Genomic DNA, 288,358 nt, shown 5'->3' on the forward strand with positions numbered 1-288,358 from the left:
TGCCCTTAAAAATACAGACAGGCCTTGACTTACCGGGGTTAGACTTAACCATTTTTCTACTTTACAATGGTGTGAAAACCATACGCATTTAGTAGAAACCATACTTTGAGCACTATATAACCATCCTCTTTTTCACTTTCAGTTATAACATTTAATATATTACATGAGATATTCAACACTTTATTATAAAACAGCATTTGTATTAGGTGATTTTGCCTAACTGTAGGTTAGGTTAGTTTTTATTTTTTTCATTTTTTTTTTCTTGAGACAGAGTCTCACCTTGTTGCCCAGTCTAGAGTGAGTGCTGTGGCATCAGGCTAGCTCACAGCAACCTCAGACTCCTGGGCTCAAGCAATCCTCCTGCCTCAGCCTCCCAAGTAGCTGGGACTACAGGCATGTGCCACCATGCCTGGCTAATTTTTTTCTATATATATTAGTTGGCCAATTAATTTCTTTCTATTTATGGTAGAGACAGGGTCTCGCTCTTGCTTAGGCTGGTTTCGAACTCCTGATCTCTAGCAATCCGCCCGCCTCGGACTCCCAGAGTGCTAGGATTACAGGCGTGAGCCACCTCGCCCAGCCACCTAACTGTAGTTTAATGTGAGTGTTCAGAGCACATTCAAGGTAAGCTAGGCTAAGCTATGATTTTTGCTAGGTTAGGTGTATTAAATGCATTTTTTACTTAAGATATTTTCAGTTTACTATGGGTTTATCAGGGAACAGTAACCCCATTGTAAGTCAAGCCTTATACCTCAAATATATGTATTATAGGGAGTCTGTACCAGTACTTGGGATTGCCTGGATCCTGGGGCAAAAGAACTTTGTTCCACCTTCTAAGGCCACTGTTAAAATCAATGGGTCATCAATAGGGCAGTAGATATAACTGAGCAAAGGGAGTGGTGAATAACTGGAAAACAACAGTATGAGTGTGCTAGAGGCTGGAGTGTGGATTGGAGAAACCAATGGTGGACCCTGGGCAAATTATTCTGGGCACGTCTACTCAGACTTCAAACGATGGAGGTGGGTGACAGTCGAGGTCCCCAAACTCTCTGCCAGTGATCTCTCACTGCAGAAGGCAGCCTGGTATCCACCAGAGTCCAGGGCACAGCCATCAGCTGTTCCGCCCAGTTTTATCTTTAAAATTCTTGTGGAACTTTTGTTTCGATCTCTAAGAAAGGGTGTACCTGCCTTGCAGATACATGAGAATTCAGTAAGAAGTAAACACCTTTTCCTTGATCAAATTGGGGTCGTGCCTTCCCAAGTTCTCATTTCCAGGTTTCTTATTCCTTGGTCAGGTGTGATTTTATATTTATCCTGTAAGGAGATGGTCCAGCGTGACCACTAACTCCCTATGAAGTCAGTGTGGAATGGTTAATCTATTCCACGACTCCCTACAAATATGGGGGCATGCCGGGGTGTGGTTCCTGGGTAATGTGCGCGCATTTTGGGGTGTGGTTCCTGGGTAATGTGCGTGCATTTTGATTGAGGATTTTTCCTGCAATCAGTGGTCTATTCTCACAATGTCCAGTGTGGTGGGAATGTGTAGGTTGAGAGGTAAGGAGGATGGAGAGCTGCTGTGGAAGGGAAGGTTCTGGGGCCCACAGGTATTGTCAGTGTCTCACAAGCAGATTTATTATTCTACATTTGTGTTGACACTTTATTGCTCATTCATGCTGGAAGAGGAAAAAAAAGAAGCAAGCCAAAATTTTCATCACCCTCAGATTATTTTATTTCAATGTGGAGACAGAAAACCTGGATTTGAGGCTGTTTCTGTTTTCTTATGAGTTGTTTGAACTTGGACACATCAGCTAATCTCGGTTACCTCAACTGCAAAAGGGCAGTTACAACAACAGCCTTCATGTGTCATTCACAGGGTTACTGGGAGAATGAATGAGTCAATGTATATGAGCAATGCTGCATGCATACACTGTAAATTCTAACTGCCTTGTAAGAATGAAGTGCCAGTGATGACTGCTACTTTCATTTGGGGTCAGGATCCTCTATTACTGCTGCCTGTTAACATCTATAATCTCAAGCAATATTGAGTTTATTATTGTAAGAATGGCATAGCTTTGGGGTCTGTATTTTTTAAACCAAGGATTGTAATTTTAGGAATAATGGCATATTAAAAGGAGAGTCATATGGAAAACTGAAGACTTATGGTCAGCAGAGGGATAGTTAAAAAAGAAATAAGAAACAAAACTACTGGACTAGAAGGTAGGAGACTTAACCTGTAGATCCTCAATTATCTTGAGCCATTACAGCACCATTCTGGGCCTCAGTTTCCTCAATCTGTAAAATGATGGTGTTTGATCCACTATTTCTTAACTGAGATGAGTTTTGGAAGATCCCCAAAAGTAGAATTTTTGTTTTTTTTCTTGCTGTATTTCCAAGGCCTAGGAAAATATTTGGTATGAAGTAGGTACTCAATAAATACATATATATTTTATGAATGAATACATTCAACTTTTTCAAAACTTGTAGGACTGGATCCACTTGAAATTCTCATGCAGTGTAGGGTACAGTGTATATGTATACTTTAGAAAAGCCCTTTTGATCATTTTGCCAAGCACCCCTGGCTAAGAACCACCAAGAACCACTAACCTCAGCAATCTTCAAGGTCCCTTCACATAGAGTTGCCAGATTTAGCAAATGAAAATACAGGAAACCCAGTTAAATTTGAATTTTAGAATAACAATGAATAATGTTTTAGTTTAAGTATGTGCCATGCAGTAATTGGCTGCTGCCACTTATACAAACATAACCAGATTACGCTTCTGCTTAGGCTGATGATTAGGGCCAGTGAGTGGCACCTTGAAACTGGCCCAGATTTGAAAATCAGACAGATAATCTTGGTTTGAGTCTCTCTGCCCTGACTGTGTGATCTTAGCAAATTGCTTAACTTCACTGGGCTCTGTAACTATAGTATCTACCCTGTAGAGTTGGTGAAAGTATTAAACAGAATATAAGTATAATGCCCAGCACTTAGCAGGCATTTAATGAAGTTTAGTTATTATTACTATAGTTGACCTGCTCGGCAGGTTTAAAGAAAAAAATTCAGTATCAATGAAATCTTTATTGACTGTACTGTAAACTAGTAAGTTGGCGCTCTGAAATGACCAAGATTATAGATAATTGTTCTAGGTAGATCTTGGCAAAGTTAGGTTGAATGCTGACCTTCTATCAAACAATACTTCTATGTCTTGTGGAACAAAACCATACTAAAAATTAACAGATCATGCAGAATAAATAAAGGAAGGAAGTTCTTTCATTCATTACAAAATGTCATTTGCTTAACTGACTTCTTTTGATGTCGAAGATAAATATTTGTTCAGGTTTTATAGGGTCACCATACACAGGAATAGGCTATTACTTGAGCAGAACTATTTCAATGCTGACCTGGTTTTTTTCTCTTCTAGGTTAAAAGCATCTTTTTTTCCCTGGGGCTTTTGTTCTTTCTAGACATTTTAAATACATCTCCTCTGGCTGAGAAAATAGACGAATGTGCAGCAAATATGAAATGTTCATTAAAAGGAAACAATTCTCTCCAGAAACATCTATTTGGATAAAATCTTTAGATAATTTCATTATCGAATTTAAAGAGATATGGCTGGAAAATAAATTGACAATTATATTTTCAACGGAGCTACTCTGATATCAACAAAATACTTAAAGCCATCTATGGTTATTTCATTGCTTATTCAATGGATATTTACTGTTGAACTCATACCATATACTAGACACTGTGATAACTGCTGGGGACTGTCAGTGAACAAAACAGAACAAATCCCTGCTGTTGCAGAGCTTGCATTCTGGTATGGGGAGACAGACATAAACATACTAAATAGGTGGGTTAATTCAGACATGGATGGTGATAAGTGCTATGGGAAGAGAAGAGGAGAAGGAAGATGGGACCATGTGAAGGGTTAGAGTGACAATTTTAGATAGCATGGTGACAGTGTGCCTCTCTGGGAGGGTGACTTTTGTGGACACACAGGAAGGAAGGAGCCATGCTGATCTGGGAAAAGGGGAACGTCATGCACAAGGCAGGAGCGTGCCTGGAGTGCTCCATGAGGAGCCAGGAGGCTAGTGAGGCCTGAGAGGAGAGAGGGAAGAGGAGGCTAGTAGGAGAAAAGACAGAGTCATTATTATCTTTTTTTTTTTTTTTTTGAGACAGAGTCTCGCTTTGTTGCCCAGGCTAGAGTGAGTGCCGTGGCGTCAGCCTAGCTCACAGCAACCTCAAACTCCTGGGCTCAAGCAATCCTTCTGCCTCAGCCTCCCAAGTAGCTGGGACTACAGGCATGTGCCACCATGCCCGGCTAATTTTTTCTATATATATATATTAGTTAGCCAATTAATTTCTTTCTATTTATAGTAGAGACGGGGTCTCGCTCTTGCTCAGGCTGGTTTCGAACTCCTGATCTCTAGCAATCCGCCCGCCTCGGCCTCCCAGAATGCTAGGATTACAGGCGTGAGCCACCTATTATTATCTTTATAATTGTGATAAAGCATTCCACAAACTTGTCTTTCAGTTTTGGGTTTCAGTTTATTTACTCTGTGACTGTAGGGAAATCTTAATCTACTTACATGGAATGATGGTTCTTCACTTGTATAGTGTGGATAGGTTAGAAATTTTTTTCACAAAACTATGATTAGAAGGAATCAGGATAGCTTAGAGATGTGTGTTAAATGGATAGCTCCGAGTTTATGTTTTGATTTTTTTACATACTACATGTGTGTCCTTGAGCAGCTTACTTAACCTCTCAAGTTCCACCTCTGTGAAATGAGACAACTAAGAAGTGCCTCTTTTAAAGCTGTGATGGTTGCCTGAGAGGAGCCACATAAAATGCTTAGCACAGTGCTCAGCACATAGAAAGGACCAAACAAATTCATTATTATTTGAAAAGACTAGAAAGATTAGATATTTTGAAATGTCTATTTGAATGTATTTCTCTCTCTTTCTCTCTCTCTCTCTCTCACCTCTTGCTCTGGGGGAAGCCAGCTGTCATGTCTACATGACAAGACTTTTGCTGACAACCCTGTGAATTGTTGAGCCTTCTTTCTTGGAAGACTCAAGAAGCCTTCTTGGAAGTGGATCCCCCAGCCCTGGCCAAGCTTTCAAAAGACAGCAGCCCCCACTGACATTTTGATTATATCCTTAGGAGAGACCCCAAGCCAGACCATCCAGCTAAGCAGCTCCCAGGTTCCTGCCCCTCAGAAACTGTGTGAGATGATAAATGTTGCCTCGTGCTGCTAAGTTCTCGGGCAGTTTGTTTATGCAGCAGTAGATACTAATAGTTTATATACATTTTAATTTTTTTTTTTTTTTTTTTTTTGAGACAGAGTCTCGCTTGTTGCCCAGGCTAGAGTGAGTGCCATGGCGTCAGCCTAGCTCACAGCAACCTCAAACTCCTGGGCTCAAGCAATCCTTCTGCCTCAGCCTCCCAAGTAGCTGGGACTACAGGCATACACTACCATGCCCAGCTAATTTTCTATATATATTAGTTGGCCAATTAATTTCTTTCTATTTATAGTAGAGACGGGGTCTCGCTCTTGCTGAGGCTGGTTTCGAACTCCTGACCTCGAGCAATCTGCCCTCCTCAGCCTCCCAGAGTGCTAGGATTACAGGCATGAGCCACGGCGCCCGGCTATACATTTTAATTTTTAAATAACTTTTGAATATAAAGAATGTATTGGGCCTAAACCTATTTCTATCACCTTTGATCTTTAAAGATTGCCACTTGGGAGGCCGAGGCGGGCGGATTGCTCGAGGTCAGGAGTTCGAAACCAGCCTGAGCAAGAGTGAGACCCCCCCCCATGTCTCCACTATAAATAAAAAGAAATTAATTTGCCACCTAATATATATAGAAAAAATTAGCCGAGCATGGTGGTGCATGCCTGTAGTCCCAGCTACTCGGGAGGCTGAGGCAGGAGGATCGCTTGAGGCCAGGGCTTTGAGGTTGCTGTGACCCAGGCTGATGCCATGGCACTCACTCTAGCCTGGGCAACAAAGTGAGACTCTGTCTCAGAATAAATAAATAAACAAACAAACAAACAAATAAATAAGGATCGCCACTGGCCAGGCATGGTGGCACACACCTATAGTCCCAGCTACTCAGAAGGTGGAGGCGGGAGGATCACTTGAAGCCAGGAGTTCAAGACCAGCCCGGGCAACATGATGAAACTCTATCTCAAACAAAACAAAAAATCACCACTGATCCCTGGAAGTTTACAAGCAATCTTTTTTTACACAATTGTTATCAGTATATATATAGTCTAATTTGTATCTGATTTTTCCCCTTAGAATTACTTCCTATGTGCCAACAGAATTCAAGATGCTTAGCATTTACGCTGGCTATAGGGCATTCTGCCCTGTTACTATGTCACTCTATGTCTCAAACATTTCCTAGGGTAGGACATCTGAATTACTTCCAGTTTTTCAAAAATAATAACTGACACAATGAAAACAGTACAAATTAGCTGGGCAATGTACTGAAAGTTAAATAGACTAGCTCCCTTAGATACATAAAAGACAGACAATACACAGGGGCAAGTCCTCCCAAAGTACACAGACTGTGAACAAATATTGAACACATGCATCGGTTAGATAAGTGAACAAACCTAAACCTGACCTAGGACAATGATTGCCAAGAAGCAGGGTAAACTTATTTGTTTAGATAATAACAGCTTTCTAGAATTCTGTGTGTTTCCTAGATAAATATAGGAGTGACAGTAAGCAATATAATTTTGAAAAAATCCTATAGATAATCACCTTAGCTCCAAGTGTCGAAGCAGAATTTCAGAGAGGGTACCCCTGAACTAAAGTCATTGTCCATAAGCTATAAGCTATGAGTCTTAGCCTCCCCCTGCCTTTTTTTTTTTTTTTTTGAGACAGAGTCTCACTGTCACCCCAGCTAGAGTGCAGTGGCATCATCATAGCTCACTGCAACCTCAAACTCCTGAGGTCCCACCTTAGCCTCCCAGGGTGCTAGGATTACAGGTGATAGCCACCTCATGCCCCGGCTCCCCTCTTTCAACATTCTGCTACCCTCCTCTGGCTGCACTTTGTCAGGCTCTACAATCATGGCTGGAAGAAGAAAGTTGACTTGGCCTTTCTGTATTGAAATTCAGCACTATGTTATACATACCAGGTCTCATTGGAATACAGCATTCATTAAAAGGCTCTGATGTAACCAGATCCTGTGAGCAGAGAGCCGTCATCCCCCCAACTTGGTTTCCTCCCATTGGCTGGTTCTAGTGTTCAGCCTTTGACTTTATCTACTTTCCTGACGAGGTCTTGAGGACCACCAGGTAAGCGTGCCATCTCTAACTTATTTTTTGAGACAGAATCTCACTCTGTTGCCCCAGCTAGGGTGCCATGGTGTCAGCCTAGCTCACAGCAACCTCAGATTTCTGGGTTCAGGCGATCCTCCTGCCGCAGCCTCCTGAGTAGCTGGGACTACAGGCATGTGCCACCATGCCCGGCTAATTTTTCTATATATTTTTAGTTGGCCAATTTCTTTCTATTTTTTAGTAGAGATGGGGTCTCACTCTTGTTCAGGCTGGTCTCGAACTCCTGACCTTGAGTGATCCGCCCTCCTCTGCCTCCCAGAGCATATCTAATATTTTAAAAATAATTAGTGATTGAAGAGAGCTATACTTACTCTATCGAGGAGTATTAAACATGATGAACTCTAAAATATCATTAGGCCCATGCCCATAAATCTACTGAACCAGGTGCAGCCCTGCCGTGGGGGGTGTAGAGAGGGCAGAGTTAACACTTCTTTAGTGACAAGACAGGTTTTATTGACATCAGTGTTGTTCTTTATTAGGTTTCAGATGTGATAATCCTCAGTCGAATGTGGGGCAGCCTAATTCCCTCCCTCCTTCCTTGGAAGACTACACCCACTCCACCCCCCAACCATTTATTAATAGCTTCACCCAGAGAACTTTCATTTTTATCTCCCATTAAAAGTTTGTTTGATGAAAAGGCTCCGAGGCTCAGTTGTTTGAAACCTACTGGGTTAGAGAATGGTGCTATGAGGTCAAGGTCAAAAGGTCACGGGGCCAGGGTTTCCTTGCCAAGGGAGAAAATTTTCAGTGACAGTTACTGGGTGTAAAGTTGTCAGTGCTAACACAATTAAACAACAACAACTTAATGCACACTGTCCTAGCTGGGACGGATCCGGGTGGAGTCCTGGCTCTGGCCTCCAGCAACCTGGGTTCCAATCCTGCCTGTACCACTTAGCACTGTGGCTTCTTGCAGATATTTGAACATCTTATCTTCTTTCTGTAAACCATGGATGATAATCATGGCTACCTTACAGGAGAAGTAAATTCGTTCAGGCAATGCTCTTAGGACAGTGCCAAGCACAGAAGTAAGCTCTCAATAAGTGTCATAAATTATTAAAATTATATTCTTATTTTAATTATTACAACACTTTATACCTCTTTCAAGCCAAAGTGTAATAGTGTGGCAGTTATTTTTGCACATGTATTATCACCCCTTAAAGGACACACAGTTTCTTGGGATTATTTATCTTTATGTCCTTTATAAAGTCTAACCTAGCACTTTTGGCACAACAGACCTTCAATAAACATTTGATAAATAAATAAATATTCTAAATAAAGTGAATCTGAAGGGACAGGCTCGTACACATAATCCTTCTACTTACGATCCTAGTAGGGTGTCATACACCTTTTGAATGCCCTATAAATATTTTATTATAGTGACAATGATATAATGATTGCACTTATGAATAAAGGTTATTCTTAGCTCAAATTTTCTGAACTAGGGTTATGTCCATCAGCCATATAGAAAACATTCATACAAAGTTCCAGCTTAATGCAAACTGAGCTCTAACTTGATTTTTAAAATAACAAAAGCATTACTGATAAGACTCATTCTAAAAAAAAAAAAAAAAAAAAAAAAAAAAAAAAATAACAAAAGCAAATGAATCAATGTGTTCCTTTACCTTTCAAATGGTTATTTCCAGGAACCAGGAGGGTGGGGCTATCATATAGTAGGTTGTAATAAATTATGTGTTAGGTCCTCTTTTCCTTCTACATTTAGATAATAATTATCCTGTGTGGTTTTTTTCTTTTTCTTTCTTCTTTTTTTAAAAACAGAGTCTAGCTCTGTAGCTCTGGCTAGAGTGCGGTGGCATCAGTGGCATCATTATAGTTCACAGCAACCTCAAACTCCTGGGCTCAGGTGATCCTCCTGCCTTAGCCTCCCAAGTACTGGGTCTACAGGCGTGTGCCACCATGCCTGGCTACGTTTTTCTAGAGATGGGGTCTTGCTCTTGCTTAGGCTGGTCTTGAACGTCTGACCTCAAGAGATCCTCCTGCCTTGGCCTCCCAGGGTGCTAGCATCACAGGTGTGAGCCACCGCACCTGGCTACTCAGCTATTTTAAAAGGATGGACCTAAGCCTAAAGCCAGAAATGTTACAAAATGTTGAAGAATCTTCCACAGAGGAACCAAGTAAAGTTTTTCCATATTCTAATTACCCCCTCAACACTCTGAACTTGCATACATGAGCTCTCTCAAAATCTGCATATCGGAAAGTGACAGTGGAACCTCTAGAAAGCCCCACTGAACACTTGATATATTGTTTACTGGAAATGGAAAGATTACAACATATGACTGTGCAGAAAGAGAAGCCAAGGCTACACACTACTTTCTGTACTCCAGCAGTTACCAAACAACTCTCTTTCTGTACTGTAGCTGTACTGAAAGTGAGACAGCCAAAACTTTCTAACTCATTGAGTCCTCAGACATCTTGTGTAGATAAAAGTTGAGAAAAAAGAAAAAACAATTCTGGTTCTTGCAAGCTTCAACAAAATACTTCAAGATGGATTTGGAGCAATGCTGGCAAATATAAATGAAATTCTAGACCACCATCTCCAAAAAATCCATCTACCACAAAACAGTTGATTGTAACTTATGACTTTAAGAATCCCCAAAGTTCCATTTTAAATCCATATAAGTAACTCTCAGCCAAGACCCAAACAACTCAAGGACTGGTTAAAATGACCTCAATAAGATGCCTGCCACCAAGGTCTCCAATACCAGTTTAATCTGTACCTCTGTCTTTTCCCGAATATGAGAAAGAAGAAATCAAGGCACTGAGGACCAAAATCAGACTTTACCAAAAAAAAAAAAAAAAGTATTGAATATTTTATGTATACAAGCTAAATTGTTTATTGCCTTCATTTATAGTTAAGAATGAGTGCTTACCTATCAGCCAAAAATAACTCTTTTCTTTCATATATATCACTGTGGACAAATCTATTCCAAGAAGTGCCGCTAAAATGCCACTAAAATGTGGTTCATTGTTCCCAGATACAGGTATTAAAACACACACACACATATACACACGGTTGCTTAATGTGTATAGGGTGGAACTTGGGCAAAGCACTGCTGAGATGTCTTTACATAAATCCAAGGGCTTCTATACTGACATATTTGACAATCTTTGCATGGTATGTTTCAAAGAAAAGTTTCACTTAGCAAACTATTTTATTCAAAAAATTATTCTATTGTTGTGATTGTTTTTCAGTATAATTCTATCATCAATAAATGGTATAATTATGGGTAAAAAAGGAAGTACTGATACATATTTTAGCATGTATGAGCCTTATAATTATTATGTTAAGTGAAAGAAACCAGACCAAAAGGTTGCATATCATTATGTTCCTATTTATATGAAATGTCCAGAATAAGCAGGTCCATAGAGACAGAAAATAAATTAGTGGTTGCTAGGGGCTGAGGGTAGGGAGGAATGGGAAACAACTGCTAACGTATATGGAGTTTCTTACCGGGATGATAAAAATGTTCTGGAAGTAGTAGAGATGGTTTTATAACCTTGTGAATATATTCAAACCTACTGAAGTATGCACGTTAAGAGTAAATTTTATGGTGTGTGAATTGTATTAATATCTCAATAAAAGATTAAATCAAAACTAAAATTTCAAATATAAGTACACTCAAAATTCCGAATCTGCCATACTTCTGATCAATTAGGTTTGGCTACTGTTGAGAGCGTGATGATTACCCACTAAATGTCAGGGAGGAAAAAAAGAGATTAAGGCTGGAAATTCTGGGTGTGGAGGCACTTTTTTTTTTTTTGAGACAGAGTCTTGCTTTGTTGCCCAGGCTAGAGTGAGTGCCATGGCGTCAGCCTAGCTCACAGCAACCTCAAACTCCAGGGCTCAAGCGATCCTACTGCCTCAGCCTCCCAAGTAGCTGGGACTACAGGCATACGCCACCATGCCCGGCTAATTTTTTCTATATATATTAGTTGGCCAATTAATTTCTTTCTATTTATAGTAGAAATAGGGTCTCACTCTTGCTCAGGCTGGTTTCGAACTCCTGACCTCAAGAATTCCGCCCTCCTTGGCCTCCCAGAGAGCCAGGATTACAGGCGTGAGCCACCGCTGCCTGGCCCAGGAGGCACTTTGTAATAATAAACACAGGAGCACCCCTGCCTTCGATCCCCTCCCCCCTATCACCATGGGAATAATTATCCTTTTCATAGAATCCCAGACATTTGGGGGCGTTGGATTTTAGAATGTGTATACTGAACCCAAATGCCCTATTCTACAGATGCAGAAACCGAGGCCTCGATGGAGGAAAGAGTTCGCTCACCGTTAGTTACCCTGTGAGCTGGCAAAGGAGCTGAGAGGCAAAATGAGATTTCCCACATATTTTTGGGGCTGCCCTTTGCCTATCCTCTTAACAGTCAGGGGCCATCAAGTTCAGGAATTTGCAGGTGTGCTTAGCAGTGAAATGCAGGGAAGCCCTGATTTCGCAGCCCCTCCTCCCCAGAGGCGAGCATTCCGCCCTAAGAGGTTTGATGACTCTTCACTTTAGCACACGTCACGCAAAGACCAAGATGAGGGTGACGCCCCGCTGGCGGTGTGCGAGCTGGAGGGCGAGCGAGAGGACTCTCCCCCTTAAGAAAGTCAGTGATTGGAGAGCTGGCTTTACGTTTTTTTGTCTCGGTCATTTATGCATTTTGTAAAGCTCCTCCCATCCCCAGGCTGTCCTTCTGTTTATTCAAGACTAAGTAAGACACAGCCTGTCACTCTGCTCTTCTCTCTTGGACCTACTGGGATTGCTCCCACTGGAGTGTTTAGGACTGAACTTTCTAGTTCTCTTAGTTCAGTCCTGAACCCCCGAGGCAGGCACTGCATCTTCTTTGAAGTCCCCGGAACACTGGCACCCTGTGGACACGCATCTTACCCTCTCCACCGAGACCTGCGTCCTGCAGCCCAGCAGGGGCGAGCGCGGAGTGCGCAGGGCTGGTGGTCTGCCACTGCCGTCCTGCTGAGGCACGTGCAGGAAACCAGAGCCCTGCACGCCCCAGGGTCCCTCTGCCACCCGGGGTCAGAAAACAATTTCTTAGCGGCGTGGAGGGAAGGGGCGGTGAAAGCGCGCCAGGCGTGGGTGCTAACCCTGCCACTCTGGCGCGTCCAGGTCCCTCCCAGAGAGGACAGGACCGCACAGTCTCACTGGATAATGGACTTCTGGTCCCCTGTGGCTGTGTGTGTGGTGGTGAGGGGGCGGGGAGTAAAGACACGTGGATGGAAGCGGCTCATCTAGGCAGAGGGAGGTCTCCGCTAACTTCTCGCCGCGGGGAGGCAAGAGCACCGGGCGAGGCCGGGAAGGTGCGCGAAGGTGCCTCGTGGGCCAGGCGGAGAGCGAGCGGCGCGCAGGCGCACTGGGGCCCGCCCGCAGCCGGCGCCGCGGTACAAAGAGCGCCGGGGCCAGCCGGGCGTCCTCGGGGTCCGAGGGAGCCGCCCGGGCCCCCCGGTCCGCACAGTCCGTCGCGCCCCGCTGCGGGGCGTAGCCTCGGTCACTTCCCACCCGGGGTCTGAGGCTTGCCCGTCTGCCCCGACTGTTCTGCCGTGAGAGCTGCGGAGCCCGGCGGCGGCTCCCGAGCGTTTCGGGGTTTAATTCTGGCGCTTGCCAGCCGGGCCGGCCCCGCCCCCCGGCGCCCCGCCCCTCCCCGAGCTCCGGATCTGCGGCCGGAGGAGCCAGCGAGCGGCCGGCGCGGCGCGGCGGGTCGGAGGTGAGTGGCGCCGGGCGCTGCGCTGCGCCCCGCTCCGCGGCGGCGTTGCCCTGGGGCGCCCGGGCTCCGACCTCTGCCCGGGCCGGCTTCCCGCCGCGCGGAGCAAACTTGGCGCGCGCCCGCGCGCACGGGGGCGGTGGCGGAGGGCAGCCCCCGCAGGCTCCCGCTCGCCCGGGCTCACCCGGCGGCCTCGGGGCGGCCCTGGGGAGGGCTCCGAGGGGCTGCTTGTGCTCGCGGCTGCTTGAGTTTGGCGCGCGCTGCGGCTGCGGAGCCGGGTCGGTCCGGGCGGGAGCGCGGCGCGCCGGGCGTGGGGCAGCGGGAAAGTTGGGGCCGGGCCGGCCGGCAGGAGGGCGCGGGCGCCTGCCGAGCCCAAGCCGGGGCGCGCTGGCTATTAGGTGCCTCTGGGTCTCTCCCTAGCCCGGGGTGGTATGGGGGACCCTCTCTGAAGGGTCTCTCCGTATAGTTCGATGCTGTGCTCCGTAGGGGAGCGTGGCGGTCAAGACCCCTTTATCCTCCGCCCCGGAGAGGCAGGTGGCTTCGGGTCGCCCTCGGCCAACTCCGTGATGGCTCCGGCCAGGCTTGGAGGGGCCGGGGGTGGGGGAGGGGTGTGGGCGCTCAGGGCCTATGGGGACCGGCCGTTGGCCGAGCTGGGATGGGTTTCTGGAGGATCCGCGGTGTCCGGTTGGGGGAAGGTGCGCGCGTACTTAAGCGGACTTCGTCTCCGAAAGTGCCCTCTTCCATGCTACCTGGGCAAACATTCAGGGAGCCCCGCGCTCACAGCAGTCAGCTTGCCTTGACCATTCATTTCCCTCACCTGGGGTTCCATGGCACTTTCGGAGGCCACTCTTCGTGGTGGGTCCTGCAGATCAGCAGGAGCTGATGAAGGCCTTGATGGCGTTAGCGTTAACAGTGTCCTAGTGCTCGCGCTCTGCACGGGTCTCCGCGAGGGTCAGCTCACGTTATTAATGAATTATCATATTAGACTGAAATCCCTAAGACTAACAGGGAAGGTTAATCATCCAGATCTGTGGTCCTGCAGTTCTTCGCCTCACCTTCGTGCCCCCTGTCTCTGGAGCTGAATGGAAATCAGGGCCTGTTAGCTTGTTAATTCATGAATTCCACTTGATTTTTAGATGATACTTAGCTGTTCATCTGCTGGTTTCTCCATTTATCTAACTTTCTCTGCTAAAATGTTGCGCATTCCCACGTTTTATTTATTAGAAAAAATTGAGATGTACTAAACGTACTATATATAGATACATTTACTCTTTTAAAGTGTACAGTTCGGTGGCTTTTAGTATATCCATAAAGTTACACAATCATCACCACTATCTAATTCCAGAATATTTTCACCACCCCCAAAACAAACCCCTTACGCATTAAGTAGTTATTCCCCACCTCCCACTCCACCCTTACTCTCTCATTTTGAGGCAGCTGCTTGTGAAGTTTCCCCAAGATAGAGATTGAATTAGAAAACGGAGAGATTATTAACTTTGGGCCTTTTTCTGTTAATAGGTTTGGGGAAAGGTGTTGCCGCTGAGGCAGTGGAAGAAAAATTAAGTATGGGCTGTCCCTTTGGGGAGAGAAAAATGACGATGGAGGAGAAGCTGCCAGTGGAGGAATAATTGCCTCCTTTAAAGATACACAAATTGGGAATGCATTTTATTCCCTTAGGGTATGGGATGCTTTTGGCAATCTTTCTGTGCTCTAGATTTGCCTAGTCCATAAATCACTGTAGTTGAAGTTCTTTCTCAGCAAAAGTGAGTTCTGGGGTGTGTGTGTGTGTGTGTGTGTGTGTGTGTTTAGAGTGGAAAAAGGATTGCAGGTTTATTAATAGTTTTTTAAAAAAATCATCCATGGCCGGGCGCGGTGGCTCACGCCTGTAATCCTAGCTCTCTGGGAGGCCGAGGAGGGCGGATTGCTCAAGGTCAGGAGTTCAAAACCAGCCTGAGCAAGAGCGAGACCCCGTCTCTACTATAAATAGAAAGAAATTAATTGGCCAACTGATATATATATAAAATTAGCCGGGCATGGTGGCTCATGCCTGTAGTCCCAGCTACTCGGGAGGCTGAGGCAGTAGGATCGCTTGAGCCCAGGAGTTTGAGGTTGCTGTGAGCTAGACTGACGCCACGGCACTCACTCTAGCCTGGACAACAAAGCAAGACTCTGTCTCAAAAAAAAAAATCATCCAAACTGGTCCCAAATAAAGAGACCGTAGGCAAATGGCCACTGGAATTGATAATATTCAAGACTAGGTTCATTTCGTAAGTGTCAGCACCTGCTCACAAATAGTCCTCTGAGTTAATGTGCTCATACATTAGCCTTCTACTCCAGGGAGGAGGAGGAGCTTGGGGAAGGGTCTAGTTGTAAGGAAGGCAAGGAATTAGTGGGATAGATGGGAGAATGGCTGAAGGGGGTAGTGCTTATACACTATAGGGTGAGCAGATTCAGAAGCAGCAAAGTAAATCTCAGTGAAAAGTTGCAGACACTTCACTCAGGCTTTTGTTGGATTATTTGTGCATGTTTTTAAAGTCAGTTTTAGTGAGCAGAGTTGCAGTTATCCAAATTACGCAACAATCACTATACTTCTCATTCACTCTTCAATCAAATATGGAAGTCACCTTGACTTCAAATGTTTTGACTTCAAATGTTATAGGAAATTTTATGCCTGTTGCATGGGTGACTTGGCTTCTGACATCTTTTTTTTTTTTAAGTAATTCTAAAACTTGAACTATATCATACATATTTAAGTGTACAATTTGAGCAGTTGTCACAAAGTGAACATAAACATAAAACCAGCACCCAGGTCAAGAACCGAACATTGTTAGCATTGCAAAAGCCCCTTGCATTCTCTTGTTCAGTCACTACCCCTCTCGAGGAGTAACCACTATGCCAATCATGGGTTAGCTTTGCCTGTTTTCAATGTGCTATCTACATGGAATCATATAGTGTGTATTTTTTTAGTATTTGGTTTCTTTCTTTCAACATTGTTTGTGAGATTCAGCTGTGGTGTTGTGTTCAGTCATTTTCATTGCTGTATGATATTCCATTATGTGACTATATCACTATTTTAGGGTTGAAAGGCGTTTGTGTAGTTTCCATTTTTTTCTATGGCAAGCAGTGTGACTGACCATTCTAGTACATATCTCTGTACACATGTACACATTTGTGTTGGGTATATACTCAGGAGTAGAATTGAGTTTTATACTAGGGTTTGGTTTAGAAGATACTATCAAAGATTTCTGAAGTGGTTGTATAATTTATACTTCTACCAGCAGTGTATAAGAGTTCTGTACCGTCCTTTTTTTTTTTTTGAGACAGAGTCTCACTTTGTTGGCCAGGCTAGAGTGAGTGCCATGGCGTCAGCCTAGCTCACAGCAACCTCAAACTCCTGGGCTTGAGCGATCCTGCTGCCTCAGCCTCCTGAGTAGCTGGGACTACAGGCATGCGCCACCATGCCCGGCTAATTTTTTTTTTTTATATATATATCAGTTGGCCAATTAATTTCTATTTATAGTAGAGACGGGGTCTCGCTCTTGCTCAGGCTGGTTTTGAACTCCTGACCTTGAGCAATCCGCCCTCCTCGGCCTCCCAGAGAGCTAGGATTACAGGCGTGAGCCACCGCGCCCGGCTGTACTGTCCTTTTTAAATTGCAAAAGCAATAGATATGCAGTTTGGCAAATGGACAAAATGTGACCTATATTTACCCCATCCCAGCAGACTAATTATTTCTGTTGTATTCGCTTCTAGTGCTTTCCATGTTCATATTTTTATGAAGTCATACTTCTAATACTCAAGTTATATATATATTTTAGCACTATATCTTAATATTGCCTTGGTCTCCATGACTTTTTTTTTTTTTGAGACAGAGTCTCGCTTTGTTGTCCAGGCTAGAGTGCCATGGCGTCAGCCTAGCTCACAGCAACCTCAAACTCCTGGGCTCCAGCGATCCTACTGCCTCAGCCTCCCGAGTAGCTGGGACTACAGGCATGTGCCACCATGCCCGGCTAATTTTTTTATATATATATATCAGTTGGCCAATTAATTTCTTTCTATTTATAGTAGAGATGGGGTCTTGCTCTTGCTCAGGCTGGTTTTGAACTCCTGACCTCGAGCAATCCGCCCTCCTCGGCCTCCCAGAGAGCTAGGATTACAGGCGTGAGCCACTGCGCCCGGCCTCCATGACTTTTAATACCTACATAATTCCAAGGATATGCTTTCATTTAATAATAATACTATTGTTGGAAATACATATTAATTTTTGGAGTTTTACTAGTTTATATTGCAGCAGAAATCATCTTTGTGTATATAGTTTTTGGGAGGATATTTCATAAATTAGAGATTTTCCCTTTTTATGGCTCTGATCCTTATTGTTAAACTGCTACCAGCAGAGTTGAATTGTCCTTGAACCTGGTATGGAATTGATTAAAGAAATCTTTAAATTGCTAATATAGTACCTGAAAAAAGGTGTCTCATTGGCTTAAATCGCAATTCTGAAAATAATGGTGTGGTTGGTTCTGATATCTTCTTTATAAATGGAATAAGTTGAACTTTTGTTGCAATTTCATTTACCAGTAACATTAATTTTCTTTATATGATACTGTTTGCAAAGATATTGAGCCAAGAGCTTTAAGGCATACAAAATCATACCAGTAAGTAGTTTATTGTCCAGAAATTATATATATAAAAACAGGGTCTTGCTGTGTCTCCCAGGCTGGACTACAGTGGCAGGATCATAGCTTACTGCAACCTCCAACTCCTGGGCTCAAGAGATCTTCCTGCCTTCGCCTTCCAAAGTGCTGGGATTATAGGCATGAGCCACCACACCCAGCCCAGTAGGCAAAATTCTTCTGCATGACCAAGGAGTCTTTAGTTCTTTCAACTAATAGAGTGCTTGTTTGAGTTCTGAGGCAAAAGAGGTCTTTCTTGCCTGGATGGTTAGGAGTGGCTTCCCCAAGAAGTAAGACTTGACATGAGCTTTAAGAGATCTTTAGAAATTGGCAAGGGAGCAGGTACCTGTGGAGATAAGAGACTAGTGAGCCTTCTCCAGGGGGAGAAGGGCCCCAGTTGGCCACTGTGGACAATGGCACCAGTAATGCTGGCTTCCTGACAATTCTGTTTTTGGAAGACAGTGAAAATAAGTGAACTAATTTAAAGGCAGAAAAAGATACTTGGAGCTTTTTGGGAGAAAACTGTTTTGTATGTTCAAGTCAGCATCATGAGATTTGATGGTAAACACTTGCCAGCGATTAGAATGCAGTGAGCTGCTGCTTTGCCTGGTTGTAGCTCTTAACCTCCTCTCCTCCTTTCCCCTGAGATAAAATTCAGTGATAATTTCTCTAAGCTGAAGGCTGCTACACCAGGCTTCATTTAGAATAAGCCAGTAACACTTAACTTTAGTAATAATTACATTTCTACTTTATGCAAGGCCCTGGTGGGAGAACTCGGAGGCTAAAACCCTAAGAATTCACAGCAAGTGTATAAAGGTATAGAACTGTAATAGGAGGCAGTAAGATAGAAATATATGGATATAAATGGTTTATCCTGGAAAGGTAGAGGATGGAGTAATTAATGCTGAGTAGAGAGATCTGGGTGATATTTAGGTAGACTGGGTCTTGAAAAATGTGTACTGGTGGGGATTAATACATTAACTGCCATGTGAGTTGTATTTAATTCATTATAGTTTTGAGCCTGGGGCCTTGTGAAGGAAAACCTGGGCAAAACCCTGTGGTTGGTTCATGAAAATCTTGATGTTCTTATTGTTGCAATTAATATTGATAATTTAATTATAAAAACGTGGATTAAATGAATAAAAGCCAAATTTCATTTATATATTTATGTTTACCTTTAAAGGACATTACATTTAGACAATAGCTTTTGAAAACATAAGGCAGTTGGCTGTGCTTGACACATTATAGTGTGGTCAGTTACATGTTTGGAGACCCAGGTGAATGGCAATTTGAGATGGTACCTTTCATCCAGTGATGGCCCAGCCAGGTGGGTGATCTTTGTGGAAATACTGTTGCTCTGGACCCAGACAGGCTGTATGTCCTTTGGCACAGTTACTGAACCTCTCTCTGCCTCAATGTCCCATCTGTAAAAGAATAATAATAAAAGCACCTGCTTTATAGGGTTATTGCGAGGATTAAATGAGTTAAAACTAATTGTGTTGGTTGAAGCAGTCATAAACCTGTCTAGACTTAAAAACACTTAGAAGCTTGTCTGATTCACAGTAAGTTTTAAATACATTTGCTGTTGTAGTTTTCTTAATTTTTAAATTTCTGAATCTTAAAATTACTAATATTCACACAGCATAAATAATGCAAAAAAACAAGAAAGCATTTAAAATGGAAACTAAGGCCTGCCATGGTGGCTCACACCTGTAATCCCAGCACTCTTGGAGGCAGAAGTGGGAGGATTGCTTGAGGTCAGGAGTTCAAGATCGGCCTGGGCAAGAGCAAGACCCCATCTCTACAAAAAAAATAGAAAAATTAGCCACACATGGTGGCTCATGCCTGTAGTCCCAGCTATTTGGGAGGCTGAGGCAGGAAGATCACTTGAGCCCAGGAGTTTGAGGTTGCAGGGAGCTATGATGATGCCACTTCATTCAAGCCAGGGTGACAGAGCAAGACTGCCTCAAAAAAATAAATAATAAAATGGAAACTAAAACCCGTCACTCCTCTCTGATACCAGTTAAACTGTAATATCTTCTAAACTGCTATTTCTGTTTTTAGTTCTTCTGGTGGTTATTACTGTAACAAATTACCCCCAAATTTAGTGACTAAAATTGTTTTATGATATTATGGCTTCTTTGGGTCAGGGATTCAGGCAGGTAGGTCCTGGCTGGATGATTCTGTTGCCTCTGGTGCTGCCTGAGAAGATTCCATGGCACCCAGCTGGTGAATGGGCTGGTATGGAGGGTCAAAGGAGGCTTTGCTCCTATGTCTTGTGCCCTGCTGGGGGTAGCTGGAAAACTGTGCCCAGCAGTGCTTGCACTATTGATCGAAGCGCCTACACATGGTGACTTCAGCATGGTGGCCCCAGGTAGTTGGACTTTTCAAATGGCAGCAGGCTTCTCCCTGTATCAATAAAGGTTTTCCAGAGAAACAGAACCAATAGTGTGTGTGTATATATACATGAAATGCTTTGTAAGGAATGGGCTCATGTAATTAGGGAGGCTGGCTTGTCTAAAGTCTGCAATGTGGGCCAGCAGATGGAGACCGAAGGCAATCTGCTGGAGAACACCCTTTGCTCGGGAAGGCCAGTCTTTTTTGTCCTGTTCAGGTCTTTAGCTGATTCAATGAGACTCACTCACATTTTGGACAATAATCTGCTTTCCCCAGAGTTCACTGATTTAAATGTAAATCTCATCCAAAAATATCCTCCAGCCTGTTATCCCATCAACTGGGGAGGCTGAGGCAGGAGAATTGCCTGAGGCCAGGGGTTCTAGACCAGCATGGGGACATAGATATCCCCCACCCCCAACTCCGTCTAATAATAAAAAAAACAAAACACCTTCCAACTCAACACATAAAATTAATGTCACACCACACTATCAGCACCTCAGGTGAACCAGTGGAAGCTTCATGGCCTTTTAAAAAAATTTTTTTTAAAAATTATTATGGGTACATAATCATTGTGTATCTTTATAGGGTACTTTTGATCTGATATATGCATAAAATGTGAATTAATCAAATCAGGGTGATTGGGGTGTTCATCATGTCAGGAATTTATCATTTCTTTGTGTTAGGAATGTTCCAGTTCCACCGTTTTAGTTATTTTAAGGTGTAGCCTAACTTATTGTTGATTATAAGTTACTTTGTTGTGCTATCAAATATTGTTCATTCTATTTAACTATATTTTTGCACCCATTAACCATCCCCACTTTATCCTCCCTCCCCACTACCCCTCCCAGCCTCTGTTAGCTGTCATTTTACTCTCTATCTCCATGAGGTTAATTGTTTTGAATATTTAGCAGCTGCATATGAGTGAGAACATGCAAGATTTGTCTTTCTATGCTTGGCATATTTCATTTAACACAATGTTCTCCAGTGCCATCCATGTTGTTGGAAAGGGCAGGATTTCATTCTTTCTGGTGGGTGTGTAATATTCTGTTGTATGTGTACCACAACTTTATCCATTACATCATTTGATAGACTCTTAGGTTGATTCCACATCTTGGCTATTGGGAATAACGCTGCAGTGAACATGAGAGTGCAGGTGTCTTTTCCAGGTACTGAATTCCCTTTTGGGTATATACCTAGCAATGGGATTGGAGGACCATATGGTGGTTCTATTTTTAGTTTTTTGAGGAACCTCCATACTGTTCTCTATAGTAGTTGCACTAATTTACATTCCCACCAACAGTGTATGAGGGCTCCCCTTTCTCCACATCCTCACCAGCATTCATTATTGCCTGCCTTTTTGATAAAAGCGATTTTCACTGGGGTGAGATGATACCTCATTGTAGTTTTGATTTGCATTTTTCTAGTGATGAGCATTTTTCATATACCTGTTGGCCATTTGTGTGTCTTTTGAGAAATATCTATTCAGATCCCTTGCCTGTTTTTTAATTGGATTATTTGGTTTATTTCTATTGAGTTGTTGGAGCGCCTTATATACTCTCATTATTAAACCCTTGTAAGAGGGGTAGTTTGCCAATATTTTCTCCCATTCCATAGGTTGTCTCTCATTTTTTTCTTTTTCGAGACAGTCTCGCTCTGCCACCCAGGCGGGGAGTGCAATAGCCTCATCATAGCTCACTGCAACCTCAGACTCCTTGGCTCAAGCGATCCTCCTCCTCAGCCTCCCAAGTAGCTGGGCCTACAGGTGTGTGCCACCACACCCAGCTGATTTTTTCTACTTTTTGTAGAGATGGGCATCTCGCTCTTGCTCACACTGGTCCAAAACTCCTGGCCTCAAGTGATCCTCCCACCACAACCTTCCCAAAGTGGTAAGATGACAGGTGTGAGCCTGTCTCTTCACTTTAACTGTTTCCTTTGCTGTGCGGAAGGCTTCCTGGCCTTTTGTGACCTAGCCTGTGGAGTCACATAGCTTCCCTTTCACCAAAGTCTATTGGTGGGAGCAGTCACAACGCTTGCTGACCTCAATGATCCTCCCACCTCAGCCTCCCAGAGTGCTAGGATTACAGGCATGAGCCACTGTGCCTGGCCTGCAGCCTTCTTTTTAAACTGCCACAGTCTATTCTTGATTTCACAAATTTGAAAATGTCTGCTGACTCTCTGCTAAGGAAGAAGTGGAATTTATTCCCTCACCCCTCTCTTTTCTTCCCTATGCCTCCCAATTTTTATTAGATAATTTATTTTTGTGTTCTGTTCCTTTGGTCACCTTTATAATTTTATTTTTTTATTTTTTTATTTTTTTGAGACAGAGTCTCACTTTGTTGCACAGGCTAGAGTGAGTGCCGTGGCGTCAGCCTAGCTCACAGCAACCTCAAACTCCTGGGCTCAAGCAATCCTTCTGCCTCAGCCTCCCGAGTAGCTGGGACTACAGGCATGCGCCACCATGCCCGGCTAATTATATATATATATATATATTAGTTGGCCAATTAATTTCTTTCTATTTATAGTAGAGACGGGGTCTTGCTCTTGCTCAGGCTGGTTTCGAACTCCTGACCTCGAGCAATCCGCCCACCTCGGCCTCCCAGAGTGCTAGGATTACAGGCTTGAGCCACCGCGCCCGGCCAACCTTTATAATTTTAAAGCATATTACGTTCTTTACAAGGCTGTGGAGATGTAGGAAACTCAGGTTTGTTGGAGAGTTTGTTTGAGATGGACAACACAGGAAAACAAGGAAATTGTCTTCAATGGGAAAGGCTTGACCATGAGGCTCTTGTTAAAAAAAACCTCTAGCCATCAGAGATGTGAATTGTCTATGAGCATGTACTCTTCCTGAGCATAGCAAGTGGCATAATACAGGGGTCCCCATCCTATGGTGAGTTGTATAATTATTTCATTACATATTACAATGAAACAGGAATAAAGTGCACAATAAATGTAATGCGCTTGAATCATCCCAAAACCATCCTCCCCCCAGCCCCTGAAAAAATTGTCTTCCATGAAAATGATCCCTGGTGCCGAAAAGATTGGGGACTGCTGGCATAATCTATGATCTGACAGCTTTTATTTTCTCTCTTTGGCTTTTAAATTCAGATACCTGTTTGCCTTTTCCTTCCTTGCATTTTGTATTTAAATTATGGATGTTGGCAGCAGATGATATTCCCACTAATGAAGACTCTTATACCAGATACACTGTTGAGTGTGTGTGTATGGATGTACACATGGAAAAACCTTTCAGAAATAAGTATCCTCATGTGTTTTTCATTACAGAAGCAATCAGTTAATTGGTAACAGTTAGGGAGAGTGTCAGGCACCCTGTAACTTTGTTGGAGATAATATAAAAAAATTCATTTAGTTGATGGAATTGAGCAATGGGGCTTAGTTTAACTCCCAGAAGACATACTAATCCCTTTTTATAATTATCTGATCCCCCGAGAAATGCATAAGAACCTCTATTCTTGTTGGTTTGCATTTATTGTATATTGTAGATATAAACCCTTTTGATGTTTATTTTATATAAAATTCAGGTTGATTAGAGGGAAGAATGTAAATTTGTGTTTGCTGATATCTGCATGACATTTTTGGCTAAATTTTTTCAGATTTCTGTTGGTAATTCAGACTGGTTCACCCTTTGACCTTGGGGAAAAATAGAAAAAATAGAACAAAAGTGGAAATCAAGTGTGAATACTTACACTCCCATTTGCTTCCTTCCTTCCCCTCCCCCTTCCTCCTTCCTTCTTTCCCTCCCTTTTTAGTATTCATCTCAGTGTAGCTGCTTTTTCCTATAAAATTAACATTTGAAGAGTAGGCCTTTTAGGGAATGGGATCATCTCTGTTATGAAATGCTATAGCTCACTTTTCTGCAAAATACTGCCTCCTCTACCTTCCTCAAATGGAGCCACAGACCTAGTGTGACCATCTTTGTATCATAATCCCTTCCAGTCACTACTGCATGCCCAAAGGGTATCTTTCCTTCAAATGTAATAGATTAATTTTGTCTAATATAATTGATAGATTAATTTATATACATGGAAACATATAGTGTGTACTCTTTTGTGTCTGGCTTCTCCCCATGTTATGTTTGTAAAATTGATGCATGTTGTATGTGGTATTCATTCTCATTGCTGTATAGTGTCCCATTGTGTGAATTTACCACTGTTCATGCTACTGTAGCATGTAGTATGTACGTTGGGCTGTTTCCAGTTTTGGACCAATGTGAATAGTATTGTCATGAACAATTTTGCAAATATTTTCTGGTGAACATATGTACATATTTATTTTGGCTGTAATATATCCAGGAGTGGAATTTTTGGGCCATGCAGTTCAGCTAGAGTAGGTACTATCAGAGTAGTTTTATCAATTGAAACAGTGGTGTGTGAGTTGCAGTTGCTCCACATTCTAACCAATACTTGTTGTTGTCTTATTTTAGCCAATCTGGGAAAAGTGTGTTATTGACTTCCCTAGCTGACATGAAGGTGAACACCTCAAAAAGTGTTCATATTATTTTTTTATTTTTTTACAATAGCACAATAGAGAAAGCAAGGCGAAATTAAAGAATTGATCTGCACACTTTTTATCAGTTCTTTAACTAGTCTAGCTTTTCTGTCTCTCCATCATTTCTTGTGAGCTTTTTTCTTTTAATTTTATAGGAGATGTATTTGAAGGGATTTACTTCTAATGAAAGTTTAAAGAACAGAAGTTGTATGAATAAACTCTACTAGTTCTGAGAATTAAGATATTTAAAGGTTGAAATTTTGCTTACACTTTCAACTTTCCTAATTTGTTAAATCAAGCTATTGATTTTTCTGTTTCACTGTGACCTTTTCATGGAAGAATTTGTCTGAGTTGTACTCTGTCGTTGGCCAAAATTACTTTCCACAAAAATGTAAAAGAAAATTTGATGCATAATTTTTTAAAGGGGAAAAAAAGAAGAGAATCATCAATACAGGGGCAAGTTAGATGTTGTGACACTCCAGTGGCGTTGCTCTTAAGTTTTTGGTGTTTCTTAGAAGATGAAGTGAGTAGTTGTGAGGAAAACTAAAACATGGTTTAGTGTGTTTGAGTTTTTGTTTTGATTTACTTCATGTTGGTCTTTTGAAATTTCTTCCTTCAGCTTTTATTTAGTGCAGCGCCTTTTAATCTATTTTATCTTTGTAGTTGTTTCTTTTTACGGATTGTATGTCTCTTCAGAAATGTAATATACAACTTTCACCTAGCTTTGTACCTATTTTGTGCATATATTCCATCTTCCCTTAAATGATATTTGGGGTATTGTTGATCAATTGATGCTATGTAGCCTTAAATATCTGTAAGGTACTTGTAGGTGCTGTTCGGCCTCTTGGTGGCAAGATTAAATCCTGGGTCACATAACCTAAAGGGTCTTTTAGAGAACCCAAGCTTCTGACCTTGGGGCCAGAATAAGGTCTCTGTGCCTCTAGAGTCACCACACTTTGAACTCCTTGCAGAGTTATAATTCGGGAGTAGGAGAAAAGTTTGCTGAGTCCCTGTCAAGGAAAGGAGGTTTGGAGAGAAATGATTGAAGATTACGAACTTGGACACAGAGTGTCTCAGCCCTGGCATGGTTTCAGTAATGATTGGGAGAAGCAGTTCAAATATCTGACTCCTGAGGAAAGTTTTTGTAAATTGTTTTTACTTTTGTAAAGTTGAGGGAATTCAAGGCTAGTTCCCTAATGAGATCATGTAAGCTTAGTCGTGTTCTGATGTGTCTTTATTGGATAGGGGGAACGGGGAGTGGAAAGGGAGGGAGTGGTTGTGCCTCTGGAGTGGGGACTGAGAATGGTTCATGATGCTGGGAATTACAGAAATGTGGGTGGGAGGTGCAGCGCAGAGGCACTGGCTTGAGGAATAGCAGGGCTTTTTGTGGAGTAGCCAGGTGGGAGGGCAGTTACTAGGTTATGCTTCAAAGGCATTCAAAAATATTTGGTGAGTGTTACCAGTAGCATACTCATGCTGTCAGATCTGCCTAAAGGTGCTGATTCACCAATTATCATTATACTGTTTTAGGGGTCCACTGGGTGGTACCTGTCCCCTAGGTGATTGGGAATTTCATGCTTCCATCAGCTAAAGTTTAAACATTTTGGTTATAGAGATTTGCCCTAATTAGGTTTGGCCCCACCAGCCAGGTGTTCATCTGAGTCCGGTTTTTGTTTTTCACCACTCCCTTCCACATACACATCTTTTTTTCTTTTTGTTCTGAGAACTCAGAGCCTTGAGGGAACTATAAACTATTCTCCCAAAATTCACTGGACTAGGGTTTTATCAGGACAGTTTTGATCAGTGTTTAGGCTACTACAGAAAGAAAACTGTTTCTTTTTAAGGCTAATTTTAGCCAACCTCAAGAAACAAAAGGCCACTGTTTGGATACTCATGGGAAAACAGGAAAACCTAATTGGAAGGCTTTTGTTTCCCTTTAGTGAAATCCTATGTGCTCATAGAGCTTTTTCTCACCTTCTGAGAACCTAAGTATTACTGAGAAACAGACCTGATATTATGTCTGGGCTCAGTTCTGCCTGTTGTTGGGAAGGGTGTGCCAGCTCTTCACCTCTTGAAGTCAAGAATGAGTAATAAGACCTTGAGGATTCTCAGCCAGCTCAAAATGATCTGATAAATTACCTTTATTGCACAGTGGAAAAAAGTGTCACTCTTTCCTGCTTGGTCAGCTTTGTTAGCAAAAGAAGGAAATACTGCTTTCGGGGCTTGAAGTTTGTGTAGTTTATGAATCATTTTCTTAGGTACTCTTTCAAAGAAAAAGTGTTGTGAGCCTCTGGCCTCATATCCTCTTTGACCAGATACCTGTGCTTACTGTTTGTGAGGCTCTTCTGATCGGAGTCCTGGCTTGTTCCCATGCTGAGGTCTGAATTAAGCTTGGGTCCCAGGCTGGGTTGGGGGCACCTGAATCCATGGAAACTCTGCTTCACCCTGGGCATCCTCCTCTCTCTCCTTGACCCTTAATGACCCAGGACAGCCTTTCCTTTCCTAGTTCTTCCCTGTTTTTTGCCTTTGTTTTTGGACTGGTCAGGTTGAGGGGATTTGATTCGATATTATAGGGCAGTAGTTAGGAGATTGGGTTCTAGAATCACAGCTCTACTGTATCCTGCCAGATGTGTGTTTCCTTTGCTTCTGTGTGTTTGAAAAGAAACATTAATACTGTTATGCCATGGTGTTCAAGTGTGTCTTGGGATGTATGTGTAAGTGGGAGGAGCCTGGGAGGGGAGGATCAAGGAAAGGAAGGAATACTTAGGATATAGTATTTCCTGAATGTAAAACTCCCAAGGAAAATTGCAAAAGCACTGCCTTGTTTGCTTTCTGGCAAGAGACGCAGAGACAGAGCTGTCACCTCTGGTAGCACACCGTGGACTAGAGAAGTAGAGCTGTGGCATGAAGTAAAAGGGGAGAGGCAGGCTCAGGGAGCTGAGTCCTGTTGGGAATCCAACTCCATGAAGTACTGAGTAAAATAACTTTTTTTTTTGGCTTGCAAAATTGGAATAAGGAGAGCTCCGCACAGAGAAGCTGAATAGATGTGTGAGCCATACATGAACTTTGTTGAAATCTGAGTCATTGCTGAAGCGTATTGCTTCTGCTACCCCACAAAGGACACTTTGCCTGGTTGCTTAGGATTAAGGGATTCCTGATAATTGTGGAGTAGGTAGGAGTTGAAACGGGGGCACTTGTCATTGGGGGACTGGGATGTGGAGAGATGGGATATGTTTTTGGGACCCCAAATTATTGCTTTGAACATATTTTCTGGGCAACACTCTGTAGCTGTGATCTCCAACCTCTGAAGCCGAGGACTGGTATTGATCCGTAGCCTGTTAGGAACCGGCCACATAGCAGGAGGTGAGCAGATGGACAGTGAGCGAGCGAAACTTCATCTGTATTTACAGCCACTCTCCATTGCTTGCATCACCGCATAAGCTCTGTCTCCTGTCACATCAGCAGCGGCTTTAGGTTCTCATAGGAATGTGAACCCTGCTATAAACTGCACATGTGAGGACTCTAGGCTGTGTGCTCTTCTGAGAATCGAATGCCTGGTGATCTGAGTGGAGCTGAGGCGGTGATGCTAGCGCTGGGGAGCAGCTGAAAATACAGATTATCATTAACAGAGAGGTTTGACTGCACAGTAATTGTGACGTGCTTGAATCATCCCAAGACCATCCTCATGACCCCTCAATCTGAAGAAAAATTGTCTTCTGTGAAACTTGTCCTTGGGGCCAAAAATGTTGGGGATTGTGCTGCTCTGTAGGATTGTTGGTTATGCAGAGCTGAGCTGGAAGCATGCTAGGGACTTCTAAGGGCTAGTGGTATAAACCATTCATCTGTAACAATGTTTCCAGGGTACAATGCATAAATGTACCTGATAAACTGTGAGCCTGTTACTGGTTATTTCAGTTGGTGATTCCTTGTATCTGAAGCTTTGGGGAAGTGAGGATAGTAACATTGTATTTATAGTCCAGGGCTTACAGGGACATGCAAAAGCTTTGTTCCCTTTATTTTACTTTCCTTACATCAGCCAAATTCAGTGATATATACATACCCAGCAGGAATGAGTATATATGTACACCAAAAGCATTTATAGGACTGTTGATGATAGCTTCAATTAGAAGCATTCCAAATATCCATGAATTGGTTAAAAAAAAATTATGATATAGTTATGTGGTGGGATACTACACAGCAGTGAAGATGAACAAACTACTACACAGAACAACATGGGTGAATGTCATAAATAGTACATTGAGTAAAAGAAGTCAGGCTGGGTGAGGTGACTCATGCCTGTAATCTCAGCACTTTGGGAAGCAGAGGTGGGAGGATCACTGGAGACCAGGAGTTCAAGACCAGCCTGAGTAACATAGTGAGACCCTGTCTCTACAAAAAAAAAAGTTTTAAAGTTAGCCAGGTGTTGGCAGTGCATGCCTGTAGTCCCATCTACTCAGTAGGTTAAAGTGGGAAGATCTCTTGAGCCCAGGAGGTCAAGGTTATAGTGAGCTGTGATTGCACCACTGCACTCCAGCCTGGGCAATAGAGCAAGACCCTGTCTCTAGGAAAAAAATAGAAAAATTAGCTGGGTGTGGTGGCATGCGTCTATAATCCCAGCTACTTGGGAGGCTGAGGCAAGAGGATCTCATGAGCCCAGGAGTTCAAGTTACAGTGAGCTATGATTACACCATTGCACTCCAGCCTAGGTGGCAGAGTAAGACTGTGTCTCAAAAAAAAAAAAAAAAAAGTCAGAAACAAGTTTACATATTATCGTATGATTTTATTTATATGAAATTCAAGAAGGGGCAAAACTGATGGTGACAGAAGTCAGGATAGGGCAGAAGATAGGGCAAGGATGCCTTGACTGTTAGGGGTGTAGGGGAACTTCCAGGGTCCTGATAATGTTCTCTATCTTTGATCTAGGTGCTGATAAAGTACATGTTATCGTTTGTAAGAATTAAGATGAACTTTAAGGTTTATGTCCTTGGCTGTATATGTTAATTCTTTAATTTAAAAAAGTTTGCTAAGATCAAACACTTAAAAATAAACCAAAATTTAAGTAAATCAATAAGGCATGTTGGTTGCCAAAAAGAAAAACTCATTCAAACTGACTTAAACAAACCAGCATCAACAACAGGAATTTGTTGGACGGAACTCAGTGGAACTTGAGAGCATGGTTGCCCAGCCAGTCCTCCTGGGAACTGGGGGCTTAGGCTCGATGTTACGATTTCTTTTGGGTACTCATGGTATCTTGTCCCCAGCATCTGTGCCATTCTTTGGCTTCTCTCTTTAGACCTCCTTTTATTTGCTTCAGCTCATATGTACTAATAGTAGAAAATGGCAACCCAACCCTAGCCTGAGTCCTTTTTCATACCTGTAGTTCCCTGTCTCTGGCCCTCACTCCCTTTGTCCTGGTTAGTTTAGCCTATGTCTCCCTTTTCTTCCCCTAGGAATAGGAATCTACTGCAGTCCAGTCTGCTATGACTAGAGAGAGGATGGAATTCTGTAGAAAAAGCAGAGTAGTCAAGGTTAAGGCTGGGTAGATGTTTCTGAAAAGGGAGATGCAGTGGGAAGAAAATGGTTTCCATCCCTCCACATGTTCTCCTGCTTCATTTGTTTCCTCTGATCTTTTCCAGCCATTGTTTCTATCAAGGAAAAGAGTCCCCAGGGAATTCTTTTTTCCCTCTCAAGAAAACCAGACTTTCTTGTGTCTGCTTCCAAACAGGACGTCCTAGTAGCTTGATCCTGTTTTCTTGTTGAGGTCTCCCTGAGCTTTGGTCTTACCAAGATCTACCACAAACTTGTTTTTAGAGGGAACTGTTACCTTGTACCATTTTGTGATTATGGAATAATTTCCTAAATGCATGAAGATTCACCCCTTCTGGTCATAACTCTTTGTACCAAATTATAGGAAATACTGTTCCTAAGTTTACGGTATGACTTTAGCAATTCAAATAGCCTTCTTGATATCTATTATGGTCTTGCTAATAATCTTGGTAGAAAGCACCATTGGCCCCCAGATTCAGTACTTTTCAAGACAGAACATAGCAGTATCTTTCTCCTAGTCTCTTGGGTAAGCTGTGGACTATCTCTGAGACTTCACTTGCCTTACACTTATATGGAGTTTCTTAGCATTGTCCTTGAACGTTTACTAGGTACCTTTATAACTGTGCCTTTTCTTTTTGTTCCTTCTCAATTAAAACTCACTTTCACTATAGCCTCTGAATATGAAAATCTGTCAGCTTAGTCCTACTAAGTGTACTGAGTTTCTCTGGACTCCTAACTTGCCAAGATCCACCACAAATTTGCAAGAGGTTGTGTTGAATATATTTCCTTCAAAAATTAAGTTTTTAAGTGAATTCATTAGAGTAGCTATGTGAGGAGTCTTAATTTTGGGTCTGTTTTTTTTTTTTCTTCTAGAAAAAATGTTTTAGAGACCTAGTGATTTTCATCATGTTGTCTTAATCATTTAAAAAACTTATTTGCATCATCAGATGTTGGTAAGATTTTCAGGCAGAGACTGATACTAAAAAAGCTAAAAAAGAACTTGCACTTTTTGAAATGATTTCTATATCCCATAAAATCCAAGACAATTATATTTCCTTATTTTGCCAGCAGACTGGTATGCCGGTTAAGTTTATTACCTTGATTCTTGTTTTATCCCCATCAGTTAGAGATTAATTACATGCCTGTGGAATGGTGAGCTGTTGAACCTTGTCTTCTTTGAACTTAACTATTGTTCTCATTAAGGTCTTCTAAAGGTCAGGCAAACAGGTAACTTAAGTTTTTCCCCTCCCCCTAAAGTACATATTTATAAAGTAAAAACTTTAATTAGAAATAGGCAAAAGTTATTTTTAGTTTATTAGTTTTTTTTTTTTAATGCCGATGGTTAGCATGCAACTTCACTGGCAGTAAGATATCTACCATTTGTCTGTCTTTTGATTACTCTAGATATTATTCCATTGATTATTAAAATAGTTTGAAAAATGAAGTGGTTTCATCACTCATGTTACACTAGATTATGCTCAGTGGCTTAAAATAACAGTTGAGGTTCTTGTTCACATTCATGACAGCCAGGGCTCTCCTCCAAGGGTCATGTTTGTCCAAGATCCAGTCTGAATGAGCCACCCCACTCAGGGACATCTCCTTGTGGTAGAGGGTAAGAAGGGAAATGACCAATCTATTCATGGTTATTAACGCTTCTGCACGTATGTCGCTTCCACTCACCTTCAGTTGGCTGAAGCGAGTCATATGGCTAAGCCTGCCAACAATGGGGTAGGGAAGTGTAATTAATTCTTCCATCTGGAGACACTATAAGTCACATGACAATGGGGGTTATAATCCTCTTTCAGGAAGGGCACCAAATAATTGGAAACAACAATATAATCTACCATAATGGAAAACTATATTTACTTCAACAGGTTTAATGCTGATTCAAAAACAGTTTTAGAATTGATTAAAATCTGTATTTTGAGTTTTATTATTAAAAGGTTATGCTTCAGAAATCTGCCAAGATAGGGAAAATGGTCTAGGTTTTGGATAGGACTAATTAATCTTTTTGGAGCTGGAGAGCTGTACCCATAATTTGGTAATTTCCTATTAATTATTAATATTTCTCAAGGGTCTAGATCTGTATTTTAAGTAAGAAACTACACTTTCTTAACTTTTTTTATCTTGATTTTTTTCATGTATCACTGCTATCTTATTGGTCAACTGATTTTTGTTTAATTGCCTGAATTAATATGGTTTCGGTAGTCAATCTAAAGTGGTTGGTGCTGTCAAGGGAAGGATTGAGATGGGCCCTTTTGATGAAAATAAAATTTATTAGGGCCTAGTAAATCTGCCCTGGTATTTTTCTTTCAAAAGTGAAATTGCTGGGCTGTTTCTTACTAGGAAATTTCTGTCCCATCATTTAAAAAGTATGAAATCAGAATTCTTTGAAGAAAGATGGCAGATTATACCTTGAGGTATAAAATGTTAGTGCCCTGATCTGGTTATTCACCATTTTCATGTTTGGGAGATTCAGAACTCTTGGGAATCTTGGGCCCTTTCTCACACTCCTAAATAGACAGTGGGGCCGTCTATATAGGCCAGAGTCTTGGATAGGTTCTGTAATTTTTATGAGAATGTTGAAATCTCTTCTGCTTGGTTGACTTTTAAAGGTAAGTGGCCCAGTCCTCAATTGGAAACGTAGGAGGCTGCACTCTGGGTTCTTCCTGAGCAGTTAACCTGCCCCCAACTCTTAATGAAAACATTTTTGAGAAATAGTGTTCATTCATGAACTTCTAAAAATTTTACTAGTTTCATCAAAATATTGGATACTTGGAATGCTGTGCTTTCTTTTCCCTCTAATTTCTTTTATTGAATTAGCATGTATTCTCTCCTCAGCTTTCGTTGCTGAGGAATAGAGAGCAGTTTGGGAAACGGCTACAGGAAACTCTCATGCACTCTTTTGCCTCTTCTAATGGCCTTCTCTTGAAGGAGTTTTCTTCTTTTGAAGAAAAGTTGCCCGAGGCCTTGATGATAGAAAATGCTAAGGCATTTCTTGGGAAAATATGTGATCTATTAAATAATATAAATCTTATAAGACATTGTGATTTCTTCATTGCCCTGGCCAAATTTATATCCCACTGTCAAATAAACCACGTAGAACTTCATGGTGGTTATTTTTGATCACTAATTTAGGCCTCATTTTACTATTCTATTTTACTTTGTGCTGAATTTATATATTTGTTTTTAAATTGAGATAAATATAATTTACATCTAGTTTTCAAATTTGCCTTAAACCTTTTTGGAACAAGTGTGGGTGTAAATACATATCATGGTTACTTTGTTCAATTAAAAGTTTTAAGAGGCCCTATGTGTGTGAAGTACACACGTGCACACACAGCTAGGTAATACACTTCTTTCTGTGCTCACTTAGTTTCCTTTATTGTTCTGACAAGCGGTGCATGCTCAGTGAAGTACTGGGGTCTCTGTTCCTGTACTCGGACACAGAGCAAGGATTTCTTTTTGAGCCTTTTTGCTAATGAAAAAGGGGCTCCTGATGTTCCCCCAGGTCTGCTCTCTGGGCCCAGGACCCAGCGTGGGATTGAACGGGCAGAAGGCAAATCGCATAATGGGCACTTCTTCAGGGACAGGTCTGGAAGGGACTTCACACTAATTTTTGGATTTGAAGTTGTTTGTTTTTTGTTTTGGTGACAGTCTTGCTCTGTTGCCTGGGCTAGAATGCAGTGATGTTATCATAGCTCAGTGCAACATCAAACTCCTGGGCTACAGAGATCCTCCTGCCTCAGCCTCCCAAGTAGCTGGATCCCAGCCTATAGCTGGGAGTATAGGTGCATGCCATAATGCCCAGCTAATTTTTCTTTTTCTTTTTCTTTCTTTCTTTTTTTTTTTTTTTTGTAGAGCAAGGGTCTCCCTCTTGCTCAGGCTGGTTTCAAACTCCTGAGCTTAAGCTATCTTCCCCCTTCAGCCTCCCAGAGTGCTAAGGTTATAGACATGAGCTACTGTGCCCAGCCTGAAGTTGGTATTTTTTGATGAGCCACCTTGATACCTAACCCAGCTCAGTCTGTAAATTCTGATGTATTCCATGGATTGGCAGCACATGCCTGTCTCTGTTCTCCTGACTGCCGGCCTCTGACCTGCCCATGCTTTCCCTTTGCACCCCTCCTTTGGTACTGACAGCTCATGGGAATCAAGACGGAGTTGGCCAAAAGCTAAATACCTGCACTGTTGTGCTGTGGCTCCCCATAGAATGCCTTCCCTGAACTTTGACTTAATGTTTTGCCTTTTGCTTTTATTGATGCATAATACAAAACATCATATTACAAATCTTCTATAGCTCCTGGCTCTACCCTTGCTTACTGGCTACTCCCCAGCTTCCTTTGCTCATTCCTTATCTCCTCAGCAGGTTTGATTTTTGGAGGGCTGGAGGGCTACTCAGTCCTTGATCTTTTCTGCAGACACGCACTCCCTTGGTGGCTTCAGCCTATCTCATGGCTCTAGGTATGGCTGATATTTCTAGCATTCTCATGCTTACGTCTCCAGCTCTGATCTCTCTCTCCAGTTTCACTTCACATATCCATCTCCCTCCTTGTGTCTTCACCTGGTGCCTGGCGGCCAAATCAACATGGCCAAAATAGCCTTCCTGGCTCCACCCAAGCTTGTTCTCCTTGCAGCCTTCTCTATCCTGATGGGTGGCAAACCCCAAAAACTTTGTGGCCATCTTCACTCCCCTTTTTCACACATCCCATCCTGTCGTAAAGCCTGTTAAGTCCACCTTCCAAATATGTACAGAATGTGCTTTCTTCTCCCTGTCTCCACTGTCACCACCCTGTCTGACCTGATTTACTGAAATAGCATCTGCTTCCTCTCCCCTCTCCACTGCCACCATCCCCTCCCTCTCCTGGATTGCTGAGTAGCCTTCTAACTGGTCTGCCTGCTTCCCCTTGCAGTTCGTTCCCAACAGCCATCCTTTTATAAAAACAAAAGTCAGATTGTGGCACTGCTTAAACCCTGTGTTGGCTCCCTGTCTCCCAGAGGAAGAAAAAGTTTTTACAGCGAACTTTATGGCTCTCATGAAGGGGTCCCTAACCTCCTCTCCTGCGCTCGCCCCTCCTGTGCTCTTTCTCACACATACCTGCTGCTTCCCTCAGGGCCTTTTGCATAGGCTGTTCCCTGGGCACCTGGAGTGCCCTCTCTTCATCTCTGTGAGGTCTTTTGCTCAAATGTCACCATCTCAATACTGTGACTCCCTATTCAAAATTATAATCTGTTCCTCCTGACACGCCTGATCCCTCTTAATCAGCTCTGCCTTTTTTCTCATAGCACAGATCACCCAGCATCATGTTACATAATTTACCTGTTGTTTTTTAATTTCTGGATGGTCTATTCCAGTAGAGTATGGGCTCCCCCAGGGCAGGGATCTTTATTTGGTTTGTTGGCCGATGTACATCAAGCTCCTAGATAGAACATAGCCTGGACGGCCCTTAAAAGATCTCTATTGAATGAACTGCTGATGAGCATTTACTGTGCTGTTCAGAATCTCCTGCCCTTATAGGAGGAAATGTATGTTTCAGTTCATTGTTAGGAAAATATTTATTTCCCTGATGAGCAGGGATCCCTTCCCACAGATATGAAAGTTTGTATAACTCAACACATTTCCTTTCTGCTTTGGCTACCAGGATGCCAAGAACTAAGTTTTGGGCTTAGTTGTGATAGTGATTTTGCTTCAATATATTGGTAAAATAATACAAACTTTCCCCAGCCTTTTTTTTTTTTTTTTCTTTTTTTCTTTCGACAGGATTTTGCATGCCGATTTCCCCAGCCTTTACGTGATGAAAAGTTGTTCCAGAGTTCTTTTTGTTTATTTTTTGACAATAACTCTGCCTTTTATAGTTAGACCCTTCAGGTAACTTTTGGGAGTGTATGGGGTATAACAATTCAAATCCAATCTACAAAGGAAGAAAAGTCCTTTATTACTGAGATTTGTTTGTCTTAGCTTATAGCTGGTTTTATTTTAGCTTTGGCCAGATGAGTACCATGGTTTCACATAGTATGCCACTTACTGGTTTTGATGAGTGTTCTGCAGCAGCAGTTTTGGATATGCTATATCTCCGTAGGGTTCTATTTGTTGAATTACACTTATGCAAGTATTAACATGTTTGTAAACTACTGTTGTCTACTGCTTTGGTTAGTCAATCCCAAACTCTTACTTCTTAAAACCCAAGGACCCCAATTTCTGACAGAATATCTTTTAAAACATTTCTTGCCACAGTTTACTAAAAGGAATTTCTTTTCGCTAAAACTTGAAAGGATTAAATTAATGGTAGGGTGTTGAGCCTGGAAACACAAGTACTTATCCTAGTGCATGCTTTTCAAATGAGGGTAGTTTCAGGGAGTACCCAAAGTCATAGGGTAAACATCTTTCTGGAACTTCAGTTTTGCTTGAAATTTTTTGGAGAAATTCCTTTTGAATTTGGGCAGTCTTAGCAAGTCCTGACACAGAGATGCTTACAAAAATCCATAGACTTTCATATTTTTGAGTTGGTCAGATTTGAGTTAATGACTCTCATAAGTGTTGCACTTTTCTTTAAACAGGTGTGTGGTGATGTTTGCACTGTGATTTAGGAGAATAAGCAGCCCTGCGCCTGTGGCTGCCTCTTGTCCATCAGAACTAGAACTGGGAATTTCACAGTGACTCCTTAGAAACTGTGCAGCTAGTTTTTCAACAAATTGAATTTGTCACTCAAAGAGTCAGTATTGTGTTTGTTTTTAAATCTGATTACCTGAAGCTATTGGTTCTTACAACTTAATTCAGTTTCCTTTTCAGGTTGCTTTTAATTAAGTTCTGGGAGCAAACCCGTATGTATCCCTAACTTTGCCTCTCAGGAGAATGAGGTCTTGGAAAATACAAAAGTACTGGGAATTCTGATTATATTTTGTGATCTTAGTCATTTCAGGATTGTAAAAATTAAGGAGTTACTGAGAAAACCTGAAAAATTCTGAACTCTTCAAGCAGTGTTCCCATGTGGGCATTGTTCTGGGGCACTAATCTCCATGAATGGAGCAGTATGGGGATGACTGTGTTCCCTAACCCACAGTAGGAGTTGGTAGACAGTACCAGCAGCAGTAGACCTACGGTAGACCTTAGACTGTTCTTGAGTGCTATTTGAAATAAGGCTTTTGTTATTTGTTATGCAAATAAGCCCATTGCTGGTTCTTGAGTGAAAAACCCTTGAATATCGGCTCTATGAAAAATTTAATAATGTTTTTATTCATCTGTGTTTATATGCTTTAAAAAGTCAAGTTGTTCTACGAAGCTTATAAATGAAAACAGTAGCTCTCTGCCCTGCCTTTGCCACCTGATACCTTCCCCTCAGAGGAATCGCTTATCTTTCTTCTGATGATGTTCAACTTTAAGAAAATGCTTATATTTGACTGATCTAGACCTATGAAAATGGCAATATCTTGAGAAAGCATGTATATGATTTCATTTCTTTTTTTTTTTTTCTTTTTTAAGACAGAGTCTCACTCTGTTGCCTGGGATAGAGTGCCATGGCGTCAGCATAGCTCACAGCAACCTCAAACTCCTGGGCTCAAGTGATCTTTCTGCCTCAGCCTCCCGAGTAGCTGGGACTACAGGCATGTGCCACCATGCCTGGCTAATATTTTCTATATATTTTTAGTTGGCCAATTAATTTCTTTCTATTTTTTAGTACAGACAGGGTCTCGCTCTTGCTCAGTCCGGTTTCGAACTCCTGATCCTGAGCAAGCCTTCCCACCTTGGCCTCCCAAAGTGCTAGGATTACAGGCATGAGCCACCGCGAGCTAGCCTGATGTCATTTCTTGATTTAAAAAAATCCAATTTTGGATATCATTTACTGTCTTCACACTGATAAATGAAAATATAACTCTTATAATTCCCCCCCTTCTTCCACTTTCTGAATAGAAATATGATTTTTCATTTTATCAATATATGTCTTTAGTAGTATTTTGACTGGAAATAACTAACAGCTGAGACGTGATTTAAATGACATTTCCTTCCTCATACAGCTTTTTCTCACCCTGAGTTAATAATTGTTTTATTTGCTTGCTTGTTTTATGTACCTCTCTCTGGTTCACTCCCGAACTGAAGCCTAACCCTCCTCTCTGTGCATTCTTCCAGGTAGCTCTCTGCACCCTTTCCTCCTGAAGGCATCCCTTCTGAAGTGTCCGAATTGTTCTAAAGATTCCTTTCATTTCTCTTTCCTGGATGCTATAATGTCCTCTTTCCTTGTGGTTTCTCTTGGCCTCTAGTCTTGGTACAGGTTATGGGCCAACAGCTTCTGATGAGGTTCTTTACTCTTATTAGTTTGGCTAAGTATGTAATTCTACTTTGGAAATCCTTTTCCCTCAGAACTTTGAAGAGATTGCTTCCTAAAGTTCCTAAGCTTTTTATTTAAAAAAAACCCAAACAAATAAAAAAACAGGGCTCCCCCTCCCAACTTTCTTCTCCTCAGAAGTTTTTAGAACTTTTTCTTTGTTCCATATATTGTGATTGCTTTTTTTTAAATTCATTTTTCTGGGCACATAGTGTCCTTCTCACATGAGACACTTGTGTTTTTCAGGTATTAGAAAATTTCTTGAATTATCTTTGGATAACTTTCCCTCTTTTCTCTTCATCGAATCCCTCTTTTCAAATGTTGGTCCTTTTGGAGCAATCCCTTAATTTTCCTCTCCTATTCTCTGTGTCTTGGTCTTTTCATTCCATTTTCTGGTGGATTTCTTCAGCTTTACCTTACAGCCATTTTACTGAATTAAAAAATAAATTTTACATGGCTAATACCTGGCTCAAATTAAAAAAATATGGAAGGGTATCGTGAAAAGTCTCCGCGTGTGTGTGAACTTATTCTCCTCTTTCTGTATCATAGATGATAGCATCCTTTACATATTGTTATTATGCACCTTGCTTTTTTTTATGGGACTATGTCTTGAGACTCCATCTAGGTACTGTTTTCTCTATATATTATTTTTATCATTTTAAACATGGCAGCATAGTATTTTATTTTTTAGCAGATACTCTTTTGTTTAATCAATTTCCTATTAAATTTGCTACACCAGTGCTGCAAGGAATAACTTTGTGCATATATTATGCTCACATGTGATAATGGCATGTGTGATGGATGTGGAGTTACCAGGTGAAAGGAGACACACATTTGTATTTGCAATAGATACTGCCCCAAAAGCCTTCCGCAGAATCTGTGCTAATAGTCTCTCACCAGGAAGGTACAAAAGTACCTGTTTCTCTACATTCTCTGCCAACACAGTGTGTTATGAAATTTCTTCATCTTTGCCAATCTAAGTAGAAAATGGTATCTCATGGTGTTTTAATTTTCATTTCTTTTAGGAGGGTTGAACATCTTTTTGTAAGAACCATTTGTATTTACCTTTATGTATTCATATCCTTTGCTATTGGGCTGTTACCAAGTTGTATCACTTTATATATAAGGGAAATAAGCCCCTTTTCTGTGATAAGCATTGGAGTTGTTCCCAGTTTATTGTTAATCTTTTGACTTAGATTGTTTTGTTTGTTTGTTTTTTCGAGACAGAGTCTCATTCTTGTCTCCAGGGCTAGAGTGCAGGAGTGTGATCATAGCTCACTGCAACCTCAAACTCCTGGGCTCAAGCAATCCTCCCACCTCAGCCTCCTGAGTAGCTAGGAGGACAGGCAGGTGCCCCGACACCCAGCTAATTTTTCTATTTTTAGTAGAGACAGGGATCTCCCTCTTGCTCAGTCTGGTCTTGAACTCCTAAGCTCAAGCAGTCTTGCTGCCTTGGCCTCCCAGATTACAGGTGTGAGCCGCCATGCCTGGCCTTGACTTGGATTATATTTTCCCATGTATAATTCCCATGTGAATTTATCAGCTTATTTTAAGGCCTTTGGATTTAATATCATAAAGAGAAAAAGGCCTTCCCCACCCTAAAATTATTATTTTAAATGTCTAGGGTTTTTCCCTAATATTTCTATGGTTTCAGTTTTTTGTATTTAAGTTATTTGTCCATTTTGAATTTATTTTAGTAAGTATGGATCCCAGTTTACTTTAGGTTTTTTCAGGTGGTTGCTGGTTTTCACAGACATTTATTTCATAATCCCTTTTTCTTCCTTTAACTAAATCCCTTATGCTCGTTGAGTTCATTTCTTTGTGTTGTTTCGCTATTCACATTTTAATTATATGAAACATTTTAATTGTAACGCTAGTCCAATTGTTAATATGTTAATATTTTTATATTAGAGAAGGTTAAGTTTATTTTAGATATTGTTGTTGTTCATGTTAACCATCAATTTTGCAGTGATATTTAAAAATAAATCATGCAAATTTTAAGGGCAGCAGATCAGATTTTTAAGTAGCTCAAAAGAAGCACAGTGACCTATGCTGGTAAAGGTTAGAGTTTTCTAACTCAAGGCCTGCTGCTTTTCTTAATCCCCCCCCATGAGGGGGGGAAACAAGATACCAAAACCAAGGGTAAGAAGTACTTAATTATTCACCTTTGGGATCAAGATTGGCTTACAAATCAGAACATTCAGGCTTGAGAGAGGAAAAATAAACAATTAAATAGGTCAACAATTTCAAAACAAAACTCTCAGTTTGAGAGCCGAGTTGAAGACACTTGATTCTGGGGACTCTCTGTCATTTTGAGATGCAACTCTTGGTCCAGTCTTGGGTGATGAAAACACAGCATCGGTGGTTAACTGGAGTACAGCAACGTTAGTTGCTTTTCCTTCTGTGAAAAGCCTTTATTTGCCTGAGATGAAAAAAGAGACTAGTGAACCCCAGAGACCATTTCATTCTGAACCACAGTAGCCTTTTGGCATCTTTCCTCAGTGTTACTCTGAAAGAGCCCATAAATAGGAAGAAAAATACGTTGTCACTAGTGCGCGTACGTCTGTGTGGGCTAAACTGTTCCCGTGTTGTCATGACACTGAGAACGGAACTTGCCTGTATCTCCACCTGAGATGTCCACCTGGCATCCAAACAGTATACACATGAGTGAGGCATTTCAAAAACTTTTTTCCTAGGAGGTGGTTTAAAACATCCATTGAATATGAGCGCAAACACGGAGATATTATGGTGAGTAGATTGTAGAATTGTTGGTGGGCCACTCTTGGCCCCTGTGGCCAGTCCTCTTCTTAGACTAAAGAGGACTTGGGCCACACTTGTTCATACAGTGTACACAGATTAAAAGCGGCTTGAGAGCATTCGTCTTTTTAAGCACAATTTTTTTTTTGCCATTTTAAGCATTTTTAAGTGTGCAGTTCCGTGATAAGTATATTTACATTGTTGTGCAACCATCACCACCGTCCCTCTCCAGAACTTTTTCATCTTCTGAAACAGAAACTCTGTACCCATTAAATACTACCTCCCTGTTCTCCCCTCCTCCCCCAAGCCCCTGGTAACACCCCCATTCTACTTTCTGTGTAATTGTTTCTTTTCTAATTTTTTATTTTTAAATTATTATGGTTTTTGTTTGTTTGTTTATGACAGAGTCTCACTTTGTTGCCCAGGCTAGAGTGAGTGCCATGGCATCAGCCTAGCTCGCAGCAACCTCAATCTCCTGGGCTCAAGTGATCCTACTGCCTCAGCCTCCCGAGTAGCTGGGACCACAGGCATGCGCCACTACGCCTGGCTAATTTTTTCTATATACATTAGTTGGCCAATTAATTTCTTTCTATTTATAGTAGAGATGGGGTCTCGCTCTTGCTCAGGCTGATTTTGAAGCAATCCTCCCGCCTCGGCCTCCCACAGTGCTAGGATTACAGGCGTGAGCCACTGCCTCTGGCCAATTTCTTTCTATTTATAGTAGAGATGGGGGTCTCACTCTTGCTCAGGCTGGTTTCGAACTCCTGACCTCGAGCAATCTGCCTGCCTCGGCCTCCCAGAGTGCTATATTATGGGTTATTTTAATTTATTTTTTTATGGGTTATTTTTAAATTTAGATATATAGTTGGTACTCAGTACCATATATAGTACCATATATAGCTGGTACTTAACATTCCCTGTATGAATGTTTTTACCAAGCTACTTGGCCTGAGTGTCCAATTTGCTGATTAAGCCGCGTCCTGGGACTAAAACAGTCTTTATCACTGGTTTTGGAACATCTTGGAAGTGGATAAAACTGTTCGAGTTTATTAGGGAGAAATGCCCTTCCAGATTTCTGGAATGTGGATCACAGATTTTCATACCAACAGTAGCATCTCAGCTTTGTCTGTCTTACCTCTTGGCCAGAAAGCAAAACGGGCCATTGTGGTATAATAAACCTCGTGTACACAGCAGCAGTAGGGAGCAGGGAGGTGGCCATGCTCGGAGGCTCCATGACTTGCCCAAGATAATGGGGCATCTGGCACCATGTAGCTGCTGGTCAGAGCAGTTTTGGAATTGGATTTCCAAATTGGATTTCCTGCAGTGATGGCAAGTCTTTGAAGGGGAAGGCACTTTTGAATATTTGCATTGCTTTGAAGCTGGTGCCTTGGAGATGTTGTGACTTATTGCCAGTCAGAAGCAAAGCTGGGTGTGTGACATTTTCTTATGCAGGAACCAAAGGTTGTTGAACAAAAGGAGATGGTCATTAATTTTGTCAGTAAAAGTTATTGAACCCTAAGGGATATTTGGAGGAGTCATAGGTGTTTTTAGAATTTGTTGCTAATCAACCTATATATCATAGATGTTAATCCTGGGCTAAGAGCAGAAGTTTGAGTTCAGAGTTTAGATCTGCTGATTTGTGACTTCAGGCATGTTGTTTTAAACTTGCTAAGCCTCAGTTTCCTCATCTGAACAATGGGCATAGAGACAGTTTTTGCTAGTGGGCTTTTGTAAGGGATCGATGAGATAATGCATAATGCATTTAAAGTGCCTGGCATAGTCTTAATGTATGAAAACTTTTATGTCCCTGGACAGGGCATAAAAATAGAAAATTTTATTTATACACACACACACACACACACATATACATACACACACACACACATATTTTTTTCCTCCTCCAAAACACTCTTAAGATCAATAATCCTGAATTATTTGGCTTATTTGAATCCTGAGTCGTTTCTACTGGGCTGTGTTCAAGTGTCCAGACCATCCTGGTTGAAGGTGAGAAGCCAAGGATAAGAGAGGCTGGTCCTCTGGGCCAGTGCGTCCAAACTGGGGTGGCATTTCTAGTTCCTGTTGGAGTGAGTGAGGCAGATAGCAGTTCCTACACGTTACGCTGTTTTCCTCTTAGAGAAGTAGGCTGGAAGTGGTTTTCAGTGGCTGAGTTCATTATCTAATTGTCTCTAAGCCATGCCCCCCCTTTCCCCTGTTTATGAAAAGCAAAACAAAATCACTAGGTACGTGATCCTTTCAGGAGGATCTGGAGATTCACGAGCTGATACTCCCAGATTTCACAGACTTGGTTTGAGATAAGAAGAAGAACATAAGTCCCCGGCCCCTTTTATCACTGTGCTTTTTTTTTTTTTTTTTTTTTTTTTTATCCATGGGGTGAGCAGAGGTTTTCATCATGGGGAACAGGGGTGGGCAGGACCAGTTCTGTTGTCTAATGTACCCAAATAATGCATCTGCTTTGATAACTGCCTATCTTGATTTGCTTGGAAAGGGCATTGAGTAATAAACAGTTAGTGGGAGTGTGAAGAATGAGCTTTTAGACCGACCCAACTTGTGGAAATTCAGAAAATGTAATGCAGAAATGTACGTTCTTCCAGCTTGTGAATCCAAAACAATGGGATTGTTAGAAGAACTTCTGAAACTTGTTCTTTTTTGAAAGCACTTTTGTGCACAGTGGGTACATGTGCTTTGGTCACAAATTTGTGCCTTACTCACATTGCTGGGGAGGCTGCAGAAAGTGATGTGGGATGTGGTGTCATCTCAGCAGGCACTGGGAGATTTTCTTGAAAGAAAGGGGGAAAATGTTGCTCTTTTTTTTTTTCCCCCTTGTGAAAAATGTTGCTCTTAAGCAGAAAATGCTGTGTTGGCAGATGTATATGTCTTATAAACATACTAGCAGAGAATGATTTAATTCTTCACCACTTGGTTTTAATCACTTCTAGGGTGACTCCCTTCCCACCCCCTTAGTTATACAGTGGCCTGCTGGCTGACATTTAACTATTGCCTGTTTATCCTGGGAACAAACTACTGTAAGTTATAGTCCAGGCGTACAGATCCAGAGATGGAAAGGATCAGATGCTTCTCGTGCCTTCTTCCTTCACGAGATGTCTTCTCTCAGAAACTTGATGAAAGCACCAACCCTAAAAAATTTTTACAATTGGAAACGAAAATTGTCATTCTTCTTATAAGTGTCTGTAAAATTTTGCCCATGTGGGAACGATTGTCTTTTAATTCGAGTTGGTGTATTGTAATTCCGTGGATGGAAATGGATGGAGGCTGGGGAGGGGAGGCTGAGGTAAGAAGCTAGGCCGGAGAATTAAAATGATGTCTTTCTTTGAGGATGCCCCCTTCACCCCCCTGCTGGCTCCACGACCGTGGGACTCGGCAGTATCACTTCCTGTCCAAGTTGGCACTGACACTCGGGCACAGTAGCTCTGCCCAGTGTTCTCAAACTGCAGTTGGCAAGTTTCCAGTGATAGAGTCACCCAGAGAAACAACTCAACCTCCTCCTTTCTTTGCTGCCTTGTGCAGCTTCCCCAGGCCTTAGTACCTATGTTCTTCGCATTTTGGAATAGCCCCATTAGGTCTCCAAACTTGCCTTTGATTTATATTGTACTGGCTTCCTGGACATCCCTGCATTTGCCTTTATTTCCTTCCTGGGCCCTGAGTCTTGTCTCCCTGGGGGCAAGACACAGCTAATGCTTTCCTGTGGGAGGATATATTCCGGTCCACTTTCCTCTCTAGACTAGCCAGGAAAATAGCTCACATTTTTGGATGCCTGCAATGTAATGGGCACTAAGAGTTTTTCACACGTGACCTCATGGGTACTATGATCCTTCCTGAGTGAGGTTTAGGGAGGTTGTCTGCCCAGGTCGCAGGGCTAGGATGTCGTACCATCCTAAGAAAAACAGGTTTACTCAGCATAAAGTGAGACAGGCTGTACAGCAACACTGCTGGGTGACAGAGTTGTCCCCCTGAGTTTGGGTCTCCCCCCTCTGTGGCTTCATCTTCGTGCACAGTAAGCAGTGTGTGGGTCCATAGGATTGTGGCGTTTGCAATTCCCCGATTGACAATTGAGGTATTCTCTAAGCCTTAGGTGGTTTATGTGCTTCACAGTCTTTAATGTCCACATGCCTACTAACAGGTCTGTTCAAGGCAGTCTATACTTTTTCTGCCATGTTCCTCAGAATTCCTCCAGGCTCCATCCATTATCTAATTTCAAAGCCATGTCCATGTTTTTTATTATTTGTTACAGCACCACCCTACTTACAGTACCGGCATTTGTGTTAGTTATTGCTGCTGCAATAAGAACCACAAATTTAATACTTAAAATAACATATATTTATTATTTTATAATTGTGTAGGTCAGAAGTTTAATATGGATCTCACTGTAATAAAGGCAAGGGGTTGTCAGGGCTGATTCCTTCTCAAGGTCCCAGGGAAGAGTTTCCTTCCAGCTTCTAGAGGTTGCCTGTATTCCTTGGCTCCTGGCCTCCTTCCATATGCAAAGCGGCCAGTGGCAAATTGAGTCCTTTTTATGCTTCATGCTTCTCTTGCCTCCTCTTCTGTGATCCCCTCTCTCTCTCTCTCAAAGAGAGGGAAGGCTCTGTACTTGTAAAGACTCATGATTAGATTGGGCCCATCTGGATGATCCAGGAAAATCTCTCCATCTCAAGGTCTTTAACCTTAATCCCATCTGCAAAGTCACTTTTGCTGTGTACATAACATATTCACAGGCATTGGGAATTAGGAGTTGGACGTCTTTGGGGACTATATTTTTGTGCCTACCACACACAGTAAGGTACAAATGCAATTAACACTCTGGTCTTAGTTTGCAACTGGCACTTCTACAGGCAAAGCATGGTTTCTGATAAACAAGCATTTTTATTCAGGATGCATTGTTCCATCTGGCTGGCAGCATACACCTTGCAGGACAGGTGTGAGATGAGTAAGAGTTGTTTGGAGGATTGGAAGCCGAGACCTCCTCTTTTTGTGAAAGGAAGTGAGGGAGAGTAACAAGGAGACCACTTAGGCTGTGACTGTCCTCCTTGTGATATTAAGAAATAAAGCTGAAACAACAAAAATCCTTTCATAACTGAAAAGCTAGTGCTAGTGTGTAAAATTGAACCACCTCCTAAAGGGCTCTTTCTCCTTTGGAGACAAAGCTAAGCTGCATTGTTGTTGGAACCTCTGTTTCGTGGGAAAATCGGACCCCTCTGTGGCATTTGGTATGCTACCGAGCAGGGTTCCCGTGGGGGCGGGGGAGGTGAGAAGCCCCCTTTCCACTAGACACTTGGAATTTGACGCCAGTTCCGCTCTGACAGCTGGTTAGCCTGTCGGGCCCTCACAAGTTAAATCTTGTCTCAGGAAATAATTTGCTGGAAGATCAAAGTGTGCATGGGGTAAATCAATTTTTTAACAAACCACAGGTTTGGGAGAATGTAAACATTGTCTCTTAAGTGCTGCTAATGTCTTTGATAAATGAGTAATTTGGGGGACTCTTTTTTTTTTCTTTTGACATTATAATTCTGTGTTTGATTGTCTTAATATGTTACAAAAAAGAACTGAAAACTTGCACCTGACTAAGATGAGGTCCTGAAATGATGTGAAATAATAATAGGTATATTTTAGCACTTACGTAGAACAGTGATCCTCAAAAAGTGCGGCTTGGGGGGGGGTAGGGGGTGATTTTGCCCTCCCAGGGGGGGCATTTGGCAGTGTCTGGAGACATTTTTGATTTGTCTTGGTTCAGGGGAGAGGTGCTACTGGCATTTAGGGAGTAGAGGCCAGAGATGTTGCTAAATATCCTACAACACACAGAACAGCCTCACAACAAAGAATCAGCCCAAATTTTCAGAAAATGCTGAGGTTGAGAAATCTTGATTTAGAAGGCACTGTTTTCTGTTTTTCACTTATCTGTATCTGCCTTAGCGCACTACTCCTGGTTTTAATTTCTTTGAGGATGGAGTCCGTTCCTTTTATTTACTCACTCAGCACAGCAGGTTGCCCTGCCCAGGTTGCGTCTGCCTACTGTTGCTCTCTCCTGCCCTTTGTTAAGCGATTCATCCCTTTCTGTCTTGGAGCAGAGCTGTTGAGGGCAGCAGTGACAAGCAGATGGTGGAGTTGTGTAAGAACCTGCGTGGTTGGGAGAGGGGAAGGGACCCTGGCTTTGGACTTCTCAGCCTCTGCTTTCAAATCTGTGAAATAAAGGTGTAGTAATAGCACCCAACTTAGGATGGTTGTGGGTATTTTAGAGAGTGTTGCAAAATGTTTGGGATGTAATAAGTGCTCAGCAAATGTCTTCTTTTCTCAGGCAGCTGACTAGGAGACTGTATGCAAGGGCCTGGAACCCTAATTTTTTTTTTCAAAGTTGCACAAAGGAGGGGCAGAAATCTTATGCATTCCAGGATTGTTCTCTGCTCTCCAGGAAGGAGAAGAGAAAAAAAAGCTGTTTAGCATTTCAGTGAAGGTTACTCCGTGATTGACAAAATGATCTGTAGTACCTAAGAGTCACCCTTTCCCTGAGGCCAGAGCTATTTTTAAAACTAAGTTGACAGCAACTAGTTCAAGTTGGGACATTCCTGACTTAATTAAAGATACTTGCAAAGGTTCTTTCAAACAGGTGAGTTTTCAGCAGTTTGGTGCTTTGGGCAAAAGCTATTTTTTGCTTAGTTATTTGAGAGTCAGGTTAGAACATAAGGCTAAAAGTCAGATTTTGTTTGGAATTCTGTCTCTGATTGGATCCGAACTTCAACATTCCCGTTTGTAAAATGAAAATCATGTTCCCTTAGAGGATTGTTATAGGCATCAATTAAAGATGGCTGCACAGAAGTACTTCATAAATGATACCTGTACAAGTTGTTGTGTAGCTGGCCCCGTTAACAAATTTCAGTGACCCTTATATGTTTTTGTTTTTTTTTTTATAATCTTCTCCCTTAACTAACTACTTGAACTTTTGAGTGGTTTCTCAGAAATGGTGGATTTTCTGCAAGAGAGGGCTGAAGGCCCCTGGGCAGACTTCCTGACTAGATTCACCATCCCCTACACAATCTCCCCCCAATTCTTGTTATTTACACTATGACCTGCCGCAAGGCATGTGCTCCCTCCTGTAAAAGCCCATGATCTCCCTTAGTTGAAGAGATGTATTTAAGACAGCTTTTCCCATTCTCCTGATTAGACGTCTGTGGTATTAAAAATTCCTTTCTTCCTTGGCAGTCCTAGTTGTCTCAATAATTGGATGTTTGTGCAACTAGCAGCTGGACCTAGACTGAAACCCCCTTGTGGTTTCCACAAAAATTGTTTGAAATTTTTTCCAATTTTTAAATGTACATTTTTTTGTTTAAGATTGCTTTGACTATTTGTTCCTTTTGTAGTTGCGGATGAACTTTAGGATTGTTTCTTTTTCTGTGAGAAATGTCATTGGAATTTTGATAGGGCTTGTATTGAATCTGTAGATTGCTTTGGGGGAAGTATGGACATTTTTAACAGTATTCTAATCCATGCATATGGAATATCTTTCCATTTATTTATGTCGTCTTCAATTTCTTTTATCAGTGTTTTATAGTTTTCAGTGTGCTGGTCTGTCTCCTCGGTTAAATTTATTACTAAGTATTTTATTCTTTTATTGATGCTGTGGTAAATGGGATCATTTTCTTAATTTATTTCTTGGATAGTTTGTTGCTAGTATGTATAAATACTACTGATTTTTATGTTGATTTTTGTATCCTGCAACTTTACTGAATTTGTTTATTAGTTCTAACTGTGTTTTGGTGGAGCTTTTAAGGTTTTCTATATGTAACATTATACCATTTACAAACAGAGACAGTTTAACTTTTTCCTTTCTGATATGGAGGCCTTTTATTTTTCTCTCATAAGTGTTCTGGCTAGAACTTCCAGGACTGTATTGAATAGGAGTGGTAAAAGTGGACATCCTTGTCTTGTTCCTGATCTTAGAGAAAGAGCTTTCAGCTTTTTACCATTGGGTGTGGTATTAGTTATGGGTATGTCACATTTGGCCTTGATTATTTTGAAGTACATTCCTTGTATACCAAACTTGTTGAGAGTTTTTATCATGAATGGATATTTTTCTTGTCATATGAGGTTTAGTCTTGGTCTGTGTTGTCAGTTGTTGATCTGTGTTGTTGGTTCTTGGTGTACTCACATGCCAAAGTAAGGCAAGCATGAGGTAAAATTTACCAAGGGGGAGCAAGATAGGATTATGGAGCAAGAGCAATACATAGGATTACAGAGCAAGATACACATGTGCCATAGATGATGACCAGACAGACTCCTTGCTGTAGCAGAAAAAGAGACTTTGGTTATGAGCTGGGTCTTGTTTTATGGTGTCCAGATAGGGACTGCCCTGTGGTTCAGACATCACCATGGAACACTTTGATTGGACAGTTGGGATTTATATGACTTGAGTCTTACTGCGCATGCAGATCTCCCATGAGCCTCTCTGAAAGCTGGCTGTTCTAGGTCACTTTCCAGACTCTATTGTTCCTATGCTGCTTGGCCTGTGGGCTGGAGAGAGTCCTCTGCATTCTTTCCCAGTTGGCCTGCTACATTCTAATTGGCAGATTCATAGGGTATTCCCTCCTCCCTCAGGTATGGCAGTCGCCTGGGACAGGATTCAGGTGGGGCAACACCAGGATGGGGGCCTGCTTTTTATCCCTAGGAGACCTGGAATTTCTTACTAACTACTTAATAGTTGTAATAGCTTTGTCTGAAGCTATTTCTGCATTTATTGAGGTAATTGATATTTATCCTTCATTTTGTTAATGTGGTGTATCACATTAATTAATTTGCATATGTCAAACCATCTGTCCATCCCAGGGATAAATCCCACTTCATTTTTTTTTTTTTTTTTGAGACAGAGACTCACTTTGTTGCCCAGTCTAGAGTGCCGTGGCGTCAGCCTAGCTCACAGCAACCTCAAACTCCTGGGCTCAAGTGATCCTCCTGCCTCAGCCTCCTGAGAAGCTGGGACTACAGACATGTGCCACCATGCCTGGCTAATTTTTTCTATTTTTGGTTGTTTGGTTAATTTCTTTCTATTTATAATATAGAAGGAGTCTCGCTCTTGCTCAGGTTGGTCTTGAACTCCTGACCTTAAGCCATCCTCCCACCTTGACCTCCCAGAGTGCTAGAATTATAGGTGTGAGCCACCACGCCCAGCCTCCATCATGGTTTTAATGTGTTGTTGAATTTGGTTTGCTAGTATCGTGTTGAGGACTTTTGCATCTATGTTGATCAGGGATATTGGCCTCTACTTTTCTTTTCTTGAAGTGTACATGCTGGTCTCATGAAAGGAATTTGGAAGTGTTCACTCTCCTTCAACTTTTGGGAAAAGTTCGAGAAGGATTGGCAATTAATTCTTTAAATGTTTGGTAGAATTCACCAGTGAAGCCATCAGATCCTGGGATTTTCTGTTGAGAGGTTTTTAGTTACTGATTCAATGTCCTTACTCATTATTGGTCTGTTGGGATTCTCTGTTTCTTCATTATTCAGTGTTGGTATACATTGTATGTTTCTAGGAATCTATTCATTTCTTGTAGGTTATCTCATTTGTTGGCATCTATTTGTTAATAGTATTTCTGTGTGATTTTTTGTATTTCTGTGGTACCAGTTGTAATGTCTCCTCTATAATTTTTGTCTTTTTTTTTCTTAGTCTAGCTAAAGGTTTGTCGATTTTACCTTTTTGAAAAACCAACTCTTAGTTTTATTGATCATGTCATTTGTTTTTCTAGTCTCTATTTCATTTATTTCTGCTCTGATTTTTATTATTTCCTTCTGACTTTGGGCTCAGTTTGTTCTTTTTCTCATTCCTTGAGGTGTAAAGTTAGGTTATTTGAGATCTTTTCTTCCTTAATGTAGGAGTTTATTGCTATAAACTTCTCTAGTAGTACTGCTTTTGCTGCATCCCATAAATTTTAGTTTATTGAGCAAAAAGAACAAAGCTGGCCGCACACTACCAGGCTTTAAAATATATTAAAAAGCTATAGTAATCAAAACAGCATGGGACTGGCATGAAAACAAACATACAGACCAGTGGAACTGGTCTGAGTTAGGAACTGGTCAGGTTATCTGATTTATCTCTAACCAGAGTAGAGAGCCCCAAAATAAAGTCACGTGTTTATAGTTAGTTGGTGTTTGGTAAAATTGCCAAGAACACGCAGTGGGGAAAAGACAGACTCTTCAGTTAACAATGTTGGAGAAACTGGAAATCCATACAAAGAAGAATAAAATGGGACACTTTTCTCACACCATATACAAAAATCAATTTAAAGTGGATTAAAGACTTAAACATACAACCTGAAACTATAACTACTTGAAGAACACATAGGGAAAAAGCTTCCTGATGTTGGTCTGGGTAATGATTTTTTGGATATGACCTCAAAAATACAGGCAACAAAAGCAAAAATGGACAAATGGGATTGTGTCAAACTAAAATGTTCCTGCACAGCAAAGGAAATAATCAGTGGAACGAAGAGCCAACCTACGGAATGGGAGAAAATATTTGCAGACCATACATCTGGTAAGAGGCCAATATCCAAATATACAAGGAACTCACAGAACTCAACAGCAAGAAAACAACCTGATGGAAAAAATGGGAAGAGGACCTAAATAAACATTTCTCAATAGAAGACATGCAAATGACCAAGAGGTTTATGAAAAGGTGCTCTGCATCACTAATCATTGGGAAATGCAGATTAAAACCACAGTGAAACATCTCACTGTTAGAATGGCCATTATCTGTTAGAATGGCCATTATCAAAAATACAAAAGATAACAAGTGTTGATGGGGATGTGGTGAAAAGGGAAAACTTACACAACTCTTGGTGGGAATGTAAATTGTACAGCCAATATGGAAAACAGTATGGAGGTTCCTCAGAAAATTAAAAATAGAACTACCATGTGATCCAGCAATCCCACTTTTGGGTATATATCCAAAGAAATTGAAATCAAAGAGATATCTCCACTCAATGTTCATTGCAGCATTACTCACAGTAGCCAAGATAACAACTGAAGTGTCCATGAGTAGATGATTGGATAAAGAAAATGTGGCATATATACATAGTTGATAATATTCAGCCTTAAAAAAGAAGAAAATCCTTTCATATGCAACAACGTGAATGAACCTGGAAGGCATTATATTAAGTGAAATACACCAGGCATAAAAAGACAAATACTGCATTATTTCATTTATAAGTGGAATCTTAAAAAGTCCAACTCATAGAAGCAGAATAGAATGGTAGTTGTCAGGGCTTGGGGGTTGGGAAAGGGGGATTTGGGAAGATGCTGGTCAAAGATACAAAGTTTCAGTTACGATAAATTCTGCAGATCTATTGTACAGCATGGTGACTATAGTTGAAAATAACATATTGTATACTTGGAAATTAAGAAGCTCTTAAATGTTCTTACCACAAAAAATAAGTCTGTGATGTTATGGATACAATAATTACCTTGATTTAATAATTTCTCAGAGTATACATGTATCAGACCATCTTGTTCATTGCAAAGATACACAATTTTTATTTTCCGATTATACCTTAATAAAGCTGGGGGAAAAGTGATAAAGATAATCAAATAAGTGTTATGTACAAAAGTGCCATTAAAGGTGTCACCTGATAAACTTGTCACCCAACGTATTAATATTCTTTTTTTTTTGTTTTTGTTTTTTATTTGGTCCTCAGGCATCAGTGAACGTATTAATATTCTTTACAGTTTTTTATATTTTAAGAAAATTGATGTTTGAAAAACCCTGAGCCTTGGACATGCTGCTACTTGCTTGTCCCTTTATGGAGCGTCAGATCTCTGTGCCTTGTTCTCATGGCACCAAAGAGTGACTGTTTCCCATGGTGCTGTCAGTGCCACTGGAAGACTAGCAGGGGGCACTTTGCAAAGTTTTCACTTGAAAAAATGTGATAACTCCAACTGATTATAAAAAGAAGACTATCGGGCTGGGCACGGTGGCTCATGCCTGTAATCCTAGCACTCAGGGAGGCTGAGGCGGGTGGGCGGATTGCTCAAGGTCAGGAGTTCAAAACTAGCCTGAGCAAGAGCAAGACACCGTCTCTACCATAAATAGAAAGAAATTAATCGGCCAACTAATATATATAGAAAAAATTAACCGGGCATGGTGGCACATGCCTATAGTCCCAGCTACTCAGGAGGCTGAGGCAGCAGGATCTCTTGAGCCCAGGAGTTTGAGGTTGCTGTGAGCTAGGCTGACGCCATGGCACTCACTCTAGCCTGGGCAACAAGGGGAGACTGTCTCAAAGAAAAAACTATCATTGCAAGATTTGTCATTTCTGTGCCTATTTGCCCCTTAACATCTTCAAAATTTGGGTCCACTTCTAGGACTTCTCTACAGAGGCTTCATATCCTCTCAGTTTAATCCTGGTAATTTCTCAATTTTATGTCTCCTGCCTACCTGTTTTCTCAGGTGACCTTCTATTTGCATTGTATTGTTTAGTAAATATAACGTTTCATGTCCTATTATTTCTTATGTTACTAACCCCACCTTGATATATATCTTGAGGGCTAGTTCTGTCCTATATGTGGTTTGACATCCCTTACAGCATCTAGGGGCATTCTATAGTCTCGGTACTTCTTATATTCACTATTGATGATAAGCCGTACACATTTGAGATTAGCAATTAGTGGAGGGATTGATTGGCCAAGACCGTGCGCAGGAATAAGGGAGGTTGAAGCTGATATAGGTGGGGGAAAGAGGGGATTGTAGCATGTTTAGTCAGGGAATCGGCCAAATAAGCAGAGTGAGTGCTCTGGGAGGGGAAGAACAGGCTATTATGGGCACATTAGTGGGGAATGGAGGTCAGAGGAGTTGAAGCTGAAACCTGTTGGGTGAGGTAGAGTTAGCCAGGTCAAGTGGTGGACTTGGGGAAGAGGATGCACCAGAGCAGAGGAGGAGGGCACCCTGTGTTCAGAACCAAAGAGAGTTTAGTCTGTGGTTTCAAATTTAAGGGTGGAGTGAGTTGGTTATTGGAGGGCTGCGTCACACATAAAGGGCCTGGTAAACCATGTTAAGAAATTTTAAACTAGCTCAAGGGTGGTGGGCAAGTGTTAAGCTGGTGAGTGAAGTGCAGGTTGGAACAGTCCCTCCAGCTTGGGTATGTGAGGATGGCTTGAGAACCAAGGCACCTGTAGTCACACCCAGGCGAGAGAAATTGTAGCCTGCGCTAGAGAAAGGTGGGACAGACTGGGGGTTTAGGGGCAGAATCTCCTGAATGGGAAGCATCGAACTCAGTGCCCAGGTTTTTGGAAGGACCCAGCTGCTACTCAGTGAAAGGAAGCCTGGGAGGTTTGTGCGGGAGGATGATGAATTCATTGTAGACAGGTTGAATTTGAGGGTCTGTGGGTCACTGAAAGGAAAATGTGAGTTGGGACCCTGCATTGAAAGTTCAGGAAAGAGCTGGCCTGGCAGTGTGTGCCTGCAGTACCAGGTACTCGAGAGGCTGAGGCAGGAGGCTTGAGCCCAGGATTTTAGGGCTCATTGGGCTATGGTGATGCCACTGCACTCTAGCATGGATGACAGAGTGGAGACCCTATCTCTTAAAAAAAAAAAAAAAAAAAAAAAAAGAGAGATTGTACAGTGAATTGAGTCTGCAAGTCTCTACCGCAATCCATGGTAACTGCAGCTGTGAGCTGTGCAACTGATCACCCAGTTGGGGGTGAGGGGACAGAAGAGGGCTTAGGGCAAAAGCCTTAAGAGCAGCCTGCAGAGGAGGAATGATCAGGGACAGTGGAGGAAACCTGCAAGGGTACATTTTACGGAGGAAGTGGTTACCAGCCTCAGGTCCTGAGGAACGATGAGAATTGAGTTGTTTGTGCTGGGTTTGGCAACAAGAAAAATAGGTTCAGGGGCCTGATGGCTGCTGGGCTGAGAGCAGAGAGTCAAGGAGTGAGTGGGAAGTGATAGCATATGGAGTTGCAGTACTTCTGCTGGGCTGTATGGCACCTTTGAGGACGTTAGAAAAAAGTGTGCCCTTCCGGATAGACACAGCCCCTGGGTGCATGGCTTGGTGTGTGGGCCCTGCTTGGGTTTTCAGCTCCCATATGCTGCCTTAGCTGGGTGTGCACCCCTGCTCCACCCCTTGGCAGGCCTAGGGTAGACCAGAGCTGCTCAGTCTAGGGCGGTTTTGCCCACCCCTGCACCCAAGACATTTGGCAATGTCTGAAGGCATTTTTGATTGGTAAAACTGAACCAGAGAGGGTAGGTGCTACTATCTTCTAGTGTGTAGGGGCCAGAGGTGCTGCTAAACACCCTACAGTGTACAGGCCCCCCAACAATAATTATCTAACCCCAGTGTCAGTTGTGCAGATGTTGAAAAATCGTGGTGTTGATGAACCTTTCAAGACCTTTGGCTGTGAAAACGAGAAGGGGAGAGAGTGACCTGAGAACTCTCAGGTGTTCTTACATATTTTGCTATTGTCTCACTCGTTTGTGGCTGTTAGCACCTTGCTTCCCCACCCCCTACCATATACTACTTAATTCATCAGGTTGTAGCTTTCCAACTATTTATTCTCCTGTAGCCACTACTCTCCTTTCCCCGCCCCTATAAATGCTGTAATGCAGCGTAATCTCTTGTCCTCGTTTCTGTTTCTGTGCACATTGTGTAAGACATCTGTATTTTAATAACACCCATCAGGAAATTCTATTTTGGCAACCAAGAGGCAGAGGCTGCTTTGGCTCTAAAGAAGCCCATAATTTAGTGCTAGGTTGATGAGGCTTCAATGCATGGTCAGCCTCTTGACTGTCAGGCTGGGGAAAAAAGACAGGAAGTACTCCTTGTCTCTGGAAGTGAGCCTTCCTTCTGGCTTTGGGAAGAAAAGAGTACAAATGGTTCTCACCAGATAGGGTTGCAGCAGCTCTCCCAGCATTTTGGGAACAAATCAAGTCATTATCTCAACAATGTCAAAACTGTGTTCCCAGATCAGTTGTTGTTTGAAACATTTGGGGCTGATGGGGAGGAGAAGAATTAATTAGCAGCTCCCTCTCTTGGTGTCCTTTTTCAGCCTTCTCGAATTGCAGCACGGGAGTCCCTTAGACATGCTGGCTGCTCATTTGATGATCTGTGTCTTGGTCTGTACAAAAGGGTGCTGGCTGAATTTTGTGAGCCCCTCTAACGTGAGGCCCACGGTGTCTTGGGTTCAATGAACAAGAACATTTACTGTAACATTTCGTCAATGGGGAAGGACTTGAACTCACAGAACCGACTTGGAAAGCCCTGGGTAAGTTTGAAAGCAAGGTTGCTGTTTCTGTTTTCAGAAATATTTTATGCTGAAATGGCGTGTACATAAATCTAAAAGGCTCTGAAAGAATGAAAACAAGCTTGAACATTAAGGTGTAGTATAGAGTTTGTGCAAGACAGTGAAACAAGAACTGTCTTAATTTAAAGATGGTGGTAGGGGAGATGGACGAAAATGAGCTGCTGGCTGTGTTAAATGTGAGACAGGCCTTGGTTGTGGGCATTTTCTTTATTGTATATGCAGATGTATCTTAGGCTACTTTCTATTGAATTGTCCCTCATATAATTTGAAAGATAGGGCTCATGACATTTGCAACAACGTGGAGGGAACTGGAGAATATTATGTGAAATAAGGCAAGCATAGAAAGACAAATCTCGCATGTTCTCACTCATATGTGGCAGCTAAATATTAAAATAATTGATCTCATGGAGATAGTAGAATGATGGTTACCAGAGGCTGGGAAGGGTGTGTGTGTAGGGGGGATACAGTGAGGGTGTTAATGGGTGTAAAAATATAGTTAGATAGAATTAATATTTGATAGCACAACAAAATGACTATAATCAACACTACGTTGAAGTATATTTTAAAATAAGTAAAAAAGTGGAATTGGAATGTTCCTAACACAAAGATATGATAAATGCCTGAGGTAATGGATACCCCAATTACCTGATTTGATAATATACTTTGTATGCCTGTATCAAAACATCACATGTACCCTATAAATATACACAGATATTATGTACCCATAATAATTAAAAGTAATAAAAGGTAGGGCTGATGATAAGAACTCTTCCTGCATGGTGGGTACCATTCTATGAATAGTATAAGCATGCTTTCCTATGACACTGACTCAGTCTACCACCCCACAAAATAGTAAAATACACGGTAACTTTTACATTTCTGTAGTGGACTAGCCCATGCTTTGCAACAGGAAGGTGATGGTGGACAGAAGGTATTTTTTGAGATGGAGTCTTGCTCTGTCACCTGGGCTACAGTGCCGTGGCATCAGCCTAGCTCACAGCAACCTCACACTCCCGTGCTCAAGTGATTCTCTTGCCTCAGCTTCCTGAGTAGCTGGGACTACAGGTACACACCACCATGCCCAGCAAATTTTTCTATTTTTTTTTTTTTTTTGTAGACACAAAGTCTTGCTCTTGCTCAGGCTGGTCTCAGGCTGCTGACCTCAGGCGATCCTGCCTCAGCCTCCCAGAGTGCTAGGATTACAGGCGTAGGAACTGGGAAGTTTTAGGCTAAAGAATGTTATTGTAAAATTTTATTCCCAATTAGGGCATAGTCTTTCATCATGTAATGTAAAAAAAGCCTGAGATCATCTAACTTTTTTTGTTTTTTCTTAGGCCTGTGGGAAATGCTGATAAGTTATCTATTCTGTTTTTTTTTTTTTTTTATTTTATTTATTTTTTTTTTTTTGAGACAGAGTCTCGATTTGTTGCCCAGGCTAGAGTGAGTGCCGTGGCGTCAGCCTAGCTCACAGCAACCTCAAACTCCTGGCTCGAGCAATCCTCCTGCTTCAGCCTCCCAAGTAGCTGGGACTACAGGCATTCGCCACCATGCCCGGCTAATATTTTGTATATATATTAGTTGGCCAATTAATTTCCTTCTATTTTATAGTAGAGACGGGGTCTCGCTCTTGCTCAGGCTGGTTTAGAACTCCTGACCTCGAGCAATCCGCCCGCCTCGGCCTCCCAGAGAGCTAGGATTACAGGCGTGAGCCACCGCGCCCGGCCCTATTCTGTTTTTTTAAGTATTCCATATCATGAAATTCACAATAGCTCTTCATAACTATGGTAACATATGGTTTTCTACAGTTAACACCTTTCGTACCGCATAGAAATCTCTAAGACATATGCCAGGGACCGCATGTTTTTGGCAAACTGCATGTTATTTAAATCATCATAACTACAGTGAAAAATAAGAACACTCTTGAGCGGTCCTTAACAGATGATGAGCAAAACAGGAGAAAACTCGTGAGCGGTCCTTAAGCTGTTAAAAAAACAATTTCTCATGCTTTTTTGGTTTGGCCAGATCCTTTTATTACATGTACTAAAAATTCTTTATGATAATTTCTTGAGGAAAGCATATTTATTATGGATAAATAATTAAGGGAAAATCATTAAGATACTTGTTGTCTATTAATATCAGCAGTCACTCTAAGCCATACTGCAAACCTTCAGTAAAAGTGGTTGTTAAAGGTTTTCTTCCTTCAGGCAGCCAGCAAAAGATTCTCTAGGGAAGGACCCCAACTTTTTTCCTTATTTTATTTATTTTAGTTATTAATCTAGGAGGGCTCTCTGAAGGTCCATCAGTGATAGATGAAGGATTCCTGGTTTTTTTGTTTTCTTTTCTTTTTTTTTTTCCTTTTAATTGATATAGGTGAGCTTGATACTTTCTAGTCTTCTATACCGTTGGCAGCATGTTCAGATGCCCTTGTGTGCATTCCGGGACTAAGTTAACAGTAAATAGCAGGGATATTTGCCAAGAATGTTTGAGAAAAGAATGCTAATAAGTCTGGATTTATTTGCACAGATACTCATGGCTTCTGTGAAAAAAATCCAATAGGTATAAGGAAATTTTTATAAATAAGTAACCTATCATGTATTATTATATGTTTGTCTAGAAAAAATGTGAAAGAATATGCTCAATGTTAACAGTGGCAAAGTTTCTCTGGGAATTGTGGTAATTTAGTTAAACCTTTTTTGCTGATTGAGAATTTTAAAGTTTTATACTGACCATGTCGTAGTTATACAATAAAAATAAAGGGGAGGGGGGAAGTAAATGCAAATATATAAATGACAGAAGTTTTATTATCTGGTTGAAGAACTATGCATTGCATGAAAGTATAGGTCATATAAAGATAACTTTTTTCATTTTAATTCCTCCAATAATTCTAAAGTTTTCCTTTACTTCTACAGGAAAATAGAGAGCAAGGAAGCATATTTGAATTTTCAACTTTTCATCTTTTCTTCTCTCTGATTTTCTTTCTTTCTTTCTTTCTTTCTTTCTTTCTTTCTTTCTTTCTTTCTTTCTTTCTTTCTTTCTTTCTCTCTCTGTCTCTCTCTCTGTCTCTCTCTCTGTCTCTCTCTCTGTCTCTCTCTTTCTCTCTTTCTCTCTTTCTTTCTCTGTCTCTCTCTCTCTGTCTCTCTCTCTGTCTCTCTCTCTTTCTCTCTCTCTTTCTCTCTCTCTCTTTCTCTCTCTTTCTCTCTCTCTCTCTCTCTTTCTCTCTCTCTCTCTTTCTCTCTCTCTCTTTCTCTCTCTCTTTCTCTCTTTCTCCCCTTCCTTCCCTTCCTTCCCTTCCTTCCCTTCCTTCCCTTCCTTCCCTTCCTTCCCTTCCTTCCCTTCCTTCTCTCACTCCCAGACCTCTTGTTCCAGAACTTTCTAGAGGCAGTGGAGAATATTCCCTCAGAACCTTTTTGTGAGGTCTTTCCTCCCACTATCTTTATAATGGGTGTGAGTAGGTGCCATTTGCCTGCCTGAGACCCCTGGTCACAGACTGTCCCCTTTTAGTTCATTTTAAGGTCGTTCAGTTTACCAGTGTGAAGAGAATTGCCAAAGAGTTGTTCATGGCAGGATAGAAGAAAGTTCACAGTGCTTCAAGACAGGCTCCGGTTCATACTTAGCAGTTTTTGTTCCTTCAGAATAAAAAACCGGGCAGTCCTTAGAAAGGACTGTTTTTTCCTTCCTTTTCCTGTCCTGCCTCAAACAGCTGTCTCAACACACAGCTTGGGGTGGGGAGCAACCTGGCCTTCACAAGCCACAGGCCGCATTGAGGGGGTGTGAAAGAGAAGCCACCCCTGTCCTCCCTCCACCCGAGCCACCTGGTCCTTTTGTTCTTTATCCCCCTTGTTCTCTGGGATACTAGCGGCAGTGACTCCATGACATAGGAACTAGGAAGCTGGGGAATGAATCCCCGTGCAGGTGGCTGGCTATTGTCTGTGGGGAGGAAGCCAGCCCGATTCTTCCAGGGACTGCTTTCATCTTACAGCTTCCAGAGGGTAAAATGAGCCTTAATTGAGGTTGGGGGATGGCACACACACAGTCCTGGGGTCTGAAAGTTCCCTAGGGAAATATACAAGGTAGAATTAACATTGGAGAAAACTTCCTTGGTAGGTTTTGGTCTTTTCTCTCCACATAGCTCTGATGCCTTTAAAAGCAGGGACTTGGTTTCTGGTGTGGGCAGGTGTGGGATGTTGGCAGTCTCAGTACCACTGGACTGGACTGGACGTGGGAGATGTATTCAGAATCATGAGCACCTGTTGAAGGAAAAAAACCCACATTGCAGTTGGGATGAGAAAGCAGGCAATCTGTGGTAGGTTCCCCCACGATTGTGATTTTCAGTTTTGTTTTGGACGTGGCAATTCTAAAAAGAAGCTCTCCAGTCTTTAACTGGGTTTTAGGAAAGCTGTTAAGGATGTTTATTACCCCAGACTCCTCCTTTCTACCCGCATCCACACAGAAGCCTGATTGCAGATCTTGAACAATATATCCTTTTGGGCTGAGCCGCAAGATCCGATAAGGTGTCTTCTCAAAACACCACTGTCAGAAAGCATTATAACTTGGACTCCTTTGCTAGATTAAATTCTCTCTGAAGTGGGAGGTGGTGGCCAGGCACCTGAGAAGATACACACGCTCTGGACTGTGTAGGTGTGTGGGGTTGTGGCAGGGAGGGGCTTAATTGTGAGCAAGAGGCCCAGCAGTCTTTTCTTCCATTTTATCCTGTTTCTTTTTCCGTCCTTTCCCTGAACAGTTTATCTTTTTATTTAACCTTTCTCCTTTTCCCAGACTCAAGAATGGTTTCCTGCAATATGTTTTCCCAGTTTCTCCAAGATAATGTAGCTCCAGGAGTCTCTAAATCCAGCCCTCTCCTGCGGTATCATCGTGCCTCACATCTCCAGAGAAGCTGAGTGGGAGCGAGTAAAGGAAAGCTGGGAAAGAGATGAGGGGTCAGGGCAGGAAGCTCAGATGGAATCGATGGGAATGAGCGAGGGACGTGACGAGGTGGGGATGGCAACTGATGGTTAATGGGATATGTATGACTTAGCGCAGCCAACCTGGGGTAAGTAAGGAGCCCAGCACCTCTCCCCCTCTGTCCTCCCAGGGCTCTTCCCAGTTACAGTCAAGGTGGAAAGATAAGGGGAGAAGAATGAGGGCAAGCAGGGCCTTTGCCTGTTTCTCTCTTCTGTCCAGATTGCCTAGATGGAGGTACAGTTGTACCCACGATGGCATTTCATGTCAGATTCAGTATGTTTTATAGGCATGGTTTCTGAATTTTGAATCTGAAGTTAGTTATCTGTGTAAATTCGGGGAGGGGGGGTCCATAGTTGTATCTCAGCCTTTTCTCGATTCTGCATTTGGAAACCAGAAAGATGTTGAAAAAATTTACTTTCTCATCTGGCGGTACTGCACTCGTGTGAGCCCAGCTGATCTTCGTTTAAATTTACCTCATAACTCTGAAGGTAGCCGGTCACTCTGGTTTGCTGGGACAGTGCCCAGAGGACTGTTTATGATTGTCACTCTCACCTGTGCTCCAGACTTGTGCTTGGTGCTAGAATTACAGCAGTGGACAGACGTGGTTTCTGCCTCCATGCAGCTTGCAATCTAGTGCAGCTGACTGACATGAAACAGAAAGTTAAAAAAAGATCAGCGTGATTATAATGGTGCTAAGAGTTACACAAATAAGTAAAGGGAGCATGTAACAGGCAGATCGAATGTAGCCTAGGCAAGGAAGGCATTCCTGAGAAGTGACTTGAGACCCGAAGGACTGATAGAATTGGCTGGGCAAAGGCTGGGAGTATACGCAAAGGCCCTGAGGTAGAAAGGAGGTGTTAGCCTGCTTGAGGAACAGGTCAGAGTTGTGTGATTGCCATGGGAGAACGGACAGGAGGAAAACAAAAGTAGAAGCAGGAAGACCAATTAAGAAGCTCAGGGAGTTGCCCAAGGTCAGTCAGCTGGTACCTGGCCAAGCCAGGTCTCAAACCCAGAACTGTTCAAGGACAAAGGCAGCACACCCTCATTTCCTCAGCATTTATTACACAATATTTGGTAATGATGTTCATGTCAAACCAGTACATATTTAAAAGTTTCTTAAATGACTTGTTTTTTTTCCACATGGCTTTTTGACTTTTTACTCATAATATGAAATGTTTTAATATTAAGCTATCAGCTGCAAAAAAGGAAGAGAAGTACTCACTTGAATGAATCAGAAGAAACTTGGAATTTTGCCTGCCTTTTCCTTCAGCCTTGCCAAAATGTAATTTCTTTAATTCATCCGATCACATTCTTGACTAATCTGTTCAAGTCTGTACTATGCATTGGCTTTTCCCCCTGTAACAGTTTAGGGATCTTTAAAGAAAATATTTTGAAATGTTTTCTCTTGAGCAGAGTGTTTGTGGTTAGACAGTGCATACACTGCTTTTATTTGCAGAATGAGCTATTTTTCTACCGTGGGATCCATTGTTAGGAATGAATATAATTGTAATTTTGTCACCATTTTTTTAAAAAAAATCATTTATCAGGCGCTTGCTATTGAAAGCAGTTTAGATGTTTACAACCTCTACCTTCTAGGGATGTGTGAGTTCGAAGTATTTAATGTCAAATAATACTGTTAACTAATAACAATAAAATTACTGTGGTAAATTGAGGGCTACTTTGTGCCAGGCCTTTGATTTTTGTGACTTTGCTATGATAAAGTTTGGACTGTAATTTTTATTTTTACGTTTGGGGAAACTGAGGCTTAAAGTGGCTCAGTTTTCCGAGAGTACTCAAGTGAGACGTGATGAAGCTGAGACTGAAACTCAGTTTCAGGCATTCCCAGGGTCCCTGGTCTTCAGTGCCCTGTAATTCTGGTTTCAGGGTCAAGCTCATTTTAGGCAATTTGTGGGAGTCACCTAAACTACTGAGAACCCGTACAACACAGCAGGAGAGCAAGTAAATGTGAGCAACATAATGAAGTATTCCCTTATACACTGTTGTCAGGATTTTGTTCCACAGACCAAGTATGAGAAAAATAGAAGGCACTTGCTAAATTTCACATTGGTTACTCTCTTCCACTGAAGTTTTTAAAAATTCAAAGATCCCTCCTGTTTGAATTTGTTTTTATTTATTTATTTTTTAGAAGAGTCTCACTCTGTTACCCTGGCGAGAGTGCAGTGGTGTCGTCATAGCTCACTGTAACCTCAAATTCCTGGGCTCAAGTGATCCTCCTGCCTCAGCCTCTCAGGAGCTGGGACCACAGGCGTGGTGACATGATGCCCAGTTAATTTTTCTATTTTTAGTAGAGGACAGGATCCTGCCTTTGCTTAGCCTGGTCTTGAACTCCTGAGCGATCCTCCCACCTCAGTCTCCCAGAGTACTAGTATTATAGGCATGAGCCACCACGCCTTGCCTGAATTAATTTTTTCAGAGACAGGGTCTTTGCTCTGTCACCCAGGCTGGAATGCAGTGGTGCAATTATAGCCCAGTGCAGCCTTGAGCACCTGGACTCAAGTGATCCTCTAGCCTCACTCTTCTGAGTAGCTGGGACTACAGGTGCATTCTACCATGCCTGGATAATTTTTTACATTTTTTGTAGTAACAGGGTCTTGCTTTCTTGCCCAGGCTGGTCTTGAACTCCTGGGCTCAAGTGATCCTTCCGCAGTGTTAGGATTATGGGCATGAGCCACATCACCCAGCCTTGCATTTACTTTTATAGGAATATTAGAAAATCAGTAAATTACACTCAATAGGTTTGATGGAAATTAAACCCAAATAGAATGACAATCTGAACAAATGATCATTTAAAAAATGTCATAGCAGTGGCTCTCAAACTTTAATTCACATTCAAATCCCCTGGGGGGCTATTTTAAAATAAAGATTGCTGAGCCCCAGACTTTCTGATTCAGGAGGTCTGGGACTGGCCTAAGAATTCAGATTTCTGAAAAGTTCCCAGGTGTATTAGCCAGGTTCTCCAGAGAAATAGAATGGATATCTAAGAGGAAATTCATTACAGGAGTTGGCCCGTGCGATTATGGAGGCCAGAAGTCTCAAGCCGTGCTGTGTACAAACTGGAGAACCAAGGAAGCCATTGGTGTAATTCAGTTTGAATCTGATGAATGAGAACCAGGGGAGCCACTAGTATAGGTCCACATCCGAGTCTGAAGATCTGAGACCCAGGAGCACTAATGTCTGAGGGTATGGAAGTTCCAGCTCAGGCAGAGAGCACGAATTTTCCTTTCCTCTGCCTTTTTGTTCTATTCTGGCCCTCCACAAATTGGACGATGCCCATCCACATTGGTGAGGGCAGTCTTTTTTTAATGACGTCTACTAATTCAAATGCTAATCTGTTCCAGAAACATCCTCACAGACACACTCATAAATAATGTGTTCCTGCTACATGGGCCAGTAAAATTGGCACATGAAATTAACTACCACACAAGATAATGTTGCTGCTACTGGTGTGGGGACCACATTCTGAGGACAGCTAGTAATCAGTAGGACAGCAGTAGGGCAGCAGAACCACTAAACAGTAATTAATGTGAAGGAAATTAGAGGAGTCAGGAGCTGTTCCTTAGAAAGCCCTTTTCTAGTCTCAGACCACATCCACAGCCCAAAGCAGAATGGCCATGTGATGTGCACCGAGGTCAGGGATAGCATAAGGACTCCATGGAGCCATCGCTGTTGGGAAGAAGACAGTGGGGGCACCTGCCTGCCCTCCCTCCCACACCGTGTATGTGATGGCACATGACTTAGATGTGCAAAACGTACACATTGTCAGCTCCACCAACTCTGCTAGGGACATGGTTTAGTCACCCACCCACACTGCTGGATTAAAAATGAGTCCCAAATGAGTAAATAAAAATCAGCGTTCAGATACTAATTAGGTGATTTTAATTCTAGTGTGTGTATTACAGGGATTATCTTTACTCTGGAATGTTTCACTACCAAAAGCTTTGCTGGGTCTCTCCTCCTTGTCTTACGGCGACTGAGAATTAGCTGGAATAACCCAAAAGTATAAGATTCCTATTTGGCTAGAAATTAAATCACAGAAGCTGGTTAAGTAAGCTTTAAATTCTTTCAGCTTTGATGTGTTCAGACTTGTACTGGAATATGAAATATTCGATTTGACAAGATCTGTGGGTTACCAGTGCGTGTTTGTAAAAATGTGTTTTTCAGAATATAATTAGGAAAACATTCTTTTGAAATGCTAAAATTACCTTTAGTGGTGCTAAAGATGCTGATGTCTCTATTTAAAAACAAACACACATCTTTAAACCTTCATGGTGTTATAATAACATCATTAACTTATGTACGTCACTGGTCATATTTAAAGTAATCATTAAACTTCTTCAGACCTGTACTTTTTTCCTGGCATGTAAGGAATAAGGACAACTACTTTTTAATCATACTACTCTAATTAAAATACTACTGCAAAGTTGATTGGGGCGGGGGCTAAGTTGCAGTTCTTATTTCTTCTTTCTCAAGAGTCTGTTTTGGCTTAGCTTGGCAGGGGAGAAAAAACCCCAAAGATTGTAACTAACTACAGAAGCATTTTTTAAAATCTTATTTTAAGGAGGAGGGGAAATTTTGGAGCTTCTTCTCCTATAGTGAACCTCAAAAAAAAAAAATCTGAGCAGTATTAGAATTTATTGTTCAACTTGTTGAATTTTCTTTTGTTTTAAATTAATGAGCATGTATCATGTAAAAAATTTTCTCTGTGTATCTATGTCTGAGTCAGGTAGAAGTTCATTGTGAGTTCAGTGATTCCCAGGGAAGTATTTGGAAACCTTGGTTTCTTAATTGTCCTTACCTCTGAGTGTGGGTTGACTCTTAGTCTCTGGAGTTAGCTAGGCCAGGTTTAGAATCCCTATGTTGGCAGTTAGTGAATCTTATTCTGACAGTATTATTTAAGCATGATCTCAGTTTCCTTATCTGTAAAATAGGTGTACTCATAGTACTGATCTCATGTGGTTGTAGCATACCTATGTATGTAGATTAGTAAGTAATCTGTAATGTTAGTTATTATCCTGATAAATTGCCAGGCCATATTCTTCTTTTTTTGTGGGGGAGGGGGAGCATGAGAAATCAAAGACAGGGTGGGGAAATTTTTCACGTTGGAAGGCCACATTAATTCAGCTATAATCAAATAAGGCTGCATTCAAGAAATGTCAATTAGATATACTTAAAAATTTATATCATTTTGTAAAAATCTATAATAATTTCAAAAAGTGAAAGCTATTTGTTATTTTTAAAGTTAACCTTTTAATGACTGTTGTGTCTGTGTGTCTGCTTTTTGTTGGAAAGCATTTGAATATTTGGTTGCAGGATGGAAGTCTGTACTTTCAGTTGATCCTATAGATGGGTATCAGTCATTTTTTACCTTCAAGGTGTCTTGATTTGGGTTAGGTAGGAGAATGTAAATTGACAGCAGTAAGTGATTGAAAGGCAAGAAAGCATTCTTTGGCACGTTGCTGAAGACATGGGTATTCTGCATTTTTCCATATTTCAATTGGATCTTTCTTAGCATCAAACAATGACTTTAAAATGTCATCTGGTGAGAGCTCAGTCGATTCCATCTGTAGTTCTTTAGATGCCTTGGTGATACCAGCTAGGTGGGGCTGAAATGCTAATTTGAGTGTGATGTCATGATTCTCAAAGTCTGTGAACCTTTCATTGTATTCTCCAATTAACAAATCTGTAACAGCTGTGTATTCTTCAAATGATTTGCATATATCATCCCCATGAGTGACCTTTGCTAACTGGGGAAAATGGTCATCTGAAATTTGCTTTTGAAGAAGTGCTTTGAAAATAGATAGCTTTTTTCAAAATGCTTGGATTTTTTTTGGGGTGGGGGCATGTATCTTATATAGACTTAGTTTTACCTTGCAAAGAATTATTCAAGGTTTTTTGTTTTTTTGTTTTCCCAGACAGAGTTTCACTCTGTTGCCCGGGTTAGAGTGCCGTGGTGTCATCCTAGCTCATAGCAACCTCAAACTCCTGGGCTCAGGCCATACTCCTGCCTCAGCCTCCCAAGTAGCTGGGACTACAGGCATGTACCACCATGCCCAGCTAATTTTTTCTATTTTTTAGTAGAGACGAGCTCTCGCTCTTGCTCAGGCTGGTCTTGAACTCCTGAGCTCAAACAATCCGCCCGCCTCGGCACTCCCAGAGTGTTAGGATTACGGGCGCGAGCCACCACACCTAGCCCTAATTGTTTTGATTTGACATATCACACAGAAGTGCTGCATTCTGACAAATCTTTCAGTAAATTCACATTGCTGATTCTGTTCATAAAATTTAACTATCTGTTCTCACAGAGATGAAATTTTGGCCAACACCTGTCCCTGCTATAGTCAACATATTTTGGAATGATAGTGCAAATTCACACTGAATACCTTTAGCATGTTAGGAAACTTTGATGCTGTGTTGCAATTACAGGAATATAAGTTAACAATATTAATATAACTTGTTGCAAAGTGTCACTTAAAATAATAGCTTTAGCACTGACATTTTGATGTAAGATATGCTGAAAGGAGAGCATCTGGATCTGTTAATACTTTTTTTTTTAATCTGTGCAATAAACCCTTCATGTTTTCCTGTCATGGAAGGTACACCATCTGTACATATGCATACTAAATTTACCAAATGTAGTCCAACTTAATGACATTTATCTTGAAAGTTCTTGAAGATACCTATTTCCCATGTTCTGTTAAAAAGAGAGCCCAAAGCGAGTAACTCTTCATAGCAAACTAAATCTTCTGTTACGACACAAGTGAAGTATAAAACCTGTGCTGAGTCAGTAGTATCAGTTGATTCATCCAAAGAGATTGAATAATATATATTTTCCTTTTGAAGTATTGCATGAAGGTTCTGTTACGTTGAAAGCTAATTCATGCTGCCCATCAGTTATGGTTCTTATTGGAAGAGGCAGTTGTTTGTGCTTTGAAACGTTATCAGGGTCTAAGCATCCTACAACTTTGACAATGCATTGTTTCACAATTTCTACATCACTGAATGGCTTTCCTTTTTTCCCAAGCGTGGAAGCTACTTTATAAGTTGCTTCAGTGGCATTATTTCCAGGTCTTATTGCTGCTTGAAAGAATTGTCTTTGCTTTCTTTGCTTTTGCTTTTCATCTTTTAATTTCTGCAATACAACCTTTCATGCCTCACTCTGATTTAAAATATTTGGGAGTGTTATAATGCTGATGAGCATTGAATTTCTTTAATATTGATATCACAAGGCATGCAAATCATCTTTAGCAAAAACAACATATTATTAATAATATTGCAATTTCCAATTCTCTCATTAAAAAATGTTCCTGCAGGGTTTTCTTGGTCTTCTTTGACATGATGGGCTAATTAAGCAGATAGAATTAAATACTGTCACGCTGTGCAACTATTCACAAATTCCACTTCCAACAGAAACACAGTGCACCATTGTCAAAAGCTGATAACAGATTGACATACTGGACCCTTGTAAACTATTTGTGTGGTAGTAGCACCAGTGAGACGGGGGACATTAGAACTAAATCATGAGTGTAGCAGCTGTCAGTTTAGTCCTTATGGTTTACTAATATTCTAATTGTGTCAGTCAATCTTGGAGACTTATTTTGTTGAAACTTATTCTTTGGTATATGTTCATTTTAAAAATAAAAATATAAAAGGTGAACAAAAATATATTAATAAAAATAAAAGAATTTGTTCTGTAAAATTGCATTTGGTCCAAAGGCTGCATTTAAGGACCTAGAAGGCCACATGTGGTTTTAAGGCTACAGGTTCCCCGTCCCTGATCTAAGAGAGGGAGTTGTATAAGAATCCCAGTGGTAGAGATATGGTCAGTTGCACCAATGTCACCTACCTTATGTGGTATTTTAGGTTGATTTCATTTTGGTTTCTTTGATGAAATGAAATGTAAACTTGTTATCCATGGTCATTTTAAACTTTCAAGATAATAACTTGCTATGATGTATAAGGATGGTTTTGAAACTAAAGCTTAGGAAATAAATTGGATACAATGACTATAAAGTTTCCCTTTTTAATAGTTGGTTTTCATTACTCTTGTGATCTGTTGGGGATTTTTTTAAAGCTAAAGTCCTTGGCCTATTAAGATAATCCAGTCACGTGCTCTCTTTGGTAGCACATATGCTAAAATTGAAATGATACAGAGAAGATTAGCATGGTCAATTTTTAATTTTTTTTTCAAAAAATAATTTAAAAAGAAAGAGATAATTCAGTCATTTGTCCAGTTACTGTTCTTACTCAAGTTCTTCACCTCTTTGGTGCCTTCTCTCTGGCTGTTGCCCTTGCTTTATGATGTTCCTGAATACTTACAGTTTGTTGATTTTCCTACTTTTTTGGGCGAGGCCTCCAATTTAATTCTTTTTGTTAATTGAGCTGCTCCCTTGTTAGAAACTCACTTAGGACTCATTCCTCTGCTTTAGTCTCAAATATGGTTTGAGCTAATGAGATGCAATAAGGGGGCCTTGTTTAAATTCTTACTTGAAGAAACAGACTGTAACAAGACACTTTCCAGATGATAAAAATTTGAATATGGATTGAGCCTAGCAGTTATCAATTTAGTTAGGTTTGATAATGACGTGGTGGTTATGGTATTAATAAAAATAAATTTCTTTTTTTTTTTTTTTTTTTTTTTTTTGAGACAGAGTCTCACTTTGTTGGCCAGGCTAGAGTGAGTGCCATGGCTTCAGCCTGGCTCACAGCAACCTCAGTCTCCTGGGCTCAAGCGATCCTTCTGTCTCAGCCTCCCAAGTAGCTGGGACTACAGGCATGCGCCACCATGCCCGGCTAATTTTTTCTATATATATATTAGTTGGCCAATTAATTTCTATTTATAGTAGAGATGGGGTCTCACTCTTGCTCAGGTTGATTTCGAACTCCTGAGCTCAAAGGATCCGCCCGCCTCGGCCTCCCAGAGAGCTAGGATTATAGGCGTGAGCCACCGCGCCCGGCTAATAAATTTCTTAAGTGATAATTACACATTGAAGTTCCTATAGGTGAAAAGACACATTGTCTTGGTTTTGCTTTAAGATATTCAAGCAAAAATAAAACAAAAAAAAGGAGCAGGAATAGATGAAAAAGATTGGCAAAATAGTGATAATTGAAGCTCAGCGATGGACGCATTGAATTTATTATAGTATTCTCTTCGCTTGTGTATTTGAATTTTTTCATAATAAAAGATTTGAAAAATCAGAGTAAGAGAAGAATATGGAGTTTCAGAATCTTTACCAGTTGTTTTTAAAGGCTCCTTGAAAGAGACTGGGGGAAAATGTCCATATCTGAGAATTTAAGGAAGGGAATTTTTGGCAGATGGCTATTGAAAAATGCATTTCTAGCTATTAGTCAAAAATGTGGGTATGATGCCATGGGCACAGACACTAATGTAGAAGATTACTCACAAAAGTCATGTAAACCATGGGCAAGGAAGAACAGGGGCAGACAGCCCAAGAAGTTAACTGAGGCCACCCAGGAACTAAGGAGATCTGTTTTGTACAAGGACCCGTACAGAAGATGGTAGGGATGTTGAGGAACCTAGGAGTAAACAGTACTAGTTGGGTGCTGTCAGAGGAGGTCATGTCTAGAGTGGGCCAACACCTTTGAAAAGGTTAGAAGAAAATTTTAGAAGGGCCGTAAGGAGGAGAAAAGCAAGGAAGCAGAGATCTATTACTTGGAGCTGTTCTGTAATATAAATAGGACACCAGAGATATAGGAAACCTGCTCACTGTAAGAAATATGGGAAATACAGAAAAATTGAGAACTCTCTACCTCCACCCCACTGTTACATAGTCAGTTCTTCTTATTTGTGGTAGTTATGATCTATAAAGTCACTGTAAACACAATTAGTGAACACTGAGCTGTTGCTCCTAGGCGAACGATAAAGGGTTAGGTTCCTGTGAGCCTCTGGTCATAACATTTTTGTCAGCCGATCAATATATAACATTGTTTTATCTGCCTTTCTGTTTAAAGACATCTTTTAAACTGCTATTGTTGATTCATTAACATTGAACTCAAGGGTAGTAGCCACCATACTTGTGCCTGAATAAAGCTTATCTGATGCATCTTTTCTCCCTAAGGTTCTTTTTTTTTCTTTTCTTTTTTTTTTTCAGCATATTATGGGGGTGCAAATGTTTAGGTTACATATATTGCCCCCCCGTCAGAGCTTCAAGCGTGTCCATCCCCCAGACTCCCTAAGGTTCTTGAACTTAAGAACACTAGAACGCACTTCAGCATAATGTTTGTGGATCATTTTAAACCAAAACACCAACAACAAACAAAAATGCAAAAAACTGGCTCTAAATAGTCCACAAAAGGATATTTGTTTACAGTATGAGAGCTGAGACAAAATATTTTATCTAACATATCTGCATATGTTTAAATATGAATATGTTTTAAATTATCATCAAATAAAATGGTTTGAGTAGCCCTTTCCAAATGGCTTGAGAAGAGTGGTCTTTGATAAAGAAAGGTGGATCAAATTTGTCCCAGCTTTGGGAGGGCAGCCAACCAACTGAATGCCAGAAATCAGGGTAGAAAAAGGCTGTAAAAAGCTAAAGGCAATCAACATGAATGAATAATATAATTAAGCTCTATTGAGTGAAACTTTCTAGAGTGGAAAAAAAAGTTGCATGTTTATAGAATGGGGAAACCTGGATCAATAGCAGTTCTTGTTAAAAAGATTGAAGGTTTTAGCCAAGCATTTGACATGGTTGGCCGTCTCTGGCAACAGTAATGGCACTGGATTTAGAACGAAGGAGATAATTATCCTGTTGTTTTCTGCCTTGGTTTGACTGCCTCCAAAGGCCTGTTTTCAAACAAGCTTATGTTTTAAGAGGGCAAACTGGGGGGGGGGGGGGGGTAATTGGACTAGAAACTGTGCCCTACCAGGAGTGGTGGAAAGGAAAGCAAACTCAGTTCTCAAGTTCAAGGGGCAGAGTTGGAACTTTGGGATAGACATATGGAGAACATGCTTTTCTAATTCAATAATACGAGATTTTTCCTGAGTATGCACATAAATCTCATATATACTGTTGACTAATTGATTTTTTTCCCACTGGGTAGAGCATGTATATCTTTTCATGTTTATAAATTTACATTATCATTTTAATGGCTACATACCATTCCTTTTTATGAATGCACTCTTCTTTATGAAAACCATACCTGACTGTTGTTTTGGTTGTTTCCAGCTTCTTAGTATCTTAACAACACTACTATGAACACATTTGAAATACTGTCATCCCTGTGTACTTGTCAAATTTCCTTAAGACAAATTCCCAGAAGTAGAATAGCTAGGTCTATGTTAGTACTTTTTATTTGTTTGTTTGTTTTAGGCTTTGATTACTTATTGTCAAACTGCCTTACTAGTAGTATGAACTGGATGTGTTAAAGAAGTCAGCTTATCCCAAATCAGAGATTTTGTAGAAGGGATTTTGGCAGTGGGCTGAATGTTGCGCATTGTTCTAAGGTTGGGCATTGATTTGAAGGTTCCTTCAAAAACATTGTGAAAGTTTACCGTAGGACCAGGTGATTATTCATCTAGAACTGTCACATTTCAGTCTTATAATGTAAGTCATACTGTTGTAGCAAATTAATTAAGAGTCTATAACAAGGAAAATAATGCAGAAACTTCCTGCATTCACAAAGCACGTACAAGTGACCGGTGAAGGGAGGCGTATAGCAGGCTGCAACTCGGTGGTGGTAGGTTGCCTGTGTGGTAGAAATAGCTAAGGGTCTTTCAGCAGATTAACCATTTTATAACTTATGTAAGTTGGGCTTTTCCAAACTAAATAAATTGCATTTCCTACACACTACCAAAACGGAGTAACCTTTACTTCTGGGAAGGATGGGAATAGGCAAAAAAGCTGTTCTAAGATCATGTTCCCAATAAAGAACTCAAGATGATTCTGCACGTTTTATCCTCATAACCCGTAGCTTACCTCCAGCGAGGTGGGATGGTGCGCTGAGGCCATCAGCCCAGGGATGCCAGCTTCTGGGCTTGGGTGAGCCCCTCGGCCTGTCTGAGCTTTAGTTTCTTAACCTGTAAACGAGATGAATTATCAATTGTCAGTACTTCTCAAAGAGTTATGAGCATTACATGAGATGACATATAGGATAGTACTTTATAATCTCTAAAACACCATTTAAATATTAGTAGTCACCATCAGCTCATGGAGCTTTAGTCTTAAATCTGATGGGTGAAAGAGCTAGGAAACTTCGTCAAGGTAGAAGTTGGGTCTGATTTTGATTGTGTCTTACTGGTTGGCTTATAGTTACATCCAATTCACTAAATATTTGTTGAGTGAATGGAAGAGAATGTTTGCTGAATATAGCCTGAATTGGCATAAAACAATGAAAATCCAGCATTTTTCACCTGAAAATGCCTCTCATCTTTTGCGTAATTAGTACTGTTATATATCTTGCAAATGGAGAAACTGGGGTCTATTAATCCTCAAGTCATTTAGACAGCCAGATCCTGCATTTTCAGGTGATTTCATCAAGTATTTTTTTATTTTTGGTTGTTTAAGAGAAAAGATGGAACCGAGCCTGTGTTCTGTAGCTCTTTTGTGTAAAATAATTAAAGCAAACAAATGAAATATTTTTATCAGACTATTTTTTACTTACTGACCCTTAATAGAAAATAATTTTTGTTCATGTATATATTAATAGCAATGTCTCTGTTGCCAGTAATAGAAAATGATTTTTGTTTATGTATATTAATAGCAATGTCTCTGTTGCCAGTAAGCTGATTTTGTTATCCATGTCCCTAATACGGCAACTTTGTTTATATTTCTGTTCTTTGTGCATTGTGGTTGGTCTTAAATTGTGAATATTCCATTAACTGAGAACTCTGAGCAGCCATTATATAACTGGAGTGATATTCTGTGTCAGTTCTATGCATTGTGTTTGAGAATAAACGTATTGTTTTCTTTCTGATGGTACTAATAATATGATACTGAAAAGATAAACCTATGAATAAACCTCCTAAGTACTTTGCAGTGTTGAAATAATTTTTCAGTTTAGGATCACATGATTATATGTGTGTGTGTCTTATTTTCTAATAGGAGGTAGGTAGATCCATTAGTTTTTAGCCTTGAGTTTTGGGTGAGAATTATATCTATGTGTGCTTTCCTAGGAAGAGGTTTCTTTTATTTTTAAATCAGAATCTCAAACTGCTCTGTGGTCCAGAAATGTTTAGGGACTACTAACCCAGCAAATTCACTGTAGCCCTGGTAGCTTATTTGATCCATGGTGACTGTGTGACTTAGGCGATATAGAATTCCTAGACTAGCACACAACACACATGGGTGCTAAACAAATATTTGTTGGAGACCCAGTAAAAATCACAGGTGCTTTTTTTTTTTTCTTTAACACATTATGGTTCATGAACTCCTAGAATCTAGACAGTCTTTGTTTTACTCCTTGGCAGCTATCCTGACTCTCACCTCTGTCTCCAAGTGTGCTAGAAAGTGCACTTTCCACATCAAAGTTAGAGGTTTTTAAAATTTTTCTTTAGCTAACCCCATACTGTACAAAACAATCTGAGCATCTATTCTCAACATAGACATTTATTTTTAAATTCCATACATGCACATATCTATATTGGGATACATGCTGATAATATAAAACATACCTAGTTACAATGTTAGAATATGAAAAAGCAGTGTTTTACGATGTATTGATAAGCATGATGGCTTCATATTCATATTAGCTAATATCTAAAAGGCATAATATTTACCTATTCTGCTCATGCTTACATTTGGTTTCCTTTGGTCTCCTCATAGTCTGAGCATGCTCTCCGCTCTGGCTTTCTGTGGCTCCACCTCTCCCTCCTAATACCCTTTCAGCAGACGCTGTCACTGCTGTTTATTCTCTGTGCTTCTTAGTTCAAACTCTTGAGAGTTGGCATCTGATTGTCCCGATTCACCATATCATACCAGGTGAACTGATGTTTCTTTGATACACAGCGTCGTTTTTGGCTTCTGTTGGGAAGTCCACTCTGGTCCACACAGGTGGCTGCCTGCAGTGGGAGACAGAGTCACTTGGTGCAGACTTGGCTTCTCAGGCAGCAAAGGGTGTGTGGGCTCCAGGGGGAAAGAGCCTGGGGAGGCTGGAATGGTGATTGGCCTGGATGTTACATGATATGTCTGTGGGTAGGGAAGGGAGACCAAAGTCTGTCCTCTTCTGTTTTTCCTTTGCAGGTCCAGTACCTATGTCCTTTAAAAAACTGCTAGGCATATTAAGCAAGCTTTTTGTAATTTAAGTAAACCGGAGAGCTCAAGACCACTTATTTATTCCTGTAAAGATCTTTCCCACCCATTCACCTTCCCTGTCTAGTTACTGCTGGGGATAAAATGGTAGCAACTCCATCTTTAAAACTTAACTCGTAGTTCTTTCAATGGGAAAAAGTCAACCCTGAAGAATGGTTTTATGTTTGCTTCCATTCTGCCTTGTATGAATAGTAGTTTAAAGATTTCTTTTGGAGAACACAACTTGTTTCTTCTAAGTCCTTTCTGCACATAATAGTTTGGAGCCAGCAAACGAAAGTTTTGTAGCATTTCTTAGTTTGAACATGCTGTGAAAATGAAGCACATGTTTGGGAATGTAAAACCTATTGATCCATCCATAGGAATGTTTTCTTTTGAAAAGCAGCACTTCTTTAAGTCTCTTCTTCATGAAATTTTGCTGCAGTGTTGGCTCATTTTAAAGTGTATTGAGGCCAGGCACAGTGTGGCTCGTGCCTGGAATCCCAGCCCTTTGGGAGGCCAGGGTGGAAGGGTCACTTGAGCCCAGGAGTTGAAGTTGACAGTGAGCTATGATCACACCACTACACTCTAGCCTGGTGACAAAGTGAGACCCTATCTCAAATAAATAAATCTTATTTCCTACCTGGAGAGATGCCTGAGATTGTCAGAGTTAGACCTTGTCAATTGAGTTTGTTCCCCCAGTAAGAAGGTTGCAGATGTTTTATAACTTTAAGTGGCATAATGGTATTGAATTTAAAGTTAATTTTTAAAAATTGGCTGGAAATTCTCCAGCATAACAACATGCAAAATTTATAGTCTTCTAAAGAGAGAGTGCCAAAGGTTAGCATTTTGCATTCGTTTTGTTTTTTCTTTGTGCCCCTGTCAGGGAAATATGATTATTCTCATTTTACAGAGAAGAAAACAAAGTTCAAAGATAAGCAATTTGTGTGAAGTCACAGACTAGTCAGGTGTCAGGTAGAAGGTGATCCTGTGTGAGAATAGCTTACATTTCTCTAAATGATACAGTAGTAAGCATTCTACACGCATTATCTTATTCACTCTCATCACATTTAAGGCTTACAGGTTTAAAAATCCATCTCTCAAGACTGTTTTTAAACCAAGGGCAAAAACTTTCAAATGTTTGGTGTATTTCCTTTCAATCGTTTGTATATTTTTGTTTAATCTCTTTAATTTTATACCCAGTTTTCAACCTACCTTTATAAATTAAGCATTTCCTCATCTTTATAAACGTTTTATTTCGGCATAATAATTTAGTAATAACTGAAGTTTCTGAAATGTGTGTTTTATAATAGGACAGTGAATGTATTTGTCCCTAAGTCTATGGGTTGATTTTCTTTTTAAAACATTATTTCCTTTTGTGTGTATTATTAGAAATAAAATTACAGGGTTAGAAGTAACATTTTAAAAATGTGCAAACCACTTAAAAACTCTTGATACATTTTGTCGAATTACTTTCTTTTAAAAATGGGACTGATTTCCACCCCCATTGTGGTATGTGTGAGTGCCTGTCCCCCTGTAGACCAACCCCCCCGCACCCCCCCTGAAGTGGGGATGGAAGGTTCCAGAGCTCTTCCACCCAGCTGCAGAGCTTCTTCATCTAGGGCCAGCTCCATGGTGTCTTCTCAGCTCATCTGACACCCTTCCTGTCGTCCTCCCTGCCTCCCTTCCATCTTATCGAGTTTGTCTCAAAAAGCATAACTTCCTATTTCTGTATTTCTCTTATATCTCCTCAGAGTGTTATAGTATTCAGTATGGTTTGAATGTCCCCTCTGAAACCCTCTTTGAAACTTAATCCCCAAAGTGGCAGTATTGAGAGGTGGGGCCTTTAAGAGGTGATTGGGTCATGAGGGCTCTGCCCTCTTGAATGGATTAATCCATTCATGGATTAATGGGTTATCATGGGAGTGGGACTGGTGGCTTTTAAGAAGAGGAAAAGAGCCCTGAGTTAGCATGCTGAGCCTCCTCACCATCTGATACCCTGTGCTGCCTGGGAACCTGCAGAGTCCCCATCAGCAAGAAGGCTCTCACCAGATATAGCCCCTTGACCTTGAACTGCTCAGCCACCATAACTGTAACAAATTCCTTTTCTTTATAAATCACCTACTTTCAGGTATTCTGTTGTAAGCAACAGAAAACAGACCAAGACAGTACTTTTGTTGTTTCTAATTGTATTCACTTTTCTTTCATCAAGAGATTTGCCTCTTTGATTAGCTTTTAAAAGAAACTCTTGGATTCATCATTTCTGTTTTTTTTTCTATTGCTTAATGCATTCATTGTTACTGAAATATTGTGTAGTCATTTTACAAACAAATTGAGTGTTTTTTCTCATTTGGTTATGTAGTTAACTTGTTTTAATTATTGGGGCTTGCATTTTTCCTTGTTCTCACCTTCACCAGATCCCAGAAGGTTTGATATATAGTGATTCTGATTTCATTAATTCTGCACCTTCCCCTCCCCAAGCTTTTTGGTTTTTTTTTTAATTGTCTCATATTAGGATTTATAGTTCTTTGAAATAATGATTACCTAGGAGAATAGTTTTTTCCTCTGTGTATTGAGCTTTTTAAATTTAAATACCTGTTATTTCTATGATGCTTTTGTTTTCATCTGTGCTTGGACTATAGTCAGTGCTACTTTGCAGAAGTTATTATTTTTTGACCTAGTATGATTTGTGTGTGTGTACATGTGAAAAAAAGCTATTTCAGTAGAGATAATTTTTAAAATCTGTAGCTATATTTTCATTACAATGAAAATGTGATGTCCTTAGCATGCCCTGAATGTGAAGCTTTGACTTGCTTTTCCAGCATGGTTAGCAGTTTTGAGATAAGTGAGTTTTCACTTATGGCTGTTAGTTTCACTGATGGCTGCATTGTAATCCAGTGGGCTCAGCTGGGCATAAAGCCTGTAGCATAGAAAGAAATTAAGACACAGGACTCTAGAAGCCTAATTTGTGCCCTAGACCCTGTCTCTGAGGTGCTCTTAATAGAAAGTTAATCTGTTCTAGGAACTTTCATCAACATAAAAGGCAGAAATAATTTTCTTTTTTTTTTTTTTTTTTTTTTGAGACAGAGTCTCACTTTGTTGCCCAGGCTAGAGTGAGTGCCGTGGCATCAGCCTAGCTCACAGCAACCTCAAACTCCTGGGCTTGAGCGATCCTTCTGCCTCAGCCTCCCGAGTAGCTGGGACTACAGGCATGTGCCACCATGCCCGGCTAATTTTTTATATATATATCAGTTGGCCAATTAGTTTCTTTCTATTTATAGTAGAGACGGGGTCTTGCTCTTGCTCAGGCTGGTTTTGAACTCCTGACCTTGAGCAATCCGCCCTCCTCGGCCTCCCAGAGAGCTAGGAGAAATAATTTTCTTAATGCAATTGGTAAAATCTGGACGCATCCCACTCCATACTATTTATTATGGAAATGGAGCATTGGAGACTTTTATTTTTCTTTTTAAAACCACTGGCCTCTATTAACTTAGATTGTCATATGTGTCCAACATTTGAAAATTTGTACTTTTTGTATGTTTTTAGGAAATACATATATGCTAGTTAGATAGTGACTAACTTATGTTGCTTTCCATCTGAATTTAATAGTCACTTAGGACCTCCTGGTTTAGTTCTTAAGACTTCATAAACATGCTTAATGTCTGCTTAATAATTTAATAATAATTTAAGTTTTTGGCTTTTTGCTATCATTAGTATAATGAGCAGTGAGTTTATTTGTGCCTAAATCTGTGTGTGTGGTTTTTCTTGATCATTGTTTCCTTACTGCATGCTATTAGAGATGAAATGACTGGGTCAGAAGTTACATTTTTTTAAAAAACTGTAACCACTCTAAAGACCCTTGATGCATTTTGCAAAGTTGATTTCTTTTAAAAATGGGACCCATTTGCACTCTCACCAGGATGTGAGAGAGTGCCCACCTCCCCACAGACGTAGCCCCTCCATGGTTGCAGCACACCATCCAAGACCTCCACTGTGGGGTGTTTTGTGTTAACAAGATGGTGTCATGTGTCTCCTCTTCAAGAAGAGGCATTGTTACTAAGCCAAACAGTGATACTTGATACAGCTATGTATACACCAAAGAAAACCTTCACCAGAAAGATTGTTGACAATTGCTAGAGGTTATGATAATGCAGAAGTCACAGAGTGTTCCTTTGGCAACACATGTTAATGGATTTGTTGTGTTGAAGCTCTTATTAAATGAAAATTCTGAACCACCTACACTGGAAAAATAATAAAATAAAAAGCCTTAGGAATGTATTGCTTGTTAAGATTTATTAGCAAAGGAGATCACCATGTTATTTAACAAGGTAGGTTACTTTTTTTTTTTTAAATAGGCAAACAAAGAAATAGCCATGCTTCACTTTGAAAAGAAATTAAGTTAAAAGAGAACACATTTTGGGAAAGAAAACAATGACCGAGGTATGCTGTCTGGTCCCTAGGCATGTATAATCTCATGTAAACATGCATTTAGAAGCTTAACGATTTGGCTTTATTGAACAAATGCCAGAAATGCAATTGGAGTTGTAGAGTCTCCACTGAGAAACACAGACACATGGAGCAAGGTGTGTTCCTTAATTTATCAGAAAAGCTAAAGGCAATTCATTTTGTTTAAAAGGCAGTACATAGATTATTCAGAGAAAGGAAAATGTGAAGTAGTTGGTAAGGACTCAGATTTTGTTCCTCAGCTTCATGTCTTGAGGATCTAGTCCTAAGTTCACCAAGTAATATTCTGTGGGACCAGGGCCAGAACAAATTAAGAACAGTGTAGTTGAGCATCTTTGTCTATCATCCCACTCAGGAATTCTCTGGGAGGAAATGCTTGTTTTCCCCTTTTCAGGTATTTCAGTTTAAAACAAATTGCAACTGGAAAGTCAGTGTTTTCCCTCCACTAATAATATACCGCTGGCTTACATTTGTAATAAACGGTGATTAAAAATGCTTTTTTAAAGGATGTATATGTTGAGCAGAAATCTTTAATATGTCGGTGCATTCTTTGCAACAGTATATATTTTAACTCACGAAATGACAAAGGCTATTTCTGGCAGAATGGTCTTTCCATATTTCTGTCTTTATATTAGGCTAAAAAAGGTAAGTTGTAGATCTCTTTAGGACTTGCTTTTTCTTACTTTTGCAATCTCATCAAATATTACCACAATACATGTCCTAATACAATAAAGTTTAGTTTAACAAGTTCTCTTCTAGCTGCCTAATGAGGATAGTATTTGAACTGTGGTAAATTTTAATTACAGGCAGATGTGGAAGAGAGCCTGACTCAGTATCCATGATGCTGATGTGCTGTTGCTGTAATTAGCCAAGTGCTACACGAGTTGCTGTCATTACCAAAGGAGAGTCTTTGTAATCACATAATAAAATATATGGAACTGTGGAGGGCCTAGACTAATAAAGTTGCTGCCTTACCAATCTTTAAATGTATCTAATTAAGTAAAAATTAGGATTTTTTTAAAGCCAGCAGTAACATAAGTGAGAAAAGGTGGTAAATATAGCAGGGATTAAGACAGTGTTAGGCATTTTTTTTTAGTATTTTAAAGGAAAATGTTAAAATGGTTGACAGAATTTTCTAACTCTGCACTTCCCCCACCAGTGATTTATAATTTGCTTTCAATATCCTGAGTGAAAAGGCTGAGGAATTATCTTTGTGGTGACAGTGACCAGTGACACAAGGTCAGTCTTCTACATTACAAGGTACATACATGCTTAGAGAAGGTTTGCTGTTAGATTGGGTTGACTGTAGATGCACAGTGCACTTTTGCTTTTTGTAATTGCAGTTCGATTTAATTAGAGACTCAGAGCAGAAAGCTAGCTAGGAGCTGCTTAGAGGAGCCAAGCGGGGGATTAATGGGCTGTGCCCATCCACCACAGCTCTGTGCTCCCAGGATGCTTGCCAGGGTAACCTGGATTTGTCTCTATCGCATAAGGAATCTTGTCCTGTAGGAATAGAAATCACTGGTGCATCACTGGCATCCTGTGGACTTTGTTCGCCGGCTGGAAATAGTTGGAAGACCCCACCCCAGACCCCCTTGTCTCTCAGGAAAGGTGACTGAAGTTCTGCACCTGTAACATTCCATGAAGGCTCAGGAGTGGCGGGGTGGTGAGTGGGCAGGGCGCCAGATGTCTTTGCTGAAAATACCAGAGCCTCAGTCCTGATAATTAACGAGGCTCCAGGGAACATGTCCTTGGTGTACTTTACTGCTTGACCAGTTGACCGGGGCACTCTGGGAAAATGGGCCTCACTTCTCACTCCCTCCTCCCTAGATTGAGGTATGGCATTTATATGGTTGTTAATATTGAAATGAGCAGCTGTACCACTCTGTCCCCAACAGGGAGGGAGCCTTTACAGTTGTAATTATCAAAAGTAGTCTCTCTTTTTAAGTGTACAAGTACTTTAAATTGAAACCTGCAATTTGCTCTGTCCTTACGCACATAGTGGGACTTGCCTGAAGTGATTTTTTTTTTCATGAGGAAAAAATCAAAAGCATCTTCTCACATTATTCTGAATTTTGAGAAGGCTAATATTTGCTAGGCTTTATCTTTAAAAAATAAAAATAAAAAAGCTCCTGGGTTTTCCCCATCTTGCTTGGCCAATGAGGAGTCTTGTTTTAAATAGTACCACTTATTTCAATTAAAGCAGTGAACAGTATTATAAAAGACAAGGTAGCAGTTGATACTTAGTAATATCTTTAGAACTACATAGTAATAACTTTCAATGAGATTTACAGTGTTACAGAGGTAAGTATTCTCCATTTACATATGGAAAGTTAAAGCACAGAGAAAGCACAGTACTTGCCTGAGGTCAGTCACACAGTTGGTGACAAAAGCCACATTCTTAGTACTTTATATAAGAGACTTCTGTTTCATACAATAAACTAATTATGGAGCTAGTGTTCTAGTTAATAGCAAGAAAAGAATGGCTTTAAACAATAAGCCTAATGAGTGGTTCCAAAAGTATCATCTCTGAACTGGCATCATTCACGACGTCTTGAGAGCCTGTTAGAATTCTATTTTAAATTCTTAGGCTCTACCCCAGACCTACTGAATCAAACCCCAGAGGTGTGAGTCCAGCAATCTGCATTTTTAAAAAGTCCCCCCCCCCCAATGCTAGATAAAGTTTGAGAACAACTGGCTTGATACAGTCTTCTTATAATTGTATTAGTTTAAATGCTCAAGGTTGCTGAGGCAATGACACCCTTTGGGGTCTGAGGGTATACAGGGTAAAAACAGCCGGCAGCCCCCTTGGAGGCCTGGCATAGGCAACCCTACTAGGCCCCCCAAAAAGGACTTTTGAGGTGCAGAGCAGATAGGTCAGGAAGCTGAAGAGCAACTAATATTTGAGTTGCCTCTGCTCTGCCAGGCAGTGTGTCTGTGTTTCTAGCGGGTGTCCTGCACTCAGCCCTTAGCCCAGTCACGTGCTTGCCGTCCGTGAGCCCCTTGTGCATTGTGAGTACTTCATTTTTTGGTTGTAATCTCAGTATCAAGAGCAGTCTCAGACATTTGCTTTGTTCGGGTCTTCGATTGACAGTCACTGAGAGTATATATTCTTTTCACTTACGGGGCTGTACGTTCCTTCATGGGGCATGCAGTTTGCATTGGATTTATAGAAAGCTTCATGCTGAACTTGGTACTTCTTCCTGGAACAGTAATTTTATTTCAGGCTTGTGTGAGAGGAGAGGAGGGAACTTGTCTTTTTTGTAAATCATTATGTTCCCTCTACCTAACATGTACCAGGTACTTGGTGGATAACTGTTGAATGGATTTCCCTGCTATCAACACAAAGATGGTATCATCTTCCAGAAAGCATGTGCCCACCTTTCAGACATCTTTGTTTAAGGAAGTTGTTCTCAAAATGTGGTCCCTTGACCAGAAACCTGGGAACTCGTTAGAAATGCAGTTTTTTTTGTTCTATCCCAAACCTACTAGATCAGAATCTCAGAGACGGGCGCAGAAATCTGTGTTATAACAAGACCTACAGGTAATTTTGATTTGTGCTAACATTTCAGAACCACTGATTTTAGGCATGAGAAGTAGGATTTTTTTAATTTTAATTTAATTTACTTTTTGTTTTCTGGGGAGGTGAAGTTGTTTCATGTTTAAACTTTGGGTATAAGAGCATAATGAAGCTCATGGTGGCATCCTCCAAAGCACCAAAGCGTGCTGGTGGCTGAGCAGTACTTGCTCACACATCCCTTCCTCATTCAGACTCCTGCTAGGAGACTGCTTTCCACCTTGTACCTGGGTCACCCCCAGGTGTGGTCACTTCTGCCACAAGAGCGGAAAGAGGAGAGACACTGGAGGATACAGACCTCTCCATACTGGGGCTTCTGGTGTAAAGGGCAGAACTGAGCCAAATGATGACCCCATCAGACAGACAATTGTCTTCTAATAAAAAAAATTCAGCAAACTTTGTTTTTGAGAAAGAGTCTCATTCTGTCGCCTGGACTAGAGTGCCATGGCATCAGCCTAGCTCACGGCAACCTCAAACTCCTGCACTCAAGCCATCCTCCTGCCTTAGCTTCCCAATAGCTGGGATTACAGGCTGTGCACCACCACACCTGGCTATTTTTTTTTTTTTTCTGTTTCTAGTTGGCTGGCTAATTTATTTCTATTTTCAGTAGAGACACAGTCTTGCTTTTACTGAGGCTGATCTCGAACTCATGACCTCAGGCAGTCCTCCGGCCTCGGCATCCCAGAGTGCTAGGATTCCAGGTGTGAGCCACCACGCCCAGCCAACATTTTGTTTTTTCTTTGCTTAGAAAAAAGTGGGAAATAGTCTTCCAATTTTATATATCTAGTTACCAAGTAAGGAAGTATGATTTGGATTCCTGAGTCCCTTACTCCTTATGCAGTCTCTCAAGTGTGTATGTGTTTGCTTTTGACAAGCTGTGCAGAGTAAAAAAAATGTGTTAATACTAGTCTGTATGGAAAGTATCCAGCCATTGTTAATGTGACGAGAATGGTTTGCGTGACATTGATGTAACCTGCCAGCCAAGGAGAGTGGACTGGGATGTGCATGCATTAACAGTGACACTTCTACTGTACTAGTCTGTGGGGCACTAGACACTGTTGAACGAGCATGTGTACTGTGTGGCTGTTGCATTCAAAATGACTGAGCGAGTAGAGCAATGAATCTGCATCACATTTTGCATTACGCTTGAACATCTTCTCTGCTGAAACTATTTGGATGGTGCAGAAGGCTTTGGGGGATGATGCAATGAATGCAGCATAAATAAAAGTTTGGTGCAAATACTTCAGAGGTGGTTGAGAATCTGTTGAAAGTGATCCACGTTCTGGAAGGCCTGCAACAAGCAGAACACCTGAGAACGTTGAACGTGTGTGGGTTAGATTAACAGACACTGGGAGAACTGTGTGAGGTCCCAAGGTGCCTACTTAGAAGGGGACTGAGGCGTCATTGTCCCAAGTACAGTGTTTCTTGTATCTTGTGTCATCTTTAGTAAATGTCTCTATTTTTCACATGACATAGCTAGATACTTTCTGGATAGACCATGTATATTAGGAACATAGTTTACGTGGATACCAGTTAATTAAATGTTTCATTTCTCAATCCTAATAGAGAAAAGTTTCTTGAGCCCTCTATACAAAAATCTTAAAAAATTGGCCGGGCGCGGTGGCTCACGCCTGTAATCCTAGCACTCTGGGAGGCCGAGGCGGGCGGATTGCTCAAGGTCAGGAGTTCAAAACCAGCCTGAGCGAGACCCCGTCTCTACCATAAAAATAGAAAGAAATTAATTGGCCAACTAATATATATAATATAAAAATCAGCCAGGCATGGTGGCTCGTGCCTGTAGTCCCAGCTACTTGGGAGGCTGAGGCAGGAGGATCGCTTGAGCCCAGGAGTTTGAGGTTGCTGTGAGCTAGGATGATGCCACGGCACTCACTCTAGCCTGGGCAAGAAAGCGAGACTCTGTCTCAAAAAAAAAAAAAAAAAAATTAAATGTATCTATTTTGATTGTTTTCCCTGGGACGGCATTGTAGTTTAGTAGTATATGTCACCTATGATTTTAAATAAATACATGTGTAAACAGCTATATTTATACTTTGTTATAGGATCAATGAAATTTTTTGCAAGGAAAAAATCAAGCATGACAACTGAAAATAAAATACCCACTACCAAGAATTAGACTATTCTTTACCATCAAGAAATTGTACTTGGATGTTTTTCAGAGAAATTATTTCAAACCCTCTCAGTTCTCTGTCAGAAAGCTGATATTACTCTAGACAACCGTTTTCTCCTACCTCTGTATAATATTTAACTTTTATTTGAAATGTAGGGCCAAGCTATGCTAAAAATTCCATTTCTGAGGTGACAAGCCTGTACAAGGGGAAGGGGCTGAGAGCAGAGCACCCTCATAACTCTAGGAATTCACTATTGTATTTTGGTTTAATAAAATGTTTGCAGCTGGAAATAGAAATTGACTATAAGCATGTTTGAACATAGATGTAAAAAAACGTCAGCTGAAGTATTCAGCATGCAAACCTAGAAAAATGGGGTTCAGTGAGGCAGAATTTGGCAGGGGAGGCACATAGTCTGGAGGGATGAGAGGTGTAGTCACTGGGAAAGTGCTGGACCAGTTGAGGGCTGGTCCCCTCCACACAACCTCCCCCACTCCAGCCCCCACCCACCCTGGGTCTGCTTCCCTCTGCTCTGAATCTGGGTTCCCCCAGCACACCTGGTTATTAGCTTGGCAACATGGTGACAGGGAAAGGGTGGTATCCAACTGGGAATCTTTGCCTTCCAGGAACAAAACCAACTTGAGGGGGACTTTATCAGGATACTGAAGTACTCCCAAAGAATCCAGGATTTTTAGAGAAAACCTGGAATCAAAAATAGAAAAGCGCAAGGAAGTTGAAGAACTCTGTTGTCCTACTTCTTTCAGCTTCATTCATCTTCACCTTTCTGCAGACCTGCTCTGTCTGTTGTCTTGTCCACAGATTGATGACACATGTCCAGTGACATCCAGAGTCTGCCTGGCAGCTCCTCAGCCCCAGTTTTAAAGCCCTAGGGGAGGAAGCATCTTGCTCAGCCTGGGTCTGATGTCTTTGCTTGGTCCGGTGAGCCGTGGGTGGAAAGTGGGTGCTGGGAGGCAGTCCTGCCTCTGACCCTGTGGCCCAGTCAGAAGATCCCGCAGACTGGCGTAGCTTGCATAGGGACAAAAACATTATCCCTGTGTACACTATTGAAATGGTGCTGTGGACTTATTCATTAGCCCCACACTCTGGGGTACTCAGGGGGAGTAATCATCTTTCTCTCCAAGAAAATCTGGATGTTGGACCTGAAAAACCTCAGGCTTGACAGTGAATCAGAGTCATGGATTGCGGTAAATTTCCTGGAGTGACCCCACCCGGTGAGGCTTCCTAGCTGTCAGCATCTGATGGCTCCAGTGATGCCTATCTCTTTAAACAGACCCTTTAAACAGCAGTGGTGCCGGGCAAGACTGGAAGTTCCTGGTGAAATACTTGCATGATATGAAGCCTTCTCGTGACTCTCTGCTGTAAGAGTGTCCTTTGTTCTGAATACCAGTTTGATTTTTGATCCACTGACGGAAGCCAATGAAGTTGAACTAAGAAAAATATATAGGTTACTAGATACTGACTCTTCTTCCTTCATTAGTTCATTTGCTCAATCAGTTGTTAGTTTGAATTGGGAATGAATCTTGTGTTTGCAAACTATAGGAGTGCAGGGCACATTGCATTTTCTAAGTAGACTTAATTTTGACTCTAAGCTGCTTCTCTGGGGTGGTAGAAAGGTCCACCTTGGTGGTTCTCTTTCCCACACCACCCTCTCCCAGGGTTGTGCCAAGGTTCCAGGCCTTATTATATGTCATGATGTCAGGAAGGCCTCTTGGGTAGGAATCTGTTCACACTGGTCCCTGTTGCTTCTGGGTGGCGTTTGGAGCTAGGGAGGATGGCTTGTCAGTGCTAGGAGTCCACATTCAGCATCTAGCCACTCTCCTGGGGCTCCCGCACATCTGAGGGCACAGCCCGAGAACACGTGTGGCCCTCTGCTGTCCTGAGTTCACACTCACCTCCAAGCATTTCTTAGTCTGCGGGATATTGCTCTAGTCTCAATCCCATTTCTCCTTAAGGAAGCCATACCACAACCTCCCTGAATCAAGAAAGCCAGAGTCCACTAACCACACAAATGAGGAAAATTCAGTGGGAAAAACATTGAGAAAAGCCTCCTGCCCCAGAGTCAGTAATTATCCAAGTGTGGGCTGCAGCCAAGCAATGTGATGGGCTCTGCTTTTATGGTCACCTAGCAACAGTCTCCCATGGCCAGATCCCCACTGCAAGGCCTGGACTGTTCTTCATGGCTACTGATTTATTGGGGGGGGGGGAAATGAAGGAAGTGGGGGTTGGGGATGCGCAGGTGGCTGTACTTGCTCCAAACTGGCAGGGGCATTTGAGGTATTTCATCGTTGCTGGTGCTGTCTGGGCTGTTTCCAAAGCCAGTTTGGAAACCTGTTTGTTCCATAAGAGTAGCCTTCAAATTTCTAATCATTTTCTATAAGTGAATTAATAAAAGTATAGATAGAGTTTTCATTTCTCCTTTTCTGGCAGTGGGTGATTTAATTCTGTTAACATTCCTGCAAAGAAACTCATATTTACTGGGTTCATGCACAGTGTGCACTTTTGCCTTTAGAATCCTCAGTGACTAGACTGATTGTGAGTATAACCCATTTCAATGATCTACCTTTCTTTTTTTTTTTTTTTTTTTTTTTTTTGAGACAGAGTCTCACTTTGTTGCCCAGGCTAGAGTGAGTTCCATGGCGTCAGCCTAGCTCACAGCAACCTCAAACTCCTGGGCTCAAGCCATCCTGCTGCCTCAGCCTCCCGAGTAGCTGGGACTACAGGCATGCACCACCATGCCCGGCTAATTTTTTCTATATGTATTAGCTGGCCAATTAATTTCTTTCTATTTATAGTAGAGACGGGGGTCTCGCTCTTGCTCAGGCTGGTTTTGAACTCCTGACCTCGAGCAATCCGCCCGCCTCGGCCTCCCAGAGTGCTAGGATTACAGGCGTGAGCCACCACGCCTGGCCCACCTACCTTTCCTTTGCTATTATTTCAGATGGTTGCCTTGCCCACAGCACAACCAGTCCATTAAAAAATAAAAACATGGAGAGAAATTAGGACGAAATCAAGGGGACACATATAGAAGACGGTAGCGCTTGCATACAACCTTAAAAAAAAATGTGGTCTTGAGCAACCAGCACATTACAGAGACTCTGTGAATGCCTCTTCAGCTAGAATTTCAGTACAAGCTGTACATAAAATATTTATACAGCACAGTGTGCTTTGCCCCCCTGACCAAAGCATGGGTTCAGGTGTATGTTGTTACTATAGACATCAGTAACGTGTAAGCAGCTGAAAAGCTTTTAAAAGGGTGTTTGTTTTTTTTTTTTTTTTTTTTTTTAAAAGGGTGTTTGTAATGTTAAAAAGCAGAGTATTTGTCATGGAGTTAAACTTGCAGTCACTGATAAAATAGCCTTTGTTCCTAGCCAAAAATATTAATCTTGTTATCAGAGTTGGCAATTCATAGTAAAGATAGAGGAAGGGGAAGAAGAGAGTTTACCTGAGAAACTTAAAAGACTGGATGGTGCAGAAGCTAGTAACTTGGTTGGTTTACTGCTGATGAAGAAACATGAGTAGTCCCTGGGATTACTTCTAAGAAAGAAATGTTACTAAAAAACACAGATGGGAATAATTCAGTTACTGAGTCTTTTTTAGGATCAACACAGCTTATTTGTAAAAATAAAAATGTAATTATCACTTTACTATCTGTAGATGTCCATAAAAGAGGAATGGTAATACCTGGCTAATAAACTCATAAGGATTGAAAGAATAAGGCACCTTATTAAGTGTTCAGTGATAGCAATTTTTTGTTTTTATGATGATTACATCCATTCATGACTTTGTCTGCATTTTCTTTAATACTCAAAATAGACCAGTGAAGTAATGATGTTTCCATGTTAGACAATAAACCAGGAAAGCTCTTTGCTACACACATGACAAAGTTCATACATTAGTATCCTTATGATAAGGATCCTTTCTGGATCTAATAGGCTTGAATTGGTTTTGCTCTGTTTCTTATAGGCAAAGTTTCCAATTAATATACCATTTTCATTGTCAGAGTACCAAGTTATAAATATCCTTGATATATGAAAAGGTATTACAAATCAACAAGATGAACACTCTAATAGAAAAATAAAGAACATCAACAAGAAATGTAAAAAAAGTAAAAGGTACTCATCCTCAAAGATGTGCTAATTAAAGTTTTAAAAAAATCTATAGAAAACAATATTTAAAAAAAAATAATGCTACTCCAGTGTTGGAATGTGGAGGAGTTGGTAAGTGTCATGTGCCACTGGGCCAAACATTCTATAGGGTAAATTATTAACAATACCAGGTCCTTACATTTTCCGTGCATTTGACCTGTGACTTTATCCCAGGCAAATGCTTAATGGTATATTAAAGGAAATCCATCTCAGCATTGTTGCTGGGATTCATGCCCAGGGACATTGGACTTCACAGCACAATAAGGATGAAGAACATTGAAATCAGTTCTTCATTTTACAGTCAAGAAAACTGAGACCCAGGGGATAGGGGGGGTCTGTGCAAGGTTACACAGGTAATAGGGTGAAAGAGAGAGTGGGTAGGTGGTGATTTGTAGAGAGGCCAGGTTAGAGGCTGTTGATTTGGTTTTAGCAGTGGCATAAAGTGAAAAAGGAGGCTTGGAGCACAGGAGGACATTTGGACAAAGCGGTGGTGGGCTGACTGTAGAATGGGTAGTGAAAGAGAGGAATGACTTAAGAACAGTCCCAAAGTTAATCCCAGGGAATTGCTATTTACAGTTTTAAAAGAAGGGCCATGTGTTTTGGAGTGATCTGAATCTGGAGTAACAGATAACAAAATATCAAAATTGGGTGCTATGCGTGAGCTGACTTATGTGTATACTGTCAAACACATGGAGGAGAACAGTAATAGAACTGAGGGTGGAAGCCTGTGAGAGACCCAGAGCGTTTCTTTGCAGGGATGGTGAGTCATGGCAAGAGTGAGCAACTAGTTTTTGCCTAAAGCAAAGGTGACTGCTTACAGGATACCCTAGGTTCCCTTTTATTCAGGCCTGCCCGTGCGCCCCCAGCAGGAAAGTGGCTGAGCTGTACTTTGATTTCTGAAATGCATAGCTGTCTCTAATAATTCATTCCCCTCTTGTGGCTCTCAAGCCTAGAAAGGAGTGTATTGCTCCATCTCATTTCCCTCAACAAGATTCTTTTTCCTTTCAGAGTGGCGATCACGGTACTGGATGGACTTCTGAACTATTGAACCACTTCCATCTTTTGACCATACTAGGAAATTGTCCATGGAGTTGAAATATTTATTGCAGTAATTTCTGGCCTTACACAATTAAGGTAAGGGATACTTTTTTTTTTTTTTCCTAAAAACTCTCATTAAGTTGTCATGCTTGTCTCCTTTAACGTTCCTTTTTAGAAACACGGATCCATCTATTCTCTTCCCTACCGTTTATGCTCTAGTAATCTTTTCAGAGTGCTCTGAATTTGCAAATGTGTGAGTACAGAAAAGACTTTTATAGGATGAAATATGAGTGAGCTGTTTGACTCTGAAGAATAAAGGTGAAATGTATTACTCTTCAGATTAAATCAATAAAAGTACCCCATTTCCATAAACACAATATGCACAGACTGGATTATACTAGAGAAGCTTAATAAATCAAAAGGATTATTCTTAAGGCTACTTGGAAAAAAATGGAGATATTTAAACATGAATATATTGCTGACTTTATTTAAAGAAAATCTAGTAAATACAGGGAATTTAAAAGAAAAAAAATGTTATTTTCACTTCCAGATATAATCAGTCAAAATTTTACTGTATTGTTTTCCTAGTTTTTGTAATGTGTGTGTTGTGTGTGTTAACTTGCTAAATTTTTACAAACGACTTAACATTGCATGCTTACTCTGTACCAGGCTCTGTAGCAAGCATTTTATGTATATTAATTACTAATTCTCATAACCCTGTGAGGTTAGTAGTTTTATTATCCCCATTTACACATAAAAAAATTGAAGCTCAGAGAAATTAAATGAGTTGCCCATGCTCAAGTCACTGGTAAACCCATTCAGAATTTCAACCAGTTAGATACCAACACCCATACCAGTGGACTTTTTTTGCATGCCTCTTTTCCTTAACAAAATGCTTATTCCTTTTTCCACAGCATTATTTTAAATGGCTACATGGTATTTGGGTTATATGGGCATGCGCAATGATGTCTCTACCTCATTTCCTTTTGTTGGACATTTATTTCTCTTTATGTACTTTTAGAATTTTTTTTTTTTTTTTTTTGAGACAGAGTCTCGCTTTCTTGCCCAGGCTAGAGTGAGTGCCGTGGCGTCAGCATAGCTTACAGCAACCTCAAACTCCTGGGCTCAAGCGATCCTCCTGCCTCAGCTTCCTGAGTAGCTGGGACTACAGACATGCGCCACCATGCCCAGCTGATTTTTTTGTATATATTTTTAGTTGGCCAATTAATTTCTTTCCATTTATAGTAGAGACGGGGTCTTGCTCTTGCTCAGGCTGGTTTCGAACTCCTGAACTCGAGCAATCCGCCTGCCTCCGCCTCCTAGAGAGCTAGGACTACAGGTGTGAGCCACTGTGCCCAGCCTAATTTTAGAAATTACATTACAGTGAACATCCATTGTGCACATTCATGATTATTTCCCTAGGATAAATGGCTGCCACAAGTGGCATTGCTGCACACTGATGAAATGTAGCTCTCAGGTTTTGACACACTTTGCTGGTTGTTTTCTCAGAAGGTTGTACCAGTTTGTATTCCAAGTAGTGGAATCAAAGTGTGTGATGACCCTCAGCAACATTGGTAGTTAGCAATTTGAAAAATCGTGTCTGTTTTTTAAAAAGATTCCAGGTATTCTTGTTTAGGTCCATAGTATCTTTTGCTTCTAATACTGTAGTCACCATGACTCCAGCACCCACTTGTCACTAAAGGAATTGCAGGATAGTAGGTAAGGGGATGGGCTCTAGAGTTAGATGCCTGGGTTCAAGTCATGGCTGTCCTTCTCTGCCTCAGTTTCCCCATCAGTAAAATGGAAATATTAATAGTAGCAAAATTCTCTCATGTAAAGTACTTTAGAATGGTGGCTGGCTTTTGGTATGTGCTCAATAATTGTTGGCTACTACTATTGTCTTCCAGATGTCCATACTCATATAGTTAAAAAAAAAAGCAAGGGTTGGCCAGGTGCAGTGGCTCGCACCAGTAATCCCAGCACTTTGGGAGGCTGAAGTGGGATTATCACTTGATATCAGGAATTCAAGACCTGGTATGCCTGGCAGCACAGCAAGACCCCATCTCTACAAAAAAATTTAAAAATTAGCTAGGCGTAGTGCTGTGCCTCTGTAGTCCTAGCTACTTGGGAGGCTGAGACAGGAGGATCACTTGAGCCTGGCAGTTGGAGGTTGTAGCAAGCTATGGCTGTGCCACTGCACTCCAGTCTGGGTAACAAACGAAACAGGAAAGCACAAGGGTTATGCTTGCTTTGAATGAAATATGATTATAACCAAATTTAGTAATACAGAGTAGAAACTAAAATGCTGACATTATAGTATTATTAGTGTTGATGCTGTGACCAACCTGACGAGCACAAATAACCATCCCTGCCTCGGTTGCTGCTGAGAGGCCGGGGATAAAGAAGAGAGACTAGTGACAGGACTAACTGGAATGGTAAAGTGCTTTATAGCTCCCAGTGCGTTTCCCCTGGATTATCTCATTTGATCCTCACAACATACCTGTAAAGGAGATGGAGCAGATATTATTAAACTTTCTTTGCAGAGGAGGAAATTGACTTGGAGGATTAAGTAACTTGCTCACTTGAGGCTTGGAGAAACGGTCAGTGGCAGAGCTGGGTGTGTCCTCGAGGCCTTCTGACTGTAAATCCTTAGTGTTGATGTTTCATGACATAATGATAATCCAGGGAGGTGTGGCTGTAGATGCCCAGGTTTAGAGATTTGCTGGAAAAGGAGGAGGCAAAGAGGATGCCACCTGGGAGGAGGCTTCAGAGTTGGGATAAGGAAATGTGGATGTGTTAAAAGTATGGGAGGGACCCAGTGGAGGGAGAGAGAGGGGGAAGATATCATAATAAAGATGGGGGAAAATTGAAGGGGCCAGGACTTGAAGCCCAAAGGGCTGGCTGAGAAGATCAAGGGAGGGAGGGCTTCCTTTTTAAGATAGGAGGGGATGCCTCCTCTGAGCCAGGAGGGAAGGAAGAGATGGAGAATATCCACTCAGGTGCTTTGAAGTAGAAAGGAACATTGAGAGGCTCTTCTATTGTCTTCCAGATGTCCATACTCATATCATTAAAAAAAAACAACAAAAAAAAACCCCAAAAGCAGGGGTTGGCCAGGTGCAGTGGCTCTCGCCAGTAATTCCAGCACTTTGGGAGGCTAAAGCAGGAGGATCACTTGATACCTGGAATTCAAGACCAGCGTGGGCAGCATAACAAGACTCCGTCTCCCATAAACAACTTAAAAATTAGCTAGGGCTAATTAAAAATGAGGGCCTGGCTAAAACTCCTGCATAAAGAAGGAAGTATTTGTGGAGAGAAGTGGTAGGTTTGGGGTTTTACATTTGAAAAAGGGAAACTATTTAGAATACCTGTTGTGGGAAGTGGGCCAAGGAATTAGCAACGGCTGCCAGAGACCTCCACTGTGCATGAGGCAGAACCCAGGTAATGTCTAGGCTCCGACTTGGTGGATTGTGTGAGCACAGGAACTCTGCTGTAGTGGTGTTGAGGATATGCTGGCCAGATGTTTGCAACTGTCTGAGGATGTTTCTTTGTGAGCTCCGGGCTAGATAGGCACAAGGTCAATATAAGGAAAGGAAAATTCCTCAGTTGCCTATGACATGAGGAGAAATGACACTCTACAATAACCCTCTTGTTTCCTAATACCAAAGAGGCTGCCAGGCTGTGCTCCTGTCCTGGGTACCCTTTGCTAAGGAGTGAAGTGTTGTACTGATGATATTTATGCCTGCTTGTTAGTGGGTGTATAGTTTTTAATCAGTGGAGAAATGAGTTTTGTTTTGGGTTCTAAAAAGCCTTTGTTATAGTCAGGCAGGGTAAGTGGGGAGGTGGCGGATGGTTTTCTAATCGGTGAAGTGAAGAGTTGGACTAGAATCCAGTCACTAGATAGATGCTCCTAAAAGTCTCTTTCTAACATTACCACTTTCCAATTCAACTCCAATCTACACTGAGTCTCCTGTCCATCACCTCCTTTGTTAGACAGTTTAGCATGTCTCCATTTTTATTTTATGATGTTACAGTTTTGCTTAGAGACTTTGTGTATTATTAAAAGCAAAGTATATTGACTATAGAAAAATTCAAAATGTATCAATAAATAAAAGACCTGTTAAAAATGTGTGATCTTACCACCATTAAATAACCACTGTTAGTATTCTTCTAGAGATTTTTCTATATGTGCCTAATTTAAGATTCTGGAATACAAAAATGCAACCTGCTTTTCTCAATTGATAATTGCAAACCTCTCTTCTTACCAATAGTGACTGCTGTGTAATTATCAAAGGTTAATGAAGGTTGATTTTAGGAGTGTATTTTATTTAACAGATCTCATTTTGGACATGTACATTAATGCACATCCTTCTACCTACATTTTTGAGGCTGCTCCTAATTATATCCTATAAAATAAGGAAAGAGGTTTTGATATATGTATTACCTTCAAGACTGAACCAATTTACAGTCCCACCAACAGTACGCAAGAGGTCTCTTTTCCAACACCTTTCTTAACATTGGATAGTGGAATTATAAAAAATCAAAAAACCTTACCTAGTTTTATGGACAGATGAACATTTTTTTCATATGCCACTTATATTCATTTGTGAATTTTCTGTTTGTGTCCTTTGTTCATTTTTCCAGAGGGGCATTTGCTATTTTTATTACTGATTTGCAGAATGTTTTTATTTTAAAGTATCTTTTATTAAAAAAATAATCATTATTTTTTTAGTTGTTTGCCCTTGAACTATATATACCACTTATAAATGTATATAAATATTTGATTTTGGGTAGTGAAATCTTTTCCTTTGTGGTTTCCATCTAGACTAAGTAGGAAGCAAGAATGCCTTGGCATTTGCTCCTCACTGTCTACTCTTCACATGGCAGAGGAATCTCTTTCAAGTGTGAGCACATCTTGGCACAGCCCTGCCAGAGCCCGTCATGGCATTCTCCTTACCATGGCCTGCAAGGCCCAGCATGATCTGGCCTTGCCTGCTCTCCAGCCCCACCTCTTGCCACTCACCCTTGAACACTATGTTCCAGCCCCACTGGCCTCCTCTCAACCTGGGAACGTGCCAGCTTCTCTCCTGACCCTGGGATTCTGCAGGTGCTGTTCTTTTGCTTGGAACACGTGCGCATGCATGTACACGCACATACCCTCTGAGCGTTTATCAGTATGCAATTATTATTTATTTACTTTTCCTCTGTTTCCCCTTTATTCTGTAACTCCATAGGGGCAGGGTCCATGTCTGTGTTGTCCTCAATGAAGTCTCTAGTGCTTAGCATGTACTTCATGGAAAGAGTGAATCAGTGTCAACATCTCCAACCACAAGATTGCATCGAAATTTACCTATATTTTCTTATTGTGGTTTTATGGTTTTGTTTCACATTTTAACATATTTCATCTTTATGAAACTTAGTTTGAAATAGGATTTGAGACAGGAATCAAGATTAATTTTTCTTTTCTCAAATGAATAGCCGGTTGAAATGTTTGTAATTCCTTTTTTAAGAGAAGCCCCAACTCAAATTACAGCCCTTGGGACTGTGATATTGTTGTTTCTTTTGTTTGTTTTTCTCTCCTTGGGTAGTCCTTTGTGCACAAAGTTAATGCAGAAACTGTTCATTGACTTGAACCAAATTCCTCATGAGCATGCTGGCTTAGTACCAAGAAAGGCAATCCTGGCCTACCTTCTCAGAGGAAGGAAGAAGACATAACGTGACTGAATTAGAGACTTGTACCATTTGCTCAATATCTAATGCTTCTAAACCTGCTAGATATTTTAGACAATCTTGTTTCCAATAATGCTAGCTGCCATTTTTTTTAAACCTAGGAACTTGAATAATCTTTTACTTTTCTTTTTTTTTTTTTTTTAATTATCCAGCCCAAAATGTCAGAAACTTTAATATTTCAGTGTCTGAATTGCTTTTCCTAAACTGCCTCTTGCATCTAGTTGTGGAACAAAAATGCGTTGGCAAAACTGTGTTCTAATTTTCGGTTTGGAAATATTGGTCACCATTCTTTTCCATATTTTCTTCTAAAATTAAAATTACTGACAAAAGCAATATGTGCCCATCGTCACATATTTAAACAGAAAAGCATTTATACAGAGAAAAGTAGACACTTGAATCTACCTTCTAGTCCCACACTTAATATAACCACTGCTGAGATTATTGTGGATCCTTCCAGACCCTTTTTATGCTTGTGTGTTAGGTCTTCATACCTCCCCCTCCATAAACTTGCATGGTTTTTCTGAACAGCATCATAAACCCACTTTCTGGTACACATCAGTGCATCTTAAAAAACACTTGAAGCCTTTGTTTTTTGGCAGGCCCCGTCTTAAAGAAGTTACCAGTTGATATTTTCTGAGGGCTTTAAATACCAAGCCCCATGTAGTTTGTGTGAATTTTGGGGCACATAATTCAGGAGCGTGGTATAATCTGATACTGATTTCCATCTCACTGCAGAGGTAGAAACGGGGATGTGGAAGCGGGAAGCCAGTGGGGTGGGACAGGAATGAATTCCTCTAAGTTCAGGAGGGTGAAAGTTTAGCTAAAATGTTTTCCCCTGGGTAGTAATAGCAAGTCATTTGATTTCCAGGGAATGGGGTAGTAGATGAGGGGCTGTCAGGTTATACAATTTCTCATAACGTTGTCTCTCCTCATTTTCTTCTCCCCATGAGAATAGAAGATGAATTTGGGGTGGGTGAGGGTGAAGAGCAAAGTGACTTCCTGGGCTGTGCCCTTCACACTGGCTCTGGATCTGATCTATGGCGCTGCAGTGCAGGGAACTGTAAGGTCTGCTGTAAGTGATGGGGGCTGTGGACTTACCCAGAAATGCACTTGTCGGGGTTTTCCACAGGTCCCACCTTATTACACTAGAGAGGTGAGTTTCATTGCTTAAGGGGACAATTTATGGCAATGAGCTTATCTCCTTGTTTTAGCTCTTTATGTTTTTCTGCCTCTTAATAAAATGTGAAGTCACAAAGCAATTAAATAGTAGTGTAGTTTTCAGGCAGGAGGTGGAGAAAGGCTAACTAGGGGGAAAAGGCTAACATGATTGACAGAGGCTGGCTGGAGATTTACATTGAGAATAACTCGTTCTTCAAAACTTTCTTCATTTTCTGGTGGGAATTATGGGGTAAATCATACACCAGAAGGATGGATGATTAAAAATGTAGGAGTTATGATTTCTTTTTGACTTTGTAAGTCTCTAAATCCTCCACCTTAATATAGAGTTCTCATTTCAAGATGGGAACCAGCCCTGCCAAAGGCTAAAGGGAGCCAGAAACACTCTAAAATCTTAAATTGTTAATAAGCTTGGGGTTGTTTATATTTTGTAAAATGGCTTAAAATATAATGAAGTAGAGAATTCATGAGGTTTTTCTTTCATTCCCTAAACTCAAATCCACAGTATAGATATATTTTTTATTTTATACTTTCTTTTTTTTTAAATATATATTTTATGCAAGTATCAGTGTCTAAAATATTTTTGAATGTTCAAAAGTATTGAATGGGGTTTTAACTATTAGTTTCTAGAAAATTTTAAAGGAGCATTAGTAATTTTTAATAATGATACTTAAAATGAAGAAAAATTGTTAAAAAGTGAATATAAAAACTTGGAGATTTCAGATTCCCTGTCCCTTCTCTTCCAGCCTCCTCTAACTTAGGAATTCTTTTGATTTAGCTACTTTGTATTGATGATGACCTATTTATTACAAAGGAATTTAAAAAAATGTGGGTGCTTTATGTCACCCTTTCTTATTATATTATTAATAGAAACAATTCAATTTTAAGAAGTTTTGAAAGCTGCCTTTTGATCTGAAGTTCTGTTATTTGTTTCCTAATAATTACATTGAAATGGCCCAAACAAATAGCTTATATTAAAATGTGATGGTTGGGTCCAGGCATGATGGCTCATACTTTGTAATCCCAGCACTTAGGGAGGCTAAGACGGGAGGATCACTTCAGGCCAAGAGTTCAAGACCAGCCTGAGCAATGTAGTGAGACTCTAAGACCCTGTCTCTACCACAAAATAAAAACAACAGAATTAGCCAGGCATGGTGGCATGTGTCTTTAGTCCCAGTTACTCTGGAGGTTGAGGCAGGTGAATCACTTGAGCCCAGGAGTTCGAGGTTACTGTGAGCTGTGATTGTACCACTGAATTCCAGCCTGGGTGACAGAGCGAGACCCTGTCTCTTAAAAAGGAAAATAATAAAATATGATGATTGGTACCTCTTGAGAGAAGGGTTATCTAAGAGTTATTCTCATAGCCCAGAAAATAAATGGCTATGAAGACAGTGCTTTTTCTTATGCGAATTTCTGTTGCCGTGAAAGTACTCTAAAGAGAGGAACGAATGCCTCTGCCCGGAACACCCCAATGCCCAGCTTCACCACCACGAACAGAATAAGAATCCGAGGAGGAGGAGACCGCAGTGGGGGCCTGCTGGGGTTTAGGGTGTACTGGATAGCTTACTCATGAGAAGATTTATGAGAGAATAGGGGAATTGTTAATTTCTAGAGCGTGTTAAAAAAATAACAAACTAGAGGTTAATTATCCTTTATCCAGAATGCTTGGGACCAGCTGTTTTATGGCTGAATAATATCCCATTGTATGAATATACCACAGTTTGTTTATCCATCTGTTGATGGACAGTTTGTTTTTCCCCCCAACTTTTGACTACATGGTGTCCCCAAATTCACCATATATAGGGAAAATGGGAAATTGTAGCTTAATGTGCCTTTATTTACAAAATATTCATTATAGAATTTTACAAAATTTTACCTCTGTATGGAGACTTTTGGGATACCCTGTAGTATAAATAATGCTGCTATGAACATGGGTGTAAGTACCTGAGCCCCTGTTTTTTATTCCTTTATACCTAGAAGTATAATTTTTTTGTCATATGGTAATTCTACTTAACTTTTGAGAAAAATTGCCAAACTGTTTTCACCATGGCTGAACCATTTCCATTCCTACCAACAAAGCATAGAGTTCCAGTTTCTCCATATCATTGATAACACTTGTTATTTTCCTTCCTTTTTTATTATAGCCACTCTTATGAGTATAAAGTAGCATTTCATTGTGGTTTTGATTTGTATTTCCCTGATGACTGTGATATTGATCATCTTTTCATGTGCTTATGAAACATTTGTATATCTTTGGAGAAATGTCTGTTCAAGTCCTTTGCCCATTTTTAAATTATGTTGTCTTTTTGTTGTTGAGTTGAAGAGTTCTTTATATATTCTGGATACTAGACGCTTATCAGATACATGATTTGCAAATATTTCCTTCCATTTTGGGGGTTTTCTTTTTCACTTCCTTGATGGTGTCTTTTGATGTACAAAAGTTTTTGACTTTGAGGTCCAAATGATTATATTTTCTTTTGTTGCTTATGCTTTTTGTGTCATGTAAGGATCCATTGTCTAATCAGAAGTTGTAAAGGTTTATCCCTATGTTGTCTTCTAAGAGTTTTGTGCTTTTTTATATTTAGTTTGTTAATTCTTTTAGAGTTACTTTTTCATATGGTGTGGGGTACGGGTCCATCTTCATTCTTTTGCATGTAGGTACCAGTTTTCCTAGCACTATTTGTGGGAGAGAGTATCTTTCCCCGTTGAATGGTCTTTGCACCCTTGTTATAAATCAACTGGCTGTATATGTGAGGGTTTATTTCTGACTCTGTTCTATTCTGTTGTTCTATATGTCTATCCTTATGCCAATACTGCACTTTTTTTGATTACTATAGTTTTGTAGTAAGTTTTGAAATGTGGAAGTGTGAGTCTTCCAGTTTTTTTCTTTTCAGTGCTTTTGTTGGCTACCTGGACCCCTTGTAGTTCCATATGAATTTAAGAATCTATTTTTTCATTTCTACAAATGGGTTGTTAGAATTTTGATAGAGAGAGAGCGTTAAATCTGCAGAAAATTTGGGACAGTACTTTCATCTTGAAGATATTAAGACTTCTGATCCATGAATATGAGATATCTTTCCATTTATTTGGGTCTTATTTACTCTTTCAGCAATGTTTTATAGTTTTCAGTGTAGAAATCTTTTGCCTCCTGTATTAGATTTGTTTTTAGGAATTTTATTCTTTATATGCAATTATGAATGGAATTGTTTTCTTGATTTCTTTTTTAGGTTGTTTATTCCTGGCATATAGAAATATAACTGTCTATATATTTTTATTTCTTTAAAAAATATTCTCAATTGGTTATTTAAAAAATCAGAGTAAGAACCCCAATATCTCTCTAAATATTCCTTGGAGCGGCCCCTGTTAAATTTAATATACATCCTTACATATATTTTTTTATTCATATACATACCAATATACTTTCTTCCTGTGGGTAGACTCATAGTTGGCCTACATTTTAACTTATTTATTTTTACTTAATTGTAGATTATGAGTATCTTTCTGTGTCAGTACTTCTCAGTTTACCTTGTTCTTCTTAAGTGCTACAGAGTAGCCCATTGTGCAGATGTACTATAGGAATTTTCTTTTAGTGAGAAATCAGTGTGTTTTCATTGTTTTTCTGTTGTAAGCAGTGCAACAGTTAACAATCTTGCACCTACATCAATGTATACCTGTGTGAGTATGTCTTTGATAAGAATTGCTAAGGCAAAACATATGCACATATTACCTTTAAATTTTTTAAATAATTTTAATTAAAATACACATAACAGTTTACTGTCTTAACCATTTTAAAGTGCACAATCTGTTAATGTTATTTACATTCACGGTGTGCACCCAGTGTCCAGAACTCTTTTTCATCTTGAAGAATGAAAGCTCTATACCGATTAAACAATTCCTTATTCCCCTCGCCCCTGGCAGCCATTCTGCTTTCTCTCTCTGATTTTTATTACTCTAGGTACCTCACATAAGTATCTGTACTTTTGTGACTCGCTTATTTTACTTAGTATAACATCTTCAAGGTTTATCCATGTTGTACTATAATGTGTCAGAATTTCATTCCTTTATAAGGCTGGATAATATTCCATTATAGCACATACTGCCTTTTGTGAACTGTAGGAAATCTTTTTTTTTTTTCTTGCTCTTATTTTTAAAAGAGCCTGTTTTCCGTGGTCATAGGTGGTACCCACTGTTATCTAAGACAATTACACCGAGTAATTAAATGCTTGGAAAGAAAGGAGAAAAGAGGGGCATGTTTAACTCTTTTCATTCCCCTACAATCTGGTAACATATAATAATCTAAACAGAATGTAAACAATAAGATCCTTTTGGGTATGTGTATGAGCTATGTTAACAGGGTGTTTTTAAATGCAGGGTTGCCCAGCTTAATATTGTCAGGTGAAGAAGGAGCTAGTAGCACATATGTGCATCTTGGACTGTTTGTTCTCTAACCCTCCTTACACCCCACCCCACTCCCAACATATCTTTCATTATCCTCCACCCGTTGCTGGCAGTCACTCTTAAATAGCTTTGGCTTTTATGCCAAAAGATCTTCTGCTTGTTGACAGATGCTGTGAACACCCAGTGTTCTCTTCTTTGGCACCATCCTAAGACCAGGTTGGAAATTCACTAACATGAAATTTAAAGACTTTGTTCTGTTCGGGACTAACTGAAAAGTTTAGCTGCACTCAGAAGGCAGACATGTTCATTTTTCAGGAAGGTCATGGTGATGTTCTGTGTGTCTGAGCCTCATACCTTTCTGTGCTTTTGCCATGATTAAGTAAAGAAGAGGGAAGTGCTGCTGTAAAATGTCCCAAGGAAAGCCAGATGGAAGTGAGGAGTAAGAGGAGCCACAGTTGCTTTCCTCTTCCATCAGTTTTTTGAAGCTTTTTATTTTGAAATAATGTTAGATTTAGAGAAGCATTGCAAAGATAGTATGAAGTTTACATATGCTTTTTACCCATGTTTCCCCTGATGTTAACATCTTACAAAACCATAATATAGAACTATCAAAATCAGGAAATTTAAATTGGTATGATACTTCTGATTAAACAACAGAGTCTTTATTAGCATTCCATCCAGTTTTCCGCTGGCGTCCTTGTGATGAATGGCTGTGAGTGCCATGCCATAGTAAAATTCTGGGTTAAAAAAAAAGAAACGTGATCAAACTTACCCAGGAACTGAACAGGATGGCTGGTCTAGGCTAGTGATGTTGAGGACAGCGGCAGGAGAAAGGAGGAGTAGAGATGGAGACCTCCCCTGCGGCCAGTCTCCCTCAGTGCTTTGGAATATGGGGAAATGAGCAACTTACTCAAGACAGCTGCTGTGCCCAGAATGGTGTGCACCTGTGGTTTTGTAAGTGGATGACTACCTGGTGAGAGTTACTTTATGCGTTGGGCAGTGATGGGGGATGAGGGTTGGTAATGAGACTAACTGGTCTGCACACACCAGTTGGCATTTGAAGGGAATGCAGGGTCTGTGCTGTCTGTGGCCCTGTGTGCTGACTCCCTTCCCATTAGAACAGGCATTGATTAAACACGCTCTGCCACACATTCAATTCTGGTTCTGGGTTTTGCCATTCAGCCACTTTTGTGAAATTAATTAATATTAATGTTTTGCCTCTTTGAAATACTACAGGGGAAGAAAAGTCACAGAGCTCTCCCCAGTATATAGCATTGAATTGAATTCTATATACACACACACTTGTGTATATATACACACACATTATAAAATAGAATTTAAATATATAACATATAAAATTTTTAACAATATATTTTTAGAAAATAAAAGATGCAATATAAGTTACTGCTTTCATATAACAGAGTCCCTGCTCTCTGAAGGTTTGCATGAGATAAGGTGGGCTACTGAGTTGGTTTAAAAACCAAGAAGCAGCTGGGGAGATACAGTTGTCCACTTTTATTTTTAAGTGTTTTATGCCAAGGGAAATTTTGGGACTGGGACTAGAATTCTAATTTTATGAGTTTTCATGGGTCGTTCTTTGTAACAGGGTCCTTGATTGCTAATTGGCACAATGTTACTCTTTCACCTTTCTTAGTTCCTTTGCATGCAGTTGGGTCATTCAGAATGGCACCACGGTAAAATTTGGCATATCAAAATCCACTTGAAAACAGGAGGGTATGCCTGCTAAACACAGGTTTGATTGGGTACTGCTATGGGCTTGTTGGTTCTTGTGCAGATTCTTGCTTCTACCTCACTCCATGCCTGCACACACCTGCACACACCTGCACACATGCCTCACCCCAGTCCGGGAGGGCCAGCCTGTTCTCTTTGGCCCAGCAATAGAGTTCTAGAAACATTTGTGGGCCAGAGCTATAAGAACCTCTTCTCCCTTTCCTTATTCTCCTAACTTCTTGTGCTCAGAGGGAATATCATGGTCGGGTAGCAAGGATTTTGGGTGGGTGTGGTGTTTAGATTAGGCTGATCTTTTGGAAGTGACCCTATTTCATGTTCTTGAACTTGAACTTTACCTGGTTGTCTCCATTGTAACACTCATTTTTCCTTGTGAAAATCTGTGTGTGTATGTGTATAGTTTACCTAATACCATGGAATCTTTGAAGGAAAGGGTATAAAACTTCTGGAATTATAACAATGACTTCATTTGATGTGTATCACATTCTGCATGACAGTAGACCAATTCTTCTTCATCAATACTTGTGTATTCTCTTAGCTAAAAGGAATAAAATTTTTTAAAATTTCAATTTTATGTACCGTGTTTCCCTGAAAATAAAACAGGGTCTTATATTTATTTTTCCTTAAGAAGACACCCTAGGGCTTATTTTCAGTGGATGTGCTATTTTCCCCTCAAAGCCTCAGCTTGCAGTACACACAGGATGGCCGGGACCTGACAGGTGGAGCCGACCTTGTTGGTGGGGCTGCCCGCACCTTTCTGGTCACCTCTGGGATAGTAGCTGTCACGATGGGGCAGGTGAGAAGGGCTGCTGGTCATCTTTACCGCTCTACGATGAAATGCATGGGTTGTACAGATACGCTGCATAGTCACGCCCATCACTAGGTCTTATTTTCGGGGTAGGGGCTTATATTGCCCAAATGCTTAGAAATCCTGCTAGGGCTTATTTTATGGGTAGATCTTATTTTAGGGGGGGAACACGGTATAGAGAAAGGTCATTGTTTTAGAGCATGTGAGATGAAGATGGTTAACTGTGGGGTATTTGCATGTGGAATCTCTGAAGGCAAGGTGATGTTTACAAGGGTGGGATATCTCTCTGTAAGCCTCTGCTTCGTGAATGGTGCAGTCATCACCCAGGCTGATTTGGTCAGTCTGTCTTTCATCAAGCCAAAGGAATAAACAGAATTGAAAAATTGTTCACAAAGGTTGTCAGTTACTAGGGTGTGGTTGATGAACCACACCTGAGAAGCTATCAAGATGAAGCCAGCTCATAAAGTTTCTTAAGAGCCTCCACCCCAGTGATGGTGTAGATTGTATCCAAGGGAGGTGAATTATGCCAGTGCTAAGACTTTGAGTGGGTTAAGGCCGTGGTGATATGCATAATAGACACATTCATACACATTGCTTCGGTACTGCACTTTCTTGGATGGAAGCTTGGGAAATGACACATGGGCACATACTCACGCTTCTGGTTAGTTTCGAGGTCACTACTGGCCGCCTACGCTCCATCCTTGCCCAGCTACCCATTGGGACTTAAGCTCTTTAAGATCATCGGAAATCCTCATGTTCTGAGAACCCAGAGGGAAGAAAACTTGACCCCTAACCTTTCAGAAAGTTAGTTGATTCAAAGAAAAGAAAGAAAAACTGTCCACAAATAGCAGTGGGCTTTGACTAGTATAATTTACTATGTTATTGAACTGATAATTCTGATAGTGTTGTTGTGATGCCACTGTAGTATTTTAATTTAGAAAGCATTTGCTAAGTTTATTCCAAGTTAAATGGATTTGTTTGTAAATTCTTTGGGAATTCCTTAAACTTGATTACTAGCTACCTCAAGCCCATTTTAAATAGATTCAGTAGCCATTGGTCCTATTAACATATTTTGCTTTTTAATCCATTGGTACTTCTTTCGTTTCCTTTAGTGGACGTCTATAACATTTAGCAAAGCTTATAAATTCCAATAAGGTTAACTCTTTAAATAAAGGAGAGTAGCTTAGTTTAGAACTAAGAACCAGTATCTTAGTATAGAACTATGGCAAAATTAATGTTTCTCATACCATGGGTTAGCAAGTATTTTATATTTATTTGTTAAAGAAAATTAACAAAATATTTTCCAATGACCTATTCATATAAATTTTACCATTCTCATGGACGATCTTTTTTTTTTTTTTTTTTTTTTTGAGACAGAGTCTCGCTTTGTTGCCCAGGCTAGAGTGAGTGCCGTGGCATCAGCCTAGCTCACAGCAACCTCAAACTCCTGGGCTCAAATAATCCTTCTGCCTCAGCCTCCCGAGTAGCTGGGACTACAGGCATGTGCCACCATGCCCGGCTAATTTTTTCTATATATATTAGTTGGCCAATTAATTTCTTTCTATTTATAGTAGACATGGGGTCTTGCTCTTGCTCAGGCTGGTTTCGAACCCCTGACCTTGAGCAATCTGCCTGCCTCAGCCTCCCAGAGTGTTAGGATTACAGGTGTGAGCCACCACGCCCGGCCTCATGGACAATTTTTTATCTTGTGTATTTCATTTACATTTTATTTATGTGGTTTAATTTTTATTTGGAATGCTGGTTTTACTTAAGGTGTCAGGTTTTCACTCATGTACAAAGCCTTTGCAGTTCTAATGACAAATAATATTCAATTACATTAATGTGATCGATAAACCATCTTTCTACTGTTAAAAATGTAGATTGTATTTAATTCGTTGCTACTTTAGATAATCATTGCCATGAAATCTTCAGGCCATAATTCGTTTCCTTGAGATAAGTTAACAAGAATAGCTAGGTTAAAGGTACAAATATGATTTGATTTGGTTAAATACTTTATATTCACCAAAAACCATTTAAACTATAAAAGTAATAGAATAGATAGAATATAAATTAGAGTAGTGTTGAAATATGCAAGATAAAAAAGAAATTTCTCTCTGGACTTAAGTCCTACCTTCCAAATTAAATCCTGATGAAGCCTTAGGCAGATGTTGAATAGAATGAGAAAAGATTTCTGAGGAGTGGATTGATATGGAGGTAATGGTGGTTATACTATTTAGTTGAAAAAGTAAAATGAAATAAAGTACTGGTTTAGCTATGTGATTTAAAAGTGGAACCCAAGCAGTTTCCTCTATGAACAAGATGTAGAGGTGTCCAGTGTTGGTTTAATGTAGCAGCTGGTTTGACAAAGTGCAGCTCCTGTGTCAGATAATGTTAAGAGATGTCCATGCCCCCTTGAACTCTGATCAAGAGATGACTGGGACCAGCAGGCCCCAGCTTTCCTGGGTTTGAGGGTCATTGAAGAATCCTTATAGATAAGAGTGGAATTGTGTATTTTAGGCCCTGAAGGGATAGCTAGCCTTGAAAAACTGGGAGAGTAAATTGAGATAGCTTCTGGCTTGTACATCTTGGCCTGAGTATCTTTGAGATCTGATTTTATCTTCCAGACCCAGGGGCAGAAATCAAGTTTATGGTCTTTCCCTTTTTTCTGAGAATTGTGGCTGAGCAAAGGGAAAGAGGACGATATGTAAGACTGCTGTTTATAAACAGTTAACTTTTTCCATGAGCCCATAGAAGAAGAATGCGATGGTATTCTCTTATTTGGTGGTTTTATTGGATTGTTTTGAATTCTTTGTCTCTGACTGACGTCATCTTCTATGTCCTTTATGTGCTCACTTCATTCCTCTGGCCTGATTATTATTAGGTTACCTTATCACCATCTGCCAGCCCTGTCTCCATCCCCATATCTGAAGGGATGGTTGGCCTGACCTGCCTGGTGGGTTTTAGCCTTTAGTGATGTCACTGCCAGCCCCTGGAGATCTATTTGCTCATACCGGGCCCAGTCCACAGCTTTCTACTAAAAACAACAGGCAAACTAAGAAATTTTTTAGTAGGTCACAGACAGTTGTCACTGAACCAAGAGTCCAGCTCACTGGGCCAGGTTCCTCACTTGACTCTGTGCCTTAGTTTCCTACTTTATAAAGCTGGGTGGCCAGACTTATCTCCAGCATTCTGTGCAGGACACACATGGGAAGGAGTGGATGTCTCAAGTGAATACAAACCACGAGACCCAGGTCCCCTATCTGTCATGCTTTTCAAGCGTGTCTTAGTGCTTACTCCCCGCACAGGAGCTGGATTCCAAACAAGGAAGCCACGGAGGAAGTTATGTTTCACTTTGCTTTTTAATAAAATAGTTTATGTCATGAGATAGGAGTACGTATAAAATTCAGAGCACTAGATGTTAATTATTGACCTTCAGAAGATATTATTCAGTTTCCTAGGCATTTTTGATAGTTTTTCTTCCCAGAAATATTTGTTATTTTCTTCACCTCGACCATCTAACTCTTGTGTGCACATGCCTATACATATGAAAAAAAAAATTTAAAAATCTGCTTTCATTTGCCTAATGCGTGCACATATTACCCATAGTATTTCCCACGCCAACCCACTCACACTTCCTACGCTGTACTTTGCTAATAGGAAACTACCAGTTGTTTTGTGCTTTTGGTAGTTCTGGGGAAAATACACAGAGCTGAGTGTTGTGGCTCTTGGGCGTAGGATTGAGAATGTGATTTTTGCAATGCGTATTTTTTTTTAATAGCCAATTACTAGAGATAAGCAAGGGGATTTCAACACAGTGCCTGAGATGTCCCAGTGATGAACTCTCACTGGACGTCATTCTCTAAACGTGATTGAATGCAGTTCACCAGTATGTGGGCCCCGCTTCTTGGAGAAGCATGAGGGTGCTGAAGTGGTGATAAGGCATCCCACATCAGCCTGCGTTTTTGAGGGCGAGCCCTCAGGGTTTCAGTGTTGTTATCTTCATGCCTTTTTCTATAACAGTTCATGTTCTGCCTTTCAGTAAGACTTTGTATTTTGAAAAGACTTTTATACAAAAGAATTTGGAATACATGGGTCAACAGGAGTGGGACAAAGCATGGAAACAAAGAGACAGAGCATATTTTGGGGATGAGAAGTAAAGAAGCAGTCCCTTCATTTGAAAAAGCTGCAGGAATTTATGCCAGACATCTTAGGAGGCCATACTGGAATGTGAAAAAGACAGCCATTATAACTGAGTAGTATCTTTGATGGCAGCACTAGTTTGAACTCTGGTTTAGACCAGCAGCAGCAGCTCTGCTAATGCAGACTTGACAAGTAGAAAGAGACCCTAAGAGTCACATAAGACAGGAATCTCCGTTGCCTGTGCTATTTGGCAGCCGTATGCTTGTGGTTATTAATATATGATGGGGCTCCCAGCAGGCACATCCTACATGCAGCAGGTAACACTAATGTATTTTGCTTATATATACCCAACCTTGTTTGAGACAGAAATTTATGGTGGCTTAAGAGAGCATACAAAATAAAGATTAGTGAGAGAAGATTTTGACAGAGAGAGAGAGAAAGAGGGAAAACAGCAAGGAGAGGAAATGTGGAGTAAAGATAGAGATAGCATGTATGTGTAAGGTCTTGTTTTAATATGCTGGAAATAGGCCACTAATTTGGCTCCATGCTCCCTAGCAGCCAAGACAAAGAAGGAATTGTGACCAGATACAGAGTTCACAGGGTCTCTAAGATCCGATAAGCTAGCAGCTCAGGAAAAGCACACAGCACACAGGGATGAGTGGGCATGCTGTCTACAGCACACTGATAGGAAGTACAGCTGTGGCAGTCACTGCTGGGGACAGAGCAGAGAGCTTCTGTCCTTTACAGGAAAATAGAATTTGATTCTATGCTCCTATTATACTCATTTTTGAGTTTTTGCTAATTCCTAAGGGGAATCCACGGAGTACAGACTTCTTATTAGTTTTTCTTCTTCTCAATGTAAAATAAGGGATAGTGCAAATAACATTAAAAACAGGATACCTATACCTCCTTTCGAAATACAAGCTCATGAACTTTTAAATTTTTGACTTTGTTGTAAAAAGGTCTGTATTCACTAGATGGCAGTATCGACAACCTTTAGGAAGTTAAATATCACAACTCTCAAGTACTGAAAATGTGTGAAAGTAGGAAAACCATTTGAGCATGCAGCATCTCATTTCTGCATGAAAGAGTATTTTTCCATCCCCCTCCCCTTATTTGAGGCCAGGGAGAAAAGGCGCAGTATGTAGCAGCTACAAGCACCAGAAGGCCATTCTTCCACAAGAAGCAAATCTGCCAGCTCTTGGTCACCGCGGTGGCTACAGGATTTCAGGCCACTTTTCCTTGCTGCTTTCTCTTTGAACTTGTAGCCCAGGGCAGGAGTTACTGATAATAGTTCACAAACCAGCTGTGGGAAAAATGGTGTATTGATAAGGTCCAAAAATTTTTAATCAATGTCTGCTTAGCTATTGTTTCTACTCATGAAAGCAGCACTTCTCTCAGGAAATGAGGCGATTTTCTCTATTCATGTATAAAATCTTTTACCCATTTTCATCTTTGAGGAGAGATCACATAGTTTTCCAGTTTTTTTTTTTTAAATGAAAAAATTAGATTTATTTTAAAATCATGATGATATAAACTCAATGGTATTTGGTTGAATTTTAGGATTTTTATAGTGTATCTTGGGTTAGCCCTTGAAAAGTCTTAGAAAAACCTATCTTTGTCCTATTGCTAGCGAGAGTTTCTCAGCAGTGCCGCTGGAGTGTTGAGTAGGAGAGTTCCCCGTGTGTTGCGGGGCTCTGCATCTCTGGCCCTTGCCCGCTAAATGCCAGAAGTGCGTTGACTACCCAGTGACACTCCTAAATGTTTCCATGTACCTCTTGGGGTCTAGGGAGGGGCGTGGCACTGCCCGTTGTTGAGAACTGCTGGACTAGAGGTTTTGATGTGAGTTTATGGGGCTTGCGGAATTTAGTGGGTATAATCTTTTACAATATGTATATTAATCTACTTTATATGAAAAACAGTCACAACCATAGCCCCACCACCTTAACCTTCTATTCATTTGTATTTATTTGTATATTCTAATTGTGATTAATTCTACATAAACACAGTTTTTACATAGTACAAAATCGTACATATAAAATCTTATGGTATACTTTTTATACAACATTATGTACTTTTCCTTGTACCCATTCTCTGTTTAGCCTGCACTTCATGTTGGGGTTGTCCATTCTCCTCCCCCCTGCTTACCCCTCCTCTTTTAAAATAACTTTCTTTGGAAGTTATAATTAGTTCTTCTCATGTGAATTTTTGTATCATTTTCTTGATCTATAATAAAGTATCTTTTATTACCATTTTAATTGAAATGTTTAATAGACCTGGGGATGCATTGTATTCTTTGCTCTTTTATTCCATCTGGTGTCTTACACTCTTCTTTTTTGCCAGACTTCCCTTTTTATCCTCCTATAAAAGTTTCACTGGGTGGAGGAAGCCTTACTTGTAATGGTTTCCATAGCCACATTTCTAAACTGTGCTAGTTGAGAACAAGAGGAATAATCTTGTTTCCTTTCTCTTTTTCTTTTCTCATTAACTAGACTAACAAAGGTACTTGAGCTTAAGGGCTAGAATGTAGGATTCCCGTTTTTCCTTATGCTGCCTAGCATAGGGCCAGTCCCATAGTATAGCCTCTAGGTAAAGACCTGATTAATTGTCGTGTTCTCCACTTACTCTCCCAGGTCGGTCTTTGTGTTAGTGCAGTTTACACCAGCTTCTGGATATAGGTTAGGTTACCATAAAGTCTGTCCAAGACGTTAGGAACAAATTGTTCCTCAATATTCCCTTTGACATCTTAAGACAGAAGATAGTGATAGAGGAGATTGCAAGTGATACTTGACCTACCTAGAGACCCATGAGGAATGAAAGAGAGAACAGGGAAAACAACTGCTGAATCCAGGTGGGAAACTGCTGGCCTACTTCTGGTGCTTTGGTATGCCACGATCCAGAGGCAATGCTTAGCTGATGGTACGTGTTCAGCACCTGAGTTGATGCCATTTGCCTGCCCAGACAAGCCTCTTCAGGCACAAAAGCCCAAGGAAAGTTTCCCATATTAAGGATCAGCAGAGATTCTTCTGCAACTGTCATCCCAGTGTCACCTTCCTACCCATCTTCAGCTGGCACCACACCCCACTGAAGCTCAATACAGAAATGTGGTTTAATGCTAAAAGGGTGTTGGTCAGCAAGATGGAATTTTCAGGTTAAGGTAGACTTGGGAACTTGTTTGGGTTATTGGACTTTTAGCTTTGATCCAATCCCTAGAACTGCCTCATTGCAAGAAATATCCTTAAGGACTAGAGTGAAGTCATTTTGGCAGCCAGTTCAGTGTCTCCTCGTGGTTTAGATGGTCTTCTATCAACTCATGCCTGGAGCAGCTTGGATTACAGATGGCAGGTCTTGTGCTGATTGTTAGACTAGATGTGTTAGACACTGCTTAAATTATTATCAAACTGCGTAACCCAGATCCTTACTTTAATTTGTAAAACCTTTTTTTTTTTTGATCACATCTCACAGTTGTCATTTAACCTAAAAGCTGCTCGTCTTCACACCCTGTAAAGAAATATTTAGTTTATATTCGCTTAATACCTACCAGATTTCCCACCACTGGGATTCTGAATACTTTTTATCATCCATCCAGCCAAGCTTTATTAAGTGCCCTATGTAAGACACTCAATATCCATCAAGAATAGTAATTATTCCACATGACCCCAAATCTCAGTGGCTTTCAGCAGCAAACCCTGGTTTCTCACTCACGCTATGTGTCCATTGTAGGTCAGCTGCAGCTCTGCTCAATGTTGACCTCAATCTGTTGATGGAGCAGCCTCTGTTTATTTACATTGTAGCTACTCTTCACATAGCAGAGGAGGAAAAGAGAGCAATGTGACATTCAGTGTAGCTCTTTAAGCTTCCTCCTGGGAATGATACATGGCATTTCTGCTAACATTTCATTGGCCAAAGCAAGTCACATGACCACATATGAGTTCGATAGGGATATGTAATCCCCTTTGGGAAGGAGCAGGACATTTTGATGAATAGTAATGTAATCTATCACATGTCTAAAATGCAATCCCTGCCCTGGAAGATGAATAGTCTTAAGAATAATTTTTGTTTGTTTTTTAATAAAATAGTACCATAAGTGAATAGTGGGTCAGTTAAGATTGATTTTTTTTTTCACTCTTTGCAAGGAATCTATTATGTCTCATAAAGCATAACAAAGAGTTTATTAACATTTGAACTGTCTTTAGATTTATTTTACTGTGTCCAGTTCACTTAACAATGGCTTAATTTCTTTAACAATTTGTGTTCTACAACTGTCACTTGGCTTTGTTGTTAAACATTTATTTTTCAAAACCAGACATGTCTTTTGTATTCAAAACATAAATGGAATCAGTTAGGAGAAGGATCAGGGAGAAGGAACGAGGGTGTGGCAAATGTCTAATAACCTAGGCTTTATTTTCTTACTAATTTTCTCAAAAAATGTTAGCCTTTGTTCATGTGGATTTATCTGCTTAGTCTGAGAAGTGTAGTTACTTTTGCTCTCTGGCCAAAGAGGTTCAGGACCCTGCAGCTTTGCTCTTGTCTGTGTCTGATCCTGAAGGCAGCCTGGCAGGCAGAGAGCCGTGTCACCTTTATAGCTGCTTGATGGTGATAAGGTGCCAGCTTCTCTTCTTTCCACTGGCTGTGGGGGGAGGCACACCAAAATGGGCTGGCAGGAAAAATTACTTCCTGGGCTGGAATTTTCCCACCATCCACTTAGGCAGATAGGCTGACACTCTGCACCTATCTTCTTTGGCAGAAACTCAGATCAACAGGCCAGTTCCTGACACATACATATATGCACTTCGAGTGGCTTGTTCTGCTTTCCTCCCTGCTGCTCGGGTTTCTCACGGGACTGGGCTCTGTTTAAGATGATCTGTTTTGTAAAAAAGAAAATGTCTATTTATAGAATGGAATATTTTAGTGAAAGAGGGTGTGGGCAGAGTGGTGCACGAAATAAATCCTGGATGTTAGTCAATAATATTTATGGAACCGCTCTCCGGATGCCAAGCTTATTGTGGGCGGTTATCAAAGAAATAAGTTTGGCGCACCTGCCTCCTACTGTAATCCCCCTCCACGCCAGGCGTCATCCTGAAGATCGTTTCTAATACTACCCATGGAATTCAGCTTCCTTTGGGTAAAGCTCGGTATTCCCAAGAACAAAATACACAGATAAGACCCCATGTAATGTAAAACCGTGGCATTCACTGAGAACAAAAGTAGTGTTCTCAGTTCCAGATCGCATTTTAAAATTCAAGAAACAAGGTATTGTCTCCTTGTCATAGTATTTATCAGGACATAATTCCTTTTAAACAAAGATTGTATCTTTTTATATTCACTCCTAGGCATCTGATTCACTGCTTTACACACAGAGTGGGCATCCATGAAATTATTTTTTTAAATGATGACGGATGCTAGAGTTTGCTCAGTTTTTTAAAACTCCAGCCACAACATCAAATCAGTCATGTGAGAAGCGATGCTTTGATTCAGTAAGAAAGCCCATGCACTCTGGGTGGAGAGGCAGTGTTTTTTCCTCTGATTCCTGACGTCTGATGTCTGTCCTGAGCCAAAATTCCAGGTGCGATCTACTGCTCCGAGGAGTTTGAGCAAACTCACCTGCCACCTTGAAACATAAACGGAATAAACTTGTTAAGAGCGGTAGAGAACTATCGGCCAAATTTAGTTATTCAGGTACCTGGTGACTTAAGAAAAAATGTTGTTTTTAAATGTGGACTTAACATTTTCTAAACTTAAATTCATTATCTGTTGGCGAAAACCCACAGCACCCATAGGAGGAAAAGTAGCCCTAACTAAGTGCAAAGCCTCTGTTTTTAAATGCTGAGTCAGGTCGGGTGAAAGCTTCCTTGTAGGGCAGAATCTTCAGTTCATGCTTCAGAGTTAATTGTCTCAAAGGAATAGGGGAGATTTACAGTGCTTTGGAATTTTGGAAAGGACTCTCGTATGCGTGCGTCAAGAATAGTTTGTATAAATGTTACTTTTCAGGCCATACGGTACTTATAATAGAAGCATCCCACTGTTTAATTTATCTAGTTGGGTGGAAGAGGGACTGAGAGAGAACAGAGTAGTATTAAATCAAGGCCGAAGCCTTCTCCCTTGGGACAAGTGCTATCCATAATTGTCCCTTTGCATGTCATCAGATTTGGTTGGCCTGGTTGCTTTATCTTTTGAAAGCATATATTTACCCAAAGAAGAGCTGACATTAGTTCAAAGTAACTAAATTCGTCATTCTTTTAGGATCAAATGAGCTACTATAGAATCATAATAGCTTTCCAGCATTCAGCTAGGGATAAAGATATATGTGATGATCCACAGGTAATTTTACCTTTGATTGGTGGGTGCATACAGACTACAGAACACAGAGTTTCTCAAATCAGTCTTAGTAATTTTCACAGGTTTCATCTATAATATATCCCCATAATAAAATGTCAAAACGTATTAAAATATTGACTATTTGCTATAATTTTAAAATACTTTAAACAAACTCCTCTTTGGATGGGATTGTTTTTCCAAGTATATTTAAATTTTTTTGTTGTATTTTCAGTTGTCTAGTTCAGGTCTAGGCAGGCCACAAAACTTCGCTCAGGCACACTGGCGTCTTCCAGAATGTTCTTACTGTATATTGTTCAGTGCCATTAACCACATCACATTCCATTCCTGGCCTGCCTTGGAATGGGACATTAACTCCTAAACAGCCCATCATCTAAGTAAAACCTGCTTTCATGGGCCAAGATGAACAACAAGTAAAAAAATAATAATAACTTTGCAAAAAAAATAATAACTTTTAAAAATTAAATATTAGGGTAGATTAGAATTTAGCAGTACAAGGTTTGATGGAATAAGAAATATAATAGGACCTCTTTTTTCAGTTACTATAGCCCTCCTAACAGTTTTACTTTGGACCATTTTTTGGGTACCAGTTTTGCTAATTGATTTGATCAAATTCCAGATTGGAAATTAGTCATCATTTGATTAACCAGAATTAAGCCTCTTCAGTAAAATTCTGTAATTTATAATCTCCCATCTGGTCTAAATCCTCATTTAAGGGCTAAACTGCCAAAATGCTTTCAGAATGCCCAATACTAGAAATCTAAGATATTTAATCCAATATCTCCTCTGTTTTTAGAATTCTTACCTGAAGTCCACCTGACCTCTTTGGAGAGCCTAATATATTAAGTTAAAATTTTTATTTTGGGTCCTCACCTGATAAAGGTCCCTAGACAACTGACAGCTATCAGATAACATGTCAGTAGGCTGAATGGTTACTAATTACACCCAAAGATAAATTAATAATTTAGAGCTATTTATATTAACCCTGCCAAAGTTATATCATTAAACTTGGGCTTTATGAAGCATTGCCGACCATAGTAAAACAGTTGTGAGCAAAGCCTTCATGTACATGTGAGTCAGATTTGAGTTCTAAATAATAACTGACTTGGCAAGTGTGAAAATTCTCAAGTTGTCATTAACAAAAAGGAGTCTGTGTCTACACAGAGATTTCTGACCATGAGGCCCATTACTGCAGGAGAAAAACACAACTTAAACGGCCTCAGACCTCAATCATTTTACTGGTGCATCTACATTGTTCTTAAATCTGCAAAGAACAGAGATTCTAGGCAATTGGAGATTAAAAAAAAACAAAACAAAAAAAACCTGAGACTCCATCATAATCCATTCCTTTCTTTCCCGTACCTAATAGACATTCCTCCAGCCAGTGGTGATTTCCTCTTTCCTTTCCTCTCTGCAAGAGCGTGTGTTGCCCTCCCATCTCCTAAGCAGAACCTAGCACAAATGTGGCTCAAATTCCAGTTTCCAGGCCTGCTTACTCACTGGCTTGCTCCTGAGCCCCCATGCGACTTGTCCTGGCGTCTTGCTGTTGGCCTTCACGTGTGAACTTTGCCCTTGCCAGTGTAAGGGGTGCAGTGTAGACACAGGAGATGGAAAAATTCACATGCTCCGCAAGAAGGCTTCTGTTTGTCCTGAGGATCTCTGGTGCTGCCAGAGCCTCTTGGGAAGGAAGGAAGTTTGTATAAAGTTTATTTTCCATAAAAATTTTCCAGCTCTTCATTAAGCTTATAGGTTAAGGGTCTTTTTTTTACGATGCAGTCTGCTTTTAGAGCTTTTTTTGCTCTGTTGTGTCATGAGAATTTCTAGGGGGTAGGAATTAGTCTAATTTGGGTTAGTAAAGGAATACCCGAAACCTACATACATTTATTTAGAACTGATGACTTGTGTTTTTAGTCTTTATGAAAGACTTCCCTGGGAACACAACAAGGGTAATAATCTGTGTATCTCGTCACTTCATGCTCTCCTCAGGCTCTGTGATGGGACATTACTCTGGGTGAGGCAAAAGATGGTTACCAGGAGAAATAAGTCCTGGTCCCTGCCCTGGGAAGCAGCTTAAAATCCATTGGGAGAAAATGATAAATGCACAAATGATCCCTTAAATGTCAAATGGATCTAGTATATACCTGGAGAGCTACACAGAAACATCCTTTCGGGGGGACACCAAGAATACACAATGGGGAAAGGATAGTCTCTTCATTAAATGGTGTTGGGACAAATGGAAATCTACATGCCAGAGAATAAAATTGCACTCTTATACCATATAAAACAATCAACTTTAAATGGATTAAAGACTTAAAAGTAAGACCTGAAACCATAAAATTCCTAGAAGTAAAATAGGGAAAGATTAGATTGTGGTAGTTGATATACACCATATATTTGATATATGTATATCAAATCATCACATTGTATACCTTGAATATGTATAATTTTTATTTGTCTATTGTACCTCCATAAAGCTGGGGGAAAAAACCCAGAAGCATCAGAGAAGTTGCATTAAAAAACAAAGATGTTGACAACAAACCAATATCTCCTTTAACAATGTAACTAAAAGAGAAAGCTTCCTCACCAAACCAACAATGAGCTTCTGTCTCTGAGGACAAGGGGCATAAAGCCAGTCTTTAATTCAAAGCTAAAATCTTGACTGGGACTTATTTTATGCCCTTGAGTAAGCTATTTAACTTTTTTGTTCTTTAATTTCTAAAGTACGAAATAGCAGTGGAACCTTAACAAAATTGTGTTTGTAAGATACACCAGAGTCTGAAAGTCTTTGGGGCATTCAGCAGTTCAGACTGTTAATGTCCAAAGCAAACCCCACAAACCCACAGAGCTTGTCGTCTTTGGCAGCGAATTCCTGCAGATTAGCTCTAGCAGCCAGATTTCCTCATGAAGGAAAAGACTGTTACTGTCACAAGAAAGATTTGTTTAAGCATTTTTTTAGAACTACGTTTTCCTAAGTCTTTATCAAGTAGGGGCCCCCAGATAAGAATCCTTAACTATTTAGCTGTGAGCCAAAGATTGAAAATAGGAAATATTTAAGTCTATAAGAATTTGAGTCCAACAAAAATGCTAGCTAACATCCTGACTGAGGTGAAATAAACCTTGTTTCCAGTTTCCCAGAAAAATTGTTTATTACTGGGCAAGTCTTGGACCTCCATGTTTTTGTTTTTCTTTTCTCTTTAATCTACAGGAAACTTGTGGGTTGGGGATTCTGGTAGTTATCCATTGTTAAAAATGCAAGGAATGTCTGGAAGAAGCCAGAACTTGAGACCACTTTTTAAAAACTTGTAGCTTGGACAGGTTTCTACTTTTCTCTGGTTTGTTAACTGAAACAGCCCCCATAGAAATATTCTGAAATGGTTACTGAAACAAATGTTCAGAATGAAATGAATGGAAAGAAGGCATAAGGGCCCCCTTGGCCAAACATGGACCTTGGCTTTAAAATAATCAGTTCTTAAGTGTGTGGCTTAGGGGAGGTACTACTGCTGTGGTCCCCAATCCCTGTGCTGCAGACTGGTACCAGCCTGTGGCCTGTTAAGAACTGGGCTGTACAGCAGGAGATGAGCAGCGGACCAGCCAGCGAAGCTTCATCTGTATTTGCAGCTGCCACCCCCCTCCCCCATCGCTCGCTTGACTGCATAAGCTCCGCCTCCCGTCAGATCAGCGGCTGCATTTGATTCTCTAACCCTAGCGTTACTGAAAGCTTGGCCACTTGTCCTCAAGGCTGCATCAGAACAATGAGACCAAGTGTTTTGAGGAGGAGGGAAAGAGACATTTTGTTATTTTGGCCAGCAAAAGAGGAGGATGGAGACTCCTGTCTGAAATGCCATAGTCCTCATAATAAGCAGAAATATAGAGCCTTTAAAGGATGGGCTCTCAGCTTCAGGCAATTACTGTTCAGCCACAGTTGATGATTCTGATGGTCCTGTCTCCGCTGAAGACAATCTCATGACCTCCCTTTACCAGGTCCAGGCTGGGCCATCTCCTGTTGCACAAGTATTAATGACTTACCCTGCCCCTCCCAACCACTGGCCTGAGGCAGGGATGCAGGCTTTAGTTCTCAAAAAGGAGTGCAGGATGTGTTAAAAAGAAAGAAAATATCTTTGCTGTTTTTTTCAGGCCATTCCCTCTGTTACATATTCCCCACTCCCGATATTTCCCTTCCATATCTGTGGGAGGAGGAGCGACCACTCTGTTACGCTAGTGTAAACTGCGCATGCGAGGGACCTAGGTTGCACACTCCTTATGAGAATCCAATGCCTGGTGAGCTGAGGTGGAGCTGAGGTGGTGATGCTAGCGCTGGGGAGCAGCTGCAAATACAGATTATCCTTAGCAGAGAGGTTTCACTCTACAATAAATGGTGCTTGAATCATCCTGAAACTATCCCCTGCTACCCGCTGCCCCCCTCACTGTGGAAATTTTGTCTTCCGTGAAAACCAGTCCCTGGTACCAAAAAGGTCGTGGACACTGCCTTAGATCATCCTGTCCAACTTTTTGTTGTATGGACAAGTCCACCCAGAGGCATGGGATGGGTGAGGGCAGAGCCTGAATGAACCCAAGTCTCCATTCCTTCCTGTTCTTCTCCCTGAACCAGGAGGCCCCTTCCGGCACCCAGGGCTACTCAGGTTGCAAATAGAAGCCCTCATCTTCAACCCCTAATTTCTCTCTCCTGGCCATGAACCTCATCTCCACTCTTACTTGAAGCTCTGTGCCTTGGCTGGAACCTCCTCTCCCTGCTATCCCTGTTAATAAGCTTGGGCAGCGGATACCAGGGTGTTCCAGGAGACCTAGACTGTGGTCGCTTCTCCTAGGGTGTTCTTTCGTGATACTGAGGGTCTTTTTGCCAGTAATGAACAGTCCTTTCATTTTGAGGCTGCCTGTCTTCTATCCTGTTTGATCCACTCTAAAGTTGCCTCCTGGAGTCTAACTCCAGTCTGCTGTTGTGAAAACATCATGTCTTCCCAGCTTGTATTTTGGTTTTGTTGTAGGTGTGAGTTTTAGGGAGCCTAAGGGTGGATGTGTGAGTACTGTGTACTTGTTTACGCATAAATACGTTCTGTCTTGGATTGGTGGCTTTTGTTTTTTTTTTTTTTTTTTTCTTCCGCTTTCTATTTTTAGCAATTGTATCCAGCCCTCAGGAATTTGAGGCTGAATAGGGCTGGAGCCAGATGTCGGCTGTATTTGGTTATTCACTTAATAAGAGTGTTTTAAGGGCCTGATTTATGCACAAACCTTTGCTAAGTGAAAATTAGGGGGGAAAAAAGAGAAAACACAGGATCTGACAAAGGAGCATTCAGAATATTTAAATCAAGAATAAGTATCATTTTATTGGCATGGTGCTTTTATAGAATGTAAAATGCTTTTTTTTTTTTTTTTTTGGAGACAGAGTCTCGCTTTGTTGTCCAGGCTAGAGTGAGTGCCGTGGCGTCAGCCTAGCTCACAGCAACCTCAAACTCCTGGGCTGCAGTGATCCTTCTGCCTCAGCCTCCCGAGTAGCTGGGACTACAGGCATGCGCCACTATGCCCGGCTAATTTTTTATATATATATCAGTTGGCCAATTAATTTCTTTCTATTTATAGTAGAGACGGGGTCTCGCTCTTGCTCAGGCTGGTTTTGAACTCCTGACCTTGAGCAATCCACCCGCCTCGGCCTCCCAAGAGCTAGGATTACAGGCGTGAGCCATAGCGCCCGGCCTGTAAAATGCTTTTAAGATTGCTTTTTCATTTCCTCAGTAATCCTGGAGAAGGTATTTTCTGCATTTTATTGATGAGGAGTTGAAGCTGGGAGAGCGTCTCTCCTGGTTCTTAAGGTCAGAAGATGAGTGGACAGAGCTGTAGCCCAGGCCTAGCCTGCTTGTCCCTGACCTGCTCCTGGGTGCAGTCCCTAGTGACTCTACCCGTCTCCCGTTGCTTTCGTTTCGTTTCCTTCAGTGGGTCACCTGTTGGACCCTATCTTGCATTTTTGACTTTGGTTTCTGTCTTGCTCTCTTCTTGATTTTGATATGCTTAGCTCCAGACCCCAGGCAACTCCCAGGTTGGCCTCATAGTGCGCAAGGGTTCCTGTATTTCTATTCCCAGGTGTACATATTTTTATGCATTAACATATCTGAAATCAGGATGCAGCTTAGAGCTGCCATGGCAGTCCCTTTCTTCCAGAGAGTTTGCCTCTGCTAGTCACCAGGGGCACTGCCAAACTAAGACAGAAGTTTAGATTCTCTGCCTGGGGGCTTTTAGACCAACCAGTGGTGGGGATTCAGAATGCAAACCTACCCGAGTGAGTTGTGGCTTATGGTTCAACTCTTCAGGGAAGATTCCTCCCTCCGTCTGCCCAGTGCCCAGGTTGAAACATGCACATCTCTTTGCCATCCCTTTCTGCCTGGCAGGCTTATTTCTTTGTGGCCTTTGGTTCCTCAGCTTCAGGTGGGGCTTCCCTGTTCAACTCTCCATCTTGGATGCTTCTGCTTTCTCAGTGGTGCATAAAGTAATGTACACCTTGTGGTCAGTGACATCTCAGATTTGGTGAAAGATGTTGTTATGTCATGAGAGTTGCTCCTGGCAGCTGCTGGGGCTGCTTTGCTTGGCCCCTTTTGGCATTGGGGAACAAGCAGGTGTTCCTTGCTCCTCTGCCCCGAGGCTGAAGCTCAGCTTGCTCACCTGCTGAGACAAAGGCTAGACTTGATCACCATTCTCTCTCCCTGCCCCCAGCCACAGGGGCAGCTGCCTAACTTGGTTTCTTGCTGGTTGCACACATGCGACAGAAATACAATGTTAATAAATATTTCTACATGTAATGGAGAAACAAGCCATAAAAGTAGTCATTTACCATCTGCTCAGATGAGTTGCTAGGAAAAGCGATGACATTTTCTGATTCAGTAACTTAACTATTCTCGTGCCTCCTGTAAGGCACATCATATACAAACAAATTATAAATATCTAAACACATGTCCTGAGAGAAATGCACTGGTCTCTGAAGCAAATACAAATAACAAAGGATACCTGATTCTCCCTTCTCCCAGTGAGGACCCCAAACAGCTCGGTTACGGTGCTTCATAGTTGTGATCCACAGAGCAAACATGTTGGAGATCTAGCACCTTGTACACATATATACAGAGAATCTCTATAACAAAGTGGAGAGGAGAATTAAACGAATGGACTCCCTGATCAATGACTTGGGGAGGAGAAAGTGTTTTAAACAGCAGGTGATAATAACTTATTTACTGGGTGCTTTCCATGTGGCAGGCACTGTACTAGGCACTTTGCATGTATTAGCTCATCTGTAAGTGGAACATGAGCACTCACTTTAAGAACAAAGGGAATGATGGTAAGAATAAAAGTATTAATCAAAAGCATAGACTCATTTCAGGTGGAAGATGAGAGGCTGCAGAAAGCTTAGGTTTGGTTGTTGATTGTTTAACAAAAAGGCAAAGTGAGGGTATGATTGGTTGGTAGAAACAAATATCTTGGTATAAGCAGTTCTAGGAGTGATACGTATCTTTTGTTTCTGTTCAGTGTTAATGTTTTGCGTTGCACCACAAATACTTTCTTAACTCCTTTGCCTTTGAGACAAAGGACATGAATTTGCATTTGAGCTGGAAGTAGATTAAATATGCAGTATAGTCTGTGCCCAGCAAACAGAATTATCTATGCAGGGTTACAGGAAAGAAATGCTGTATGGCCTCATTAACATCCCAGGATTTGTGGGACTTCCTCCGTAGGCAGCGTTAACCAGGAAAGTTTCATGGTCTTCCACCTCAAAATTTAAGACTTTTTTCCTCTCCATGAGGACCATCAACTATACCCTTGGGCTCACCCATCACACACACCCAGGTTCCTTGTCTATACTTCCAGCCCAGACCTCTCTCCTAATTCCTATTCTATGCCTCCATGCTGGAATAGCCCCTAAGGGTCTCCTTCCTCCAAGTTCCTCCTCCTCTAGGCAAAGCAAGTTGTTTTCCTCACTTCAGCCAGAGCACTATTTCCTAAAAACTCAGTCCTGTGGCTTCTGAGCTTAGATATCTTTCAATGACTCCCATTGCTTCCAGAGTCAAAGCCAGCTCTCTAGCTTGCCATACAAAACCATCAGTCATCCATCCCTTGCGTACTTAATTTCCCAAAACTCCCCTATACACACCCCATCCTGTGGTTTCCTCTTCCCTGTGCATCTGCTCCGCATCCTCTTTGAAGACTGTACTTCCTCCCTTTTTCAGGGCCAACTTACTCATCTTTAAGACTCATTTCAGAGGTGTTGTCCTTTGATAACCCTTTCCCATATCCTAGTTTGGGTTATCTCCTGCTCCCCTGTGGTTCTATAGCTCACACCGCTAGGCTAACTACTTAGCACACAGCTAAATCATAGTATGTCATAATAACTTCCCTTCCATCGCTCTGTGTTCCATGAGTACAAAGGCTGTATCACTTGTCCTTGTCTCTTAGGATTGTAAATAGCCCTTAGTAGTCACTTGATAAGGATTTGCATGAAAAGGAAGTGATGTTTCAAATTTTAGAAAGTAGCAATGAACTCCTGTTCATATTCAGAATTCATATTTTCCTTTAATATCCTATATTGGCAGCTAGCTTTTCCAGGTTTTCTTGGCCAAAAAATATTACTGAAATTCCATAGATTTTGATCTCTGTTATGATATAGCCACAGCATGTAATTATTTGTCTGGATAATTGGACTCTAGCTTGGGGCTCTAAGAGAAGAGGTTAAAGGAATCAATGGTTTAGGAATTGTATTGTTAATCTTAAAAGGAAAGTAGAATGGAAAATATTTTAAAAACTGGTTAGAGAAGATAATTGTTGGGAGCATGGAGAAGATAATTACTTATTACATGCACTGTAACGGGTGCAGATAGGAGTTTTATGCAAAATAAAGCAGCTTGTAATTTTTTTTTTTTTTTACAGCTTCTTTTATGTGCAGTTTTTACAACTTCTTTCATGTGCAGTTTTAGCAACCTTCAGGGCATGGGGCAAGGCCTTCCTTTTGGATGGGTTCTTTAAAATTAGTTGTGTTAGCTGCACATTGACTGCTTCCATGTGTGGGTGAAGGGGGAGGAATATTTCCATTTCAATGAGCTACATTGAGAATTTAATTTCTAATTGATTATCACAGGGAGGCCTCATCAAAGCAGATAAGGAGAATGGGTGTTTAGCAAAGCAAATATGCAGAGGTAACATGGCCCTTTCCCTCCACATCTTATGAGAGTCGGTACATTTTTTGCCCAATCTTGACTTTTTCCACAGCCACTTTTAGTGCCCCATAAGAAGGTTATGGAATGAAACCTTTTATGGGCTATTGATGAGTAACCCAACCCTTTTTTTTCTTGCCATTCAGGTTACAACCAACAATGCCACTCCTTCTCATGAGATTCCTACTTAATAAAGTCTCTTTGCCCATAGCATAAAATGGGCTGGCATTTGAGCCCTCAAGAATCCATTCTGGACTCATCTTTCCAGTCTTACTGTTTGAATATATTTTAGATGCAAGTAGAACCCCAAGAAAACCTTGAAACAAATTGCCTTTCATAATAGGGAAAGTTTATCTTTTTCATAATGTAAGTTCAGAGATAAATTTTTGGAGATAATTGATTCAGTGCCTCAGTGATATCTTCAGAGGCCCAGGTTCTTACTGTCACTTCACTCTGCCATCCACTCTGGGCTGGTACATCCTTCAGACTGGCTCTGCATGGTGGCAGAATGGCTGTAAAAGTATCAACCATCACATCCAGGCAAGGCATCATGTATCTCTTTTAGGAATGAGGAAACTTCCACACCCTAGAGAATGGCTCTTTACATCTTGTTGGCCAGAATTGAGTCACATGTTCCTTCTTAAACCAATCACTGGGAAGGGAACGAGGTTATTATGGTAACCAGGTGAGTGGCACAGAGGTAGAGAGTCAACCATCTCCCAAGCCGCTTCTCATGGTGGCCCTACAAAGCTTTGTGCCTGCCCACCAGCAAACCTCCACTCTTCCCTTCCAGATCCTAGGAACCCCCCACATGCTCAGCCAAATTTCCTTTGTCCCTGGAACTTTCTTGCCCACTCTCTCCCTGTTGTGCTCATTTGGCACCTGTGAGAAGTTCACATCCCTCCAGCTGGATTCTGAGGTCCTTCAGGGCATGTCTGTACTCCTCTGTATTCCCTAGTGTACTTTCCAGAGAACCACAAACCCTGACTTTATTTGTGCAGACCTTTTCCCCAGAATATTATTAAGACTAACATAACCCACAGAAGGAAGTGTTCTTATGTCCTAGTCATAATAAGCCCCTTTGAGACGAGAGCTAATCCTTAAAATAAACCAATAGTGATTCCTTTCCATTATTAGAATAGTTAGAACTCCATATTAGCAGAGTAATAAAAAGTAAATATGGCATTCAATATTTATTAATATTCTCTCTTCATTTAGATTTTCTTCCACTGTTTTTTTTTTATGTTCTAGGACAAATGGTTATACATCAGAATTATGAGGGAGTTTTTAAAAGATATGCCTCTCCAAGCATCAGTTAAAGATTCAGTTTCAGTTGGTCTGGAGTCAGACCCAGTGTGTTTTCATAAAAGTTCCCAGGGATTCTAATGGGCAGCCAGATTGAGAACTGTGCTCTTGGATCTCCCTCTGCAAAAGCTTCCTGCTAAGGTTGCTAGAATAATTTCAGATTTTTCAGTGTTCATGTCTGAACTATTGGCCTGTTTTACTGTTTCTTGCCCTTAGCACTTCTGATCATTCAAGGTATGTACTGATTTCTTGAGTGCTTGAAGCCTAAATATCTACCTTCCCTGTTTTCTTTTCTATACCTGGGTTGTAAATACTCACATATCCTCATTTCTCTTCTGCTCCACAGCACACAGGACAATATTAAGGATATCATGGAGGCTCAATCCGTTCCCATCAACACAGGCAGTTACTACCCAGATCTCAAATGTCACTCGATGACTTCATGCCTGCTTGGCCGTTCTATCCTACACACCCTTAAACAACCTTCCTTTAGGCCCAAAAGCCAAGCTCTCCCTCAGAACCTTTTGCCAAGTCACTTACGACTTCTCAAGTCTCTTGTTCAAACCTTTGCACCTTATAATTTTATCTAATGCATTATTTCATGTAGTTATGTGCCCCCTCCCCTTTTTGAGGATTTCTACTTTATTCCACTCTTCCAACAACTCCTTAATTTCAGCTGTATCAGCTAAGAAAACTTCTCCTAGCTAATTACAAGAGTTTTGTTTTCCTCAACCGCATTCTTTCTCAACTTTGTTATTCCCAGGTCTTCTATTTTCATAGTATACTACCAAATAATCTCATTATCTACACACAATAATGATGTGAAAGCTTTTGTTTGAGCATTTGTTGAATGTTCATTTCCCCCCCCTTGGCCTTTCATCATCTATTAATATGACAATACTTCCTTTGTTTAGAAGCTGGAGGGTAGGGTGGTACTTATGTAGCCCATTTTATATGCTTCGACATTCATTTGATTGTGACTAATGATGACTGATATCTGATGTCATAATGTTTCTTGCAGCAGAGTTTCTTAAGTCTTAGCATGTATCAGAATCACTAGGGATACTTATTCAAGCGTAGACTGCTGGGCCCTAGCCCCAAGGATTTCTGATTTACCAAGTCTGGGGTGGGGCTTGAGAGTTTATGTTTTAGTTGAGTTCCCTGGTGATGATGATGTTTTATCTGGGGACCACACTTTGAGAGCCACTGTCCTGTGGGACCAACAAACAACCCAGGAATGAATATATGTTTTTTCAGGTAAAATATGTAATGTTAAGATACTTAGAATTTTTTTAGATAAGTGCTTTTCAGATACTTTTTCTAATAGTAGGTGCTCAGAGAATTTTATGTGAGATCCTTAATATATAATAGATTTTAAAAGGAATTCCTAAATTGGGACAGGTGGGAAGTTATCTTAAGCATAAGGAGAGTTGATATTTCTCATGAGTCCTGAAAGCAGGTCTTGGGGTTGTTAATTCAGTGGCTCGATGATATCAGAGACCCCAGTTCTTACTCTCTTTCCACTGTGCCATCTACCATGTGCTATGTGTCCTCAGACTGGCTCTGCACGGCGACAGAATGGCTGCAAAGTGCCAAGCATCAAACCCGGGTCACATATAGATATACTTTGTTCAATATCCTAACCCATGTAGTACCATTACGATGATACTACATAGTTATGGAGGGAAACTGAAATTGAAGATCCAGAAGTTCTTATCAAAGATAATCATTAAGATACATGAGCAAAAACTGTCATTGAGCCATGTCTTAGTCTATTTTCTGTTGCTTATAACAACACCTGAAACTGGCTAATTTATAAAGAAAAGAAATTTATTTCTTACAGTTATGGAGGGTAAGAAGTCAAAAGTCAAGGGGTTGGCCGGGCGCTGTGGCTCACGCCTGTAATCCTAGCTCTTGGGAGGCCGAGGCGGGCGGATTGCTCAAGGTCAGGAGTTCAAAACCAGCCTGAGCAAGAGCGAGACCCCGTCTCTACTATAAATAGAAAGAAATTAATTGGCCAACTGATATATATATAAAAAAAAAAAAATTAGCCGGGCATGGTGGTGCATGCCTGTAGTCCCAGCTACTCGGGAGGCTGAGGCAGGAGGATCGCTTGAGCCCAGGAGTTTGAGGTTGCTGTGAGCTAGGCTGACGCCACGGCACTCACTCTAGCCTGGAAAACAAAGCGAGACTCTGTCTCAAAAAAAAAAAAAAAAAAAAAGTCAAGGGGCTACATCTGGTAAGAGCCTTCTTGCTGACAGGCACTCTGCAGAGTCCCATGGTGGTGCCAGGAGTCTCGTGGTGAGGGGGTTGAGTGTGTTTACATGCCAGCTCAGGTCTCTCTTTCTCTTCTGATAAAGCCACCGTTTCTCCTCCCATGATAACCCATTAATCCATTAACCCAGTAGTCTGTGAGTGGGTTAATCCATGCATGAGCCTTCATGATAACAGTCACCTCTTGACGGCCCTGCTTCTCGATCCTGCTGCACTGGGGCTTAAGTTTCAACACGAGTTTTGTACAGGACATTCAGACCGTAGCAATAGGTGAGTTGATTTAGCTACCTCCTCTCTGTGATTAATGGTAGATCAAACATGGCTCATTCAAGTAGTACACTGTTGTGGTTCTTGTTCCACCTAGTCTATCATTATTTCAGGCTTTTCATCAACTTCTTAAACGTCTTAATACGTGGAGGGTACATCATAGAGTCCTCCAGTTCCGAGTAGTTTATCGGCAGACCAGTAACGTGAAGAAATATGTCCATCTCCTACCACCGTCTGGAATTCTCTGGCCTGTCCAACGTGAAAGTGCAGATGAACCCACCATCTGTGTCAGAGACTAGTTATAAACAAGACTCAACCAGATGGAAATGGAGAGTTCACTAACTTGGGCTCTGCTCCTGCTGTGTTTCCACCATGGTGCCAGTAAGGCCCACTGGGCTGAAGTCTTGCTTGAACCATACTAGCTACTTCTGCTTTCTCCTCTTCCTGTACATTTCCTGAGACTTTGCTCTCATGGTCATTGTCTTGCCTTTCAAGAAGGTAATTGTCACCTGCCCCCATCTGCTGTGTCGGGGCTATTCTGTTTTTGTTCAGGATAAGCCTATAAACAGAGTCTCGGATAAATCTCCATTTCCTGGCCATTGGGGCCCAGATTGCGTTGTTAGCCCCAGCTCTATAAAGTGTCCCAGCGTGCCTTTTCAACTGTAGGCCCAGAGTATTTGGCAAAGAACACATTTACCTCCAGGTTCTGGGCAGACTGAGTTGTCTGTTTTTTTGAGATAGATTGACTTTGTTGTCTTTCACAAACTTGTTAAATTTGACATCTGCTGCTGAAGAAGCACCTGGTTCCTTATCATTCTCTTCTGCAGATTCCTCTGGTCCTCAGTCAATGTAAGTGTTGAAATTTTCTCTTCTGATTCATTTACAGAGTGATTCTTCTCTCTGCCATTCAGTTTAACTGTGTTATTGCCAGAAACAGGCAGATGGGGGCATCAGCAAAGTCCACAGCTTAGGGGCAGCTTACTCCTTTTTAACCCAAGGCTGAGCAAATGGATTTGACCACATTTATGTTGTGCACTTTAACACATCCACCTAAACAAAGTTAATGATTTAGAAACTTCATAAAAGGCATAGTACATTTTTTTTTTAAAAAAACTACATCCCAATATAAGTTCTACATTCCTGTAGGAATCCCATAAAAACACTCTTAAGATACACCTTTCTTCTACAGACCTGATGCCAGACACTTTGTTTCACTAGGCTTCAGTAGGTTTCTAAAAAGCTGTCATTTCACGTAAGCTGGGATTACATTCCACCCTATTTCACTTAAATGTACACCTTTCCTTTAATTTTCTCACTCTTATCATTGGCAGTAATTGATGTGGCAAGAGTCCACTTTCTTTCTACATGTGGATTTGATCTCGAATGAAATATTTAACCAAACAATGCCATAGCCTTCTGCCGTTTGCCTGTGTCTCAGACTCCAAGTGAGGTTTCTGTCTTAGTCCGGGCTGCTGTTACAAAGTGCCACAGACTGGGAAATGTATAAACTTACTGCTCACAGTTTTGGAGGCTGGGAAGTCCAAGGCCAAAGTGCCGGCAGATTTGGTGTCTGGTGGGGGCCTGTTCTGTGTCCTCACGTGACAGAAGGGCAAAAGGACTCACAAGCTCCCTCAAACGCTTTCATAAGGGCACTAATCCCAGGTTGAAAAATGGCGACTGTCACCGAGCTGAAGGCCGTTTTAAAGGATACCTTGGAAAAAAAGGGAGTATTAGGGCATTTTTTAAAAGCAAGGATCCGAGCTGAAGTTTTCAATGCCCTGGATGATGATCGTGAACCCCGACCATCCATTGTCTCATGAAAACCTTCTAATTAGCGAATTAATTCGGGAGTATCTGGAATTCAACAAATATAAGTATACAGCATCCATCCTCATAGCAGAATCTGGCCAACCTGTAGTTCCATTGGACAATTTCTCATTTGTGAACTAAATGCATTTTGAAGAATCAAAGGATAATACAATACTTCTTTTCTACGGAATTTTAGCTCATTTCTTGCATGGAACTAAGGATGGCATCCAGAACGCATTTCTGAAAGGGCCTTCACTTCAGCCTCCAAACCCAAATCTTGGCAGACAACCTAGTGGAAGAAAGCAAATGGATGATCACCTAAGAAAGGAGGAGGGGAAAATACTAATACTGAAGATCTTCATATTTCTCAAGCAGTAAAGAGATGACACTTCCATTTGGGATATCTTTTATCTTAAAATTGTGTATGTTAAATAACTTATTTATTGTCCCAATGTTACCAAAATGTACCACTAATATCTGTACTTTGTAGAAATTTGAGTTTCTGCAGAACACGTTAGCCTCTCATGTGTGACTGCATTTGTGAATAAAAGCTAACTGAAAAAAAAAAAGGCACTAATTCCATCATGAAGGCTCCACCCTCATGACCTTAGTCACTTTCCGGAGGACCCACTCGTAATACCTTCACCTTGGTGGTTAGGTTTCAACATTTGAATTTGGGGATTGGAGAGAGGCCACAAACATTCGGATCATAGCAGTCTCCCAGATCTCGTTGTACTTGGCTCCATGTTAGGATAACTCCACATCCGAGTTAGGAAAACAGAGGCTCTCATCCCCAATCCTTTGCTTTGTGAAAGTAAAGACTCCTGCCTGCTCAGCCTCATCCCAAGTGCTCAGGCAGGGCTAGTCCCCCTGAATGGAAACTCCTTTTTGGGGCACACATCAGCATTTTTAAATATCCGCCTGTGCAGCAATGACATTTAAAAAGGGAGTGCTAAATTTTGATGTCAGTTTTTTAATAGATGTTTCCAAGAGCCATGTTGATAGCCCAAACCAATTTTCCATTTACGACCAATAATCCCTCATGCCTGAAAAATGTAGTCCTGTGTGGGGAAAAGCCCTGTGATGGTGAGAAATTCAGCTGTAAGGAACTAGGTTCCCCATGGAAGTGATAATTAATGCAATCAGATGTGTACAGTATGTTTAAAGGTGGTCTGGGTGTGTGTGTGTGTATAGTCTTTATCAGATAAACAAATGAAAGTCTTTTACCTAGTTATTGTTTCCTGAGTTAGAATCCTTCTTATCAGATGTTTGCTTTGGTCATTGGAAGGAAAGTACAACATCCATATTGGTAATCTTCCTTGTTTCTCATTATCTCGTATATCCTTTCCAAGACACGGGTTTGTTTTGTGAAATGGCTAGTAAGATCATTTCTACTGCCATCATCAGCACATTAATGGAGCTGTTATGAAGTTCAGGGTGTCGTATGGAGCACTGGGATCCCCCCAAATTTTAAGGCATATGGCCCTGCACTTAAGGAACTTGGAACAGAGGCATCCTCACATCCTAACTGTGTGGAGGCTTAGACCGTGTCTTTGGTTGATAGAGGAACAATTCCGTCAGAAAGGCCCCATGAAGCTTTCTCTGCCTATCTTGCATCTTTCTTTCTTACCATTTCTTCTAAGACCTTTTCATCCCACCTTAACCTTAATTCACAAGCCATGCAATCCACCCATTTAAAGTGTACAGTTAAATGGCTTTTAGTGAATTCACATAATTGTGCGAGCATCACCACAAACAATATTAGAATATTTCCATCACCCCAAAAGGAAAACCCATATTTATTTGGCAGTCATAAGCCCATTTTCTCCCAACCCCACCCCCACCCCCACCCCCAGCCCTAGGCAACCATTAATGTACTTTCTGTCTCCATGGGTATACTTTGTTTTTATTGGGAATCATAGGGTGCCATAGTCTGGAAGTTTGAACTCAGATGAACTGTGGGCTTGGATTTTTCAGTGGGTTAAACCACTTTATTTCTGGTATAGTAGTTTGGGTTTTTACAACTCTTTTACCTCACTGTGTTTTCTGACTTGTTATCTCTGTACCATAATAGTGTGAAAGGCCCTAGAATAAATGAGTCTGCAGGATACTGCACGATTAAGTCACCCCATTCGTGTAGAGGAAAGGAATAGCCTTTCTTATTGCGGGTCACATACAAAGAGCCATTTCCTCATTCCTAACCTTAAAGGATAGACATTATTTTACAGCAGCTTCTCTAAACTGATTTACACTTGAGCAAACTATAAACTGCAAAAATGAGAGTGGAGCTTAGTTGGCAGGCCTGACTTGGAACAAGTATTTGATTTGCTAATCTCAGTAGTATATAAGCTTGCTTTTATAAATTTCCTGTAAAAAAAAAAAGAATGCAATTCTTGGTTCTTGGACATTCTGAGCCACTGGAACCAAGAGATGGTTTACATTTCTATGAATTGGCTATTGATAGAATTCTCCATCTTTGAGTGGGAGAAAAATTCAAGCCAAACAAGAACTTTTATAACATGTATTAATTATTATTTGAAATTTATGTGCATTTCTAAAGGCAAATTATATTTCTGTGTTCTTCACAGTAAATAGGTACCTGTCACCTTTTTTTTTTTTTTTCTTCCTCCATCTAGTGGAGCTTCTACTATAGATGGAAGAAAGTTAGTACTTCCTTTTGGTATTTTGAGAGTTTTATTTTTATGCCTTTCCCTGGCAGCCTTTCCTCTCTGTAAAGCCAGTGTTGAAGTGATGGCGAGGGTAAGTATCCCTGTGTTCTAGAAAATTTTTTAAAATGCATATTTACTACTGAGTAAATTTATCTTTGTTCTACTTTGTAGCTCCATAATAAATATGTTAGGCACCTTTCTGTAAACCAAAACAAAAAAAGCAAAAAACCAAGACACAAGGAAAGCCTATTTGGAATCATAAAAATAGGATAGGTTATTTTGAAGTGTCTGGATAGATCAGAATTTGGAAATATCTTATGCTTTAAAATGAAGGATCTTATATTTCGAATCAAGGATCTGTTGAGGGTGGGGAGTGACGCTTTTCTACCTTTGTCTTCCTTTGAAGTCTCATATGGATTTTTTGGGTGTGTGTGTCTGCATTTTCTGGTGAGAAAGTTCATTTAACTTTCATAAGCTATTCAAAGCCACTGCCTTCAAATATCTTTTTGATGACTAACTTTCACTGTATTTGTTGTAAGATCTGTTCTTTGCTATTTCAAAACAACTTTCAATATTAGTTAACTCTTTAAATGTTTCTTTTGCAAAATAAGACAACTTTTTGCAATACATTTTTTTGTTTGTTTGTTTAATGGATTGTCCACCCCAAATTTTGGTCCAAACTCTAGGTAGGGGCTGTCTCCTATGAGGATTTGGTTTAAAAGCTTCTAATATAAATGAACTGGATTTAGCTTTGATTTGTTTTTCATGTGGGAAAAGGTACATTCTAGTGCAATGTGTAATGTGTCATTACATAGAACATACATCATTCTTCCTGACATATCGATTGCCTTGGTTCTTCTACGTGCAGGGGAATGCCAGTAATGTGGTAAAGCCAGTCTTTTTAACCTCTGTAGCAGATGGTACAGAAGTAGAGTGGATCCTGGCCTCCTAGCTCTGGAGACTAAGCTATGTTGTCTTCTGGGAAAAGCAGTTAAACAAAGCAGATTTTTAAGTCGATGTGGTCACTAAGGTTTCAATCAAGATAAGTACCTCTGATTTGTGTGTGTGAGCTATTCTTCTGAGAAGAAGCATTAAATTACTATTAACCTGGGTAAAAAGAGGAATTAAGTTCTACTCTGAAAAATTTAGGAGTTCAAGAATTATGTCTTAAGTTAATAATCAGTGAAATAAGTGAAGTCATATTTTTAAGAAATTAAATTCCTAATGTTTAAAAATTTATATACACACACGTATACGCATAATGTATATAATTATACATATATATGTATAATTAATATATATACACAATTAATATATATGCACACACTGGTCTATACAACTAAAACACAAGGTAAAGGGTTAGAAAATTATTTCATGATTTAGCCACAAATTAACCCTTTGCACTAGGATGTCAAGTGTGACTCGACACAGTTAGCATCAGTAGCAGCTCACACCATGAAAAATTATAGAGATTAAAATTACTCTTTTGGCTGGGCGCGGTGGCTCACACCTGTAATCCTAGCTCTCTGGGAGGCCGAGGCGGGCGGATTGCTCGAGGTCAGGAGTTCAAAACCAACCTGAGCAAGAGCGAGACCCTGTCTCTACTATAAATAGAAAGAAATTAATTGGCCAACTAATATATATAGAAAAAATTAGCTGGGCATGGTGGCGCATGCCTGTAGTCCCAGCTACTCGGGAGGCTGAGGCAGGAGGATTGCTTGAGCCCAGGAGTTTGAGGTTGCTGTGAGCTAGGCTGACGCCACAGCACTCATTCTAGCCTAGGCAACAAAGTAAGACTCTGTCTCAAAAAAAAAATTACTCTTTGAATGTATCAATATAAAAAAAATCCAAATAAATAAGTTTGTATGCAAAGAAACTCCAGTGTTTATTATTCTGGGGCATTTAAAAAATTAAATCCCGAGTAGAATAAAGGAATCGAGAAAAAAGCAAGCGAGTGCAAAGGGTTACAAGATTTATTTCAACAAACATTTATTGAATGTTTACCCTGTAGATGATGTGCAGGGAAAACAAGATGTCTAAGGTGTGTCGGGCCCATGGAGCTGACAATTCAGGGCAGAGCAGACAACTAGTAAAGTTGTGCTTCAACCTTCGTTTCCTTTCATAAGTTTTTCTAAGTTTGTTTAGGAGACCTATTTTGACATTATGCAGACCTTTGGAAAGTATGGCTATCAGCAGGTACCACAAGGAGATAGAAGGAAAAAACGATTTAAAAAGTAAATTATAGTAAAAATGCAGATTATATTTCTCCATGAGAGAATATAAGGAAGCTGGCATTATAAAGAAGCTGTTCTGAATAGCTGACTTTTCCAAAGAGCACAAGATTTATCTCTCTAATTATGTTTTCTCTGTCCTCCTCTTACTTTACTAATTTTGTTTTGAAAACTTTCTGAAATTGATTACATACTTACAGACTTGTTATTATTACTTTTTATGTTGATTTTAGTGACAGGGTCTTGCTCTGTCACCCATGCTGGAGTGTAATAGTGTCATTGTAGCTCGCTGTAGCCTTGAACCCCTGGACTCAAATGGTCCTCCTTTCTCAGCCTCCTGAGTAGCTGGGACTACAGGTATCTGCCATGAAGTCCAGATAATTTTTTAAAATTTTTTGTAGAAATGTAGTCTCGTTGTATGGCTCAGGCTTATCTCAAACTCCTGGGCTAAAGCAATTCTCCCACCTTGGCCTCCCAAAGTGTTTGGATTACGGGTGTGAGCCACCGCACCAGGCCCATTTCTGCTTTTTTAAACATCTTTTTTTTTTTTTTTTTTTTTTTGAGACAGAGTCTCGCTTTGTTGCCTAGGCTAGAGTGAGTGCCATGGTGTCAGCCTAGCTCACAGCAACCTCAAACTCCTGGGCTCAAGCGATCCTTCTGTCTCAGCCTCCCAAGTAGCTGGGACTACAGGCATGAGCCACCATGCCCGGCTAATTTTTTCTATATATATTAGTTGGCCAATTAGTTTCTTTCTATTTATAGTAGAGACGGGGTCTTGCTCTTGCTCAGGCTGGTTTCGAACTCCCGACCTCGAGCAATCCACCCGCCTCGGCCTCCCAGAGAGCTAGGATTACAGGCGTGAGCCACCACGCCCAGCCTAAACATCATTTTTTAAATTACTTCCATTGCTGTAGGAATTTGCCTTTGAGTTACTATGCCTTTGTGAAGCAATCCCATGACCTTGCAATCTGGTGTGGGCTATGGGGTGGGTTGAGGGGGAGATACCCCAAGATAATGGAAATGTATATGAATTGGCCATGTTTAGGCCTTCTGTATAAGCTAAGTCCATAGATGGTTTGTTTTTTTTTTTGATAGTTTACTTATTTGATTGTTTTCTGTTCTTGTTAGTGTTCCAGTTATTGTGGCTAGGCAACTAAGTTCTGGATAAGATATGTAATTATTACATAATGATGTCCTATAGTGTTTCTTGGCATTATAAGGAAGTATGCTGTATTGTACTTTTATTAATTTATGAAATATGAGAAATAAGTAATAAACATAAATTTAAGAAGACATTATCACTTTATACCTCTTTTGGTTTCTTTCTCTGCTTTTTTTTTTTTTTTTTTTTTGAGACAGAGTCTCACTTTGTTGCCCAGGCTAGAGTGAGTGCCGTGGCGTCAGCCTGGCTCACAGCAACCTCAATCTCCGGGGCTCAGCAATCCTACTGCCTCAGCCTCCCGAGTAGCTGGGACTACAGGCATGCACCACCATGCCTGGCTAATTTTTTGTATATATATTTTTAGTTGGTCAATTAATTTATTTCTATTTTGGGTAGAGACGGGGTCTCGCTCAGGCTGGTTTCGAACTCCTGACCTCGAGCAATCTGCCTGCCTCGGCCTCCCAAAGTGCTAGAATTACAGGCGTGAGCCACCACGCCCGGCCTCTTTCTCTGCTTTTTGATGAAATTTAATCCATTATAGCATTTATCTTTAACCTTGGTCAGGTTCCAAACTAGTGAGAACTACAGAAAACAAGTATAGTTTCTTAGTGTCCATGTTCTTTCATTTTACAAATATATATATAATATCCTTCTTTTTTTTTTTTTTTTTAAAGTCATTCTGCTTTGTCTTAAGGGAGTGGTCTTGAAGAGAAAACTCTTTAATAAACTTGTGAGCATCCATAGCGTTAGGTGAGAAGCATCGTGTCAGAAGAGTGTTAGGAGCAAAAGTTCTTGCCTCACTCTGATCAGCTGTCCCAAGCTATTTTTTCCTTGTTGATTCAGAACAACAAATACTGAACAACCTCAGTTCTTCCTTGGCGCACGTTTATTTATAGCAGAGATATGAAATATCAGTCCAGTGGGCAGTTTTGGGAACGTGTTTTTCATAGAGATGCTGTTAAAGTCCAAGGAAATGAGAAAATGAAGGGATCTGGGTGATTCAGTACATTGCAACACTCTGCTTTCATATGTACCTTACGCACAGGGAATCTACAGGTTAGAGACCACCATTTCTAGGTCATCTTTTCCTTTAAACTGTATTAACTACGTAGTAGTAAGTTTCTTGTTTCTTTTGTCTGTAACAGGATTATCTCAATATTTTTAAAAAATTATACTGTATTTATAAGATTTGCCATCTCTGAGTCATAAAGTAAGAACATAGACACAGAAATAGAAATGTACCAATTCTTTTTCTCATGGAATTTATCCATTCATTCAAAAAATAATTTTTAATTAGTTTGATTAAAAACATTCTGAATATTGGGTATCCTGTGCTTCATGTGCTAGGTAGGTACTCAGAAAACCAAGAAGACATAATCATCGCACTTGCAAAGCTTAAAGCCCAGTGGGGAAGAGCAACATGATAGGAACACAAGCTCAGTATAATAAGAGCTGTCACAGAGTCACATCCCATGGGGAGCTCACTTCTCTGAGCTTCAACTTCCTTATCTTTTATGGGAGAAAGTATTTCATGAAGCCCTTTTGGAGCGTAGCTAAGGAAATGCATGTGAAAACATTGTAAAATTGTAAAGCTGTGAACATGTCTGTTGTCATTTTTAAAAAAATAGAAGCAGGTAAAATTTTTATCCTGAAACCATGTAGATAATTAAGGGATGATGGTTAAATTGAGGGAAATGGTGCACCTCCATGTCAAGTACAGTCTCTACGAGAATGGTCGAGATTGCTCTCATTCCAGCAATCATTTCATTGGCGTTTATGCTAAGTGGTGAAGACACTGGGAACAACACAGCTTTGTTTGACATCTCACATTATTGTCAGCCTTTCTTGGCACCCACAGTGTGTTTTTACTGTATCTCATTAATAAGAATGTGTTGAGTGTCATGGCATGGTATGAATAAATAAGATGCCTGTTTTTATGGTTGGTTTCTAGTGTCTTTATAGCAATCTCTCAGTATTTCTGTTTGTTGTTATTCCTCCCCTGTCGCTTTTTCCATTAGTTCTTTAAAGATAGGGAGATTATATATCCCAGTTTGCCTGGGACAGTCCTGGTTTATGCCTATTGTCCTCTTGTCCCATCTATTTAGTATTTTAGCACTCTCAAAAGCATCCTATTTGGACCTGAAGTTATCTGGTCACCCTGGCTCAGGGCAGAGAAGAAAATTAAACGAGGAGCCAGCAAATTAGTGGAATTATAAAGATCTATGATAACTGACCTCAGCCACTGAGCTGATTTACAGAGTGTGGATTTAGTCTGGTAATATCCTAGAATGCAACTTACAGATTTAAGTCAGTAGTGTCTGATTGTAGCAGGTCTCTTAATGGGCTGTTAAGACTAAAGCTTGGGTTTGTTCACTCTGGCACAGAATAGTGGCTTTGACACTTGAACAGTTTTCACTATAGCGTGGCTTGTTGGAACTTGAAGATGGATGTTCCTTCTTAAAGGCCCATCAAGGTTTTCATTCAGTGTGAGCATATGCATTAAGCTGGTATTGATCCTGTTTTTGACCATCATTCACCCACGGCCCCCAAGCAAGGGGGCTGTAACACATGTCTGTCACCCTCTCCCCACCTGTGCATCTCCCTTGGTGTCCCCATGGGGATGGGAGCGGATGCAGCTTGGAGGGGCCGCCTTGCATTGCAGCGTCTCTGCCTCACCCCCCTCTTCTTTTAGAACAAGAAGGCAGGATGGAAAGGGCCAACAACTTTAAAGAGAGAAATTCTGCAGTCCTTTGTTTTTCGTAACAAAGAAGAAGGTGCCGCTTGGGGTGACTGCCTACAATCCCTAATATATTAATGATAGAATAAAATTATCTCTTCCTGCCAGCATTAAAATGAAATTTGTATAAAGGTTGAGGGCATACTTTACTATTTTATTATATACAATCCTAATGTTTTCATTGCAGGGCAGTTTGCAAAAAATTCAATGCAGATTATTCTTACTTAAAATCAAATTCATAAATCTGCCTTTCTCTGTCGACAGCTATATTGGAGCTTGGGGCTGGTCTCTGTGCTTATTAGCCCCAAAGAAATGTATGTGATTTAAGTCTTACAAAGTGAAAGGGAAAGAAATAAAGAAAAATCAATAAAATGGGACATTTTTAGTGCTATCCGCATTTTACTCTTCAGCAAGGGAAAATCGGCGTAGGGATCTCTATTAAAACAGTGCTGCTCACGCTTCATTGTGGGATCTTGCTGTGCAGATTCCGACTGAGTAGGTCTGAGGTGGGAGCCTAAGATTCTGCATTTCTAACCAGCTCTAGAGGATGCCACTGGGTGCAGCTGGACCACAGGCCACAACTTGAGTAGCGGGTTGCCGGGAAACATATGCTTCAGCTGGCTCTGACTTCTGCACCACGTGGCACAGGTGGCACAGACGAGACCCTCGACTGTCAAGAGTAGCTGTGTTTTAGTTAAGGTTAGAGTGAGAGGGACTGCCCAGACCATTAGGGCTTTAATATCGTCCCCAGTCTCTTTAAAAATCTTAAGGTTAAGGCGGGCATGGTGGTGCTTGCCTGTAGTCCCAGCTACTCGGGAGGCTGAGGCAGGAGGATTGCTTGAGCCCAGGAGTTTGAGGTTGCTGTGAGCTAGGCTGATGCCACAACACTCTAGCCAGGGCAACAGAGTGAGACTCTGTCTCAAAAAAAAAAAAATCTTAAGGTATCCCCTACAGAGGCGCCCAGTGTTTCTGCTAATGAAATGAATAAAGAAATAGATACTCCATGGGTTTGGAATTCCAGTAACTGGCTCATTTTATGTCTATTAAGTGCTGTGAGGAAAGGAGTGGAGGGGAGGGGGCGAGAGACGAAGAAAATAGGAAATTTAGAAAGGAAAGTTCCATTCCCTCCTGGTTTCATCATAGGAAAAAGGCTGTTACATGCCTTCTTTACACCTCTAAATAAAGTGACAGGCCCACCACTAACTAGTTTGTGTGACTATGTTCTGGCTCTTTAACGTTTGTTATTTCGCAAAACGCCCTCATTTACAGAAGGAAGGATTTGGATTTTGGTGATTTTCAAAGCCCCTTCCATTGTTTAAAGCATCGCGACTAAGAATTTTAGGATCATACAACACTAAATGTACTACACGTGTCTTTAAGAATGTGCTTTTATTTCTGTAAGGGCACCTCCAAAATAAGTGTGCATGTTAATATAGACACATTTTATATTTTCTCCTACGTTCCTTGTTCTCTTCCTTTTAAAAAGTCTATTTTGTTTCATGGCTTCAAAATTTCTGAAAAATTTTCCATCTTTTTATATAGTCCTTAGTGAGCTGTAGTAATTTCTGCTTCTACGATACTAATTTAAGAAACCTGACCTCACAGTGGCAGTAGCTAGAAACTACTTCTGTGATTTACAAGCATTTTCCTTAAGCATCTGCTTTTTGGGGGGGGAGGGGGGTGTAAGTACTACGTATTAGATAAAAGTACTGTGTTGAGAGGATAAAGGAATGCTTGTTCCAGAAGTTACCTTGGGTCCAAGTATGTTCTTTACTAAGTGTGTTCCCTCAACATACTGACCTTTTCAGTCTTAGAAGAGCAGTCTGAAATTTATTCACGTCTCTGTTCTGACTAATGGTACACATCATGCCCCGGGTAATATAATGAAACACTCTTAAGTAATCAAAGATTGCTAATTCTTTACACTTGTGGATGACAAAATTAAAACTTTTCTATAAATTTACCCCCATAGATAAAGTTCATATTATATGCAGGGGTTGAATGTTATAAAATATAAATTGCTCTGAGCCAAGGATGAAGAATAAACAGAATCCCACGTTGAATAACTAAAATTGCTATATTAAATTCAAACTTAATGAAAACACACTAATAGTATGCAGAGATTTTTTGATACATTGTTTTGAGGATGTGTTTACTGTATTCAAAGCAATAAATTTAGGAATGGAATCCAGTTAAGCTGACCCTCCCCACAGGGTCTTGGTGAGAATATAAATTGGTACCTCCTTTCTAGAGGACAGCTGACATCATCTGTCAGAATATGTAGGCTGTACCTTTTCATCTTGCAAATCCACCTCTTGGTTTACCCATAGGGTAATTATCAGACACGTATACAAGCTATATATAAAAGTATGTTTATCAAAGTGTTTATAATGTGAAAACATTGGAAACAGTCTAAGTATAATTAAATAAAATATGGTACAAATATGAAAGGGAATACTGTGCAGCCTTAAAAAGTGATGTAGTTACTGTCAGAAAGATGACTGTAATAGAAAGTTAAAAGTTATAAAATGACATTTGGGGAAAATATATACATACACATGTTTATATAAGCACAAGGAAGAATTTAGGATGCCACACACCAAAATGTTGATAGTAATGGAATTATAGCTGATTTTTCACTTTCTCTTTTACACTTTTCTTTATTGTTGAATATTCTGTACTCTTACAAAGAGGAGGGATAGAAAACTTAAGGGGTGGAGAAACAGCTGCCCCTCAGGGAGTTGAGTTAGAGAAGAAGCCAGAGCTTGGGCGTTGCAGCATCTCTTTCTCGGTGTTGACTGGTGGGAATTCTCTGAGCAATTGCTACTGTGCCGGAGGAGCCTCCTGGAGGCAGCTGGGGCCTGGGAGGCAAGGCCTGTGTCCTGCTGACCCATACACAGCATCCCATGTGGTCTGTCTGTATTTGGCAACATCGGCCCAGAGGAGCCTTATGTTCCCCTTGGGCCCAGGAATTAGAAGAGCATAATCATAGAGGGTCTGTCAGGCCTGGAAATTTCATTAGGGCTGTCCCAGCCCAGCCCAGCCATAAAGAATATGAGGCTCAGAGCGTTTAAGTAACTTTCCCAGAGTGGTGGAGGTGGTTCAAGACAGATGGTTCCCAGGCTTCTGGTCTGTCTAGTGCTGCTACTTTGCATATCTCCTAGTAGCTCTGCTGTGCTGGGTGAGCCCCAATTCTCACAAGCAGTTTTTAAGGCCAGAGAAAAAATTTCCAGGTAAGAGAATGGGTTTTTTTTTTTTTTTTAAATCATATATGTTGAATTGTTAGGTCTTTTGTCTAGATCTGTGTCCATTGAAATACATGGAAACTCAGAGGTTGTTGACTTTCCTTGGGTCTGGCCTCTCTTGGATATCTAATAAAGGCTGCAAAACCGCTGGCTTGAACAACCGGTGTTGGCTGAAAACCTTAAAGCTTGGCATTTCATTTTGGAGGTTTCAAGAGCCCTCTGACCTTGCTCCTGTGTTGTACATGTCCTGTGTCTTGCACTCCCCAAGTTCTCAAGTAGTTCTGTTGTGTTTGGAGATAATGGAACTATGACCTGGTTTTCATACTTTCGTAGTAAATATGTTTTTTGCCAAACAAAAAAACAGAAAGGATAGCCAGTAGGAATACAAACAAGCCTCATCACATTAGACACTTAGTGTTTTCTTTGTTTACTGTTGCTGTTAGATTGTTTTTCCAATAAAAGTAAAATTTTATGATGCTTTTTAATAATGCTACCACATTAGCACAACTGCTTTGTTTTTGCAGTTAGTGCAACTCTGCTCCAGTCAACATGGAGATTTTATGGTTATGACCATACCGTCGTCTTCACACTTCTGCATCCTGTTCATTGGAAGAGGACAGTTCTTCCATATGAAAGACACAGGCTGAGACTCGAGATGAGGGCATCCAGTGTTTCTTTGTGCTTGTCACTAAAAATTAGGTGTTTGAATAAGAACAAGTAGTTTCCACCTAAAAGACGTAAGAGTTTTGAAAATGGGCTCGAATCAGCTAGAGGACTTGTTAGCACACCAACCACTGGCCTACCTAAAGAGTTTCTGATTCAGTAGTCCAGGGCGGAGCTCAAGAATAGGCGTTTCTGGTAAGTCCCCAGGGGATGCCGACACCCATGGTCCAGGGCAGGGGTCCTCAGACTTTTTAAACAGGGGACCAGTTCACTGTCCCTCAGACCGTTGGAGGGCCAGACTATAGTTTTAAAAACACTATGAACAAATTCCTATGCATATTGCACATATCTTATTTTGAAGTAAAAAAAAACAAACGGGCAAAAACACCCGCAGGTGGCCCGTGGGCCGTAGTTTGAGGACGCCTGGTCCACGGCCACACTGTGAGAAACAGTGACCTAAAGAATAAGGGTCCTACAAGGCAGTGTGTTTTCTAGATTTTCTTAATTTAAGAACATAAATTTCAACTCCATGTCAGACTCACTGAGTCAGGATCTCTGGGGAGAGTCTTAGGATGCTTTATTATCAGATTTGGGGAAATACTATTGCTATCAAGTAAGCCCTGGTAGAGCATCACTTGTTTCTAAACCACCCATGAGACAGTAGAATTTAGTGATGAACTATTGCATGTTTTCACCCTATGACCCTGTCAGCCCCAAAAGCATATACCCTAGTAGCTCCCTTATTTTAAGTGAATTTGAAGTCATCCTTATAAAACAAAAATATTTTTATTCTAGGTGCCAAATATACTGTACAAAAGAGATGCCAGATGCCTGCCTTCTGAGAATTTCCTGAAGTTTTTCTGAGTTACTTTTTTTATAAGCATAGTCACAGTTTGGATGTGGGATGGTGGGTGTGAAAGAGAAAGAGGAAGGAAAAAGAAATGTACGTTTCTAGCAAGTTCCCTAGTGATGCTGATGCTGCTGATCTGGGGACCACATTTTGAGAAATATTAGAAAAGACCAATAACTCCCAAACATAGCACTTAGAGCAGGCATCCTCAAACCATGGCCCACGGGCCACATGCAGGTGTTTTTGCCTGTTTGTTTTTTTACTTCAAAATAATATATGTGCAGTGTGCATAGGAATTTGTTCATAGTTTTTTTTAAACTATAGTCCGGCCCTCCAACGGTCTGAGGGACAGTGAACTGGTCCCCTGTTTAAAAAGTTTGAGGACCCCTGACTTAGAGTCTCATGGGGAGCTTTAAAAAATACCTCTGCCTGGGTCCCACCCCCAGAGAGTTATTTAACTGGTCTGTGGTGGGGCTTGGACAGTAATTCCAATTATCGTCCATGGTTACGAACCATTGCTGTAGGACCCACAAGATAAAAGTTAAAGGGTTGAGAAGCTGGGGACCTGATGGGAAAAATAAGAGCTAAGCCAGCACTTTTCACACTTCAGTGGGCATGCGAGTCACCTGGGGATCTCGTTAGACTAGATTCTGATCCTGCAGGTCTGGAGTGGAGCCCACAATCCTGCTTTCTTAGCAAGGTGCGCAGGGGCCCACACTTTGAGTAGCAAGGGGGTTAGAAAGTAACAAACACACGTAAGTGTCTATCAACACATAGTTTTTATATTTAGTTTTTAAAAATAGTGTAGAACAGTGGCTGGGCACTGTGGCTTACGTCTGTGATCCTAGCACTCTGGGAGGCCAACATGGGAGGATCACTTGAGGTCAGAAGTTTGAGACCAGGCTGAGCAAGAGTGAGACCCCCGTCTCTACCAGAAATAGAAAAAAATAGCCAGATGTGGTGGCACCCACTTGTAGTCCCAGCTACTCGGGAGGCTGAGGCAGGAGGATTGCTCGAGACCAGTAGTTTGAGGTTGCAGTGAGCTATGATGACACCACTGCACTCTACCCAGGGTGACTGAGCGAGACTCTATCTCAAAATATATATATATATATAAATAGAAATACAAAAATAGTGCAGAACAAATAAAAGCAGAGACACTGAGATTTGAGCACCTTAAATTAGCCTGGCGTGGTGGCATATTTTGCCATTACTCAACATTTCCCTTTCCTTGATGGCTGGAAATTTTTTTGTTTCTCCCTACCTGCTTACCCGTAGCTTCAAACAAATATTTTAAATCAGTTTTGCTTTAGTATGATACACATACACTAACAAGCCTCCCCACCACCCCCATAACTGGGTCCTAGTGTTCGCTTCCTCCTTGACTCAGATCCCGCTCATGAGGTGTTACTGCCCAGGAGGATGAACAGGCCTCTCATTGGAGGGGTTTCTGGGCACTTGGCTCTCATGCTGTCAGCTTGCACACTGAGGAGCCAGTCGTCTTGTGTGTGACAGGGCTTGACCTATGACTCTGGCTTGAGTCCAGCCTTTCCAGCCTGGGTTGGGGGTGAAGCCTGTTCTTTGGCAGGCCCCATTCTCTGGCTGTCTTCCTAGTGCGATGGGGTTGAGACATTGCCATCGGAGCCTTTCAGAAGGACAGTGAGGGAGAGGCAGGACCTCCACGTGAAGAGGATGGTGTTTACATCCCCATCACGGCGTCTGCTCCCCCTGGCCTGTTGCTTTCCCCAAGCCGAACACGGCAGAAGTGGTTGATGGCATCTGAATTGGACCTCAGAGGACCAATTGGACCTCTGTAGCCTCTGACCATTTGAAATTAGTGGGGATGACCTGGTGGTTCCCTCTTCTGCCTCCTCACGCTGACCAAGGCACACGGCTCTTCCTCCTGGGCGTGGCCTGTCGTTGGTCAATCTGTCGCTGTACTGCTGTTCTCCAGAGCATCCCTCAGCAGAATGGGCTGCCTGCCAGCAGGAAACAAGGATTGTCCGTCATTTCCTATTTCTAAATAGCATCTCCAGGGCAGGTGCCCCCACCCCCGCTGGCCCCCTGTGTCCTGGTGTTTGCCTGCCCTGTGTGGGGGCCAGACATCAGCAGAACTCTTGAAGAATCGTGAAAGTGGTGCACTTGCCCCAGCAGGAAAGCCTGTGACAATAAAAAAGCAGGGACTGTTCTGAGTGTCCTGTATTAAAAAGGGAGAAAAGGTCAAGTGAGATTTATTTCGGCTAAAGGAAAGCAACATTCGGGTTTTGCTGGAACAGCTTGTATGACATGTGGAAGGGCAGCTTGACCCTGAGTTTTGCTGGGCCCAGGGGATGCTAACTCTGCTTTTTTTTTTTTTTTAAATTGTGGTGAAAAACATGTAATAAAGATTTACCCTCTTAATTTTTAAGTGTATGTTACAGTATTATTAACTAACTGTATGCACATTGTTGTATAACAGATCTTTAGAACTTTTTCATTTTGCATGACTGAAACTCTATAGCCATTGAACCAACTGCCTGTTTCCCTCTCCACACCCCGACCCCTGACCCCTGACCCTTGGCACCTACCATTCTACTTTCTGTTTCTGTGAGTTTGATTACTTGGACTTCTCATATACATGGAATCATACACTATTTGGCTTTTTGTGATGGGCATTTTTCATTCAGCCATAGTGTCCTCAAACTTTATCCATTTTGTAGCATATGACAGGATTTCCTTTTTTAAGGCAAAAATATATTCCATTGGATGTTTATACCACATTTTCTTTATTCATTTATCTGTCAGTGGATATTTAGGTTGCTTCTACATCTTGGCTATTGTGAATAATTCTTTAGTGAACATGGGAGTATAAATATCTCTTCAAGTTCCTCTTTTAAATTCTTTTGGATATATATCCAAAAATAGAGTTGTTGGCTCATATGGTAGTCCTGTTTCTTATTTTTTGAGGAACCTCTGTACGGTTTTCTACAACTGCTGCACCATTTTACAATCCCACCAAGAGTGTTAAGGGTTTCGATTTCTTTAAATGCTACCAACACTTGTTATTTTTTGCTTTTTTGATGGTGGCTACCCTAATGGTTGTGAGGTGATAGCTCACTGTATTTTTGAGTTACTTCTACCTTTTAAAATCTCTGAATTCAATCTCTGGTTACAGCTTTTCTCATAACCAATTTCAGCTGAAGTGCATAGTCTATACTGGTAATGCAGTTTAACATTGTGAGAACTTTCCTTAGGCAGCAGATTGTGAAGTACCTCCTGGGCTAGGCACTTGACTCCTTCAAAGTTTACCTTAAAGAAGTAGGAACTTTTATGTTCTTGGGAAAACACAAGGGAATCTGGGAAGTGTCTATTTGGCATGGCTGAGCCTTTCTGCTTTAAGTAATAGAAAATAAAATTTTATAAAATGAAAAGGCTGATTATATCTTCAAGGTGAAATCCTCTATGTGAAGTCTGAATAAACCATCCCTAGAACCGCCAATGCCCCTTCCAGCTGATAATATAACTAAAGAAGCCCAGAGCTACCTCTCCTTACAGATAGTAAGAAGCATAAGCAAAATACTTAAAAATAAGATCATTTATTGTATGTTAATGAGCTTTAGACCCATTGATGACTCTGTACTTAAAACCCAGTTTCCTTACTGTGGGCAACAAGGCCAAGTGTATCTTATAACCTTATCTCTGCTTACCTCTCACCTCAGCCCAATCTGCTCTCTCCCTCTCTTGATAAACTCAGTTGCTCAAGTGCATGGAGCTTTTCCCTGCCCTAGAACCTTTAGACCATTCTTTTACAGAAAAAACAAAAAATCTTAATTTTGAAAACCACTTTATCAGTTTTTACTTCTATGGCTTTTGCTTTTGGTATCATATCTAGAAATCTTCTCCAAGCCCCAGGTGCTAAAGATCTTCTATGTTTTCTTCTGAAGTCTTAGTGGTTTTTTGTTTAGATTTAAGACTTTGATTCACTTACAATTAATTTTTATGTAAGGTGAGAGGTTAGGAGCCATTATTTTGCCTAAGTGTCTGCTGTAGCATTATTTGTTGAAAAGACTTTCCTTCCTTGTTTGAATTATTTTATATATGCCTTTGTCAAAAATCATATGGGTATAATTGTGTGGATCTATTTCTGGTCTCTATTCTGTTCCCTGGACCATTTTTATCTTCCACCTTCCCTTTAGTTAACTCCTACCCATCCTTCAGGTCTTAGCTTCAATGTTATTTCCCTACAGAGACCTCTAAGGACCAACCATTTCCATCTGCATAACCTCAGCTTCACCCTTAAAGAGGAGTTACCTCTATTCTCAATACCCATTTTTTCCTCCCATATAGCATTTAGCATAATATATTCATAATCTGTGTGTATGTAAAATTCCTGCCTTTTAGCCTCAACAAGGCAAGAACCAAGTTTATTTCCTTTACTACCGAGGTGCTCAGCACTGTGCCTACTGCATGCTGAGTGCTCAGTCTATATTTTTTTTAAATAAATGAATGAATCAAAGTCAGGCTTCCTGGGAGATATTTTCTAAATCACTGGGTACCATTTTCTTATAATCAGAGAACATTCCTGGCTCTTGGAGCCTTGGGGCTTAATTTTTTTCCTAATTAACCCATTTTTAATGGCAATGATTTTGAAAACTTTTGGCCTACATCAGTTACCTAGAGCGTTACCAAAATCCAGATTTCTGGGCACCAACCCCAGAGTTCTTGATTTGGTAGGTCTGGGATTGGGCCTCAGAATTTGCATTTCTAAGAAGTTCCCAGAAGATAATGCTGATGCTGCTGTTCTGGGGATGACACTTTGGGGACCACTTTTTTAAGGTTAAGAATCTGAGGCTGGCCGGGTACAGTGACTCACGTCTATAATCCCAGCACTTTGGGAGGCTGAGGTGGGAGGATTGCTCGAGGCCAGGAGTTCAAGACCAACCTGGACAACAAAGCAAGACCCTGTCTCTACAAAAAATTAAAAAAATTAGCCAGCTTGGTGGTGTATACCTGTAGTCTCACCTACTTAGAGCCTGAGGCAGGTGGATCACTTGAGCCCAGGAGTTCAAGGCTGCAGTGAGTTATGATCAAATTACTGCACTCCAGGCTGGATGACAAAGCAAGACTCAACCTCAGGTTTGTTTTTGTTTTGTTTTTTTAAAAAAGAGACAGTATTTTGTGTCCCTTTGGTTTAGTGACAGTCCTAGGTACCTTGAACTTGTCATAAACAGTATTGATCAATTTAAGAGTAATCATAGAGGAGGTCATATAAGAATCCAATCTTATATGGAATTAAGAGGGAATTACAGGGAAATTTCCTGCTAAAGCAGTAAATAAACGAGAACTGTACATTTTATTTATATAGGAAATAAACAACCTTTCAAACTACACTATACTAACTAACTCTCTTATATCTGTGGCTGTTACATTGTTATTCTTTAATGTCTGAATAGGCAAAAGCACTGATATTTTAAATTAACAATCTGCCACCAGTAGGAATTCTTGCTCAGAAAGAGCAAGGCTTCAACGATAGGGTCATATTAATAAAATTGAGGCTTAGGTTTCTGCGAGGGTCTGTTTTTCCTAAGCCTATTACAGGTAAACGAAAGCAAATACATACTATTTCATCGTACCTCTACTGAGTCATAAAATTATTTTGTTTTGAAGTCAATGAAAAACCTTAAGGGAGTAAACAAACAAGCAGAAAGAAACTTTAGTAGTTTCTAATTTTCACTTGGATATTCTTCTCCAGATTGTCTATTGGTCCTTTTTTTTTGCAGCAGAACAGCTGGCTTTCATCCTGGCTTGTCATGATCTCATAAACGGTCATCGTAGAAAATTTCCTGGAAAGAAACTATGCAAGCGTCAGTTCTCTTTAAGTGTTCAGGAAGTTGTGTGGGTCCCAGCGACCCAGCTGGAGCAGACCCAGTGCAGGGCTCTGAGAGCATTTGTGGGCTCCGAGACGGTTGTAACCTGTTCACTGACAGCATAGCCGTTGCGCACGGTCTTGGAAAGACACCGTCGTGTTTTCATGATGTAGAGTGGACACGAATAGGCAGTGAGGGTCTGCAGGAGGGCTACACACACTCATGTCCACTTTGGGACACAAGGAGGCAGATTTTATCATGAGGACCCTTTTCAAATAAGGCAGAAAAGATGAATAAGGAATTGGCTTTTAGTGCAGCTAATCTGTTAAGCACGCTGCGAACCTAAATATTCTTTGGGCCCACAGCACAGTTAGATTATTTTGGGGCGGCGGTTGGGTGGGTATCTGCTTTGCTCATTTCATTGCTATATACTAAATGCCAAAAACAGTACAGTGCCTGGCACATAATGGGAACTTACTTTTTGAATGAATGAATTTATTTACTGTTGCTTCTTCCCTATTTTTCACTATATCTGCATTTTAATTTGTTCCTGTGATAAATTTGTACCTCCTCCAGCTTCTTAACTCTGTTACTCCAAGGCATAAAGTTGTAAGCGTAGCTGGAAAAATCCCGACATGTTTTTTTCAATACCTCAGAAATGAAACTAGTATCCAAGTACGATTCTGATTTAGGTCTGGATCCATATTTGAGATATCTCTATACTTCTACCCCACTCAAACCAAGAAAATTATCTGCTGTATTTGCAGAAGCCCAAATGGTATTGGGTCCATATTAGGTAATTTGGTTGCAAAATAACCAAAAGCTAGTTAACATTACCCCTACTTTTCATGTGATAAGAGCAATATTGGAAGTTAAAAGAAGATGGTCTCATGATGAACTATGAGTAATATTGTCATTTTAACAATATTAATTCTTCCAATCCATGAGCATGGACTATCTTTCCGTTATTTTTTGTCCTCTCCAGTTTCTTTCATCAGTATTTTATAGCTTTCCTTGTGTGGCCCTTTCACATTTTTGTTTAAATTGATCCTTTGGTGTGTTATATTCCTTCTACCTATTGTAAATGAGATTGCTTTCTTGATTTCTTTTTCAGATTGTTCACTGTTGGTGTATATAAATGCTATTGATTTTTGTATGTTGATTTTATATTCTGCAACTTAACTGAATTTGTTTATCAATTCTAATGGTTTTTTGGTTTTTTTTGTTTTTTATTTTTTGTTTTTTAGCAGAGTCTTTAGGATTTTCTAAACATAAGATTATGTCATCAATATACAAGGCTAAGTTGACTTTTTCCTTTCCAATTTTGATGCCCATCATTTCTTTCCCTTTCCTAATTGCTCTGGCCAGGACTTCTAGTATTATGTTGAATAAAAGTGGTGAAAGTGTGCATCCTTATTCCAGATCTTAGAGGAAAGGCTTTCCATTTTTTCTCCATTCAGTATGATGTTGGCTATGGGTTTGCCATGTATGGCCTTTATTATTTTGAGGTATGTTCCTTCTATATCCAGTTTGTTGAGACTTTTTATCATAAAGAGATGTTGTATTTTATCAAATGTTTTTTTAGCATCTATTAAAATGGTCATATGGGTTTTGTTCTGGGTTCTGTTAATGTTCATTCTGTCATGTTTATGTTAATTCTGTTTAATCTTTATTGGTTTGCATATGTGGACCCATCCACCAGCCTGTGCATCCCTGACATGACTCTCACTTGATCGTGGTGAAGGACCTTTTTAATGTGTTGTTGAATTTGGTTTGCTAGTATTTTGTTGAGGATTTTTGTATCTATGTTTATTAGTGATATTGGCATGTGGTTTTCTCTTTTTGTTGTGTCCTTGTCTGACTTTGGTACCGGACTAATGCTGGCCTCTAAGAGTAAGTTTGGAAGTATTCCCTCCTCTTCAGTTTTTGGAAGAGTTTGCGTAGAATTGGTATTAGTTCTTCTTTAAATGTTTGGTAGAATTCAGCAGCAAAGCCATCAGGTGCTGGACTTTTCTTTGATGGGAAACTTTTAATTACTGCTTTGATCTCATTACTTGATATTGGTTTGTTGAGGTTTTTCTATTTCATCATGGTTCAATCTTGTTTGTGTCCATGAAGTTATCCATTTCATCTATGTTTTCCAATTTATTGGCATATACTTGTTAAAAATAGTCTCCAAGGGATTCTTTGTATTTTTCTGGTCTCCGTTATGTCCCTTTTTTCATTTCTGGTTTTATTTATTTGACTCTTGTCTTTTTTTTTTTTTTGTCTAGCTAAAGGTTTGTTGATTTTACCTTTTTGGAAAAAATGGCTTTTCATTTCATGGATCTTCTGTATTGTGTTTTTAGTCTTGAAGTTATTTGTTTCTGTTCTGATGTTTTGTATTTCTTGCTACTAATTTTTGAGTTTGATTTGTTCTTGCTTTTTTAGTTCCTTGAGGAGCAGCATTAGATTATTTGAAGTCTTTTAACTTTTTTGATGTAGGCATTTATTGCTGTAAACTTCCCTCTTAGTACTGCTTTTACTGTATCCTGTAGATTTTGGTATGTTGTATTTCCATTTCATTAATTTCAAGAAATTTCTTAACTTCCTTCATAATTTCGTCATTGACCCCATTGGTCGTTCAGGAGCACCTTGTTTTAATTTCCGTGTGTGTGTAGTTTCCCAGGTTCCTCTTGTTGTTGGTTTCTAGTTTTATCTCATTGTCATCAGAAAAGATACTTGTTACGGTTTCTACTTTTTTGAATTTGTTGGGACTTGTTTTATGGCCTGAAATATGGGCTATTCTGAAGAATGTTTCATGTGCTGATGAAAAGAATGTGTATTCTGCAGCAATTGGATGAAATGTTCTGCAGATGTTCATTAGGCCTATTTGGTCTAATGTGTAGTTTAACTGCGGTGCTTCTTTGTTAGTATTCTGTCTAGATAATCTGTCCATTACTGAGAGTGGGGTACTGAGGCACCTATATTATTGCATTATAGCCTATCTCTCCCTTTAGATCTATAAATACTTGCTTTATATACTTGGGAGTTCTGGTGTTGGGTATGTAGATATTTATAATTGTAATATTCTCTGACTATATTGACCTCTTTATCATTATATAGTGACCTTCTTTGTCTCTCTTTACGGTCTTTGACTTATAGGCCATTTTATCTGATGTAAGTACAGTTGCTCCAGCTCTTTTTTGGATTCCACTTATGTGGAATATTTTTTTTTCCATCTTTTCACCTTCAGTCTATGTGTATCTTTCTAGGCGAGGTAGATTTCTTGAAGATAGCAAGAAGTCTTATTTCTTTATCCATTCAGCCACTCTGTGTCTTATAATTAGAGAGTTGTCCATTTATACTCAATATTGTTACTAATAAGTCAAGATTCACTACTGTTATTTTCTTGCTTGTTTTCAGTTGTAACTCTTGCCTTCCTTTCTTCCTGTCATCCTTTGTGGTTAAGTGATTTTCTCTGGTAATATGTTTTAATTCATTGTTTTGTTTTGTTCTGTTTATAGTATATCTTTTATAGGTTTTTGCACTGTGGTTACCATGAGGCTTACAAAAAACATCTTATAGCTGTAACAAGTTATTTTAAAGAGATGACAGCTTAGATCACAAAAAAGAATAAAGACAAAAAACTCTACACTTTAATTGCATCCCTGCACATTTTGACTTTTTGTTGTCTCAAATTACATAGTTTTATATTGCCTATCTCTTAACAGGTTGCTGTAGCTATTGTTTTTGATAGATTTTTCTTTTAGGCTTCATACTAGAGTTATGAATGGATGAACACCATGATTGTTCACCATGACTGAATACTCCAATACTGTATTGGAATATTCTGGACTTATCCCTGTACTTAATTTTACCAGTGGGTTTTACACCTTCAAATGTTTTCGTTTTTACACATTAGTGTTTTTGTTTCTTTCGGATTGAAGAATACCCTCTAGCATTTCTTGTAAGTCTGGTGGTGGTGAATTCTCTTATCTTTTGATTGTCTGGGAAAGATTTTAATCTCTCCTTTAATTTGAAGGATTGCTTTGCTAGATAAAATATTCTTAGCTGGCACTTTTTTTTCTTTCAGCACTTTGTAACTGTCATTCTACTTCTTCCTGCCCTGTGTGGCTTCCATTAAGAACTATTGCCAGAAGAACTGGAGTTCCTTTATATGTTATTTATTTTTTTCTCTTGCTGCTTTTAGGATTTGTTTTGTCCTTAACCTTTGAGAGTTTGGTTATTATCATATATGCCTTGTGGTAATCTTATTTAGGTTGAATCTTCTTGTTATTTTCTGACCTTCCTATACCTGGATATTTATACCTTATGTTTTGAAAAGTTTTCTGTTGTTATTTCTGTGAGTAAGCTTTCTACTCCTTGCTGTTACACTCTCTTGAATATCAGTAATTTGTTATTTTTTTCTTCACTCCATTTGTCACTGTGAACACCAATAATTCTTAGATTTGGTCTTTTCAGGTAATTTTCTATATCTTGTATATAATCTTCATTCCTTTTCTTTTTTCTCTTTTGTTTGATTTCAAATAGCTTGCTTTGAATTCACTGATTTGTTTTTTCTCTGCTTGATTCACTCTGCTATTGAGAGCCTCCAATGAATTTTTCAGTTGAGCAAATGTACTTCTCAGTTCCAAGATTTCTGGAGGTTTTTATTATTATTGTTATTATTTCAATCTCTTTGTTAAATTTCTCTGAGAAATTTCTGAATTGCTTTTCTGAGTTATCTTGGAGATCACTGAGTTTCCTTAAAATTGCTATTTTGAATTCTTGGTCAGAGAGCCTATATATCTGTTGCTGTCTCACTAGAGTCAGCCAGTGGTTACTTGCTTTGTCCATTTGGGGAGGTTATCGTTCTGTGTGCTGTTGTTTCTTGTGGATGTACATCTGTCTCTTCACGTTGAAGGATTAGTTATTTATTCTAGTCCTCTCTGTCTGGCTTGTTTTGGGTTTTATTGGTTATATTTGCTTAGAGCTTCTCTATAGTTTACTTGAATTTCTTATTTTTTTCTGTTAGGTTACTGCCTCCTTTGTGGCACTAGATGGTACCGACAACCCAGGTTTGCCTTAGCTCAAGCAAAGGATTAGAGTGAGTCCCATCCAGAATAAGGGAGACCCTAAAGGGATTGATTATCTGGGCAGTGTGGGAAGGCTGGCTAAAGGCTCATGCCTAGGGACCTGCAGAACATACTTCCTATAGTATGGTGCTGCTGAACAGCCACTCTGGTTTGGCATCTCCTTTGGCCAAGTTACAGAGTAGAGTTCTAGGGCTAGGGATGGTAGTCCTGCCTGCCCCTACCACCTTGTCTCTAGTTGTCCTCAGGGATGTGTTCCCCTTTTGGCACTCATGATGCTTCCTGTAGGTTGAATCATGGCAGGTCTCTTGCCAGAGAACCCAAGATGGTGGAGAAGCTGCCTGTCCACCTCAGTCTCACTTTTTCTAGTATAGAAACCATGGGTTAGGGGAGGTTTCTGTGTACTTGGTGCCAGGCAGACTTGGGGGAGAGGCATTGTAGATATGAAAATCTAATTCTCTCTTACTGTCTTCTGGGAGTTTTCCTATATCTTTGTGGCCCTGGGAACGGACTCATCCTTATATTAGAGTTCTGGGATAATCCAGGTGATAATCTCAGCACTGTATGTTCATTTTTGTTTTTCTTGGAGTGAGGGTGTGTGGCTTGCATCTACACAACCACCATTTTCTTCTCATAATTGTCATTTTGAGTGGCAGGATTCTTATTCCAATATACTGCCTGAGTTCTATCCATTTTTGAAACTCCTACCATTCCATTTACAACCCCTCCCTTGTCCTCAGTGGAAAGTTTTCTTTCAGCTGAAAAAGTACTTAATATTTTGAAAGAGTCAAATGACAATCATATAAAATCTAAGGAACAAGGTTAATAATCAAGCTAATACCATGTGCAGTCTAGAATAGAGTGTGATGGTTAAGTACTGAGAGACATTTCCTGTATGTCATATAAGTACCCCTTCCAGCTTTTTATGCATATTCTTCCAAGGAATAAGGTTGCAAATACAATTGCTTTAAAAGATTAAAGATTGTTTCATAAAATTCTGAGATATAACTTTCTATCTAAAGGGAGTTGAGCAAAGCATCCTTGTATTGTAATAAGCTTATACATTCCAAAGGTGACTACCTTAAAAGAGACATCACTCGTTTATGCAAGTTCTCATTTGTTAAAATAATAATGTCCTCACTCTAAATTATATAATCACAAGGGCTAGAGCATGAACTCTAGTGCTGAATTATTTAATACTTAGTTTAAAATGTCAGCTCTGTCATGCTAGTTGTGTGACCTGGACAAGTTTTAAACCTCCCTGTGCTTTAGTTTCCTATCTGTGAAATGGCCGAGAAGGAGATTTTAGGACTTCGCAGGGTTGTTGTGAGTTTTAAATAACCATTAAAATGCTTTAAAAAGTACTCTGAAGGTAATTTAGTCAATTCTGAGAAGCACATTTTTCACATTGTAACACCTCTGAAATGAGAATATGGAAGTGTCTTGCAATTAATGTAATTTTTTAATAAGCATTTTATCATGCAAGTGGTGACTTTTTGAGAGAGAGTCTTACTCCCTTGCCCAGGCTGGAGTGCAGTGGCGTCATCATAGCTCACTGCATCCTCAAACTCGTGGACTCAAGCAATCCTCTGGCTTTAGCCTCCCGAGTAGCTGGGACTACAGGCATGTGCCACCATGCCTGACTAATTTTTAAATTTTTTGTAGAGACAGGGTCTCACTCTTGTCTAGGTTGGTCTCAAACTTCTGTCCTCAAATGATCCTCCTGCTTTGGTCTCCCAAAGTGCTGGGATTACAGGCATGAGCAGGGATTACAGGCATGAGCCACCACACCCAGCTGGTGACATCTTTTTATCAGTGGTATTTAAAGTAATGGTGGACTTCAGAGTAGGTAACATTGTAGATTTCAGTAACTAAAAGTAGGTAAGATATTGATTAATGTTAGCTGTCAGTAGCATTATCATCAGTGCTATCATCATCATCTTGCTTCTTACCAAGACAGTAGCATTTGATAGTTTAGCAGTGTTAGCCTAGAGTGCTCAAATTGATCAAATCTCAATTTTATCTGACTACTTGTTTCTATTGGTGTGTTTTAAGAAAAGATCTAATGAGTTTTTTTTTTCGTATTTATTTCATTTTAGCTAATGTAAAGTATTTATGGGGTCAATTCATGCAGTGTTTACGTTATTCACTGTACCATACTTGGGTAACTACACTACTAAAATGTTCTTCATTGCCCTTCAGTCTCTTGAAATAGAGAAGAATTATTTATTTTTTCTATTGATATATTTTCCTAAATCCTTTCGAAAAAGTGCTTTTTCTCTTAGCTAGCAGAACTAAGCCACCATTGTACCATTTAAGATTTACTGTTTTGCACTCTCCTCTTGGGGAGAAAAGAAGCAGTTTATTGATCTGTGACAGAGGAATGGACCATGGCCAAACCTTTTCTGGTCTATACAATGCACTGACATAAGAATCTCCATCTCATTAAGAAGAACGAATCCTCACAATTTGAGGCCACCTGCCAGACATGAACAATAACTGAGAAAAATCTATACAGAATACACAACTGTTCTCTTTGCATGGGCACTGCCAGGATCCACACCCAGTGACAGTGTCTTGTTATTTTACTGGTGACATGCTTGTAATTCCTAATTTTAGGCTGCTTCCTTATTTTGATTTTATCGGTCAGTTGGAGGGAAGGTGGGAGAAACCAATTTGCATCTGAGATAAAGATCCTCTGCCAGGTGAAAGAGGTTCAATAATGGCAGAGAACCTTGGGCCAAAGTTTATAAAGCCTGACTAGGAAGATTCTGGGCACATCTCCATCCAAATACCTTGACACATACTTCATTCATCCATAGCACATGCAGCTTGTCTCTTCTTGTCTTCTGTTTGCCCTCAAGATTTTAAGTGGTGGTATTTACAAGCTATTATATAGAAGCAAGAGTACAAACACACAAGTTCCACGCCATGGACCTAAAGCAATACCTCTGTTTCCAAGAGAATGCTGGGCGATTGCCCCACAGTCAAGAGAGGTTAGAGCCATCCTGTGCCCCTGGTGCTGCCAGCTGGAGACTGGGAGTCAGTCACTGGGGCAGTGGAAGGTTTAGAATCTGATCTTTCCGGGTGGAGGAGTACTAGTCACTGTAGCTAAAAAAAAAAAAAAAAAAAAAAAAAAAGCCGTGCAGGGGAATGTGCATGTCAGAAGCAGCCTGTAAAAGGAAAAAAAGAAATCCTTTTGAGTTTGCACTGAGTTATTTTCATAGTAGTTCTCTTTAGCTTTGAACTGTGGTGCAAGCCCATTTAAACAATGAGGAAAATTTCACTAGCTAAGCAGCAAGAAATTCTCACCCTGTGTGATCAAAGTGATCAGCCATTTCCTTTTCCTTCCTTTTATTTGCTTGCGTTTCTGACCCCTAATATTAATAATCTCCATGACTCTGGCCTGGTAGTTTCCTTTTGCATAGTGTTTTTTTAATACCTTTTCTATTCCCGGATGATTTTAAAGCAAATAAAACCAACATTGACAGAAATGGTCTAAATATTTTTCAATAATTATTATTACAGAAGTAATAAAGGAGTTAAAATCATCCATAATTTGATCACCCAGGGGCAACCACAGTGAGCATTTTGGTGTATTTACTGCTATAATTGTTTAAATTAAATGTGTGAACATGTATATTTTTAATTGAATTGGATTTAGGGTAGTATACAGTTCTGTTTTTCTTTTAATCAACATGCGTTGAGTTTTTTACCAGATTATTTAAAAACTCATACATGATTTCAGTGGCTACATTAGAGTCTGGTATATACAGATATTTTAGCATTCTCCTGTTGTTAGGAGGTAATATGGATTTCTGAATCGACACTTTAATTCTCAGGTTGGAATTTGTTTAGCTCAAGTTCTTCTGATTTCATGGGTCTAGAGTTAGAATTTGGGCACAGTGGAAACGGAATATTTTTATATGTACCATTGTTTGCTTTCTTTGCCAGTATTTTTCAGAAGACATTTACAAAAAGCAAAGGTGGGAACAGTGTTCTTTTCTGATTTTTTTTCCCCCTTGGTTTCATTTTGTTTTAAATTTCATAATTGTAATGTCTTATTGAAGTAATCTCAGTTGGAAAAAAAACAACAAAACTTCAATGGATAGGAAATTGCTTTGAAATCCTACTTATCTAGGCAACTTGCTCTGATTTATCCATTATTAAAAAAGAAATAAAAATTAGTTTGAGGTGTTAAAAGTTCAGATACCTTTTAAATATCAAATCTGAATATAAATTCAGAAATATGCTGCCCAAAATGGACCCTAAAGTTTGAAAACTGTGTGTCATGCTATGTCATTTGAAGTTTATCCAACAAAACAGTAGGAGATACTAAAGTTTTTTTTTCTTTTAAGATGAGGACCGACTGAATCGTATTTGTTGTAGAAAGCTGGTTGCATGTGTGAAAGGTGGTGTTGGTAGAAAGATTTGAGGTACTACAAAAGAATTTCCAAGAAGTTAATCTTTTCAAAAATGTAAACATTTGGGGCAAGATATTCTTTTGAAATTGCAGTTGAATAAAGGAAACTTTTGAACCGACATTTGGAAAGGAAGATAAGCTTAAAAACAAAAAATAGTTTTTGGAGTGCTGCAGAGTGATACACATTAGGAGGCCATTTGTATTTGAAGACCACCGTCCTAATACATTTCTAAAAACGCAGTTTTGTTTCCCATAAGGTGTCATGTTTAGAGACCTTCTTCTTTCAGCACCTGTCTGCCGGTGCATCATGGTGTTCTCTCTCTGAATCCTGAATGGCCAGGTCCATCGTGGTCTCCCCCCACCCCCCTCTTCTGATTTGCTTTCTCCATTAGGAGTCATCTTTGTAAGCAGATGTCTAAGATTTAGTGTTGTACATATTTTTAAATGATCCATTTTGATGGGGCTCTCTTTACTGTTTCAGGTTGAATGCGTTCGGGAACTTGATGCATAAAATTTGCACGACTCCTCACTCCTTTTTGGATCTGCCATTGGATTCGAGCCGGCATGGCTCACACCACAAAGGTTAACGGCTGTGCCTCAGGTAACTGCTCGGGAGTGTGTGTCTGTATTAAATGTATGTTTTTGCTTCAACCGATTTTTATTTCTTTTTTAATAATGGATAGTAGTAAGTTGCCTAGCTAACTAGGATTTCAAAGCAATTTTCTATCCATTGAAGTTTTGTTGGTTTTGTTTTTTTTTTTAATTCTTTCAGAAAATTTGCTTTTATCTTTAGTCTTTGTGTGGTGAAATTAGGTAAATTATTATCTAAGTCAATTTTATTGATGTGTTGAAAGATAAGTATAAAATCCTGAATGCTGATGCAAGTATAATGTATACTCCTCTTGTACTTCCTTCTGAAGGATTGAATGAGGAAAGAGGTTTGGATGCTTAAAACCAATTCCTGGTATCCACTCCCAAGCAGCTTTTGTTTGATGTTGCTAGACAAAGAGTAAGGGAAGGGGGGAGAGAAGAGTATATTCTGTAAAGTGATTCTCCCAGAGAGGAATATGCAAGAAGTCATATTATGAATCATAAAGGACCTGTATTCTAATTCTTACTTTGATTATATTAGAGACTTACATAATTTGCATATTTGTTCCAATATTGCTTATATAAGATTTGGGATAAATTTGTAGAAGAAATATAAAGAAAATCCTCCTAAGAGATGGTCTATGGGCAGAGGTGACAGCCTGTCCAAAATAGCATGCCAAGTGTTCACTCCTCATTTGAGCTATCTGCCAAATAGCTGAATGAATGAGAGCAGTAATCGTCCATGTGGAAATTTTTTCTGAGTGCCCTGAGTCCAGGATCCTAGCTCTGCTGGCTCAGAGCACCCTCAAATGGCAACATTATATACTGGAGGGAGTGTGACATAGAGCTAATATACCTGAATTAGAGTCCTAGTCCCAGCACTAACTGTGAAATATTGGGCAGGGCTGTTTCTCCACATGTAAAAACACTGGTTAAGTATATCCACTTGCAGGTTTAGGACCAATGAGAATACCAGAAACGTACTTACTGGTACCATGTAAATGTAAAGGTGCTACAAAGCACCTTTAAAAACAATAGAAAGAGAAAGAGACCTTTGAAGTGTACATTCCCAGTCCATGTACATGACTTTTTATTCCAGCAATCTCTGCTGCAAGATCCCCTCTGGCAAGAACACTATAGCTTGCCCAAATAATAAACTTAGTTGTTTATGTTGAGACAAACTGATTTTTCCCTGTCCATTCTTTTGTTTGACCTTTTTACTACACAACTTCTCTTGTCCATTCTGCTCAGGGAGTGATGTCATTAATAAAAATATGGTTGACGATATCTAACATTCATCAAAGCACATACTGTGCGCCATGGTGCCTATAAAATGCTTTGCCTGTACTATCATACTTAATCCTTCCCATAATCCCATGAGGTTATGCTGTCGTCGTCATCATCATCATCCCTATGTGATAGCAAAGAAACGTTCAGTGATTTACCTAAATGAAATACGAAAAACCAGGATGATTATTTGTCTCTCTAGTAGAATAGTTGATAAGGGAGGGCATTGAAACATTAAGTTTTGAGTGCAGTGGGTGTGTGTTTCAGTCCCCTCGGTGCTGTGGCTTTCCTTCCTCTGCTCTGCGTGCTTCCGCTCACACGCCCAGGGGAAGGGGTGCTTGAGGGTGTTGGTGCCTCAGGAGCGGGACCCTCTGGTGTCTGTGGCAAAATCCTGTCTTCTGGGGTTTAGATACCTACCCTGTTTGCCCCTAATTCCTTTTGCCACTTGCCTTGTCCTGTACTGCCCTTTTTTGTTTTGTTCCTAAGGTCCCAGCATCCAGCTATATAACTTTTTCTTCTCACCTGCTGTCCTGCCTGTCAGGTCTGCGCATTGATTTTGAAAGCAAAAGAAAGCTCCCTGATTTGTGACCTCCAGGGTGTCAGGGTATAAATTATTACTGCAGACAGGTGTCTGGGCTGGGCAAAGAAAGGTTTTTTGCTTATTTTAGTCACCATGACCCCTGCAAGCAAATCTGATTAGAGGCTCAGTCATAAACATTTATGTATATATTGGCCGGGCGCGGTGGCTCACGCTTGTAATCCTAGCACTCTGGGAGGCTGAGGCGGGCGGATTGCTCAAGGTCAGGAATTCAAAACCAGCCTGAGCGAGACCCCGTCTCTACTATAAAAATAGAAAGAAATTAATTGGCCAACTAATATATAGAGAAAAAATTAGCTGGGCATGGTGGCTTGTGCCTGTAGTCCCAGCTACTCGGGAGGCTGAGGCAGCAGGATCGCTTGAGCCCAGGAGTTTGAGGTTGCTGTGAGCTAGGCTGACGCCATGGCACTCACTCTAGCCTGGGCAACAAAGCGAGACTCTGTCTCAAAGAAAAAAAAAAAAACATTTATGTATATACACACACAGTGTCATACCCATATATATACACATACATTGAAATGTTGCAGAGTATCAGGAGTGAATTAGTAAAGTCTTGAATGATTGGACTGTGCAGGGGTGGGGAACCTGCAGCCTTAAGGCCACATGTAGCTTCCTAGGTCCTTAAGGTGTGGCCTTTTTACAGGCCTTGTTCTTTGAATCCAAATTTTAAAGAACAAATCATTTTATTAAAAGGGTGCAGCAGAGAAAGATGAAACTTTTCTTCCCCTCCTTTGGTGCGCAAGAAAGGACAATCTTGAAATCAGAAGGCTGCAGGTTCCCCATGCCTGCCAGCAAACCATGTAATGTGTTTCAGAAAGATTTGTATTCAGAATAATTATAGAGCTATTAATTTTGTAACTGAACTAGGTGAGATGAAATGGAAACTAAGGCCTTCACATTTGTTACTCTCTCAGTGGCTATGGATAGACAAAATGTTTTTCCAGCATTTACTGTTAAATGGAAAATTTTCAAGAAATACTTCTGTACAATTAAAAATCATAGTATCAATCACAAATGTGCTTTAGCAAAATTTGAAATCTAGCTCTGACTCATTTTTAAAAAATTAAAAAATGAATGAGTGCCTACTATGTGCCAGGCACTGTTTTAGGCTCTGGGAATACAGCTGTGAACAAAATAGGCAAAATGCGTGCTCTCAAGGATTGTATATTCTAGTGAAAGTTGAGGTCTCCTGTGTACAGTTGCCGGGTAATATAGAGGACATACCTATTCTAAAAACTTACTAATTGTTTATGTTCAATTCATTTTAACTGGGTGTTCTATTTTTTTATTTTCTAAACCTGGCAGCCTTCCCTATGTACCCCTTCCAGATTGCATCCCCTCCATAACGCCCTTCCCCCCTTCCCCTGTCACTGTCAATCATTTGTCAGTGTTTCTTTTTCACCACACCAGGTCCTCCATCCTACTTCTGTTGACTGGCACAGTTTTCTTTTCATTAATTTAAAACATTTTATTATGGTATTGCTAACAGTACCATAATGTCTCTTGTTAATGTAATGAGATAAGAGCATCGTAAATTGCTCTTGACTGTTCTCTTGTAGCTGTCTAGAAGCAAATGGAGATGGTTGGTTAGGAAAACAGCTGTATTTCTCCAGGGTTTAGGGATGAGGACAATCTGCTTTACCCCCAAGTTTCTGAATCATGCTGTAAACTGGATGCACTGATTGATACCTCTTTAAGCACTAATTAATGTTGTGAAACTTTAATTAGACCTTAGAATTGCTTTTGAACCCAAATAACAAAGTGGCTTATTTGTCAGATGAAGATAATAATAGCTGTCCTGCCTTCTCACAAGGTTGTTGTGAGGAAAAGAGTAAAGTCATAGCTGTAAAAACACTTTTTAAAAACATTTAGTGCTGGTCAATGTCAGGGATAGCACCATTCTCCTTGGTCTCTTGTCCCTGTCACAAGCTCCTGATCTAGTACACACCTGCTTAGGTACAGGTACCCTTGTGTCAGGCCCTGCTGGATGCTGTGGCATTGGGGCAGGGAACTGTATTACCGTCCTCATTTAACAGTTCTGTGAAATATATAGGTGAGCACTGTGAAGTGACTTTGTACACCTGCTATTACATTTTTTGCCTTTGCCAGGTTATTATAGCTGTCCCCTCTTGCTATTGCTTTTTCAGATAGATACACATTCATTTAAGGTGCTTATTGAACTGCATTAAAATTTTTTAATTTAAATTAATATTCATAGAATGTGATCGGAAAACAGAAGGGAAGCATTAATCAAAATTCCACGCAAGGTCTTATTTTTAATATTTCTTTTTAAGCCTTGTCTGATTAGCAGACTTAAACACAGTGTCAGTAAGTTTTTCATATATTTTGGTGTTCAGCTTTTAACTTTAACACTCTTCGCATTTTTGTAAGTCTTCATGGAAAACAGTTTTCAAATTAATATTTTTGACGAGTATGTAATACTCCTCAGTGTATTTCTCCCAGTTCAATTACTCTTTTTTCCTTTGAATGTTTGGACTGCTTCCAGATTTTCCCCATTGTAGATAACTACGCAGGGAACATCTCCTGCCTGGCCACTTTTCTCCTCCTCTTTGATGATTTCCTGATAACAATTTCACAGAAACAGGAAAACGGGGTTAAAGGGCACAACTGTTTTCACAGCTCTAGTAACTTATGGGGCTTGAATCTTGTTCCTTTGGTCAGTTATTTGGTTCCAGGTTTTGTCTCTGTGCTACTCTCAAATGAGGTACAAAGGCCACCGATAAGGCTAGGTCAATCAGACAGTGCCAAAGACTCGTGGCCGAGCAGGCAGAGCCCTGCACTGCTACCGTGCAGCCCACTCTCGGTTGTGTAAATATTTTTTCTGGGCAAGAGCATTTCTCAAACAGAACTCTGAGCCCACTGCGGTGAACCTGACAGCAGGAATTACGTGCTGTTTGTCAAGTGTAAGACTAGTTTGCACTGACCGGTCTGGCTGGAACCAACCTGGTGTTTCCTGAGACCATCTGTAAGGAAAGGACGCAGAGCAGCACAGCGGAGGCCGTGCGTCGTGGTGGTGAGTCCGTGTTAGCGTTAGCCCAGAGGTAGAGGGTGAGCTGATCAGAAACGGGGGCTGCTTTAATTCAGGGGTGCCTTCCATGACTTTCCAGGGGCTCCTGATTGGATTTGCACAAGGATTAAAATGCATGTTCTTATTTGTGCTTCGTATTCTCCCATGAGTAGTGTGTTCAGGACCATTAGAAGAGCTACGAGGGTAAAACAAGCAGCCTAACATAAAAACACAGGTTAGAGTTAGAGAGGGATCTTTCCCATTTCGGTTGTCTAGCCTCTCTTCCCTGCTCTCAGATGTCAAAACACACAACTTGCTGAGCTCACGCTGTTAGTTAATGGCTAAGCCAGAAGTTAGACATGGAGAGTATTTTTCCTTTGTTCAAGTATTTATTATGTTGACACTTAAAGTCAGAAGTGTGGTATCTCTGAAGTTCTGATTAAACAGATCAAGGGAAAAGTATGTATTTTAGAAAACTACATAAAACCTCAAAAAGTAGAGTGGTTAAAAATAAAATGTCCTTCCTGATGGGAGTTATGTTGATAAGTTATTTTTTTTTCTTAGTGTGAATTATTCCATCAAGCCAAATCAATAAACATATTCTAATTCCTTATATTTATTTATTGCAGTTTCATCCTAGTATGAGGTGTGTGTTTAATAACTGGATTTAATTATGCATTTCAACTCTCAGTGAAACTTAAGTTGCTAGTCTATTGAAGGCTAATTTCACACTGAAGTTTATAAATGAGATAATGCATTTTTTAATAGTGGTGGTATTTGAGAAGATAATCTTTTTTAGGTAAGAAGTAGTTACATTTGGATTTCATAACTGCTAAAATGCTAGGAGACCCCGAGTTTCAGAGTCTTGCCTGTTTGGTTAATCAGAACCCCAGAATTCATCCAGCCCCAGAGAGGTTTTGAAGAGTCTCCCTCCCTTGTCGGGGCTTGCTTGCTTTCACAAACTCTCAGGCTTCAGTTGTAACCTGTAGCCAGCTTCACCTTATAAGCTGTCTTGCTCCAAACCTTGAACGAGTCATAATGGGTTAAGCATCAGGTTTCAGACAGGCGATTAGCTCTCCAGCTAAGCGGAGGAAGGATGATTTATCTTCCAGGGAGTACCTGCCTATTTGGGTGTAGGAAGGAGAGAGTCTGGGCTCTTGTTGTTCCCAGCTGCTGGGCAGGGAACCCTTTGGTTGGAGACATCTGTCGAGATGCTCTGTAGGTGCCAACAAGAAAGAAAAAAACACAAACACCCAAAAGGGAGATTCGCTATGTTAAGAACTTGAGCTGTTGCTGTTACTCTAAGAGACTGGGTAGTCAGTGAAAGGATTAAAACAGCCCTTCCTACAAGGATTTGGATATTCTGTGCTCTGCTCTTCCTCGGCAGACTTCCCATTGTGAGTATTGGCATTTATTTCTGATTATGCACTTCCCCTCTTTCTTGAATGACTTGGGTGAGCTGGCTGAGCCCATCAGAAGTACAGCTCATTTGCTTCCTTTTCCAGGGTTTGCCTTCTTCCTGTGTCCGGGATAATTTCAGTTCATCTCCTTTGTGCAGTTTCTGAGAAAGATTTGTAAGCGCTTGGAGGAAAATGAGTGACTAAAGCTCACAGCTTCTGTTTTTGGCTCCTTTTCTATAAAAGGTTGTTTGATTTGATCTGGCATGAAAAATATTAGCATAGTTTTCAAGTTCACAGAAACAATAAATTCTTGCTCTTTTCTGACAAAATTTTTAAAAATTGCATTGAGTAGACTTCTATAATAAAAACCTTAAAGAAGACCAACTAGAAAGTCAGATTTTATAAGATTCATTCAAACAATTGTAGAAATTCTAAGTCAAAAAAAAAAAAAGATAATTTTCTATTTTCCTTTCTTGGCTTCTCTGTTGGATATTTTTGGAGTGAGCCTTAACTGATTTACTCATTTCCATATGCTTTAGGAAAAATATGTTCATGTTTTAGAGGCCAAGCCTGGTTCTGCTTCTGGACTGCAATTCATTATGAATCCTGAAAACAGGAGAAGTTTTTATAATGTAGCCCATTTATACATATAGTGTTAGTGATCTCAGCTAATAGGTCTATACAGACAAGTGATCTCACCACTTAAAAATAAGTATGTTGCTATTTTGAGGATTTTAAAAATATATACACTGACTAGATTTCTTATCCTAGTAGTTCTTAGAGCAAGCCACAGCTGAAATGCAGGTTAAATAATATTCTGTGATATTCATTAGGTTTTACCAATCAACAGATAGACAAAACAGAACTAGGCTGGGCACCACGGTGGCTCACACCTGTAATTCTAGCACTCTGGGAGGCTGAGGTGGGAGGATCGCTTGAGGTCAGGAGTTCAAGACCAGCCTGAGCAAGAGTGAGACCCCATCTCTACTAAAAATAGAAATTAGCCGGGCAACTAAAAAATATATAGAAAAAAATCAGCTGGCGTGGTTGGTGCACGCCTATAGTCCCAGCTACTCGGGAGGCGGAGGCAGAAGAATTGCTTGAGCTCAGGAGTTTGAGGTTGCTGTGAGCTAGGCTGACGCCATGGCACTCTAGCATCGGCGACACAGACTCTATCTCAAAAAAAAAAAGAGAAAAACAGAACTATAGACATAAGGAAGGGCTATGCAAAGGGACAAATTGTTGGATTCTTGGGATTTGTTCTTATTTTGAAAGTTAAATCTTTGTACTCTTATCCCTTCTTGTTTGTGGCAAACCATATTTAACTGATCCCCTGACATTTTCCCAGCTGGATCAGAGACTGTAGACTTGTTACAGTGTCACTGTATAAACCTTTATTTAAAGGAGGCAGTACTAGAGTCACTGTATGGAAGCAGTTTGCTTCTAATAGTCATGAGTACTAATTTTATTTTGGTTCCTTTTTTGTGATTTTATTTAATTGGAAAAGTTTTCTCTACGAGGGATCTTTTGTATTTTGGACATGATCTCTGTTTGGTGGAGTCAAAAGTCGGTCACATGTCTTGAATTTAGTCTCACAATATTTGGTTTAGTTGGTAAATCCCATCAGCTTTGCAAATAATTTTGTGAAAACATTGATTCAGCTCATCCTGCCAAATGTCCCCATCCCCGCCCACTTATCTGAGTGCCTTTTCCTCTCACATCAACCGTCCATTAGGCCAAGGCATCGTAAGTGCTTCTGTACTGCAGGTTCATTTGCCAGTCTCCTGGAGGAAAGTGGCGAGAATATTCCAAACTGGAAATATAAGAGAGAGAGAGAAAGGTTCTTTCCAGTGATTTATAAGCCTAGTGCTTAATATCTTTAAAGCCCTAGTCATATACATCAACTCTTTCTTATAACTAGAGCTAGGAAAAGTTCTCTCTTTCTCTGCTGTCAGTATCCCGGTCATCCAAGTCCATATGCCTACTAGGGTACAGCTGATTTATTGCTTTTCCTCAGCATTTTAGACTGATTGACTGGGATGCTTTATTCAGATCAGGGATGCACCATGGAAATGTTTTTTGGGGGCACTCCATTTGGCATGTTCCCCTCCAGCTGTGAGGACAAAGACCCATTTGTCTTCCGGGCCCTGGCAGAGGAGGCAGAAGTACCTGCTGGGCTTAGGCAGCATGTGCCCTAACCAGTGCTCCACCTCTCCAAGTGGTGAATCAGTCTGACGATGTGATGTGCTGATTTTTTTTTAACACACTAGGGTGGAGACTTGGTAGCCTGTAGGCTGGTGGGGGAGGAGGGATCGTTTGCATGTCAAACCATTCCAACAATGCTGCTTACAGGAAAAAATTGCAAAACACCAAAGCCCTGTGCCACCAGATTTTTCCATTAGCACCACACTTTACACGGCGTCCAAATCTGCCGCAGGGACAGCTGTTTGGCAACGTTGAGGGGAAACGGCAGCATCACATCCTGGGCTCCAGCGTGGCTGCGTACCTATCAGCCTGCCCGTCACACACACAGGCCGGAAGGGCGCTAGGACGTTATATGGGCACTAGGAAAACTGCAGCTGGAATTCACAGCACCTCACTCAGGATGCTGATTTTAAATGAAGAAACTTGAGGCAGGACATCTTCCAGAAAGGTAAAGGGGTTTAGGATGGGGGCTTTCCCCCTGGGGTATAATTCTTTGGTGTCGTGTCCCCTGGACACTTTGATGATGAGAAAGTATACTTTCTAAATAGTGAGTGTGGTTTGGGGACTACTAGGAGGAATGATAAAAAATTCAGTAGAAATTCTTCAGTGATTTCATTCATTCAGTTTCTCACTTTAAAATGACTGCTCAGAGGTTTATTTGGCACAAGGGCAGCCATTCCCCTCCTATGTGTGATGGACCAGCCCAGAGGGCCTGTGCAAGTTGGTTTGTCTTTGCCCCATTCTCACTGCGTTGTGATTTTGTTTACTTCAGGATGGCTGGCAGGATCATTGAGCTTTTTATATTCTTTTATTATTTTTCTGTATCCCAGACATTTTCATTTTCACAGACTTTGATCTCTAATTATTCCTTTCTCCTAACTCTGAATCTTTATTTTGGGTCTCATTTTGACAGAATTTGTGGGCTATTTCTGTCTCTTCAGTTCTGGTGCCTGCAAAAATCATGAAGGACCCGCCCAGCCCCCAATGGCTTCCAGCAGTCAGAGACCAGCTGTGTCCAGAGAGTTGTGTGAGAAGTAGGGGCCTGTGCTCCACCCCAGCTGTGGTTCCTGGTCCCACCCCTCCCTGCTCCCCAGTTAGTGCTTCGCTCAGAGCACTGTGCTCTTCGCCTAGATGTCTTTCCCGTGTCTGACAATACAAGCTTTTCCTATCCTTCAAGTCCTGCTACCTCTCTTACCTCTCCCAGCAAGTGTTCTCAGATGCTCCCAACAGGAATTCATCTCTTCCTCTATTCCTAGAAATTGTGTTTCTATTAAAGAGTTGCCAACACTTGCTTTTAATTAAGAGTTATGGTGGTGTGCCTCACTAATCTGTAAACTTGAAGGTTTTAATTGGCAAGAATCATGTCCTCTTCTTTGTATGCCCATCATGCCTTGCTTAGTAGTCTTTGTAGAGTCAGCAGATTCAGCGTTCAACCAAGAAAAGTTTGCAGAGCACCTGCTTTGTGCTGGCATGGCACAGAGCAGAGAGCAGGCCAGGCGCCTGCTTGAGGATTTGGGGGATCGAGCCCTGCCAGTGGCCAGTCTGATATTGCTGTATTGTTTTCCCGTTCCCCTATAGTTGCCAGTTGATTGATCTGTTAATCATGTCTGAAGGTTCACCTGGGTATTTTTCCAGAGTGAGCAGATGGCTTTCACTACGTCACATACACACTCCTGTGTTCTGCCTCCTCGTGGACGTTATAGTACCTGCTTTCTGTCCATCACTTGCTCTAAGGCAGCCTTAAAAATGTATTGGCTATTAAATGCCTTGGCTTCTAAAAAGAGGTAACCAGGTATAACTTGGCTGTCCAAGGGGAGAGGGAGGGTTATTATCAGAGTCCCTTTAGAATATTCTGGCTGCCATGGCCTTTCCTTGCTCCTTTTGATGCTTGTCAGCAACTCTACCAGAGAGAGAGCAGGTGGAGCTCCAGTCTGCTATTATCTGGTCCAGATTGGTGGGCTGGTTGACACTGTGGATAGGAACCCGGGTTAGTGACCTCCAGGTGCCTGGCCAGCAGGCTGCCTGCCGCCTTTCCTGCTGTTTTCTCTAGAAGGTCTCTGAAGACCTATCACCTCCTTCAGATGTGGGGAAATAAACAGTCCTTATTATTCTTTATTTACAGCCTTTGTAGAGTCTTTGTGCTAATCTAATTTACGTTCTCAATTCCCTTATTTACTTTTGTGGCCTCCCAGTTCTTTGTCATTTGTGCTCTTTTAAATGTTGATTTCAAATCTTGGATGAAAATATATTGCCAGACGGTCTCCTCTTTAAACGTGATAAAGGTCGTAACCGTGGGGCAAGCCAAACTGCAGAGAAAGCCCAACGTGCAGAAACTCAGCGTGACTCCAATTTTAGGCATTTACATGTGTTTGGCAAAGTGCATTTTGTTGAGTAAAGAATAATGAAGGCCAGAGGGTTTTTCTTGTCTTTTAAGACTGGACCATTCGATAGAGTCCTCTTCCTAAATGCTCCTGACAAGAGTCACTCACCTCCCTGGAGCACACCCTCCTTCTATGGAATTTGGGGTGGCTTCTCCTTTGAAAATCTCCCCTTTTGTTAAGTCCTCTCCCAACACCCAGCATGGTACACACCCAACAGGAGGAGGTAGAGCAGAGCAGGAGCCTTTACCCAACTTGTCCTTTTTAATCCCATTAAGTCCTGTCACCACCCCCGTGCCTAAGCCTCAGAGGGAAGGGGTGCATAAAAGCAGCATGAATAAGATATCTGAACTCTTTAGGGCTTGGGGGGAGTGTCCAGTGTAGCAGAAACAACCCAGGCCCTCACAGAGGGATAGCAGAGCATCCTGCTTTTCCGTCTGTCTCTTTTAAGACAAATACCCATAGGTAGCGTTTTTCACAAGGTAAGTCTAAGTGAGAGAAAAATGGAGGGAGGCACGCGAGGGTGGTGTTTTGATCTTGTTATTTTATTTTTTTAAATAAGGGCTACAGAAGAGAGTGTACCTAGTTTATGGCTTTTCCGCACAATGTAGTATTAAGTTAGCAGCAGAATAAGCAGTGGCAGTAGAATAGCAGGTGCTTATGGATGACATCAGCTGCATCTGTGAAATGCCAAAATAATCACACCTGCCTTGGTGCAGGGTTGTTGTGGAGATTAAATGAGTTGATGTCTGCGTAAAGCCCTTGGAACAGTGCAGTCCAGATGAATTGTGCAGAGGAGGTGGTGGGGGTAGAGGTGAGGGAGGGGGAGGGAGGCTGTCATAAGGCTGATAACCCAGGTGCATTTGTAGCTGGGAGACTGGAAGGGTGTTAGGAAATCAATAACAGGAGGAACACATCTGGGGAGGAAGGTAAATTCACTGCCTGCCAGGAAACATGCATCTTGAGATGTCCACAGTGTGAGTCAGGTTAACCACTCACTACTTAATTTAACTTTTTGGTTTTTTTTTTGTTGTTGTTGTTGTTGTTGTTGTTTTTTGAGACAGTGTCTCGCTTTGTTGCCCAGGCTAGAGTGAGTGCCGTGGCGTCAGCCTAGCTCACAGCAACCTCAAACTCCTGGGTTCAAACAATCCTTCTGCCTCAGCCTCCCGAGTAGCTGGGACTACAGGCATGTGCCACCATGCCCGGCTAATTTTTTCTATATATATTAGTTGGCCAATTAATTTCTTTCTATTTTATAGTAGAGACGGGGTCTCACTCTTGCTCAGGCTGGTTTCGAACTCCTGACCTTGAGCAATCCGCCCGCCTCGGCCTCCCAGAGAGCTAGGATTACAGGCGTGAGCCACCGCGCCCGGCCAACTTTTTGGTTTTATCTCTAGTCCAGAGACCCTAGTCTAGGGTGCAGGCCCAGGTGGGGTGGGGAGGAGTCTTGCTGCAGTAATCCTGTTAAGCATCAGAACTGTGGTTCCAGATTGCAGTCCCAAAGTTCTGAAGCCACCAGCTCGGGGACAAAGACTGCCAGTGTGCCCTCAGCCTGGCATCACAGAAGTCTTCTGTCTCTAGCAGGTTTCCCTTCTCACTGGGAGTTCCCTTTTCTGGCTAAATCCCCACCTATTGGAGTAAAAAGCCTTGAGTACCTCCTCTTCCTCTTCCCACATCTTGTTTGGCTTCTTTGTATGTACATTAAGAGAGAGTAAAGGCAGATAGGTGTGTCTGTCTCTACAGTGGGAACCTTCATGACTGATGGTTTCCAGGCAGAAGGAGCTCATATTTTCAATTGTTTCCCTTCCCAACCTTTGCCATCCTCTGATAAAGAACTAGACACTTTTTTGCATACAACGAGTTTTTCTGCTGGACCTCACATTCACAGAAGCTACAGGCAAACACCCACAGGATCAGATACAAGCTACTCTAGCAAAATAATTACCTCCAATTGCTTTATGTACTAAGCTGTATTCTTATCAGAACATAATATTTATGAATAAAAAGTTAGCAGAATCTTTTTTTTAAGATGAAGAAACACCACATTCAGATGCTTTTCCTCAGTTTAATTCTTAAGAACAAGTCTTTTGATATGTATTCTTAGTTTGGAATATAACAATGTGACTAAATAATACCAGAATTTTTTTTCAGAAGTAGAAGAAAATTTCTCTGTCAAAAGCAAATGATAAAACAAGCTCAAGGGAATATTTAGGGTGGTGGATGTGTTTTAAGACCGGGTAGTGGCTGCATATCTGTCTGCACTTACTAACATTCACCAAACTGTACACTTACTAAAATTCATCAAACTGCACACTTAAAAATGGGTACATTTTGTGGTATGTAAAGTAGCTCAAATTTCTTTTTTTTTCTTTTTTTAAATAAAAGGCAGATACTTATTTTCTCACAGTTCTGGGGGTCTGAGATCGGAGAGCCAGCATGGTTGATTTCCAGTGAGGGCTCTCTTTCTGGCTTGCAGACAGCTTCCTTCTCACTGTGTCTTCCCATGGTCTATACATTTCTTTTTTAAGTCCTAAAGAAAAAGGAAAAAATTAGGCCTAACTCAGATCTCTTATGTCTGGAGGTATTGTTGGGTAAAGTAACGTGGCATTATTTGGACCTGATATTTCAAAGTATCTGGCACTTGATTAGCTTTGTTCTTAGTCTGTTATTTCTCTTTGAATCCATTTATTCACATATTTGGGTTTATTTATAAACCTATGGGTTTAAACGTGGTGTAAAACAAACCGGAGTGAGTGCCACCATCTTAAAAAGTTTAATCTTTGTAGCTTCACACAGAAAAATGTCTGTCTGGCACATAATCGCTTCTGAGGCGTCCTGCCCGCAGGTGTGGTCACCTGCAGGAGGGGCGGAGGCGGAGGTGGACACAGCGAGGTCGGGCGGGTGCGGGCACCAAGCAAGCCGGTCAAACTGGGCAAATCTAGTGGATTCTTGTAATACTGTGCCTCCCTCCACGCAGCTGTCCCCTGTGAGTTTTACAAAGCAGGATATTTAGAGTCACCCCTAATCTTTGCTGATCTGTTTTATTGTTTAGAAACTGGCTTTGCTTGTCTGCCCTATGATAGAATTCAGCAAGTCTTGTTCCACCAGAGCCACCTGTACCTAGTGGAGGTAGCCACTGATGAAGAAGGAATTTAAAAGAAACTCCTTTTGTTTTTTTTGAGGTGATGAATTTAAACCATTAGAGGGAGATATATCATTTTTACTAACTTTCTGAAACAAAAACAAAAGGTCTCTCAGAGATGTTATCACCCCAAAAAATAGAATGCACTTGTCTGGGAACCAATTCTGCATTTTTGAAGGTCACATGGTCTAATTTGGATAACATGTCTAAGGGAACGATGGGGCAGGGGGTGGATGTCACTGGAGAAAGGCTGGGATCTGTGGTTTACCAGTGTGAGTGTTTTTAGCCTTCAGATTGCACGTTGCATCAAATGAGAAGAAACCAAGAAAAGGAACCACTGGCCTCTAGCCCAGCCTGGGTTCGGCCTGAGAGTGAATCATTTCCTTCGCAAGCCAGCTGCCGCGCTAGAGCTCAGACCCTAACAGAGAGCCTTTCTTAGCACTGTAGGCTTGCGGGGAGAGGCATAAGTCAGCTGGAAGAATAAAGAAACATTTGCTGCCTTTCTGTCTAATTTCTCCCTAGAATTAACAGGTTTACAGCTGCATTTCTAGGCCTGCATTTCACGTGTCTAAAGAGTATGAAGATAGTTTGTCTGAACAATTAGAAGGGGGATGGGAGAGGTCTGTCTTCTCTTCTTTTTCTGTTGTTAAGATCCTTGCTGGCGATTTCGTTAGTGGGTAATTTTTGCTGTCTCACTGACGCCGAGAGACCTGGAATTAAACCCCATGGCCAGCAGGCTGTTAGTTGGTCAGGAAATTCCAAATGGGTATAAATAAGTTCTCTACAACAGCTCCTGGGCTCTTTGCCTGCGAATGCATGGAGTCCCTTTAATGCCGAGGGAAGTGTGCCTGAGACCTGGCTTCCTGCTGGCTGAAAATCACAGTTATTTTGTTTCTGGGTGGGTAAGTAGGAATTGCCCAAAAAAGAAAGCGAGAGGAGAGCATGACATTTGGGTGGGGGTTGGTGAAATAGAAACCCAAGCTCTGTATGTTATGAAAAATATTTATTTGCTTTTATTACAAGCTGGGAAGGATAACTCAGTACTTGATGTTTTGGTTCAGTGAAAACTTCACCTTTGGCTGTGCCTTTAATATAAAGATGTCATTGCTGTAGGACGGGAAGGTTGTATGTATATGCTAAGGTTTGAGGTTTTAAGTTTATGGTTTACTTAAATTCCAAAATTCCCCTTTCTGTTGCTAAATCTCTCTTTGGTCATTTGTTTCCAGGTCTGTTTTTCTAATAGGGAGTCACTCACTGTGCATTGAAGCTGGTTTTTTTTTTTTTCCCTTATATAAACACTATAAAACAAAATAAAGACTGGGATTCGTACAAATACTGTACAAATTCATACAAATACTGTAGCTTTCCTTCACCACCACCCCTCAAAACTGTACTGTTTTGTTAGAAAAGCCCATTCAATTCCAGAGTCTTAGCTTGTGCTCCTTTCGGGCTTTTCACAAAATTACCCTTTGAACTGGCCCATTTCCTATTTACACTTAGAGCAGCATGTTATTTTTGCAGAAAGTTTGGAAAACAGCAATTAGTTCCCAAGTTTGTTCTCTCCCGTGCATGCATGATGGATTTGGGCCATATTTCAGCAGGAATTCTTCATATTAGACAGTGGGCGTTAGAGAGCACCGTGGCCTGGGTTGGTAAAAAGCAGGGACTGCGGTGCCCGGGGCATCGTGGCTATTTCGAGACAGAGTTGCTGCACCTTGTGGTTGGCGCTGAACACTGGAGGAGAGAGCCACTGTGTAAACCGCAAGGTCTCTGCTACTGTCATGTGCCTCCCTAACACAATGTGCCCTTTATTAAGACAGAGGCCATTCCACCCCATTCCCAGGAGCAGTAACCCTTTCTGCTTTCTTCCTCCTCACCCTGCGCTGTGCCCAGAGTAGAACTGACCATACAGCTGAAGGGACACTGCATTTGGGGATCGCCGAGTCCTGCCAGTTATGATGCAACGGGAATGGTGCTGGCGATGGCACGTGCAGAGAGCTGGGCCACCCGCCCTGTGTGCCTGCGCTCACCTGGTCTGACACCTGCTGCGACTGATTTTTCCTCACTGGATCACATGGCGTGCCATGGCGTAAAGTGTTGTGTCAAGTATAGTCAACAGTTAGTCATGGTCTGGAAGCAACCTTGGAAATCACAGAGTCCAGTGAACTCCTCATCGTAGGAATATGGATCTTGTCACTGCATGGCGCTGCTCCAGGCCTCTGCTGCCATTGCTTGTCTGTGAACTAGGAGACAATTGTAGCTCCTGTTCTTGTTTCACAAAAACAAAACCGTACCTTCCCCCAACTTAGGCTGGCCGTTCCGGGTGACCACCACGGAGGTGCTCTGGGCGGCTCCAAAGCACGGTCCGTGCACGGAGCGTGGACGAGTCTCTGCTCTGAGCGCGTCAGGAGAGGCAGGGAGGACAGTGCTCAGAAACATCAGTGCTCACCTTTGTCCTCTTATGATGGGAAGGAAATATTTTTAACTTGGCCATAGTATACCTTTCAAAAGTTGAGGGGTGTTTGTCTACTTTTGCTTTTGTTTCGTTTTATGTCCTTCCTGCGTATAACTGATGCAGGACCGGGCTCCCCCGTACCTGACTGGCAAGCGCCATTCTGCCGGGGCCCCGGTGCACACCTACCCATGCACATCCCCTGCAGGGCTCTGCTGGCATCTCCCGCGTCCACGCTAGGAAGCAGAAACCAACGTAGACCCCAAGAATTTAGCAAGCCTACTTGATCTTGAACAAGTAGCATGAACACCTCAAACCCTGACTTCATGGGAGTGGGGCGCAGGGGAGAGGGGACAAGTACTGGACTGTCTCTGGGGTGCCCGGGATGTGTGTTTTGCCAAACAGCAGAGGGTGGTCCAGTAATCCCAGTGGTAATGGTAGACACATTGTTCTTCATGCCCACAACACCATGGTGATGCAGGTACTTTTATTTTCCTGACTGTGCAGTTGGAGTATAATCTAACTTTCCAACAGTGGAAAGCAGCAGAACCAGGATTCACACACAGGCAGTTTGGCCTGAGAGAGCCTGCTTTAAATCACTACATCTCTTCCTCCACCATACTTACTCGCGAGTAGATGCCTGGATGTGGAGTTTTTCATTTCAACAGACATGAAGCATGCCGTGTCCCAAGCACCATGCTGGGGCACTGGAGGATACAAAAATAAGTACTGCTTGACTTCTGCCTCTCCAAAACACAGCCTGGTGGGGCAGGCAGACAGGTAGGCATGTGCCTGCTAACCATAATATGAGTCAGTATACACAGGCAAAGTGTTTTAGGAAAATGGAGGGAAGAAAGTGACAGTTCTTCCCGGGACAGAGCAGTTGGGAGTAAGCAAGGCTTTACAAAGGATGAAATTTGGGTTGGGCCTCCAAGATGGAACAGTACGGAGAACAGCGTGCTGGTAGAGGGAACAGAATGAGCAAAGGTAGGTAGGCTTCAAAGTTGCTCAGTATGTTGAGGGCCAGGGTGAGGAGAAACGTGGGAGCTGCTGGATTGGGGCTAAATTGTTGAAGATATTTAATGCCACAGAAAGGAACTTTTAGTCATTCTTCATAATGGAGCTCCTGGCACATCGCTCTGCAAAAAATAATAATTGAGAAGCTGTACAAGTTTCCAGGAATATGTTAAATAAATACAAAAGTTCTCAAAGAATATGTAATACAGAAAAGCAAAGACATCTGTCCCTGAAAACAGGCTGCTTCATTTGCAGCATGAGCAACAGCAGAGTCTTGGCTGTGCTCCCTGGTGACTTGCCTGTGCACCCTAAAGACATCAAAGCACAGGGGAAGGAAGGAAGGAAGAGGAGAGAGAGAAGAAGAGAGGGAGAGAAGACTTAAAATAATTTCAAGCTTACAGAAAATTTGTAAAAGAACTCTCATCGCTTCTACATCCAGATTTGGATTCTCCAGTGGTTAACATTTTACCACATTTGCTCTATTTGCGTGTGTGTGTGTGTGTGTGTGTGTGTGTGTAGACATGCAATTATTATGTCTCTTTAGTTTCTTGCAGTCTGAAAGAGTTCTCATTCTTTCCTCTTTTTCATGACCTTAAAAGTTTCAAAGGCCAGGCACAGTAGCACACACCTGTGATCTCAGCACTTTGGAATACTGAGGCAGGAGGATCACTTGAGCCCAAGAGTTCAAGACCAGCCTGGGCAACAAAGTGAGACCCCACCTCTACAAAAAATAAAAATAATTTAGTTGGACATGGTGGTGTGCACCTGTAGTCCCAGCTACTTGGGAAGCTGAGGCAGGAGGATCTCTTGAGCCCAGGATTTCGTGGCTGCAGTGAGCTATGATCACTCCACTGCACTCCATCCTGGGCAACAGAGCTAGAGCCTGTTTCAAATAAGTAAATAAATAAATAAACAGCTAGATTAAAAGAAAATAAGAACGGAGAGACCTTTTGTTCTGTAGGGTGTGTTTCAAGCGGGATCCGTCAGTGACTCCAGACTCCAGCCTTCCTGGCAGGACGCTGCAGAAGTGATGCTCTGCTCTCCTCAGTGCATTGTACAGGGCACGCGACATCAACTTCAGTCACCTTTCAGGGTGGTTATTTGTCTGCTTTCTCACCACAGAGTCACCATTTTTTCCTTTGTGATTGATGTTATCTTATGGTGAGGTATTTTGAGACCACACCAATATCCTAATCTTCGGTAGGAAATCTTCACCCACCAGCATTAGCATCCAGTGGTGATTCTTGCCTGAATCGGCCACTGTTAGAACATTTGCTACATGGTGAGTTTTCCATAATTCCTTGTGTATTTATTAGTTGGCACTCTAGTGTATGTATTAACTATAGCACAATGGACCTCACAGATACCTAGTTTATTCACTGGATTGTAATTTGTTACTATTATTAATTACATTATTTTGATGCTCAAATTATCCCAGTTCTGGCCAGTGGGGGTCAAAAGAGTTTCTGAGTCAAATAGACCCCTGACACTGGCTAACGTGATGTGTGTTGACAATTGGGAATAATAACTAGTGGGCAGAGGGTATGTTACCTGATTTCTAGATGCTGTAGGGACCTCAGGCAGTATGGGCCACCTATAGCAGGACTCTTGGCAGGCAAGCAGACAGTAACAGGCAGGTGCCTCTAGAGGTAAGCTAACCCAAAATATACCTTGCTGGAGACCACCTAGTGGGTAGTTTGAATTTTCTGAGTGTATGCTTAAGTACCCCCAGAACTCTGTCTTCTGCCTTTAAATTTGCCTGTTGGCTAAGTCATGCTCCAGGTCCGCATGGGTAGAGAAGCCATGAAGGGTTGGAAACAGTGTGCTGTCCACTTTTCTCAGCCGAGTCCACAAAGATGCGTGCTGGCTGCCAGGGTCACTGTTGTCTTTGCTTCACAGACATGTTCAGTCCTTGCTATTCCCATCCTAGAGTTTAAAATATGGAGCAAGCCTACATTCTGCATCTCCCCATCTCAATCACAGCCAGGGTTCCCTACAGTGTCCTCTCTTCTTCCTTCCTGCCATTGCTTATGCCACATCTGTTCTTCCCAGATTAGATTTATCATACTTTAATGACCTTCAGAGAAGGAAATCCCATAATTTTTCTCTGCAGTGAATAATCCATTGGTTTAAAGAAAAATATTTTCTTTTTTAATAACAGAGTGGGGTAACAGATAAACCCCTGGAAGACAAGTCCAGAGACCTGATCCTGGTCTCTAGCCCAGAGTAGCTGAAATTTGTCAGACCTTCTCAGTTTCCTCCTAAATATTAGGGGTTTGGGGGGCAGGGTATAGGTCACAGGCAAGCTAGCCCAAATGCAGGCAGTGTCTTAAGTTCTGGTAGTTTAATACCATGGCCAGCATTTATTATCTAATTGAGGAGATAAAATTCACACAGCAAAGGAATTTGTGATACCTAGAAAAAAATTCATGGGGACTTGACTTGAACATTCCATGGAAAACCTAATAGAGGATGCTGAAGAGAATTTTAATACATACTCCAGCATCTACCCGGAGCAAATCTTTTTAAAATGCGAATCTGATCATTTCATTCCCTTGTTTAAAACCCTTCAGTAGCTTACCAGTGCACTTACGATGACCCAAAAATATGACCTGCGGGGTCCTGGAGGATTGGGGCTTAGTCCCCTCTCTGCCCCACTATAGGCTTTGCAGAATCCCCTTTTCAGTTCTTAAAAGTGGCATGTTTTGCATATGCTATTTCCTCTGCCTCAGATTTCTCCCATTCCTCACGCACTGCCCAGTGGACTTCTTAAATACTGCTCCTTTGAAGAACACTCCCTACCCACAGCCCAGGTGGGGTCCCTGCTCTGTCCTTGCATAATGCCTGTATTTTACTCACAGCTCTTATTACAGTTGTTATATACTTGTGTGGCCACTTCTCTGTCTCCTCCTCTAGTTCATCAGTGCCACCCAGACAGGCTCTTTTGCTTAGCGGCTGGCAGTGTTTGGCCCATGATAGGCACTTAATAAATATTTGCTGAATGAGTGAGTAAATCCATCTTTCAGTATAACAACTGCATCTTCCTTAAGGCAGCATTCTCCTTGCAGGTGAACTTGGAATACAGAGCTGGTTTGGAAAGGGATATTGATGGGAGACGATGGAAGATGTAGGGATGGTGTGGAGGTTAACATCTGTGGGGACGGTAAAAAACGTAGAGATGAGATCAGCTGCGAGAGGAAATCTAAAGATTTAGGGGGAGGAGCCAAAAGGAATTATGAAGAGTTAGGTATATAAGAAGCAACACCATATTATAATTAAGCCATATAAATAAACCAAGCCTGTAAAATTGCAATTATGCTATATATGATGTGTCAGTTGGCCTAGTATTACGAACTTCTGGCATACAATTTTGCTTTCTTTAATGTTATATTATTAATATTTTATTTGCATGAAGTGGTTGGGTAGCAATTTAAAACAGCTATAACCTGAGGAGGCATTGGTGAAATTGAGACGGAATGTACGAACTCCATAGGAAGAGAGATTCAGGAATCTTGGAACAAAGCCTAACACTTCATAGGTGCCCATCATTTGAGTGGGTGGGTGGGTGGATGGATGGATGGATGGATGGATGGATGGATGGATGGATGGATGGATGGATGGATGGATTTTATCTGAGAGGGAAAAGAGCAGGTTTAAAAATGACTCTCTGAGCTGGGGGAGGGGTGAGTATGCACCTGTAGGTCCAGCTACTTGGGAGGCTGAAGAGAGCGGATCACTCGAGCCCAGGAGTTCAGGACCAGCTTGAAAAATATAGTGAGACCCTGTTTCAGTCTCCCCGCCACCCCCCCCTCTTTCTCTCTCTCTTTTTCCCTCTCTTCCTCCCTCTCTCCTCCTTCCTCTCTCTCATAAATTCAAGAGCAAGAGACATTCTGTTGTACATTCTTTTAAAACAGAATTAGGAACACTTAGGTTGCTATCCTTTTCACTGGGTGTTCTCTAACAAACGGTGTTCCGCACATAGCTTTGTGTGGGGAGGGAAGCTGCTTGGGCCTAAAAGAGCTTAACGCTAACAGTGTCATCAGGAGATACTTCCTGCTAAACACGTTCAGAGGGACGCTGTGCCACTTTGCCGTCGTCTTTATACCACTATTCCATTCCTGGGAAAGTTGATTTGCTAACTCAATTACTTTCATACTCTGAGTAATTAGCTTCATGAGAACTTGCCTCTCCACCTGAATTCCTCCTACTGGTTTTGTTTCCTGCTGACGTGGAATCTTCTTGACGGCCTCGAACAGCAGGATGCTTGCACTCTGCTGCTTTCAAATGTGGGAATCTGTGATAATTGCATGCTTCTCTCGACTGACTCAGCTCTTTAGGCAAAATCTTCATGCTTCGTGTGAGAAGGGACAATACGTTAATGGGAAGTAGCAACTCGCTTTCAACGGTCAGGTAGCGTATCTGGTGAAGAAAAACACACACAGCGTGTGAGAGCCATGGCATGGGGCGTAATTATTTTTCATGGCGCCATCAGTCAGTAATTGGGCCCAGAGTGTGCAGCAGTGAAACCAGAACAAAGAAGTCAGTGTGTCCTAATTAATAAAGTAATAATATAAAAGTCTAGTCCATTTAAAAGTCCACCAGGACACATTATTTCAGTGTGTCCTGAAATAAGTAAAAAAGTACCTCCAGTGCTTTCTTACTTACGTTAAAGAATGGCTTATTGTGGTAGAGTATATAGAAAAGTATTGAGTACTTTCTTCCTCAAAAGTGGCATGTTTATCACCCTGCTGCTGGCACACAGTGTTATGGCCCCACTAAGGAAATGAAAGACTTGAAGACCACAGCTTATAGAGCCAAAATCTCAATTGCTATATGTGAATTTTTTGCTCTACTCACTGTCTCCAGCATAGGCTTTCTCATCCTCTGCTCTGCTGACATTTTGGGCTGGAGATTTCTTTGTTGGGGGAGAGAGGGGCTGTCCTGTGCATTGTCACATGTTTAGCAGCAACCCTGGCTTCTGTTCTACTGGATGCCAATAGCATCCCTCTACCCCTTAGTGACAACCATAAATGTCTCCAGACATTGCCAGATGTCCCTGGGGGACAAAATCACACCCCCACCCCCCAGTTAGTACTCTCAGATTAATTTCCTATGATTAAATCTTCCAATTCTTGGTAAGTACATTAATTTTTATGTTTTCCTAAACCAAGTATTATTTATAGGGCAGCAAGTTTGGTTTCACTATAAAGTTAAAATCCTGTAGTACTCTATGAATCTAGATGAAATGATTTTTTTGAAATATTTGTATCTCCATTTCACTTGATTAATGCAGAAGAAGTGCAAGGAAATTTCACATCGTTCTTCAGGCCATAAACTGGGCCCCTCTCACAAGCACTAAGTTTTACAGGAGATAAATATATAAGTCAAGAGTCAAATTACAATCAGATTGTTGATTTCACCTTCTCTTTGAACACATGGGAATTTGGTCTGGACTTGCAGAGTTGTCTGTAATTGATGCTGTCACATCGGTGCTTGGTTACCCCAAATTGCGGACTGTACAGACTGGGTTGGGAGAGGGAGGAGATAAAAGGACTCTGTGACCCTTGGCGTCTGCTCCCAGTAGGTCAGGTCAGAAAAGATGTCAACGTAAGAAGTGGTATAGCCCACCATTAGGCCATCCACTTACCTACACACACTGGTATAAATTCTGGCAATGCCACCTCTTATGTAGCTCTTTGCCTTGCCTTGCCTTGCATTGCATTTCATTTCATTATTATTTTTCCTCCCATGCACCCCCATCCCCACTAGCCTTTGAGCCCTGTGAGATCAGAGATTTTGTCTCTTTTGTTGTGTGTCCCCAGCTCCTAGAATGGTGCTTGGTAAATAGTAAGTGTAGATAGGTAGAAAGAAAATAAGACAGATAGAAAGTAGGCAGGGAGATATGTCTTCATATGCCCTTATTACCAATATTGATTATATAAGTTGAACATACAAATAAATTTTCCATCTGGTCCACACTTCACATTTGGTATTATGACATTTTAATTGGTCACTTTGAATTTAAATCTCTTTCCCTACTTCAGTCTCATACATGCAATTGTCAAGACTGTCTTTGTTCACATCCTTTAGCCCCTAGCGTAAGGGAACAAAACTGCCCTGTTCTGGACCCTGAGACTAGTGGCCTCTCCTGTCCTCATCACCTTCCCCTTGTCTCACCTTCCCTTTCCTTCATCTGCACCAACTGCGCTGCGCTGGCCCTTCTCTACCACCTTTTTCTCTGTCATCATGTACCTTGTTTTCAGAACTCATCTCCTGGTTAACTACATTCTCTTTTGATCACTTGTTCACATACTTGTCCTACTGTCTTGGTGATAATATGCCTTTGTAACAGATCTCAATTAGTGTTATGTTTAGGGTGTTTGCCAATCATCTCCCAGCTAGACTATATCTCATTTCTTATAAATTCTTTCTCCTACTTTTTTCACTAAATAGGACCATTTTCTGTACCCAATTAAGCTTTCAATAGATGTTATATAATGAGGGCAGAGGGTGCCAGGAGCAGTCTCCACCACTGGATTTCCAGACATTCAGAAAATTATTATAAACACCAGAGACAGCCCTGCAATTCCAGAATATTTAGTTGGAAGCTGCTACTTTCAGGATTCCATTTGCAGATAAAGCCGGTGGATTTTTGGCTGTGTGAAAGCAGGCATAGTTCTGTTAGTCCAAAAAGGCCTCTTAGGAGTCTCTTTATAACCCACTTAGATTTTTTTAAATTGTTGTTTTTATATATACTTAATCTTAAATTTACCAATTTTTTTGTAATAAAAAGTTTTAGTGTAATATTAAAAGATCTGGTCTTAATTGGGACAGGAAGGTGGGGAGAGAAACTGCCATATCTATTATTAATAGAATTCCGTTTAGCTCCAGCTGGGTGCAGTGGCGTGTGCCTGTAGTTCCTGCTCTCAAGAGGCTGAGACAGGATGACTGCTTGAAACCCGGAGTTGAAGACCAGACTGGACAACATAGTAAAACCCTATCTCAAAAAAAAATCAGTTTAGCTCCAAGGTAACTGAGACCCAAAACAAACAATAGGTAAAGAAAAATAGAAGTTTACTTCTCTTTCACTTAAAAGTATAGCTGTAGACTCTCCAGGAATATTATAGTAACTCTGATCCACAAAGTCCTTTGAGACCCAGATTCCTTCTAGTACATTGTTCCTTCATCCCCAGGTATGAGCTCATGGGCCTAGGTAGCAGCTAGTGTTCCGGTCATCACATCTGTATTCCAGGCAGCAGGATGGAGGAAAGAAAAAAGAAAGTAGATCAAAGAACTATTTCTGTGTCTTTCTTTTAAGGGAAGTTTCTGGAGGTTATTACCTGACATTTCTGCTTATGGCGATAAAGTAGGCTGAAGAAATATAGACTTTATATTTGCCCATCTAAAAATAAGGAGTGCTATTAGCGTGGAAGAATGGAATAATGCACACTAAGGAAGATCTAGTCTTTGCCATGGGTACCCTAATTCATGCCCCTCCCAAATGAACTTTCTCAGAGTTTATTTCAATACATTCCTTTTGCTTTCCAAACAGTTACTACTTGTAATATTTTTAAAAAGATAAATACTGATGATAAAATTTATAATATGTAAAGAACAAAATAAAAGTCACCCATAACTTATAACCTAAAGATAACTACTGAAAGAGCATCATGTAAGAAAGGTCCTTAACACTAATACTTAACAAACAACTTATGTCTTCAGAGCACTGAGATGTTTTTCAAAGTTTACCTTATACTGTATATTCAATTATTTATTCCTTCAGTAAACATTTTAAAACATCTGCTTTGTTCTCAGCATCTTGATGACTGATGTGTGGTTGGCAGAGGCCAGCAATGAGGGAAATTTTAAAAATTAAATTTGAGGCCGGGTGTGGTGGCTCACGCCTGTAATCCTAGTACTCTGGGAGGCCGAGGAGGGCGGATTGCTCGAGGTCAGGAGTTCAAAAGCAGCCTGAGCAAGAGCGAGACCCCGTCTCTACTATAAATAGAAAGAAATTAATTGGCCAACTAATATATATATAGAAAAAATTAGCCAGGCATGGTTGGCGCATGCCTGTAGTCCCAGCTACTTGGGAGGCTGAGGCAGGAAGATCGCTTGAGCCCAGGAGTTTGAGGTTGCTGTGAGCTAGGCTGACACCGCGGCACTCACTCTAGCCTGGGCAACAAAGCGAGAAGCTGTCTCAAAAAAAAAAAAAAAAAAAAAGGTGGTACTCTCAGGATGCACAGAGAGACAAAACAAAAAAGTAGCTTTGTCTTGATAAAGTTGGGAAATAAATTAGGGACCTGTAAGTGCCTTATTTATGTTATTATATGATATAAAGGTACACTGGAAAGCAGGAGATAAAATAATAACATTGAAAATTTTCATTTAATTGTAGAATAATTTGTACCATGAACAGTTATCTGTAAAAATGATACCTTGAGAACATTTCTCACTTTTTTTGTTGCTGGAGAAGGAAATTGGAATTATAAGTTTGTTAGGTAGCCTGGTTTTGGCAGTATTAGGAAATAATCAAGCCCAAACATGGTTAAATTCTAACCTTTCTTGATTCCCAGAGATAGAAGTCCAAAGTTCACTTGGGGATAATTCAGTGTGACCCATGCCTTTTGTGCTGTCTTTAAGTTGAACTTCAGAAATAACTAAAGATGGGCCAGTCAACTTGTGCTAAAGAGGGCTGTGTTTTGTTGTGTTCTGAGTCCTGACATTGAATCAGTTCATCTTTCCTACTGAAAATGCTTAAGTGGGAAAAGTAGCTATGTTAAGAAATGCACAGAAAAAACCTAGGAGTTATGCCCAAATATTAACATTTGCCATTACATGGTGAGATATTTTTTTTTCTTCTTTAAATGGTCTGTATATGATTTTTTTTTTACAAGCATATACTAGTTTTGTAACTGGATAAAGGGCTTTTTTTTCCAAAAGAAACTTTCATCCGCGGCAAAGACTCAGCTGAGATGAATGTTAAAGGCTAGCCGCCTGTCGCTGGCTGTGAGGAGAGTCCTGCGGGGGACTCTGGGGACAGTGGGGCCGATTGTGCGTCCACACTTGCTCAGGTGACTGAGGGCTGAGGCCGCTTCGTTTCCACAGGAGAACACAGACTCTTTCATGCAGAAGTGACTGGTATAGGAAAGACAGAGCCTTTCTGTTGGCGATGCTTAAATTGCTGGCTTTATTTTTACTCCTGGCAAAACCGGAGTGAAGGGCGCATTTTCAAACGATCCCGGTTTCCTGTTTAAGAAAACAGGGAATGCCGAGCAGCTGAGTGTGCTCGCGCCCGGGCGGCGTCTCCCAAGCCGGAGGGAGACTTCATTGGTGAAGAGTCGGCCTATGGTGTTCGCGCGTGGCCCGGCTAAGTTTACACAAATGTTGGAACTCTTTTCCTTATGGGGTGAGGATCGAGGACGTCGGAGGCAGGGCCGGAGCTGGGGCGCGGGGCGGCGGCGCGGGCGCCGGCGGGGAGCGCGGGCCACAGGGTGAGCGCAGGGGCCGGAGGGGACGCGCGCCCCGGGGTGGGTGGCTGGGTGTCTGAATTCCCCATGGGGCGGGGAGGAGGGCTGTGGCCTCTCTACTCCCCTCCAGCAACCCGGCAGGGTCGAGGGACCTTTGGTTTGCAATCCTCGGCTCTGATGAACGTCCCAGGTCGGCAAGCTCTGCCTGCCTGCCTGCCTCCCTCACAGCCAGCCTGCAGTTTCTCTTTGCTGAAGGAATTTCAGACGGTCGGTCCTGCAAACAGGTCGGGCTGCATATTTTGAGTGAGCTTGTTCTCCATGTAGAGTTGAAAGTTAAAAAGCAAAGAAAGAGAAGGAAAGACACTCTGTTCGCAAGAGCACAAGTTTCCAGCACCAGCGCTCTCCTTCGGCCCTCCCATTCTTAGGCTTAGAAAATAGTTGCTGCTGAGCGCTAGAATTCATTTCCCACGTTTTAGAATGGAAATCTATTACCTGTATTCTAACAGCTGGAACAATTTGATATTCTAAAAATCAGGTCAAAAAGAATACATGCTCTTATGTCTCTACTTGGCAAACCTACATTTTGTGCTTTCTTTTCCAAAATATTTCAGAAGCAAGCGGGCAGATGGAGGTGAAAGGGTTATTCAGAGTGTCAGATGTAAATGCTCTGCGGTGTTGGGGTTGGGAGGGCAGAGAGCAAGCCGGGTTTGCTGGAAGTTACTTCAACCTTGACAGCAGTCAGGTGGGTTTCTATACCCAAGACAGGGCAGGGGTGCACATGCCTGTGGGTCCCTTCCATGACTGTAAAGATGCAGAACTTATTAGTACGGCTGTAGGAAAACATATTACTTTATCCTACAATTTAAATAAACAAAGACGGGCTTGCTTTTAAATTTAAAACACACAGCTCAGGTCAGCAGCAAGGTCTGTGCTTTGAAAGGTTCTTGTGTTTCTTTTTTTGAATGTTTAGCCAGAAGTAGCGTTTGCTCAGTGCCACATGACCCAGTGGTTGGAGTATAGGGTTTGCTCCTATTTTCATTCTCCTTTGCATCTCTTTGTATTCATCACAAATACAAAACAAGGTATTCCCAGGACAGTGAATGTTCTGTCCAAAAGAAGTCGCGGTGGAGAGACTTTCCCTCTAGTTGGGAGAGGGTTTTGTTTTATTTTTAAATGGGGAGAGAAATTGAGAAGTGGAAGACACGAAATAGAGTTGCAGTCTCCTCTGAGTGTGTTCTTGTACCCTTGCTGCCAGAGTTATTCACTCAGCATCCCATGCCCCAACTTTCTCAGCAGGGGAGGTGCCAAGGCAGACTGTGATCTTGTGGATCGAGGCACTGCAGCTTTCTTGGCCACCATGTAGAATGGCAGCCCAGTCTGTAAAAAAAAAAGCAGCAGGGAGGGAACTCACCTCCCAGGCCACCTGGTTCTGCTGCTGACTTAGTCTGTTAGTCTGCTGCTGACTTATTTTGTGTCTCAGGTAACACGTTATAAAATAGGAATCTTAATGTCTGCTGTGTATACTTCGAGACACTGTAGAACACAAATGATCTACTTGGCAATGCTTTCAAGTCTTGTTTCATGCTTTCTTTTAAAAAGAAAGTACTTAGTAAGGATTTACTAGGTGTTTGGCTCTTTAAAATCATTATTTCACTACATTCATTTAAGCCTATGAGTTGAAATTTCCATTTTTACTGAGGTGGAAACTGAAGTTCAGAGATGTTTATTAACTTACTCTCCTAGCTGTTAGGTTGTAGACTCAGGGTTAGAACATAGGTCTGTCAATTTTTAAAATCAAACCACCTTGCTGCACTGCAACATACACAAATGTTAGTTTTTACCATTATGTGTATTACATGCCATTATAATATTCTCTTCTCTCTGTCTTAGGTAAAGCAGATGACATTTTGAATGGAGACCGTGACAAAGAACAGAAAGACCCTTATTTTGTAGAGACACCCTATGGTTATCAACTAGACTTAGATTTCCTTAAATACGTGGATGACATACAGAAGGGGAACACCATCAAGAAACTTAACATCCAGAAGAGGAGGAAGCCATCTGTGCCATGCCCAGAACCCAGGGCCGCACCTGGTGTATGGACTTCCACGGAATCCCTCTCATCTTCCAATAGTGATGACAATAGGCAGCAGTGTCCCAACTTCCTTCTAGCCAGAAGCCAAGTTACATCAACTCCAGTTCCAAGGCCACCTGCCCCTCTGGAGACCTCACCCCCTTTTCTTACCATCCCAGAAAATCGACAGCTGCCACCTCCCTCACCACAACTCCCAAAGCACAATCTTCATGTCACCAAGACACTGATGGAGACCCGAAGAAGACTGGAACAGGAGAGAGTCACCATGCAGATGACACCGGGTGAGTTCAGAAGGCCCAGGCTGGCCAGTTTTGGAGGCATGGGCTCCACGAGCTCCCTCTCCTCCTTTATGGGTTCTGGAAACCACAATCCTGCCATGCACCAGCTTCAGAATGGATACCACGGTAATGGTGATTATGGTGGCTATGCCCCGGCTGCTGCCACCACGTCCTCCATGGGGAGCTCCATCCGCCACAGTCCCCTGAGCTCGGGGATCTCCACCCCAGTGACTAATGTGAGCCCCATGCACCTGCAGCACATCCGCGAGCAGATGGCCATCGCCCTGAAACGCCTGAAGGAGCTTGAGGAGCAGGTGCGAACCATCCCTGTGCTCCAGGTGAAGATCTCAGTCTTGCAAGAGGAGAAAAGGCAGTTGGCCTCCCAGCTGAAAAACCAAAGGGCTGCATCACAGAATGATATCTGTGGCATGAGGAAGCGGTCTTACAGTGCAGGGAATGCCTCGCAGCTGGAACCGCCCTCCCGGGCCCGGAGAAGCAGCGGGGAATTGTACATTGACTACGAGGAAGAAGAAATTGAGAGCGTAGAGCAGAGCACGCAGAGGATAAAGGAGTTCCGACAGCTCACTGCGGACATGCAGGCCCTGGAGCAGAAGATCCAGGACAGCAGCTGTGAGGCCTCCGCAGAGCTCAGGGAGAATGGAGAGTGCCGGTCTGTGGCTGTGGGTGCCGAGGAGGACATGAATGACATTGTTGTATACCACAGAAGCTCCAGGTCCTGTAAGGATGCAGCCGTGGGGACAGTCATTGAAACGAGGAATTATGGGGTCAGTGTGACAGAGGCCATGCTCGGAGTGACTACTGAAGCTGACAAAGAAATTGAGCTGCAACAGCAGACCATAGAAGCCTTAAAGGAAAAGATCTACCGCCTGGAAGTACAGCTTAAAGAAACCACCCACGACCGGGAGATGACTAAATTAAAACAAGAACTTCAGGCTGCTGGATCGAGGAAAAAAGTTGACAAAGCCATGATGGCCCAGCCGCTTGTTTTCAGCAAGCTGGTGGAGGCAGTGGTGCAGACCCGAGACCAAATGGTTGGCAGTCACGTGGATGTGGTGGACACGTGTGTCGGGACCTCTGTGCAAACCAATAGTGTAGGCGTCTCCTGCCGGCCTCAGTGTAAGGAGAAAGTCTCGGGGCCCGAGCTGCCCATGAATCGGTGGATTGTTAAGGAGAGGGTAGAAATGCATGACCGTTGTACCGGGAGGTCTGTGGACTGGTGTGACAAGAGTGTGGGTGTGGAAGTCAGCGTCTGTGAAACAGGCAGCAACACAGAGGAGTCTGTGAATGACCTGACACTCCTCAAGACGAACTTGAATCTCAAAGAAGTGCGATCTATCGGTTGTGGAGATTGTTCTGTTGACGTGACTGTCTGCTCTCCAAAGGAGTGCACCTCCCGGAGCGTGAACACTGAGGCTGTTGGCCAGGTGGAAGCTGCTGTCATGGCAGTGCCTCATACCACCAGCCAGCACACCAGTACGGTTTTGGAACAGGTGAACCAGTCCACCAACACCGAGATGGCCACCCTCGTAGAATCTTGCACCAACACTTCCCTAAGCTCTCTGGACAAGCAGACCAGCACCTACACCGTGGAGATGCGGACGGTGGCTGTAGGAGAAGGTCGAGTCAAGGACATCAACTCCTCCACCAAGATGCGGTCCATTGGTGTTGGAACACTGCTTACTGGCAATGCTGGGTTTGACAGGCCATCAGCTGTGAAGACCAAAGAGTCAGGCGTGGGGCAGATAAATGTTAACGACAACTATCTGGTTGGTCTGAAAATGAGGACCATAGCTTGTGGGCCTCCGCAGTTGGCTGTGGGGCCACCAGCCAGCAGGAGGAGCGTGGGTGTTGGGGATGAGCCCGTAGGGGAGGTCCTGGAGAACCCCCCAGCCCAGGCTCCATCTGGGATGACTGGCTTGGATCACTACATTGAACGTATCCAGAAACTGTTGGCAGAGCAGCAAACACTGCTGGCTGAGAACTATAGTGAACTGGCAGAAGCTTTTGGGGAGCCTCACTCCCAGATTGGCTCCCTCAATTCACAGCTCATCAGCACCCTGTCATCCATCAACTCTGTCATGAAGTCTGCAAGTGCCGAAGAGCTGAGGAACCCTGACCTCCAGAAAGCCAATCTGGGTAAAATCACAGGTAGGTGGTACTCTGGGACCTGGGAATGAGGAAGGGTGGGAAAGGATATCTTTCCAGGAGGTAAGGATTTTTTTAACTGCTAGAACCAGTTTTTGGAGAAAATGGAGAAAGCTTTAGATTGGTAATAGGTAGAATGAAAGCCAAGAATCAAAATCCATAAGTAATTCTGCTGGTTCTCATTATCTGGTAGCTTCACTGGCCTCTGGCTGAGAACTAATGATAAAAGTAAACTAGTGTTGACTAGGTTAGAAGTTGTCTTCTGGGGTTGCTAGTTTTATATGATGCCTTATTCTTTGTCTTCTAGTTAATTACTTATTTTTAAACAGAACTATCTGAAAAAAATCTTATGATGCTTGTACCCAAAATTACCAGTATATTATCTATTAAGAATACTGGTATAAAATGTTTTTAGTTAAGATTTTTATGAGGGGAGAGACATGCCATTACTTCATTTATTAACTCAGCAAATAATTATTGCGTTCTAGCCAGGTGCAGTGGTGCACACTTATAGTCCCAGCTATTTGGGAGGCTAAGGCAAGCGGATCACTTGAACCCATGAGTTTTTTTGTGTTTTCTTTGAGACAGAGTCCCACTCTGCTGCCCGGGCTAGAGTGCCATGGCATCAGCCTAGCTAACAGCAATCTCAAACTCCTGAGCCCATGAGTTTTGAGGGCAGCTGGGTAGCATAGCGAGACCTTGTCTCTAAAAATAATAATTGAATCCCTACTCAATTACAAGCATAGACTCTGAGGATAGTGCAGTGAACAAACCCAGAGTCCCTGTCCTCATGGTGCTTCCATTCTAGTGAGAGCACAGGGCAAGGGACCTGTAATCTATCAGGAGGTGATAAAAACTATGAAGAAAATAACACCAGTTATGGGAATAGCAAGTGGCAGTGGTTAGGGGTAGGGGCTATTTCAGATAAAGTAGTCAAAGAAAGCCTCTCTGATGAGGGACCCTTGAGCAAGAACTCAAAAGAAGGGACTCATTTCCCACTGTTGATTTTGATAAGTGCTTACGTTTTTGTCTTTCTCATTCTTTCCCTTACTCATTGGGATTCCTGCTCACTCCCTGCTTTTCTTTAAATTGAAGCTAATAATTGAGAAATTGCCCTGGACTACTTTATGACATATAATATTTCCCTATGAGCCTCACTAAAATGAATTCCCTTGTTATCAGCGGCACTGTGTGTCTCACAGTGCGTTATATAGTCTCTATATAATGTAGGCCTGGGCCACACCCGTGGGCTTACATTCCTGGCTGTCCAGTCTTCATGAACCAGTACGACCTAGGGAAGGGTATGCATTAAATTAATTTTATGTGCAATATAGATTAAAGTAATCCGTCCACAAAAATTTTCAGTCTTTTTCCCTTTATAACCTGAAAGGGCAATGATTAAAATGAACTGAAATAGATATTTTTATATCTTCCTGGGTTTCTACTTTCAAACCTGAATTAATATTAGTTTATAGTATCTGTGCTGTGGGACAGTTTGTTATGGAAGAAAAAAATGACATGACAGCTGATGTGTGGGTTTTTGCATTTTTTAGAATCCAAGGAATCTAATAAACGCTCAGGGGAGTCATTTTAGCATAAACAGGATTAAAATATGAGGACTGAAGCAAAGTCTGAAGTAATTAATACTATGTCTGCTTCCACATCCTTTTAAAATCATGATGTCAGATGTTGAAGTCAAAATAAAATTCTTAAATACCTCCAGACACACATGACACAGTGGATCACCCATTATAAAAGCATTTTCTTTCCAGCCTTCCTCCCTCCTCCCCAAACTAGGGTTTCTATTTCACATTCTTGCCAAAAATATTCAGCTGTAACATTTGCCTGACCCCCTGAGCATGGAGACCGGGGGCAAGTTTGGTCTGGCTGTGTTACAGTGGTGTTTGGTCTATTTCCAGTCATGCTGACATTCCACACATCACTGTTTAGATCCGACCCTGCAGCCAAACACGTAATTAGCTAAAATACAAGAGACCTACAGTATTTGTGAACAAAAGAACAAATATTTTTAGTAGCACTTATTTAGTCATAGCGGCAACCCCTCCCAGAGCACGTAAGAACAACTGTAATTCACATCACATTTGCATTTTAACCATTTTGCTTTAAAGTTCTAATGAAGAGTTAGGTTAGGAAATCAACCCAGAGTATTCAATTTTTGTTATCTGGTATTTGTTACATGGACTGAAAATTAAGCTTGATATAGTGAGGTGTAGAGATCTCAGCACCTGCAAGCTGTGCGGAGTGAAGGCAGACCATGGTGCACTGTGGATTCCTGTGCACGCTGTACAAGATAGAATGTTACACATGGTCCAGAATGCATTTCTGTACCAAAAGGTATACTGGAGCATAGAAAGGTATTCATTTCAAACTTCCCCAAATAACAGGGAATCTGGGGTTGACACCTACCAAAAGAGCATATAAATAATCACTTATGTGAACCTAATACTGTACTCTAAAGAAGTTGATTTGGGCTCTGAAGCCAGTGTGGGTTCAGAGTCTTTGCAACTAGGATAAGTTGTCTTTGTTCCCTCACAGGGTTGTAATGAAGATTCAGTGAGTCAACAGGAGTAAAGCATTTGGAGTAGTCTGCAGCACAGAGGATAAATGCTCAATAAAAGCTGGCTGTTGTTATTGAGTACTTCCAGAAATGGAAATGTAGATATATTAATAGAACAAATTGCCAAACAAAAATTGTACAAATGGTCTTTTGTTTTCAACCCAAATGTTTATCTTCATCATTTGGGCTAATGCCCCCCCCCTCCGCCGCCATTATTATGTTTCTCCAACTAACAGTTTTATCGAGATAAATGTATAGATAAAAATGGGAATACATGAAATAGCTATAAGAAATCTTCAGTCCAGAGATATTCAGAATCAGTGTCAAAGCTCAAAACAAAGTGTGTTAGTGCCCAATCCATATTGTTCATTGTTCCCAGAGTTGAAATTTGATGATGGTGTCACTTGTTATTATGCAAAAAAAGCATTATTTTTAGCAGCATCAAAATGCCTAACACTCCAGTTTCTTAAAATTACAACTAGAGTATGCTCTCATAACAAATTAATAGTTCAAAAGCACATACAATAAAGAATAAAAGCCTTCCTCACATGCCCCAGTGGTAGCCCCTTTGTGCTTGGTATGTACAGGTGTGCATGCCTGCAGGCCTATATTTTAGAAACATACTTTTCAGTAACAAAATTTGAATCATACATAGTCTGCCTATGTATTTTTTCACCTAAAAAATCACAGACACTTTTCCAGGTTTTCAGAGACAATGTGTTGGTTTTGATGCAGCTGGGATCTGATGGTGACCAAAGGTTCTGTAAAGTATATTTTAATTCCTGGTAGTGTGAGTTTAATGTATTTAATATTTTCTTTCCTGGAATTAAGTAGTTAGAGGAAGTAAGTTTCTGTTTTAACAAAAACCTTGGGAAAAATGTTTATTCTTGTAAATCAATTGGATCGTTTTGGTTTGAGGAGTGGGTTAACGATGTTTTGGGCTTTTTTTTTCCTTCTTGAGAAAGGGAGGAGGAGAGAGAAATTCCAGACACACGATTAGCAGTTATAAATACTCTAAAAATATATGACTATCTCTGACCAAATGCAAACAAAACTATAGGCCGGGCGAGGTGGCTCACACCTGTAATCCTAGTGCTCTGGGAGGCCGAGGCAGGTGGATTGCTTGAGCTCAGGAGATTGAGACCAGCCTGAGCAAGAGTGAGACCTTGTCTCTACTATAAATAGAAAGAAATTAGCCAAGCAAACTAAAAACAGAAAAAATTAGCCGGGCACAGTGGTGCATTCCTATAGTCCCAGCTATCTAGGAGGCTGAGGCAGGATTGCTTGAGCCCAGGAGTTTGAGGTTGCTGTGAGCAAGGCTGACTCCATGGCACTCTAGCCCAGGCAAAGGAGTGAAACTATGTTTCAAAAAAAACCCCAAAAAACTATAAAGTGGAATCTAGCTGCCTGCCACATGATTTATAGAAAATTAATCTCATACTCAACTGCTTTTAAAAATCAGTTTCCTTATTTGCATTCTTAGTTATCTTGGGTTTGTTAAAAAGTCTATAAACTTAAAGTCATCCCTACAACTGTGAAAGTGAGTTTTTAGACAATTCTGACCCAAAGCAAAAGCAAGGAAATAAAATCATTAGAAAATACCATTTGGATTTAGTTTTCTCCTCATTCAAATAATATACCATTTACTTATCCTAGTACCTGGTTTTTATCACCTTTAAAAAAATAAGTGCTACAAGGGCATTAAACTAACTCAAAGTAAGGGTTTCTGGAACACTGCAGAATATAACAGCATGTGATAGTGAAGGCCTACTGAACCAAGGTTAGAAGAGCTAATTTCTGGCACTGGCTGTGCAGGTAACTTGGGAGAATCTGGGTTTCCAGGGCCTCCTGTGTCTAGTGATAGGGTTGGACTAGATTTTTCTCTTAGAGTTTTTTTCAGCAGGATTGTTCTTCTATAAAAATTGCTCTTCTCCAGGCTGCCCATCAGATTCTGGGGAACTTTTTTCTAAAATTCATGGGTTTTCTACTACCACCCAGTAGGCACACCCAGTCCTATTTCATGAAATGTTAGAATACATGACCCTAGAGCAGAGCTTCTTAATCTGGCATCTGTGGCTTCACGTGCTTTTTGTGAAGAAAGTGCATGATTTTCACCTGATTCTCAAAAGGGATCGTTGACCCTCAGAAAGGTTGAAATTACAGACCTAGGTCATCTGTTACCTTGGGAAAAGGCACTTCAGCTCTGAAGGAAATCTTTTCAAAAGATTTAAAATCTGTTCCCCCACCTTTGTGAACCCTTCAGTTGACACTTGTTAGTGTCTATCTTTTAAACTGATGCTTTATCACCTTAAATGGACATTAGTGAAATGCACATATACTCTGGAAAATGACGCAAGCTTACTTTGAACTTTTATTCTTAATGAATCCTAAGGTATGCAGTTGATTTCAGGATAAAGCATGGTGATTGGAGGTTTTAGATTTTGAGAACTGAAATGGCTTTGAGTTCAGGGATGCCCAGCCTTAAATGACAAACACAGTGATTGATATTAGAAGATGACTACAGCTGTGTTTATTCTTCTGAGCAGCAAGTCATATTTTAGGAAAGATGTTTAAAGTTTGTTCTAGTCATGTCAGTTGATAGCTATACATTAATTGTCAACTATGAAAAAATGTGGGATAGCAACAAAGAGAGATGTAAACTGGTCTATAACCTGAAGACCATGGATGGGTCTGTACCTATCCAATTGGGAAGCCAAGACATGTGCATCAGAAGTGTAAGAACCTATGCCAGTATTAGGCACCAAATAATGTACAATAGAAAGTGTTCTGAGTTCAGCTGCAGTCAAGCTCTCTGAGGTCTTGGATGGGGAGGACTTTAGCTCTATCGGAAAGAACTCAGAGCACATCTTCTTACCCCAGCTTTATTTAATCCAGCTTGTCAGCCTGAGCTTTCTTGGTCAAATCTTGGGATAGTTTGTAATTAAATGTGGGTGGGGTAGTGGTGAGAAAGAATCTGATTCTTACTCCACTCTAGCTTTTTAATTTCTAAGTGAGTGCCCACTTTTAGATACAGTCATGACAACTGTCTGATGTGTTCCAAGGAAAATATCAAAATGGCCCTGGAAATGATTAAAATGCAGCTCTGATCATTAAGGTTTCTATCTCCAGCCTTGAGCTGATTGTTTATGTTGGTGACCATATGTACCAGCATTCAGGCAGAGTTCTGAGAGAGGAGAGCCTAGGATTGTCCTTTCTCTTCCATCAAAGTTGCATACTTTCCCCAAAAAGTAACATGTACCAAAAAAGAAGTTGATCCTTCATGAACAGTCTCTACTGTCTGTTCCAAAAACCAACATTTGGGTTTACAGGGTGAATTTATGTTCAAGACCCTTTTTCTTTTTTTTGAAACACAGTCTTGCTCTGTGGCCCAGGCTAGAGTGCAGTGTTGTCATCATAACTCACTGCAACTTCAAATCCTGGGCTCAAGAGATCCTCCTTCCTCAGCCTCCCAAGTAGCTGGAACTACAGGCATGCGCCACAATGCTCAGCTGATTTTTCTGGTTTTGGACAGGTTCTCGCTCTTGCTCAGGATGGTCTCCAATTCCTGAGCTCAAGCAGTCTTCCTGCTTTGACTTCCCAGAGTGGTAGGATTATAGGTGTGAGCGACCGCTCCTGGCCAAGGATCTTTTTCTTAATGAAAGACTTAGAAGCATTATTTCAGATCCCTTTGAATTCCTAGTTATACACTGGGAAAATACCTTAATGACTGGCCCCCATGATGAATCAGAAATTTCAGTCTTATTTTTTAACAAGTAATCTTAGATGTTTTTTAAAAATCAAATCAGAATGTCAAGCTGAAAATCTGGCACAGCAAGCAACTTGGTTAATTAGCTGGCTACACTGTTCATAACTGTGTTTTCAGAAAGCACTTGTCATTACTAGCAAAAATATGGATTAGCATACCAGAACAGAATAGGTGAACAGAGCAACATTTATTGATTGATTGATTGAGACAGAGTCTCGCTTTGTTGCCCAGGCTAGAGTGAGTGCCATGGCATCAGCCTAGCTCACAGCAACCTCAAACTCCTGGGCTCAAGCAATCCTTCTGCCTCAGCCTCCCGAGTAGCTGGGACTACAGGCATGTGCAACCATGCCTGGCTAATTTTTTCTATATATACTAGTTGGCCAATTAATTTATTTCTTTTTATAGTCAAGACAGGGTCTCGCTCTTGCTCAGGCTGGTTTTGAACTCCTGACCTCAAGCAATCCGCCCTCCTCGGCCTCCCAGAGTGCTAGGATTACAGGCGTGAGCCATCGTGCCTGGCCCAGAGCAACTTTTAAAGTCCATTTTAATATACTTTTTAAAAGAAATTTTCAAACAAATTTAGAAACCCATTGCTATATACCAACAAATAATACCCATTCTGCATGGATAACTACCAGACAGTAAACTGAAGAAGGTGATCTCTTTAAAGCCCTTCCAGCTCTAGTTTTCACTTTATTTTTCTTTAAAACAGTTTGCTTTAACATTCCAAATGTCAAGGACATAAAATAAAATTTTTATTTTAAGTTACTTGTTTTTCATTATAGTTTGCCTTATTGTTATGATTATCTATATATTTAATGCTAAGTGTACTTTGGCATTACAGTTAAAGCATCAAAGTTGCTCTTATTTTCCAGAACACTGAGGTTTCTGTCTCTTGCTGTCTTTTAGTCATCACTGCTATGGCCAAGTTGTAAAATGAGGCTCATGCTTTATTGGCGTTTATGGTTATTATACATTTGAGTTAATGATGAAAAACTTTCCACAGTTGTCCACTCCCCAATTGTGCCTGTGTTAACCACTGTCACCTGGTAGGAATTTTGAGGCTTTAGACAGAGTGCCAGAATTCTGAAGGCATTTTGTAATTGCTCCTGTTATTTTATCTCTATTGCTTGGGTAGCATTTACTGTTCTGTTCTTCACAGACTTCTATTAGTGGTCCAGGGCTGTTAATTAAACCACTAGTCATCCTTAAGAACTCACATGAATCTAAGTTGCTGGGTTGAAACCAGAGAGGAGTCTAAACTCTTATTTTCAGCAGATAAGTTTTATATTGGTTAATTTAATTCAGTCGTTCCTAATCCTGGCTTCACAATAGAATCACCTGGGGGAGAGGTTAAAAAAACAAAAAACAAAACAAACAAAAATCTGATGCCTGGGCCCACCTGCAGATAGTTTACTTTACTGTATCTATATAGTTTAAAAGTCCATCCTTAATTCAGTTGAGGCTAAAGGGCAGCCAGGGCTGAGACCACTGAATTTTGCTTCTTGACCTCTTTAATTTTGTCTTTCTTGGCTGCACCTTTTTTGTTTTGCCCAAGCACAGCAGTCATTTGTTAGAGTTACTACTGGCGCACGTTATCCTATGTGGTGCCTGCAACTACAGATGGATCCTTATCAAGTTCAGATAATTCTTTATGGACCATTCAAGACCAACCAGAGTTTCAGCACCATTCAAAAAACATTTTCTAGCAATTCAGGTGACAAATTCCCTGATTTGACAAATGAAAGCTAGTTTAACATGTAATGTATACCATGGAGTACTACTCAGCTTTAAGAAACAATGGTGATATAGGACCTCGTGTATATTCCTGGATACAGCTGGAACCCATTCTACTAAGTGAAGTATCTCAAGAATGGAAAAACCAGCACCACATGTACTCACCAGCAAATTGATATTAACAGGGTAACACCTAAGTGGACATATAGGAATAACATTTATCAGGTGTCGGGCAGGTGGGAGGGGGGAGGAGGGGATGGGCATTAAACTAACACAACTAGTAAGAGGTACAACGTTTGGGGTATGGACAGGCTGGAAGCTCTGACTCGAGGGGGGAGGGCGGGCATGGGCAATATACGTAACCTTAACACATGTACCCCCATAATACGCTAAAATAAAAACAAACAAAAAAAAACATCTAATGATGTTCTTTGCTTTAGTAGTTGGTTAGTCTCAACACAATCTTCACGACTTTGAATTGAATTACATGGACACTTGTAAAAGGCTTTCTATTACCCAGCATTGTTCTAAGCACTGGCGAGGACACCAGTAGGAACACAGCATGAATGGACTCGAGTTTACATCTGCATTGAGGAGACTTACATGAAACTGAGAAGACAGAGAGACAGGGCATATTTTAGTACGGACAGTATGTGCTGCAGGACAATGATAGAATAAAAGAGACCTCTGTGGGCCAGCTGGGTGTGGTGGCTCATACCGGTAATCCTAGCACTCGGGGAGGCCAAGGCAGGAGGATAGCTTGAGGTCAGGAGTTTGAGACCAGCCTGAGCAAGAGACAGACCCTGTCTCTACTAAAAATAGAAAAAATTAGCTGAAGATGGTCGTGCATGCCTGTAGTCCCAGTTACTTGGGAGGCTGAGGCAGGAGGATCGCTTGAGCCCAGGAGTTTGAGGTTGCTGTGAGCTAGGCTGACACCGTGGCACTTTAGCACAGGCGACAGAGAAAGACTGTCTCTAAAAAAACAACAAAAAAACCCTGTATGGAATGGTGTTTTAGGAAAAAAAAACTATAGGGGAAATTAGAATTTGGGCAAACCTTGAAAAGAGTATGGTTAGAATTTAACTGGTCAACGATGGTGAAATTCCAGGCCTGTAGAACAACCTACTAAAGAGCACAGAGTTGAGAGTAATTAAGTCAGAAGACCACTCTGAACAGAGTGAACTGAGTGGGGGAGTAATTGAGTGGTAAAATTCCCACAGGCAAGATGAAGCCATCACATTCATTATAAAGGACCCTTGGTTGCCTACATGAGAGGCTGGACCTTGATTGGAAAAACTTTAAAAAGCCCTAGTTTCTAAAACTAAGCTATCGTGAGAATAATTGTAGTGCCCCAGGTACCTCATGGTGAAATTATCTGGAAATGTGGTTGGGGGGCAGGGTGGTTCCTGGGTTGAGAAATGATGTTCTGTATCTCTGTTAGAGAGGTGAGTACACAGGCATATGTATTTACCCAAACTCATCCAGTTTACACTTAAAATCTATACTTTATTATATATTAATTATACCTCAATTTAAAAATATTTTTAAAAGTCATATTTAAAAAGAAGGGTAGGCCGGGCGCGGCGCGGTGGCTCACGCCTGTAATCCTAGCTCTCTGGGAGGCCGAGGCGGGCGGATTGCTTGAGGTCAGGAGTTCGAAACCAGCCTGAGCAAGAGCGAGACCCTGTCTCTACTATAAATAGAAAGAAATTAATTGGCCAACTAATATATACAAAAAATTAGCCGGGCATGGTGGCGAATGCCTGTAGTCCCAGCTACTTGGGAGGCTGAGGCAGGAGGATTGCTTGAGCCAGGAGTTTGAGGTTGCTGTGAGCGAGGCTGATGCCACGGCACTCACTCTAGCCTGGGCAACAAAGCGAGACTCTGTCTCAAAAAAAAAAAAAAAAAAAGAAGGGTAGACAACCTAAGGATTAAAAGACTCAAACCATAACAACCAATGGAAGTATATGACTGAGATTCTGATTCAAACACCCTATAAAATTTTTTTTAAAGAAACCAATGGAGTAATTTGAATATCAACTGGGTATGCAATGATGATAAAGAAATTATCCTTTTTTTTAGGCTTGATAGTTTTAGCCTTAATAGTGTGCTTGTTTTTTTCAGTTTTTTCTCCTAGCAGCATATCCCAAAATGTTTATGAATGAAAAGGATTGGTTCTCTAGCTCTTGCTTCAAAATAATCTAGTGTGAGCGTGTGGGGGTACTTTCAATGAAACCAGGTATCTCCCTGATCATTATCAATGCTAGTGATGGGAACAGGACAGTTAATTATACTTTTGTCTACTTTTGTACATGTTTACGGTTTCAGTAATAAAAACTGTTCATGTATTTGCATTTAAAAAGCCATTGTTGGTTCTTGAATGGGAAAATGCTTAGTTGAAAATATTTCTCTAGCAGCAGTGTTCTGGCACTCAGGGAATAACTAGTAGGATTTTTTTGGAGGTTTACTACAATAATTTCAAAGTAAAGATGAGTGAACTTAAGGAGAAATGACGATAAATGCCCTGCTTTGTTTACTCTGCTTGAAGTCAGCACATTAAACATTTCATATTTACAATTAGGGGACACGTCAGGTCATGGGGGCATTAAACATTGTTTGGAGGGCTGCATTCAGTAGGGGTGTGTGTTTGTGTGTCGAGGAGGAAGCTGGATTTGTGAAGGAATCATCTGGAAAGCACCCCTTGACCCTAGAGCTAGAGGAGGAAGCATTGTGCTGTTGATGAGTAGGCAAAGGACTGTTCATAGAATTAGGAAATGTGAGTTGTAATCCAGCTCTGGCCTCACGCAAGTCACTGAACCTAGCTGGCCTTCCGAATTCTTAGCTAGAAATATGAGAATTAAAATGTAGATGATCTCTAATGCCTCACTTTGAATATTTTGCCAACCCCCACTCTTTCATTAGTGTCATTGTTTTAAACCAGTAATTTTCAAAGTGGGCCACCAGAATCGGTGACTCTTATGGGTGGGGAATGTCAGAAATGTCCATCACTGGGCTCCCATTCCAGACCTACAGAATGAATATCTAGCAGCAAGTTCCTGGGAATCTGCATTTTAGCAAAACATCCAGGTGATTCTTATGAACTATAGACCTGAAGAAAATGGTGTCAGGGCTTGGCTGCATTTTCTTCAGATTGCTTCAAAATACATATAATTCAGTACTTAATTGCTTTTCTTCTAAGGATCTAAGAGATTTCAAAGCTTTATTTTAAAAGGGATAAAGTTGTGATCAAACTCTTATAACATTATTGTAAGTAGATTTAAATTTTTAATTTTTGTTTTTCACATTTATCATGCATAATTTAGGGAATAATAGGGACACACACAAAAAAATATATAGCAACCTATGAGTCTTTTTTAGCCTTAGAAAAGCAGTGTTAGGTGAAGTGGCTCACACCTTTAATCCTAACATTTTGCAGGGGAGGCCAAGGTAGGAGGATCTCTTGAAGCCAGAAGTTGAAGATGAGCATGGGCAAGAGTGAGACCTCGTTTCTAAAAAAAAAAACTAGAAAAATTAGCTAGTGTGGTAGTGAGCGCCTGTAGTCCCAGCTAGTTGGGAGGCTGAGGCAGGAGGATCTCTTGAGCCCTGAGTTTGAGGTTGCTTTGAGCTATGGTGATGCTACTGCACTCTACCTGGGTGGAGGGAGACCTTTTCTCAAAGAGAAAAAAAAATCAGTGTTAAACAGGTGTGTCATATGTCCTTCCAGAATTTTTCTAATATGTATAAATATAATTATTTACCAAAGTAGGTTTATTTTCTCCATTAATAGGTTGTATAACCTATTTTTAATACTCACAGACACATTATGCTTATCTTTCTAAGTTAATGTCCTCCTACATCAACATTTAAGTGACTGCATAAAATTCTTTTGTGTAAGTGTACCAGAGCTTATTCACCAGTTTCTTACAGGCAGACTGTGGTGTCTGCTTCTTTTTACTGTTTTAAAGGTAGAAATAATGGCCATTCTTCTGTATCTTTTTGTACATCCTTAGGATAAAATTTCTAGAAATCAAATTACTGAGTCAAAGAATTTTCTATTCTTTTTCAAGTGATTTTTGTACACAGTTAATCCATGCTCCCTATAGAAAAGAATGGCAATGTGAGTACAGGGAAAAATTATTAATAAAACCACCATAGCTGTTTCATTTTGGTATAGTGTCTTCCAGGTGTGTCTGTATATATATACTAATGTATTTTAATAGGATCACATAATACATGGAATTTTATTATCTGCTTTTTTCATTTAACCATATATTGTAACATCCTTCCATGTTACACAATGAAAATTTTATGATATATACATTAATTACAAAGTATCACTGAATACAGTTTCTCTGCTTCAGCCCATGAACATAGGCAAAAGCACTCTAGTAGATATGAGAGAAACAAAGTTGATCAGAACTGTTTCATGGTCTCAAAATATTTATCCTAGAAGGGAGCCTAAAATGGTCACATAAATCACTTTATAGCTTATATCATAGATTGTATGTATGTATGTATAGCTTGTATCATAGATTCCAGAAGAATATATGGAGGATGGAATTTGAGAGTTCAGGGAAACGAATGTTACTTTTAGTGAGGGAGATCAGGGAAGGCTCTTTAGAAGTGATGGGAGGGTTGGCCATGTGAAGATGGGGAAGAAAGGCATTCCAGGTGGCAGAGAGCCACCTGGAGGAAATGAGAGAGACCCTCACTCTACATGCAGAGAGTGCTTCTACCTACTGGGATGCAGCCTCTGTCCCCATAAGGATCTCGGGAGTAGTGGGAAATGAAGTTGGGAGGTAAGGGCATGCTAGATTATGGATGATTTATAGAATATCTGGCTATGCAGTGTGGACTGTGTTTACTGAGCAGTGGGGTGTTTGTTTAGGTTTTGTTGCATTTTGTTTTAGGATAATGATGCCATTAGAGCTGAGCAGGAATATTACTCTGCAGCAGTGGGCCAGGTGGGAAATGGTGATGAAAGAGGGGCTGTCAGAGTGCTACTCCTGTGACCCAAAACCAAGGCTAGTATAAGGTAGCCAGGGCAGAGAGAAAAGAAGACATGCTGAGGAGTTAGAATGACAACCTTGGCAGGTCCGCATGTGGTCACAAGGGAAAAGGTTAAGAGCAGGGGTCCTCAAACTTTTTAAACAGTGGGCCAGTTCACTGTCCCCTCAGACCATTGGAGGGCCGGACTATAGTTTAAAAAAACCTATGAACAAATTCCTATGCACACTGCACATATCTTATTTTGAAGTAAAAAAACAAACGGGCAAAAACACCCGCATGTGGCCCGCGGGGCTGTAGTTTGAGGACACCTGGTTAAGAATCAAAGAAGGCATTAGGGATTCTGTTTAGAGGGCTTTGGGTAGCAGTCCCATTTTAAATGATGAGCTGCAAGAATCTTTTGTTTTTCTTTAAGCCTATTTTGTTCAGTCCTAGCATCACATACTCTATACCCGTCTCCTCCCTGATAGGAAGTAATTTGGAATATACCTGTAAGTGTGGAAGCCTTCAGTCAAGAGGGCCATTAAGCACCCAGATATCCCAGCCTGAGCAAGAGGTGGGGACCACGGATGGAAAGGCCCTCAGCAGCCAGGACACCTTCCCCACCGAGGAGTGTGCACTGTCTGCAGTGAACCTGACAGATGACCAGATAGCCGCTGGCCTCTACGGTAACGTTTCTCAGTCCTGGGCATGAGGATTCTGGGACCAAATTGTCAGCATTCCAGCTTCATACCAGTGTGCTTTATAAACTGACCTGGAAAAAAGATTATATTGCTGTTTAGAAGGCAGACCTAGAATACCTTTAAATTAAGAGTACCAAAGAAAGCAAGCTGAACAATCCCTTAAGAAAGCTTATCTGATACTGCAAATTGTTAAATATCTTAAACAGCAGTTCATTCTATCACATTCTGGCAGGCATAAATTTTTTCCAGGTTATCTCAGCTGTAGAAAAAGAACAATAATAATAATCCCTATCTTAGTGCCTAAGGGGTTTCTGAGGCTCAAATGAGACACGACATCACTTTATAAACATTAAATCCTGGCACAAATGCCAGTTGTCACTGGTTTTGTTATGTCTGGAAGTAGTGATTGACTTTTTTCCCATTTGAAAACTGTTATTAATGGAACTTTGAATTATTTTCTTTCTATGCGCACATTTTTCCAATGAATTTTGTGCAAGTTTCTCATATATATATATGTGCCAAGATGTATGTTTACCTGTGTGAGAAAAAATAATTGTACAGGAAGAGAGATTACCTATTCATTTAACTTGTACAGGTATGAGTTTTGTTCATTTTGATCACCTTGATTGACTTTTTTACAGTATGTACAAATAATGAAAGTACGCTGAAGTCCATCATGAAGAAGAAAGATGGTAACAAAGATTCAAACGGCACGAAAAAGAATCTTCAGTTTGTTGGCATTAATGGAGGGTAAGGAAAGATGGTACCTAGAGTTTAACACTGTCTGTCTCCTTTGCCTCCTTGCCTGTTTAAGTCACATTTTAAGGTACCTGGTCTGGGAAGCTGCCACATCGTGGTGATGGAAGATTCCCTCCTCAGAAAGGTGCATTTGGGCTTCTCCTCTTCTCTTCTTGCTATCTTTAAGGATATCTCACTCTCTTAAGGATACCTGATGAAGCTGAGCAGTTTCCACCTCCTCACCTCTGATCTGAAAAAAATTAGTCTTCAATGAATGCAGCAGGGTTCCTGGACTGTTGGACAACTTGTACCTACCTATGTTAGAACTCAGAGCAGAGACTGAGAGCATCACTCAGTGGGCCAGTGATAGTCAGCCACTCCTTCCAAATAGATGGTTTGGCTTAGTTCTCCATGGTCACAAAATTGTAGGGCCTTTCACCTGAAGAATGACCTAGCCACGCCATCAGTTCTTTGCTTTCAAAATAGAATGTTTATTGTTTGTTCCTCCTCTTCCAACTGGCCCAGGTAAAGTTAAGCCTCTTTGTCCTCCTATAATTGAATCAAAGCAAATAACTGATTAGTAGATAATTATTCAATATCAATAAGATACATTAATCAGGAAGAAAACAAAAGTACATAGCTGAGATAATATTTACAGTAAAGTGTGCCACCAAGATACAACAATGGTACCCATTTTCTAAATCTTAAAAACTTTATTGGTTGATGTGGCCCAGGAGATTTTGGAGGGCATGCACCAGAGAAACTACTGGTTATACAAGTAATATATTCACCTTGACACTGGGAGAATTAATAGAGCAAAATAGGAAGAACAGGAAAAAAGGAAAGACATAAAAAATGAGCAACTGCAGATCTGGTTAGTTACTATGAAGTAAATTTTCTCTTGATTTATACTAAGCCAGACATGCCATAATTTTTTTTAACAAGCGGATGTGATACCAGCTGCCAACCCAGGTTGTTCCTTTTAACACATTGACCACCACACTAGAAAAAAAAATTTTTTTCCTTGGGGCTGTGGTGGTTTATTACGAAAATAGAATAAAAACTTCAAAAACAAAATGAATCCTTTCTAATTTAATGAAAAATTAGTTATTTTTTATTGTTTTATGTGCGTGAATTATATGCAACTTGAAAATTAGTTCTTGCAGCTCCCAAGGTGGAGATGTGAGTTACATATGCTTTACGAGGCCCTGGGCTCAAAACTAGTGTGAGTTAAATACAACTCATGTGGCAATTAGTATGTTAGGTCTGAATCTGTTCAAAACCACTAGACATTTAAATAGACCTTACTTTGAACTTCTAAGGGCATGTCTAAAACAACTGGCAAAATTTCTGGAGTCAGGTAGCAGCTTTCCCTGCGTAAAAATTCTGTCACTGGGTCTTTATGGGCACACCTTGTATCTCCTGAAATCCCAATTGCCACCTAGGTATGAAACAACTTCAAGTGATGATTCCAGCTCAGATGAAAGCTCTTCTTCCGAGTCAGATGACGAGTGTGATGTCATTGAATATCCTCCTGAAGAAGAGGAGGAGGAGGAGGAAGAGGATGAAGACACTCGGGGAATGGCAGAAGGGCACCATGCAGTTAATATTGAAGGTTTCAAGTCTGCCAGGGTGGAAGATGAAATGCAGGTTCAAGAATGTGAACCTGAGAAGGTGGAGATCAGAGAGAGGTGTGGTACATTCCCCTTTCCTCCCCAACATTCCCATGTTTAATGTACTTTGTAGAGTTGGCCAGTTCAGAGATTATGCAATTATATCTATTTAGTCTTATCTGTTCCTCAGAGGTATGCACATCTCATTGAGATATTAATAAATATAAGTATAGAGTGTGGTAACTCTTGGATCTCTTATGGTAGCAAAGAGAATGGCTTTATATCTAATGACATTTGTTCTTTGAAACTCTTTTTGCTATCTAATTTTACATTTGAAACCACCATCCACTAAAGCTTCCATTTTTTCAACATTTCACCTCATATTTAAAGGCATATTTGAATTTTTTAGTGACCAACACACAGTTTTTTAAGGTTTCAGATTTTATCTTTAGCCATTTATGTTAATATGGGTGTCAGTATTATTATTACAGGATCATTGTGTGAAACAGTTGTTTGGAATCAACCACAGATTTTACATTTACTGTACAGGTGATATATATCACTTACATGCCTATATGTTGTGCGTTGAGTGTTCAGGAACACCACAAGAATGGATTTAGGAATATTATAAATAGCACCTGAAATAAAATATCACACACTCTTGTTGGCTGAAACATAAACCTAAAAATGTAGTAAGTTTTAAAGACTATTAGCAAATATGGATTTTGTGCTCATAAAGCAGGAGACAATAGAATGGAAAAGATGGAAATTTCAGTGTGGTTTTTTCACTGTATGAAATATAAATAGTACATTTCAGAAAACTTATCTCCACTTAATTTGACAAATGAAAATTTAACTGCATTAACACAAGGTAAGTGTTTTTAGTTTATATTTCCAAGTGTTTTCCAATGGCTCAATATCTTATCATCTGTTTTTTTTTAATAGCTTCAGATATAATTTCTGTACCATGTCATCTGATTTTTTCAGTTTAATTTTTTATATGGGATAAACAAATACTTGTTAAGTCACCAAATGTGGGTTCAGATATGTGGTTTACTCGTTAGCCTAATAGATATAGGATAAATTGGACCTCTTCAATCCCTTAAGAGTAAAAATGTTTAAGAACTTAGAACAAAAGGAGCAAAATATCTCCAAATGTTATGTTATAATGTTATAAAGGCCAAACTGGGGAAACTGAAATATCCTCATAAAAAGACCTTGAGCTCTGGCTGGCTGAGGTACTGGCTCTGCACAGTGGCATCAATCTTCAGACACCTGCAGATAGGGAGGGTACCTCCAATCGAGCACCATCACCATCTGCCTAGGCTGGCTTTGGGGGGCCACTTGTCTTTTAAAGGGTGATATAGCGTTAAGATAAAAAATGGCTTTCCTCTTGTGGCCAGTCATGAACATGAGCTCTATTTTTCTCCCCCTTTAGGTATGAGTTAAGTGAAAAAATGTTGTCTGCATGCAACTTACTGAAAAATAATATAAATGACTCCAAAGCTTTGAGCAGCAAAGATATGGTGAGTCTGACCTAAAGACACTGTCTCCAGTTTGTACGTGTCCAGGTGTGCCCCACTGTCGGTGCAGTCATAGCCTTCCCCTGAGCTGTTGCTGTTTACGTGCTTGTCCCCTTACTGTTTCTAGCAGGAGTGCGCAAAGTGAGCATCATGCTGCCTAGCTCCCCGGATCACACTGTGTTTCCCTGAGGCCCAACTTTGGACATTCTTTACCCACCCTGTACTTTCCTTTGGGTGGAGGCATCTGTGAGGCATGTACTTGCAGAGAGAAGGCAGGGCTAATTGCAGTCAATTGTCTTCTTTCTACATAGTCCACTTCTGTTTACAGAATCTTATGATCCAGGGAGCAGCATCTTTGAATTTTTTTAAGTTAGCATATGTTTTTAAAAGAAACCTATCTAGACTGAGGTCAGCATTCCTTTCAGTTATGAAACTGCATATTATGTTCTGATGTGGAATGAAGGCGGCCACTGTTTTTAAACAAAAATAACTACACTTGTCATCTTCTCACAGTTTGAGAAATTCAGAAGCAAAGAGCAAAGAGGTTGTGGTTGCCTTAGTGATCATGAAGGGCGCAACATAGGACACATAAATATTTCCTATGGCAATGGTTTTAATCTGATGTCATTGCCAAGTATGACACTCTCTCATGCACTGACATTTTTATGTGTGCAGACTCTTTCATAGGCCAGGCCAACCCTCTGGTTGATAGCTCTGTCTTCAGTGCTTTGAGAAAATGTAGTTGGAGGACCCCCGTGGATACCAAAATCCATAGAAGCTGAAGTCCCTTATATAAAATAGCATAGGCCGGGCATGGTGGCTCACGCCTGTAATCCTAGCTCTTGGGAGGCCGAGGCGGGTGGATTGCTCAAGGTCAGGAGTTCAAAACCAGCCTGAGCAAGAGCGAGACCCCGTCTCTACTATAAATAGAAAGAAATTAATTGGCCAACTGATATATATATATAAAAAATTAGCCGGGCATGGTGGCGCATGCCTGTAGTCCCAGCTACTCGGGAGGCTGAGGCAGAAGGATCGCTCGAGCCCAGGAGTTTGAGGTTGCTGTGAGCTAGGCTGACGCCACGGCACTCATTCTAGCCTGGGCAACAAACCGAGACTCTGTCTCAAAAAAAAAAAAAAAAAATAGCATAGTGTTTGCATATAACCTACATATACTTTAAATCATATGTAGATACTTATAATACCCAGTACAATGTAAATGCTATGTAAACAATTCTTACACTGTATTTTTAAATTTGTATTACTTTTATTGTTATTTTTTCCTGTTTATATTTTTTCAAATATTTCACTCCACAGTTGGTTGAATTGTGGTTGTGGAACCTGCAGATACAGAGGGTTAACTGTATGAATAAAATTCCTGGTCAAGGAGAAACATGTAACTGCATGTTGAAATTCATTAGTACAAATTAAAGGCCTGGCTATACCTTGGTCACAAATAGTAAAACCATGAAATATCACTGCAGCAAGTGTCAGTATTTCCCACTAGGTTTAACCTGAATTTAAAACTGTTGTTTTAGGACCCCAGATTTTATAGCTATAGTATACTTTTGTTTAATGGTTCTGAATGCTAGGTTATGTGGTTTTTAGGAAGGACCTTACATTCCTGCATCCCCAAATTGCCGTGCATGGTGTTATGCACACACTCTGTGACCAGTACATTTTTTGTTGATTGAATTTCCATTCACTGTAAAAGTGTTTAAGGTATTGTGCTTTGAAAAGTAGCAGACATCTGAGCGGTCACAATGCCAGGGCCAAATAGTTGTATCAGGACACTGATTGTTTAAGCAGTAACAGAATTAGGACAGCCAGAGGACATAATTTCCCTTTTTTCTGTGTGATGACTCCAAAGACATAGAAATCTAAATGTGTAAAAGACTTGAGTAGAAGAAAAGAAAGTTAGGTAAAGAGTAAGCAAAGCACAAATCAATGCTAAAGTCATAGGAAAAAAGGCCCATAGAAAATGGCATTGCAGTCATCCCTGTCACCGGCCTGGGCTGTGTGCCTGGTCAGCATGAAGCTGCATGTGGTCATACTTAACTTGATCATCCACAAAACAAATGCCACATTCATGTGGCCTAAGGAAGTCTGAGTGGGGCTGATGATCAGAGACAAAAGATCTGAATGAGAAATGAGATTAGTTGCAGACCTGCTTTTTGTCCCCTTTCCATGGCTGAGCATTTGTATTTGGGATTGGGGTGGGAACTGGGTTGGCTTCATGCTTATGGTCCCCAGGCATAGGACTGTGGAAGAATCGGAGTAGTTGAGGTTGGGCTGGTTAGGAAGGAAGCAGCATAATTAAGTGTGGGCTAATTAATTTCTTCCTGATTTCTATGAAAATCATTTGCAAGGCCAGCATAATTACATAACATTAATAGCTTGGTAATAAATTGAGCCAGGCCTAAGTGTTTCATTCTCATCACAAACACTGTGAAAGGAAGGTATTATCCCTATTTTCAGATGAGGAAGCTGAGACAAAGTAAAAGTAACTTCCCCAGGGTCATATACCTTATAAGTAGCAGAGCCCAAATTTGAATGTCGGTGGTCTGGCTCCAGACCCTCTGGTCTTGCACAGTGCTATATGGTCTCTTTTATAGAAACCAGAATATGTATGTGGCTTAAAATCAGGAGGGGGGTGGCCCAGTTTGCTGTTTGAAGCTTCTCTTAGGGCTCTGGGTTTCGTTAGTTGTTTCTGAGAGCAGATTCTAACTGCATGAACTTTGACTATAAATGGCCTAGCTACTTGGGCTTTCAGGCTAGGTCTCAGAAAGGTTTATAAATAGAAAAACTAATGGCTGCTTGGTGTTTTGGCAGAGGTTCTGTCTGAACACCCTCCAGCACGAGTGGTTCCGCGTGTCCAGTCAGAAATCAGCTGTTCCAGCCATGGTGGGGGACTACATAGCTGCTTTTGAGGCTATCTCCCCAGACGTCCTCCGCTACGTCATCAACATGGCTGATGGCAACGGCAACACAGCCCTCCACTATAGCGTGTCCCACTCCAACTTTGAGATTGTGAAGCTGCTTTTGGACGCTGGTATGTTGGCTGCACCCATCTCTTCTCTAACAGCCCTTGGGTCATGACTCATCTCAAAAAAGCTGGTTGAGCCACTCCTGAATTCTCTGACCACCCTAAAATCCTTTTCATTGCTTTTCCTTATGCGGTGACAAGAGTATTATTGAGACATTCATGGGAGGTTTGAAGTTTACATAAAACTGGGTGACACAGATTCCAGATTGGTTTTGAAAGGAGGTTTTGAGGATATTCTTGCTGCAGTTCAGTTGTGTTCAAGTGAGGTGTATCCCTGGTAATAAACATGACTCACGTTCTTTCCTGAGCTGAGTCATGCAGCCTTGGCTGGTTTGCTCCCAGGAGGCAAAGGGCTGCTCATAGGCCCAGAGTCATAACGTTGGTGCTTGTGGAGCAGTCTGTCCTTGCTCCATGACCACCATCCTATGGTCCTGCAGCAGTAGGGGACTCAAGATGGACACCAGGCCAAGCCACTGTAGCAGATCATGGTAGAATCACCACCATTCTTGCTAAAACATACTGTTACTGAGGGAGCAATATAGAGGAAACGAGTGTTATATGTGAACAATGATAGTGAGAATAGTGAAAATTTGCTATCCCAGAATGTCACCAGCAGCTATACTAAACATGAAGTGAGGAAGTGGTACATAGAAGGGTCTCCTTGAGAAATAGGGAGCATTCAACTTTTTGTTCAAGTGGAGCAGCCCAGTGATACACATAGTCCCCAAATCACTTTCATTTATTTTTGTAATACATATTTTTACTTTTAGTGTGTGACTGGTATAGAATTCACAGTACCTCAGTCTAATTAACACATTGACTTGCCACACTAGAAGAAAAATTTTTTCCTCAAGGCCAGTGTGAAAACAGAAAAACTTTGAAACCAAAAATGATACTTTCTGATTTAATGAAAAATTTGTTATTTTTTTATTGCTTTCTATGTCTGAGTTATATGCAATTAAATTATCAACTGTAACAAGAACATCAACAAGATTTTCACAAACCATATGCTTACATATGTTTCACAAGGCCCCCGGCTCAAAACTAGCATGAGTTAAATACAACTCACATGGCAGTTAATGTGTTAATGAGGATACAATGTGAACATCTGATTTAGAATACGCAAGAAAACTGTCTAGTTTTCCTGAACTTGTCTGTCCAGTGTTTTCTACTCTGCTTTGGGGATTTTGGATTAATGCAGAGAAGAAGTTCAAACAGATTGATCCTTTTCTTTCTCCTCTAAGTTTGCTTGTTCCCTATTTTAGGGGCTGTGTTAGGGTATAACTGTTTCCATCTTACAGGAAGGAATTTCAAACCTTCTTCCCTTCAGACTTTCCAGACATTAAATAGAGCTGGCGATAATGTCAGCCCAAGTTATTGTTTAAACAGAAGTGGATAATATCCAGCCAGGGAAGCTGGAAATAGGATTGCAGTATTACTTCTGAAAGGAACAATTTAATATACTCTTGGAAAATTAGAGTGGATCAAACATCTTGGCAAATTAAATGATATTAATCACTCTTTATTTACTTAATTTTTATTGCTTGCCATTATACACTGAGATTCTGGCTCTATAAAATATGAATCTAAGATGCTTCACCATTTGTGAAGCTTCAAAGAGCACATGTACTTATTGCTTCTGTAGCCTTTTCTTTTCCATTTTTTACATAAAAATATGCACTTTTAAAAACACCATTATGCACTTAGTATGCAGTTGCTTGGGATCTTAAGGTAAATTTTCATTGATACCTTTTCTACTCCTTTATGATAAAAAACATTCTAAATGTTTTAACTTGGTCACACATAAATGCTGCTTACTAACATTTACCATTTCATAGAAAGTGCTGAAAGAACTTTTAAATGCCTAAAGGATAATTTCGCCCTTGAAGACTCCTTAAGAATTACAGGAATAGAAGAGGTCTGGTTCACTGCGTCTGTCCAGCCCTGGCTGTTTCTTAGAGGACTTCATGCATTCACTCTCAGACCACAAATCCTAGAGCTAGATGTTATGTGACTGGAATTCTGCTTCTACAGACGCTGCACGAATCAGAGTTATAAACTCAGGATCTCAGAATGAGTAGTGTTTGGATAAGTAGATAACAACATACTCAGTGTTCATACACAAGCCTTTACAAACCCTTCTTTCATCTGTGGCTCTCAATGTCTGCTTCACTCCAAAACAGTGATTTCCTAAATACAGCTGAATGCCTAGATTTAATATAGTTTATTCTCCAAAGAAGCCATTACTTAGAACAGCCTCACAGACATCAAGATTGTTGCAGTTCAATCACCAAGACGTGCCGTAGAAGTTTACTGTCTTTCATGATATGGAAAAAAAAATTTTTTTGTTTGGCATGAAATCATCTCTCACATTTCCTCCTAAGTCATTCTCTGACTACCTGGTGCCATTTCACTGGGCCTCTTCTAAACCACATACCTTCTGTCCCTGTGTGCAGCTGCTGTTAGGAGATGGCTGCTCCCTTAATAGACTCTTCTTTGCAGATGTGTGTAATGTGGATCACCAGAACAAAGCGGGGTATACCCCCATCATGCTGGCGGCCCTTGCTGCCGTGGAGGCAGAAAAGGACATGCGGGTTGTGGAAGAACTCTTCGGCTGTGGGGACGTCAACGCCAAAGCCAGTCAGGTGAGCACACTTGCTTCCTGTGCTCTTGATTGCAGATGTGCCTGGTGGGTACCACACAGGCCTGCTGTGATCACTCTGCCAGAGCAGACAGTGAGTGACACCACACTTCCCACCACAGTGCACTTGCTCGCCAGCCCACCCCTAGTCCACGTGCTGCCCTTGCTGACCAAACATAGTGAAATATGGGCTTATAGTTGGCATTGGAAACCTGTCCCTCCCCCCTTGCCTTGCCCTTCTGTTTGCAGAGTTTGCACAGAAATGGTTTAAGTCTGCCTGCATGTAAGAGACTAGGAGTCCACATCATATGCCCAGTGTCTGTTGTTTCCTGTCTCCTTGTTGAAGCGTCTTCATGCCAGGCACAGAGTGTCTCAAGTCCAGATGTGTTCACAACTTGACTTTTATACATCTTCTGAACTCTCCAATTCATTGCTACGATGACACAGATCCTCTACACTGAAATGAAAATTGATTCCTTTATGATCATCCTTAGCTCCTAAGAAACTAGTTTCTCCATGCCTGCCCCTAGCCTGCCCAAGCAATACCATTTACAGTTTTTCCCCTCTTGTCATCACACTCTTCTCTTCCCTCCCCCAGCACAGCCCTGCTACAAGCCATCCCCTACCAGCTCAGTATGTACTTCTGAAGTCCGTTGTTCCTTCCCACAGGCAGGGCAGACGGCCCTCATGCTGGCAGTCAGTCACGGGCGGATAGACATGGTGAAAGGCCTGCTGGCCTGCGGGGCTGATGTCAACATCCAGGACGACGAGGGCTCCACAGCCCTCATGTGTGCCAGCGAGCACGGGCACGTGGAGATCGTGAAGCTGCTGCTGGCCCAGCCAGGCTGCAATGGCCACCTGGAGGACAACGTAAGCTGTTTCCCTTGCGCCTCTAGGCCAGGGCCTAGGGGACTCGGCCTGGAATGCTGTGTGGCAAGAGGGAGAGAATGAATTCTCATTTATTCTCTGTGGATTGTGTTGCCATCCAGGCCACCTCCCTTCACCACCCAGTTTGGCTACGCTTAATTATGTGCAAGCTAATACTCCCATTAATTGAAGCCAAAGGCAGAAAGATAAATAGGTCTCACCCCACAATTCATAAAAAGAAGAAAGTACTTTAATGGGCATGTCTGAGAATGGGCAATCAGGTGGTGAAAGGGTTTAAGGTCACAGAATTTGGGCTGGGTTTGTTGTTTTTGAAGGTTTATCTCTATGGAGCACAGGTTAGACCAGTGCTTCCTTCAGCCCAATACACCAGAAAGAAAGAGGGAAAATATCCTCCTTTTCACTAAACTTCAGATACCTCTGGGTCCAGGCCACCAAGAACAAACCAATAGGGGTTTTTACTGGATTGAAGGGTTGACTATCTTAGTAGTTTCAGCTACCTCCACATTGCTGAAACTGGTGCTGCATTTGTACCACATTCCCTTAAGCTCCCCTTGAGGGGAGGGAGAGTTTCCAACTTCTCTTTCCTCAAGGACAGCTTGTGTTAGATGAGTTTTGGTTTTTGTTTGGAAGAAAAGCAGCTCCCAGAACTCAGTGTGGGAGGGAAGGACCATGCGAGTAAACCACATGCAAACTATTTCCTGCTGCTTTTGACAAGATGAAAATCCCTATTTCAAGACTAGACAGAAAATATGTTGTGCTGCCTTTGCCTTGGTACTCCTTTTACATCCATCTAAATCCCTGCAATTTAATAGAAATCAAGCATTTAACTGAAATTTTCTTTCATGTGGTGTTTCCCTTCTACTTAATGCAAGCCACCTCTGAGGTGGTTAGGGCTTTAGGATCACAGCTCCCTCTCCAAGAGGAAAGTTAAGAGAGATCTGGCAAATTGCATGGCCTCCAAACACACACCATGGTACTTGCCTAGTTATTTGTTGTAATCATAAGGAAAAAAAAGATTAAATTATGTTTTTACCCGTCTCCTTCTACTGTTCCTTTATGGTGGGCAAAATGGTTGAATACGAGTTCTTCATGGGCAGCCTGCACTTTTTGGGGATCCACAGTGTACAGACCTCCCCGCTAGATATTGTGAGGCAAAGACAAAGGGAATGGTGGGGTGATTCTCCTCTTTGACTAAGATTTCTTGAGGTTGGAGGCTTGCCTCATTCATCTTTGCTTCCTCAGAAGTTTCCTAAAGGAGTGAACAAATGGCTGTATTTGGGGAACCTTGTCAATTGCTAGAGAGTGGTTTGGTACCTTTTGGCTGTCTGGAAGTTTGAGAAACCCACCTGGCTTGTTCTTTCCATCTTAAGGATGGCAGCACCGCGCTCTCAATAGCCCTGGAAGCAGGACACAAGGACATCGCTGTTCTCCTCTATGCCCACGTCAACTTCGCAAAAGCCCAGTCTCCGGTCAGTGTTGTACATTGGCATTTGTAAATAGGCTGAAATCTACCAGCCTGGCAGACCCTCATCCTTGGGAAACTGACAGGCACAGGTTTTATGTTGATTCTGAAAATGGAAGTTTTAGCCTGGAGCTTAAGCGTTTGTTGTGTCTGCCCCACCATGAAGGCCAGGAGAGCTGGTGTTTAGCAGATGCTGTGCTTGTCTGCACAGAATAAAAACCTCTCACATCCTCACATGGAGGTTTTTATTCTGTGCAGAATTATTCAAATGGCACATCCCGAGCCCATGGCCACATATCACCATGGTCTTGGCTTTGTTCCTAAAGCAGACGGTGGGCAGCCCGCAGTCCAGAGTTCGCTCTGGGCAGTTAACTTGGATATGGCACTGCTGAGACCAGCTGACGTTGGAGCCATGCCTGGGGCTGTGGACATCTGTCCCCCATTCTTGGCTAGAGCTCTCAAGGCTCTGGGTCACAGGTGGTTTTTGGCTATGAGGGACCATGCTCCTATGTCACAGGGGATACATCTGCCTGAGGTCACTTACTAATCCCCAATATTTTTATTTTCCTGGTCTCTAGGGCACGCCTAGGCTTGGAAGGAAGACGTCTCCAGGTCCCACCCACCGAGGTTCATTTGAATGATTACGTGCAAATCGGTCTCCATTTACACGCCACCATTAAGCTGCTAATTGTTCCTCTTGGGTTGACAGATACTGAATGTATATGTATTGTGCCTGAGCTCACCAGCAAACAGAAGCATAAAGCTGAGGGCTAAAGGCTGAAGCTTTCACAGTGCAGAGACTGCTGGCCTGGGCACGCCTCCTTTCTGGCCATCTTCTCTCTGTGTAGGGCACACTTTAATCCAGTCTCTGTTGCTGTCAAGTCTCTGCTCCGTTATGTACAGTCGTGGGAAATTGTAACCTGACCTGAATGGGCACCTTCTGTTCACTTCTCTCCACTCCCCCACCACCACTAAGAAGTGTCAGGTTCTCACTGACATCGTGTTTTAAAATTTTTCCACAAATATTTACTAAATGTGGAATCATTAGAAATCTCTTCCAAAATTCCATTCCAAGGTGATGTTCCTTTTGTCTGTATTCTTTTAAAGTAAGGAAGTTGCGATGACTTTGACTATCAGCAACTTGGGCTGGTAGTTTCTGATTTAAAAATAGAAGATGGAATTCTCAAAGTATAGAACTTATAAAAGGAAGTATTTTTTAATTGGTTTTATCTAGGTGGATGTATTATACGACTTTTTATATAAAAGGTGTCTATGAAATTGACAGTTATTTTCAACTTTTATATTCTATAGTAATTAAAGACATGAAGAAACTATATGTAACATTACCATATTTTTATTAATAATGGCACAACTATGTATCTATTGATAAAAGTTGGATTGTGTTAGAGGAATTGGCTATTATTTGCCTCTAGAGAAACATAGTATATAGTTCTTTGTATTTATGGATTGATTCCTTCATACCAGGTCACATTTACTTTGGTCCTATATGTATTTAAATGTTTGAAGTGCCTTAGACTCTTGCCATATTTCCAAAATAAAATTTCATTAAGCTTTTTTCCTTGTCCCTGCTTCATCTCTGACAGCTGTCTGCCCTGATCCTGTTGACTTATAACAGTGTCAGCAAACGCTGATGGATGGACTGAGCAGGGAGGGCAAGTGTGTGGTCTACTGGTCTTGGACTCAGGGCTCCAACAGGGAGGAGGTATCTGCTGAGAGCACTTGTCCATTTCCACAGCTTGGCCTGAGACTCGGGTTGCAAGTCAGGAGGCTGAAATTTGAGACCTTATTAGGCAAACAGCTTATCAGACAGGTAACCTCCAAGGGGAGCCTCTGAGTTGGCTCTTCTCAGGTGCAGAAGCAATCCTTAGCTCTAATTTTGGGTGCAACTGCTGGGTGACTTGTTGAAATGTATAGCAACAAGAAAGCCAAGATAAAGCTGAACAGACCTTTTATTTCAGCATGCTGTTGGCCAAACAACACCTGTTTTCAAGTTCTTTTTAAAGAGTAAAGAGAATTGGGACCATCTCATTAAAATGGACAAGCACGACAGCCAAAATTCAAACTAAGTGTTTTGGCACGGATGCTGGTGATAAATTTTGACCAAGGCCATTTGGGAGAGCCAGGTGCATCAGAGAAATATCATTGAAACTTTTCTTTCCCTCCTTTCTTCCCTCCTTTTTTAATTTGAGCTAAAAAAGAGGCCAGAGAGTAGACTTTTCTAATAGGTATTTCATCTTAATGCCTGTTTCAATCTTTCAGAGAAGAGCTTGGGGAGCAGCACTGAAGAGTGGCATTGGCAATGCAGGCAGACCTGGGCAGTGACAGACTGATCTCCCAAGACCACAAGGGACTGTACTCTGCCATGAACTGTGAAAATGAGGTCATAGCCACCTGGAGTCATAAGCCTCTCTTTCCCTCTCAGGACAGATCTGGTAGCTCTGGGATTCGAACTAAATTTCAGTTCAGGTAGTTATTCAAGCCCAAGTTCCTACACATCCAAAATGGCACAATAAATTAAAGCAGAAGAGCGTGTGTTTGTGAAAAGAAGTAGAGCCCTGCGTTATCTGTTCCTTAACAGCAAGACATGCCTTTTGAGCAAAAAGAACTATATCGCAGGTAGATTTCAGGCCTGGGAATTTTCTTTGTTCCATCAGAGAAAAGAAAGGCATTAATATTAATGCATTAGAAAATGAATCCCTACGTCTGAGTGCTACACTTTAGATTTCTTGGGCTAAATTTTGAAAAAGAAAATGAGTCTTATTTTACCTTTGAGTGAGGTCTTACACAATTATGTATCTAACCTCCGGGTAACACACACTGGCTTGTGCCTTGTTTGCTTTAATAACATGGGGGAGTTAGAATGCTTTTTATCTTGGGATCTTGGCACACTATATAAACAAGCCTGATTATCCCATTGGTATAGCTGTGATTTATTGTGACTCCATAACTGGGCAAGGTCCCCAAGTGAGGCTGGCATAGGGCTGGAGACCCCTAATCTTATTATCCAACTTAAGTTAACAGAAGGCTATACCTTTAGGTGACAGTGAACCAATTTCCCAGAGACCTTGCCCTGGAAGTTGAGCAGCTGAAGGCTGGAATCTACCCCAAAACAACAGGAATGGAGCAGTAATGTTCAGAAACCAAAACTAACAACTTGCCCTGCCACTATTATGACTAAACTGATGACTAAACCTCTCAACCTTTCACTTACACAGGTAGGGAGTTGAGGGAGGAAGGTATTTCTGGAGAAATTCACTGGAAACACTTTACCTAACACTGGTCCCAAAATAAATGAAGTGTTTAGCCCTTTCCTGTAAGTTATCAATATTCTGAGGACAATTTTATCTCTGATGTTTGTAATACTGAAATATTGCAGATGCGTGACAATTTCTGCAGATGGAATCAGGTAAGAAAACTGCTATTTCTCCCTCAAAAGGAAATAATGAATGACCAACCATAACCTTTCTCTAAACCCTGGTATGTCCTTTTTTGGGGAGCCTGCTACCAGTAAAAATACTTTTATGATGCTTTTGTGCTAGCTCTCCCTTCACAGCATTTGTAAGAACTTTGAGAGGGCTGGGGGAAATGCAAATTTCGAGGGTAACCTAAAGATTCTGATTCTTTATATCTGGGGACCTTGCATGGTTAACAAGAATCTCAGGTGTTTCTCAATGTGTCCTTTGGTCCACACTGAGGAGTTGTTACTCCCAAATTATGAGACACTATACATCTGTTTTTTTCCCCAAACAGGCAGGGTGAGGAAACTGTATCAAAACAAGAAATATTATATGTTATCTCTAATGTATCAGGAGCTTGTCTTTTGCTGTTGATCAAAACACTAAATTCTGACCTACAGAGGACAGGAAAAAGATACCACACAGTCTTTGTGTGCTGTTTATCCATGTTCAGTAGCATTTCTGCATCTACCTGGAGTACTTTCTAGAAGGCTAGGATCTATTTTACTGTGCTTACAGAGAGCAGGGGACAGCTTAGCACAAAGATGACAGCAGCTGAACAGGCAGTATTTGGAGTATTTTCCCAAGTTGATCTTTTCCTTCCCCACTTCCTCATGGAGCTGGACTGTTACTGCTTAGGAAAAAGGCCATGAACCATTTCTTTGGCATTGGAATAAAGATAGTTTTCCATTTTCTTTTTTATCAAAAGCACAATTTTTTTAAAGCCCTGGGCTTTAGCCAGAAACTATTTAATTCTACTTTCTGCATAAGGAAATTGCTAATCATATGTTTACTCTGCTCTTACTCAACATGGCTATAATTTAAAAGCCAGCTGCTTATAAAAGCATTGTTAAAGTACACTTTGTTGAAAGTTATTACCACAAAAGGATGTGGCTAACCCACTGGCTGCGACACTCAAGCCACTGGCTATTCCTTATGGGTGGAATTGGACAACTGCACTCCGCTTTCATAAAGCTTATAACAGCATCCTTGAATACCTATCCTGAAATCTGGTATGGATTTCACAAAGTTGGAAAACAAAATACCATTTTTTTAAATGGGTGCATGCTTACACAGAAATGTCTGTTTTAGAGGATATTCGAGGAGGAACTGGCATTTTAGGAACGCAGCTGCCGCTGCCTCTCCAGTAAGACCTTTGATGATTTAATAGGCAAGAGGATAGGAAATCTATCCCTCATTTTCAGGTAGTGGAAGCTGTAGACGAAATATTCCTGTTCCTAAGACCAAATACCACAATCTTCCAAGTTTTACACTTGTTCCCCAGCTCAGAAAGAACCAGTTTACCTAGCCCTAGCACCACCTGGGAGGGTGAGGCTCTATGATTGAGAGGAAGAGAAACATACCTGAGTTGCAGATGAGCAGGAGCTACTTTGTCACCAGTGGTACTGGGCAGCTTCATGCTGTGTAAAGGTTGGTGGTAGGAGATCAAGTGTCTGCTGGGCAGGCTGCCTATTTCTCATGTCAGCCAGCAGAGAGACTCCACTATGGTCCAGTCTACTTTGGTAGGAAGTACTGCATGTGCTTAAACAGGAAATAAAATATTAATTAATTAGGTCGAGTCCCTGAGATTTCAGAGAGCTCACCTACCCCCAACCCTGTCTAAAATATGTCACCCTCCAGAAAATAATCCTGACTTCTGACAGGAAGGAAGCTCACTAGGATCAAATTTTGTACTTGAGTTTGTAACACCATCTGCCAGGACAGAGAAGTTCCGGTGCCTGGATGATAAACACTGGTTGAATGGATGAGTGTAACAAAATAACTGAAGTATGGAGTTAAAAGTCAGGAGAGTGTTGCCCTGAGGGTAGGGGGAAGAGATACTTGGGAGAAGGCCAAAGGGGCTGGTGAGCTCTTGGTCATGGCTGATTTCTTGGCCTGTGGGGTAGGTACACTGTGACATTCATTCTGAGACCATTCACTAGGCTGCATACTCATGATCTGTTTGCTTTTCTGTATGTATATTCAACTTTTTTAACTTTAAAAAAGTGGAAAAAGTTTGATCAAAAAAGATCTTGGGGCTAGGTACAGTGGCATATGCCTGAAATCCCAGCATTTGGGAGGCTAAGGAGGGAGGATCACTTGAGGTTAGGAGTTCAAGACCAGCCTGGGCAATGTAGCAAAACCCCACCTACAAAACCTATGTTAAAATTAGCTGGTCCAAGATCAAGGTGCCAGTAGGGGGCAGGGGAGAATCAGCCTGGCATATACTGGTAGTCCCAGCTACTTGGGAAGCTGAGGCAGGAGGATTGCTTGAGCCAGGAGTTCAAGGCTGCAGTGAGCTGTGATCAAGCACTCCAGCCTGGGTGACAAAGCAAGATTCTGTTTCCAAAAAAAAAAAAAAACTTGGGAGAGAGGGTATGGATTTGAAGGTCAATAGGATCAAACAAGATAAGGAATGAATGTAAAAACTGAAGACTCTGGGCTCTGTTGTTTTGTTAATGTTAATACACAGGTTTGCACATGATGACAAACTCATAACCTTGACCAGGAGTTATCAGGGCCATTCTCAAATACCCCAGTTGTTTTTCTGGGCACAAGATAGGATGTACTTCTTGCCCACTTTTGAAGTTAGACTTGGCCATGTGACTTGCTTCTCCATGAAATATTAGTGGAAGTTATGTGTCAATTCCACATGGAAACTTTAAAAGCCAGTGTGTAGTTCACCACATCCTGTACCCTGTCATGGGTCATGATAATCATGAAGCACATGTTGGGTAGATATCCCATCAGCCTTCATTCCTGAGTGACTATGTGGAGTAGAGTTCCCCTGCCAAGCTGTTACAGGTATACTATGTAAATGAAAGAAACTTTTAACCCTTTGCACTCGCTTGCTTTTTTCTTGATTCCTTTATTCTACTCAGGACTTAATTTTTTAAATACCCCAGATTTTACAAAGCACACCAGTAGAATAAAAAACTGGAGTTTCTTTTCATACAAACTTATTTGGATTTTTTATATTTCAAATTATTGATACATTCAAAGAGTAATTTTAATCTCTATAATTTTTGCTAATCGTGTCAGCACTCGACATCCGAATGCAAAGGGTTAATGTTAGGAAAGTTTGGGAGTGACTTGTTACCACAACATAACTTAGGTTTTCTTTATTGACACAGACATTGGTTCCAGTAAGTAAGGTGCTGCTGTAACCAAATGGCTTAGTTGATTTGTGCACAGCAACAAAACTTGTCAATTACAGAACACCAAGAACTATCTGAATGACTATTAATCCCAAGGATAGGTTATTAAGCATGAAATGTCCGATTTCCTTATGTTTGATAGTTGATATCTCTGACATTTCCTTTTGATACTTGTTTTATTTATATTGTGAAGATACATCCTCAGTCTTTCAAATGCATGGTTTAGCTTGTGATTATCTTTCAAAAAAATTTTTAGAGCAATTTTTCTGAAACCATGGATAAGTCAAAAATTCATGTTTTTTTCAAATATGAGTTCTGTCCTGGAACCAATGCAGTACAGACAGCTTGAAATATCAACAAAGTATTTGGGAAGGATGTGGCTATGAACACATAGTATGTTGATGGTTTGAGAAGTTCTGTTTTGGTGGTTTTAATCTGAAAATGGGCGACATGAGACCAAGGTGGATAATGAAGAGCTGGAAGCTATAGTGGAAGCAAATCCATCTCAACCTACATTACTATTCCAACAATATTGGACCATTTGAAATAAATCAGCATGGTAAAGAAGTGAGATAAATGGATTCCACATGAACTAAATGAGTTTCAGAGGAAAAATCATCGTAAACCTGCCTTTCTTTGCTGTCACAACAGAAAAGTGAACCATTTCTACACCGTATTGTTACATGTGATGAAAAATGCATTTGGCATAATGGTTGGATAAAAATGAAGTACTGAAACAGTCCAAAACTGAATATTCATCAAAAAAGCTAATGGTGTCTGGCAGTCCAGTGCTGGTATTGTCCACATCTGCTGGTATTACAGCAGATGTCTACTGCAGCCAACTGGATGAAATGATGGGGATTCTTATGATTAAGCAGCTGAGGTTGATCAAGAGAGAGAGGCCAATCCTCCTGCAAGACAACATTCAACCGCACATCGCACAAACAATATTGCTCAAACTATAGCAGCTGGACTTTGAAACTGTTCATCGTCTAGCATATTCACCAGTCCTTACACCAACTGACTACCATTTTTCCAGGCTCTGGACCACTTCTTGCAAGGAAAAATATTCCATTCTCAACAAGCTGTGAAAAATGCCTTTCCACTTGCTCTCCAGGCTTGTTCGCTGCTGGCATAAACAAGCTACCAATGAGATGGCAAAACTGTGTCGATAGTTTAGGTGCATATTTTGATTAACTGTACTGCTTGAGATAGTTTTTTATTCAAAATCGGATGTTTCATATTTAATGACCTAATACCAGTACCATCCTAGTAGCACAGAAAGAAGATCATCTCTTACATATAAATGAATGCCTTACATACAACAGTCACTAACTTTTTTGGAACCAGGGACCGATTTTCATGGCAGAGAATTTTTTCCACGGACAGGGTTGGGGGAGTAGGAATGGTTTCAGGATGATTCAAGCGCATTACATTTATGGTGCACTTTATTATTAATATTACATTGTAATATATAATAATTATACAATTCACCATAATGTAGAATCTAATGCCGCTGCAGATCTGACAGGAGGCAGAGCTCAGGTGGTGATGCGAGTGATAGGGAACAGCTGTAAATACAGATGAAAATTCACTCACTTGCCACCGATCACCTCCTGCTATGTGGCCCGGTTTCTAATACACCGCAGATGGTACCAGTCCACAGCCTGGGAGCTGGGGACCACAGCCTTAAACACTAAATCTTTTTGTATAAGAAAGGCCATTTCCTGTGTACCTTGTGAGGCAGATTGTATCTCATAAACTTGTAGTTCCAAACTTTAGTGTGCATAGAATCCCCAGAGTTTCCAAGTCTCAGCAGGTCTGGAAAGAAGAGGCCCAGGAAATGGTGTTTCTGACAAGTTGTCAGATGGTGCTGGTCCAGAGACCCCACTTTGAGCAATGCTGGTCTGGGGGAAGGGCTATTATAAATAGACCTTCCCTCACCTCAAGTACAAGTACCTGTGGATAGGAGTCTTACGTGTCTGTATTCCTTCATTTTTGTGGGGCTTTTTTTTTTTTGCAGTATCCAGCTACTAGGCCTTATGGTTAGCCTATTTCCTGTGGAACTTCTCAATTTTAGAAAATGAATTTTGTAAAGATGCCATTGCCTAATGGCAAGTCTGTCTTTCTACAGCTTGTACAATATATCAAGTGTTTATAAATCCTATATTTGTCCAGAATTTGGTTTCAGAATTTGGCCATAAAACTTTACTTGAATCACAGCAGTCTTATAAGAAAAATGACTCACACATTTCACTTAGAAAGGAAGAAATCTTTATGTTAATCACACTGAGTCTGTGTTGTCTCACTCCCTTGTAAATGCTCATTTAAAAACCATGGTGTCCTCTCAAGACCACAGAGAAGCCAGGGGGGAGTGTGCTCTGCATCACCATCTCAGCTGCTGCCTCTGCCTGCCCTCCTAGGGTCTTACTCGGCCACTGGGCAGCAGCGCACAACGGTTTTCCTGTACAGAGCCAGAACAGTGGTCGTTCTGCATGCTCATGCCAAGGTCTGAGAGCCAGAGGCATCTGTGAGGGAAAGCCACAGGCCCCTGGGACCAGGAACCAACTCAAGGATCCTCCTGCCTAAAGGCACATAGTGTATGTCCACAGCTCTGAGGTCAGAGGCTGATTTGAGACGAGTAAGAAAAGGGAGAAGACGTTGGTGTTTCGCTGGGAAAGGCGGGAACTTGTTTGTACTGTCTCTTGTCTATAAATCAATCTCTGAGAGACAACACTCACTTTCAGTAAGTGCCCTTGCTGAGACTGATTGATGGAAGGCCTTGAATGACCAAAGGCACATTAATGAAGTTCCTCATATGCTTCATTCAATCATTATCAGAATATATGGCCACATATATTAATATAACCAAATAACCAGAAGCTTGCTGTCTGTCTTATAAACCCTGCTATAGATTCTGGTCCGTATAGTATTTTAAAATGTAGAATAGAGTCCTTTTACTTACTCTTAGGTGTCAGAGTTTAGGGACTCCAGCTGAGGAGAAGGATAATCATGTTATAACTGATAAGAGCACAACTGTCTTGGAGTCAGGAATTTGTTTTGGCTGACTACTGTCTGTGCTTCTATTCTAGTCCATTCTAAAATTAGGGAAGCCAAACATTGCCATTTCCCACCAGTAAGTCTTCTAAAGATTATCTTCCAATGATCTGTACATACTATTACTCTACATGTAGAGGAGTTTTATTCAGATGCCCACACAATGAATGTTAACTGTTACAGATGATTCACTTCATCTGGGTAGATGGGGTATTATCCAAGGCCTATGGAAATATAGGTAGTCACTCTTCTTGACTTTGCTTCCACCCTCCTATTCGTTTGATGCCTAATAAAGACTGACTTTCACTTCTTGTGTTCATTAAACACATTTTGTATCACTGCAGACCAATGACAGATATTCAGCTTGGGGCAACGCAAGTGGAGAAGGTATCTGCAGGAACTTATTTTATCTGAAGGTGAAAGTTGCTTCTAATAATTCTTCAAGGAGTGCATCATTCTAAATGGGCATGTCAGTTATTTATGGCCACACTAATGCTATGTAACAAACAGCTCTCAGAGCCTCAGTGACATGCAACAATAAGCATTTATTGCTCACATGTCTGGGTACCCATCAAAGCCACTCTGCTGACCTTGGCCAGCCTCACTCACAGAAGTCAGCTCATCTAGGCTGACTTTGGTCAGGTCCCTGAGGTGATTGAGCTGTCTGCTCCATATGACTCTAATCTTCCAGTCGAACAGCCCAAGCATGTTCTCATGCCGCAAGAAAGCAAATAGACAAGGATTTTTGAGGCTTGGGCTCAGAATGGTCACCCTGTCATTTCTGTGGCATTCTATCGGCCCAAGCAAGTCACAAGACCAGCCCAGATAAAGGAAACTGAGAAATGAATCCTTTAGTAGGAAGAATTGCAAAGCTACATCCAGAGCATCTGGCTATAGAAGTAAAGGACTTGGAGGCATAAAATGCAATAAATCTATCATAGTGGGATTCTCCCCCAGTAATAGTTCTGGCCAGGATTTTGGAATTGCTCAAGAGACATACTTCTATTAACTTATGTTAATACCTGTAGGAAAGGGTAGGTACAGTAAATGTGGTCCACCCTGAGCTTACCTGATGTTTGCAGAGCATTGTCCATGGTGGAGGGCTTATGCAAGTTCTTGGCCACACCACAATCATTACTGTGACTGTCACCATAGGGAGCCCGACAGGAGCATCTGCCTCAAAGCATCCAGTGACTACAAACATAAGCAGGAGATAGAAAATGGCAGCTTGTTGGAAATTACAGAGGTAGTAACCCAAAAACAGCTGTAAGAGATGGCTATCATAAAAGAGTCTTGGGAGCCAGTTTCAAATGATGTCTTTGAGGAGGATGGGGTAAGACGTGACTGAGGGAAGAACTGACTCTCCAGCCTGTTTTCACCAAGGAGCTTAAAGCCCAGAACACTGGGGAAACTTGATCTCCACAGAGAGGGTACTGGCATGAGTTATGTTAGAGTCCTCTTGAGCTCTTAGCTGGTGAGCATTACTTCTACCAAAAGCCATGGGTACTTCCTCTGGCCAATAGGGAAAGGCTCCACAATCATTTCTAAATTCTTGTCCATGAAGTTGCTATGAGGCAGTCTCACCAAGTAATTCTGGGCAGTTACCAAAAGGTATTGCCTTTAACCTTAAAAAAAAAAATCATTATGGGTACACAACAGCTATATCACACTTACCCTTTGATGGCCGACCCCAGCACAACCTGTCACAAGGGGGTTGGACATTGGCTGTGCACATGTGTCATGGTTGGCGTGGAGAAGCTGGCAGAGAGAACTTTCCCGCTCACCAATGAATGTCCTTAAGCAATGAAAATCTCCCTTAACTTCAATTCTTCTGGCTTGTTCTGGATATATGCTATATCCTGAATCAGCTACTCAAAACACTGAGGCATGTATTCCCTGGTCCTACAAGAAAGTTAGAGTGTACTGCAATCCTCACTTTGGTCAAGCAGGAGAAGTGGCTTTTTGGTAGAACAGGTGGAACTAACAAGGACAAGAATTATGCTGATTAGGCACTTTATGACACCTGCAGCCTGACCCTCCTTGTGCTCACAGAGAAAGGCTGAAATACCTGTGCTTTCTCCCTGCAGGCACTGAGAGAGGGAGAGGGGGAGAGGGGGAGAGGGGGAGAGAGGGAGAGGGGGAGAGAGGGAGAGGGGGAGAGGGGGAGAGGGGGAGAGGGGGAGAGAGGGAGAGAGGGAGAGAGGGAGAGAGGGAGAGAGGGAGAGAGGGAGAGAGAGAGAGAGAGAGAGAGAGAGAGAGAGAGAGAGAGAGAGAGAACTTCTCTCATCTGCTTTAGAAAAAGAGCCCAGGGCAGGTAGGGGGTCCCCACTGCAGCCAGCTCCCAACACCATGGAGGTTGTCTTCTCTGTGCATAGGTTCCAGAATCAAAAGGGCCAGGCTCATTGCTCCTTCAACTCCTTTGTAGGGACATCATTTTCCGACCAACCAAAATGGCAAGCAGAACCAGCCTCACTTGCTGAGATTGAATGGTGAGGTACCTGACACAGTAGGGGTCAGAGCCTGGCCAGGAAGGTAAATTCTGCACATTGTTCTCCAGGAGGAAGAGGGTCCAAGTGCTGAGTCCAAAACGCAACAACTAGTACACAGCAGCAAGAAAGGGTTATTCAACTAAACCAACTAAATAGACTCAGAATGAGCACCACTGGTCCCCCTGTTGGTGGCCTTGTTAGGGGGTGTGAGGGTGGGTGGGCATCCTTTACCTCAGCCAGCACTGAGCCCACTTCTGCCTCCACTCCCATGGACCCCCTTCATTCCTCACTGTGGCCCAACCCAGGGGCTCCCCCTCTCTGCCAGTGGCAGGCACACCCAAGTGAGCCAGCTGCCTAATAACAAGGTTTGTAAACAGGACATAATGGGTTACAAAAATCAGTATAACTGTATTTAAAAAAACTGAATGAATTCAAAATCTTGATTGTATCACATATAGTATCATTCCATGAAGCTTTAAGTATGTGTGTGTATGTACGTATGTTCTCGGTCACAAAGTCATATGTATTTGTTACAGGGAGCAGAGCAGAAGTTTACGATGCTTGCAAAGCCCAGGTCTAGAGCACGCTGCCAGCAGATCCTCCAAAGTTCCTCACAGCAAGGAACACTGGGAGGAGTCATCTTCAAGCACCCATTTTGACTCATTTTGAGTAAGGGACTTGGCAGAGGGGGAGGCACAAATGCAGGAAAAGATCCAGCCCCTGCCCATAAGGGGCTAATAAGCCACATGTGAGTAAAAAAAAAAGCTAGTTATAGCACAGCAGGCCCCTGAGGCAGGCAGAGTTAGGGCCAGTAGAAGTGCCATGGGGACAGAGAGGGGTCTGGGAAGAAGGATCTCAAGCTGTATCCAAAGAAAACAACAGCCACAAAAGTGCTGGAGAGGAGCAGGGGTGACTTCACAGCAGACTGGAGCTGGACACGACCTGTGGGCTAATGTCACTACCTCATTTTTTTTTTTTCTGGTAGCCCCACGGCCTATAAAAGTTTCAAAGTTGGTAGTAAGTGACTTTCTCTTTCAAAGTTAGCCTACTTCTCTCTTTTCAATACTCCTTTTTAATTATATGTTTGATTTTGCATATGGTAAAATATATATATAACATGAACTTTGCCACACAGTGTACAATTTAGTGGCATGAAGTACATCCACAATGTTGTGTCTCACCGCTATCTGTGTCTAAAACTTTTTCATCACCCAAAAAAGAAACACCATAACCATTAAGAAATCACTGTCCATTTCCCCCTCTGCCAGCCCTGCAATAGTAGCCTCAAGTCTACTTATTATCTCCATGCATTTGCCTATTCTAGATCCCTCATGTAAGTGGAATTGTCCAATAGTTGTCTTTTTGTGTTTTGTCTGTGCTTTATTTCATTTAGCATAATGTCTTCAAGGTTCATCCCTATTGCAGAATGTGTCAGAACTTCTTTCTTATGGCTGAATATTGCATTATATTTGTATGCCACCCTTCATTTATCTAGTCATCTGTTCATGGGCACTTGGGCTATCATTTTAAAATGAAGGAACTAAAGCTCTGACTGGCTCAGAATTAGCCCACTACTTAGTGGGAAGCATGATCGGAGAGATCAGGCCTCCTGCCTCCTAGGCCAAGACTACTGAGTGTAGTCTTAGCTTTGCCTTGAAATCCTTTTATTAATATTTCACATTCTAGGCTAGGTGTGGTGGCTCATGCCTATAATTCCAACACTTTGGGTGGCTAAGACAAGAGGACTGCTTGAGCCCAGGAGATTGAGATCAGCCTGGATAACATAGATCCCATATCTACAAAAAATTTAAAAAAAGTACCTGGGTATAGTGGTATATACCTGTAATCCCAGCTACTCAGAAGGCTGAGGCAGGAGGATTGCTTTAGCCCAGGGTTAGACGCTGCAGTGAGCTACAATGACGCCACTCCTTCTAGCCTGGGTGACAGAGCAAGATCCTGTCTCTACTAAATATATAAATAAATAGTAAATAATAAATAAATCACACTCTGCTCTGGTGAAAAATAACAACCCTTACATAGCACTTAACTTTGTGCCAGGTATTATTCCAAGTGCTTTATACATGTTAATTCATTTTCTCCTTACCACAAACCTACCAAGTAGTTGCCACTACTATCCCCTTTTTGTAGACGAGGAAACAGAAGCATAGAGAGGTTAAGTAACCTGCCCAAGGTCACATGGCTATTAAGTAACAAAGCCAGGCCTATCTGGCTCCAGAGTCCCTGCACTTAATCACTTCACCACACTGCCCCTCTTGTAGAAAGAAAAGCATTCTTTGCCAACATTATATTTTTAGTGGTAAGAGACTCGAATTCCAGATAGGAAATAAACTAAGGTACCCTTTACCTGAGATTAACTCAGAAAGACATGTTTATTCCAGGGGAAAGACTGCAAGGTGAGTTATACCTGCCTTTCACACAAACATCCACAGCCCCAAATTCTGCATGATGTTCGTGAGACAGTCCTTCCTCTGACCATGACGATCTAGGAACAACAGGACACATGAAAATCCTTCAGGCCCAGAGTTAGTTCCCCGACACATTAGAGACCTGCATAATTAAAGACACTGACGTCTGATTCTGGGGATGCCCTTACTTCTGAAAGCACAATTACTCAGTGCTCTGTGTGCCACGAGTCCCACACTCTGGCCTGCCATGGCAACTATAAGTTACAGTTTAGTCAGTACCCTGCAAAACCCAGATGCGTCACACAAGTACCCAGGAAGCCTGCCCTAAGTTACGTTTAGGTCATGTGATGCACTGAATAGGAAGACTGAAACTTTTAGAACAAAAAACATAGAGAATCCACAGCTGCTTTCTCCAAGGCTGTTACACTTGGAAATGCAAGAGATGAGGACATCACTCCCACTCTAAGGAAGGGGAAAAGAGGAGGAGGCCTCTGTCTCCTATAAAACAAACAAGGACGCTTAATTTCCAGGCACTGTGGAGGAAATATATTATTAGAAAGTCTGAGCTAAGGGACTCCGTGTCCTTTCAGGGTAGCTGTCTGAGTTCTCCAGGTTGTGGTTTTAGCCAGCAAGTCTAAGGACTTCAGCTGATCAGTCAACAAGAACAGAACATATTTACCTGCCATGGGACCTCAGACTTAGTTGTGATAAGACCCTGACAAGGTGCCCTTCCAAAGCAATCAGCTCACTTCTTTCTGCTGTTTCCTTTTTATTGGGGAAAGCCTCAGACTGCTAAAACAGTAGGCAAGGTTCAAATGCACTGTTATTTTTATGTGTCTAGTCATTTTAGGATTTTCTCTTCAACCATACCCACCAGTATTAACCAACATCTCCCACATCAGAAGGCAGGCACCACAGGACTGATGGTGCTACACAGCATGGGGTTGAGGTTGGGGGTAGGGACTGTTCTCCCTGCCACAGATTGGAGACTAAAGTTCCAGAATCATTCTCTGGTGCTGAATAAGACAACTTCCAACCTCAGCTCTGTATGTAACACCTGTGATAACCCTTGTATTAGGTTCTCTAGAACAGAGCCAACAGGATATATACAGGTATATGGAAAGCAATCTATTATGAGGGATTGGCTTATGCAATTAGTAAGGCCAGGAAGTCCCATCTCTACCATCTGTGAGCTGGAGAGCCATGAAAGCCAGTGGTGCAGTTTTAGTTGAAACCCAAAGGCCTGAGAACCAGGGATGCCAATGTCTGAGGGTAGGAAAAGATGGAAGTCCCAACTCAAGTAAAGAGGAAATCCGCCCTTCCTATGTACTTTCATTCTATCTAGGCTTGCTACAGACTAGATGATGCGTGCCCACATTGGTGAGGGTGATCTTTACTCAGGCTGCCAATTCAGATGCTAATCCCTTTCAGAAACACCCTCACAGATATACGCAGAAATTACGTTTTACTAGCTATCTGAGCATTCCTCAGCCCAGTGAAGTTGACATAAAATTAACCATCACACTCTTTTTGCCTAGAAGTCTTCACAGATGAGTCTCCTTGAACATTAATGAAGCCTGGGAACTTGTCCAGAGCTAAGGCAAGAAAGAATCCATGCAAAACCCGCAGGTTACAGCACCCTGCAGACCGCAGCACAGTGACACCAAGCACCCAGCAACCCCATCCTAGTTATACTCAGCTCATGTGGATCATTGACCAGGAAGAGAGAACCATCTAGAACAAAAGCCAAAGAGTATCAAACAGTTGCTTTCTCCAAGCCTGTTATAGTTGGAAAAGCAAGAGATGAGGAAATCATATGAGCTTGTATGTGTGAAAGCACCTCATAAACTTGCACAGGTACTGTGGAAGTATTAATATTAGCTATTTTGCTAAGGGTAAGGTGATCGTTTTCTTGCGTTTAGGTTGTTCATTCCTAGTTTCACTCACTGGCATCCCTTACAGCACACAGCATCCGCACAAAAACAAGTGTCTTCCAAGTTACCCGTGAGCATGAACAACAGCTGGGCCAATGGGTGGTGTTGGTGGGCCCAACAGCTGGGCCAATTATGCTGCAGATGTTGATGTTGAGAATCAACTGTCCACTGCAGCACTGAGCCCAAGCAGGATGCTCTGATGAGGAACAAAGAAAAAGAAAAGAAGCCCATTGGGCAGGGAGAAGGTTTTTCTGGAGGAATCTGTAAGCTGTCTTTGTGGGCTGTAGAGAAGTAAAGGGTCCTCCCAGGAATTAAGATCTGCTATGAGGCAGCAATGCTTGCTCCTCTCAAAGTTGGACTAGTGGATCCCACAGCCCCTCTGGGTGCACTGTAGCATGTTTAAAGCTCATTCCCAGGACACACATTAGCTAGGTGGTTGCCAAGTCCCTGGTCCTCCCTTCTTAACAGTGACTGAGTCCATCCCCTTCTCCCAATGCTTCTACCTTACTTCAATACACCATCATCTCTTTCCTGGATTGCTGCAAGTTTGTCCAAACTGGTTTCCCCACCGCCAGCCTTGTCCCCCACACCCCTGCCTTCAGTGTGGTCATATTATTCCATCTAACACCACTTGGCTCTGCTCACCTCCTCCTGGGTCCGGTATGACCAAGCTTCCTCCTTAATCTGGGGTCGGCCCCATCACACTCCTCCTACACCTCCCACTGAACCAAACCAAACTGCCACAGGAGTTCTTGACTTTAAGCCTTCATGTCACCCACTTTATTACTCAGAACTTCTCCCCAGTATATTCAACAAAAAGCTGAGGCTCCTTGCATCCTCACATTTTTGAACATCAAACACTGGTCTCCTCTGCTAAGGAAATTCGTCTGCATGATTCAGAGAAGCACGACCCCTACAGGGGTTACAGCAGATGGATAGCTTTATCCACACCTGTGTGTATATTGGTAGACAATTGGGATTGATCAGGACAATATACTCCTAACATATCCATCCATTTGGAAAAAGGCGATCAATATGGAGATTAAATCCAATTTAACACAGGACTAAAGAGGCAAAACACCAGCCTTCTCTGGAAAGTTCTGAGTTTTAGGGTAGGAAGGTGGTCTGTCTTTGGCACGGTGTCCCCTCGTTCCCATTCTGTAGCTGACAGCCTCACTCTCTTCATTTCTCTTCTGACCAAAAGCTTGACTCGTGCTCTGCTGTTTCTTTTCACTTATGAAGCTTAAATGACCAGCAATCATGGCATGCAAAATAGAATGCTTCAGGCTGGCTCTGTGGCTCAGGTAGCAATCCCAGCACTTTGGAAGGTGGAGGTGGGAGGACTGCTAGAGGCCAGAAGTTTAAGAACAGCCTGGGCAACATGGCAAGACCCTGTTTCTATGAAAAATGGAAAAATTAGCCAGGTGTGGTGGCATGTACCTATACTCCTAGCTACTGGGGAAGCTGAGACAAAAGGATCATTTGAGCTCAGGAGTTTGAAATCACAGTGAGCTCTGTTGATGCCACTGTACTTTAGCCAGGATGACAGAGACCCTGTCTCCAAAAAAAAAAAAAAAAAGAAAAAGAATACTTCAGACATCATATGGTTATGATTAAAGTGAAAGATTCTTCATTTTTTGAAAGCACGTTCCAAACTACTTTGGAAATAACAAGTGAGCCATGGTGACTCAGGTTGCAGTGAGCTATGATGATGCCAGTGCAGCCTGGTGACAGAGACCCTGTCTCTCCTCAAAAAAAGAATAACTTCAGACTTCATATGGTTAAGATTAACCACTACAGTACAGCGCTCACCGGCCGGGAAACCTTGCCCACAGCCGGCACTCATAGTCCGCACGATAGTTTGTGCTGTGCACTGACGACAAATCCGTTTTGCTCTTGTGTGATGAGGAAAGCTTTAAAGCACTGAAAGCTTGTTTTACTTCACAGGCAGCTTTACTTGTAATGTAAATCAGAATAGGTAACATATACATTTATGTTTTCATTACATTATTTTTAAATGTTCACAATTTTATTTTGATAAATGAAAAATTAGAAAAGTCCTATCATGGCTGTCGGCTAAAGTCACTGGGTGCGTTCATCTGTGGCTATCGACTATAGTCGACGCTGGTACTGAAGTGGTTAAAGTGAAAGATTCTTCATTTTTGAAAGCATGTTCCAGACAACTTTGGAAATAGCAAGTGAGACATGGTGACTCAGGTTGCAGTAAGCTATGATGATGCCAGTGCAGCCTGGTGACAGAGCCAAGACCTTGTGTCTGTTTTTTTTTTTTTTTTTTTTTTTTTGAGACAGAGTCTCGCTCTGTTGCCCTGTGTCTTAAAAAAAAAAAAAAAAGGCAATTTAATGGAGTCTGCCTTTTGCACAATTGATACATATATCACTGCTCTCTTTTTTCCCTTTCCATTTTTGTTTTTCATTAATTCCTCCTTTATGTTTCACAGTAAAGTATAAAACATTTATAGTTTGTGTATATATTTAATAGTTGCACATATCTAATGTAAAGACTGCGGGATCCATAGCAGTACATATCCTTTTCTTAATTTAAAAGAATGAAGGAAGCCAACTTAAGAACCATACCCAGCAGATCCAGGCCAGGAAAGCGGTCTGCCCTGTGGCACTCTGCCACCTAGTGTTACATCTGGATACTGCACTCTCCTTGGTATCCCATGGTGTGTGAGACCGATGGCACCCTTCCTCCCTTCCACCATATGGTCACTATCATTATGATTGACCCCAAAGCTCTGCAATGGAGAACAAGCCCCACCATGCTACCTGGGGAAAAGCCACAAACTCTGGAACCAGACAGTCCTAACTTAGACTCTTAGCTTCTTCCGTTTACCAGCTGAGACTTTGGGCAAGTGACTTTACCTTTTTAAGCCTTAGTTTCTACATCTGTAGAATGTGGATAATAATGATGCCTGTCTCTGGATTCATGATCACTGAACTTCTAGAAAGCCAAATAGATTAAATGAAATACCATAAAGTGCCTGCAAATCACAGATCAATGAATGCTTCATGAACAAATGAAGAGTGGAATTAACTGACTGAACAGACTTGGAAAGCAGCTTAGGCCATTAGTTCAACTTCCTTCCCAAGGTCTAACTCTCCTCTTCTGAGGAACCCAGTAAGATGAGGAGCAGGAATGGTGGTTGCGAAAGTGAGGCTGTCTTTCCAGAGTTGCAATCCAAATTCACAAAGACAAGAAGTTGATTAGCTTAGCTAGCTTTGGGGTGGCCCTCTGGTCCAGACAACTGACCCAGGGGTCTGCTATGTGAGTTAAGAGGACCAAGAAGAGGTTGGTCCTCATGAACTGGACTGACATTCTGGGAGGTGTTTACTACATCACATGAGGACCTTAACCAAGTAGCAGTGGCAACAGGCTGTAGATGGGAGACATAGAATTAGGTGCCACAGAATTAGGTCTTAGAAGTGAACTGCTGTGAGGGTTAAGAATGCCCCTATCTAGACCTTAGACATTGATCTTCCAGAAAGCCAAATGGGTGTGGACTGATTTATCTCATCCATTTGCCTCTAAAGAATCAACTGGTGAAAGTATCTCTTTTATTCCCACTTTAAATATAAGAAAACTGAAACCCAGAGAAGTTAGATTCCTTCGCTGATGTTACAGAAATAATTTACTCTAAGCCAGAACCCAGGTCCTCCACATTCTGGTTGAGGTGTCCTTCCATGACAGCACCATAGCCAGGCAACAGGTAGCCTCCAGAGGTAACCTGGCTTTCTGAAGATAACCCCCTGTGAAGGCTTGACAGTCTGGCCAGGAGGCATCATCTTCTAGACGTGAACCTTTAGGCAGTAGGTGTGTGTTTCTCTGCTCTTTAATCCTTGCTGACTGCCCTCCCCCCAACCTTTTTATAAAAAAAAAATTATTTTTTTCTTCTCTTTCCTATTAGCTTTTTGAACATATTTTAACTTTAGGCAACACAATTAGAACGAGCCTAACTTAAAAATTCTTTTCACAAAGAAATGAATACCTCATAGGGTCATTTATAATCTTTTTCTGTTTTTTAAAGTTCTTAAAAAGCAATACATTCTAAAAACAGTACATTATTACAGAAGCTATATGTGCAATGTAAATTATTATCAGAAAATCAGTGTGGCAGACATACTCCATGGTTGTTCCATCATGTGGGCCTCTGATGTTCATGCCTTTGTGATGTCCCCTCTCTTGAGTGTGGGACATGGAACTTGCTTCTACCAATACAACATGGCGAAGGTGATAGGATGTCAGTTCTGCAATCATGTGACATGAGATTGTAACACCTGTCTTATGAGAAGACTCTTCTTTATTGGCTTTGAGGAAACAAGTGGTCATACTGGGAAGACCACATGGCAAGGAGATGAGGGTGGCCTCTGGCTGATAGCCAACAAGAAACAGGCCTTCAGTCTGACAACCCACAGAAACTGAGTGCTGCTAACAACCACATGAGCAAGGAAGTGGGATCCTTCCCTGCTCCAGCCCAGATGAGGCACAGCCCCAATCACCACTTTGATTGCAGCCTTGAGCAGACACAGCTGAGCTGTGCCTAGACCTGCAGAAACTGTGGGATAATAAATGTGTATTGTTTTAAGCCACGAAGTTTATGGTGATACTGTTATGTTACAATAGATAACTAATACAATTAGATAATATTATACAAATACAAAAAACAAAACCAGAGATTACCATGGTTAACAGCTTCGTGTATATCCTTCTGGGTAAAGTTAGTATGTTGTCATTGAAAAAATAATAGTTAAATAGAAGCACATAGGTCAAAAAAGGAAAGTGCCTCCCTCTCTTCCTTTACCTTGTCCTCTACTCCCAATCCCCCTGGGAAAAGAACTGTTAACAATTTGGTGTGTTTCTCTAATTTTCATAGAAATGTGTGTATACCTATAACAATATAGATAATATATAAACTATACATTTGTAGTATACATATATAGAATGCACACATGTAGATGTACACTTTACATATTTTTAAGTACACATGCATAGTTTTAAAAAAAAATTGGATTACTTTATTTTATTCCATACTAGCAACTCAGATCAAAAACCTAGGAGACACTTTTGTTTTGGTGACTACATCCCCACATCCAAGTCACCAGTAAATTCCATTGTCTCCATTTGTGAATATAACCCAAGCCTGCCTAACCACTTGTCACCACTCTCCACTATTTCCATAAGCCACGCTACCATCCCCTCTTGCCTGTAGTAACGGGCTCTTCTCCTGTCCTAAGTGGTCTCCTGTTTTGCCCTTACCCCCTACAGCCTCTTCTCCACACAGCAGCCAAAGCTACTACATTAAGACCTAAGTTAGACCATGTCACTTGTGCCCCAGTTCAGAACCTACCAAAGGCTCCCACGCCGTGTAGAATAAAAATTACGGCTCTTCCCACCCCTAACCAAACCTTCACTTCCACTGGATGATCTAAGACTGGTCAAAAAAAGTACCAAAGTTCAGAATGAATAGTGAGGTTGAAGGATATATATTTCTTTAAAGAAAGATGTAACTATTTCAAAGTGAGAGTTTTCAAACATGTTGAGCCTTCTAGCTCCCTGTACTCCAAATAGATATCAGCATCTGCACTTTGGCTGGGTCTTGACTTGTATTATCTTTATTTACATTTGGATGCTGATTACAGTGGCATACATAGGGAAAAATTGCTGAAAGCCTGACGTTAGCCAGAATCTCTGATCACTTTTACTTTGTCCACAGAGTCCTGATATTCCATTACCACCCCAGAGGACTTTTTTTCTAATCTCTTAAGAAGAGTTTATTGAAACCCACAAAGAATTTCTTTTTCAGGAGGGCCAGGCCTCCACTGTGGACATTCTGGCTGTCTGAGGGTAGAACGTCCTTGGTAAGACTAGCAGTCACCGCTGCCTGAATTAGAATCCTTCCACAGCCCATAAAATGAAGTTCAATCTCCTGACCATGGCACACGTAGCCCTCAAGATTCAGACCCCACCTGCCTTTGCAGCCTTATTTTTCTTTCTCACTCACCACTTACTGCCCGCTACACCCCCTTCGCAGCCTTTGCATAGGCCCTTCTATCTCCTTTTTACATATTCGAAGTCTATTTACTACCTCAAAACCATTCACATCCTAACCCAGACATTCACCACGTACTATGGTTTGACTATGTGCCCCCCCTAAATTCTTTTTTTTTTTTTACACTTAGGTCTCTGATCCCTTGGAATTAATTTTTGTGTGTGGTATAAGGAAGGGTCCAACTTCATTCATCTGTGTATGGATATCCAGTTGTCTCAGCACTATTTGTCCCACATCTTTTATTTATTTCTATTTATTTTTATTTTATTGATTTTTTTTTTGAGAGACAGGGTCTTGCTCTGTTGCCAAGGCTAGAATACAGCAGTATGATCACAGATCCCTGCGGCCTTGAACTCCTGGGCTCAAGCAATCCTCCCACCTCAGCCTCCTGAATAGCTGGGACTACAGGTGCATGTCACCATACCTGGCTAATTTTTAAATTTTTTTTTTAAGAGATGGAGTCTATGTTGCTCAGACTGGTCTGTAACTCCTAGCCTCAAGTGATCTTCCCACCTCAGCCTCCCAAAGTGCTGGGATTACAAACATGAGCCACCACACTGAGCCTCCCCCAAAGTTCTCTGGCTGGAAACCTAATCCTCAATGCAACAGTGTTGAGAGGTAGGGCCCTTAGGGGGGTTGGGTCATGAGGGGGATTAATGTTCTTATCATGGGATTGGGTTTGCTACTATGGGAGTGGAATCCTCATAAAAGGATGAGTTTGGCCCCCTTCCCTTTCTTGCACGTGCAAGCTCTCTTGCCTTTCTGCCTTCCACCATGGGATAATGCAGCAATAAGGCTCTGGCCAGAAACAGACACCTTGACCTTAGACTTCCCACTCTCTAAAACTATAAGAGATAAATCTCTGTTCTTCCTAAATTCCCCAGTCTCAGATATTTTGTTATAGCAGCATAAAATGGACTAAAACACCTATCTATTACTATCCAACGTGGGGGGAAAAAAGATCCAATTTGAATTTCACTTCAAACATGAACACTCAATAATGAAGTAACCCCTCTGTCCCAGAACAATTTCTGTTCTGTCTAGGATCACTCTATCCTTTTTATTTGAGTTACTTCTGTAATACACTTATCCCTTTTACTATTAACCACAATGCCATATGGACTGGGTATGATCTCTGAAATATTTTCCTTAATTAAAATATTTTTATAGAAAAATAAATCTACTCTAGTACATATATTCAGATTCCAGGTGGACTGTACTCTCCTGTTGGCCAAGGAGCAGTTATACTGCAAATGCTCTCAAATGACAAAGCTCACACTCTTACTCTCATACTATGAGATAAAAATGCTTTGCAATGTATGTTATGTACCCTGCTGAAGTCTCTTTTCGACAATTACTTGTATTTTGGCAACTAGCTTTGGCCCATCATGACTGAGACAGTGTTTGCAATTACAGCACTGAATCCACTACAAAGAAACAAAGAGAATCAATCTGGATGTTCAAATGTAAATTTGACAGTGACTGTAGGTAGAAATGGTTGAGAAAATAGAGGAAGGAGACCAACAGGCAATTATGGATTGGTGGAATGACTCTGATGTTATTATGCACATTATAAAGGTCACACCAGCCCAGGAATACCAGTCAACAATTAGAGGGATAGTAGGTGGCAACAATCATGACCAGAAGCTTGCCATGCCTTTGGGCATTTTAAAGTGAATGGACAAGGTCCTACCAATGTGCAATGTTGAGCTTGCACCTCCTCAGAGACTGGGCTATATAGAACACTTATAGGCTCATTTAAATAGTACTCCCAGATCCAGGAACATATCCTTCATGCAAAAGAGTAATGCATATATACTTTCATTTCTGTTTTGTTTCATTTTATCAAATTGTAAATTTCTTAAGATATGAATCTATTCTTGATTCACGTACTGCCTTGAACATGACAATGAGAAACAGTTCTTTGAACAATTGAATTCTACTAAATTACCTAGACAGAGTTCCTTGCTATGGGTATGGTAGATCTTTATGAACAGTTTTCTTTAAAAGCTTTGTCTTACTCACCCAGAATAATTCCCAAAGCTTTTTGTGTTATAACTATGGTCACAATATAGCATACACAGTAGTCTATTTATCTGTCTTCTTCACTGGTCTAATAGGGTAGAGCTGTGGACCAGTCAGAGTCCCTGCAGCAAAGAGATGCCACATTCAAATTGGGACATTCCAGAAAGACCTAATAAGAGACAACTTACAAACACAAAGGCTGGGTGTTGGAAAACCACAAAGAATGATCCAGTTCCCAGAGTTAATGATGCCCCAAAAAGAGAGGCATCTGTAAAGAGCCTTCTTCTTTTGAAGGGCACAGGTAGCCAAAGACAATTATGCAGGGACAGCCAGGGGAATCAGTACCCTACTCTCTCTCTCCTCTGACCCTCCAATCTCAGCCAGGGCTGAAATAACACCAGAGGGCAAGGAGCCCTTGGTTGAGGTCTGTACACTCACCTTTGTGGGCAGAGGGCAGGGTGGAGAGAGTGAAGAATGATCTGGACTGACAAATGGGAGAGATATGCAGCGCAGTGTGTTCTACCTAATATTTATGTTCCTTATGCCTAGAACACTCCTCATTTAAGATTTATATCTAGTGCCCAGGAAAATCCTTGACAGTAAGGGGAGGAAAATGTAGTTATGTTTCATCCATATTGCCAGGTACTAAAAGATATAAACACAAATATTAATAACCTTTTGGCTGGAAGGAAAACATGAAGGATGAAAAGAGGAAGAAGAAAGAAAACTTTTTTGAGATAGGCATGTCTGATTATTAAAGAGACGTGTTTGCAGGGCTCCAAACATTCTCTCTGGGGATTGAGTCAGGTGCTCCAAAGGTGAGGGTTGGTTTGGGTAACTCATCCTTCCTCAACTAGCCTTGCATATCAAGGTGAAGTGAATTCTGTTGGCTTCTGCATGCTAACCTAGTTAATGGCAATATCCATCAGGATAGGATTATTTATGCTCTAGAACCAAATAACATAAAAATGTCAGTGGCTTCTTCTGGGTATATCCTCAAAAGGATTGAAATCAGGGTCTGGAAGACATAATTGTATACTCATGTTCATATCAGCATAATTTATAATAGCCAAAGGCAGAAACAATCCAAATGTCTATTAATAGAGGAATAGATAAACAAAATGTGGTATATACATAAATGGAACATTATATCCAGCCTTAAAAAGGAAGCAACACACAGACACACACTACAATATGGATGAATTTTGAGGGCATTATGGTAAGTGAAAGAACCCAATCACAAAAAGACAAATACTACATGATTCCATGAGAGGTACCTAGAGTAGACAAATTCATAAATACACGAAGTAGAATGATGGTTGCCAGGGGCTGGTAAGAGTGGATATGGGAGAGTTATTGTTTAATGGGCACAGAGTTTCATTTTACAAGTTAAAAACAGTTTTAGAGAATGGGTACACAAGCCTGGGCACAGTGGCTCATGCCAGTAATCCTAGCACTCTGGGAGGCCGAGGTGGGAGGATCGCTCAGGAGCTCAAGCCCAGCCTGAGTGATAGGGAGACCCAATCTGTAAAAAAAACTAATCTCTGTAAAAAAATTAACCAGGCATTATGGCACACACCTGTAGTCCCAGCTACTCAGAGTTGAAGCAGGAGGATCACTTGAGCCCAGAGTTTGAGGTTGCAGTAAGCTATGATGATACCACTATACTCTAGCTGGGGTAGCAGAGCAAGACTCTGTCTCAAGAAAAAAAAAAATGGTTGCACAACAATGCGAATGTATTTAACACTACTGTGTTAAATACACTTAAAAATGGTTAAGATGATAAATTTTATATTATGTGTATTTTACTACAATTAAAAGATGATTTTTTTCCTTTTTTTTAGAGACAAGGTCTTACTCTATCACCCAGGCTGGAGTACAGTGGCATCATGATCACAGCTCATTGAAACCTTAAACGCCTGGTCTCAGGCAATTCTCTTGCCTCAGCCTCCTGAGTAGCTGAGACTACAAGCACACACCACCATGCCCAGCTAAATTTTTTATTTTTTGTAGAGATGGGGTCTCACTATATTGCCAGGCTAGTCTCAAACTTCTGGGCCTAAAGTGATCCTTCCGCCTCAGACTCCCAAGGTGCTGACCCAGCTGACAGAGCAACTACCTTCAGGAACACTGCCAGTTACCATGGCTGAGGAAAGAGACAAAAGGTAAGCCTTCCCCACCTAAAACCTGATAAGCTCAAGGTATCCACAGGGACATGAGGTCAGAGACATGGGGACAAGAAAACCAAGAACTAATGCAAATTTAAGAAGTATGTCCAGAAAACAATATGGGTATGGTTACTGGTATAAGAAGCTGACTAGAGGCCGGGCGCTGTGGCTCACGCCTGTAATCCTAGCTCTTGGGAGGCCGAGGCGGGCGGATTGCTCAAGGTCAGGAGTTCAAAACCAGCCTGAGCAAGAGCGAGACCCCGTCTCTACTATAAATAGAAAGAAATTAATTGGCCAACTGATATATATATATAAAAATTAGCCGGGCATGGTGGCGCATGCCTGTAGTCCCAGCTACCCGGGAGGCTGAGGCAGAAGGATCACTCGAGCCCAGGAGTTTGAGGTTGCTGTGAGCTAGGCTGACGCCACGGCACTCACTCTAGCCTGGGCAACAAAGTGAGACTCTGTCTCAAAAAAAAAAAAAAAAAAAAAAAGAAGCTGACTAGAGAAGGGAGTGACATCAGTGGCCAATGACATTCATCTCCTCCCACCCAAGAAGGGACCAGAACAAATAAATAACTATATTTTGACTAGAGTGAGTGAAGAAATATACTGGAGAGCAGTGGAGCAGAAAAATCTCTGGGAGCATGGGTGCCCAGGACAGCACCATAGAGAAGGGAGCAAGGCATCCTGTCTCTGCCACACTGTCTCCCCCACTGGGATTGGCTCAGAGCCAGGGGAACCTCTTATTATGGGAAAAAGGTAAGCTAGAGACCGTTGGTGGTTCCCATCACTGCAGTCATTGCTACAGCAGCGTCTCCCAGTAAAGACAGTTGCTAGGAGTCTGTGTGGCTGTATTGCCCCAAAGCAGGAACCCTCTTGGCAATCCCCCAATCTGGCAACCTACACTGCTATAGCATGGCACCTCTTGAAACCCTAGATTTGGAGTACATCCTTTCCTCAGAGCCAGAAGCTACTAACCCCCTTCATCCGTGAGGCCCTGCTGTCATTCCACTATGTTCACGCAGGTGCCTGTAGCACCAATACACCAAATCCAATGCCTGAAGCCTAGGCCCCAAGGAATGACCAAAACTCCAATGTCTGAACCCATGAGACACTCTACCCCTAGGGAAAGAGGAGGACCTGCATAGTGGGGAAGCCAAACATCTCAATAGCCCAGCCTATGGGTACCTATCTCTAGCATGACAGCTGGCCTGGAGACAGTCCCACCCTCCTGGAGAGAGTGTTACACACAGCTGCCCAACTTCCATGTGCCAGCCCTCAGCCCAATAGCCAGCCCAGAGGAAGTGACCCCGCTACCCTAGAGAACGCCCCACTGCACAGCCTACCAGCCCACTGTACCCACACACACCTGACCCAACAACCAACCCAGTACCTCCACCATCAGCAAAACTGCAACACCGTCATCATAAACTTTCATAGCCTAGCCTACTGAGACAATTGCAAACATCACAGATGAGGATTACAGCTGAAGAATCTGTGCAAAAACCACATTACTGAGTCCACAAACAACCAAAGCCAATCACCATTCCTAACCAACATGCTAGAATCCATTTACAGGAAATAGCCCGTTCCTACAAAAGCTACTTCATAAAACTGGAAAAAGTGACTGTTCCACTAGATGCATAGGTATCAACACAGGGACATAAGAAACATGAAAAAGCAAGGAAACATGACACACCAAAGGAACACAGTAAGACTCCAGTAACAGACCCCAAAGAAAAATATATTTACAAAATGCCTCAAAAGGAATTCCAAATAATGAGCTTAAAGAAACTCAGCAAGATACAAAAGAATACAGACAAACAATTCAATGAAGCCAGGAAAACAATTTATGATCTGAATGAGAAATTCAATAAAGAGACAGGTACCATAAAAAAGAACTAAAAGAAATCTTGGGAGCTGAAGAATTCAATGAGTGAAATAAAAAAGACAACTGAGAGCTTCAACGGCAGCCTAGATCAAACAGAAGAAGAAATTTCTGATCTTGAAGGCAAGTCTTTTGAAATAACCCAATCAATGGGAAAAAAAGAAAAATAAAAAAGAATGAAGAAAGCATAAGGGATTTATGGGACACCATTAAGCAAATATTTGCATTATAAAAATCTCAGAGGGAAAGAAAAATAAAAAAAAGGCCATAAAACCTATTTAAGAAAATACCAGTCAAAAACTTCCAAGTCTTGGGAGAGTTATAGACATCTACTAGATTCAGGGAGCTCTAAAGTCCCCAATGAGATTCAACCCCCCAAAATCCTTTTTGAGGCAAATTATAACTGAACTGTCAAAAGTCAAACACAAAGGGAGGATTCTAAAAGCTGTAAGAGAAAAATGTTAAGTCATATATAAGAGAATCTCTATTAGACTATTGGCAGATTTCTCAAGGAGAATCCTTAAAGACAAAGAGAATGGGACAATATATTCCAAGTGCTGAAAGAAAAAAAAAAAAACCTATTAGCCAACAATACTATATGCGGCAAAGCTATCCCTCAGAAATGAAAGCAACATTAAGACCTTCCCAAACAAAAACTGAGGGAATTCACCACCATTAGGCTGGCCTTACAAGAAAATGCTTAAGTGAGTACTACAACTAGAATCAAAAGGACAATAACTACTTTCATGAAAATACATGAAAGTATAAATATTATCAATATACAAAATTCCATAATCATACTCAGTATACCTCAGTGTTGTAATAGTGTTTTATAAATCTTTCAATCCCCTAGTATGCAAGTTTAAAGTAAAAAAGAGTCAACAGCTACAATTAGTCCCTAAGGATCATACAAGAGATAAATATGTAAATTAAGGCAACCAAAATACAAATTGCATGTGTGGTCGTGGATTTCTGTGCAACCAAAGTTAAGTTGCTATCAGCTTAAAATAATTTATTATAACTACAAGACTCTTTATGTTAGCCCCATGGTAACCACACAGAAAGAAATTACAGCATATGTATAACTGGGAATGAGAAAAGGAAACAAAGTTTAGCACTATGGAAAATCATCAAACTACAGAGGAAAACAGCAAGAAAAGGAAAAAAGGAACAAAGGATCTATAAAACACCCAGAAAACAGTAAAATGGTAGGAATAAGTCCTTACCTATCAATGATAATCCTGAAGGAAAATTGCTTAAAATTCTATTAAAAGATATAGAGTGGCTGAGTAGATTTTAAAAACCAAGACCCAACTGTATGCTACCTGTAAGACTCACCTCACTGTTAAAGACAAATAGACTGAAAGTGAAGGGATGGAAAAAGATATTCCATGCAAACAGAAACCAAAAGTGAGCAAGAATAGCAATACTTGTATCAGATAAAATGGACTTTAAGTCAATAACTGTAAAAATAGACAAAGAAGGTCATTATATAATGATAAAGGGATCAATTCAACAACAGGATATAACAATCATAAATATATATGTGCCTGACACATATATATTCAAATATATAAGCATTCAAATATACAAAGCAAATATTATTAGATCTAAAGGGAGAGACAGACTACAATAGTAGTAAGGAACTTCAACATGTCACTTTCAAGAATGGACAGATCATCCAGACAGAAAATCAACAACAAAAAAAAGGACTTAAACTACACCATAGACCAAAGGACCTAGCAGACATTTACAGAACATTCAATCCAACAGCTGCAGAGTACATATTCTTCTCAAATGCATATGGAACATTCTCCAGGATAGATCATGTTATGCCCTAAAACAAGTGTTAACAAATTCAAGAAGAGAGATCATATCATCAAGTATCATTTTGAACCACAATGGTATGAAACTAGAAATCAACAAGGAAAACTTCAGAAACACTAAAAATAAATGGAAATTAAACAACATTCTCCTAAATAACCAATGAGTCAATGAATTAATTAAAAAAGAAATTTAAAAATTCTTTGAGACAAATGAGAATGGAAATACATCATACCAAAACCTATGGGACACAGTAAAAACAGTAGTAAGAGAGGGAAGATCATAGCAATAAGTTCATATATCAAAAAAGCAGAAAGATTCTAACAAACAACCTAACCAGACACCTCAGGGAACTAGAAAAACAAGAAAAAACTAAACGCAAAACCTAAACCCAAAAATAAACCCTATTTGGTAGAAGGAAATAATGGAACTCAGAGAAAAAATAAATAAAATGTAGGACACTAAAGGCTCTGGGAAGTGAACTACAGAGGGCCTCCCAGAGGTGAGCCAGAGCACCTCTGGCCCATAGTTCTGTTTGTTTTTGTTTTTGTTTTAGAGACAGGATATCACTCTATCGCCCAGGTTAGAGTGCAGTGGTGTGATCATAGCTCACAACCACCTCAAAATCCTGGGCGCAAGTGATCCTCCATCCAGCCTTAGCCTCCCAAGTAACTGAGACTACAGGTGTAGCCTAATTTAAAAAAATTTTTTTTGTAGAGACAAGGGTCTCACTCTGTTGCCCAGGCTGGTCTTGAACTCCTGGCCTCAAGAGATCCTCCTGCTTCGGCCTCCCAAAATGTTGGGATTACAAATGTTAGCCATGATGCCCCCAGCCTATGCCTGTAGTTTTAATCCATATGTTCTGCTGCTTTCAAGGTAGACTAGGAAATTAGAGCATTTGGGTCTGGACAAGGTTTGCCTTTTTCTGCTTATTTTGCCTTATTTTTAAGAAACATAAAATTATGGCATATGGGGAAAATACTACATTAATGTCCACATTTTTTAAAATAATAAAACAAAAAAATTTGAAAAGCAAATTAACCAGGATAATTTGAACTGTGTAGCAATGAGAAAACAAAAGCCTACCTATAAATAACAGTACAAATCTCTTCAAATTAGTCACACACAGAAAATTTAAACCAAGTCCCAAAGTTAGATAAGATTTTGGTTTTTTTCCAAAAGCAATGAGCACCATGTAAAGAAGACACTGGATCTACCTCTTCCACAATTGTGAGAGTAGCCAACCTCTGATTTCTGCTTTTAGGAGCAGTCAGGAGGAGCCAACAATCCTGGCACAAATAAAATCCTGTCCAGCTGTGAGTGTCTGAGATGTCTCTTCCATGGGGGACCTCCCTCCCAACTGTGCCCTGTGGGCCTGCTCAAGTTCTACCCACAGAGAATGAAGAGCTGGGTATTTTAAAGAAACCACATTCCCTAGTATTGCTTCTCTCTCACCTGCAGGTTAAGCTATAGCTTCCTACCACATTCTAGGGACAATGGTAGTTTGGCCCTGGGGCCACCCAAACTCACTTATTCATTCCACAATATTTACTGAGGACCTACTAGCCACTGGATATGGATGGCATGGAGGCCCCAAAGTGAACAAAAAGGACAAGTCCCACCCCCTCCTGGAGTTTATGTTCCATCGGGGAGACAGATATTAAACACATGAATTGACTTCAAAGAGCGGTAAGTACTGAGAAGCTGGTGATACAGGGTGACATGACACACAATGACCTCTGGGTGGGCAACTCGAGTTGGGTGGTCAAGAGGAGCCTCTTTAAGGAGATGGTGTTGGTGCTGAATTATAAGGAAGTAAGCCTTTGTAATGCTGAAGCAGGGCCTTAAGAGACACAAAAGTTCATGGATCCTTATGGCCTGCCCAGACCTTGGCGGCAGACAGATTCTGTCAAGTAAATGGACTTCTACTGCTATCAATCAATGCCCTGATATATCTCACACACTCAGTATGGTTAATGCAATGCTCTTTGATAGAAGTGTCAATTAAATACAAAGATTTATTTACAAAGATCTTGCTCTGATTATAGAATAAATGCATGCAAACAGTCGGATGTAATTTTAATTGTTTACTATTGGGAAACAATGCACTTCATCAAGATAGGGGAGGTACATTCCTTTGGGAACAACTTCTACCTCAATTTACAATTTAAAAAGGAAGCTAGGAAGGTTATTTTATTTAAACCACAGGCCACTTCTGTCATTCTTCTGTGATGGTTAAAGTAAACCCAGACTATGTCTTGAGTTAAGCCTTCAGGAAGCCCAGGGAAAGTCTTTGGATTCCAGGCAGTGGCTGAGTAGACTTCACACAGCTGGAGTGCCCATGGGGTGATGTCTGCCTTGTGTTGTGTTGGGGTAGGGATGGATGGCCCACCCCTTCTTCAAAAGGCTGGCTTATGTGTAGAGTCTCTGGACATCACAAGGGACATCATCAATGGCAGATACAGAGGTTGGCTCTGTCAACATTGTTCCCATCACCTTCTAGCTTCCTTCTGTACTATGCAGTCTGCAAAGCTAAATTCCTTGCTTAGTGTCCTCTGCAGCCAGGATGAGGCATGTAACGTGGTTCTGGCTCTCCCTGGAGGATGTCCTCTGGGAGTCCTGAGCTGGAAGTGAGCAACGTGAGGCAGCAGCTATATATCCACAGGGGGGAGTGAGATCTTCTAGCAGACACACTGGCAGTCACAGCTGGTCCTTCTGCAGCAGCTGTGGCAGAGTCTTGGGCATCTAGTCCCTAATTTCACTAGTGACAAAGAGTGGGAAGCAGCAATAGCAATGCTTCCACTAGAATCATAAGGCAGTGGTTTGCAAACTTCACTGTATATCAGAATCACCTGGAAAGCATGTTAAAACACAGATTGCGGCCCCACCCCCAGAGTTTCTCAATCAGTAGGTCTGAGGTATGGCCTGAGAATCTGCACCTCTACACGTTGCCAGGTGGTGCTGATGCTGCTGGTCGAGGAGCACACTTTGGAAACTACACTTTTCTCCTGGCTGCACTGTTCCTCTGTGTAACTTTGGTAAACCCCTTTCTGCTTAAACTAACTTGAGTGAATTCTACTGTTTGCAAGTAAGAACCCTGATACACGTAAGATCTTTGGTCTTATTTACTGATGCTCTCTACTCATCCTTGTCATTCTCTACTGAATCTTCCTCTTGTCTTTAATGGGATCCCCGTGCCAGTGCCCTATCCTTGTCTTTAATGGGATCCCCGTGCCAGTGCCCTATCTAAGAATCCCTGTTTCTTAGAGTCATCACATGACTCATGCTGACACAAACCCTGTCCTACCAGATGTTCTTCCATTTCACAATCATATTTAAATACACCCCCCCTTGTCTTGCAACAACAGAGCTAGAGTCTATTGCCATAAAGGCAAAATTGTCTTGGATTTAGTACTGAAGTAGCATCATAGAAGAAAAAGAGAAAAAGCCTCTTTATCTACTAAAAGGGGGAAAAAGAAAAGTCAGGTGCCAGATGCCTGCTTCCTACCAGTTTTTAAAGATTTGATCCTTTCTTTTTCCTTTTCTGGTAAAATACCTTAATGTGAAATTTAAAATCAAAATGACCTAAAAGAGCCCTCTTTAAAGGGTATGAGAGTGTATCAGATTGATAAAATGACATCTTGCTAGACATGCCTTATTTAAAAACTGGTTAAAAGATATTATTTACCCAATGAACCACAAGGGCTCAAAAGAAAACCACTCAAACACAATAACAGTCCCTCAGGTAAATGCTCCTTCAGGCAGTTTTTAAAATGTGTATCATTTACTTGATAAAGCATAGCAGTCTATCATGAAAAGAGTTATGGTCTGCTGCATAAATAGGCATTTGGACAGCTTTAAAAATGCATACTCTTTACACCCAAATACCAAGTGAAAATCCCAATGGAAAGTGGCTATTATAAGCAAAGAGCAGCCACTTTTTTTCAAAACCAAGAGGTGATCTTGCCAAATGGTTCTTTAAAACTTTCCTTCTCTAAGAGCTGCATAAACATCTACTTATTTAAATGACCACTTGTCATTTCTGGGTGGGGCCACTGCCCAGTAAGAGGGAATGACCCTCCCAGAGCTCAGAACAGCTCAGCCTTCTCAGCCTCCTCTGCTCCTCACAATCACCTGGAGAGCCTTTCCAGGCCCTACTCAGAGGGGCTGGGACAATGACGGCTTTAAAAGCCCCCCAGGTGATTCCAATGTGTAGTCAGGGATGAGCACTCCCAGGCTGGATAGAGAATGCAAAGCCCAGAAAGGCCATGTGACTTGCTCAAGATCACACAGTAAGCCTGGGGGAGAACCCAGGTGTCAGGACCCCCGTTTCCACTCTTACCACTATGCCATCTTCTCTCTTTTCCTTTCAGAGTTGTCTTTTGGGATTTTCTTTTAATACGATTTCATGCTTCCTTTCATTGTATCTATATTTAAAGTATGCTAATAGTTTACAGTAGATATATATTACCAAACATTTAGAAAACACAAGGGGAAAAACACATTTCCATTCCCCAAATACCAGTTCAATTAGTACTTTTTTATATTCCCCGAGATCCTGTTTTCTTCTTTACATATTTTCCCTACTTATGAACTTATATATTTTAAAATTTTATACCAAATATACCAAACTTTATACTACATTATAAAGTTTCTGTTAGGTTTATATTAATTTAAAAAGTAATAGATGTTTGCTGAAATTTCAAGGAATAGAAATGCACAGGATTTTAAATGAAAGGTCCTAAACTTTCCCCATTCCAGTATCTAGGGGAACTTTTTTTTCTATATATATTTTGAAACGGGATTGTATAACTGGTGCAGTTCTGTAAGTATTATTTTTCTTTTTCTACTTAAAAGAATGCCTTGGGCATCTTTCTGTGTCAGTACATACTGATCTACCTCATTCATAGTATTGCACTGAATGGATAATCCATGATTCATAAACATTTAGAAGCCTTTTCTATCAAACACAAACAAACATATGAACAAACAACTAAGTAAATCTCTGGGCTTGCGAACTCAGGCTACAATCCAGTCCCTGCTGCCCCTCCAAGGGTTGCCTCCCTGATGCCAGCCTCCTAGTGCACACTCTGTACTCTGAAGAAGGCAGGGCTAGGGAGGAATTCTAGCCCAGCTAGAATTGACTCCCCGACCCAGGGTAAAAAAAACAGCCCACAGAGAATGACACTGATAATTCACCTCACACCCAAGGCAACTCAAAGAACAGGGAGGCCAAGTCCAGGACGCGCCTGATCTAAATGTGCTTTTTGAAATTCCCAAAGCTGCCATAATTCAAGGACTCCAGGTCTCCTGTGCAGACTAACCTTTGTTTCCCTGGTTCCCTCTTCCTGCTGCCAGCTCAGGGATGGGAGGCAAAAGGTAAATAGAGCCATTCAGCTACAGTAACACAGGTGTTTTGTTTTTAAACAAGAAGGAAGAAAAAGAAATGGAAGGTCATAGCCAAAAGAGTGAATTTTGCAAAAAGCAATTTAGCAATGTTTCAGGAGCCCTAAATGTATTCTTGAACCTTGGACCCAGAGATGCTATCTTAGGCCACGGGGCCTAATAATCAGATTTGCCTTGAGGCAAACCACTGGGGTATGAATCCTGAATCTACTCTTTTTTTTTTTATTTCAGCATATTATGGTGGTACAAATTTTAAGGTTTCAAATAATGCCCTTGCCCCACTCCCCCCACAAGTCTGAGCTTCAAGCGTGACCATCACCCAGACGGTGCACATCTCACTCATTATGTATGTATATACCTGCCCCACTTTTTACTAGTGTGTGACTTTGGACAAGTTACCGCTCAGTGCCCATTTCCTCATCTCTAAAATGAGAATACCTAGACCCCCACACTGGGCTGTTGTGAAGACTGAGTGAATTAATCAATGTCAGCCATTTGGAAAAGAATCTGGAAAACTTTGTAAATGTTGGCTATTATCATTTGTAACAGCAAAAACTGATAAGGAACTGGTCAAATGAATGATGGGATGCTACTGTGGCCATGAAAAATCATCATAGGAAAATTATTAGATATCCCTGGGACTGCAAGATTATGAGCATTTTTATATTTTTACATATTTTATGAGGTTTTATACAATAAGCATCAATTACTTTTATAATAAGGAATAGTTTAGTTTATAATTTAAAAAAGCATCTTGGGATATATATATTTACCTTTGGCTCTCTGTATCTATGGGTTCCAAATCAGTGGATTCAAACCACCACAGATTGAAAATATTCAGGGGAAAAAAAAAGAATAGTTGTGTCTGTTCTTGTCATTATTCCCTAAAAAAATAGTGTGTTACAACAATTTACATAGCATTTGTTATATTAGGTATTATATACATATATATGTTATATTAGGTATTACATATGTATATATGTTATATTAGGTATTGTAAGTAATTTAGAGATGATTTAAAGTATATGGGATGATGTACATAGGTTATATGCAAATACTACACCATTTTATATCAGGGACTTGAGCATCCATAGATTTTGTATCCTAGGCCTGGAACCAATCCCCATGCATACTGAGGGATGACTACTTCCCTTCACGCTAATCTTTTTCTCCCTACAAGTCAATGTTATCCCAGTTGAGTGTTATAGTTGTTTCTGGCTCTCTGCGTCTTTCCAGATGTGTCCCCCCACCACTGCTACCCCCACCCCTCCCTTAACTTCTCTCCTCTCCCCTATATGCGGCCTCTTCTAGGAAAGGATTCTGTGCACTTAATCAAGCTCAACTGTAAAAGGCTGATAAGGCATAAAGCAGTATGCTTGCCACTAGTATATATGTTTTACCAGGGAACAAAGACAAAGGATGGAATTCCTAAGACTGGCATTTTCGGTAGGTAACACCAAGACAATGGAGGAAGCTGTGGAATAACCAGGAAAGAAAATGGTTTTTTGATGCCCCTGAAATCAAAGTCTGTTGGTTCACTGGGTTGACTCATTCATTTTGGCTCAGCTAAAAACCACTGATAGTTCAAAGTGAGAAAATCCTTGTCTCCTGAAAGGTACAAACCTTGATAAAATGAACAGAATGAATAAACCAAATTGGAGGCAGGGTGGAAGAGGGTTGTAGAAAGGGCTAGTTCACCCAGGAGACAATTTTACTCTTTGTAATGTAAGATAGGTTTTTAGGGTGCCAAGAAGGAGTCCCAGAGGAATATGCCAATTCCTTATGGGGAAAAAAACCAATAATGACCTCTAAGAACTAGACACGCCTGACTTTCTGCCCACCATGGGTAGAAGGAAGAAAAAAATGAGTCCTGAGTACAGAGGGTACTGTCCTGGGAAAAGGAAATGATTAGAATTTACATCTGAGCCCAGGTTTGTAACAAAGAAATTGCTTCATAATTTAAAAATTATTCATTCCCGCCTATGTTGTGGCCTCATCCTAGGAAGTAGCAAGTCAACTGTATCCAATGAGGGATTAAAGATAATAAATAAAAGAGTAGCAATTAATTGTGCATCCTGATTTAACAGCCTGGGTTGCCTGGGTCATGCTAGAGTGGCTTATCAAATTTAGCTCTATTATGACTGTCTTGTATTTCAATTGATGTTTGTGCTCACATCTGAAGGCACTTGTACCACGAAGCTTTTCAGATAGAAAAGAATTTAAACATATAGATTGTTATAGGATTCTATCATTCTTATAGCATGAGGCAAAAGTGTTGAAAATGGCAGTTTAATGAGTCATGCAAAGCGGCTCAGAATTCAGAGCCACTGATTCAATTATTTTTCCCCCTCCAGAGGCCATTTCAGGCAGAGTGCTATGGCTCTTTTCTCGATGCTTTGGTTCTGACTCACTTTTTATAATGCTTTCTCATTTTCTGGCTTTTTAAAAAGCAAAGGTGGCCAAAACCTGAGGCCATCTGATAACTGGAATCATTGTCAGAGCCAAGCAAGAAAAATAAATAAATAACCACAGCGAAGGGATAGGCAAGGGGGACCTTATATGCAGTGCCCACATGAATGCACCCCTTTATACTCTGATTGCCAGGGCAGAATTTGGAGGTGGGTGCTGGAAAGGGCCCTTGCTGAAATGTGGTAAAAATCTGCTCCTTTCTGGCCTTGTCTGTGTCCTTGGCCTGAGACCTTCGAAGGTGCCCTCAACAGCCCCAACAGGCAAAGGTTTCTCTGCTTGGACAACAAATCTAATTTTAACAGTGCACTAATTCTTTCATTTGCTGCCCTACATGTTTTCATCCTCAGGCCATAATTTTACCTGCCAACTCAGGTAATAGCCTTTAATAGGACAAAGGCTTTGAAAGGTTATACTGTACTGGATTTTATGCTGAGACTTTGTACTTTCACCATTGAGTCCTCAGAAGGGAGATTTTATCATACCAACCAAGTCAGTCACCCCAAAGGGGCACCTCCTCACAGTGTTTTGGGAGGGAAGGGTGGTTATATCTGCCCAACAAACTGCTTGACCACTGCTCCTCAGGCGATGCTTTCTTCCTTCCGGGTGTCGTGAGCCAGAAGGGCAGGAGATGTCTCCCCTGTGTCTGTCTGCTTCTCATCTCCCTCTGTCACATCACTGCACACTGTTATACAGGAATATCAGACCTAAGCCAGGCACAGTGGCTCACACCTGTAATCCTACCTAGCACTTTGAGAGGCTGAGGTGGGAGGATGGCTTGAGGCCAGGAATTTGAGACCAGCTTGGGCAACACAGTGAGACCTTGTCTCTTAAAAAGTAAGAAATAAAAAATAGCATAAAATTGAACCAGAATATGACTTTTCCCACAATACAAGGGTATAACTTTCAAGAAAGGAAAGGAACAAAATTTAAAGTAACTGCTATGTATTGTACCACATAGAAGTCACACGAAAAAATGACAAACCTCTAAAAATACAAACATGCTTAATTTAGTTAACTCCTTCCAGAAGCATTACATGGGATAGCACAACCTGTCTATAACACACCATGGTTGGGCGAGGCCAGACAATTCAAACTGTCCAGAGACTCCATGAGCTTTAATAACTGGGTTTTAGGAAACCTTTATAATTTGTAGTTTGGCAATTTGTGGCACTCAAGCCCACAACCACAAATTGGTTTTATATTGGTATCATGCATTTGCGTGCTTAATTTTTTCCATATTTTCCAAAGGCACAGTCACATATTTTTGGGCTCCCTAATTTATTATACATATAGCAGGCATAGATATTATATTAGTTTGCTAAGGCTTCATACAAACTGGGTGCTTAACACAACAGAAACTTACTGTCTCACAGTTCTGGAGGCTAGAAGTCCAAGATCAAGGAGTCATAAGGGTTGGTTCCTTCTGAAGGACGTGAGGGAAGGAACTGTTCCAGGCTTCTCCCCTAGCTTCTATGGTTTGCTGGCAGTCTTTGCTGCTCCTTGACTTGCAGAAGCATCACTCTGATCTTTGCTTTCATCTTTACATGGTGTTCTTCCTGTGTGTATGTCTGTGTCCAAGTTTTCTCTTGTTTATAAGGACCCCAGGTATATTGGATTAGGGGACCCACCCTACTCCAATATGACCTCATCTTAACTAACTATAGCTACAAGGACCCCACTTCCAAATATGGTCACATTCAGAGGCACTGGGGTTAGGACTTCTAAACATAAATTCTTGGGGGGGGGGACAAAATTCAACCAATAAAGAAAAAATGTCTTTATTTTAGGGAAAAATCATTCAGTATCTCATTGAAATTTGCCTATTTGTTCATTTCTCATTGAAATGAACCTGGCCTTTGTCAAACACAAAACTAATCCATAAAGAAAAATAATATTGCATTTGTTAAAAAAAAAAAATAGCCGGGCGCGGTGGCTCACGCCTGTAATCCTAGCTCTCTGGGAGGCCGAGGCGGGTGGATTGCTCAAGGTCAGGAGTTTGAAACCAGCCTGAGCAAGAGCGAGACTCCGTCTCTACTATAAAATAGAAAGAAATTAATTGGCCAACTAATATATATACAAAAAATTAGCCGGGCATGGTGGCGAATGCCTGTAGTCCCAGCTACTCGGGAGGCTGAGGCAGCAGGATTGCTTGAGCCAGGAGTTTGAGGTTGCTATGAGCTAGGCTGACGCCATGGCACTCACTCTAGCCTGGGCAACAAAGCGAGATTCTGTCTCAAAAAAATAAAAAATAAAAAAATAAACACCAAAAAAACTCTAAATACTAACTAGCTGAGTGACCTTGGGTGAATCACTTGTCTGGGTTCTGTTTTCTAATCTATAAAAATGAAAGATATGGGATAATCTCTAAAGTCTTTTCTAGTATTAAACATTAAAGGCCAAACAGCACAGGGGAGAATTTATATTAATAATAAAATGCAAAATATAGTTTTACAGTGGGCTTATGGTCATATAATAGAGGCATATCCAAAAGGGTAAAAATTGCTGCGCAATTGCTCAAACAGACCTGTTTCTGTGGATATCATTCACACATAATTACTCAGTGAGTAATTCTAAGTATCTAAGTTCCTGTGATGGACACATTTGCTCCCCTGCATTCTTTGACATTGCTACCACATGGGTTAAGCAGCCCCAGGGTGAACATGATCAGAAATAACAACTAAATCAAAGGTGATCATTAATACCTAGGTTACTTCTCAAGATAGGGAGTCAACTCTCTCACAGGGTATAAATATTAAATATTTATGTATTCCACTGCTAAAAAACACATTTTCTTACAGGTCACAAAATGAGCTTCCCAATAAAACTATTCTCTAAAACAATACTATTCACAGGACCACAAAAATATCAGCACTTTCAGCAGCATTATTTTAATCACCTAACAGATTATGGGCAGACTACAGAAACCACTCCTTACTGCATCCCTCCATTTTTAAGAAAAGCACTGCAAGATTTCCTTGGTTTCCTTAGCTTTCAATGCTGAATACAGATCAATGCTCACTAGCTTCAGAGTGTTATTCTTCCTGCCTCTGTGACAACAGTGTTCCTGATCTTAGCCTTTCATGAATAAATATAGTCTCAGATGAGGAAAAACATGAAGACTAGATTACAATGGATTTCTTGCTTCACTCACTCATTACCATGCTTGGTCTCAATAGAACAGCTCAGTTATGTCATTAAAATGCCAACAAGCCAAATCCTCCAGCTACAAATGAACTTTTTAAAGTGGAACAGAGAGTCTATCTCAACTAAATCAAATCAATAACAGTTGCAGCTAGTAACAATCAAGTCACTTATTTAACACATTACTGCCATGTGAATTGTATTTAACTCATGCTAGTGTTGAGTCCAGGGCCTCATGAAGCATATGTAACTCACATGTCCCTACCTTGGGAGCCCTGTGAACTATTTTTCAAGTTGAATATAACTCATGAACAGAAAACAATAAAAACATTTTTTTTTCATTAAATTAGAAAGGATCATTTTGTATTTGTACAAATACAAATACATTTGTATAAATACAAATACATTTGTATAAATACAAATTTTATATTTGTATTTATACAAATATAAATTGTATTTGTATTTATACAAATGTAAATATTTGTATAAATACAAATTTTATTGTATTTTCATAATATAACACTGTGGTCCAAATAAAAAAATTTTTTTTCTAGTGTGGCAGTTAATGTGTTCATAGGAGATAGTTTCACTATAAGCACATATTGCCATTTGGGGATATTTGTTAAGAGAACATATTTTTCATAGGGAAAATGCTTAAGTAAATTATTAAAGATACACTCGATAGAACTGTACATATTCATTTTAAATGATGGCTTTGAATTCTACGTAATGACACAAGTGAAGTATATTAATAATGTCAAGAGGAAAAAAGCAGAATGGTAAATGTGTTCTTACAAATTTATGTACGATTAACAGAATAAAGTCCCACACTTTTGCCAGGTGTATATAATCTGGCCCTCTATCCAGCTGTCTGACCACGTCTCTCTCTTTCCTGGTTTCTCATTGTGCCTTAGCCATCCAAGACCTCTTTTAGTGCTGCATACACACCCAGCTTGTTTGCACTACAGGGCCTTTGCACTGGAATGGCCTTCTCTCTCTCTTCACATTCTAGCTCCTTCCTAGTAATTCGAGTCACAGTTCAACATTATGTCCTCATGAGGCTTTCTCTGAGTACTTGATCTAAAGACCTCAATCCTCCTTATCACTTTGTTCAATTTTCTCCACAGTGCTGGTGAACGACTGAAATTATCCTTATTTCACTTATCTATTCATTTGTTTTCCTGTTTGCTCTATGATATCAGGAGCTTTGATAATTGTTTACTATTAGAATCCAGATCCCAAAACAAAAGTTTGTAAGTAATATCTGTTTTATGAATAAATAAAAATATGTATAAGAAAAAGGAAGGGAATGCTTCAAACTGCCAGCACTTTCCACAAAGGTACTGGGATTAGGGTGAATTTTTTTCTTTTTTTGTATTTATTATGCTTTCTATAATACTATTGTCTTTTATAATGGAAAAAAGAAAAGAAATTGTTGACTTTCCAAAATGCCTACATGAACATAAAAAGGACAGCCGTATTATATACTGCAAACTATGAAAAATTCCTAATTTGCTACTTTGGTCAACTAACTCCACAGATCCCAAAGAAAGTAAGAATGTTTGCTTCTGCTTTTTGAAACTTTAGATCTAATTCAAAGATAAACTGATCACATTAAATCATTCAGAAGTATTTTATTTTTTCTTTTCTGGATAACAGTACAATAAAAATTGAGTTTAGATGGTTCACTCAATATGAATCAACCTTTCTGTAAATACCATGGTGCTACAGTCTGAATGTTGCCCAAAATTCATGTGTTGGAGCTTCACTGCCCATGTGACAGTATTAAGAGGTAGGGCTGTTATTAATAAGAGGTAATTAAGTCATCAGGACAGAGTCCTTATGGGTGGGATCAGGGCCCTAATAAAGGGCTTGAGGGAGTGGTTTCCTTTTCTTCCACCCTTCCATAATGTGAAGACACAGCATATTTTCATTTATTCATAGAACAGATATTAACTGAACCTCGTCAAACACTAAACCTGCCAGTATCTTCATCTTAGGTTTACCAGGCTCCAGAACTGTGAGAAATAAATTTCTTTTGTTTATAAATTACCCAGTCAGATATATTTTATTATAGCAGCACAAGTAAGCTAAGACATGTGGGTTCATACTTGCAAAGCATTCATGTTTTTTTCTGGAAAGGTGCTTAGTTATTATATCAACTGTAAATAGTTTGCCTTTATTTAAAAGCAAATCTAATCTCATTAAATAAAGATCACATAAAACTGCTAAGCACAATTGGTAAAGTGGACTGCAGATACACATAGAAATGTCTGCAATCCATGAACTTTGGCCAGAAAACTCTGGGTGGGTTGGAAGATAAGAAGGAAAAAAGTATATTTGAATATTCAATGGATTTTTTGATAAGGATTTTCCTGGTTTTGTAGTTAAATTAGGGGAAGGGAGAAAGGAAAGGAAGAACAGAAAGTTCCCAAATCCAAGAAAGACAACAACAAATGGAAGTCCTTCCAAATGAATGGCCTATTTATGCCACCTACTGGATCCTTGCTGCACAGCTTAGTCACATGGGAATCTCCTCTGATAATCCACAAATTTCCCAGTCCTTTTAATCTTCAACTGTACTTCCTTTCTTCCTTAAAGGCATGGATCTATATTATTAACTGATGTTCCCTGGGCACAGATTCTGGCTTTATTAGTAAAAAGGACCTTCTGAAAATCAACTCATTCTGCAAGACTATGCTCAAGGCTCCTCCTCTGCAAAGCCCTACGGGACCTACCCAGGTACCAGATCAGCCCCTCCTGCTTCTTGGTTGACAACACACTCAACCTTGTGTTGTGAGGGCTGGTGTGTCTGTCTTCCCCACAGTGTGTAAGTACCTGGGGGCACAATGCTTCCTCCCACCTGCTTTGTACCTAGAGTGTCCTAAGGATGGTGCTAATTCAGGCAGACCTTGTTCAAGTGCTATAACTCATTTTATCCTAATAACCCTATGAGTAGATGTTATCAACCCTATTTCAGAGACAAGGAGACCAAGGCATGGAAAGGTAACTTGTCCAAGGCCACAAAGGTAGGAAGTGGCAGGCCAGTCTTCAAACCAGGCAGTGTAGCTCCAAGGCCTGTGTCCTTTGTTGCTATTCTTCTAGCCACTCAATGAAAACTGAGGTGTCTCATGTGTTTCATTTGTTAAACATGAAAGATCAGATGATTATGTGTTCACTTGTCACAGAAGGCCACCATGCTGGGCTTTAGCACTTCCCTCCAGGTCCCCTGTCCCCTCTTCTTCACTCTGCTCTGAGTCCTGCGAGTCTAGCCTCTATGGACCGCATAAAAGGCCCCCTTGCCCTCTGGCTTCAGTTTGGGTATGGTCAATGGAAGGTACCCCTATAAGTGGGAGGGCAGGAAAAGGACAAGGAAGGGGTACTTCTTTCCCTGGTTTTCTCCCGACTGGGTGGCCAGAGGTTGGCTGTAGGTTTATGCTAAAGCCACGGCCTCTTCCAGGAGGCTCTTCCCAAAGCTTCAGCTCCTCTTTTGGGTTCCTCTGACTGTTCCTCTCCTTGCCCCTGCAGGTGTAAGGTGATAATGGCTCCCTGTGTTGCCAGCCTCATGGTGCTTCACCATCCCATACTGGTTTCCTTTAACCCTCCTCATACCTCTGTAAATTGTCCCTTTATTAAATTCTCCTTTAATACCCGCTTGAGGGTACCATTTACCTCCTGTCAGTAGCCTGACTAATAGAGCCTCCAAATATTTTAGCTATCTGCTGAAACTCCTCTTCCCTGATGAAATCCCACCATTCAGTTTTTTGGGGTCATGGTTATGCGTTTCCAGGTATCCTCTGTTGAAAGGCAAACGCTAGGAATCCCAAACCAATAATGACAACTATTCATCAGATTGCCTTCCAACCCTTATCTAAGACAAATAAGTATTCGACTGAGGAACACGAGCAAGGGAGTGGGCTAGGATGTGGAAGGAAGGGAATGACAGATGAGATGGCCCCAAGGACAAACTTTGTAGAGATACTAAGGAAAGTGTCAGAGAAAGCTATCTCTTGCAGTGGTTACAGTCTGGGTACTAGCTTGGGGACAGAGATGAGGAGGACCTCTGTTACTTAACAGCTGAGAGCACTTAACCTCTCAGAGCCTCTTAATATATAAAAGGTAAACAATAGTAGTATATGCTTCACAAGTTTGTCATGAGGAGTAAAACAATGCAAGCAAAAAGCTTATTGCACTGTCAGGTAGTGTTCAATAAACATTAGCAGTGATGGATACTATTAGGGAAGAGTTTGTGTTCCCAGGGGTTTGTGAGGCTTAGCTGAAACAACTCTGTGATCAGTGGGCCATGGGAAGGCCACTGAGGGAATGCAAGTAGGGCCTGGAAAGCAAGAGCTCTGAAGTCAGAGAGGCCTGGATTTAGATCTTGGTTCTGTCAATTCATAGTTACACAACCTTAGGCTAAGTTTTACTTAAAGTTTCCTCATCCATGAAATGGAGATGATTGTACTATCTCACAATGTTTTTATGATGTTAAATGAGATAGCAGAATGACCATAAGAGATACTCAATTTTATTTTTTTAAAGCAAGATGATGTTGGACAGTAATAGATACACAGATAGATAGATAGGGATATCTATAAACATGGAGAGAGAAATAGATAGAGAGGAAGATGAATTTATTCTAAAATTTAGCTAATGCAATGGTGGGGGCTGCCAAGTCTTAAATCTGTAGGGCAGGTTGGCAGGCTGGAAACTCAGGCAGGATTTCTTTGTTACAGTCCTTAGGCAGCATTTCTTCTTCTGGAAACCTGATTTGCTCTTAAGGCCTTCAACTGATTGGATGAGGCTCACTCGCATTATTGGGGGTAATCCACTTAAAATAAACTGATTGTAAATATTAATGGCATCTACAAAAACCTTCATGGCAACATCTAGATTAGTGTTTGACCAAACAACAGGGCACCATAGTCTAGTCAGACTAACACATAAAATTAACCATCACAATGACCATTTGGGTTCCATTTAGTATAATCCTTTAAAGACTATAAGATAATGCAGTTTTATAGTTTGTGTGTGTGTTTTCTTTCTTTTTCCTTTAGGCCAAGAATTCTCAATAGGAGGAGAAATAAAGATTGGTTCCTGGAGGCCAAAAAAATCCTACATATTACAACAGTGTGTGGCCCTCCAAAGTCAAATCCTACCTGACAAAATTTTGTTAATATTAACTTTCTCTCATTAGGGAGAAATTAAATTATATATATGCTATACATTTTGTATTATAAAACTTTATTTAACCTTAATTAATTAGTTTAAATATATTAAATTAACAAATTTTCTCCTTAGGGGATGTGTTATAGGCCAAATATTTGTATCCCCTCAAAATTCACATGTTAAAATCCTAAACCAGTGGTGGGGAACTTGAGGCCTTAAGCCCACATGTGGCCTTCTTCTTAAGTGCAGCGTTTTGACTGAATCCAAATTTTACAGAACAAATCCTTTACTTTTATTAATATTTCTGTTCATCTTTTATGTTTTTATTTCATTTTTAAAATGAAATTTAAAATGAATATTTAAAATACCAATGAGTAAAGTAAGTTTCAACTATATAATCCTTCCAGACTAATCGGCACAATTAGAACATTAGCAAGCCATAGGGCTAAATTGACAGCTTCTCTGCTCACGATTTAGTTTTAACTTCCTCTGCCTGACTGGTGCCAATAACACACAAGGCTGGTTGGTGAGAGTTTATGGGGGTCAAGTATGCCAATCTGTTATCAGCTTTTGAAATTGGTGCACTGTGTTTCTGTTTGAAGTAGAATTTGTGAACAGTTGTACAGCTTGACATTATTTTTTAATTCTGTCTGCTTAACAGCCCATCATGTGAAAGAAGACCAAGAGAATGCTGAAGGAAGAAAACAGATTTTTTAATGAGGACTTGGAATTGCAATATTATCTTGTCACTGGAAAAGATAAGATGATTTGCTTGCTCTGTGATATTGCAATATCAACATTAAAGAACTTCAATGCTCATCAGCATTCTAACACTCAAGGACCACGAATATGTTAAATTAGAGGGAGAGGCGTGAAAGGTTATAGAAATTAAAAGACAAAAAGCAATATCAAAGACAATTCTTTCAAGCGGCAATAAGATCTGGAAATAATGCTACTGAAGCAACTTATAAAGTAGCTTATATACTTGGGAAAAAAGGGAAGCCTCAATGATGCAGAAATTGTGAAAAAATACATTGTTGAATTTATAGGATGCTTACTTAGACCCCGATAAGTTCAAAGTATGAACTACTGCCTCTTTCAAGGAGAACCATAACTGACTGGCAGCATAAATTAGCCAACTTAACAGAACAACTTCAGGCAACACTTCAAAAGGAAAATATATATTATTCAATAGCTTTGGATGAATCAACTGACACTACTCAGAGCAGGTTTTATACTTCATTTGGGTCATAAAAGATTTTCTTTGCTATGAAGAGTTACTCACTTTAGAGTTCCCTCAGCTGTTTGTTTCTCTGCACACTCTTGGCCTAACATGGGCCCATCCTTCAGGTCTCTGTACAGAGTTCCTTTCTCAAAGAAACATTCCCTGATGCTCTCTGATCCCATTTAGTATCAACCTGTTATAATCTTTTACCACACTCTTTAATGAACTTTCATTCCTAATAAGCCTCATACTCTGTATGCATACATTTATTTCTGTGATTATCTGTAAAATGTCTCTGCTCCTGGAATGGAAGCTCCATAGGGCCAGGCCCTCCTCCCATGCTCATAGCTGTAGCTCTGATGTCCAGCACAGGACCTGAGACTCAGTACGTGATCAACAAATATTAAAGTGAATAATCATGTCTTGTCTGTCCCTTCTAAGACTCACCCTCTCATGGATTTATTTTCTCTTCCTAATTTCCCCCAAAGACTCTTTTTTCTTTTAAAAAAAATTGAGGCAAGCAAGTTGTAAGTTCATACACTGCTACATCTTCCTATCAAACTTTTAGAGACTTAATCAGTGGGAAAGTGATACAAGAAACTGCCCTCCATATAATAATTTGCAAATGTTGGGACAGAGTTTCTGGTAGCCCCTCCCTTGAATGACACTACAGTGACCTGCCTCAGGACAACCCCTTTCCCTGGAGAGGAACCTTTTCCTGCAGAGGAACTCTCCTGGGTATGGGTTTCCTGAGCATCTCCTCTTCTTGTTTTTTGTTTGGTTTGGTTTTTTAAGAGACAGGGTCTCACTCTGTCACCCACACTAGAGTGCAGTGGCCTAATCATACCTCACTGCAACCTTGAAGTCCTGGGCTCAAGCGATCCTCCTGCCTCAGCCTCCCGAGTTGCTGGGACTACAGGCACACACCACAATTCCCAGCTAACTTTTTTATAATTTGTAGAGACAATATCTCACTATTTTGCTACACAGGTGTTGAACTCCTGGTCTTAAGAAAAACCTCCCACCTCAGCCTCTCCAAATGCTGGGATTATAGGTGTGAGACATTGCACACAGCCATCTTCTTGTTCTTGAATCTTGCTGGTCCTCCATTTCTTCCCTATTCCCCATTAAAGCTCTCCTATCTTAGGTGTGCTATATCCCATAGGGGAACGAATTTGGCATCAGTGCAAAATTAAAATATGATTAATAATCAAATGCATTTTCATGTGATATGTTATCCTTTGGTAGACAGCATGGACATTCATTCAATCATTATTTGTGATTAAGCAATCAATCTGTGTACAATATGATGTTGACTATTGAAGAAACTGTAAACCACACGAGACCAATCTGGCTCACATTTTATGTAACAAAGTTGTGAGTTGTTTTCCAGTTGCCATGGACTCCCAGGTTGAAGGTCATGTAACCTGAGCATGCCCAGATGAAGAAAGCATGCTACCATGGGTGGAACCTAAGTGCTCAGACTGGGGAGCAGGGACTGAATTAAGAAATGGACACCTCATGGCAGTATCCATGATCCAATCAGATTGAGCCCTGACATCACTCCCCAGCAGGATCCATTCAGATCATGCCTCTCAGCATCATCTCATTGCAAGATCCAATCAGATCATGCCTCATAAAACCCTATTCTTACAGTACTGTATGCTTATAAAACCCAGCCCAGCCTGCAGCTTGGAAAGACAGATTTGAGTGTTTTTCTCCTGTCCCCTTGCCAGCCCACTAACAATAAAGCTTTTCTTTTCTCAAAAGCTGGTACTATGATCTTGGCTTCTAGGTGCATCAAGCAACAGGCTCAATGATTGCTAGGTTACCCGATGACTTATAAAAATGTGGGTTTTGGTTGATTTCCATTTCCAACAAAATGGCAGGATACATTGAACAACTTTACACAACAAAAGATCTGGAAATTATAGCTAAAATATTATAAATATCCTATAAATACATAGTTGATCCCATAAGAAAATAAGGGAAATGCCCAGAGGCCAAAAACAAAGACACAGCTAAAATACTGAGGGTAAGAGAATGGGCACTTTGGGTACTCTAGTATGGGCTGCACCCATTTTACTGACCAAAGGGTTTGGGTTTTAAGGGCCTCACAGGGCCAGGAGACAAAGCCTTTGACTTCTCCTAAAAACTGAGTTAGGACTGACTACCAACCCAAAGCTGGGGTTTTCAAAGGGATATATCCTAATTGAAGGAGTGGATTAGAAAATCATACCCACTGGCCAAGAAAGATGAAAAGGAAGATTGTCTGAGTGGGCCTCAGCTTTGGATGCATGGGACAGGACATGGGGAAGACATCTTCCATGAGAATTTGTAACCATAATCCTGTCCTCACAGAGGTTTGGGGTTGGACTTACACTACCTGTGAGCGTTGGGATCCCCCATGCACAGATATTAACATCAAAAGGTGGTTCTGGGCTATTAACACCCTTGGAGGTGCCTGGCAGCTACAAATGCAAAACATTTCTGAAGGGATATATACACAACCCAGGTTGCCTTTCCACAGATAAAGCCCTATAGACTGTGAACCCAGAAGCCCAAATTTCAAAATGCATGCCAAAGACAGACATGACTCCAGACATCTTAGAGTTTATAATCATTTAGAAAGACAAGGCACACATTCACATCCAATGAAATGTTATGCTGACATGAATTTCACCAAGGTCTTTTTAGAGCTAATCCTTCATCCCCAAACGACTCTCAAAGGTAGAAATTTCATGTACGATAGTTAGTGAAAAAAATTTCTGTATAGACAAGAGCTTCTCTATGCCCCTAAAAATCACTTCAAACTTGCTGATCCCACAGCCAGTTCCCAGTGAGTAGCTAAGAATCAGGAGGCTGGTACAACTTAAGCAAGCAGATGAGGCTCATGGAATTCTGGAGCCAGATGTTTAACTATAACCCACCATGGAGTAAGTATATCAGAGTGACTGAGCATAGGATCTTGATTCAGACTGCCTGGGTTACAATCCTTACTTCACCACTCTGCTTAGCCTCTTAGTGTCTCAATTTATCTATCTTTAAGACAGTGATAATAACAGTGCTTATTTCACAGGTCACAGGGATCTCTGATTGTACCACTGCACTCTAGCCTGGGAACAGAGACAGACCGTGTCTCAAAAAAAAAAAAAAAAAAAAAACCAGTTCAGCCAAATGCCAGTTCAATAAATGTTAGCTAAATTATTCTCATTATAAACTGACTACCAGATTTGAATTATTTCACATTAGGTATACATACAAGTATTACCTCAAAAACTATTCAGAAAGCTAGTTCTAAAACATCAACACATAAATGTTGCCTCCTAAAGGAAGCAACTTATCTTCCTCTCTCCAACTGTACATCTGGCAAAACAAGGTCTTTCCTTGGGTTAGGCAAAGAGTTCTTGGCTATAACATCCAAAAACACAATATATAACAGAAAAAATTGTATAAATTAGACTTGATCAAAATCCAAAACTTTTACATTTCCAAAGATACTAAGAAAATGAAAAGACAAGCCACAGACTGGGAGAAAATATGTGCAAATCATATGTCCCTAAAGCTGTGGTCTCCAACCCCCAGACCACAGCCTGGTACTGGTCCGTGGCCTGTTAGGAAATGGGCCACATATCACCGCCTGAGCTCTGTGCCTCATCCTACCCCACCCCCCACTCCCCACCCAGGGCCGTGGAGAAATTGTCTTCCATGAAACCAGTCCCTGGTGCCAAAAAGGCTGGCGACCATTGTGATAAAGGACTTATGTCCAGAATAAGAACTCTTAAAGCTCAACAATAAAGAAGACAACCCCATTTTAAAATGAGCAATTTAAATAGATATTTTACCAAAGAAGGTATACCAATAATAAGCACATAAAAAGATATTCAACATCATTAGTCATAGGGAAATGTTCAATTAAAAGCACAATGAGATACTTCACACTTACTAGGATCAGTATAATAAAAACACAGGCAATAATAAGTGTGGAGGATGTAGAGAAACCAGACACCTCATACATTGCTGGTGGGAATGTAAAACAGCATGGCCATTTTGGAAAACAATTTGATTGTTTCTTAAAAAGTTAAACATAAAATTACCAAATAACCTGCACACTCCTACATATCTATCCAAGAGAAAAGAAAACATCCGCCTTTAAAAAGACTTGTATATGAATTTTCGTAGCTGCATCATTCATAATAAAAGGTAGAAACAATCCAAATATCTACCAAACAAAATGTGGTATTCCACATCAGAATGGATGAACCACAAAACCATTATATTAAGTAAAAGAAAGTTCAAAAGACTCCATATTGTATGATTCCATTTTTATGAAATGTCCAAGACAGACAAATCTATACAGACAAAAAGTAGATTGGTGGCTGCCTTAAGCTGGTGGTAGAAATGATCAGTGACCGTAAATGGATATAAGGGATCTGTTCGGGATGATGAAAATGTTCTAAGACTGGACTACAGAGATTCTTGCACACCTTCTATGTTTACTAACAATTATTTAATTGTATGTTTGAAACAGGTGAATTTTATGATTTATAAATTATATCTTAATAAAGTTATTTTTAAAAATTGCCCTAATAGGCTGGGCACGGTGGCTTATGCCTGTAATCCCAGCACCATGGGAGGCTGGGATGGGAGGATCCCTTGAACCCAGAAGTTTGAGGTTGCAGTGAGCTATCATCATGCCACTACATTCCAGCCTAGGTGACAGAGAGAGACCTGGTCTCTTAAAAAAAAAAAAAAAAAAAAAATTGCTGTGTTAGCTTGTGAATTTTTGTCTAGGTTTTTTAACAATTAAAGCAAATTTTAAAATTCTGTGTTTTTTGATGATGGTTCAATTTAAACTGTAAAATACAAATGAAATGTACATGGAAAATGGGAAAAACAAAATCAAGTATAAAAAATACTGAATTAGACAAAATAAAATTCAACGAAAAGTCATTAAAAGTGATGAGACAAGTGAAAAAATACAATTATGAGTCTTTATTACCTCAATAGCAGGACTTCAAATCATATAGGGCGAAACCCAATTAATACAAGAGATGAAATTAACAAGATCTGTGTTCATGGGGACACTTTAACATGCTTGCCTCAGAAATCAAAAAATCAAGTAGGTATAAAGTCAAGATGTGGAGTATATGAAAATACAATGAGCCTGACCATTTATATTTGTGTACAAATAAAACCAAACCTACCAGAGACAACACAGTCTCTTTAAACTGCCATAGACAATGCTCCCAAATTGATCATGTATTAAATCACATAGAAAAGCTCAAAAAATTCTAAATATCAGAATTTATTTTTAGGAAAATAAAAGTATATGCATTTTGCTGTTGCCAGAAAGTCCACAGAATTCACTTGGAAAAGCTCCTGCCTCAAGTGTCCATGGTTTTGATTTGCCAAATAAATTCAGCACTTACATGTATTACATTTACTCCCCACTTCTGCTAAGAAAGCTAAGAATTTAAAATCCCAATATACTACTTATTTTCCCTTTCTTCAATTTTTAGATTCTATTTTACCTCATTCCTATACAGTTAAGAAAAGGGTTTTTCATTTATATTCCCTGGGCAATTCTGCCCCATTCCAAGTGTTTATTTCTCTTTTTTTTATTTCCCCTAAGCTTTATTTCCTTCTTTTCCTACCTATGCCCATAAGTACCAGTATTAGTTAAGTTTTACTCCAAATAGGTAACATCTCCCTAGGGACCTTTCTCCTTGACTCCTATTTTTTCTGGCTTGGTTATTTTCTCCAGTTAGGAAATGGGCCTAGCTGGTTCCTCTGTCCTTTGCTTGTTGGTTCTTGACTGTTTACCACGTTCCAGGCACTTGTGTTAGGCTCTAAGGAGACAGTGAATAAAACACACTGGCTTTTGCAAGGCTTCAGGTGAAGGTAAGAAATGCTAAGACCCAACATGCAGGTAGAAAAGTTGGAGCTGAAGATCCATGGGGGGGGGGGTTGGTGGGTTTTTTTTATTTGTTTTTGCCTTCTTCTGGATTTCCTGAATTCAACTGTGTAATCTCTCCCTCTCTCTGGAATTGATATGATCCTTCTCCAATTTTTCCTTCTTCAAGTGTCCTTTGTTATCTATTTTCCTAGTGTCCTTATTGGCTTGTTTCTTAGTCTGGTGAATCATACTCTAACTCCTATACTTCTTCCTTCACCCCCAACCAGCCCAGATTTAAACACTGAAAAGAAAAACAAAACCACAAGCTAATGCTATTCTCTTTTTTAGCTTTCAGCTTCTGTTATAGAATGATAAAGAGGGCTAAGATGTCATTTTTAATCTAGCTACAGAATCAGCAAATATTTTAAAGTCATTGATAGGGCATAGATGTAGATGCCTTATGCAGCAAATTAGCTGGCAGGGAGCAGAATATGTCTTCTTCACTCTGTTAGCAGAAGGATTGTCACCATTGTCCAATCCATGGTGAGAATTTAGAGCACATTCCAATGAGAATTTTTCAATCCAGAACTATCCCTGGGATGTGCAGTGGGGTATCCCATCTGGCTGGAGGAGAGCAGATCTTCTGTAGAGCAGCGTGTTCACTGTGCTAGCACAGTGCCTTCCTGCCCAAGTACACTGGAACTGGGACTTTTAGGAATGAAACATTGAGATACTGACTGCAATCTGCAAAACCACCTAAGTTGCTTGCATAAGAACAATGTTTTGTTTTTTGTTTTTTCCCCAAGCCAAGCCCTAAATATAGCAGAAACAAAAAATGTAATTGATGAGAAGGAGCCTTCTGGAGTGCTATAAATGGTTTATATCATAATCTGGGTAGCAGTCACATGGGCACATACAAATGTAAAAACTCATGGAGATGAATACTTGGGATTCTTGAACTTTGTGTTAAACTTCATAATAAAAATGTTAAAATAGAGGTGGATGGTGGCGATGGTTGCACAACCATGTGAATGTATTTCATGCCACTGAACTGTACACTTAAAATAGTTAAAGTGGCAATTTTTATGTATATTTTACCACAATAAAAAACTAAAATGCACATATTTGAATATTGCTCACTACCATATATTAGGGATGCTACTTAACTAACCCTAATGATGGAAACATATCCTTATAAGCAGATGGAAAAGTCACCTCTCTGCCTGGAGAATCTGGCTTGGCTCTTCACTCATTTTTCCAAGTTGCTTCCTTCCCAAGGTCTGTAATCTTTACTAGAAAATGGAAGAATATTTGACAGTGCAGCTCCTGTCTGGGCCTCCTCAATGACCCTCACCTGACCCAACCCTCACACTCTCCCCTGCATGCAGCGACTTCCAGGGTTGGGGGAAGCTGAACAAAGGCCTAGGGTTCAAGGGGAGGGCAGGGTGCAAGCACAGCAAAGAGAGGAGGAGTATCTTGCTCTCCTCCTATCTCTGGCTTCCCCTCACCTCTCCTCCCCCAGCCAGAGGCAGGAGGCAAACTATAGACTTTTAGTCAGGAAAGAGACCCTAGGTCACCAAGTTACACCTCCTTCATTTCATTTCATTTTCTAATGAGGCAAACAAAGCACAGAGAGGTGAAGGGGCTTTTCCAAGGTCATGAAGCCAGTTGGGGGCTGAGCCAGGACTAAAGTTCAGGCCCTCTGATGCCCAGTGCTGTGCAAGACCTGCACCTTGTGTGCAGTCTTGTCTCTGCTGCTCCTGACTCCTTCCACCCCTTCTTCCTCCTCTAGCTCGCCTTCCTGCCAGAACACTTTTTACAACTTTATTGAAGTTTGATTCACATGTCATAAAATTTACACATTCAAAGTATATGATTCTACAGGTTTTAGTACACTATTATGCAAATCACATCAATTAAAACCATTTTCAGCTGGGCTTGGTGGCTCAGGCCTGTAATCCTAGCACTCTGGGAGGCCGAAGTGGGCGGATCCCTTGAGCTCAGGAGTTCGAAACCAGCCTGAGCAAGAGCAAGACCCTGTCTCTACTAAAAAAGAAACTGGCCGGGCGCGGTGGCTCACGCCTGTAATCCTAGCTCTCTGGGAGGCTGAGGCGGGTGGATTGCTCGAGGTCGGGAGTTCGAAACCAGCAAGAGCGAGACCCCGTCTCTACTATAAATAGAAAGAAACTAATTGGCCAACTAACATATATTAAAAAATTAGCCGGGCATGGTGGCTCATGCCTGTAGTCCCAGCTACTTGGGAGGCTGAGACAGAAGGATCGCTTGAGCCCAGGAGTTTGAGGTTGCTGTGAGCTAGGCTGACGCCATGGCACTCACTCTAGCCTAGGCAACAAAGCGAGACTGTCTCAAAAAAAAAAAAAAAAGAAATTAACTGGACAACTAAAAGTATATATATAAAAAATTTACCTGGGCATGGTGGTGCATGCCTATAGTCCCAGCTACTCAGGAGGCTGAGGCAGGAGGATTGCTTGAGCCCAGGAGTTTGAGGTTGCTGTGTACTCTAGCCCAAGCAACAGAGTAAGACTTGGTCTCAAAAAAACAAATTTTTTTTCATCACCCCAAAAAGAAACTCTGTAGCCATTAGCAATCACTCCCCATATTCCCCCAACCTCCCCAGGCCTAGGAAACCATCAATCTATAGATTTGCTTTTTCTGCACATTTCAAATTAGTGGAATCATACAATATGTGGTCCTTTATGACTGGCTTTTTTCACATTAGCATCATGTCCTAAAGGTTCATCCATGCCATAGCTCCCCCAGGTCATTCAGCTGTTCTTGTCAAGGTAAGTGGAGCAAAGAAAGGAGCAGAGAGGAGGAGGAGGAGAATTCTGAGGGCTACAACACCACAGCACAGTGAGATGAAGGTGAGAATTAATTCCCTCCTACATACCACATACCTAGGCAATCTATTTCTGTTCATTATCTCAATTAATTTAATCATCATAGTCTAGGAGCAGCACTATCCCAATTCAGATGTGAAAAACCAAAGAGGAATTCAATAGTTTTTCCAATGGATTGCAGTCCTTAAGGAGAATAGGTTTAGAATTCAAGTTTGTCTGGCTCAAAAGCCACTGTCTTTTCTTTCTTTAGCCTGGGCCACCTCTGAAATTGGCAGATTCTTACAATGGGTGTTTCAAATCCACAGGTGGTGAGGACTTCTGGTTAATCTAAAAAAGTGGTGATCACTGTGCTTTAAAATTTTACTTCAACATCCTTACTTTCCTCACTGCAGTACTATTTCTAAGAGCAAAGGAAGAACAAGACCTACATGACAAATGTAGAAAACCAGATAAAGTATGACATTTCCATGTAGGAGATTCAGCTGTAAAACAAATTGAGGAAGATCCTTACAGACTGATAGAGAATAATCTCAAGTTACACAGTGAACAAAAGCCATGTGCAGAGCATAGTGTATACTATTCTGCCATTTGTACCAAAAGCTGCACGTGGGGGAAGTGGAGAGGAAACACGCACGGATTTGCTTGTGTATACATTTAATAACTCTGTAAGAACTCTCAGAAAATGTAAAACCTAGTTGCCTCTGTGGAAGAGAACTGGGTGACTGGAAAGAGTGGTAGGAGGAATTTCACTCTTTGGCTTTCTGAACCTTTTAACTTCTGAATTATGTGAATATACTACCTATTCAAAAATACACACAATACATATTTTAAAACCCTCTAACGCATCCAACAAATAATAATGAGCCCCTTCGCCATAACAGGCCCTGGTCTAGGTGCTGGGAATACAGCTAGGAACAAGACCAAACAGAAAAAAACAGAAAAGATGGAAAAAACTTTTGTATACTTCACATCCCCTTGTTACTGTGTGTCCAAAAGACCAACTCAAAAGACAGCTAAGACACCAGTCATAACTGGTGAACAGAAATCTTCCTCTTCTGATTTTCTACAGCATTTAGAGTCTGCACCACACTTAACAAGTTTACTTACCTGTCCCTTTGTTTTGTTTGCTGTGGCTTCAAGATGCTCAATGTAGATCACCCTCATTAAGATACTATCACCCTTCATACAAAAACTGTCTGAGATAGTCCCAGGACCTGAGAAATATCCCACCTCTCTACTCCTACTTCCCAAAGGTCTCCTTGATCTGAGGGACAAGAAATCAACAATGCCTTTCCAGAACTTGGTTAACCACTTCTGTACAGCGCTCACTGGCTGCGAAACCTTGCCCACAGCCGGCACTCATAGTCTGCATGATAGTTTGTGCTGTGCATTGACGACAAATCTGTTTTGCTCTTGTGTGATGAGGAAAGCTTTAAAGCACTGAAAGCTTGTTTTACTTCACAGGCAGCTTTACTTGTAATGTAAATCACAATAGGTAACATCTACATATATGTTTTCATTACATTATTTTTAAATGTTCACAATTTTATTTTGATAAATGAAAAATGAGAAAAGTCATATCATGGCTGCCAGCTAAAGTCGACGCTCGGCTGTGCGCCTTCATATCACGGCTGTAGGCTAAAGTCGCTGTGCGCATTCATTTGTGGCTATCGACCATAGTGAACACTCCTACCGAAGTGGTTAAGAATGTGAGTGTGAGTCCAACTCCTTCTCTTCCCCTTTTTTTTAGATTAGGCACAAGTCACTCAACCTCTGTGCACCTCAGACTCCTCAACAATAAAGTGGGGATAATGACAGGATCTATGTCAAGGACTATTGTGATAAATTAACATAGAAAGCACATATAATAGTATTGGACAGAGAAAGCGATATGTGAATTAATTATTGCTATTATCTTTAGTCATTCCTGCCCTACCTGCCACCCTCTGCCCCTCAGGCTCAGCGAAATGTAACTTTTCTTCATTTCTGGAATATATAATGCACTTGCATGCATCCGTACCTTTATCCTCCTGCTGGACTGAAATAGGTGTTCTTGCCTTCCCTTCTGCCTGGTAAGGATGGGCTCCCTGCTTAACTCTCCTCTCTTCCCCAGGCAAAATCAGCTGCTCCCTCCCTAGAGTGCCCTTGTCCTTAATACACTTTCCAGAAGAACAGTTTATTTATAAGGCAGGCCCTCTGGTAACCTGGAACACTGCAATGGCAGGGTCTGTGTCATGTTCACCCTTTAACCCAGCAGCCAGTAGGGACCTGAGGCAGGGGGGTGGGGGTGGGAGTGTTGTCTGAGGGGCAAAGGCAGGACCACCATTTTAGACCAAACCTGCCCTTTACAAAACACTTTGGATTTAAAAATCAGGGAAATGCAAATCAAAACCACAATGAGATATCACTTAACTCCAGTGAGAATGGCTTTTATCAAAAAGTCCCAAAACAATAAATGTTGGTGTGGATGCAGAGAGACAGGAACACTCACACACTGCTGATGGGACTGCAAACTAGTACAACCTCTATGGAATGTAATATGGAGATGCCTCAAAGTGATACAGGTAGAACTACCATTTGATCCAGCAATCCCATTACTGGGCATCTATCCAAAGAAACAAAAGACATTTTACAAAAAAAGACATCTACACTAAAATGTTTATAGCCGCACAATTCACAATTGCAAAGATATGGGAACAACTTAAGTGCGCATCCATGGATACATGAGTGGATTAATAAAATGTGGTATATGTATACCATGGGGTTCTACTCAGCCACAAAAAACAATGGTGATCTAGCACCTCTTGTACTATCCTGGATAGTGCTAGAGCCCATTCTACTAAGGATTATAAGAATGGAAAAACAAGTTCCACATGTACTCACCATCAAATTGGTATTAATTGATCAACACTTAAATATGCACATATGGTAGTAACATTCATTAGGTGTTGGGCAGGTGGGAGTGGGGAGGAGGGGATGGGTATATTCATACCTAATGGGTGCAGTGTGCACTGTCTGGGGGATGCACACGCTGGCAGCTCTGACTTGGGAGGAGCAAAGGCAATATATTAACCTAAACATTTGTACTCCAGTAATATTCTCAAATAACAAAAAGGAAAGGGAGGAAAAATAAACACAAGGAGCTTATTGTCCCCAAAGATGATGCATGTCATATATTTAAATAGAAAAATGTATATTTATGTGAATGTAAGGATATCTGCACCGAAATAACACAATAAAGTTTCTGTACTCAGATAGAAAACAAAACAAAAAAACACCACTTTGGACATGCCTGCAATGTGTTAACTCATTTTAATGTATCTTCATTTTTAAAAAAAATCATACTGGGAGTATCAAAAAAATGGAAGTCTACAGCAGGAGTCACACACTTTTTTACATAAAGGACCTGAAATTAATATTTTAGGATGTGTAGGCCATATGGTCTCTGATGCAACTACTGAACACAGCCCTTGTACCTTCAAAGGAGTTAAACAGTACAGGACTGGGATGGGTGTGGCAGCGTTGCAATAAAACTTTATGGACACTTTTTATTTGAATGTCATACTATTGTCATGTGTGACAAAATATTCTTTTTAACTTTCATTCAACCATTAAAATATGTAAACCTCATTCTTAACTTACAGGCCATACAAACACATAAGTGAGACTGGATTTGGCACAAGTGTGCGTGGCTCGAGGCATAAACGGTCTACTTCTATGAGGCCCTGGAGAAATGGTGTTTCCGAGAACCCTTAAAAGTGGGATTGCCAGATTTAGCAAATAAAAATACAGAACACCCAGATAAATTCGAATTTCAGATAAACAAGGAATACTTTTTTTGGTTTTACTATGTTCCACGCAATATTTATGTATTTTATCTGACATCCGTAATTCAAAGATTATAGTAGTCTCTAGTTTTGACGATATCAACCTCACCCTCTGCCCCTCCCCCCACTTCTGCTGTTCCCCCCTCCCCGACTTCTCGAATTAACTATATTCCCTCTTGGAGATACCTTTGGCCTCATCCTGAGCGTAGTAAGATGCCGACACTCCCCGTCAGTCACTCGGCAGGCGGCCAGGACGCGCTCCCCACAGTGCCCTAGCGGGAGAAAGATGGCGCCAGTCACGTGGAGCGAGCCTGAGGGCCGCGTCAAAATGGCGGCTGCCCTGGGCCAATTTGGCTGTGGGCGGGGGAAGCCCCAGCCGAGAATGCTGCTGCTCGGAGCTCCCAAGAAAAGGAATAGGAAGGCTGTGCTTTGCAGGCCGGGCCCTGTCGATTCGTGGCACTCTTTATTTCCTCCCTGATTATTTCTTCTGTTGTTTCCAGCTTTTAATAGTATTTGTAAATAGTAATAAAAATAATCCGGCCTTGTCTCAGTAAGGCTCCTGGAAACAAAAGGAAGGATTTTTTAATTCCTCTTGAGTCTGTTAAAGTAGGAGGAACACTCGCACTAAGGACAGTATAAAGCAACTAAGGATGTTGGGGTATGAGGAACAGAGCACACCAGGGATGAAAATGTCAAAAGACAGTCGGGACTACGTGAATGTCCCCACCATTAGACCCAGTCCCTTCTTGGAAGTTCTAATTTGTCTAGCACTCTGGAGGGACCCAGGTGGGAGGATGGCTTGAGCTCAGGAGTTCCAGACCAGCCTGAGCAAGAGCGAGACTGTCTCTACTAAAAATAGAAAAAAAATTAGCTGGGCAACTACAAACAGAAAAAATTTGCTGAGCGTGGTGGTGTGCACCTGTAACCCCCAGCTACTCGGGAGGCTGAGGCAGGAGGATCACTTGAGCCTAGGGGTTTGAGGTTGCTGTGAGCTACGCTGATGCCACAGCACTCTAGCCTGGGCAACAGAGCAAGACACTCTCTCAAAATATAAATAACTAAGTAAACAAAATAATTCTAATTTGTATTAGTTTACCACCTGTTCTTGATAGGGTTCATTGATCCAAACACCGCTCGCCTGAGAGCCTGCTTCTTCCGCGAAGCCCGTCGCCCTGCTCCAATCGTCAGTGTTTTCCCCTTCTAAACTCAGCGTGTTTAATGTCACCCTTGGCAATGAATCCTGCATTAACTCTCAACACCACTTGAACTGAACTGTTACTGATTTTTTTCTACGGGGAAATATTTCACTCATTTTGTTTTCCAAGGGCCAGGAACATGCTTTATATCAGTGTGCCTGAAGTGGGGTACTTTCAGAGCACAGCAGACAACTGTGACAATAATCATATAATCAACTCAGGTAGTATTTATTGATAGTAGTATAGACTTATATAAGCAAATATAATTGATTTTGGGGGTCATTTTTTAGTTGTAGGTGGTTTTAAGTAACTTGTGTTAATAATTAACAGTGATTTTAGTTATCCTAACTCTTGGCATCAAATACCATACCCATCCTCATTATTTTGTTTCTTGGCTCATCATTCTTTCTTCTATAATTAGATGAATTTTTGTTTCTATAATGTGTCTCTAAAACTCAGGGTAGTTTTCTCCTGTTTGTTGGTAACGCGAAAACCTGACAAGGCCTTTGGGGGAGAAAAAAAGCTTGCTAAAATACATAATAGCTGAAATATACCCATATACTTAAGGTTTCAATTTTTAAACTTTGAGTCAGTCACAAAATATTCATTTTACTATTCCCAACTCTCTACCCTATGAAAGTGGCCTATGGTAACAATACAGGCACACTTACATTGTTATTTATCCTGGCAGCATTAGCATTGCTAGTCTGTCTTATTTTTAATTTTGTTAGCAACCTGAGAAATCAGCAAGATAGTGGCTATTGAACCCAACAGAGGATATATCTGAGTACTTTTGATAATATACATTTTAGTTTCCACTTCATCTTGAAACTCTTAAATGAAATTTTATTTCAGGATTTGTTTTCACTGTTTCCTCTGTTCTTTTAAATCTCTTAACAGCAGAAGGTACAGGAAAACTCTTGAGATAGGCTTAAGTTATCAGAGCATCAATTGTACAAGAAAGTATTTCAATAGTAATTTTGGATGGATTATTAAAATAAAAATCAATCATCTTTATTTTTAAATGGTCAGTTAAAGCATTTGTAAGTTAAAATATAAAATAGCAATTTGACATTTGTCTACTCCTCACCAATCTCAAACAGTAAATGTATATTGTTACTTTTTCCCCATAAGTTCAACTTTGTAAAATAAAAAAGAAATTTTTTTAAACAGATGGAGTCTCCTTTGTCACATAGGATAGAGTGCAGAGGCACCATCACAGCTTGCTGCAGCCTCGAACTCCTGCATTCGGGTGATCCCCCTACCTCAGCTTCCTGTGTAGATAGGACTACAGATGTGCCCCACCACGCCTGGCTAATTTTTAAATTTTTTGTAGAGATGGAGTCTCACCATGATGGCCAGGCTAGTTAGGAACTCCTGGCCTCAAGTGATCCTCCCACCTCCGCCTTTCAAAGCACAATTAAATACTTTTCAAACAAGATTTCTTCTTGAAGTTTTAAGGAATTGATTCTACAAGCGAAATGTATCATGGTAAGCCATTTCTTTTTCTTTAGGTTAACGAAGTCAGTCTACTGATAATTTCAAAATAGCAGTTAATACTGAAAAGTGATCTAAATTATCTTCAAAATACATTTCTTAATTTCTCTGAATTATGAGAGTGTTTTCTCTGGATCACTTTAACTTGTATCATGTTCAGTGATTTTTCTAGATAACAACCTTTTTCTTTTACATGTCAGAATTTTTATATTTTAACAATTTTTATGGGGGAAAAGTCTAAAATGGGTATACTGAAACAGAGAGTAATAAACTGTAGGTGATTTAATCTTTTGATGGTAACTCAAAGGACATTACTGTTGAAAATCAATCATTGTACAGTCTTACAAATTAGTGATGGCCCTTGCCCTGAGTAACACAGACCAGGCTTCCCTGCTTTTATGGCTGTGCTGTCTCCTCTCTTCCACCTCCCTTTGCTAGCCTGCCAGTGTGCTATTTATGATGTGCCACCTTATGGTAACCTCTGTCATCATAAGAGACTGAAACTAGCCCCCAATGCTCAGGTAATATCAGGACGATGTGCTTTGTGACAGTGTTTGCGACCTAGAGGCTTTGTCATTTACTTCCAGTTCTCAAGTTGGGCTCCTAATTACTGACCTTGTTGGGAACGCTTTACTTGGGAAGAACTAGCAAAATGCTCAGATCATAGAACTTTCCTCCTAGCTCCCCTCATCTTCAGTCTGTGCCTCAAAATTCCTTTTACAGAATTCTAAAACAATAATGGTTCATACTTGGATGGTCCTTATTCTCTCGAAGGCACTGTTTTAAGCCCTTTATACAGACCAATCACTGCATCTTCATAATAATTCTTAGGCACAAAGAGGGTAAGTGACTTGCCCACAGGGATGTAGCTGGTAAGCGTGGTAAGTGGCAAAGCTGGGACCAACACAGGCAGCCTGACTGCCAAACCTGTATTCCTACCTAGCACGATCTATAGGATTCTGACTGTTGTCCTCTGAGCTTATGAAACTTGAGTGCATAGAGGAAGGTGTCTGGTAATTAGGTTTCACTGCTGCGACCTCAGGCATAGCCATCTTCCTAAACTACTAGTATCTGCTGGCATTTTCTGCTTTCAAATTCTTCCTATTCCTTCAGTCTGAACTAGAGTCAACGTCAGCTACCAATCAGATCAAGCATTTTCTTTGTGGCAGGCACCTTTCTGGTATTTTATAAACATCTTAGATCCCTATGACATTGTTGTCCCCATGAAAAGACAGAAGGCTCAAAGATGCTAAGTGGTTTGTTCTAATCACACAATGATTGGCAGAACCCACACTTTTCATTCCTCAAACACCTCAAGGACAAAAAGCCTCCATCATTCTCCATTTGCCTATAGGATAGAAGCCAAATTCCTCACTGGCAGGCAAGGTGCCATGCTATCTTTCCAACCTTATCTCCCGCTGGGCTCCGGCTTGACTCCTCTGTTCCAGACTGGCATGTCTGTGCCCTCTCCCACAACCCGCAGGCTCACTCCCGGCACCCAGCCTTCCATCTGTTGTTCCCACGACTTAGAATGTCTTGTTTTCTCCTTTCTGCCTACTCAAATCCTGTTGGACTTCGGGATAGTTCAGTCTTCCATCTCACACATGGTCCTCCTCCATTAACTGCTTCAGGCCCTACCAGTCCCATTTGTTCCTTGTCTCTACTGCATGACCCGGTGACTGGGGCACTGATCACATACCCTGCACACCTCACCATCAGTTCAGGCCAGCTGACTCACGGCAGCACATATGACACAGGGAGCTGACTGTTTTGACTCATATAGTATCTCACTTTGTGTATGTGGTCAGGGACACCACAGAGAATTTTCCCTGATGCTCTAAGACCTGGGGCAAAAACGGCTGTCCATAGACAAAATGCAAATTAGATGGAATTTATCATCAGTGCCTTCTAATATAGCTTCCCCTCCTCACAGGCTCTTCCAACATGTGGAACTTGTATATGTGTATGTATATGTACCCTGCTTTCTCTCTGCTGCTTTCTGCTTCCTCTGCTGCTTTCTCACTTTTCTTTCCAATATGGAAATAATAGCAAAACAACAGATGTATTACTATGTGCCAGATACTTTTCTAAGTGCTTCCCAAGTATTAACTAATTTAGTCTTCCTGGCAACACTTTGAAGTGGGCATTAGCATTACCTTCCCTTTTATCCTCAGAGGTTCTGAGTCACAGAGGGTTAAAGTAACTTGCCTAAGGAAGCACAGCTGGGACTCAAAGCTAAGCATTTGATACTATACTGCGTCACCAATAAAATAATGTATTAATTTTTCTCTAATAGTGAAAATAATTCCTGTTAAGTGTTTTTTTTTTAAACAGACAATAAACACAGTAGGAGAATATCATCCATAATCCTATCACACAGGGAAAATTCAATAACCTACTCAAGCAGCTGTAAACATGCCCTAGTTTGCATTTCAACAATGGAACCATACTGTACATCATGGATAGTTTTCTTTTTCTTTTAATTCAAAATTTTAAACAGCTTCATTGAAGTATAGTTTATATATCATAAAATTCACTTGTTTTAACCATACAGATAATTTTAGTAAATTTATAGAGTTTTTCAGCCATTACTGTTAATATAACACAATTTTAGATCATTTCATTATCCTACACAGATCTTTTATACCCATTTATACTTACACCTGGGTCCCATCCCTAAACCCTGGCAACTGTTAATCTGTTTTCTTTCTATATTGATTTGTTTCTTCTGGACATTTCATATCAATGGGATCACATAATAGGTGGTCTTTTGAATCTGGCTTCTTTCACATAGCATAATGTCATCAAGGTTCATACATGCTATAACATTTATCAGTACTTCATTCCTTTTGATGGCAGAATAATATGCCACGGTATGGATATACTGCATTTTATTTATTCATTCACTTGTTGATGGACATTTGGATTGTTTCAAGTGAATAGTTTCAAGTGAATTGTTTCAAGTGAATACCAGGAATTTTTATGTATAAGTCTTCATGCAGATATATGTCGTAATTTCTCTGAGGTAGATAACTAGGCATGGAATTGTTGTGTCATATGGTAAGTTTTCCAAAATGGCTATACAATTTTACATTCCCACCAGCAATATATGAAAGTTCTAGTTTCTCCATATCTTAGCAAACGCTTTGCTATTGTCTATCTTTCTGATTACACCTATTCTAGTGAGTGTGAAGCAATACCTCATTATGGTTTTGATTTGTATTTCCCTAATGACTAATGATACTGAGCATCTTTCCTCGTGTTTATTGGTCATTTGAATATCTTCTTTGGTGAAATGTCTATTCAAATCTTTTGCCCATTTTTTCTTTTCTTTTTTTTTTTTATCAGAGATGGGGTCTTGCTATGTTGCCCAGGCTGCTCTCAAACTCCTGGCCTCAATTAATCCTCCCATCTTGGCCTCCCAAAGTGCTGGGATTACAGCACTTTGTAAGCCACCATGCCTGGACACCATCTTTTGATTGGGTTATTTGTCTTTTTATTATTAAAGTATAAGAATTCTTTATATATTCTGGATACAAGTCCTGTATCAGACATATGATTTCCAAGTATTTTGTCACAGTCTGTAGTTTGTCTTTTCACTTTCCTAATGGTGTCTTTTGATGCATGAAAGTTTTAAATTTTGATGAAGTCTAATATATCAATTTCCCCCCTTTATCTCTTATGCATTTGGTGTCATATATAAAAAGTCTTTGCCTAACCCTTACGAATTTTAAAACAGTTCCCCTCTGACAGTCATTAGTATGTCTTGGACATATTTCTGTATTAATAAATACAAATCTGCATCATTGTTTTTATGGCCTTGGTTTCTGGAAAGTAGAGAGGGAAGAAAGGAGACAGCAGGGCCAAGCTACTCAAAATATGCAGCATGACTCTGTACATTCTTGAGGCCTCCTATCTTCTTTTCCCGTCTGGTGCCTCCTCTGTGTTTTGTGAATAAAAACTTTACTAGGCTATTAACTTCATCACAACATTTTATGTTTCAATTACCTTGGTCACATAGATTCCTAGATCCAAATTTTCTGTGGGCTCAAATCCTTCCTTTATAGGTTCTAGTAATGGGATGCTTAGAAGAAACATACATTCCCCTGTCATTTGGGATTTGACAGCTGCTTCTTCCTGCATCTATTTCATTCTATAAAACTGGGCATTGGGAATGATTCAGCTCCAACGTATGTATTAAAATGTAGATATGAAAAAAGATAATAGTGGATAATAGCAACTGGCATGTGTGTTTTCATGGAAGACTTTAAAGAAATCAGATATTCCTGAACAAAATAATGGCTATCATTGAAGAGGCTCCAGAATGGGATGTATGGTTGCATCCTGGCACCTGTCAAGAGTAGAGCTTCACTGGCTTTATGGGTAGGGTACGAGGTACTGTGTAAAGCTAGAAACTCATTTAGGAAATAATTTTCAGAGAACGCTAATGGGGAAAATCCACACAAAATCCAGAAAATCCGGGAAAGGGCCTGTGTAAGAGGGGCTTCAGAATTAGAAATTAGAATTAGAATTAGAAATCAAAAGATTAGAAGATTAGAAGATTTATAAAACAAATTTAATTGGCCAACTAATACATATAGAAAAAATTAGCTGGGCATGGTGGCCCATGCTTATAGTCCCAGCTACTTGGGAGGCTGAGGCAGCAGGATTGCTTGAGCCCAGGAGTTTGAGGTTGCTGTGAGCTAGGCTGTCGCCAAGGCACTCACTCTAGCCTGGGCAACAAATCAAGACTCTGTCTCAAAAAAAAAATAAAGACCCAACTTGGGGTCTGTAACTTTTTTCACATGGAAAAGTCACTGCAGGCGCCCCCCCCCCCCCCCCCCCCCCCGTGTGCATGGAATATACTGGAAGACTAAGGCTAGGAGAGACTAGCTGGAAACTACTGCAGATTCAGATTTGGAGGGAAGAGCGGGCTGGCTGAGGGGGCCACGTGGGTGTGTAGAAAGAGCAAGTCAGCAGGGATGGAGTTGCTGTGCAGGTGCAGAGGGAAGACAGACATGGCTAGGGTGGGCGTTCAGGGTGGGAACTCTGGGAAAGGCTGTTATTTATGATGGAGAAGTGGTTTTTTTTAGAGGCATATATAATTACATACAATAAAATGTACAGATTTGAAATGCAGGATGATTTTTGATAAATGTCTACATCCGTTTAACCTCCCTCCCCCAAACTTTTAAAAGTCTGGGAATTTCCCGTGTCTCTGGGGTCATGAAGCTGCCTCAAAAGGCAAGCACCAGAAGTGAGAAGCAACAAGGGCTGGAACTACAAATTGTAAAGTTATCTGGAGCCAGGAGTCAGAAATCTTGTGAGCAAATGAACACAGGTGCAGGAAAGGACAAATGGAGAACAGAAAGTCCCAACCTTTGACATTTTTGGTGCACTTGAGACCCCACACTGAGGGTATTATTTGCCCATATAAATAGACTTCTCTCTTCTCAGGCTTTCAACCTCATACTTAATTTTCTTAAGAGAGAAATAAGCCATTTTCCAAGTTGGCTGCTACCAAGATCTGCTCGGTTGAACTTCGAGGATGTGCTTTGGAGGGGGAGGAGAGCTAGAGGACACCACAGGGTGGTTTGCACCAGCTCCAAGCAGCATGCACAACTGTGCTCTTGACCTGGGGAGCCCAGCTTCCTCGTGCAACGTGCTTTGGCAGCTGGGTCTCGGCGCCTTGGAGAGCTGAGGGGTCACACCATCCCCCAACCGCTCTGCACCTCTCTCGGTGCGCTTGCAGCGACTCTGCAGAAATGCTCTCGGGGCGCCTGCAATCTGTGCAAGCTAGCTCGGGGCTGTATCCAGGTGGCTGGACTTGGGGGGCGGGGGGCGTGGCCGCGCTTCCTCTCGCCCTCTCCAGCCTGGGCAGTCCCGGGAACGTTCTGAAAAGTATCCAAAAGTTCTGAGCCGCGCGCGCGCCAAAAAAAAAAAAAAAAAAAAAAAAAAAAGGGCACAAACCTCTCCCCTCCCCCCCACTACTCCAGGCGTGGCATGTCCCGACCTCGCCACTCTGGCTGCACCTCCGGCTGCAGCGCAGACGCCTCCTCCTGCGCGCCGGCTCCTGCGCCTCCTCTTCGGGAACCTAGCCGTCGGTTGGGTTCTTCCCTCGCAGACGGGAGAGGTGACCGGAGAGTCCTTGCACTTCTCTTTGGGGCACCATGCCCAACGAGGAAGCATTCAGCAAGCCTTCCGCACCGTCGGAGGCCCCGCACGCGCCCGGGGCACCGCCGCAGGGCAAGGCTGGAGGCTTCGGCAAAGCGGCCGGGGCGTTACTGGGCGCAGCCGGAGGATCGGGTGCCGGGGGCAGCGGCAGCGGAGGAGGCTCCGGCTCCGGGGCGTCGGGCCTGGGCGCGGGGAGCAAGAAGTCCCCGCGGCTGCCCAAGTGCGCGCGCTGCAGGAACCACGGCTACGCGTCGCCGCTCAAGGGCCACAAACGCTTCTGCATGTGGCGGGACTGCCAGTGCAAGAAGTGCAACCTGATTGCCGAGAGACAGCGCGTGATGGCCGCGCAGGTGAGTGCGGGCTCCTGGGAACGTGGGTTCAGCCCCGCGCTTTTTGGATAAAGTCGCCCTGTCCTGGCTGTCGCCACGCGGGGCCTGGGGTCTGGAGGGACTCGGCGGTGTTCACCGCGGCCGCGGCGCGCTCGGGGTCCGGGACGCCCAGCCACGCGACGACGCCAGGCTCGGAGGGCGGGGGACGCGTCCATAGACTTGCCCGCCGAGCAGAGTTGCGGGGTTCGCTCCGCTTGGGGGTCCGCACGATCTCTGATCCCGCTTCCCAGCAGAGTTGTGGGGCTCGCCTCCGGGGGAGTCTTTGGGATCTCTAACTCTGCCTCGGCAGGGAGTTGCTAGGGTTCCCTCTGCTCAAGGGTCCCTGGGATTCGGTTCGCCCCTGTGGGAGTCCCCGGAAACCCCGAGTCCGCTGTGTAGCCGAGAGTTGGGGGCGTCACTCTGCTTCACTGTGATCTCTCCGAGGTGAGGGTTGCGGGGTTCGCCTCTAAAGGGAATCAATCCCTGGCATGTCTGATTTCGCGCTCCCAGCACAGAGTTGCGGGGTTCGCTCTGCTGGGGGGTTCCCAACGGTCTCCGATCCCGGCCTCTGAGCTAAGGGTTTCGGGGTTCGATTTCCCCGGGGTTCCCCGCGGCCCCTGACTCTGCCTCCCCACCGAATTAAGGAGTTTCCTGGAGGGTGCACGAGCGAGCCGCTGGGTGGGGTGAAAGGGAGACTTGGCCGGGGCTTGGGTATGGGTTGGGAAGCCTTGTTTGTTTTTCTAGAAAATTCTCTGCAATGGACGCCCGCGTGGCGTGGTCTTCCCTTGTGCGCTTGGCGCACTTTTTTGCGTTCGCCCCGACTGGAGCGAGGCTGAGCGCCTCAGCCATTTTGAGAACTGAGCATTTGCCGTGTCCACCCGAGTTATTCAAGTGCAGACTGTTTTTGAATATATTTTAAAGCATGTTTAAGAATTTTTAGGAATATGCGCAGGGGGTAAAATGCGCGCGCGGGTTTGAGGTTTTGACGGTCGTTCACGGGTTTTTTGTTTTGTTTTTTTTTTTAAAGCTTCGTAAGTCGACTAGTAATGTGGCATCTTAACGGAATAGTTAATGTCGTTAGTATCCTAAATTGCTCTTTGGAAGACAGCAATATACATTCTTTCCGGCTAAAAAGTTGTTTCATTTTTGTAAGGAAGGGTATTTAAAAAGAAAAGATACCAAAGAAATAATTTGGTAGTGATGTGCTACTTTTGATTAAGAACGTGTAAATATCTTCCATTGAACACGGCTGTTCAAATGCCTAAATAAAGATTAAATGCTTTTTATGTATATCAGATTTTTAAAAAATGTGCTTTAAACTAAAGATTTTGGGTGCGCAGGTTGGTGAGTGTAGTCATGAAAATTGTTTTTTTTTTTTCTTGGTATCTTCATAGATTTTTTTTAGCTTAATCTATGGTAGATGAAAAGAGTATACCGGGTGTAGCATTAAAATGCATCGCAGTGAGCTTGCTGAAAAAAACTTACGGGCTTTTAGATTACACTTCTAGGAGGAAAATATTCTGTACATTTAGTCATTGGCTTAAACA

The 288,358-nt window shown here is 41.0% G+C and overlaps 2 protein-coding genes, 1 long non-coding RNA gene and 2 pseudogenes across 9 annotated transcripts in view; 4 read left to right on the forward strand and 1 right to left on the reverse strand.

Annotated features, from left to right (window-relative positions):
- Window positions 1–12,657: 12,657 nt before the first annotated feature.
- Window positions 12,658–218,635, forward strand: KANK1 (KN motif and ankyrin repeat domains 1). Of its 6 annotated transcripts, none has more exons than XM_076008654.1 (13): window positions 12,658–13,077; window positions 91,152–91,277; window positions 159,756–159,875; window positions 188,733–191,384; window positions 204,940–205,137; window positions 205,794–205,902; window positions 207,336–207,581; window positions 208,942–209,029; window positions 211,856–212,075; window positions 214,572–214,714; window positions 215,380–215,580; window positions 216,969–217,067; window positions 217,639–218,635. In XM_076008654.1, the coding sequence occupies exons 3-13, from the start codon at window positions 159,839–159,841 to the stop codon at window positions 217,699–217,701; spliced, it is 4,056 nt and encodes a 1,351-aa protein (XP_075864769.1). In that variant the 5' UTR covers window positions 12,658–13,077; window positions 91,152–91,277; window positions 159,756–159,838; the 3' UTR covers window positions 217,702–218,635. The 6 variants fall into 6 exon arrangements, with proteins under 6 accessions (XP_075864769.1, XP_075864771.1, XP_075864773.1 ...); XM_076008656.1 differs by lacking the exon at window positions 12,658–13,077 and adding an exon at window positions 56,353–56,545; XM_076008653.1 differs by lacking the exons at window positions 12,658–13,077; window positions 91,152–91,277; window positions 159,756–159,875 and adding exons at window positions 164,821–166,175; window positions 169,325–169,410.
- On the forward strand, window positions 69,674–69,734 carry LOC142874682 (uncharacterized; annotated as a pseudogene).
- Window positions 122,106–123,751, reverse strand: LOC105855917 (uncharacterized). The gene is made up of 3 exons (XR_001146840.3): window positions 123,662–123,751; window positions 122,527–122,647; window positions 122,106–122,187 (listed from the first exon to the last, which is right to left on the reverse strand). It is a non-coding gene; the product is annotated as an uncharacterized LOC105855917 (long non-coding RNA).
- LOC105855894 (centrosomal protein 20 pseudogene) lies at window positions 128,240–132,174 on the forward strand (annotated as a pseudogene).
- A 67,634-nt stretch (window positions 218,636–286,269) lies between the features above and the next one.
- The window catches only part of DMRT1 (doublesex and mab-3 related transcription factor 1), a 108,556-nt gene continuing 106,467 nt past the window's right edge, over window positions 286,270–288,358 (forward strand). For both annotated transcript variants that reach the window (XM_012737214.3, XM_012737224.3), the window contains exon 1: window positions 286,270–286,793. In XM_012737214.3, coding sequence (XP_012592668.2) covers window positions 286,440–286,793 — 354 coding nt within the window. In that variant the 5' untranslated portion in view covers window positions 286,270–286,439. The remainder of the gene's footprint in view (window positions 286,794–288,358) is intronic.

Source organism: Microcebus murinus, chromosome 12 (assembly GCF_040939455.1).
Source record: "Microcebus murinus isolate Inina chromosome 12, M.murinus_Inina_mat1.0, whole genome shotgun sequence".
NCBI lineage: Eukaryota > Metazoa > Chordata > Mammalia > Primates > Cheirogaleidae > Microcebus > Microcebus murinus.

What these genes read in the sequence shown, in the direction of transcription:
- KANK1 (XM_076008652.1), top strand. Translation starts at nt 186,721, where the DNA reads ATGGTGTTCGCGCGTGGCCCGGCTAAGTTTACACAAATGTTGGAACTC. An exon ending in CTTTGAGCAGCAAAGATATG is followed by an intron (nt 209,030 to 211,855) that starts GTGAGTCTGACC and finishes GTGTTTTGGCAG; the next exon opens with AGGTTCTGTCTGAACACCCT. An exon ending in GAAGCTGCTTTTGGACGCTG is followed by an intron (nt 212,076 to 214,571) that starts GTATGTTGGCTG and finishes TCTTCTTTGCAG; the next exon opens with ATGTGTGTAATGTGGATCAC.